Source organism: Macaca nemestrina, chromosome 14 (genome assembly GCF_043159975.1).
Source record: "Macaca nemestrina isolate mMacNem1 chromosome 14, mMacNem.hap1, whole genome shotgun sequence".
Classification (NCBI taxonomy): domain Eukaryota; kingdom Metazoa; phylum Chordata; class Mammalia; order Primates; family Cercopithecidae; genus Macaca; species Macaca nemestrina.
In genome coordinates this window covers 79779363-79988698 of record NC_092138.1, presented here as the reverse complement: position 1 = coordinate 79988698, position 209336 = coordinate 79779363, and the positions used below count along the sequence as shown (strand labels likewise).

The 209336-nt window shown below is 45.2% G+C and overlaps 1 protein-coding gene and 1 non-coding gene across 4 annotated transcripts; both read left to right on the top strand.

Moving 5' to 3' along the window:
* The first annotated feature begins 58079 nt into the window (after positions 1–58079).
* On the top strand, positions 58080–208900 carry LOC105481108 (erythrocyte membrane protein band 4.1 like 4B). 3 transcript variants are annotated; one of them, XM_011740401.2, is made up of 26 exons: positions 58080–58513; positions 99442–99546; positions 110544–110586; positions 111439–111517; positions 113979–114023; positions 115871–115923; positions 120622–120742; positions 122440–122527; positions 122696–122784; positions 123081–123150; positions 123244–123413; positions 125349–125458; positions 127702–127732; positions 131086–131119; positions 135185–135249; positions 161984–162207; positions 165414–165532; positions 171194–171319; positions 176024–176091; positions 179431–179529; positions 185687–185864; positions 187742–187819; positions 194505–194621; positions 197299–197367; positions 203412–203557; positions 205486–208900. In XM_011740401.2, exons 1-26 carry the CDS (start codon positions 58211–58213, stop codon positions 205553–205555), a joined length of 2700 nt encoding a protein of 899 aa, XP_011738703.2. In that variant the 5' UTR covers positions 58080–58210; the 3' UTR covers positions 205556–208900. The 3 variants fall into 3 exon arrangements, with proteins under 3 accessions (XP_011738703.2, XP_070934226.1, XP_070934227.1); XM_071078125.1 differs by lacking the exon at positions 194505–194621 and having other exon boundaries at positions 185678–185864; XM_071078126.1 differs by lacking the exons at positions 161984–162207; positions 165414–165532; positions 171194–171319; ... (6 more) ...; positions 203412–203557; positions 205486–208900 and adding an exon at positions 137019–138678.
* LOC112426533 (U6 spliceosomal RNA) lies at positions 183457–183562 on the top strand. Its single transcript, XR_003017901.2, has one exon. It is a non-coding gene; the product is annotated as a U6 spliceosomal RNA (small nuclear RNA).
* Positions 208901–209336: the final 436 nt, after the last annotated feature.

The window sequence follows — 209336 nt, the reverse complement described above, 5'->3', positions numbered from 1 at the left end:
TTAGTAGAGATGGGATTTCACCATGTTAGCCAGGATGGTCTCAATCTCCTGACCTCGTGATCCGCCTGCCTCGGCCTCCCAAAGTGCCGGGATTACAGGCGTGAGCCACCGCGCCCGGCCCACCCAGCTAATTTTTTAAAATTTTTGTGGAGACAGGATCTTGCTGTGTTGACCAGGTTGGTCCCAAACTCCTGAGCTCAAGTGATCCTCCCATGTTGGCATTCCCAAAGGGAGGGATTACAGGCGTAAGGCACCGCACCTGACCCACCACAGCTTCTATAGCCTGCTTACTCCTTGGGCAGTTTGTGGGGAGTCCCCAAGGTTACTTTCATGGTTCAGGAAGACCAGGCATGCAGTTTCTTAGATAATAGAATCCATCAGCTGCTCATAGCGGAAGATCTGCTCTGCTTCTGCCTCTTCGACTTAAACGTGGTTGCCTTGAGGCTGCCTGGAAGAGAAGCATTGGTGGGAGCAACACCCTTAGTCTGGTCTTTGAAGCAACCTAGTTTGCATTTTCTGGCAGAGAAGCCTTATCTGCACTAAGGCTGCAACTTCAAGGCCACTGCGCTTAATAGCTGCAGTTCGAAGGACAAAAGCAGTTTTCATTGTCAGCGCTTCAAGACTTTAATCAACTTTGAAGCTATTGACAGCACCTCTCTGAGCAAAGCAAGATTCCCTCCTGTCTTAGCCTACTTACTGTTGCTATACAGGAATACCTGAGGCTGGGCAATTTATAAAGCAAAAGAGGTTTATTTGCCTCACGGTTCTGCAGACTCTACAAAAAGCAATGCACCCACATCTGCATCTGGTGAGGGCCTCAGGCCTCATCCACTCATGGCAAAAGGTGAAGGGGAGTGAGTGTGTGCCGATCACATGATGAGAGAGGAAGCAAGAGAGAGCGGGCAGATGGGCCAGGCTTTTTTTAACAACCTGCTCTTACCGAAATGAAGAGTGAGAACTCACTTCATCCCCAGGAAGGACATTATTCACGAGGGATTTACCCCTGTGACCCAAACACCTCCCATTAGGCCCCACCTCCAACTTTGGGGAATGCATTTCAGCATGAGATTTGGAGAAGACAAACATCAACTATAACACCTCCCATCTCTGCTTGCAAGCTGGCTGGCTGTAGCCCCAGTTCATCTCACGTATACAGGACTGAGAAAAGCAATAAGGAGCAACATTCACACTTCTTGCATCCTCCCACCATTTTCTCTTGCTGTATGTGGCCTCAGTCCGAATGTAGTCCATCTTCCACATACCCAGTAGTAGATAACAATTTCATCAATGGTTAGCCATTACACAAAAGGCAATATGTGTACCTTTGCCATCTGCTGGCCCACCAATTCCACTAAGCCACTGCCACATTTTAGATGCTATTTGCAGCATTTTGTCTTCAGGTATCAAATTCTGACTCTGAAAGTCAAAGTAAAGGTGGTTCAAGCAAAACGGTTTATTTCTCTCTCACATAAACACCAGCAGCCCAGAGCTAGTACCACTCACTGGGGACCCAGGTTCCTCCAATCTGGTCACTCCACTGTCCTCAACACACAGTTTCCACATCATAGTTCAAAATGGCTGCTCCAGCTCCAACCATCACATCAACATTCCAGCAAGAAAAACAAAAGAATATCCTTTCCCTTTAAGTATACCTCCTCAAAATTGCATACACTACTCTGACTTACAAACAGTTGGCCAGAACTGAATCATATGGATACACTGTGCTGTGAGACAGGCTAGGAAAGGTAGTCTTTATCCTAGATGGCAGTACACAGCCAAAATTCAACAGGCTGAATTCAAGAGACTTTTATTGAAAAAGGAGAAATTATTATTAGGGCACAATTAGCAGCTTCCCCTGCATATTATTTGACTTCAGATCTACTAAAGGGCTGATTCATGAGGAGTTAACCTTACTCAAGACCCAGCACACAGGAACAAATGCAATTCTGTCATTTAAGCAAGACTGACCCACTTTTTTTTTTTTTTTTTTTTTTTTTTTTAAGACAGAATCTCTGTCGCCCAGGCTGGTTGCAGTGGTGCAATCTTGGCTCACTGCAACCTCTGCTTCCCAGTTTCAAGTGATTCTCGTGCCTCAGCCTCCCAGGTAGCTGGGATTACAGGCATGCACCACCACACCCAGCTAATTTTTGTATTTTTAGTAGAGACAGGGTTTCACCATGTTGGCCAGGCTGGTCTTGAATTCCCTCCCTCAGGTGATCTGCCCACCTCGGCCTCCCAAAGTGCTGGGACTGCAGGTGTGAGCCACCGCACCTGGCTGTGACCCACCATCTTGAAGTAAAGCACTGATAGCTTTTGACAGGATCAGCACCCATCCATTATGTACATGAACCATTTGAATAAGAATGGACAGATAACAAACTTCTAGAAACCCCAGAGCCCCAACCTTAATTATACAGGTCAATCCTCATCTGTGACTGCCCTTGTAAACTTTGGTGGTTAGTCTCTAAGCCTCTGGATTCCTTTTAGGGTCCGGGAAGTCTCCGGAATTTTCCTTGAGGCTGCACTGGGACTTTCAACATGATTATCCAAACCAGAGGAAGACCCAGATAAGACTTGTTGGGATGAAGCAGCAGAGGTCTCAGGAGAGATGGTGGCAGTGAGGATGGAGGTGAAGTGGTCACAACCCAGACATGATTAAAAAGAAAAGCAATGAGTTGAGACCTGACAGGTGTGCAGGGGCAGAAACAGGGGATGAGGCCATTTCATAAGTTGGGCAACTGTGTGGATGTTGGTGCTACAAACTAGAACTAGAAATGGGGACAATGGTGAGATTGTTCTTTGGGCCTCTAACACTGGGGACATGTGTAACCAGTCTGAAGAGTCTCAGGCAGCTATGTCTGAACACAAACCTTCATTCTCAAAACGATGCAGACATTTCTGAGTCCTGAGCACTTCAATCAGCCACGGTAGATGCTTTTTCTTTTGTGCCATTCCTATTTACATTTTAATCCATTCAAATGATTTCTTTTTTTAATTAAAAAAAACAAGAGAGATGGAATTGTGCTTTGTTGTCCAGGCTGGTCTCCAACTCCTGGCTTCAAGCAATCCTCCTGTCTCAGCCTCCCAAAGTGCTGGAATTACAGGCGTGAGTCATTGCACTTGGCCTTATTCAAATGATTCTGTAATCAAATCCAGTTATTAAAATTGCCTCTCTGGGGATAAGCATGCAGTTGTCTTAATATGCTCAGGCTTCTATAACACCATAAACTAGGTGGCTTAAGAAATAGATATTAATTTCCCACAGTTCTGGAGGGAGGGAGTCCAAAGTCAATGTGCCAGTAAATTTGTTTCCTGGCCAGTACTCTCTTCCTAGATGGCAAATGGCCACGTTCCTGCTGTGTCCTCAAATGGTGACAAGAGGGACCCTGCATCTCTTCCTCTCTTTATAAGGACGCTAATTCCATCATGAGAGCCCCACCCTCCTGGCCTCATCTAACCTACCTCCAAAGGCTTCTCCAAATACCGCCCCACTGGGCGTCAGGGCTTCAGCATATGAATTTGGGAGGGGACATAATTCAGTCCATAGTGCAGTCGACGTCGTATTTTATCATAATTGTAAACAGAAGTCCAAGTCCTCTCTCTCGGAGGCCTTGTTGTCCCCCAGAGCCCCACAACAAGACAGGTGAGGAGGGGAGGACTGCTCATGTGGGGTCCCCAGTCTCGGTCTTGTGTGGTCCTCTGCTGGCTGGTGGTCTTGGCACAGGCATTGTGTGCTTTTCTTCAGTAGTGTTCAGCTTTACCCTGGCCCTCTCCAACATGGATAAACAACCCTCTTCCTTCCTCTCAGGGGTGTGGGGAATCACGCCATCTTCCAGCCCCCACCCCAACCAGTTTCAGAGTCACGCAGCCCATCACTCAGCCAGGTGGTTCTGTGGACAACCTTATGTTCTTACCATCTCTGTTCCTCCATAGACGGCAATGTAAAGGAAGCCCCCAGAGCTATGCAAGGTAGCAGTATTGACCCTGCTTCCTCACATAGACCACAAGAACCCCTGTGCCAAATTCTACACTGCCCTGGAGCCACGCAGATATCACATCGCAGCCGATGGCTTTCTAGCCTAACCTGAAACCGGCTCCAGCTGGAACTCCATCCCCTTCCCATCTGTGCTTTCGGAAGTGGGTCCACACTTCCTGTTGTCCTTCATACTGCCCCTTTTACCACCCAACAGTCAGCCCAAGATTCTGATGGAACACTTGTTGCAAATAAGCCTCATGCCTTGGAGGCTTTAACTTGCATCTTTTCATTTAATGCCAAGTAGACAATTGTGAGTAAAGGAGGAATTCTCTCTCCCCTCCCCTCTCCCAGCTTCATACCCCAGGCAGAAATGGTGGTGCTTCGAAAGTGGTGTGGCAAAAGAACAAAAATAAAAATGAAAAATAAAGCGGTGTGGCCAGTAGCAATGTCAAAATCCCATCTCAGACCTGGTCCCTGAGAACCCCACTACCACAGCCCCTAAGCACAGAGCATGGCATGAACTGTTGACACCACTGAGGCCCACCCTGCCCTGGACCCTGACCAGATGGGGCCCTGCAACTACCACCCTCGCTATAATTAATCTACATCGTTCCTGTTTGACTTCTCTGAATTGTGATTATGAGTTAGGGGCAGGCCGGATGCCGTGGCTCATACCCTGTAATCCCTTTGGGTGGGAGGTGGAAGACTGAGGCAGGAGGATCACTTAAGGCCAGGAATTCAAGACCAGTCTGGGTAACATAGCAAGTCCTCATCTCTGTTTAATAATAAAAAAAAAAAAATAGAGATGATCTCTGGCAAAGCCGAGCCCGTGTGCACATGCTTAGCTGCAAGGGAGGCTGAAAGTACAAGAATTTGGCATTTTCAGCCTCTGTAATTTGAGATGTGGGAATTGATCTCTGCCTTACATGGTGGACATGTCTCCAACTGAGAAGCTGGATGATCAAAACAAATGTCTGCTATAGTCCACCCCTTTCAATCTCAATATTTTCCTCATACTTGTAAAATATAACAGCACCTGGCAAAGAATGACCATCCCTTATGTAAGTGAAAATGCTCACCCTTCCCCAAAAGCGGCCAAACAGAGCTCTCCGCAACTTCAGCTAGGGGCAAATCCCAGATCTCAATTTTTGTTCTATTTGGTCATGAGCCTATCTCATTTTCCCATACTCTATGGGCTAAATTGTGTATGATTTAACTATCAGCATTCCCTATAAAACAATAAAAGAAAAAGGAGGAGAGAAGTAAAATTAGATATTTTAAATTATACATAACACAGCAAAAGAAAAAATACAATAGAACTCCCTGGTGTGAGGGGGCATTGCCCATCAGGCAGGTGCTGTCTGGACTCCATCCAGAGTGTGAGTCATTCTGCCTTAGGCCTCTGGGGCTCCATCAAGAAACTGAGATTTCACTGAAGCCAGGGGTAGGGTTTTGGTTGCAGTAAGAGACCTACCCAGAAAACAAGGAAGGCGTGTGAGGGAGAACGTGCTTGATTGTGATCAAGGCCAGTAAGTCCAGTTTCTAAACAAAAGAGATGCTATTTATAAACCTCCATCAAAACTCAGTCACTTGAAACCAACAACTGAGAAAAGCCTAGAAATATACTTTCTAAAATAATGATTAAAGTTATAGTCCCTATCGTGGTCCATTTCTTGCACCAACTCCAGATTGTCCTCAATTACAGAGAGTTTGTAGGAATTCTATTTTTGCCTTGTATAGAATTGTCTGAAAGTGCAGGAGCCCAAGGGCCCAAAGAGCTGATATTTTCCTTCTAGACACCTCCCTGCAAACCTCTTTTACTTTTCTGTTTTCCTACTTTAGTAAATTGGCCTCAGGCAAATCCTCTCTGACAATTTTTTTTCAATCTTCATCTTTTCAAATCTACCTCATTCATTTCAGGAAAGCTCTCCTCTCCTTTTTCTTCATACCATCAAAAAGTGAAAAAGAAGTTCATAGCAGGATTCTTCATAATGGCCAAAAAATAGATAAAACTACAATGTCCATCAGCTAATGAATCAATAAACAAAACATGGCTGGCCAGGTGCAGTGGCTCACACCTGTCATCACAGCACTTTGGGAGGCTGAGGCAGATAGATCATTTTAGCCTAGGAGTTCAAGATCAGCCGGGGCAACATGGCCAAACCCCATCTCTACAAAAAAATACAAAAATAACCCAAAAAAATTTATCCAGGTATGGTGCTGTGCTCCTGTGGTCCCAGCTACTCTGGAGGCTGAGGTGGGAGGATCACTTGAGCCCAGAGGTCGAGACTGCAGTGAGCCATGATTGTGCCAGTGCACACCAGCCTAGGCACAAGAGTGAGACCCTGTCTCAAAAAAAACAAAGAAACACAAAGTGGTATATGTGCACAGTGGAATAATATTTGGCCGTAAAAAGGAGTGAAGTGCTGACACGTGGTAGAGCATAGATGACTTTGAAAACATTATGCTGAGCAAAGAAACCAGACACAAAAGGCCCCATATTATATAATTCCATTTGTAAGAAATGCCCAGAATAGGCAATTCCATAGAGACAGAAAGTGGATCAGTGGTTGCCAGGGGCTGGGAGGAAGAGGAATGGGAAGTGACTGCTGATGGGTTTCTTTTTGGAGTGATGAAAATATTCTGGAATTAGAGGGTGCTGATGGTGGTACAATGTTGTGAATATACTAAAAACCACTGAATTTTACACTGTGAATAGTGACTTTTATGTTATGTAAATTAAATCTCAACTTTAACAATAGAAGGAAAAAAAATTAAAAAGAGCCTTATCAGCCCCAGGAGAAAGAGCTTAAGTTGTTCTGAGTGGCAGTTTGTTTGCAGACATCAAAGCCCCATAACATATAGGAAACTGCCAACCCAGTAATTTCACCTCTGGGAATCTGACCTAAGAGAATAGCTTAAGGGCTTTGTTTTATGATATTAAGACAGTTTTTAATACGATTTTTACAGCAAGGTATCTTTATAATAGTGAAAATTTTGAAACCATCTCAATGCTCATTAGTCTGAATGTGGTTCAATAAACGTTGAGGTATCTTTATTATGAGATACCGTGCAACTCTGAAAGTGGATGTGGGAGCTGTAGGTGTCTATACACAGAAAATAACCATGATGGCCGAATGCAGTGACTCACACCTGTAATCCCAGCACTTTGGGAGGCCGAGGCAGCGGATCACGAAGTCAAGAAATTGAGACCATCCTGGTCAACATGGTGAAACCCTGTCTCTACTAAAAATACAAAAATTAGCTGGATGTGGTGGCGGGTGCCTGTAGTCTCAGCTACTCAGGAGGCTAAGGCAAGAGAATCGCTTGAACCTGGGAGGCAGAGGTTGCAGTAAGCCAAGATCGCACCACTGTACTCCAGCCTGGTGACAGAGTGAGACTGCATCTCAAAAAAGAAAGAAAGAAAGAAAGAAAGAAAGAAAGAAAGAAAGAAAGAAAGAAAGAAAGAAAGAAAGAAAGAAAGAAAGAAAGAAAGAAAGAAAGAAAGAAAGAAAGAAAGAAAGAAAGAAAGAAAGAAAGAAAGAGAGAGAGAGAGAGAGAGAGAGAGAAGCCACTATATTTTGATAAGTAAGAAATATAAGTTACAGAAAGGTATCACTATGTAATTCAAACTTTTTTTTGAAATAGAATCTCACTCTGTCATGCAGGTTGGAATGCAGTGGTGCTTAATCATGGCTCACTGCAACCTCGAATTCCTGGGCTCAAATGATCCTCCCACCTCAACCTCCCGAGTAGCTGGGACTACAGGTGTGAGTCACCATGTCCAGATAATTTTTAAATGTTGTGTAAAGATGGAGTCTTGCTATGTTGCCCAGGCCAGTCTCAAACTCCTGGGCTCAAGTGATCCTCCCTTGGCCTCCCTGGGATTAAAGGTCCGAGCCACCACACTTGGCTTGGATTCGAACTTTAGCTAAAGTCAGTATAGTGTGGGGGATAAGAATAGATATTATGGAGCCAAACAATCTAGATTCACATTCCAGCTTCTCACCATTTACCAGTTGTATGTCCTGGTAAGTTACCTAAAGTCTCTGGCCTGTTTTCTTTAACCCTTCGGAGCTTCAATTTTGTCATCTATAGACTGAGGATAATAATATCACCTATCTCATAGGGTTGTCATGAAAATTGAGTTGTTATGTGGCAAATTAGACCATTCGTGGTGCATAAGTGTTCTGTTGTCCATTACTGTTTTAGATAAATAGATGATAGCTCAGTGATAGATAAATCAAAGATAGCTCATAGATTGACATGATAGATAGATCTAGATAGATAGATAGATAGATAGATAGATAGATAGATAGATAATAGCAAAAGTGGAGAAATGCCAATGTGTTAAGAATGGTGCTTGCACACCTGTAATCCCAGAACTCTGGGAGGCCGAGGCAGGTGGATAGCTTGAGGCCAGGAGTTCGAGACCAGCCTGGGCAACATGGCAAAACCTCATCTCTACCAAAAACACAAAAGTTAGCCAGGCATGGTGGTGCATGCCTGTATTCACAGCTATTCGGGAGGCCGAGGTGGAGGATGGTTTAAGCCCGGGAGGCAGAGGTTGCAGTGAGCCGAGATCGTGCCGCTACACTCCAGCCTGGGCAACAGAGCCAGACTCTGTCTGGAAGAAAAATAATGGTTGTCTAGTCTGGGCACAGTGGTTTACACCTGTGATCCCAGCACTTTGGGAAGCTGAGGCCAGAGGACTGCTTGAGCTCAGGAGTTCAAGAACAGCCTGGGCAACGTAGTAAGACCCTGTCTCTAAAAAAACCAAACTTGGCTGGGCGCAGTGGCTCATGGCTGTAATCCCAGCATTTTGGGGGGCCAAGGTGGATGGATCACCTGAGGTCAGGAGTTTGAGACCAGCTGGCCAACATGGTGAAACCTTGTCTCTACTAAAAATACAAAAATTAGTCGAGTGTGGTGGCGTGCACCTATAATCCCAGCTACTTGGGAGACTGAGGCAGGAGAAACACTTGAACCCGGGAGACAGAGGTTGCAGTGAGCCAAGATTGCAGCACCGCACTCCAGCCTGGGCCACAGAGTGAGACTCCATCTCACAAAAAAAAAAAAAAAAAAAAAAAAAAAAAAAAAACTTGGGAGGCCGGGTGGATCGCCTGAGGTCAGGAGTTCAAGACCAGCCTGACCAACATGGTGAAACCCCGTCTCCACTAAAAATATAAAAACTAGCCAAGCATGGTGGTGTGTGCCTGTAATCCCAGCTACTCAGGAGGCTAAGGCAGGAGAATCACTTGAACCCGGGAGGCAGAGCAGTGAGCCAAGATTGTGCTACTGCACTCCAGTGTGGGTGACAGAGCAAAACTCCTTCTCAAAAAATAAATAAATACAAACAAATAAAGAATGGTTCTCTCTACAGATAGGGTTATAGATGAATTTCTTTTCCTTCTTTTTGCTAACTGGTATAGTCTGTTTCTGTAATGAACATGTGTCACTTGTATAATTTTTTAAAGGCTAAAATATGGCTACAGATACATATACATGGAAGAAGTGAAAAACATTAACCTTGGCAGTGAAATTAGATGTAAGAGTCAGAGCCTCTCACTCCTTGTGATTGCAAATGACAATAACCCAACTCAGACTAGCTTAAGCCAAAAAGGGTGACTCCTGGGCAATACACGAGGGAGGTGCCAGGATGGAGGGAAGGTTTCAGGAAGTAGGGCGGCTCGATGGAAGAGTTGGATTCTTGGCTCCTTTTAATTCTGTTTCTCTCAGACTTCATTATCTTGGATGTCTTCAAATAGCCTAGTAGGTGGCTCTTCCTCACAGCTCCAAAGTCAAAAAGGAAAGAGAACATTATCTCCATTCCAATTCAGCCCTGCTTAGCAGAGCTCTCTGATTGGCCCAGCTCAGGGTATTTGCTCACCCTGAAGGCCAATTAGTGTTGACCACCCCAACAGAACTCAAGAGCAGCAGAAAGAAACATCTCCCCAGAGAGAGGAGGGGTCCATCGGGGTAGGCTAAGCTCTAAAAGGCCCCAATATTTTGGCTGGCCCCAAAATCAGCCCATCACTGACCCAAACACTTGACAAACTGGCTTCCTTCACAAGCCCCCGAAGAGAGTCCAGAGGCCACCTTCAAAGTTGCAAGGGTTACCTAGTCCCTGCCTCATGTTATTTGAATTAAAACTGTATTACTCCATAGAAATTGCGGATACGAAAGAAGAAAAGACAAAACAAAAATCAAACTGTATTACTTCAAGGACCAGCCTTTAAGAAGGAGAGGAAACCCATCATTCTGTTTCCACTTTGATTTACAACGGCACCATCCCCAAGGTATTCTAGTTAATATTGCACATATGGTATGAACGAAGTCAATTTGGAATTCCAAACCTTCATATGAAGATGACTTGTTCTAACACAGCTCTCTTTCCACAAGCCAATCACTTTAAGGATAAGGTTTTTTTTTGCCCAGTGCACACACAGTGCCTTCTTGCTCCCTCTGACAGGAATGTGACGATAACTGTTGTGTTTTTTAAAAATAGAGATGGGGGTCTCACTGCATTGCCCAGGCTGGTCTTGAACTCCTGGACTCAAGTGATCCTCCTGCCTTGGCCTCCCAAATTGCTGGGATTACAGGCACTGAGCCACTGTGTCCGGCCAGGAATATGACAATTTCTGTCCTCAGCAATTCCCTCAGCTCTGTCTTCTCCTTTCCTCATATCCACATGCCCCAGGCCTTCCCAGTTGCCCAGGTCCAGCTCAAATGCCCTCTCCTCCAGGAAGCCTTCCTTGTCTGCTCCTTTCTCAACTGGAGAGAATCATACATTGTCCATCTCTGTGTCTCTACACAGACGCACACACAGTGTTAAGTAGACATTAATAAATGCTTTTTGAATGAATATAGGCTAGTACTCTTTCTCTTACACTACCAATCTTCTTTTTTTACATGATTTAATGCCCCATCCTCATGGCAAGAAGTATTTAAGAGCCATGGGGGAGACAAAATAAAAAGATTTCTTGATCTGACCACACAAAAATTCAGAACACCAGAAACATAATAAAAAAGCAGTCAAGAAACTGAGAAAAATATTTGGAACAAATATGACAAAATAAAAAATGTGGTTTTTTTTTTTGTTTAAACTTGGCAAAAACTAAAAATCATGTTTTTGAAGCATATGTAGTGATCATTTTGTGAAAAATATTTAAATATAGAAAATCCTGGAAACTCAACAACATTTTAATAGTAATTAGATCAAGATCATGAGCTTATGGGTGAGATTTATTTTTTTTTAAATTTTGCTTTATTCAAATTTTTAAATAATAAACAAGCATTACATACATAATCAGAAGAAGACAGCAATAGATGGCACCTTTTCCTGAATTTCCTACAAGACTCAATGTTGGTAAGGAAGTGGTGAGATGAAAGACTGGAGCAACTTTCTAGGGGGGCAGTTTAAGAACTTCTGGCTGGGCACGGTTGCTTACACCTGTAATCCCAGCACTTTGGGAGGCCGAGGCGAGCAGATCACAAGGCAGAAGATCAAGAATATCTTGGCCAATATGGTGAAATCCCATCTCTTCTAAAAATACAAAAATTAGCTGGGCATGGTGGCGCGTGCCTGTAATCCCTGCTACTCAGGAGGTTGAGGCAGGAGAATCACTTGAACCCGGGAGGCTAAGGTTGCAATGAGCCAAGATCATGCCATTGTACTCCAGCCTGGGTGACGAGAGTGAAACTCTGTCTCAAAAAAAAAAAAAAAGAACTTCGAAAATATTTATGTTCTGTAACACAACTTCTGGTCATTGTTTCTAATGACTGGAATAAAAGGACTATAGAAAACTTCCAGTCATTGATTCCAATGACTAGAATACAAAATGACTAGGAAATAAAACAGAAATTGGAATGATAATTTCTGTACAGCAATATTCATTGCTGAGATGTCTAACATACAGCAATATTAGAAACTTAAGTATCTAATATTTAAGATGTGGGTTAAAATTATGGTATGGTCATATGGAATACTATGCAATCACAAAAATGCCACTTGTAAAGAATATTTAAATAACATGAAAAGGGCTATGACATATTATTCAGGGTGAAAGTCTGGATTTTTAAAAACTAGGTAAGAGCATGATGTCCAAGATGTGTATGTGTACGTGTATACAAAAAAAAAAAAAAGGCTCAGATTACACCAATATATTCACAATTAATATCTCTAGGTTTATGAATTATGGGGGATCTTAGGGTTTTTCCACTGTCACCATGTGTTTTTTAATAATAAGAAAAAACTATTTTAAACATCACAAATGCACATTACTTTGACCCAGCAATTCAACCGTCAGGAACGCATAGCCCTCACCCGTGTGAAGCAGACCACGTATCCAGTTATTCACTGTTACTCACTGCAGCACTATAATGGCAGAAGATTGAAAACGGCACGAATGCCCCTCTGAGAGATCTATCAATAACATGATTTACACATACACTGGAATATTCTGCAGTCATAGACAAGAATGAAGACACTTTTTATTACTTTATTATCATTCTATATTAATTTTTTTTTTTTGAGACAGAGTCTCGCTCTGTTGCCCAGGCTGGAGTGCAGTGGCACAATCTCGGCTCACTGCAACCTCCACCTCCCGGATTCAAGCCATTCTCCTGCCTCAGCCTCCCGAGTAGCTGGGACTACAGGTATGTGCCATCCACACCTGCCTAATTTTTGCATTTTTAGTAGAGACGGAGTTTCACCATGTTGGCCAGGCTGGTCACAAACTCCTGACCTCAGGTGATCCACTCGCCTCGGCTTCCCAAAGTGCTGGGATTACAGGCATGAGCCACCATGCCCAGCCAATTGTTTATTAGTAACAGTAATAGTAAATGTTCTTTTTTAAAAAATAAGTTTGGAGTGTAGTGGCACAATCATGGCTCATTGCAGCTTCAGCAAAAGCAATCCTTTTGCCCTCCTGGGCAAAAGCAATCCTCCTTGAGGTAGCTGGGACTACAGGAACATGCTACCATGATAGGGTAATTCTCCTTTTTTTTTTTTTTTTTTTTTTTCTGAGACGGAGTCTCGCTCCTCTGTCGCCCAGGCTGGAGTGCAGTGGCGCGATCTCGGCTCACTGCAGCCTCTGCCTCCTGGGTTCAAGCCATTCTCCTGCCTCAGCCTCCTGAGTACCTGGGATTACAGATGCCCGCTACCACACCAGGCTAACTTTTGTATTTTTAGTAGAGATGGGGTTTCACCATGTTGGCCAGGCTGGTCTCCAACTCCTAACTTTGTGATCCGCCCACCTTGACCTCCCAAAGTGCTGGGATTACAAGCATGAGCCACTGCGCCCAGCCGATAGGTTAACTCTTAAAAATTTTTTTTTTGTAGAGATGGGGTGCGGGGACGTGGAGGGGGATCTTGCATTGTTACCTAGGCTGGTCTCGAACTCTTGGCTTCAAGCAATCCTCCCACCTCAGCCTCTCAAAGTGCTAGGATTATAAATGTGAGCCACTATGCCCCACCAGTAATAGTAAATATTTCACATGATTTTTATCATGATTTACTAACATACAATGCTCTCCATACTAACATACAGTGCTCTCCAAGCTAGAGTGCTAAATAAAAACAGCAAAATAGGCTGGGTGCCGTGGCTGGCGGCTGTAGTCTCAGCACTTTGGGAGGCCAAGGCGGGTGGATCACTTGAGGTCAGGAGTTTGAGCTCAGCCCGGCTAACATGTTGAAACCCCATCTCTACTAAAAATACAAAAATTAGCCGGGCATGGCAGTGGGCATCTGTAATCCCAGCTACTCGGGAGGCTGAGGCAGGAGAATGGCTCAAACCCAGGAGGCAGAGGTTGCAGTGAGCTGAGATCATGCCACTGCACTCCAGCCTGGGCAACAGAATGACACTCCATCTCAAAAAAAAAAAAAAAAAAAAAAAAAAAAAGACCCAGCAAGACACAGAACAAGTTATGTGGAAGCTTTCAATTATGTAAGAAGGGAGAAAAGAATATCCATCTATGTAGACAGATGTATATAGATACTTGCATCTGTAGGCATAACAAACCTGGAAGGTTACACAAGAAACTGGGAACACAGGTTGCCTCTAGAGGCAAAGACAGTGGCAGAAGTGAGATGTCTTACTATATGCCGTTTGGAACCTCTTGAATCAGTGAATGTATTACCTATTCGGTAATATGCAATGCATGAAATTCAAATCAAAATGAATAATCACTGGTTCCTTAACATCATCGTTAAGGTGAATTCAACTTGCCCTTATTTAAATCCCAACTAAACTGCTTGGTGTTTGTGTAAACATTAAGGAACTGTCCTCATCTGCAAAGTGGAGGAGTTAATGACACCTCCCTTGAGGGTTTGTTATAAGGATTAATGAGATTATTAAACACAGATTAAATGAGATAATCCATGTTCAGTGTTTTATTTTATACGTAATAATGTATACATTTTATTATTATTCCTTGACTGTCCTGGGGATGGCCACTCCACAGGTCCATTAGAATGTCCCCTGCCTCCCCAGTAAGGAGCAATGTCACCCACTTCATTAGCTCGTGAAGACGAAACAAGTTAATACATGTTTGAAATGCCTGAAACAGTGCCTGGTTCACAGGAAAGTTACCATTCACAGAAATATCCCCTAAAAAGCCATGCCCATTTTTTTCTCACTTCTCTGAATCCACAAGTTCCCTTTATTTTAATCACTGTATTATATCATCCCTAACATTTCTGTGTAGATGTTATTCAAACCTGCCTATTCTTTTCTCATACTGCTCTGCTCTTGCCTTAAGGCCTAAAGCATCTGTTCCTTTATCTCTTAAAATTTTTTTGTTTGTTTGTGTTTGACAGTTGAGTCTCGCTCTGTTGCCCAGGCTGGAGTGCAGTAGTGTCATCTCAGCTCACTACAATCTCCACCACCAAGGTTCAAGCAGTTCTCCTGTCTCAGCCTCCCAGGTAGCTGGGATTACACGTGTATGTCACCACGATCAGCTAATTTTTTTTGTATTTTTAGTAGAGACAGGGTTTCACCATGTTGGCCAGGATGGTCTTGAACTCCTGGCCTCAAGTGACCCTCCCGCCTCAGCCTCCCAAAGTGCTGGGATGACAGGCATGAGTCACTGTGCCCAGCCAAGAAAAAAATAATTTTTAAGACAGCATCTCACTGCTGTCACCCATGCTGGAGTAACCCAATCACAGTTCGCTGCAGCCTCAACTACCTGTGCTCAAGCAATCCTCCCACCTCAGCCTCCGAGTAGCTGGGACTACAAGTGTGTGCCACCATGCCTGGAAAATCTTCAAAAATATTAACTCTGGCTGGGCATGGTGGCTCACACCTGTAATCCCAGCACTTTACGAGGCCGAGGCAGGGGGATCATTTGAGGTCAGGAGTTTGAGACCAGCCTGGCCAACATGGCAAAACCCTGTCTCTGCTGAAAATACGAAAAAACTAGCCTGGCATGGTGGCATGTGCCTGTAGTCCCAGCTACTCGGGAGGCTGAGGCAGGAGAATCACTTGAACCCGGGAGGTAGAGGTTGCAGTGAGCTGAGATCTCATCACTGCATTCCAGCCAGGGCAACAGAGTGAGAACGTCTCAAAAAAAAAAAAAAAAAAAAAAAAAAAAAAAAAAAAAATTAACCCTGCTTGTTTCAAAGTTTTAGTCTGTTGTATTATCTTTGGTTTGTAGGGTGCAAAGTCTCCTGTTTGTTGCAGCTGCTGACTATGTGTGGCTTATTTCCTTGTGGGTTTGTAAGCATATTTTAAGCTCATCTTCATCAGATTTCTGAGAGTCCATGATTTCAAAGACTCTCAAGTCCCCCAGTTTTACTAGTTCTGGACAAGTCTTTCTATGATTTTCTCCACTTGGAGTTCTCATACCACACAGATATGAACTCAGACCCCAAATCTGCACATGGCCTAGAGCAAAGAGGTGGAGTTTTTCTGGTCCTGCTTCCACGGGGAAGCAGCCCTTTGTGACTCTTAGCTTTTTTTTTTTTTTTTTTTTTTTAGACAGAGTTTCGCTCTTATCTCCCAGGCTGGAGTGCAATGGTGCAATCCCAGCTCACTGCAGCCACCACCTCCTGGGTTCAAGCAATTCTCATGCCTCAGCCTGCGAGTAGCTGAGATTACAGGCACCTGCCACCATGCCTGGCTAATTTTTATATTTTTAGTAGAGAAGGGGTTTCACCGTGTTGGTCAGGCTAGTCTCGAACTCCTGACCTCACGTGATCCACCTGCCTTGGCCTCCCAAAGTGCTGGGATTACAGGCGTGAGCCACCGTGCCTGGCTGACTCCTAGCTTTTTTAGGCAGGCAACTCACTTTCATCTCTGTAAGCACAGAGCCTGTGGCTGGCCTCCCTTCACAGGCAGGTATGAAATATTCCACCCTAATCACCTAGTTATAATACCCTATCAGTCCCTGCCTGTCTTAGTCCATTTGGACTCCTATAACAAAATAGCATAAACTGGGTGGCTTATAAACAACAGAAATGTATGCTTCACAGTTCTGGAGGCTGGGAAGTCCAAGATCAAGGCACTGGCAGATTCAGTGTCTGGTGAGGCCCCCATAGTTGGCCACCATTTCACTGTGTCCTCATATGGTGGAAGGGAATAATTCTGGTCTCTAGCCCCTTAAATGGGCACTAATCCTATTAATGAGGACTCCAACCCCATTATTTAATCATCCCCAAAGGCCCCCACCTTCCATTGCCATCACATTGGGGGGTAGGTTTCAACATATGAATTTTGGAAGGACACAAACATTCAGACCATAGCATGGCCTTTACTTCTTCAATATTATGTGTAGTACATGATATGGAAAAAATATCCATGAATTCTGGACTATGCTGATATCTAAAGACAGAAATGGCCAGTGCAGTGGCTCACAGGTATAAACCCAGGAATTTGGGAGGCCAAGACAGGCAGGTTGCTTGAGCCCAGGAGGTCGAGACCAACCTGGCCAACATGGTGAAACCCCATCTCTATACAAAATACAAAAATTAGCTGGGCATGGTGGTATGCACCTGTAGTCCCACCTACTCAGGAGGCTGAGGCAGGAGGATCACTGGAGCCCGGGAGGTCAAGGCTACAATGAGCTGTGTTCATGCCACTGCACTTAAACCTGGGCAACAAAACAAGACCTTGTTTCAAAAAAAAAAAAAAAAAGATACAGAAATGGGCCCAGAAGCATCAAGACGAGACTGGGAGAAGAAAGCCGAAAGTATCTGTCCTAAGTAACCTACTAGAAAATCAATTTCTCTTTTTTTTTTTTTTTTTTTTTTGACAGAGTCTTGTTCTGTCACCCAGGCTGGAGTGCAGTGGTGCGATCTCAGCTCACTGTAACCTGTGCCTCCCGGGTTCAAGTGATTCTTGTACCTCAGCCTCCCAAGCAACTGGTACTACAGATATGCACCACCACACCCAGCTCATTTTTGCGTTTTTAATAGAGACAGGGTTTCACCATGTTGGGCAGGCTGGTCTCAAACTCCACATCAGGTGATCCATCCGCCTCGGCCTCCAAAGTGCTGAGATTACGGGCATGAGCCACCATGCCTGACTCTAGAAAATCAATTTTTCAAAAGCCTCTGTATTGCAAAGAGATTGTGAAGAAACATACCAAAATGTTAACTGAGCTGATTTGAGTGTTGGAGGAAAGAATGACTTTTCCTTTTCTAATTTTCTGCATTTTACACATTTTCTATCCCTTTTACCTTGGGGGACAGCGGAAATTATAAGTCATTTTGTAAAGTAGTTTTCCAATCAGCCAGCAGGAGGTTGCTGTGGTGACAGGTGAGAACCATTTCCTCCTGTCAGAGGTTGGTGGCAAATCAAGGCAGCTGCAGAGAGGGGCTAAAACAAGGCCTGGCTGTGGAGGTGGAGGCTTGAGTTGGAGTCCTAGTTCTGCCAACATATTTGTTGGCACACCCACGGAATTAACTGAACCTCTCCTAACCACCTTTTCCTCCTCTGTAAATGGAGATCCAGTCATCGGTTCATTCCTTCCACAGCTGTTTATTCAACACATGCGATGTGCTCGGCAAGGTGGCAGGGGTTGGGGCCACCAGAAAGAACAAGACAGACCCACACTCGAAGTTCGAGTTCTGAGGCAGCACTGTCTGACAGAACTTTCTAGATGACAAAAATGTACTGTATCTGTGATATCCAATACAGTAGCCACCAGCCACACATGGCCACTGAACATTTAAAATGCGGCTCATGTGACTGAGGAACAGAAATTTTAATTTTCAGTGTAATTTAATTAATTAATTTATTTATTTATTTGAGACAGAGTCTCGCTCTGTTGCCCAGGCTGGAGTGCAGTGGGACAATCTTGGCTCACTGCAACCTCCGCCTGCCGGGTTCAAGCGACTTTCCTGCCTCAGCCTCACGAGTCTCTTGAATAGCTGGGACTACAGGTGCGGGCCACCACACCTGGCTAATTTTTGTATTTTTAGTAGAGACAGGGTTTCTCCATGTTGGCCAGGCTGGTCTCAAACTCCTGACCTCAAGTGATCCGCTCACCTCGGCCTCCCAAAGTGCTGAGATTACAGGCATGAGCCACCGCTCCTGGCCAGTGTCATTAAATTTAAATTACCACATGAGGTTGGTGGTTACTGTGTTGGACAGTATCCTAAATAGCAGACAACGCCTCTGGGCCCACCTCAGACAGGGTGTGGGAAGATCCAAGCCATGCAAAAACAGAACTGTGAGGGGGTATGAGGATGTATCATGCCTCCCTCAGACAGAACAAGCTGTGGGAGGAAACAAGGCTGTGGGGACGTTTAAGACCCGGTGACTGTTGTAAGTGGGCACGGGGAGATGGAAGAAAACACTTGAAGTGGCGGAGCACAAAAGCTGCGGTGACTAATTCCTGGCACATGGTCTGGGAGCACCCGCCCCTCGGGCAAGCAGGGGACTCCCTGCGGAGCCCACCATGTGCAGTAGAGAACAATATCTAACTAAAGCAGGTCCAGTGACACCTGGCTGTGGACTGGCTCTCTCCTCTCCACTGTGGTCGGCTCTGATCCTTCTGCTGCTTCCTTCCCATGATCCTTCTTCTGTGATACCTGGAGTTCAAGTTCTTTTGAAACTGGGCAGGGCCGCCCCACGTGGTTTCATTCCGCACATACCCACTCCTCCCTCTGCCTCCTTGAATCCTTCATTCCAAATCAAGCCAGCTTTCTCCTTAATTAAGAACATAGGGGCCAGGTGTGGTGGCTCACACCTGTAATCCCAACACCTAGGAAGGACAAGGCAGGTGGATCACTTGAGACTAGGAGTTCAAGACCAGCCTGGCCAACATGGTGAAACCCTGTCTCTACTAAAAATAAAAATAAAAATTAGCTAGGCATGGTGGTGCATGCCTGTAGTCCCAGCTACTGGGGAGACTGAGGCAGGAGGATCAGTTGAACACAGGAGGCAGAAGTTGCAGTGAGCCAAGATCGCACCACTAAACTCCAGCCTGGGGGACAGAGCAAAATTCTGTCTTAAATAAATAAAAAACAAAACAAAACAAAAAACACAGGGCAGCAGCCCTGCCTCCTGCTGTGCCTGACATGGTGTTCTCATTACTTCCTTTCCTTTTACCTGCGTACTCTGAAAGCACCTATAATATATGCTAGAGTCCTTGCAACAACTCCCCCACCCTGCTGAAGGTGAAACCCTAGAGCCATGAACCTCTTCCCCACTCCTTATACCCCACAGCTACTGCTGATTGGCCCAGAGGTAAACTTCTGACCCAAAGTCACCCAATCTGTAGGATCACTGGCAACCTACAAGGTGGCTTGACTTGAAAAGATGAGCTAAGCCCCTGAGATACTCTCTTACAGAAACCAGTTCAGAAATCCCCAGAGAAGGAGGGAATTAGCAACGGTAGACAACATTGAAAAGCCTTGGCTGGGCGCGGTGGCTCACTCCTGTAATCCCAGCACTTTGGGAAGTCGAGGCGGGTGGATCACTTGAGGTCAGGAGTTCAAGACCAGCCTGACCAACATGGTGAAACGCCCTCTCTATTAAAAATACAAAAATTAGCCAGGTGTGGTGGCAGGCGCCTGTAGTCCCAGCTACTTGGGAGGCCAAGGCAGAATTGCTCGAACCCAGGAGGGTGAGGTTGTAGTGAGCCAAGATCATGCCAAAGCACTCCAGCCTGGGCAACAGAGCAAAACTCCATCTCAAAAAAAAAAAAAAAAAAAAAAGGAAAAGAAGTCTTAAGATGGCATCAGGGTTGCCAGAGGCCACGAAAGCTGGACTTGTCAGGAAGCACTCATGCAGAGAGGCAGAGGAGTAATGAGGGATGGAGAACAGCTGGTCTTGTTGCTCTAGTTCTGCTTCCCAGCCCCGGTGGCTGAAGACACCTGAGAATCACTTGTGAATTAATTTAGCTTGGGCTTCCTGGAAATGGCCTCTGAGATGGAGGGTTGCATGCAGAAGGTTTATTGGGAAGTGCTTTGGGGAGATACACCCTTAAGAAGGTGAGAAAGGAAGGGGTGATTTGGGGAAGAAAAATGAAATGTAGGTGCAACTGCGCCTCAGTTGATCGTTCAGGGCTCTCCGGAGCCATGGTGGGCTCTCAGAGTTGTCCTAAAATTAGGGCAGGGGAGCTGGGCTTTTTTCCCACTCATTAACCAATCCCTGGCCATGGGTCACCCTGGGAGGGGGCATAACCTTGGGGTAGGCAGTTCCCTGTTGCTGAAGGCAGTTCCTATTGAGGTGCATGGCTAGGGCTAGCAGCAGCCACACTCCCCGACATCTGGGTGTGGGTGCGGGGGCACTGAAGGGGGCCTGGGTGGAGCACCACACTACCCATGTGACACATCTCAACACACACTGAGCTCCTTGAGGGCAGACATTATGCCCTTGCCTGGGCAATATGAGGAAGCCCCATCTCAACAACAAAAAAACCACAAAAATTGGGCAAGCATGGTGGCATATGCCTGTAGTCCCAGCTACTCGGAAGACCGAGGTGAGAGGATTGCCTAAGCCCAGGAGGTTGAGGCTGCAGTGAGCCAAAATTATACCACTGCACTCCAGCCTGGGCAACAGAGCAAGACCCTGTCTCAAAAAAAAAAAAAAACAAACAACAACAACAACAACAAAAAGATATTATGTCCTGTGGTGTTGGAGGCCTGAGTTGGAGTCCTAGTTCTGCCAACATATGTGTTGGAACACCCACGGGATTAACCTACCTCTCCTAATCACTTTTTCATCCTCTGTAAATGGAGATTCATTCATCAGTTCATTCCTTCCACAGCTGTTTATTCAACACATGCTATGTGCTCAGCAAGGTAGCAGGGGCTGGGGCCACCAGAAAGAACAAGACAGACCCACACTCGAAGTTCAAGTTCTGAGGCAGCCTAGCATCTGGCATAGAATTCTGTTAGATTTAAATTCCACAGATTGAGAATCTATGTTGTGCCAGGCATGCTGCTAGGCACATCATATAGATTATCTCACAGAATCCTCAAAATGGTTCTGTAAAGGGCAAACTTTGTAAAGTACAAATTTTTAGCACCATTTTACAGGTGCAGAAATTGAATCTCAGAAAGTGACTTGCCCAATGAGCAAGAAGGGCTAAAGTAGAATTTACATCCCAATTTCATCCAGGGCTCTTTCCATGACACTATTTATGGCCAAGACAGTTCATTGTCTACCAGATACCTATTTTCTTCTTTCTCACTAAGGGAGCCCTGATTTCATTGGAGGATGACTTGTGCCCAACTAAAAGACTATATTTCTGAGCTCTTTGTGCTTAAAATGTGGCCAGTAGAAATCATTTGACGAGAATTCCAGAAAGTTCTATGGGAGGGGGGATATTGACTCAACTTGAAGATTCACCCTCTTCCTTTCCCACTTTCTTCCTCCTACTACTTTGAAGTTGACATGATGTCTGAAGGTGCCATTTGGGGGACTTTGAAGATGGAAGACACAGTCTCAGATTGGCAGAGCAGAAAGAAGCCTAAGACACACAGAGTTTCCATACCAATCTTAGAAGGCCCACTTGTATCATTTAAGCCCCTTGTTAGTTTAGAATCTTCAATGCCTTACATATAGAGTTTGTTTATTATTATCTTATAGATTCCGCTGAATATTGCACTTGGATTCCTTGGTCCATGAAATTGTATGCTGACAATGTATTTTTGCCACAACTGGAAATTCTAGTAGGGAAATATGATATTTTTTCTTAGGTATTATAATGCTTAGTTCCCACACTAACATATAATGTACTAAAGATTAAAGTAATGGGGCCGGGCGCGGTGGCTCAAGCCTGTAATCCCAGCACTTTGGGAGGCCGAGACGGGTGGATCACGAGGTCAGGAGATCGAGACCATCCTGGCTAACACGGTGAAACCCCGTCTCCACTAAAAAATACAAAAAAAAACTAGCCGGGCGAAGTGGCGGGCGCCTGTAGTCCCAGCTACTCGGGAGGCTGAGGCGGGAGAATGGCGTGAACCTGGGAGGCGGAGCTTGCAGTGAGCTGAGATTCGGCCACGGCACTCCAGCCTGGGCGACAGAGCGAGACTCCGTCTCAAAAAAAAAAATAATAATAAAAATAAAGTAATGGTAGTAGCACCCTACATTTATTTAGCTCTTTGTGGAATGTGCATGATCTAATTTCGTCTTTACAAGTGTGTGAAGTAGAAAGGGAAGCGCTACTATTTCCAATTTATTAATGACAGAAACCAAAATTCGAGGAAGTCAATAGAATCATAGCATCCTCAAATCTTGGGACAATAAAGACCTTAAAGAGTTTGATCATGTTAATCTCATACTCATCAGTCTCATGTTCTCATACTCTGTAGGGAAGTTCTTCTTCCCTATAGAATAGAATCCAAACTTCCTAGATGGCATTTAAGGCTTTTAAAAATGGGATCCTAGGCTGAGCATGGTGGCTCACGCCTGTAATCCCAGCGCTTTGGGAAGCCGAGGAGGGTGGATCATCTGAGGTCAGGAGTTTGAGACCAGCCTGACCAACATGGAGAAATCCCATCTCTACTAAAAATACAAAATTAGCGAGGCATGGTGGCGCATGCCTGTAATCCCAACTACTTGGGAGGCTGAAGCAGGAGAATTGCTTGAATCCAGGAGACGGAGGTTGCGGTGAGCCAAGATAGCGCCATTGCATTCCAGCCTGGGCAACAAGAGCAAAACTCCATCTCAAAAAAAAAAAAAAAAAAAAAAAAAAAAAAAAAACAAAGGATCCTAACCTAGCTCTTCTACTTTATCCTCTCCCAACAAGGACCTTAATCAGATAGTATTACTCCCAGGTCCCAGAAAGAGAAAATATGACTGACAGTTGAGTCTTAGCCTGGGTTTCCTCCAAAAATGGAGACTGAGACAAGAACTTGAGTGCAGACGCCAGGTTCAGTGGCTTATGCCTGTAATCCCAGCACTTTGGAAGGTCTAGGAGGGTGATCTCTTGGCCCCAGGAGTTCAAGACCAGCCTGAGCAACATGGTGAAACCCCCAACTGTATGGAAAAAAAATACAAAAACTAGCTGGGGATGGTGGCACATACCTGCAGTCCCAGCTACTTGGCAGGCGGGAGGTGGGAGAATTGCTTGAACCCAGGAGTCCGAGGCTGGAGTGAGCTCTGACCATGCCTGTGAATAGCCACTGCACTCCGGCCTGGGCAACAGAGCAAAACTCCGACTCTATAATATGTATATGTATAAAGGAGTGAGATACAAAAGCAAGTAAAACAAGGAAAGAGGAAAGGCTGGTTAAAGAGTATGTTATTATGTTAGTCATCATTGGGATAATTGGGGCTTAAGCCTACGATTCTGAGAACCCCTCTCAGAATTGTTAGTCAGGTGTGGTGGTGTGTGCCTGCAGTCCTAGCTACTTGAAAGGATTGCTTGAGTTCAGGTGCTTGAGACTAGACTGGGCAACATACCAAGACATTGTCTCTTAAAAACAAAACAAAACAACAACAACAACAACAACAAAAACTTGTCTACACTAAAAGCAATCAGAGATATTTATCCGTTGACTCCCCTTGACTCCCATTGACTCCCAGTATTTCATCGTTGCTCCCAGAAGGCTGTAACTCCCCTGGCTCTTCTGGGGGGCACCTGTGCAAACGCCTAGCATCCCACATGGCAGCATTGGAGACGTCTTGGCGCATAAAATGAAAGGTGTGTGGCTTGTCCTTGAGGTGAGATGCTGTAAGGCCAAAGCAAATTAAAAGCCCACACAGAGTTCTGTTTCCAATTCTGACTAATCTACGATCCTACTAGATGGATTATCTGACAGACAACAGCTATAACATCCTGACTTGCTATGAATAGTAAGGAGTTCCCTGAAGGCACTAGAAGGGGAACAGAAGCAGGCCAATTAAAGGAGGGAAGCTGCACAGAGTGACCTCCCGTGTTCCTGTCCAGCTGGCAGTGTAAAATGGTCCCATGTGTGATGAACCAGGAAAATAAAACATGGACTTAAGAGAAAAGAAAATCGCTGGGCACAATGGTTCACGCCTGTAATCCCAACTCTTTGGGAGGCTAAGGCAGGAGGATCACTTGAGTCCAGGATTTCAAGACCTGCCTGGGCAACACAGCAAGACCCCAACTCTACACTTTTTTTTTTTTTAATTAGCCAGGTGTGATGGTGCATGCCTGTAGTCCCAGCTACTCAGCGGGCTGAGGTGGGAGAATCGTTTGAACCTGGGACGTTGAGGCTGCAGTAAGCTGAGATCACGCCACTGCACTTTAGTCTGAGTGACAGAGTGAGGCCCGGCCTCAACAACAACAACAAAAAACAAAACAAAACAGAAAAAAGAGAGAGAGAGAAAAGAAAATCAACTGAAAACAACTCCAAGGTAATCCAGATATTGAAACCAGAAGACAAGGGTTTTAAAATGGCTATTCTCAACATACTTTCAATACATTTTTTAAAATAGAAAATATCAACAGAGAAAGAAAAATCAAATGATTTAAAAATGAACTTGAAATTCTAGAAATGAAAGACACAATATCCAAAAAATTGTTAAATGTAGCAGATGGACTTAGGAGCCAAATGAAAGTAACCAAGGAAAGAGTAAGTAAACTTGAAGATAGTGCTATAGAAATTATATAACATGAAGAAAAAGATAAATGTTTTTTAAAAAAGGAACACAGAGTGTAACAATCTGACTCTACCAGACTATTAGATAATATCATCATGATATGTCTATCATATATGTAATTATAATATCAACATATATGTCTTACACATTTGTAATTGGAATCCCAAAAAGAAAATAAAGATAATTGAGCAGAAAAATAATTGAATAAATAATGACTGAAATATTCCTAAATTTGATTTAAAACATGAATTTACAAAGTTGGGCATGGTGGCCCATGCCTACAGTCCCAACTACTCGGGAGGCTGAAGTGGGAGGATCTCTTGAGGCCAGGAATTCAAGGCTGCAGTGAGCTATGATCACGCCTGTGAGTATCCACTGCACTCCAGCTGGGACAACATAGTAAGATTCTGTCCCAAAAAAATAAATAAATGAAAACAGGCATTTACAGAGTCATAATTAATACACTACCCTTGCTCACTCTTACCACAGCTTTACCCATGGGGCAGAGATAGGATAGTTAGTGCTCACCAGGTACCTATGAGCTTCCCTGGATTTCCCAGCTTCTGCTGAAGTTAGCTTTGGCTGACTGTGTGGTCAGTTCTACTCAATGGACTATGAGCAGGAGTGATGGGTGCTACTTCTGGGTCAAGGCAGTTAATAGCCAATGTACTTCCTCCATCTCTCCTTACCCCACTGTGACTGCACTGTGTTCCGTATGGCGTGGTTATAAGAAGGAAGAAATCCTCCTAACCTATACTGGAGTTTGCACTAGCAAAGAAACAAAATAAAACAAAAATATCTTTTTTTGTGAAAAGCCACTGAGACTTAGAGATGGGGGTTTTCTGTTGCAGCACCTGCCGTTAATTACACTACTATGCCCATTCAATTGTAGGTCTATGTTGCTAATCTCTTTCATTAGAATATGATCTATTTGAGGTCACTGGCAGGTGTTCATCTAATAACTCCAGCACCGGTCCCTGTAGAGCCTGGAATATGAAGTGTGCTTATTAAATGTGTGTTGAGTGAATTACAAGTGAATGAATCATTCCGCCTAATGTTTCAAGACCTCAAGTAAACACTTACTAGAAACCCAAAGAGTTCAAAAATTTCTAGAGCTGGAATTTGAACCCAGAATCTTCCAACTCCAAGCCAAGGGCTTTTTGCACATTATCATTGTGGATAAATGATGGGAACTGTGAATCACCTCCAATGTGTGGCAATTCAGCAGACAGGCAGCCTGTGTGTAGCTTTCTAGGACAATTATTCTGGAAAGTCATTTCTGGGAAAGGGCCCAAGAATCTACACACAGCAGAGGAGAAAGACTTCTTTAAACATTGACTGCTGCTGTTGATCTGGTCTTGAAACTCTGAAAGCAACGCAAGTCAGAATCCTCCTTGGGGACAGAAGAGCATCTGTCTCTTCAAAAATTTAGACATTCCTGTTAAACAATTTCTTGGGAATTAACAAAGAGGAAATTGAGCAGGGAAATTCTTAAAATCCCACAATTGGACTTGAAAAGTCAATGCGAGTTCAGAGCGGGGAAACATTTTGTGAGAGCTTATGCGAATGTCTGAATTGATGGAAAACTCAGGAATAATACAGATAAATTGCTCTGCTATCATCAGTGAGAGGAGTCTACTGCATGCCAGGCACAGAACTATATATATATTATCCTTTCCTGCTCCTTGTAATAAAGTGGTAAAGTATGTAATTCTGTTCCCACTTGGCAGGTAAAGAAAATGGGTTCAGGTGAGGCCAGGTGGCTTACACCTGTAATCCCAGAGCTTTGGCAGGTGGAGGCAGGAGGATTGCTCGAGGCCAGGAGTTTAAGACCAGCCTGGGCAACATAGAAAGACCCCATCTCTATGAAATATTTTTTTCTAATTAGGGAAAAAAAGAAAATGGATTCAGAGTAGTTGTGAAACATGCTAAAGGTCATTCAACGAGAAAATGGTTGCTAGAGGATTCAAACTCAGGCGTCTTGGACTCCAGAGCCCACACTCTAGGCTTTTAAATGTGGTCAATACTGTGGCCAATGCAATTCTTTTATTTGAAAGTCTCAGAAACCCATGAACTGGTTTAGACAATGGGACTTTATTGGTTCGCAGAATCCAAGAAGGACTGAATGACAATCCACTGGAAAGGCCGTACTATCCTGAGCTTTTGGAAGAACTGCCACCACATGACTGAACGCTGCAGCAGTCCCTCATCCCCCATCTCTCTGCTCCTCTCATCTGCACATTGCTCACCTCCTACCAGGAAAGAGTGTTTGATTTGCTTCCTTCCAGTTTCAGAACTCTCCAGGCAGACATTTAATTGGCCAGCTTTGGTCAGGTGCCTCCTCTATAGAAATCCAACTGGCTGGGGTGATGGGTCATCTAAGGACAAGTCCTCTCCCTGTTTTGTTTTGTTATTTTGTTTTTGAGACAGGGTGTCGTTCTGTCACCCAGGCTGGAGTGCAGTAGCACCAACACAGCTCTCAGCAGCCTCGACCTACTGGGCTCAAGCAATCCTCCTGCCTCAGCCTCCTAAGTAGCTGGGACCATAGGCACATGCCAACATTCCCAGCTAAATAAAAAAAAAAAATTGTACAGACAGGGTCTCACCGTGTTGCCCAGGCTGGCCTCCAACTCCTGGGCTCAAGCAACTCTCCCACCTTAGCCTCCCAAAGTGCTGGGATTTCCGGCATGAACCACCTTATACAGCCTGGAACAGGATAAGTGTTTAAAAAACCAAAATGATCAAAGGAACTAGAAACACTTAGCTTGAAGGAGAGGATACTCAGGGGGACATTCCTGTTATCTTCAAACATTTGAAGGACCAGCGTGAGGAAGACAGAGAATGTGCTCTGGGGTCACTATGGGACCAATAGCAAGAAGTTTCCAAGAGACAGATTTCAGGTCCACATCCAACATCCACTGAGTGCTTCCCATGTGTGGCATATTATACTGAGTTCCTTCACAGATAATCTCCCTTCATCCTCACAACAAATCTGTCATAAATGTCTTTTCTTTTTTTTTATTTTTTTTTTTGAGACGGAGTCTCACTCTGTCACCCAGGCTGGAGTGCAGTGGCGCGATCTCTGCTCACTGCAAGCTCCGCCTCCCAGGTTCACGCCATTCTCCTGCCTCAGCCTCCCGAGTAGCTGGGACTACAGGTGCCCGCCACCACGCCTGGCTAATTTTTTTTGTATTTTTAGTAGAGACAGGGTTTCACCGTGTTAACCAGAATGGTCTCGATCTCCTGACCTCATGATCCTCCCATCTTGGCCTCCCAAAGTGCTGGGATTACAGGTGTGAGCCACCGCGCCCAGCCATCTGTCATAAATTTCATTACGCCTATTTCACATGTGAGAAAAGAGACCAAGACAAATAAATTGCCCAAGTGGCAGGGATCTGATTCAGGTGTTCTGTCACTTTTCCCATTACATCATTCTGCTTCTTCACATACAACTCTCTAACAATCATTTCGGTTCAAAGAGAGTTGGTATTTTTCAGGAGCAAAGGGCTGCCCATGCCTAAAGGTGCCCCTGCAAAAGTCCAGTGGCATCTTCCCAGGACTTGATCAAGGTGTGTTGCAAAATGAGAGCAACGGTTGGTCTAGAAAACCCCTAAAATCCATTCCGACTTTCATTTAATAAATTCTTTAAGCTTTTACAAACTCTTTTTAAAACTCTGTTGGGTTGGGCACAGTGGCATACACCTATGATCCCAGCTACTTGGAAGGCTGGGGCAAGAGGATCGCTTGAGCCCAAGAATTCAAGTCCAGCCTGGGCAACATAGTGAGACCCTGTTTCTAAAGACAAAACAAAACAACATCAAAAATATCTCTGCTGGATATCTTTCATATGAACACCTCCTGCCCCTAAATCACTCTCTACCCTTTTGTATTCTGCTCTGAGCCTCATAATGTGGGTCTGTATGGTTTGCATCATGATCTTCCTGCCTGCTGGCTTCAGCTGATTCTGTCTAGCGGGGATCTCCAGCAGATCAGAGAAGGGAGGCAAGTGACTCTATGAGGTAATCTTTGGTTGAGTCTTCCCCCAACCGAAGGTCATTGCTCCTCTCACTGTGGCCAGCTGTGTATCTCTTGCTCCTTCTAGGTTCTGTTAACTCCTTCCTTGTCTCTTCTCTTTAGCCTAGCAATGGTAACAGCTCTGTAGCTCCATACGAAAGACCCTGCAGCATCCCTTGTGATTTCCCCACACTCCCACACCTTTGTAATTAATCCCCTTATCAACAAACCATCCTCAAACCGTTCTGATTTTAGTGTACCATCTGTTTCCTATTGAGGCCCCGACTGATAGAATAACTTTTTCCAGATTATAAATTCCTGTATCCTAATTACACTTTCCTACAAACTCAGTGTGGGACTTGCAGATAGAGACTCAAGAAGAAAATTTAAATAACCTATAATCCCACCCCTAGAAATAGCTAACAATTGGGGACATTTCTTTCCAACATTTTTCTATGCACATATTACATACTTGTTTACATTGTGTCTATCTCAACGTACCTACAATTTCCTTAACACGATAATGTCACAAGCATTTTCCCATGTCATTAAAAAGTCTTCACAAACATCGGTGTTTCAAAGTTGCATGCCATACTGTGCCATGATTATTTTTCCACTTCCCTATTTGCGTTACTTATATTTTTTACTATAAATATCACTGGGCCGGGCACAGTGGCTCACGCCTGTAATCCCAACACTTTGGGAGGCCTAGGCGGGAGGATCACAAGGTCAGGAGCTCGAGACCAGCCTGACCAACGTGGTGAAACCCTGTCTCTACAAAAAATACAAAAATTAGCAGGGCGTGGTGGTGCGTGCCTGTAATCCCAGCTACTCAGGAGGCTGAGGCAGGAGAATGGCTTGAACCCAGGAGGCGGAGGTTGCAGTGAGCCGAGATCGTGCCACTGCACTCCAGTCTGTGTGACAGAGCGATACTCCATCTCAATAAATAAATAAACAAACAAACATCACTGATATGATGATCTCCATTCATTCATAAGTCTTAGTCCAAACATCTGGTTATTTCCTTAGGTCCCTCAAAATGTTGATGCTCAAGTCATGCCCAATATATTGAATACACTAGAGGGAGCTTGAGAGTTCCCTGAAACAATCGTTTTCTGTGCCCTGGTGAAGAATGAAAATAACCTGCCAGGACTGGCAGAGTATTAAAGGCATCTGAGGGTTTCCCTTTACCACTGGGAAAGCTATGCCTGATCTCACAGTAAAACAATGTGGGCATTCTCTTCCCAGGCCGGGTTCCCTCGTGAGTCGGGAGAGAGCTTGGTTTGTCATTTCGCTGACAACAAGTGTGGTCAGGAATCTTTAGATCTGTGGATGACCAAGAGGGTGACTGCAAAGGCCACATTCAGCTTATAAAGTCAATCTGAGAGGGTTCTGAAAAAAGGCTCCACCCCAGCCTCAGGGAGCCGCAGTCCTGGGGTGAGTTCAGCAGGCCAGACCTTGCTGTAGAACTCGCTGGGCAAGTTCTAAGCAGCTACTTGAGAGACTGTGGTGGTTAATTGTCCCTAACCAAGGCTCAGGGTCACCAACAAATGAGTGGGTGGCAACCCATGTGATCTGGGCTGTGCTGAGGAGGAGGAGGTGGGGCAGGGACCTGAGCTCCTGAGTCTTTAGCTCCTCTTCTGTTTCCCCTTCCACCCCTTTTGAGAGGGTTCTCACTGTGGAAGACTCTGACATGGGAACGCCTGCCAGAGCCCTAGCAGCCCATGGTAGTTGGATAAGTGCAGCTGAAAAGAGATGGAAAAACCCCTCAGCAGGTGACCCGAGAGCCCTCAAGGATGAAGATGGCACCAGCTGTTCCCCTTGGGATAAGCATTCTGCCTCTTCCCCCTGGATCTATCTTCCCAGGTATTGGCCCCTCCTGGCCCACCATACTTGACTTGCTCATTTATGCAGGAGACAAATTAAGACCCTCTTTCCTCAAAGCCATAATTACAGGAATAACTTAGACTATATGCAGAGCACTCTCATGACCTCGGAAGTCAATGAGGTTTCACAGTTAACAAAGTTGGTAAGCTTTGGAAATACCGGGTCTCAGCAGGCTCAAGGTCCATACTTTCAAATACTAAAAGCAACTCAGATAGAGTTACTGTAAGACCTGTAAGAGTTGCCCTTCAAACCCATGCACAATCTTAGTTGTGCAAAAAAAATTACTTGGGGAATTTTTTAGAGTCCTCATGCCTGGGGCAATCACAACAAAATCTCTGAGGATGGGACCCAGACTTTAGTGTCTCTTAAAACTCTACAGGTGATTTCACCGTGAGTCAAGATTGAGAACCACTGGTCTTAAAAGGATAATGAAAGAAGGCCAAGACTTTTAATACCTCAACAGGCATATACATTTTTTTTATTTATTTATTTATTTTTATTTTATTTTATTTATTATTTATTATTTATTTACTGATTTATTTTGACATGGAGTCTCGCTCTTTTGCAGGATGGAGTGCAGTGGCAAGATCTCACCTCACTGCAACCTCCGCCTCCCGGGTTCAAGTGATTCTCCTGCCTCAGCCTCCCAAGTAGCTGGGACTACAGGTGCCCGCCACCACGCCCGGCTAATTTTTTGTATTTTTAGTAGAGACGGGGTTTCACCGTGTTAGCCAGGATGGTCTCGATCACCTGACCTCATGATCCACTCGCTTCAGCCTCCCAAAGTGCTGGGATTACAGGCATGAGCCACCATGCCTGGCCTAATTTATTTTTGAGACAGATTCCTGCTCTGTCACCCAGGGTGGAGTGCAGTGGCACAATCTTGGCTCACTGCAGCCTATGCCTCCCAAGTTCAAGTGATTTCTTGTGTCTCGGCCTGCCCCCTAGCTGGGATCACAGGCGTGCACCACCACAGCTGGCTAATTTTTGTATTTTTAATAAAGATTAATTTTCGCCATGTTGGCCAGGCTGGTTTCAAACTGCTGACCTCAAGTGATCCACCCACCTCAGCCTTCCAAAGTGTTGGGATTACAGGCATGAGCCACCGCATCCAGCCTCAATAGGCATATAAATGTAATGGCCATATTTCCAGTCTGTACTCAGATGTTCTCTTTCTTTGATTCTTGCTTTACGATGCATTCTGGCCTTCATTTACAAAGCCAATTAGAGATCTATAAATAAGTTACAATTTTAGTAGTTAAATTTAAGAAGAAAAAAATCTTGTGTCACTTGTACTCTGTGAGTTACCCTTGCCTGAGGAAAATGTCATTGGTTGGCAAACCCAAGGCCACCTTTTTTCACTGAGCAGGCAGAATGACTTGGCAGAATGAGAGGAAAAGTCAGAGTTCATCAAAGCGAAATCTTAAAGTGAGCAGGTGGAGAAGTTTGGGACAATGAGATATGCATCTAAGGGGCTGGGCGCAGTGGCTCACACCTGTAATCCCAGCACTTTAGGAGGGCGAGGCAGGCTGATCACTTAAGGTCAGAAGTTCGAGATCAGCCTGGCCAACATGGCAAAACCCCATCTCTACTAAAAATACAAAAATTAGCCGGGTGTAGTGGTGGGCACCTGTAATCTCAGCTACTTGGGTGGCTGAGGCAGAAGAATCCCTTGAACCTGAGAGGCAGAGGCTGCCGTGAGCCAAGACCAGGCCACTGCACTCCAACCTAGGAAATAGAGTGAGACTTGAGGGGAGAATCTTGGAAGTTTTTTTTTCTTTTTTTTTTTTTAAGAGACTGTCTCACTAGGTTGCCTAGGCTGGTTCTGAAACTCTTAGGCTCAAGCTATCCTCCCATGTCAGCCTCCCAAAGTGCTGGGATTACAGACAAGAATCTTGCATTTTAAGTGCAGGAGTATGGCCTGCTGGGGCTAGAGGGTGGCAATCAGTCAGGAGCTTACCTGGGTATCCAACTGACATTCAGAAGCCGCTTGGACTGGACTTTGGTTTGTGTTGTAGTCAGGAAAGATAAGATTCGTCAAATCCTAAAGACTCAGCCCTCTAATTTCTGCATCCTCTTTTCTTTTCAGCCTCAGCCACCCTCCTCTATGGTTTTTCATGGAGTAATAAGGAATATAGAAAGAGCAGGGATCTTGGAATCAGACAGGTGTGAGTTCACAGCATAGCTCTGTCACTGCCTGGCTATGTGATGGTCATGAGACGTTTAGCATCTGAGCATTCTGTTTCACATCCATGAACTCAGCAAGTGACCTGAGAATGTGTAGTACTGGTGTTTCAGCCCTCCATCACCCATGGATTAACATGGCACCAGCTGTTCTCTTTGGATTAAGGACATTGCCTCTTCTCCCTGGGTTCATTGTCCTAAGCATTGGCCTCTCCTGGCAACACTGTTTGATTAGCTCATTTGTGCAGGAAATGAAGTCAGTAAAACCTTTAGGCTCAGGCAAGAGGGGGCCCTGCTACCATCAACCCTTATCAACCCATCAACTATAAAGCCCTATTCTGGTGTTCTTTTGCCTATACTCACCCTGCTGGGCAGGCGTTTCATGGGGCCAAAGGGACCTGCCTCTTAGAACAATTGCTTCCCTTTCTTCATTTTTTTTTTGATAGAGTTTTGCTCTAGGCTGGAGTGCAGTAGCGCTATCTTGGCTCACTGCAACCTCCACCTCCCAGGTTCAAGCAATTCTTCTGCCTCAGCCTCCTGAGTAGCTGGGATTACAGGTGCCCGCCACCATGTTTAGCTGATTTTTTGTATTTTTAGTAGAGATGGGGTTTCACCATGTTAGCCAGGCTGGTCTTGAATTCCTGACCTCACGTGATCCACCCACTTTGGCCTCCCAAAGTGCTGGGATTACAGTCGTGAGCCACTGCACCTCGCCCAATTGCTCCCCTTTCTAGACCACATTACAAGAGCCAGGACCCTGAAATTTCCTGTCCAAATGAGGCTGAGCCCACTTCTGGGTTCTCTGAAGGTTACTCCCCAGATCTTTCCCCTTGAGGTTGGACTATACAGCCCCTCCTAGGCCCCAAAGGAGATCAAGGGCAGTTGATGTGAAGGGGGTGATCAGAATGGAGGTGGACAGAGCTGGGGCATCCTACTTCTATATGGATGTGTCCTCATTGTGGTTCAAGACAGAGTCAGGGTTGAGAAAAGAAGTAGGCAGCTCTCCCTGCCCAGCTACAGTTCAGCACAGAACACTGATGAGCCTAAGAATTCTAAATGTGAACTTGGCCTTCCAGGTCATTAAGAAGATATGTGTTAAGTTAGGAGGTCAGCGCATATTTTAGTTAATAGCTTATTAGCATAATTTTTAACTTTGAAAAATTGAGGCATATGGTATGTGGACCTCACCCTGGCCCCACAGATGTTACAGGCAGGCCTGGGGAAAATAATACAAGCATTTAGGTTGTTGTGAGAATTAAAAAAAAAAAAAAAGTATGAATGCAGAGTATGCAGAGAAGGTGCTCAGTAAGGATTATTCTCCTTTCTTTCTGGCTTGCCAATGTCTCTCTTTAAAAATGCAGTTGCAAAAGAGAATTCTTCTCTAGGTAGGGCCATCACCTTCCTCCCTTTTTTCTAGGGTACAGTTTCATGCTATGTTAACACTGGGGCTGGCTAACATGCCTTCAGGCCTTCCCACTAAGAGGCTGATTCAAGTTTGACAGCTAAGTCAGGAACATTTAGTTAACTGTGGCCAAAATTTTAAAAATGGCTCTTATGCCAACCAGGAAGGCCTCTGCTCCGTGTGAAGTACCTCTCCAGTGAGGCAGCCTTAGGATAGACAGGGCTTCAGGAACCCCAGACCTTCTGGCAAGACCCATGAAAAGAGATTTCTGGGTGTGGGAAGCAGGGAGACTTAGCAGCTACTTTGGGGGCTCTGAGAGCTGTCTGCAGAAGCACACTGTCCTGAACTCAGGAACTGCACCTAGAAAACTAGCCATGCTTCTTCAAGGGCCAAGGAAAGGGTTGTTGGGGTGGGACTGATCATGGGATCAAAAACGCAACAGTTAGGAGAAGCCAGACTTCTCTGATAAGTTGAAACTAGCAGCTGGGCACAGTGGCTCACACCTGTAATCCAAGCACTTTGGGAGGCAGAGGTGGGCGGATCACTTGAGATCAGGAATTTGAAAACAGCCTGACCAACATGGTGAAACCCCATCTCCAGTAAAAATACAAAATTAGCCAGGTATGGCGGCACATGCCTGTAATCCCAGCTACTTGGGAGACTGAGGCAGGAGAATCACTTGAACCCGGGAGGTGGAGTTTGCAGTGAGCCAAGATCACGCCACCACGCTCCAGCCCAGGCAACGGAGTCGACTCCATCTCAAAACAAAACAAACAAACAAAAACCTAGCAGAACTGGTTCACTGTGCTAAGTATCTCAAATTTGGTCTTCTGTATCTACTTTTTACTTTGAAAATATCGATTTATTTATTTATTATTTTTTTTATTTATTTATTTTTTGAGATGGAGTCTCGCTTTATCACCCGGGCTGGAGTGCAGTGGCGCCATCTCGGCTCACCGCAAACTCCGCCCCCTGGGTTCAAGCGATTCTCCTTCCTCAGCCTTCCGAGTAGCTGGAATTACAGGTGTGTGCCACCACACCCAGCTAATTTTTGTATTTTCAGTAGAGATAGGGTTTCACCATATCGGCCAGGGTGGTCTCGAACTCCTGACCTCAGGTGATCCACCCACCTCTGCTTCCCAAAGTGCTGGGATTGCAGGCATGAGCCACCGCACCTGGTCGAAAATATCCATTTAATTTCTGCATTCTAAACAGCAAGTAGGAGTATGCTAAGCCGTTAGATATTGGGGCCCAGGGAAAGGAAGACACGGCAGTTTAGGTGGAGGAAACAGTATATGTAAACAGCTATAGGCGGAAGAGGTAGGATATCAAAAGACACTGAAGCATGGTCAGGCGCAGTGGCTCACACCTGTAATCCCAACTCCTCGGGAGGCTGAGACAGGAGAATTGCTTGAACCCAGGAGGCGGAGGTTCCAGTGAGCTGAGATGGTGCCACGGCACTCCAACCTGGGTGACAGAGCAAGACTCCGTCTCAAAAAAAAAAAAAAAAAGAAAAGACAGTAAAGCATGGACCACAAAGTGTGTGGAGGGGGATGGAAGGAGAGGAGGATGGAAAGGTGATCCAGCCTTATTGAAATGACCTTGAAGCATTCTGATGTTGCTCTTGGATCATAGAGAAATATGTGCTCAAGACTCTATAAAATGATTTCCTCCTCATTAGAAAAAGGCTTCTATAAATTTTGAGAAATTAAAAAATTTTGGTTACTAAGTGTCAAGGAACGTTTAACCCATATAAACATTGGACCTCTTGTGGCTAAATTTCAAATTAATCTATTTATCTCTCATCTATCTATGTTTTTAAATCACCAGAAATAGAAACGTATTTCATATATTTAAATCAAAGACAAATTTGTTTGATAATTTAGGTATCCCACTTAGCCCTAAAAAACAGATCCCCTGAAAAAAATCACTACGAAAAATACGTTCTGGCCAAGAGGGGTGGCTCACTAGCTGTAATCTCAAGACTTTAGGAGGTCTAGGTAGGAGGATCACTTGAGCCCAGGAGTTTAACACTGGGCTGGACAACACAGACAGACCCTGTCTCTACAAAAAAATTTTTAAAATTAGCCAAGCATGATGGCATATGCCTATAATCCCAGCTACTTGGGAGGCTGAAGTGGAAGGATCAGAAGAGCCCGGGAGGTTGAGGCTGCAGTGAGCTCAGATCACATTATTGCACTTCAGCCTGGGCGACAAAGCAAGACCCTGTCAAAAACAAACAAACAAAATTCCTGAAGCCCTCCCTCAAGACCTGAAAAACAAATGTTACAAATATTTTCAACTTATTCAAATGCTAAAGAAGGCTGTCACTCTCAGAAACAAGATCTATTCAGTTATGCATCTAGGGTAGCATTGGCCCTAAAGATCAATAAATGTATACTCACATTGAGTATACATTTGTACTCTTTTGTTTCAATTTGTACTCTTTACCAGATTTTGTCTGAAGGGCCTAGTGGTTAGGGATGCAGTAAATTCACCTCCACACCGGTAGTCCCCTCCCCACAACATACATACTTTATATTAACTCCTTCTTGCCTCTCACTTTAAACCCAGGTTGGCTAACTTTGATGATGGAACAGTAGTCCTTTATACTTAAGGTTGGTATAAATGCAACATTGTTTATTTGCCAAATCCCAGAGAGGCAAGACCTAATTAATCTATTAAGGCTTCTCTTGGAAAAAAGTCAAACCTTTCAGATGGGAAACCTAGGTGACTATCATCAGGATGTTTTGCAACAGGGCTGGCTGGATTGCTCCAGACAATTCAGATGGCCTCTGCTCATGGAAGCTGTGGGTAGCTGGCAGGGAATGCAAATGAGGGGGCAACTCTGTTTGGGGATGTTCAGCTGTAAGGAGGTCCACAGCATCTGCCAGGCCAATGGCCATTGCCCTCTGCAGTGAAACAACTGTCCTGTTCCTGTGCCTCCAGAACTGGGATCAGAATAAGGGAAGGTGCAGATCCAATGGGGCCTCAGGAACCCCTAGGGCATGTCCTTGGAATCTTCCAAACAGTAAACTTGAGAGTGGGGGCTCAGCTCTACTGAGTGAAGCCCTCCTCTGAGGCTTTTGTTGATGGGCATGGCCACTCTTGGTACAGAGTGAATGTGATTTCCTCAGAAAAGCTCCCAGGGAAGCCACTGTATTGCATGGTACTACTAGTTGGCCTAATGAGAGTAAGCAGAGGGAGGGAAGGTTGGTTGGTTTGTTTATGTTTAAGCTGCCCCCTTTTATATTTTCCCCAAACCTAATGACATTGAAATCCTGGAATGATTTCCCATTTCAAGACTTCTCTCCAGCCAGGTGTGGTGGCTTATGCCTGTAATCCCAGTAATTTGGGAGGCTGAGGCAGGAAGATTGCTTGAAGCCAGGAGTCTGAGACCAACTTGGGCAACAAATTAAGACCACATCTCTACAAAATATTTTAAAAATTAGCCAGGTGTTGTGGTGTGCACTTGTGGTCCCCACTGCTTGGGAGGCTGAGGCAGGAGGATCATTGGAGCCCAGGAGTTCGAGGCTTCAGCGAGCTATGATCGTGCCACTGCACTCCAGTCTGGGCAACAGAGTGAGCGCTTCATCTCTAAAAAAGGAAAACAAAGACAGAAAAGGCTTCTCTCCCTTTAGGAGCATAGAAGCAGATAGCCAGCTCATTGAAATGAAGACTATGGCTGCATTGATAGAAAGGACCAAAAAGGGGGACCAATGAACCCTCCTCCCCCGCACAGGGAGAGAAAACCGTGAGAGTTCTCCATTGAAAAGACTAGAGCCATGCAACCCTCCTCAGAGGATTTTTATTACATGGTTTTTGTGTCAGTAGATATCCAAACTGCCTGGGTGTCATTGCTCATGCCTGTAATTCCAGCACTTTGGGAGGCCAAGGTGGGAGAATTGCTTGAGACCAGGAGTTCAAGACCAGCCTGGGCAACAAGGCAAGATCCCAACTCTATTAAAAAACAAAAAATCTCCAAGCACAAATACTAAACTCTCAAGAGATTTCCACACTGGCTTTGTGACATCTGTACCCACAGGGTGGGCACAGCATGACCGACATTTAGCAGATGGGGAGCAGGGAGGGAACACAGGGACAGAGCTCTGTCCGACAGAACTCTCTGCACTGATGGAAATGGTTTTCCTCTGCACTGTCTAAAACGGTAGCGGCTAGACACATGTGGCTCTGAAACACTTGAACGTTGCTAGGGCAACTGAGGAACAGAATTTTCAAATTTTGTTTCATTAAATTTAAATAGCCACAGGTGGCTAGTGGCTGTCATATTAGATAGCACAGCAAGACGTTCGCTGGCCTTGAGATGCTGAGGGAAAGAGGGCATCTTTACCTCTGCCTGGGTTCTTCTTTTATCTTGCATCCCTGGACATTCAGGCTTCTTGTTCATCAGTCTGGCAGCTCCAATACTGAGGTCTCTCCTTAGTTAACCCTACTGCACTGGCCAAACTTCAGCAAGAGGAAACATTACACGATCCGCTTTGAAAAGACTGTGCCTGGCCCAGTGCGGTGGCTCACACCTGTAATCCCAGCACTTTGGGAGGCCGAGGTGGGCAGATCACCTGAGGTCAGGAGTTCGAGTCCAGCCTGGCCAACATAATGAAACCCCATCTCTACTAAAAATACAAAAAATTAGCTGGGCATGGTGGTGGGTGCCTGTAATCCCAGCTACTCAGGAGGCTGAGGCAGGAGAATTGCTTGAATCTGGGAGGCAAAGGTTGCAGTGAACCAAAATCGTGCCATTGCACTCCAGCCTGGGCAAAACTCTGTCTCGAGGAAAAAAATAATAATAAGAAAAGACTGTGCATGGCTGAGGATGAGGTTGGCAAGGATCTCTGAAGCTGAGCATGATATTCCAAAGTGCTAATTTGCTGACATAATTTGGGAAAGTGCTACTTAAAACCCTGACCTGAGTGAAGGCAACATTTCTGAAATTTGTGGGAGGCCAAAGCCCGTGCTACTGGCGGTTATATTTGCTAATTGTCTCAGTGGCTGTTTATTACATGGCTATGCAGTATTTATTTCTATTAGAATACTTGGTCCAGTAAGGCAGGCTGGTTCACCTAGATTTTCTACTGTGACCTAAGTTAATGAGTCAGTTGGATTTCTCATCAACTGGAAATGTGGGATGATATAATCTGCTTTTCCCCCCCAAAAGAGCTACACGATGATTTTCTGATTGCCTTTGCAACCAGAGCAAATTGTCTCTTCCATTGACCCTGCTGAGAAGACAGAGGCAGAGAGGTATAGGGGACTGTTTTGTACGAGCCTGCTCAACCATCTACAGTGGGTGGGATCAGGGCTGGGCACTGACCACAAGGCAAGCTGATTTCATAGGCTGGCCGGTGACCTGTCACTTGGCACGTAAGAATATCTTCCAATCAGATTCTCCCTTTCTGGACTCTAAACTGGGAGCAGAGAGAATCTGACACTGGAAATGGCAGGTAGGGAATGGGAAGAGAGAAGCCAAATGTAGCCATTTAGGTAGAGAGCCAAAGCCTGATTTTGCACAAATGGGATACCAGCCTTGGACTCTGTGTTTTTAAAATTCCTCAGGGAATTCAAACGCACGAATACCCGCTTATTAATATTTCCCAGTGTACTTAGTCACCTCCAACAGGACCTTTCTACCTCATCTCATGCCTCTTATGTGAAACTTTAGCAAAAGAGACAGCCAGTATTTTACTATTGTCAGTGGTACTTCAGTGTAAGCTTTCTGTTCAATATTTTCTTAGGATAGACTGCTAGCAGTGGGATTACTATGTCAAAGAGATAATTATCTTTGTGATTCTTGCTACATACTCCCTTCCGATAGCTTGCGTAAATTTACACTGTCATTGTAACCACTGAAACAGACTATGTCAGTTTTACCACAACCTTTCCAGCACTAGGAATACCATTTTGCATTTCCCTCCCAACTCCCCATGTTTTTTTTTTTTTAGTAAATGTCAGAAAGTGCCCCAAATGTGTTTTAATTTTCATTAACTTTGATTATTAGTGAAGAAGAACTATTTCCCATTGGCGTTTACTATCTATGTCTTTTCCCTGAGTTTCCTGAAAATAATATCTTTTAGACAGCCCCTTTTTCTGCTATTAAGTCTTTTATTCCCAATATTTTCAGAAATACAACAGAGGTTTCAACATCTCTAGTGACAGCATCCTAAAACCCCACCGGTCAGAAACGCAGCCCTTTTCCATTTTAGTAAATGCCTGACTGTGGTGTTTCCCATGGGTGTTTTATATACAATGACTGACACACGTGCTTATCAAATATCCACGTCACTCTGGTTACGTGGCCACAGTGTTCAGTGTTCATATAAAGAAGAGACAACTGGATGAAACAAAATTAAACCGATTTCTTTACTGCAAGACTGATGAGAGGCTTCAATGTTCCTTTAACAAATTCTCAGTGAAGCCTTAAGAGGAGAATGTTTGAGGCATCTTTCTGGAATCTATTCTGCTTGCCAAAGGAGTCTCATAGGCTGAAGCATGCTGAAGAAATGGTGTCGTGAAGAAGGTACTTTGAGAATTCCTGCTGTGGCATTACGGTCACCAGCACACTAAATTCAGTGTGTGGCCTACAGCAAGAAAAAACAGAGCATCCAGTTACTCCACTGCAGAAACCCACACACTGTCAAAATGCAAACGCGTCTTAAGAAGTACTTTAAATAATACATTTGAAAAGTCAATAAGGATGTTGGAATGGTATTTTTTATGGACTGAAAGGGAAAGCTACAACATAGCATGTGGAAAGCATCTCGTTTTTTGTTTTGAAAAAAATGTATCTGCTGTGTTCCCCAACTCCCCCATACTACTAGAATGTAAATTTCCAAGATCAGGAATGTGAAATCATACAGACTACTCTAAATTTTCTTAAAATGTTAGGATGTGTTTATATTGGTAGACTATTGCATTTGTTTATTGCACTGTCATGTTCTGTTTTATATTTTATTTAAAAATATTACACTTTTTTTCTTTACCTAAAGAATGCTGTTTACCTAATATAAAGTTATGTCTGTGTGTATGCACGTGTATGGAAATAGAAAAAAATGTCTGAAAAGGTGTATATCAAAATGATATCTGGTTTTCTTTAAACAATGGGATAGTGTTATTGCTTGTTTTTTGTTTGTTAATTTTTTAATTTTTATATTTTAGAGACATGGCTGGGCACGGTGGCTCACGCCTGTAATCCCAGCACTTTGGGAGGCTGAGGTGGGCAGATCACCTGAGGTCAGGAGTTCGAGACCAGCCTGGCCAACATGATGAAACCCCATTTCTACTAAAAATACAAAAATTCGCTGTGTGTGGTGGCAGGTGCCTGTAGTCCCAGCTACTCGAGAGGCTGAGGTAGGAAAATTGCTTGAACCCAGGAGGCAGAGGTTGCAGTGAACTGAGATCACACCACTGTACTCCAGCCTGCGTGACAGAGCAAGACTCCATCTCCAAAAAATAATAATAATAACAAATAAATAAATAAATAAAACTGTTTTAGAGACAGGGTCTCACTCTGTCACCCAGGCTGAAGTGCAATGGCACTATCATGGCTCACTGCAGCCTCCAACTCCTGGGCTCAAGCCATCCTCCCACCTCAGCCTCTCAAGTACAGGCAGCTGAGACTACAGGCCCATGCCACCTTGCCTGGCCAATGTTATGTTTTTTAAAACTTGTTTCTCTATATTAGATATTGCCTGAGAAGAATGTTTTCACAAGGAGTATGTTCATTTTACAATCGAGGAGAGAAATAAAGCTATTTCTGTTTTGGGGAAAAAAAGGCAATAAGGGAAAAAATACTTGAGCAACTATTGTGGCCCAGGCATTTCAACTATGGGGTATCTTTAATCCTCTCAATTGTTATTCCCCTTTTAAAGTTAAGGAAACTGAGGCATAGATCACTTAATTGACTTGCTCAAGATCACACTGTAAATGGTAGAGTAGATTTTCTTTTAACTGTGAATACAAAATTAGGCATGGTGGGGTGCACCTGTAGTCCCAGCTACTTTGGAGGCTGAGCTAGGAGGATTGATTGAGCCCAGGAAGTCAAGGTTAGTGGGCCATGATTGAGCCACTGCACTCCAGCGTGGGTGACAAAGTGAGACTCTGTCCCCCCACAAAAAAAAATTGTGGTAAAATATACATAACGTAAAAACATTACCATTTTAACCAGCTTAAGTCTAGTATTATTGGCATTAAATACATTCACAATGTTATACAACCATCATTACTATCTATGTCCAGCAAGTTTTCATCCTCTCAAGCTGAAACTCTGTACCCACTAAACATTAACTTCCCATTCAGTCTTTCCCTATCCTCTGATAACCTTTATTCTGCTTTCTGTGCCTATGAATTTGCCTATCTAGATACCTCACATAACTGGAATCATATAATATTTGTCCCGTTGTGTCTGATTTCATTTAGCATAATGTTTCCAAGTTTCATCCATAACACAACATGGATCAGTACTTCATTCCTTTTTATAGCCAAATAATATTCCATTATGTTAACATACCACGTTTTGTTTATCCATTATCTGTTGGTGGACATTTGAATATTTATTTCTACCTTTTAGTTATTGTGGATAATGTTGCTATGAACATTGGTATACACATCTGTTTGAGTCTCTCCTTCATTTGTGGGTATATAAACATAGGAGTGGAATTGTTGAATCACAAGATAATTCTATTACAACTTTTGGAGAAACTGCCAGACTGTTTTCCACAGTAGCTGCGCCACTTTCTATTCCCACCAGGAATGCCTGAGGGTTCCAGCTTCTCTGCATCCTGGTCAACACTGGGTCTTTTCTGTTTGTTTGTTTGTTTGTTTTGTTTTGTTTTTTTGTTTGTTTTAATAATAGTTATCCTAATTGATGTGAAGTGGTAGAAATCACGGTTTTGATTTGCATTTTCCTAATGCCTTGTGGTGTTGAGCAACATTTCATATGTTTGTTGACCATTTGTATATTCTCTGGAGAAATGGTTACTCAAATCTGCCCATTTTTGAATTGAGTTGCTTTTTGTTGTTTAATTTTAAATTTTCTTTCTCTGTGTGTGTGTGAAAGAGAGAGAGAGAGAGAGACAGAGTCTCGCATTGTTGCTGGGGCTGGAGTGCAGTGGCTCAATCTCGGCTCACTGTAACCTCCGCCTCCTGGGTTCAAGCAATTCTCCTGCCTCAGCGTCCCGAGTAGCTGGGATTACAGGTGCCTGCCACCATGCCCAGTCAATTTTTTGTATTTTTAGTAAAGATGGGGTTTCACTATATTGGCCAGGCTGGTCTCGAACTCCTGACCTCGTGATCCACCCGCCTTGGCCTCCCAAAGTGCTTGGAATACAGGCGTGAGCCACCATGCTGTAAATGTTCTTTATATAGTCTGGATATTAATCCTTTATCATATATATATGATTTGCAAATACTTTATCTCATTCTGTAGGTTGTCTTCACTTTGTTGATAGTGTCTTTTGATGCACAAAAGTTTCTCATTTAGTTGAAGTCCAATTTATCTATGTTTTCTTTTTTTTGCCTGTGCCTTTGGCATTATATGCAATAAATTACTGTCAAATTAAATGTCATGAAGATTTTCCAGATTTTCCCCTATATTTTCTTCTAAGAGTTTTATAGCATTAGTTCTTAGGTTTATGTCTTTGATCTATTTTGAGTTAATTTTTTATATGATAGAAGGTAAGGGTCCAACTTCACTCTTTTGTATGTGGATATCCAGTTTTTCCCAGCACCACTTATTGAAAAGACTATGGCCATTGAATGATGTTGTTACACTTGTAGGAGTGGGGTTTGAAATTCAGCTCTGTTGGACTTTAAGTGGTGTGGTATGGCTTTTAGTAGTAGAGTGTATGCCCCAGATTTCCCTAAAGCAGCCTTTCTCTCTCAGACCCGGAAGGGCTGTCATAGGCCAGGCCTGGAGAGTCTCTGACAGTGCTTCCTAGGCAGGAGAGGAGGTCTCGGGCAGTGCCCAAGGGCAGTTGTACTATGGGCAGCCTTCTCCCTGCCAGATGCCAGCCTGTACCAGCTAACCCAGCCTGGCTCTGGGACTGCCCAGACCGGTTTGCAGACTTTCTGTTCCCTGGGAGCTTGTTCCCTGGCCACAGCCAAAGCTTGCTTTCTCTCTCTCCCCACCCACCACCACCCCCACCGACCCACAGCTCTTCTGCACGGTCCTTGCCAACTCCCAGACCAAAGGCTCTGGGTTGCTGACCTTACTGCTACCCTCCTGCCCGAGGTTTGGGGCCCCTTTCCTCCCTGGGCCCCCTGCCAGGCTAGCCAGGCTCTGACCCAGAAAGTTTCTGTTTTTTTAGTGGAAGTAAAATTATCGATAATAACATGACCACTAATGTGAACAATAACAATTCACGCTTATTGGGTACTTACCCGTCAGAGTTGACGTACTTTACATGGTTCACTCCCTACAACAGACCTAGGAGGTCACTACTATTATTATGGCCTTGTAACAGATGAGAAACTAAGGTGTGAGGACTCAAATTCTGTGCCCAAGGTCACACAGCCAAGAAGTGACACAGCCAGGATTCAAATGCCACCTCCGGACAATGCTTCTGGACTAGATTGTCTGATGTCCACTCTCTCGTGGTGACCATGGCTATGTAATGAACAGCTAGCTATATGTGCCATCCACTCTGTGTGTGTATGTGTGTGTGTGTGCGCGCGCACGCGTGTGTGAAGGGTTGCAGGGTGCAGGGTTGGGGGGTAGAGCTCTACCAGGGCATGAAGGCCCACAGAGAAGTGACTTAACTAAGGTCAAGGGTGGTGGGCATGGGTAGAATTAGATCTCAAAGATAGTTTTTCAAACCTCAGACTTTTTTGGGGGGGCTGGGAACAGAGTCTCTCTCTGTTGCCCAGGCTGGAGTGCAGTGGCGTAATCTCCACTCACTGCAACCTCCACCCTCTGGGTTCAAGTGATTCTCCTGCCTCAGCCTCCCGAGTAGTTGGGATTATGGGCGCCAGCCACCATGCCTGGCTAATTTTTGTATTTTTAGTAGAGACAGGATTTCACCATGTTGGCCAGGCTGGTCTTGAATTCTTGACCTCAGGTGATCCACCTGCCTTGGCCTCCCAAAGTGCTGGGATTACAGGGGTCAGCCACTGCGCCTGACCACTTTTTTGTTTGTTTGTTTGAGACAGAGTCTCACTCTGTCACCTGGGCTAGTATGGGTGTGATCATACCTCACTGCAGACTCGAAATCCTGGGCTCAAGCAATCCTCCCTCATCAACCTCCTGAGTATCTGGGACTATAGTCATGTGCCACCGTATCCCGCTAATTAAAAAAAAATTTTTTGTAGAGATGGGGTCTCACTTTGAACTCCTAGCTTCAAAGGGCCCGCCTACCTGGGCCTCCCAAAGCACTAGGATTAGAGACGTGAGACAGTGCTTGGTCAAACCTCAGACTTTCTGGTGTCCACTGGGCATTGGCTCACCTATAGAAAGAGGGTGGTGGGAGGTGGGGGAGCAGGTTAGAAGCTGACAGCCAACAACAGGAGGCAACTTGTAATGAAAGTTCTAGAACACAGCATTCACTACCCCTTGCCAGGCCTGGCTTAATTGTCTGCCTGTATTCCCCAAACCCTCCTGGCTGGACTCACTGATACTACTTTCTAGCAGGTTCAGGCCTGCCCCAGTGTTGAAGGAATTCCCTCACCCAGGTCTGCAGGGGATGAAGAAGTAAACAGACATGCTTCCACCTTCCAGGAGCTCTCAGTTTGGGAGGGAGGGAGACTCAACAGCCAGAAACCCAGGAGTCACCTGACACTAGCCTCCCACACCACCCACAGTCCCATCACCGCATCCTGTGGAGTTCCCTCCTCATTTCCTGTCAGTCCTGTCCACTGTCCTCCACTCTAGTCCACGCTGCCATTGTCTGTCAGCAGGAAGCTCTGCCACCCTTTAGCACCGAGGGGCTGCCATCTGTGAAGCAGAGGAGATGAGTGTGCATATGGCGCTGTGAGAGGACAGAGAATGGAAATGACCACGTCTGTCCAGACAGTCCGAAAGGGCTTCACAAAGGAGGCTGACCTGGGTTCTGAAGGGTAAATAAGAGTTTGCAGGTGGGAAGATGGAAAAATATTTTTGAAGGGGATGGATTTTGCATATCAAGACCGGAAGGGCATCTCAGGGTGTCCAAAGAATGGCAATAACTTAGAATTTAGGATGGGAGTGAAATGACAAAACCAAGGACTTTCCCTATAGTTAATGAGTAACCCCTGAAAGATGTGCCCTCCAAGAGTGAGGGGGAGTTCTGTTTTAAAATTTGTTCAGTGGCCAGCCGTGCTGGCTCACATCTGTAATCCTAATAGTTTGTGGGGCTGAGGAGGTAGATCGCTTGAACCTAGGAGTTCAAGACCAGTACGTAGGGAAACCCTGTCTCCACCAAAAAAGACACAAAAGTTAACTGGGCATGATGGTGTGCGCCTGTAGTCCCAGCTACTCAGGAGGATTGCTTGAGCCGGGAAGTGGAGGTTGCAGTGAGCCATGATCATGCCACTGCACTCCGGCTGGGCAACAGAGCAAGACCCTATCTCAAAAAAAAAAAAAAAAAAAAAAAGAAAAGGGAAAAAAAAAAAAGTTCAGTCTCCCCAGCCTACAAATCCTTTTTTGAGATGGAATCTCACTCTGTCGCCTAGGCTGGAGTGCAGTGGTGCAATCTCGGCTCACTGTGACCTCCTCCTCCTGGGTTCAAGCGATTCTTCTGCCTCAGCCTCCTGAGTAGCTGGAATTACAGGCACAAACCACCATGCTGGCTAATTTTTGTATTTTTAGTAGAGACAGGGTTTCACCATGTTGGTAAAGCTGGTCTCGAACTCCTGACCTCGTGATCCACCCACCTCGGCCTCCCAAAGTGCTGGGATTACAGGTGTGGGCCACCACGCCCGGCCTGATCTATAAATCTTTTAAGTGAAATTTGTCCATTTAGGCAACAAAGACCACCCAGGGCCCCTTTCAGACTCCTAGAACTCTGTGTCATTTTTGCTGGCGTCCCTTGTCATCAGTCATGCTGCAAGATTGTCACTAGGGGAACTACAGGGTACATCTCCCTTTCAGGAAGGTTGTCCTGGGTGCTTCAGAGAGGCTGCAGGAGGAGGCCGGTGCAGTGGTCCAGGGGCCCGAGGGATGGCTGCGGACAAGTTTGGGGATTGGGGGTGTAGATGTTGGGTGGTGAAGGAGAGGAAGAGATGGATGTTTCTAGCTTCAACTGCTATAATGGGCAGAGAGGTCCTGCCCAACTCCCCACACTGAGCAAGTCTCCTTCCTCAGCTCTTCAGAGCAGGGAAAGCTAATCTGATTGGTCAGGTTCCAGGACAACGGTTAGGCCAAGTTTACTTGCAAGTAGGGTCACTGAGTGTAAAAAAAAAACCTGACACACAAGAATGTGGCCTTCTCCTCCTTCCACCCACACCTAAACACACTCGCCTTTGCTTCTCCATCGAGTCTGCTACTGAACAGAAGGAGGAAACACCTCTCACAAGAGGGATCGGGCAGAAGCAGAAACCCTGTTAGGCCTGCAGATGGCCTCAGGCTCCATTCCAGTCTTAGTGGAGAGCCCTGAGCCCTGGGCAGGCCCCGCAGATAACAAAGTGCGGCCTGTATCCTGTTGCTATGGTCGGTGGCATCTGGTCCCTTGAGAATCCCACGGGCGGAATGGGGAGTGGCAGAGCAGGATGGTCCTGTCGTGGACCCCATCTTACTATCATCAAAATGCCTGCCTTCATTTCTAACAGCTTAATCAAAAGAGAAAAAAGGCCTGGGGGAGGGCAAGATGAAGGGAGTGAGGGTATCTCAGAGCAGGAATTGAAGAGAGGGTGGAGACATCAAGGTCAGAAACTGGCTCTGAGGAGTTCAGAACAGGGGCCCCCTCCCAGTGAGTCAGTCAGGGCGGGAGCCCATGTGGCCGCCGGGCAGGGCCAGGTTTCAGTTTGAAGAGGACTTCAGTGAGGGAAGGAGGCCCAGCCAAACAGCTGTGGGATCCAGGGGTTCCGATCCATCGCAGCCCGCACTGCTGCTTCCCAGCTGTGTCACCTGGGGCATGTCCCAGGACTTCTCTGAGCCCTAGTTTCCTCGGTATAAACCGGGGATAAAACACCTCCCTGCCAGGGTTGTCATAAAGAGTAATTAAATGTGGTAATGTGTGTGACAGCACTTAATAAACCATAAATCTCTGCACAGCATAAAGAGGTGCTATCCTTTTTATTATTCCCTTGGGAATGAAAAGCAGAGCGCCTTTGATAAGCATTTGTCAATTCTCAGCTCCTCCCAGCTTCCCGGCCTCATCTTCCCTCCAGCTTCAGAAAATGCCATCTATCTAAAGCAGAAATCACCAGTTAAAAGAAAAGAAAGAAAATGCCATGTATTCCTTCTCCGTAAACCTCCTCTTTGTTCTCTGCTGCTCCTCATCCCTTTGGTCTCTCCCTCTCCACAGGCTTCTTCCTTTTTTTTTTTCTTTTCTTTTTTTTTTGCTCCTTATGTACATCAGCCTCCTCCATATTAAAATAAGAACCATGCCCCAGCCAGGTGCGGCGGTTCACATCTGGAACACCAGCATTTTGGGAGGTTGAGGTGGTTGGATCACTTGAGGTCAGGAGTTCAAGACCAACCTGGCCAGCTTAGTGAAACCCTGTCTCTACTAAAAATACAAAAAAATTAGCCAGGCATGGTGGTGCATGCCTGTAGTCCCAGCTACTCAGGAGGCTGAGGCAGGAGAGTCGTTTGAGCCTGGGAGGTGGAGGTTGCAGTGAGTCAAGATTGAGCCACTGCACTCCAGCCTGGGCAACAGAGTGAGACTCTGTCTCAAAAAAGAAAAAAAAGAAAATAAAAAGAACCATGCCCCTAAAACCTTTATCTAATCCCCTTACCCCTTTTAGCTACTCCATGTTTCCTTCTTCCATTCTTATATTGTTATATGATTTTACAGTTTGTAAAGTTTTTTATGCATCAGTTATGTTTTGTCATATAGTGAATGTCATACAGTAATGAAATTTTGAGGTGAGTAGTATTTGCCCATTTTACAGATGAGAAAAGTGAATGTCAGATTAGAATTCAGTCCCATGTCTTTTTTTTTTTTAAGTTATTTTTATTTTTATTTGAGACCTATGCTAAGGGTCTCACTGTGTTGCCTAGACAGGTCTTGCCCCAGTGTTGAAGGAATTCCCTCACCCAGGTCTGCAGGGGATGAAGAAGTAAACAAGACATGCTTCCACCTTCCAGGAGCTCTCAGTTTGGGAGGGAGGGAGACTTAACAGCCAGAAACCCAGGAGTCACCTGACACTAGCCTCCCACACCACCCACAGTCCCATCACCGCATCCTGTGGAGTTCCCTCCTCATTTCCTGTCAGTCCTGTCCACTGTCCTCCACTCTAGTCCACGCTGCCATTGTCTGTCAGCAGGAAGCTCTGCCACCCTTTAGCACCGAGGGGCTGCCATCTGTGAAGCAGAGGAGATGAGTGTGCATATGGCGCTGTGAGAGGACAGAGAATAGAAATGACCACGTCTGTCCAGACAGTCCGAAAGGGCTTCACAAAGGAGGCTGACCTGGGTTCTGAAGGGTAAATAAGAGTTTGCAGGTGGGAAGATGGAAAAATATTTTTGAGGGGGATGGATTTTGCATATCAAGACCGGAAGGGCATCTCAGGGTGTCCAAAGAATGGCAATAACTTAGAATTTAGGATGAGAGTGAAATGACAAAACTAAGGACTTTCCTTGTAGTTAATGAGTAACCCCTGAAAGATGTGCCCTCCAAGAGTGATCCTCCTGCCTTGGCCTCCCAAGTAGCTGGGATTACAGGCATGAACGACTGTGCCTCCCCATGTTCTTTCTTTCAGAGACACCTTGCTGCCTCCCTTTGATGCTAAACTTTCTTTTCTTAAAGACAAAATCTTGCTCTGTTGCCCAGGCTGGAGTATAGTGGTATAATTATAGCTCACTGCAGCCTCAACTTCCTGCGGTCAAGCAGTCCTCCCACCTCAGCCTCCTGAGTAGCTGGGACTACAGGCACATGCCACCATGCCACATTAATTAAAAAAATTTTTTGTAGTGACAGGATCTTGCTATGTTGCCCAGGCTGGTCTTGAACTCCTTGACTCAAGCAACCCTCCTGCCATAGCCTCCGAAAGCAGTGGGATTATGGGCATGAATGACTATACCTGGTCTGATGCTAAATTTCTAAAATGATGGTCAGGATCTACCATCTGTATTGCCCTGCGTCTATTTTCTGTTAAGCCCATATAAGTCCATTCCTTCCTTGCACCACTGTACCTTCCTCAAGACCACCAGGATCACTAGCTTCAGGCCAGCTGGCTCACTTCAGAGGCCCCTCGTGGCTCTCACTCCTATCAACACTTCACTGGCAAGGCTCTGATTCTACTCATGACATTCTTCTCCAGATTTTCTTTCCTTGGCTTGAACCAGGACTTGAAGTCTCCCAAAAGAGAAGGAGGATATGGGGAGGGTTCCTTTTGTGTCTGTGGTTCCTGTATCTTGGTTGTGTAATGTTAACACAGGTGAGTCACAGGACCCCTACTTTGGAATGCTGCTTCCATGGTGAGCTCTGAGTGGCAGCAGGATTTCAACAGCACATTCCACCACCAGCAGCAGCCCAGCTGCCAAGGGCTTTCCCTGAAAGAACAATTTACCTTGGTTTTGACCAGCTTGGCAGGAGCTGGGTTTTTGATTTGATGGCAAAAAGGATTGGAGGTGTCATAGCTTGTGATTTGGCCAGGCATGGGAAAGTTAGTGTCAGCAGTCTACGACAGGGCAAAAGTTGGAACTAGACCTTCCCAAGGGGATTGGACAGGGGCAAGGGAGAGGAACCCAATTATATGTGAGGGGGTGGGAGTGATGTGTAGTCCTGCATTGTACAGTATGGTAGTCACTAGTTACATGAGATTCTTTAAATTTAAATTTTGTGAATTTAAATTTAAGTGAAATAAAATTAAATATTTAGTTCTTCAGTCTCACTAGCCATCTTTCAAGTGTGCAATGGTCCCATGTGGCTAGTGGCTGCCATATTGGGTAGAACAGATGTAAAGTGTTTCTATCATTGCAGGAAGTTCTATAGGACAGGACTGATTTTCGTCCATCAAACAGAGAAGAACAAAGGTAAAGCCGTTGGCTAAAAGAGAGTAAGGGACAGGCAAGCACATCAGGGATGTCCAGGAAGAAGGCTCATGGCATGGGCAATCCAAAGGTAAGTAATAATGGGGATCGAAGCGGCAGGGTGGGCAAGTGCTATAATAAGTACCCCCCTTCCACTCTCTGTATGCATCTTCCATATGGAAATTAGGATTATTTTATCAGAGCCACATGTGTTTCCCAAACCAGGATGCACATCCTCTGGGGAAGAAATGGGTCCTCAGATAGGAACCCATGCTAAGGCTGCCATCAGGTAAGGAGTAGACACTCCTGTTTCTCTCCAGATACTGATCTCCTGGGGTCTCAATGGAAGACCAGATAGTGGATGTTTGGAATGGAGAACTAGGGATTAGATGTTGAGGAGGAAGTCAGAAATTCCATCTGGAGCAGAGAGAAAGGATTAGCTAAGAATGTAAATTTGGGACTCAGTTGTAGTCACCAAAGAGTCCTTCCATGATTGCCACTTCTGGATCTAAAAGCTTAGATGACTCATTAATTGTCCATTTATTTCTGTACAATTCAGTGATAAGCATTGCATTCTAATTATTTGCCTGGAGATGAGTCCTTTAAATAATAAATAAAGTGAGCACCTATTCAAAATAATGTTTATGTCCTGTACTCAAGAAAGAGAACAAGAGAACAAAGAGAAGATCTGGGACCTGAACAACCATTCTAATTCTCTTGAAGTTGTAAATTCCAGGAGGTAGGTCTGGCTTTAGGAATGGCTGAATCCAGGTAGTCAAAATCAACTTGTCCTCTATGTCTCTCCATGTCTTAACTCTGCTTCTGTTTGTGTTGGTGTCTTCCTCAGGCTTTCTCCAAATTATGTCAAAGTCGGTCTTCGGCAGGCAGTTCCAGGCTTACACACTTTTCATTCTCCAATTCCAATGGAAAGAAATGGCCTAGTCCCAAGAATTTCAGCCAGAGTTAAAGGGCTGACCTTCATTGGCCTGGCATGGGTTATTGTCCATTCTTGAGCCAGTAGCAGGTCTTTGGGAAATGCAATTTTCTGATTGGCCAGGCCTGATCATGTGTCCACACCTGTGGCACAGTGCGGGGTCAGCTTCACCTAGACTGTTAGGCCTAGGTGAAATGGCTACACAAAGTAGCCCATGCTCTGTAACCAAAAGAAAGAAAATGGATGCCAGCCTGGCAGAAACCACAGCTGCCTATTATATGGTCTTTAATTAACGATAGCTATTATCTTTGTGAAATGATAGAGGAAGGTTAAGCTGACATTAAACACCTATGGCAGTAGGGATGGCTTTGTGGCACATAGTAAGTTCTCAATAAATGTTTATTAAAAGAATACATTTATAAGGGAATAAATAGGAACATACATTAAAGTGTAATCCTGCTCTATGGGGAAAAAAAAATGGAGCCCAACAAAATGAGGGCACGATTTTGTTGAGTCTAGGAAATGAGCCAGGAAACAAGGGATAGAGACAAATGGCACATTTCTGAAAAGGAGTTCCTTAGAGACAGGGCTGAGGGCTGTTTAATTAACATGTAAAGTTACTGTGGAGGAAGGGAGTGCATAAGGAACTCTCCAAGGTTTGTTGATGACAAAAAACTGAGTAGTGATGAGAAGGATAATGGAAAGTTCTCCTGGAGGAAGTGGGCGAAGAGGTGGCAATTGAGCTCTAACAAGAAGGCAAGAAGGTGATTCTAGCAATCAAATTCCAATAGATGCCTATCAGACTACCGAAGTCAAGCTACAGCTTATGACCAAGAAAAGGATCTAGAAGTTAATGTAGACTGTTTGCTGAGAACTTTGCCCCAAGATAGTTCCAGACAGAAAGGCAGGAGAAATTCTGGGTGTCTTATTCCTTCAAGCTATTCTAACAGAATACCATGAACTTGTATTATAAACAACAGAAATTATTTCTTATCGTTCTGGAGGCTGGGAAATCCAACACCAAGTTGCTGACAGATTCAGAGCTTGGTGAGGGCCTGTTTCCTGGTTCATAGAGGGTACCTTCTCACTGTGCCCTCACATGGTGGAAGTGGCAAGGAGTTTCTGGGGTCTCTCTCTCTCTCTCTCTTTTCTTTTTAAAGATTAGTCAAGTGCAGCAGTGAGAAGGGGAGAAAGAGTGGAACAGGAGTTTGATCTGTAACTGACTATGAACACTCAACTGAGATAACTCTCTACCTTTGGACTAGCCTCTGCAGTCTCTTATTTTTTAAAAATTTTTTAGAGATGGGGTCTCACTATGTCATCCAGGTTAGGCCCCAACTCCTGAGCTCAAGCTATCCTCCCCACCAGCCTCCTGAAGTGCTGGGATTACAGGCATCAGTCACTACGCTCTTTCATAAGGGCACAAATTCCATTCCTAAGGGCTCTGTCTTCATGACCTAATAAACCCCCACCTTCTACTCCCTGGGGGTTGGGATTTCAGCATATGCATTTTTGGGGGATACAGACATTCAGGCCATAGCACTGGGGGTTCTGAATAACCATTTGAAGTCAAAAAGCCCATAAAAGAGCAATGCATTGATAAACAGAAGATACGTGCAGCTCTGGCCCATTCACACTGGGCATAAAAGAAGTCCAAGAAGGAGCAATTAAAATCTTTGAAGGGCTGGTTATAGAGTTCAGATAATAAGAATAGGGAACTTTAGGTTCGAAAGACAAAGATTAAGAAAGAGCAAGAATTATATCTACACTATTCATTTTCGGGGCCTCAGATCTACTCTGCTTCTCAGTAATTTTCAGCTTCACTAGCCTTCTCTGTTATTTATGCAGCCTTTATCTCAATACTGGACCTGAGATCTTGAGGAAAGGTTTTTTCCTGCGTAGCATATTGGAAAAATACTTCCTCTCCTCGCCGGGCCTCAACTTCCTTATGTGGAATGAGTCCACTGGACTGGAATGACAAAGAGTCCTTCCAGCTCTGAGATTTTAAATTGACAGAACTTAAGTAGCAATTCACAAAGTTCATAATACTGTGAACAGACAAAATGCAAACTTACTCATCAAATATTGAAATTCTAAGGTTGAAACTTGACATAAAATGTAGTCAAAGGAATGCCTGAGCCTTGGTTTTTCCTGTGTGGTGGAGAGAGTAGTGCTTAAATCACTATTGTGATGAGGATGGAATGAGACCATGAGGTGACAGTGCCTGACACAGGAGGTAGAGGTAAAACTAAAGCAATCTGGAGTTCCAGTGTGATTCACGATGACACAGTATTGCCAGTAGCACATGGCATCTTGAGTTAGGAGACATGAATGTGAGAGGCTCCATTCCAATCTTCATTTTCCCCATCTCTAAAAGGCAATAACAGTATCTACCCCATAGGGCTGTTATGAAGATGAAATGAGATCTTGCTACAAACATTTATTGACTGCCTACTACTTATCAGGCAGCAGGCTAGGTGCTGGGCGGGGATATAATGATGAATAAGAAAAAGTCCTCCAGTATGGGCAATGTGGTGAAACCCCATCTCTACAAAAAATTAGCTGAGTGTGATGGCAAGAACCTGTGGTCCCATTTACTCAGGAGGCTGAGGTGGAGGATTGCCTGAGCCTGGAAGATTGAGGTTGCAGTGAGCCATGATTGCAGTACTGCACTCCAGCCTGGGGGACAGAGCAAGACCCTGTCTCAAAAGGAAGGAAGGAAGGAAGGAAGGAAGGAAGGAAGGAAGGAAGGAAGGAAGGAAGGAAGGAAGGAAGGAAGGAAGGAAGGAAGGAAGGAAGGAAGCAAGCGAGGGAGGGAGCGAGGGAGGGAGCGAGCAAGGGAGGGAGATGAAAAACCCTTGTCCTCATGTAGCTTAGAGTCTAGTGGGAGAGAATGATCATGGATAAATCACAAACCTGAATGATACCTACTAGGAGAGGGATGGCACTATGAGACTTACAAAGGAGATTATGGGAGTAGAGGAGTTTGAAATCCATAATGTACCAAACTAGTATTATTCATCTTTTTTGAAACAGAGTCTCATTCTGTCGCCCTAGCTGGAGTGCAGTAGCATGACTTTGGTGCAATGCAGTGCACTGCAACTTCAAACTTCTGGGCTCAAGCAATCCTCCTGCCTCAGCCTTCCAAGCAGCAGCTGGAAACACAGGATTGTGCCACCATGTGTGGCTAATGTTTTTTTTTTTTTTTTTTTTTTTTTTTAGAGACAGGGTTGCATTCCTTCTGGAATCTCTAAGGGTCAATTTGTTCCTTATCTTTTCTAGCTTCTTTCAGCTACCCAAATTCCTTGTCTCCTGGTACCGTTATGCTGACTTCTGCTGCCATTGTTGTGACACCTTCTCTGACTCTGACCCTCCTGCTTCCCTCTTATAAGGACCCTCATGATTACATTAATACAAGATAATCTCCCTACTTCAAACTTCTTAACTTAATCACAAAGTCTTTTTGGCCACATAAAGGGACATATTCACAGATTCTAGCAATTGGTCTGTGGACATCTTTGGGTGGCTATTAGTCAGTGTGCCACAGCACTCCTGGGCTATATAGTAGGAAATGGGCTATCCTTAGAAACCAGTAAGCAGAATTGGGCTACCTGTGAACATCAGCTTGCGGCTGTATTCTATTAGATACAGTCTGGGGTGGAGTGGAGGGAGAGGAGCAGATTGGGTATCTGAAGGCCGATTGTAGATGCCCTCTCAGAGAACACTGTCACATGGGAGACCTCCGTAGTATTATAAAAGGAACATCAGACAATGAGTGAGGATACTGGCTGCTGCCACTCAAGAGCTCTGAGACCTCGGACAAGGATATTACTTAGGACCCGAACTCCACCTATGTGACTGGGGGTACATAGAATACCTGGAAAGATTGGAGTGTGGACTAATGAAAATTCCATCCATTAAATCACCTAAGACAGCGCCCGATCCTTAATAAATGTCTGTTTTAGAGTGCCTGCTAAATGCACTCCTTCATGTTCGTCTGTCCTTTTTGCTGTGGTCACTGCCTTTTCCAGGCATCTCAGACATCTTCACTTGCCTGCCTGGCAGCAGAGGTAGTGGTTAGCAGCAACAGCTTTGGAGCTGGGTAAAAGAGCTGGTCTTAACCATGGAATCTGGAGTCTGTCTCTTAAGCTCTCTAAGCTTCAGTTTCCTCCTCTGTACAATGGGGATAAGAACGTCTATCTAACCAGGCTGTTGTGGGGATTAAGTGAGACAATGAATGGAAAGGGCTTAGCACGGTGTTTGGCACAAGATTAAGGGAACGATAAATAGTAGTGTTATTCTTCCCAAGAGGCCTGACCTCCTTTCAGCTTCATCCTCTTCCACATTCCTCATTTAGCAGCACTAGTCAACCCTCTTCACTCGAAGCGGACCTTGAACTTGTATACTGGAGGGGCACTGCTTAGAAACAATTCCTTCCCTCTCCGATATTCTCAGTGTGTCCTACACTATTCATTCTCGGGGCCTCAGATCTACTCTGCTTCTCAGTAATTTTCAACTTCACTAGCCTTCTCTCTTATTTATGCAGCCTTTATCTCAATACTGGATCTGAGATCTTGAGGAAAGATGTTTTCCTGCGTAGCATATTGGAAAAATACTTCCTCTCCTCGCCGGGCCTCAACTTCCTTATGTGGAATGAGTCCACTGGACTGGAATGACTAAAAGAGTCCTTCCAGCTCTGAGATCTTAAATTGACAGAACTTAAGTAGCAAGGACCTTGTAGATTACCTTGTTGATTACCTAGTCCACCCCTCTGCTATTCCAGAAGAGGAAACAGTGCTATTTTTCCAAGGGGGAAAACTTAGTGCTATTCTGTCTGGTCTCCGGGGCAAGTCTTCCCAGAGGGCACGCAGCCTTGTTTTCCTATCGGTGCAAGGGGGTACTCGGGGCCTCCAGGGCTCTGGGAGCCGGAAACACGTGTGTGCTCACCTACGTGTACACACGTGAGCACACCTACAGCAGCAGGGGGCGCTCGGGCCGGCAGGGGGCAGCACAGACCCAGCTTGCAATTACCCGGCGCAGCCCCGAGGGAGGAGGGCGTGCTGCAGTCCCGGCGGCGGCGGCGGCGGCGGCGGCGGCTGGAGGTGCAGCCTCCCAGGTGGGAGGCGGGGGCTGCGGGCGCAGGAAAAGGCGCCTTGGGAGCGGGCGCTCGGCGGGGCCTCCTCGGGCCCCGGGCGCGGCGCGGCGAGTGGGAGCGAGCGCGCCAGGACCACGCAGGCGCCCTGCTCCGGCTGGCCCTCGGCCGGCGCGCGGCGCGGGAGCAGCCCGCAGCCCGCCCCCTGCGCCCCCCGCAGCCCCTGGGCCGCCCGCAGCCGCCCGTCGGGAGCAGCCCATCGGCAGCCTGCGCAGGCCGCCGGCCCGGGAGAGCGCGCGGCGGCGGCGGCGGCGGCGGCGGCGGGACGGCCCCGAGCGCGCCCTCCCGCCTGCGGCCACTCTCAGCCGGAGCTGGCCCGGCCGGCGCGCCCCGCAGGCGGCCGGAGCGCGGCCTTGGCCTCGGCCCCGGCCCGAGCTAGCCCCGGGCCGTAGCCCGCGAGAGGCGGCGCGGGCGGCCGAGGGCACTGACGGCGTCGCGGGGCGCTCCCGGGCGGCGGCGCAGCGGCAGCGGCGGCGCAGGGGGCGGAGGCAGGGGGCGCCCCCAGCCAGGATGCTGCGGTTCCTGCGCCGGACCTTTGGCCGCCGCTCCATGCAACGCTACGCGCGGGGCGCGGCGGGGCGCGGGGCCGCCGGGCTGGGGGACGAGCGCGACGGGGGGCTGCGGGGGGGCCCGGCCGCCGCCTCCTCCTCTGCGCTGCCCGCCGCGCCCGGGGGCAGCGTGTTCCCGGCGGGCGGCGGGCCCCTGCTTACTGGCGGCGCGGCCGTGCACATCTCCGCCGCCGGCGCCGCCAAGGCCACCCTCTACTGCCGCGTCTTCCTGCTCGACGGGACCGAAGTGAGCGTGGACCTGCCGGTGAGTGACGGGGCCGGTCTGGGGCACTGGCACCTCGCGCCCCTGGGAGCAGCTCCCCCTCCCCCAGTGCTGGCCTCGGGGGCTCTTCCCTTGCACCTCCCTGGGGATCCCCTCCCCCATCCCCTTCTCCGAGCACTCCTCAACTCTGTTTCTTCTTGGGCCACCCAGTCCCGGTCTCTTCTGGGGCCCCACCTTTGGCCCGCGCCCCCTCCTTGGCACATTGTGCCGCGGCGTTCCGATTTCTCTGGCGCCCACCTAGTCCTTGGGGCCTCGCCCCCTCCCCAGTACACACGGTCCCCAAGTCCCGAGACCCCGCCCCCCTGACGCGGGTGGTCGGCGCGCCCCTTTCGTCCCTAGCTTCCAGCAGGGGTCTTCCTGATACTGGGTTGTTGGGTGGAAGATGTCCAATCAATGTGAGGCCGTCCGTGGGTGTCCAGCTTGTCCCCCTTAATCTCGCCATCAGGCCTTGATGAGACAGCAGAGAGGAGATCCCCTCGCCTGCTGCTCGGCAGGCGCCCCAAGTTTGGGAGGGGGGGTTTAGAAGACCATTTCTGCTCTCTGCTGATCCCCTCTGGGTACACCCTACTCCCATTCCGTGAGCCCCATCTGCCCCGCAGCCTCGCAGCGGGTAGGGTGACTTGGGAGCTAACTCTACAGGCGGCTCTCTCGGACCTGTCCGCCTTGCACCGACAGAGCCCTTGCTGGGGCGCTGGGAGTCGACCCCGGGGTGCCCACGGGGCCAGGCGCGCCTGACTTTCTCCCTCGGGTACCGTGCGTGGGGTCGGCGGGGCACCCCAGGACGGCGGCACCTGGGCCTGCGTCCCGGGCACCCGCCCACAGGTGGTTGCACCCCCGCCCCGCGCCAGCTGAGAGCTAGGCCGGCGCTGTCGTCCCCTGCAGGGCGTCCAGTTACCAGTGAGTCTTCCTGGCTGAAGGGGCCAGATCAGATCAAATCAAACCACACATTAACTGGGCGCCCACTGTGCACCCGGCGCTGCGGCAGACGGTGCCTTCGGGAATTTCTGGGTGTGACTGAGGACATAGCAGTAATTGAGCTTTAGATGAATGTTAGATCATCTCGAGGATGTCAAGGGAAGAAATAACATACCCGTACTTCCAAGGAAGCATATAGGCCTTCCTGGGTGCGAGAAATGTTTGGACTTCATGAGAGAACTAGGAACATGTGAAAAGGGTCTCAGATGGGAAAATCAGAGCCTGCCTGGCTTGGAGTTTAACGCTTCCCGGTGTAGGTTGAATTTCGAGACAGTTTCAATTTATGGCAATTTTATTTTTGTGGTTCTTTGTGCTCTCCATAAGGTATCATTTTGCTACGAAAATACCCTTTTGGGGCCTTTTTATTGATGGAAAGGGAGCCAACATTCGGGTGCTTAGAGCTGTTGCCTTTAAAATAGCATTAAAATGTTACTGCTCCCCAAGAATGAGGCTCTCCAGCCTTTATTCAGCTGAGAGAGGAGGCCTGAAGAGCCGGGGAGGAGGAGAGGGGAGCAGGCTGCCTCTGGAGTGGGCAGCTTGTGTTAGGAGAGGATGTGGCGTAGTTTGCATCTCGGATCTGGGAAAGGAATGCTATCCTTGGGAAGTTTGACAGTGCTCCTTGCCTGTGGTTTTCTCATCTGTTCCCTGGGGATGATTCGTTTATAAAATGTATTGCTTGTCAGCTCCGTGAGACAGGCTTCAGTGGTGTGCATGGTGAATAGACCCAAACAGGTACACAAATGAACAGGTTGGGACAGGAAGGCTGACTGATTCTAGCCAGTGTAGCCCTCACTGGAGCCTGGTGGGGGAAGGGGATATTTGCATCCTAAAAGGTTTCTTCACTTTATAAAAGGCTGCTTGACAAAAGAATTCCCCCGTCCCAGGTATTCCTAGGATGGCAAATTTCTTGATTCCTTTATGATGTGACTTAGTGAAGCCCACATTTTATGTATGCACACGCACACACATGTATATGCCCCCTGTCCACAGGCAGATAAAAAGCAAATGCTGGCTTGTGTCACGTGAGCTCTCAGGTAGGAAAGATGAAGAAAAATTGCCAGTGGGCACAGCTCATCGATTTAAAGATTTATTAGATATTAGGACTGCATCACAGTCTCCTACATTCATCTTCCCAGATCTGAGTGTGTGTTCCTGTAATTAATTCTGAGTTACGAGGTTAATGCCAGGCAGCCAGCTCCCCAATGCGTTTGTAGCATTTGCTGCTCCTCAGACCCACTTCACTGGGCTCACTCTTTATACTGTCCTTTTTGGCATTTGGCCCCACTTGTCATTATTCTCTTTTGTGTTCCTGGATTTTTACCGCTTCCTGGGCCCTGGTGTTGCCTTTCTGCTTGTCGCAAGATAGGATTTACCTTTGACCGCGATACCCCAAGCTGGCTTCTCAGGCACCCACAGACGTTGCCAGGCTAACTGTGTCTCCTTTGTAATTAAAACCCTGAGGCAGCGTTAGCCTTGAGAATTCCTTTGCTTAACCTCCTAAAAGTTGGCTATGTGCTGTCATAAACCTTTTTATTAGCCCTAGTTAGGACGCTTGTGTTCTGAAATTGTCCAGAACACAATAACACCCTCAGTGTGACTGTGCTGTGGCACCTCAGTCCAGTCCAGACCGCATTTATTGGGCGTCTCCCATGTGCCGAGCTCTGTGCTGCAGACACAAAGGTGAATGAGATGTGGCCTGGAGGCTCTTGGGAAACTCAGGTGAAAACAGGTTTCTTTTATTCTGGGTGATGCTAAGTGATATGACAGGCACACCCAGACAGGGTGCTGTGGCCGGATGGGATGGGGGAATTGGAAGGACTTCCAGGAGACTTTGACACTTGAGATTATAGGGTCTCAGATCCAGTGTCCCTTGGCAAAGCCATGGGCCAATTGTTATATATAATAAAGGGAAAAGCAGCTGCAATTGTTTCTTCTGATAGGACTTGGAGCCCCCTTCTCTAGTGGTAGGTTGAGTCACCTAGCATCCCTGAGTGTTCTGTTTTTGTTTTTGTTTTTTGGATATGGGGTCTCATCCAGGCTGGAGTGCAGTGGTGTGACCACAGCTCACTACAGTCTTGATCTCCTAGCCTCAATCGATCCTCCCACCTCAGCCTCTCTAGTAGCTGGGACTATGGGTGTGCACCACTACACTAGGCTAATTAAAGAATTATTTTTATAGACATGGGGTCTCACTATATTGCCCAGGCTGGTCTCAAACGTGTAGGCTCAAGCGATCCTCCTGCCTCAGCCCCTAACAGTGTTGGGATTACAGGCATGAGCCACTGTGCGTGGCCCCTGGGTGTTCTTAATCTTTGCTATAGATAGTCAGCAGCTTTTCAATCTTTGATAAAATAAAATGTGAATAAAAGGATCTTTTAAAAAAAACTGTAACATGCAGTCTAAAGTGGACTTGCTGTACAAACCCAGCTTCCAGATGAGCCCTTGCTCTCCCTACCAACCAGAGTGCCAGCCTGAGCCAGTCCCCTTCAGAAACCCTGGCCGTGCCTTGGACAGCACCTCCCTCTCCTTAGCCCAGCCCAGCCCTGCCCAACCCTCAGGTGTGGTCTGGTCAGAGCAGGGCAGGGCTCCCTCCCTCAGTCTGCCCTAGACGCTTTCCTTCTATTAATGCAGCTGAAGATCCCATTAGTGTGCTTGGCAGCGGCACCCACTGTTGACTCATATTAGCTCTCTGTTGACTAAATCCCTGGCATCGCTTTTGCTCGTGTGGCTGTTGCTCAGCCCTGCCTCCCGTTGCCCTGTGTGCTCAGTGTGGAAAACTGTTAGGACGTGTGGCCGGCCAGTTAGTACTCCCGCCATGCTTTGGAAGGAATGGCCCATTGTTGCATTTGGTGGTGCAGTTGCCTTCCCTGCATCTGGAACTCAACATCGACTCATTGTGGTCCAGTGCAAACATGGGGGATTTCAGAATTCGAAGATCTACCTTTGCATATTACACCCTGGCTCTGCAGCTTTGGACAATTTCAGCTCTCTGAGCCATTGACTTCCTGATCTTTCAAATGGGGATGTTGGGAGGATTCAGTGACGGGAAGGCCTCAAGGTGCAACAGAGTGCTGAAAGGTTGCTAGTAGGTTGTAATCTTAGAAACCTCTCCTTCCTCTACTTTGGACTCTGGAAAGATTTGAAGAAGTTTCCAGTAATAGACATTAAAAAAAAAAAAAAAAAATGCTTGCCAGGCAGGCTAACCATTGCTTGGCTCTTCTTTAGTGGAAATTGGAAGTTGGATGTAGTATGAGAAATGCTTTTTAAAAGTTTCACTTTGGATGTGAGAAGTGATGTTTTTTCAGCAAAAACAGGATAATGCAGGTTTTTATAATTTTAGGACTGAAACCTCTGATCTGACATAACATATGTGATACAACATAAAGGTTATATGGCTTGTTTTGGAGTTGAAAGGGACCCTGGACAGCACCTCCCCGGCCCATTGGAGAAACTGGAAAACTGTGGTCTGTGGCTATAAAGTGACTTCCCTTCAGTCAGTTAGTGAAAGAGTTGGAACGGGCTGCTTTGAGAACCCTGATTGTCAGCGTCTGAAGGTGTCAAGCGTAGGGTCAGCAGTGGGAGGGAAGACTAACCCCACATCCTAACACAGGATCATGGAAGGGGGTTGGGGTACATTCCTGGCAGTTGGAAATAGAACCGATTTTCCCAAACAGTGGAAAAACTGGATCCCTGTGGGAAATGATCCCAACTTCAGTGTTCACAAAGTTCATCTGGGACTTTTTTTCTTCCAATTAAAATTCCCAGAGCACACCCTCACAATTTCTTGGTTAAGTATATCAGGAAGCTCAACTTTTAACAAGTTACTCCAGGTAATTCTGATGCAGGTGGTCTCTTCACAGCCAATGAAAACCCCTGGCTCTAAAACTGTGAGAACAGAGGCAGCTACACCATGCATTATAAACTGCTGTAGCAATGGGGCGAGGGGTGGTAGGGGGATTGGCAGTCTTTGAGCTGGGGTTTGACCTGTACTTTAGGGAGCCCATTTTTGTCACAGTGGAGTGGAGGGCTAGAGGAGGGACTGGAGACCAGTCATGCCATTGCAATTGTCAGGTAAGGGGTGGTGATGGCCTGGCTAGGAGAAGGGGGTGATGGTAGAGCAGCTCACAGGTGGAGTCAGGTGGGTGTGTCAGGGAGGGTGAAGGTTTGAGATAGGGCTGTCTTCACTCTTCACTGGTTGGGAAGAATTAAGAGATCCGCAGGAGGTCGGAGACCACAGCTTCCCATATCTACCCTTTCCCAAGGCTCTGGCTGCCATGGGCACCCTGGCTTATCCAAGGCCTCTGGGTGGCTTGCTTTTTCTGCCCCTGTAGGGTAGGTATTGGCTAAAGATGGCCTTCCAGTGCTTACCCCACTCACACCCCCTCAGACCTGGAATGAAGCCTTGGATATCTAGTGGGTCATGAGTTTGTGTTATTTTTGGAAACGCCTCCTTTGTTTTAAAAGGAAGACTGAGGTGGGGGGTGAGAGAGGGGTAATGAACACCCTTCCCAAAGAGGGTGTCACAATACAAGCAAGAGCACTAACTGCCCTTCTACACTTGCCGGATTTGTCAGTGTTAATAAGGGGCGGGGGTTGGCCTGCAGGGGGAAGGGGCCGCAGCCCAGCCTCTCCAGTGCCAGTAACATGACCCTACACTGGTACAGGGCTCTGAACAAATATTAACTTGCTAAGCACTTTCACGTGCATAATCTCATTGAATTCTGTTCCTAGTACACTGCAGTGGATGAAGGCACAGGTCTGTTTCATTTTGAAATAGCAGAAGGTCGATGGGGGTGGGGCCTTCCCTTAAATTCTTGCGTGGGGACTTATAAAAAATCCAGCCTGGCAACCACAGAAATCCTCCGCCTACCATTTGTCCTCAAAACACGTGTTCCATCCTTGCCCACTGCTTGACTCCCTTTGGCCAGCTGGGGGTGGGCTCCTCCCCGGGCCTCTCTGCCCTGCCTGGAGCCTTCTCCTCCAGTGGGAACTGCACTCCAGTTTCCACCTGTAGCCCGTGACTGCTGCCTGTGGGCAGGGTCAGCTGCTGATTCATCTGGGTGTGTTTCCCAGGTTTGTGTGTGTGCTCTCCTTTCATTTCTCATTTACAATGCGTTCATCAAAGACCCATTTGAAAATACAGAAAGGTTGGAACAACATCTACAGTTTCGTTAGATAAGCACTGTTAAAATTGGGGTGCCCTTTCATCTGTGCTTTTTTTATGTTTAGATGTAAACATGTTTTTAAAATGATGAACTTATATGGGTTGATGGAAGTGTGTCTCCTCCTGACCTCACACAGTTGAATAAGGATGTTCGACCTGGAGCTCGTGTCTCTTCAGGGTGAGGCCCTTGGCCCTCCTCTCTACATTTCCTGGGACTCTTAGCTGGGGTGGGGAGCCCCCCAGTGCTGGTTAGCCATCTGCGCTGTGTGCTGCCTGTTGCCCCTGCCTTGGTAGGAAGCAAGCTGCCTGGCACTCTGACCTTCCTCACCACAATTACCTTCTCTTGCTGGCAGGTTAAAAGGTCTTGTTGATGTGACCTCAGAATCCCCTTGCATCTGAGAGTGCCTGCTATGAGGCGGTCTCAACTCCTGCCAGCCCAGGATGCCTATGACTCTGCTGCCAGCCAGAGCTGATCTGGCAGAGTGGGGCTGGAGCCTGGCAGCATCCCTGGTGTGTCCCCCACCAACCCTAATCCCTCTAATCTCACTCCTTCTGCAGCCTCCGTGGCCTCTCTCTAGAGCTGGATTAATTTTACTAGTCCCACTTGATTTTAATTTCTGGTTTATTTTAAATTGTTTTCCAAAATGTTTTTGTTTGCTCACAGTGTGTTTTCTTCAGTTAGCAAAGGCTTACTGAGTACTTACACTGCAATAAGCATGAGGGAGGGTATTGGAGAGAGAATAGTGTTTCTTCAGCTCCCAGTCTTGAGGGGCAGAGTAAACAGATGCCCATAAACCAACATGGGGTGGTGCCAGGGGTGAGCAACTGAACTGTGGGCTGGAGTTAGAGAAGGTTCTTTTTTTCTTTTTTTGGTAACACTGGGGGTCTCACTATATTGCCCAGGCTGGCCTGGAACTCCTGGCCTCAGGAGATCCTCCCACCACGGCCTCTCAAAGCTCTGGGATTACAGGTGTGAGCCACCACACCCAGGCAGTTGGAGAAGGTTTGATCCCCAGAGTGACAATGGACTTGTCCCAAAGGATGTGTAGGAGTTCAGCTATATCTGGGTGGAGGGAACAGAAGGTGCAAACGCATGGAAGATGGAGGTCAGAAAAGCCCCCATCCCTGGACTCCAGGTTACTTGGGGTAGGGGAGCCAGATGAGCTCTGGCTGTGTCCCTGGATCTGAAAGGAGTGAGTGAGTGGGTACCCTTTGAAATGAAGATGATGTCGGGAGCCCACCTAGGTGATTATCTTGTTGAATCCTCACAAAAACTGTGGTGATGGTTACTGTTATTATTCCTGATTTGTAGAGGAAAGAATCAGGGTTTAGCAGACAGGTTAAGAAACTTGCCCAAGGTCATGTAGCTAGTAAAGGCAGACTCTAGCTTGATTTGTGGTCTGGGAACGTCTCTGACAGCACAGCTAGGTGAGGGGGGTGGGAAGGCTCTGAGCTTGCCCCAGAGGTTCTGAGCTGGATGGAGACCCCTGAGCCCCCCAAAGGGTTTCCACCTTTGTAGGCCACTTGGGATCACATTTTCTTCTTTAGTTAGACTCAATTGAATGTCATTTCACTCGAGTGCATAATGGTTTGATGGCCATAATTCAACACTCAGATCAGAAGTAGGTGATGTTTTTAAAAAGTGCTTAATAGAACTACATTAAAATTATCTCAAAGAAAAACATTTTCCTATTCCTATCCTGCTGCATAGCAACTGGTCGGTTTCACTTTGTTCCTTTCCATCTTGGTGCTTTTGTATACATGTTTATAAGCGTGGTGTATATCCTTTAAAACATTTTTTTCTTTTCTCCTCCCCATCCACATTTCTTGACAGGCTTCTCACCAGTTTGGTGCGTATTCTAGAATACTTAAATTCAACCCTTATTCTGTGCTGTGTGTGATGTGGTTTGAGTGAGTAATACCTGTCTCTGGGGGCTTGGAGGTTGATATGCAAAGCACCTGATCACTTACGCGTCAGGCAGCCCCGTCTCCAAGGCGTGCAGAATCGGTGTTGCTTCCCTTCATCGCTGCCGCCTGGGAAGGTGCACGTTATCATCCCCTTTGCAGATGGTCTTGGAGAGCAGATGGCCTCGGGCCACTCTGCTAGTAAGTACAGGAGAGCCAGATTGAATTTAGGTTTCCTGACTCATTTTCCAGTGCTCTTCCCCTCAACCTATGCTGTGCACACCCAGCCTTCCTGTGTTGAGTATGTGTTCTCTTAGAACTCCCTGGGAAGGTCAGAATTTCATGCAGTAAAATCCCGTGTCTTTTCTGAACCACTTTGCCTTTCAGCATCTCTGGCATTTGGATTCTGTCTACCATTTCTCAGCATTTTTTGCAGGTTCTTTTCCCCAAAGTCATAGCTGGCTGAGTGCCCAGCATTTTCTTCCTGAAGCTAAGAACCGGAAGATGATATCCCAAGGGTCCTGTCCCGCCCGTGGGATCTTCCGGTGCTGCCTTGTTACCCAGCTCAGCTCCCCCCGGGTGGAATGGTCTGCCCTGCAGCTGTGAGGATGCCAACTGCCTGGTTCAGCGGGTGCCTGCAGAGCTGGCATCCCTCCGCTCTGTGGTTTCTTTTCCATGCCTGTCTCATGAGCTGAGTGTTGTCTGCAGCCTAGCATTCGCTCAGGTGGGTTGAAGTCGGCCTGATCGTGCATCTCCTTTGCTCTACCTGCTCACGTGCTCAGCTGCACCTACCCTGAATTATGAATTTTTTGAAAATCGTGGTATTAATATAAATAACATAAAATTTACTATTTTAACCGTGTTTAAGTGTATGCAGTTAAGTGGCATGATGTACATTCACACTGTTTTGCAACCTTCACCACCACCGGTCTCCAGACGTTTTTCTTCTTCCCAAACTGAAACTCGGTCCCCATTAAACCCTAACTCCTTATTTTCACTTCCCCCAACTCCTGGCAACCACCATTCTACTTTTTTGTCTATGAATTTAGCTACTCTAGGTACCCCATAGAAGTGGAATCCTACAGTATTTGTTAATGTTCTCTCGTAAGAGTATACCACATACAGTTTATCCATTCATGGACTGTGGATGTTTATGCAGGTCTGGACTGTCTTAACTCGGTCCTACCCATTCACTTGTGACACTGCCACCGGAGACTTGGATGTCCCCAGCCCTCACCTCGTGGTTTTATTCTTGGATTCTGACACCTCTTCCCCGGGACTCTTCTGCTTCGTGCTGATCATCTTCCAAGGCTGTCTGGGCTTCGTTTGGGGGTGTGTGGCAGACAAGTTTTCTCCCCCTTACATTTTTGTCTGAGTTGCTCAGTGTTGGCAAGCCCTCTGTCCAGCACATTCTTTAGATTTTTAAATGATGAAATATAAATACAAAAGACTCTCTATAACATGAATAGTTTTAGCAAAATAACACAATGAACATCCTTGTGCCCACCACCCAGCTTAGGAACAAAGACCATCACCAATGCTGTGAAAGTCCCCAGATGCTCCGCCTCAGCCACATTCCCCTCCCTCCCTCCTGAAGTTTGTCTTTCGTCCCTTTCTTTTCTTTATAGGTTTTCTGCATATATACCTTTTCCTAAACAATATCATGTTGGTTTTGCAGATTTGTAAACTGTATACACATGAGTTTTTCCTTTAATATTGTGTCTGTGAGAATTCGTGTCAATAAGATGACTAGAGTTCTTACTGTTCTGTAGTTATTCCATTGCATGCATATGCCGGAATTTATGCTATGTGGACATTTGGGATGTTTTCGCTTTGGAACTATTAGGGAAAAAAAATACCGCTTGAACTTTCTGAAATTGGTCTCTGGTGTACATGTGCCAGGAAGCATCTCTCCTGGATGTGTACCTGGGAGGAAGAGTGGGCGGGGCCCTTTATAATCATACAGAATTGTTTTCCAGAGTCCCCACAGCATGTAAAAACTTTCCTAATCCATTCTTCTCCAACACTTGGCATTGTCAACTTCTTTGTTTGATTTTACCAGGATAGTGGGAGTTAGTGGGATCTTTGTGGTCTTTACTTTCCCCCAGTTGTTGATGGGGTTGAGTGTCTTTCACTTATCCATCCATCTCTCTCTCTCTCTCTCTCTCTGTGTGTGTGTGTGTGTGTGTGTGTGTGTGTGTGTCTTTTAATAATAGAGATGGGATCTGGCTGTGTTGCCTAGGCCATTCTCAAACTCCTAGCCTCAAGCAATTCTCCCATCTCAGCCTCCCAAAGTGCTGGCATTACAGGCATGAGCCACTGCACCTGGCCAGGGTTGAGTGTCTGTCACATGTTGTTAGCAATGTGTAGTTCCTCCTGGAATGCTTTGTTTCATGATTTTCACCTGTGTTTTTAGGTGGAGTTGTATTTTTCTCATTGGCCCCTGGACCCCAAGAGATTGTCTCCCGTATCCCCTTCTTCTTCTGAGGTCTTCTCGGTGGAATAAGGGAGAGAACACTGTAAGCCCCCAAATTGACAAGCTTCCCTGGCAGGTCTTTCCTCACTAAGTAGGAATTAATGTTTTGACTTCACTTTCACTGTGAATGAGCTGAAGTTGGTTGCTGCTGGTGGCTTTTTGTGACAGCAACTACGGGATCTATAGTATTCACATCAGCTCTGCCCACTCTTTTTGAAGTTTTTATTATGGAAATTTCTAAGCATATTCCAAAGTAGCGAGAACTATATATGGACCCTAAGTACTCATCTTCATTTCTGTACTTACCAGTTTATGACCACTCTCCTTTTATACCCCTCCCTATTGCCCTTTCCTGATTATTTTAGACAAATTCTAAACATGTAATTTTTCTTTCTTTCTTTCTCTCTTTCTCTCTCTCTCTTTCTTTCTTTCAAGATGGAGTCTCACTTTGTCACCTAGGCTGGGGTGCAGTGCGTGATCTTGGTTCCCTGCAACCTCTCTGGCTCCAGGATTCAAGCGATTCTCCTGCCTCAGCTTCCTGAATAGCTGGGATTACAGGCATGCGCCACCACGCATGGCTAATTTTTTGTATTTTTAGTAGAGACTGGGTTTCACCATGTTGGACAGGCTGGTCTTGAAATCCTGACCTCAAGCGATCTGCCTGCCTCAGCCTCCCAAAGTGCTGAGATTACAGGCATGAGCCACCGTACCTGGCCTAAACATGTAATTTCAAACATGTATTTCAGTATGTATCTCTGTAAGATAAGGACCACTTTTAGAAAAATAGAGTTGGTTGTGATAGCACACACTTGTAGTCCCAGCTACTTGGGAGGCTGAGATGGGAGGATCACTTGAGTCCAGGAATTGGAGGCCAGCCTGGACAACATAACAAGACCTCATCATATATATATATGATATGTGTATATATGAGATATATCATATATATGTGTGTGTATATATATAACTATAATACATAGTTCCCTAATACTATTAAAGCTTCTTAAAATAATGAACAATTATTTTTTAGTGTCAGATATTCAGCCAGTGTTCAAATTTTCTTCTGTGGTTTTCAGCAAGGTTCTGTCATTGCGTTTGATAAATATTCTATCTAAGGCTCATAACCTAAATACCTCCCTCCTCCCCTTTTTGAGCCATTTATCTGTTGGAGAAGTGAGGCCACTTGTCCTATTTCAGTTTGTTACCTTCTGGGTTTTGTTGATTGCATCCTCAACATTGGTCACCGCTGAGGTACAGTTAGTACAGGGAATGGCCTTATTTCAAGCGTCTGATTAGCATACACAGAGACCAGTAAGATCCTCATCCTCAAGAAGGCTGAGTGGAGATCAGCTGTTGAATGTCTTCCTCGAGCGTGGGTTCTTCCTCCCTCTAGCTCACTCCTGTTTGGGTCCCCTTCAGATACTCGGGAGGCCCTCCATGAACCCTTTCTGTCTCTCCTGGCTGGAGATGCCAGCAGACATTTTAGGGAATGCAGAATCAATGAGAAGGGAATTGGACCGAGTGTAGGGCAGCTTGAACCAGTGGGGTTCGCCGCTAAGGGAACCCTTGGAGAACACCTGGTCCAAAATCTCATTCTGGAGGCGGGGAAAGGCCTTTCCCATCTGCCTTGGAAGGCCTATGGCTGCTCACTCCAGCCTGCTGCTGCTCACCTGTGGCAAGTGAGCAGTAATGAGGGTGTAACAAGTGCAGCTTCCTGCACGTCGCCCCCCAGCTCTTACGAGTGACATCCAGTGAGCCTCTTTGCCTCTCTGAGACTCTGCCATCCCTTCTGAAAGCGACCAGAGTTCTCAACCCCGGCACATGGGGGCTGGAGCTTTCTCTAGCTCTCCTGCCCACACGATGGACGTGGGCATCATCCAGGGAAGGCCGGTAGACTGTAAAAGCCTACCGGGGTTAGTTATTAACCTGCAGCGTACTCTTGACAGCCCATTCCGTGGCATTTCACCGACTGACCGGAGTCCTTTTATTGCTCTTGCCTGCAGGGGCCTGAGACCCAAGGCCCATGTCACCTTCTGCTCAGTCTGTTGCAATCTGTATTGGGTGGCATCAGCGCTGCTTTGATGGTAGCAAGAATGGCTGGTCAAAGTCCAGGGAGGGACCTAAGCTGCCTTGGAACTGGCCCAGGTCATGCACACAGCCAGCAGTGACACATCCAATGGGATACTCCAGGGTGGAACCTGAGAAGGGAGGTCTGGGATATGAGATATTGTAATGGGAGAGCAGGAAATTTAAGATCGGAGGTATTTGTTTAGGATACCTCAGTATTCTAGAGCTGTGGGATTTATTTTGCTTTGAAGTCCAGAGGTATTTAGCTTTATTCTGAAAGCGAGAAGTTCCTCTTAATTAAAGACGTTCCTGGAAAAAAAAAAAAAGGAAAAATTACATGCTGTCTTTTAAAAGGAAAAGGATTGTATGTACTGTAATAGAGTTACTGTAACATGTCATTTATTAACTCACTTCAGGGAATGAGTTCTTGCACATAGGTAAGTTTTCCAGATAGTTACAGTTGCTTCCATTTACTGACAAGAACTGTTTAATTTCAGCTATTGCATTTATTTCTTGAAGAAGAAAAAAAACAACTGCAGAGCATCTAGTGTCTGTAAGGCCCTGTGCGAGGAATACAAAATGGTCAAATGTATGGGCATTGCTCTAAAGGAGCCCATTTAGGGTGGAGTGTGGATGTTAATTGCATTACCTTGACTTTGCCTTGGTGGCCCCCAGTCAGCGTGCTAAGTGCTCCAGCAGCCCCAGGCTTCTGCATCACCCGGATTCTTGGGTCAGCTCTGTATAGTGTTCCAGCCTTCAAAGCATTGCTTTATTCTGCCTTTTCAAGGGCTGGCTGATTAATAAGTTAATACAACAGTGGTTTCCGATGTTTACTGCAGGCTTAGAATCTTATGGGGAGTTTTTCAAAGTCCAGCTTCTAAGGCATACTCCAGACTACTACTACCAAGATTGCTGGGCTTGGGAGGTGGGACCTCTTCACCAGAATGTTTGTTGTTGTTGTTGTTGTTGTTGCTGTTGTTTTGAGATAGAGTCTCGTTCTGTTGCCCGGGCTGGAGTGCAGTGGCATGATCTCGGCTCACTGTAGCCTCCACCTCCCAGGTTCAAGCTCTCCTCCTGCCTCAGTCCCCCAGTAGCTGGGATTACAGGCACCCACCACCATGCCTGGCTAATTTTTGTATTTTTAGTAGAGATGGGGTTTTGCCATATTGGGCAGGCTGGTCTCGAACTCCTGACCTCAGGTGATCCACCCCCACCTCGACCTCCCAAAGTGCTGGGATTACAGATGTGAACCACTACGCCCGGCCCAGAATGTTTTAAAACTCTCCCAGTGATTCTGAGATACAGTCAGGTTTGAGAAACAATGTTTTACAGGGCTCCTTCCCTTCCTTTTGTGTAGCGTTGTAGGTTTAGATCAGGCTTTCACCTTTGATTGTTTCATTTAATCCTTGTAGCACTTCCTTGAGAGAATTTTGAGTGTTCTAATTTTACGGATAGTTCACCATTAAGATTTTGGCCCCATATCCCACAACTAGTAAATATAGAACTAGACTTGGCCGGGCGCGGTGGTTTATGCCTGTAATCCCAGCACTTTGGGAGGCTGAGGCGGGCGGATCACGAGGTCAGGAGATCGAGTGCCCGCTTCACTTCTCACCTGTATATCTGTACCCGTGCTGCCTTATTTTTTATTTTTATTTTATTTTTTCAAGACAGAGTCTCGCTCTGCCACCCAGGCTATACTGCAGTGGCATGATCTTGACTCACTGCAACCTCCACCTCCCACATTCAAGCGATTCTCCTGCCTCAGCCTCCCAAGTAGCTGGAATTACAGGCATCGGGCCACCATGCCCAGCTAATTTTTGTATTTTTAGTAAAGATGGGGTGTCACCATGTTGACCAGGCTGGTCTTGAACTCCTGACCTCAGGTGATCTGCCTACCTTAGCCTCCCAAAGTGCTAGGATTACAGGTGTGAACCACCGTGCCCGGCTTTTGATTTTGATTTTGATTTTGATTTTTTGAGACAAAGTCTTGCTCTGTCACCCAGGCTGTAGTGCAGTGGCTCAATCTCGACTCACTGCAATCTTCTCCTGCTGGGTTCAAGTGATTCTTCTGCCTCAGCCTCCCGAGTAGCTGGGATTACGGGCACCCGCCACCACACCCAGCTGATTTTGTATTTTTAGTAGAGACGGGTTTTCACCATGTGAGCCAGACTGGTCTTGAACTCCTGACCACAAGTGATCCACCCACCTTGGCCTCCCGAAGTTCTGGGATTACAGGCCTGGGCCACCGCACCCAGCCTGTGCTGCCTTCTTATTGGCTGATTCTCATCCCTTAAGGGCCTAGCCATCTTTCAGGGCCTGTCTCAGATGATGCTGCATTTATGAAGCTTATCCTATCATTCCCCCAATCCTCTCCCCCAACCCCACCTTCCCCCGCTTCTCCCACGTCTCCCATATAGCATTCCCTCTCCTCCTAGGAGCTTGCAGGGCACTTCTTTGCCTTAGATGGAACCTAGCACATTTCATGTTATAGTAATTATGTAGTAATTCAAGCAATATATAACATTATTGACCTTTTTAGTTTTTGCAAGTGATTTTTAAAATTGTGGTAAAATATACATGACACAAAATCGACCATTAGTGACATTTAGTACATTGACATTGTTGAGAAACCATCATTACTTTCTGGCTCCAGAATATTGTCATCACCCCAAAAGGAAACCCTCTACCTGTTGAGCTGTCATTCCTCCCCTATTCCTAACCCCTGACAGCCACTAATCTGTCTTCTGTCTTTCTGGATTTGCTGTCTGGATTTTCTGGATTTTGTATTTCATATAAATAGAATCATGCGATATGTGGCATTTTATGTCTGGCTTCTTTTACTCAGCGTTATGTTTTCAAAGTGGATTGACCATTTACATTGTTCCAAGCCCTTTCCATGGCTTCAGTCTGACCCCTCATCCCCCCATGGAGTAGGCAGTTCCTATTTGCATCCTCATTATATAGGAGATTGAGGCACACAGAGGTCAGGCAACTATGAGAGAACACACAGTGCCTAAGTACTCTTGGCCCCGGCACTGTCCTGCTGGTGTCTGCTGTTGACTTTGACCTTTAGAAGGGCAAAGATGAAACACCAAGGAAGAATTCCTCTATGGTATAAGAACAACATATGATACAGCTCCAGGAACAGAAACCATTAGAGGTGCGCCTCGGGACTGCAGAACAGAATTCCTGGGGTAGATTGTGCGCTTAAAGCTCTTCGCTTAATTGGAGTGAGTCAGTATTGCTGTGAATTTCCCACAAATGTTAGGGGTCAAGTATAGGATTGTATATCTAGTATTGGAAGCCAGCTGGCGTTCTAAGACCACTGAAATGTTGAGGAATGAGTCTTAAGGACTCAGAAAGGCAGAGGTACTCCAAGTAAAGGTTTCTTTTCAAAGTAGTGCTTACTATGTGCCAGACACAGTTCTGAGCACTTTATGTATCTTTACTTGGTTAATTCTCCCAAAACCTTTACAAGGTAGCTACTGGCCTGTTTTATGGATAAGGAAGCAGAAGTGCAAAACAGCTAAATTACCTCATCAAGGTCTTGCCACTAGAATGTGGTGGACCCAGGGAGTCTGGTTCCGGCATCCATCTGCTTCATTCTTTTCCCTTTAAAAATTTTTAATTTTCTTTTTTTGGTTATCACATACCTTTCCCAAGGCAGTGAGAACAGAACAGCCTAGTTGCTTAAATAGGAAGAGAAAACAGGAAAAGACATAATGGGAAAAGCACTGATTTTATTTTATTTTTTATAACAGTTATCCGGTCGTATCAGTTCTGTGCCTTTAAAAAAAATAAAAGTCTGGGTGTGGTGGCTCACAGCCATAATCCTAGCATTTAGGGAGACCGAGGCGGGAGGAGTGCTTGAGCTCAGGAGTTCGAGACCAGCCTGGACAACATTGCAAGACACCCCTTCTCCACAAAAAGAAAAGAAAAAAAAAAAAAAAAAACCCAGCCGGGCGTGGTGGCTCACACCTGTGATCCCAGTACTTTGGAAGGCTGAGTTAGGTAGATTGCTTAAGCCCGGGAGTTTGGGAAACTTGGTGAAACCCTATCTCTTTCTCTCTCTCTCTCTCTCTCTCTCTCTCTCTCTCTCTCTATATATATATATATATATATATATATATATATACACACACACACACATATACACAGTAGCCAGGTGTGATGGTGTGCACCTGTAATCCCAGCTACTTAGGAGGCTGAGGTGGGAGGATTGCTTGAGTCTGGGAGGTGGAGGTTGCAGTGAGTCGAGATCGTGCCACTGCACCCCAGCCTGGGAGACAGAGCAAGACCCTGTCTCAAAACCCACCCCCCAAAAGAAACCCACAACTTAAACAATAAAAATAAAAGTAGTACATGTTTATTTTATAATGTTTAGGAATTATTGATTGAAGAAAGTTTAAAATAAAAATTGTCTATACAACTTTCACCAAGTGATCACTACTTCATTAACATTTTGGTGTATGTTCTTGCCTCTTTTTTTTAAGTATGGAGAAAAAGGTTTTTTTCAGTAAAAATGGGATCATACTATGTATACCATTTTTTTCTCCTTTTTTTCCTTTTCTCTTAGAGATGGAGTCTCAGTCTGTCACCCAGGCTAGAGTACACTGGCATGGTTGTGGCTCGCTGCAGCCCAGAACTCCTGGGCTTGAGTGATCCTCCTGTCTTAGCCTCCTGAGTAGCTGGGACTGCAGGTGCATGTTACTGTGCCCAGCTTCTTTTTTTTTTAATTGTGATAAAATGTAAACTTAATCTTTATACTAAATAAAATGTAAACTTAATCTTTAGACTATACTGTCTCTTATGTTTGAAGAAAAGCTTAGGGACATCTGGTTCTCATCATGGGAAGGAGAAATCTTATCTTTGCAACCAGGGCGGCAGCTGCACCCTGGTACAGAAGGATCCAGAATGGCCATGTTGCGAGAGGGCACATTACTGGGCCTTTATGAGTCATCATAGGCCCGAGGTTGGCCAGCAAGCTCTAAGGGCCTGTGGAGAACATTGAATCTTCGGGTGTGTTCCTAGTCTTCATGATAATCCCGTGAAGTCAGGATACCTCAGTATCCTGACAGGGATGATATCCCTGTCAGTCATGGCAGAGCAGGTTCTGCTGTTCCCACTTGGCTAAGGAGGTAGCTGCTTGGGGCTGAATCGTGGCCCCCTCCATTTTCCCCGAATTCATCTGTTGAAGTCCTAACCCCCAGTACCTCAGAATGTGACTGTATTTGGGGATAAGGTCTTCAAAGAGGTATTTAAGTTAAAAGGCCCTAATCCAATATGACTGGTGTCATCTAAGAAGAAGAAATATGGACACAGATCTGTACAGAGGGAGGACTGTGTGAAGACAGAGGAGAAGACGACCATCTACCAGCCAAGGAGAGGCTGAGAGCAACGAAGAGACAGGCATTTATTGAGGACCTGCTGTGTACACAGAACCAAGCCAGGCTCCAGGTAGATAAAGACTAAGTCAGAGATGCTACTCTTTCCCCAAGTAACTGCCACTTGAGTGAGAATATGTGTCTTTTGCATCTACAGAGAACTCTATGGTTTTTACATGCTTTTACCTAGTTTTGGTCGGCCTTGCTTCTCTGGGGATATTGAAAGTTGACTCTTGGTGGCCAGAGCTCTGGCATCATTGTTTGCTGCACTTTAGGTGCAGGAACTGGCATCTGTAACATGGGACCAAGGGAAGAAGCAGGACTTGAATAGTTTATCCACAAAAATGGTTCCGAATCCAGTTGGAGTTGTTTGTTTATTTATTTTTGAGACAGGGTCTTGCTCAGTCTCCCATGCTGGAGTACAATGGCGTGATCATGGCTCACTGTAGCCTGGAATTCCAGGGCTCAAGAGATCCTCCTGCGTCAGCCACCTGAGTATCAGTTGGGGTTATTTTTATCAGAAATATTTATCTCAACGCATTGTAGCTTACCCACATAAGATGGCACGGGAAGTATGTAGATGTGTCTACACGAGATTAGCCAAAACTGCATATTGAAATGGCTTTTTAAAAATTCATACGCATTATACTGAGTGAAATTCACCTTAAAAGAGGAGCCTCTGTATGATTCCATGTGCACACAGCTCTAGAACTGGCAGAACTAATCTGTGAAGAAAACAAATGAGAATAACTGTTGCCTTGGGGGTAGGGAAGCTCAGGGATTGACGAGGAAGGGGCCTCCCAGGAACTTTCTGGGGAGATGAGAAGGGGCTGAGTGGTAGAGGAGTGTGGGGTACGCCAGTCCATTTATCAAAGTAGAATAGCTTAGATTTGTATATTTCAATGCAAATGCAATTTACTACCATCCCCAAAAAAGAAGTATAAAAAAATTAATGGTGGGCCGGGGAGGAATGAATAGAGGAAAAGATGATACACAGTGTTGATCATTGTCAAACCTGAGTGACAGGCGTTTACTGTACTCTTCTGTTGACTTTGTGTTTATTTGAAATTGCAATCTTTGTTGATTCCTCCTTCCGAGAAGTCAGCCTGTTGTCTCCTGGGGCAAATGCAGGATCTCAGGGCAGTAGGGCTGATGAGTGACGGTAAGAAGAGGGTTTGTTTTGTGTTTTCAGATTGCCATTTTATTTTTATGTTGTTGTTGGAAATATTGTTAGTGATATGGAATAAATTAGGCATATATAACATTACAGGTTGAGCAGGGCAATGGTGGCCATGAGTGTAGGTATAATGAGGCTATTTTTTTTTTGTTAGTTCTGGAGTCATGGCTCAGCTGGGTAGAAATCCTGTTAGTGGGGGCCAGTCTTCCTAGGGATAGTAGAGTAACAAGCACTATGGATGTTAGTAGTGGTAACTTAGTCCACCTATAGGATAGTGATAATGTTGTAGCACTTATATTTGTATTGATTTTGTTATTGTTGTTTATTTCTTTGTTTTTGAGACAAAGTCTTGCTCTGTCACCCAGGTTGGAGTGCAGTGGCACAATCCTGGCTCACAGCAACGTCCACATCCCGAGTTCAAACGATTCTCCTACCTCAGCCTCCGGAGTAGCTGGGATTAAAGGTGCCCACCACCATCCCTGGCTAATTTTTATATTTTTAATAGGGACAGGGTTTCCCCATGTTGGCCAGGCTGTTCTCAAACTCCTGACCTCAAGTGATCTGCCTACCTCGGCCTCCCAAAGTGCTGGGAATACAGGCATGAGCCACCACCCCTGGCCTGTGTTTGTATTGAATGATATAAATATGATTACTGTTAATGTTAGGTAAAGTAATGGATTTAAGATTGTGATGGTGGGGTCGTAGGTTAAAATTGTGGCTGTTCAACCTATATGAGTAATTGATGAATACGCTAAAATTTTTCAGAGCTGCGTTTGATTGAATCTCCCTCAACCTCCCACTGAGATGGATAGTGCTGCAGTTGTTAATAGTATATTTAGGTCCATTGAGGGAAGGATTTGGAACATGATAGAAATTTGGGCTAGTTTTTGTCATGGCCCCAGCCACCCTGGCTGTAATCTCTGGACTTGCGTATTCTCTGCCCTGTCAGTGACCGTGAACTTTTAGCTTCTTCTCTCTGGCACTTGCCACCGCCCTGTTCCTTTGCTCTCCCTTTGATCTGGGAACAGACCCTCCTCTTCGGTTGACTTTGTCCCCTGCCCCACCTAGTCTCTTCTTATCTCTGCCTCCTCCCTCCTTCTGTGACTCGGAAGCCTTTCTTCACTGTGGTGAATCCACTTGGGTCTCATTTCTGTTCCTTGTAGGGTTGTGGTATGGCACTGGTGTGTCTTTGTTCATAGCTGCAAGCTCTGCTGTGAATGCGGGGATGGGGATGAGTGGACCATCCCCACACGGCTGTAAAAGAGGCATGCTGTATGATTCCATGTGTATGAACTTCAGCACAGGCAGGAGGAATCTGTGGTACCCGTGGGAGGAAAGAAAGAGGTGGAAATTGGAAAGAGGCACACGAGGAACTTTGCGAGGGGTCAGGAGTGTTGCTGGAAATGTTCTGTATTTTCACCTTCATGGTGGTTGTGGTAATTGCTTGAGTTGTGGTAATTCTTTGAGTTGTACATGTGGTAAATCTTTGAGTTGTACATGTGCGATCTGTGCACTTTTTCTAGGTACGTGATGCTTCAATTAAAAAAAACAAAACTTGCTGCACACTGTGGCTCATGCCTATAATCCAAGCACTTTGGGAGGCCCAGGCAAGAAAGAGAATCTCTTGGGGCCAGGAGTTCGAGACCAGCCTAGGCAACATAGCAAGACCCACCACCCCCACAATCTCAACAAAAAAGAAAAAAAAATTAGCTAGGCATGGTGGTGCATGCCTGTAGTCTCAGCTGCTTAGGAGGCTGAGGTGGGAGGATTCCTTGATTCCAGAAAGTCGAGGCTGCAGTGAGCCATGATGGCACCACTGCATTCCAGCCTGGGCAACAGAGTGAGACCTTGTCTTAAATAAAAACAAAAAATCTAGAGAGCCGTACAAGGTTCTTAAAAATCTTCCCATTCTACCTAAATAAATAAATAAGTAATCAAATTTGTATATTTTCTTGAAAGATTAGAAGATCCAATAGCATGGTCTGATTTCCCATGGAGTGGAAGTTGGCTAGATCTGTGTAGTGACTGCCCACCCCCCACCTCCATTCCTCATGACCCTCTTCGCTCATTAGAATGTCCCATGTCTTTACACCATCCAGCAGGAATTCCTCAGAGTGCCTGGTATGTGGGTGGCAAATGTGTAACCCCATTGCAGAATTCCCTCCTACTTTTGCTTCTCTAGGTATCTTAGAAGGAATAGGGACGATGCGGGCGTTCAGTGTCTGGTGTGGTGGTAGTCTTGGAGAACACCTTTGGACGTGGTGTACTTTTTTTGTAAGAATACTTTTGGACAATACCTGGGACATTGGAGCCCTGTGTGCTCAATTGTTCCAGATAAATTTGTTCTGCTTGAACTGGAGAAGATAGGGGTTAGCAAAAAATTGGTCATCTCATAGCAGTTAAAAGATGATGAAACGTTACCAGGTGTTTGATTCTGTAAATCATTTCCTATGTATGCTAAAGTAACATTTCATCATAGTACTAGTTAATGCTTGTTCCTTGCTTGGCATTCAGTTGTTGCTTTTCAAAATGCATATATGGGCCAGGCGCAGTGGCTCACACCTGTAATCCCAGCACTTTGGGAGGCTGAGGTGGTTGGATCACAAGGTCAGGAGTTTGAGACCAGCCTGAACAACATGGTAGAACCCCATCTCTACTAAAAATACGAAAATTAGCTGGGTGTGGTGGCGGTTGCCTGTAATCCCAGCTACTCAGGAGGCTGAGTCAGGAGAATTGCTTGAACCTGGGAGGCGGAGGTTGCAGTGAGCCGAGATCGCACCACTGCACTCCAGCCTGGTTGACAGAGCAAGACCCTGTCTTGGGGAAAAAAAAAACCGCATATATGATTGGGAAATTTTCTTAGTTAATAGGTAAGGAAAGGCTAGCTTTTTGTGTGGTGAACTTATAGTTGAGATTCTTTTCACAGTAGCTCACCCTAACCACAAACCACAGACCTCAGGGAAATAATCTTGGTAATCTGTACAAATTCAAGCCTAAGGAGAGACTGTCAGCATCACACCTTTCTTTCCTCCAGTTGAACGTGTCATTCTCTGCCTTCTTCCTGCAAGTGGCAGTGACTTTTTTTTCTTAAGACTACTGACTCACCCAGAAGAAAAAGGCTATCTATAAAAAGACAACTTTATTTGTATACTCCTCCATCAGATGAATGGATAGTGATGCCTCGGTTATAGTTTTATGGCCCTAATAGCCAAGCTCACCGTAGAGAGGGTTAAAGGAAAAAAGTTCATGTGCTTTTCCACTCGTTGACCTTTTTGAAAATCTTACACGCAGAGCCAAGTACATAGCTCTAAAGTTCTGTTCCTTATGTACAGAATACCAGGCACGAGTGGGAACCAAGGAGCTTGGGGTCTAAGACCGTGCCTTGGCCCAAGAAGCATCCAGGCTGTTAGGAATAGCTCTCACCGTCAGTTTCAGTCCAGGGGAGTACCATGCAAAGCATCCAAGGGCTGCCATGCAGTGAGGCCCCTGATCGCCGCAGGGATGCTGTGGGAAGTCCTGGGAGGGACTGTGCCACATGGCGCGTCTGCACTAGTTCTCGTTTCATCCTCATGTCACTCGGCGGCAAATGCATGCTATCACCTCCATTCACAGACAGAAAACAAGCTCAGAAAGGTGAAGGGGCTTTGTTGGGGTCATGCTGGTTGTAGGCAGTGGAGCCCAGATTCAAACCTGCTCTCTAACTTGAAGCCTGTGTTCTTGTCTCTTGCTAGTTTGCTAGGAGTGCCGTAACGAAGTACCCCAGACGGTAGCTTAAACAACAGCAATTTATTTTCTCACCATTCTGGAGGCTGGAATCCAAGATCATGGCACGGCAGGGTTGGTTTCCTCTGAAGCCTCTCTCCTTGGCTGGCAGATTCCCCCGCCCCCCGGCTGCCTCTTCTCCCTGTGCCTTCACGTGGTCTTTCCCCTGCGTGTGTGTCCCTGGTGTCTCTGTGTTCCGATCTCCTCTTTTTATAATGACACCAGTCAGATTGGATTAGGGTCATTCTAACAACTTCATTTCAGCTTAGTTACCTCTTTAAAAGCCCTGTCTCCAAATACAATCACATTCCGAGGAACCAGGGGTTAGGACTTTAACATATTAATTTGGGGTTGGGGGGTGACACAGTTCAACCCATAACACTCCCCTGTCTCTTAGCCACCATGAGCTCACCTCCCCCTTCCTTACTTTTTTTTTTTTTTTTTTTGAGATAGGGCCTCGTTCTGTCATCCAGGCTGGGGTGCAGTGGTGTGATCATAGCTTACTGCAGCCTCAAACTCCTGGGCTCAAGCAATCTTCCCACCTCAGGCTCCCCATTGACTGGGGCTACAGATATGTGCCACCATGCCCAGATAATTTTTAAAATTTTGTGTAGAGATGGAGGTCTGGCTGCGTTGCCCGTGCCAGTCTCGAACTCCTAGGCTCAAGTGATCCTCCCGCCTCCACTTCCCAAAGTACTGGGATTACAGGTGTGAGTCACTGCACCTGGCCTCACCTTGCTCTTCTGTAAACAGGCGTGCTACCTAAAATGAGGCTACCTTCATCCCCAGGCCCGTCCCATGGGTGAACCCAGGCCAAGCCCTGTTAAATTCATTATCATTTCATGTAATCCTTATAACATCCTTGCTAGGTAAGAAATTTACCAGACATCAAACTCAACCTGAGCTGAGTAATAGAGTTAGGACTCGAACTCTCACCTGCTGACCCCCGAGCCAGTGTCTTCAGTGCACTGCATCATAAGGTGTATTATGAGATTCCAGAACTATGATTTCAGGGCTGTGGAAGCTCCATGGCTTACAGGGGAACAGTCACTACAGGACTTGGGAGTTTCAGGAAGCGTCGTGTGCGAGGTAGCATTGACATGCCTTACTTTTCAAATGTTCTCACATTCCTAAGTTGCAAGGATAGGTGGGGGCAGTCATCCACCCAAAGTTAGTCCTTTCTGTTCACGTTTCTTGGCTAGATTTCCTGGGATTTGTTGCATATTTATTTATGTGGAGTTATTTGCTTTCAGAATTGCACAGAGCGGGAATCTGCAATCTGGCTGCAAAAAGTAATTTGGCAATTTATTTTCAGGGCTGCCCTTCTTCCAGCAGCTTGTTTCAGATTCAACCTCTGGCACAGAGACATCCATCATTTTAATTGCATGTTACTGTTTAGTCAGGCGCAAATTTGTTTCATTTTCTTTTTCCTTTCTCGTGTGGTAGTAGGTGGTTGTGGGTTTTTTTCCTGATTTACCATAAAAAAGAAAAAAAAAGAAAAAAATATTTACCTAAACCACTTTTTTTATGGCCAAGGAGTTTATAACACTGAGCTTTCTGGGGGTTTCTTTGGTGTTGCATATTTGGTTCTTAACCTTTCAGTAGCAGAAATGCAAGCCTTGCCTTTTCTTTTCCTGTTCAGATAGTGTCAATAATACAGTTGCCTGAACATAGTCCTAAGAAGGAAAACTGAATTGGTCTCAGGGTCAGAAGGTTTGCTTTTAATTCCTGGTTTTGCAGTGACTACCTGGCTGTGTGACCTGCCTCTTAACCTCTCTTTTTCCATCCATAAAACGAAGGACTTGAGTGTGCAGATTTCTAGAACTTTCCTACGTTCTAGTGCCTGTAATACTGAGCCCTGGCCAGGGTGGCCATCCAAGGATGTCCACTGAGGAGCTTGTCCTGTTCCATATAATGATGTTCTTATTTCTGGGTCATGGATTATGGTGCTTTAGTTCAAAGTCAAAAATCAATCCTGTATCCCTCAGCAATCTTCTAAGGGATAAAAATATTGTTTGCATAAAATTAGCTTGGGGTAGAAAGTTAGCTTTGGTGTTCAAAGCTAAAAGCTTAACTTTCATTGCTGCATATACTTTGTTTCTTGCTGTAAAAGTATGTGGTGTCTGTGAAGTTAGGCACAAAGTCCAGGAGTGCACACCCTTTATAAGGTGCACCAAGCACTGGGGCGCAGGGACAAAATGTGACTCAACGTCCGTAGGTGGGTACTGAGTTGGGTCCCAGGAGTCCTCTGTGTTGTGTTTTGTTTTCACAGTGTGGAAGGGATTAATTGTTAATAGCTTGGAGTAATTTTTTCCGTCTGCATCCTGCAACACTTTCCTCGTCACTGTGGATGTCGCACTGTTCACCCAGTGACCTGGAGTCTCCAAGTCAGGGCTCAGCCCAAACTGTGCTGACACCCTCCAATCGCCAACTCCTTTGCACGTTACAATATTTTGTTTTAAGTGTCTATTATGGAGATTTAAAAATATACAAAATATCGAGAAAGTGTGGTGAAACTCTCATGTACACAACACCCGCTTATTACTCTGAAATATTTTAAAGCAAGTCCCTGGCAACTTATTGTTTAACCTGTTAATACTTAAATATTCATTAATAAATACTTATACACACACACACACACAGCCACAATATCATTATTCTCCACAAAATGAACAATGATTTTTTTTTGAGGGGGTGAGGACAGGGTCTCTGTTGCCCAGGTTGGAATGCAGTGATGTGATCATGGCTCACTGCACCTTCAAGCTCCTGGTCTCAAGCAATCCTCAGTCTTCCTCCTACCTCAGCTTCCTGAGTAGCTGAGACTACTGGCATGTGGAACTGCACTTGGCTAAATTCTTATTTTTAGTAGAGATCAGATCTCACTGCGTTTCCCGGCTGGTCTCAAACTCCTGGGCTCAAGCATTCCACCTACCTCCGCCTCCCAAAGTGCTGGGATTATAGGCATGAGCCATCACACCTGGCCTAACAATGATTTCTTTTTTTTTCTTTTTTGAGACAGACTCTTACTCTGTCGCCCAGGCCGGAGCGCAGTGGCTCAATCTCGGCTCACTGCAAGCTCCACCTCCCGGATTCACACCATTCTCCTGCCTCAGCCTCCCGAGTAATTTTTTGTATTTTTAGTAGAGATGGGGTTTCATCATGTTGGCCAGGCTGGTCTCCAACTCCCGACCTCAGGTGATCCACCTGCCTCAGCCTCCCAAAGTGCTGGGATTACAGGTGTGAGCCACCGCGCCTGGCCAACAATGATTTCTTAATGTCATCTGATACAAAGTCCTTCATGGATTTAGTGCAGTTGTCTTAAAAACCTTTTTATAGTTGGTTTGTTTAAACCAGAAGCTACTACAGACCACACATTGCATCTAGTAGATATGTCTCTTAAATTCTTTTTATCTGTACATCCCCTTCTCAACTCTTTTCAATGCTGTTTATTGAGTTCTAATATGGAGTTGGTGATGTAGTGCAAGGCAGCCTCAGACAGTCCAATATCGTTAACATCTTTCTCCTAAATAGAGTTAGTGCCCTTCAAAAAACAGTTTTTAGTTTATCTTTTTTTTTTTTTTTTTTTTTTTTTTTTTTTTTTTTTTTTTTTTGAGACGGAGTCTTACTCTGTCACCCAGGCTGGAGTGCAGTGGCCGGATCTCAGCTCACTGCAAGCTCCACCTCCCGGGTTCACGCCATTCTCCTGCCTCAGCCTCCGGAGTAGCTGGGACTACAGGCGCCCGCCATCTCGCCCGGCTAGTTTTTTGTATTTTTTTAGTAGAGACGGGGTTTCACCGTGTTCGCCAGGATGGTCTCGATCTCCTGACCTCGTGATCCGCCCGTCTCAGCCTCCCAAAGTGCTGGGATTACAGGCTTGAGCCACCACGCCCGGCCTTTTTTTTTTTTTTTTTTTTTTTTTTTAAAGAATGTGTATGTTTTCCAGCCACGGTGGCTCACACCTGTAATCTCAGCACTTTAGGAGGCTGAGGCAGGTGGATCACCTGAGGTCAGGAGTTGGAGACCAGCCTGGCCAACATGATGAAACCCCATCTCTACTAAAAATACAAAAAATTGGCCGGGCGCGGTGGCTCAAGCCTGTAATCCCAGCACTTTGGGAGGCCGAGACGGGCGGATCACAAGGTCAGGAGATCGAGACCATCCTGGCTAACACCGTGAAACCCCGTCTCTACTAAAAATACAAAAAACTAGCTGGGCGAGGTGGCGGGCGCCTGTAGTCCCAGCTACTCGGGAGGCTGAGGCAGGAGAATGGCGTAAACCCGGGAGGCAGAGCTTGCAGTGAGCTGAGATCCGGCCACTGCACTCCAGCCTGGGCTACAGAGCAAGACTCCATCTCAAAAAAAAAAAAAAAAAATTAGCCGGGCATGGCGGCAGGTGCCTGTAATCCCAGCTACTCAGGAGGCTGAGGCAGGAGAATCGCTTGAACCCAAGAGGCAGAGGTTGCAGTGACCTGAGATCGCACCATTGCACTCCAGCCCTGGCAACCAGAATGAAACTCCATCTCAAGGAAAAAAAAAAAGAATGCATATGCTTATTCTGCTTCCTTGTCTTCAAGCAAATGAAACCTAAGTTAACGTCATGGTGTGGGGATGTCCTAAGAAGAAACATTTTTTAAATTATGAAAAACATCGTAAATACAAAATCTTTTATGTACACATACAATACCATGCACACACACTGCATCTGTGTATATATGTGGTTTTCATTCTGGTAATCTTTTGTTGCATAACAAACTCCCCCAATGCTTAGTGCTGTGAAACAACCACATTTATCATGATAGGTTCTGTTGGTCAAGAATTTGAGCAGGGCTCATAGCTGGGAGATTCTTCTGTTCCTCCTTGTGTTGACCAAGGGGTACTCATTTGGAAGGTGGGCTCATGTGGAGTGTCCAAAATGGCTGCACTCACATGTCTGGTGTCTTAGAAGGGATTGCTGGAAGGCTGAGCTCACCTGGGATGGTTGACTGGCACACCTGCTTGTGGCCTCTTAAACATGGCAGTCTCAGGGTAGTTAGACATTTCACATGGTAGCTGACTCTTCTAGAGCAAGCTTCCCAGGAGAACTGTCACCTAGCCTTGGAAATCACAGAACATCATTAACACCATATTTGATTTGGTTGATGCAGTGCCAGCCTTTTCCAGATTCAGGGGAAAAGGGCAGAGACCCCCTCTCTTGGTGAGAGTGTCAGAGAATTTGCAGCCATGTTTGTAAGCTCCACAGTTTAAAAGAGTAACACTGAAACTGCCACCTTAGGTGTTTGGCCACCTGGTACTTTTAAGTCCCCATGTATTTGCTTGTCTTTTGGTGTAAGACGGAAGACACTGGGATGGGAGGCACCTGCCTTAGAGGTCATTCAGGGTATCTTCTGCCTCCCCATTCCCATTCATGAGGGATTTGAGCAGACTCTACAGGGAAAGAGCACTGTGACAGTTTACATGACTTGCCTTGCCCGATGATAATGGCAACAGTGGGAGACTCCCAGTACAAACTCTAAAAGAAGTTTGTCCAGTGGACCTTTATGTTAGGGAGGCAGCCTGATATTTTGTTAATGTCCCTGTCAGTAGGGATAGTATAGTAGCCAATGTATCTGCTAGTATTGTGACCAGAAAAAGTGATGGGTGAAACCAAGTCTCAGGGCAGCCAGAATCAAGTAACTTCAGGTATCCTTGGTTTTAGTGAGCGTCTTGAGGAATAAATGGGAAACCCATTCGTAAACTATTGAATCACTAGTGTTAGACATGTTTGGACAGTGCTATAGGTAGACAGGAATTGAGGTCCCTAGCAGATGTTAGGTATTCTATGTTGATTGAAAGAGGGTTCATAGGAACGTGACCAGTGGGGTCACACAGTCCTCATAGCAGCCCTGTGAAGGAGGTGCTGTTAAAGGGAAAAAATGAGCGCTTTGAATCTGCAGAGATCTAAATACAGCATGGCCTAAGGACAGTTTATCGGCTTGGAACAGAGGCTGATCAATAGTTGATCAATAACCCTACACAAAGTCTCGGTGTTTTAAATTGATCTCTCCATGAGTCGAAGCCAGTGCAGCTGTGGTTCTGTGGTGGAACAGTTAAGCCTAGAATCTGCCTTTCTGGCCCTCCTACAGCACATTGGAAGCTCCTTGCCCATGGAGTGAGTGAGGAGGACCCTGGTCGTCCGTGGAACCGATCATCAATGCCTCCTTTCACCGACTCGCACACCAAGATGACAGGCAGTCGCTTTCTTCTAAGATTGTTCTTACTTCCTTGTTGATCAAAATTAAGGACTGTTGTTTTGTTGCTTCCTCTGATTTCTAAGAGATTGTTAGCCAGGCAAGTCAGGAAATTAATAACATGTGCTCTGTTTTACCAGAATTGAGTTTCCAGGAGCCGCCTAGACTGTTGACGTCCCTCCTTACTAGAGTGTCTTGGCTTGTGTGTTAGTTTGTGAGCAAATAATCTGCTTTTCACTGTGCTGCAGCTTTCCTGCCCTTCAGACTAAGTGGGAATTGGGAATTGCCTCCCCACCGTGAGATCTGTTTGTTGGACTGTATGTGGCCTTGTATCCCAACCCTAGCCAAGACCACACGTGGAGTAGGCTTTCAGTATTTAAGTGTTAAATTGGGCTTAAGAAATATTTCTTGTTTGCGACGCATATTGTATGTGCTTGGAGCTAAAGAGGTGAATGAGATGGCTAGAGAGGTAGTGGGATGAGATAGAAAGGACTCTGTCCTAAAAATCAGGAAGGCCGGGCCCCTATTATAGTTCTGCCACTTACAAGTGGTATGAATTGATGACGTAACTTCCGTGAGGCTCAGTCTCCTCTGCAAAATGGAGTCATGGAACCTTTGTAACATGGAGGCACTCTTCAACTGGGAGGTGAAATTTATAAGCTGGACAGCCTGGCCGTGAGTCCAGTAGACCAGGGACACTTCTGCATGATCTTTGCATCATCACTTTCTAGTTTTAAGTCACCAAATCTTGCTGATGGCTGAGATGGTATTTCTTACTCATGATGAAATATAAAGATAACCTGTTTGGTAATTTCAGAGATTTGTATTTATGATGTCCAAGAGTAAACAGTTTATATTTGTTTATGACGACGTAGCAGTGTTGGCAATGGGAACTCCTGGGTCACTTAGTGGGGGGTGTGTGTGTGAGATATATATATATATATGGCTAGTTTCCTGCCAAGGCTTATAGAAAATGGCGGATTATTGGGGGGAGGGCAGAGCTGGTAACTAATCATGAAATCAACACTTCCTAGAAATAGCTAAAAAGGCCTTGAGGTTGGTGCCTTCTGGGAACTGCTGGCTGGGAAGCCAACTGCTGATCGCAGGTGGACCTCTGGAACAGCGATTTAAACTAGGGGTGCTTAAGGACTTGGAAAAGAAGGAATTGATCTCTAGAGATGAACATGGGTTTACAAAAGTCCTCAAACTGGACTAACCTCGATTTTTCTTTCAGCGAAATTACTAAACTTCACATAGCTCTATTTTTATTAAGCATCTGACAAAAAGCACACCATGTTATTCCTGTGGACAAGTGGGAGAAATAGGTTTCGATGAAAGTCATAATAATTCCTTTGTATGGAACACCACAGTGCACAGTGTATGCTCATTTGCTATCTTGCGTTTTCATTATTAGCATGATTTAGCAAGGGTGACAGGGCAGATGAGAGTACTCCAAGACCTGGAGGTGCCTAAGGCCATGGTCATATTGCTAGAGAAGTGGTAGAACTAGTTTCCAACCCACCATTTCTGCCTCACAGAGTCCCAGGGCACAGCCCCATGTGGTACAACTGTGTGCAGTCATGCCCGCGGTTGAAGTTACCATCGGACAGGTGTCATTGGGTACTGTAGAAGAAAAGAAAGATACCCCAGCACCACCAGTCCCCACGTCAGGCCTGCTTAGCAGATTTCCCACGTGTTGTAAAACAGGGATCAATCACTGATAAGTGGAATGACAAACTGAGACTTGTAATGTTTTTAATAGGATAGATCATAGGCCAATTTAAATAGGATGCAATTTAGTTGGAACAAATGCAAAGCCTGCACTTGGGGTTAGAAACCATCATTACAATTATTTTGGTTGTTTTTTTAACCCAGGACTTGTTAGCATTTTGTACATAAAAGGCATAGCATTTTGTTAGCCACAAGGATAGACCACAGTGGGATATGGCTTCCAAAACATCAATGTCTTAGTGTGCATTAGGAGAGACGAGGGGTCTGGAAGGGATGACAGGAATAACAGGGTTCTGCATCCAGGTCCTGGCCAGCTACAGAGAATTCCGACGGATTTGGACCAGGCAGATCAGGCTTCTGAAAAGTGAATTGTTTGAAGACTGTTGTAGGAACTGAGGATTCTCCTTAATCAACATTAGTGTTTATGTTTATTGAGCCTCAGAATGTCAGCTGGCAGAGAAGCAAATCTGAATAGGGCAGGGTGCTGCCAACAAGGAAGCTGAATAATGAAGAATGTTACTTGAAATTGGCCCTGGAGACTGGCTTGCTGCAGGTGGAGAAAGGAATGGGGGTGCGGGAGAAGGGCATCCTAGGCAAAGGAAGGACACAAGCCAAGCCTGAGAGGTGGGGCCTGCGGTGCATGGGGGCGTGGGCCTTGTATTTGGAGAACAACACGCTTCGTAGTTTGACCAGAGCCCAGGGAACATGTAGGGTCCTCTGAGGGATAAAACTTGAATTAGGTTGGGCAGGGTTGGTGGGTGCAGAGTCCCTGACACCAGGCTGAGGAACCTGCACTTCATTCCCTGGTGGATGTTTTTTGAGCAGAGAAGTGACTGAGACAAGGGCTGTGTTTACGGAAAGAGCATTCTGGCAAACACAGGGAAGATGGGCGTCAGGAGGGGCCCACTGCGGGGTGGGTGTCTTAGTCCTTCTGGGCCACTGTGACCAAATACCTTAGATTGGGTTAATTATAAACAACAGAAACTTTCTTTCCTTTCTTTTCTTTCGTTCCTTTCTTTTTCCTTCTTTTCCTTGTTTTTCTTTTTCTGTTTTCTTTTTTTTTTTGACAAGGTCTTGCTCTGTTACCCAGGCTAGAGTGCAGTGGCATGAACAGCTCACTGCAGCCTCAACCTCCTGGGCTCCAGTGATTCTCCCACCTCAGCCTCTTGAGTAGTTGGGATTACAGGCACATACCACCACACCCGCTAATTTTTTTTATTGTCTGTAGAGATGGGGTTTCCCTGTCTTGCCCAGGTTGGTCAGGAACTCCTGGACTCGAGCAATCCTCTTGCCGTGGCCTCCCAAAGTGTTGGCATTATAGACGTGAGCCACCATGCCTGGCCCAGAAACTTTTTCTTACAGTTCTGGGGCCTGGATATCCGAGATCAAGGAGCCGGCAGATTCAGTGGCTGGTGAGGTACTCGTGGCTAGCACCCTGTTGCTGCATCCTCACGCAGCAGCAGGGGCAAGGCTGCTGGCTTCAATGTCTTTTATAAAGGTGCTAGTCCCATTCCTGAGGGCAGACCCCTAGTGATGGGGCATGAAGGCCCCACTTCTTCATACCATCACACTGGATATTAGTTTTCAACGTTTGAATGTGGAGGGACGCCATTATTCAAACTGTAGCATGGGACCACTTGGGGGTCCTGTTGCTGTAGTCCAGGTACAAAGTCACATGACTTGAGCTGTGATGGAGATGGAAGGGAAGAGGCCTTCCCAAAGCTGGCCACAGAAAGACTTACCAGCCAGGATTGGTGGCTCACACCTGTAATCCCAGCACTTTGGGAGGCCGAGGTAGAAGGATCACTTAAGCCCAGGAGTTTAAGATCAGCCTAGGCAACATAGTGGGACCCCATAGTGGAGTGCACCTGTGGTCTCAGCTACTTGGGAGGCTGAGGTGGGAGGACTGCTCAAGCCCAGGAGGTCAAGGCTGCTGTTAGCCGTGATGGCACCACTGTACTCCACCCTGGGTAACAGAACAAGACCCTGTCTCAAAAAAGAAAGACACGCCCATCTGATGGATGTGGGGCAGGTAGATAGAGGAGAGCCACGTTTACCCTCAAGGAGATGGTCCCTGAGATCACTTTGCCTGCATAGGCACCGTGCTTTTGCAATTCAGTTCACAAGTAGGATGTATACATCCGACTGGCATGCTCACGTACAGCTTCTTTCCTCCTTTCAAACTTGCCTGGGATGCCTGGCATCTTACGCTATTGAGACTGATGAGATTTGGGTGAGTTGGCGTCTATCTTCTTTGTTCTTCCAGGACCAGATCTGACCTGTTAATGTTGCAGTTGGGTCAGGTTGCAGTCAGACCATTGTCAGCAGCATCTTATCTAAGAAGGTCAGGATAGTTCATTTATTCTGGGGGGCGGTTAAGACATCAACTGTCCAGCAGTCTCCCTTATCAGGAGCACAGCTAGGAACCAGTGAATAAGCAAAATAAGAATCTCAGGCTGGCCAGCAAAGATATCCCAATGTCCATCCCTTCTCCTGCTGGCTGCCTGCCCACCCCAGTCTTACACTGGCAACTGTGTACTCTTATTTTACACATGATTTTAATGAGCTGGGTTATTTTTAGCTCATGTCATCAGAAGGAGCTGCTGCATAGACTGACTCAAAACCACCAGTTGCTGGTCTTTGTGAAAAGTTAATGTGTTGGCAGAAAAACTAGAAAACATCGATGCAAGAACTCAAAGGTAGGAGCTCTCTGGAGGCTGCTGTGTTTGGGAACAGCTCACCATACAAGTCTGGAAGGAGCATTATTGCATTTCAGAATGGGGATCCCAACTTAGCTGTTACATTCAGTACATTCTGCTTAAGAAGGCAGGGAGGGAAGTGGCGTTGCTATCTCTGGGTTTGAGTCTCAACCCTGTTTTGGATGAGTTGGCCCCTCGAGAAGTACTTGTTCAGAGAGAACTTCCTTTAGTTCCTATAGGGCTTCCCATAGTGAACGTGAGCTTCCCATTGTGAACGTGAGCTCACGTTCCCATAGTAATGTGAGTTGCGTCCGCAACACCCAGAGTGGTGGTTGGGACTTGATGAGCAGTTAGCAAATATTTGTTAAATAAGTGGATGAATTCATCACAGAGAGGGAGACCTGGGTAACGATAAGGCAACAAGAAGTGGCTTTCCAGGCTTGTCACAGTAACCCACCTTCTGTTATAACCACTAGACAGTGCGTTGCATAATGGCAACAAAATTATGCTTAGGTAAACAGCCTTGGCAGTGCACACGGTTCCCTCAGTGCTTGTTCATGGAATACTTAATTTGAAAAGATTTTAATGAGTGTATCCTCTTTTTTAGGCCTGCTGCTGGTAGAGCATCACCAGTCTGTTGTCAGTGTTGTAGCATGGCTCATCCAAAACATCTCTTTCTTGGCCCCAGACCTTACCCCGCTCCCGCTGCTATCCATCCTTCCATTCACATCCATCCATCCATCCATCCACCCACCCACCCACCCCTGCATAAAATAGTCATTTATGGAGCTCCTGCTGTGTGCCAGCCATGCACTGTGCTTTGGGGATAGAGGGACTAGAGATGTGGGTACTCAGATGAACACAGCTGGTCCCTGTCCTCAGGGAGTGAGCGCTCTCAGTCAGAAGTAGGATTCTGACACAGGAGCACAGGCAGCTGCAGTACAGTGTGATGAGTGTGTATATACTTAAGGCACACACCTGCTTACAGGAATGCCGAGGAGGGAGCATTTACTTCTCCGGGGGCGGGAGTAGAGTTGAGGAGGCTCCTGAAAGACGGAATGTTTGGGCTAAGCCTGAGATGGCAGTTTGTGGAATTGTAGGAGTTGCCCCAGGTGAGGTGTCCAGGCTGGCAGTGCAGGCAAAGTAAGTTACCTGGAGCTTTCTTAGTTTTGAGAGGGCACACTGCAGGCTGGGAGGAGTGAGAGATGGTGGTTTCAAGGGCAGTGACCTCAATCACCTTGTCTTCATTCTACCTGGTAACCCACTGGGATCCCCTGTTTGGAGGACCCCTCCATTCCAGCCCTCATAATTCAACCAGATTATTCTTGAAGCTGGAAAGGGCTGTTAGGAATTATCTCTTCCAGCAGAAGGTAGCAAACAAAGAACATACTTAGGGGACATATGGGGGGGGCAATTACAGATATATAAAAAAGGCATCAGAGTTGTTAAGATGGTACCTATCCCCCAGCCCCTGCTATCTTCCACCCTGGAGGCAGCTCAGTGAGCGTCTGGCATGGCAGGAGGGACCTGCCACCCCTCGAAAGATCCCTTCCCCAACCTCCACCTCGAGCCCCTTCTGCACTAAGAGCCATTTTAGAAACATCAGAAAAGTGAGATTTGGAATGACCTAGACAGAAACTTAGGCTAACCCTCTTCATTTTGCATAAGTAGAACTGTGATGGTCAGTTAATACTCTGTGAGTGATGGGATGGTCAGCCCGGAACCAAAACAGAGAGACCCAGGTGGGGAACAGGTTGGATTTGGGGCCATTTGAGTTTTGGTGGCCCTGTGTATTCAGGGCACCATGGCAGATTTGCTGCTGCAGGGTAAGTCTGGGTTGGCAATATGGATTTGGGGAAATTGTGAATTGCTTAAGGGTTGCAGTTGGTGGTGCATCTGGGACTAGAGCACAGGTTTCTTACTTCCTCCTGGCCCAATTTTTCTGCCACATCCTGCTTCTAAAAGTGTTTCTTAACTAGTTCTGTCCCACTAGCAGATTCTCTAATGAAGCACTGGAGCCATGATAATAGGTATTGTGTAGAGCCAGTAGCGATGGATAGTAATAGGGAAAAAAATACCCAAAGGATAGGTTGTTAAGGTCAAGAAGGAAAAGTACCAGAATGGTGATTTTTAAGAAATTGTATTTGGTCTCTGACAACTGCCAGAAGATCACTGTTCAGACCTGGGGAGAAGCCAGGCGCGGGGGCTCACGCCTCCAATCCCAGTGCTTTGGGAGGCCGAGGTGGATCACTTTTAAGACCAGCGTGGGCAACATAGCAAGACCCCGCCTCTACAAAATATTTTAAAATTAGCCCATGTGCTGGGGTATGCCCATAATCCAAGCTACTGGGGAGGCTGAGGCAAGGGGATCCTTTGAGCCCAGGAGTTCAAGGCTACAGTGAACTATGATCCTGCCACTGCACTCCAGCCTGGGCAACAGAGCAAGACCCTATCTAAAACAAAAAAAAAAAACTTGGGAACAGAGCCACCCGCGGTTTCTCTGTGCTCCGTCCTAATGTAGATGGTTTCCAATTTACAGTGGTTCAACTAAGGATTCTGTGGCTTTATGATGGTGTGAAAGTAATAATGCACTCAGTGAAACCATACTTTGGGTACCTATGCGACCATTCTGTTTTTCACTTTCAGTACGTTATTCAATAAATTATGTGAGATATTCAATACTTTATTACACAATAGGCTTTTCATTCAATGATTTTTGCTGAGCACATTTAAGGTAGGCTGGGTTAAGCTGTGATGTTCAATAGGTTAGATGTATTAAGTGCATTTTTTCTTTTCTTTCTTTCTTTTTTTTTTTTTTTGAGTCAAGGTCGCTGTGTCACCCAAGCTGGAGTACAGTGGTATAATGCAGCTTATTGCAACCTCAAACTTCAAGTTGAAGACCCTTCTGCCTCAGCCTCCTGAGTAGCTAGGACTACAGATACATGCCACCATGCCCAACTAATTTTGTTGTTGTTGTTTTTACTTTTTTGTAGAGATGGAGTCTTGCTTTGTTGCCCAGGCTGATCTCGAACTCCTGGCCTCAAGCAATCCTCCAGCCTCAGCCTCCCGAAGTACTGAAATTACAGGCATGCGCCACCGTGCCTGGCCTTAAGTGCATTTACAACTTATAATAGGTTTATTGAGATGTAATCCCATCATAAGGAGCATCTGTACAACTATTTTCATTTTAGCAAGTTTCCTGTTTTTATCAAGCAGTCTATGTACATAACACATATGTATTTTTATTTAGTTGTAATCACAGCTTGCTTATTCCTTTAAAGTCTGTTTACCTAACATTGTCGTTAACATTTTCCTTGTTTTTTATCTCATATTCATAATTGTCTTTTATAATGGCTGAGCAGTATTCTGGAGTGTTGATGTGTCATAGTTCTGCGTCCCTGTGGTGGAGAGATGAGGCCGTCTCATCCCCCCAGCCTCCTTTCTCCAGTTGCACATCCTGCCTTCTGCTTCTGTTGACCTGTTGCCTTTGGCGGAGTATATCGAGGAAGGAAAGAGCCTGAAGGCTGTAATCCCATGGTGCAGTTTTCATTTTTTGTTTTTACTTTGTGTTATTGCTGTTGTGTGTGTCACACAAATACAGCTGCACAACGAAAACAAAGGTACCCAGTTTACTGGGTTACGAGAAGGCAGACATCCTGGTACCACTACACAGTCAGGGGAGAACCCTGCCCAACACCCAGAAACCCTTAGTGTAACCTTGCCACAAGATCAACAATTACCTGACTTTATTGTGGCCACTTCCTTGTTCTCCTCTAGTTTTATCACCCAAGTGTGCATCCTTATACATCGCAGTTTCATTTAGCCTTTAAGAAAAACATGTCTTAGCTGGGCGTGGTGGCTCACGCCTGTAATCCCAGCACTTTGGGAGGCCGAGGCGGGCCGATCACGAGGTCAGGAGTTCGAGATCATCCTGGCTAACACGGTGAAACCCCGTCTCTATTAAAAATACAAAAAATTAGCCAGGTGTGGTGGGCGCCTGTAGTCCCAGCTACTCCAGAGGCTGAGGCAGGAGAATGGCGTGAACGTGGGAGGCGGAGTTTGCAGTGAGCCTAGATCGCGCCACTGCACTCCAGCCCCTCCAGCCTGGGCGACAGAGCGAGACTCCATCTCAAAAAAAAATAAAAAGAAAAACATGTCTTTTACATCTCTTTAAATCTGTAGATATCCCCTCTATCTCTTCTCTTTCCTAAAGAAATGGGATCATTTGGCTGGGTGCAGTGGCTCACGCCTCTAATCCCAGCACTTCGGGAAGCCAAGGTGGGCAGATCACTTGAGGTCAGGAGTTTGAGACCAGCCTGGCCAACATGGTGAAACCCCACCTCTACTAAAAATACAAAAATTAGCTGGGCTTGGTGGCGCATGCCTGTAATCCCAGCCACTCGGGAGGCTGAGGCTGGAGAATCGCTTGAATCCAGGAGGCAGAAGTTGCAATGAGTCAAGATTGCACCACTGCACTCCAGCCTGGGCGACAAGAGCGAAACTCCATTTCAAAAAAAAAGAAAAAGAAATGAGATCATTTGTCCTGAGTGGTTCTCACAGGCCAAATCTTGCAGAGAGAGAGGTTGGGGAGCAAGGTTACATCTTAGGTGATGGGGTGTTCTTATCAGGAGGTACGTAATGTCTGGTTGTCTCCTGTCGTGATGTTAGTAGCCACTGATGTTCAGTGCTTAGAGCCTACCACCCATTAGGGGTTGCAAAGTAATGATATTGCAGTTCTGTTATTTCTTCTTCATTTATTTGTTGAAATACTTCAATAAAGAAAAACTCCACCGACCTACTGTTTTTAAAAGCTTTATTTAGATTCACATGTCATACAGTTTGCCTATCTAAAGTGTACAATCCAGCAGCTCTTAGTATATTCACAGAGTTGTGCAGCTGTCACCACAACCAATTTTAGAACATTTCATTTAAATCTCCCTTCCCCCTCACAAATAACCGTACTCTCCTTAGCTCTCATCCCCCAAACCCCTCTGCCCGAAGCACCCACTTATCTAATTTCTGGCTCTATAGATTTCCCTACTTTGGAGGTTTCTTATAAACAGATCATCCGATGTGTGGTGGCTCTTGGTATCTGGCTTCTTTCACTCAGCATAATGTTTTCTAGGCCCGTCCATGTGGAAGCGCGTATCAGCACTGCATTCTTTTTTACGGCCAAGTGATATTCCATTGTACAGTTATACTGCGTTTTGTTGAGCCATTCATCAATTGATAGATATTTGGGTTGTTTCTACTTTTGAATATGATAAATAATACTGCTGTGAGCATTTGTTACAAGTTTTTACATGAACATATGTTTTCATTTCTCTTACCTAGAAGTAGAATTGCTAGGTCATGTGGTAATGAACTCTATGTTTAGCCATTTGTGGAACTGCCAGGCTGTTTTCCAAAGCGGCTGCACAGTTTTACATTCCCGTCAGCAGTATATGAGGGTTTCTACTTCTCCAGCATTTGTTATGATCTGTCTTTTTATTTATTTATTTATGAGACAGAGTCTCGCTCTGTCGCGCAGGCTGAGTGCAGTGGCACAATCTCGGCTCACTGCAACCTTCACCTCCCCAGTTCAAGTGATTCTCCCACCTCAGCCTCCTGAATAGCTGGGATTACAGGTGCCCATCACCACACCCTGGTAATTTTTGTATTTTTAGTAGAGATGGGGTTTCACCATGTTGGCCAGGCTGGTCTCTAACTGATGATCTCAAGTGATGCGCCTGCCTCAGACTCCCAAATTGTTGGGATTACAGGCATGAGCCACTGTGCCCGGCCTTTTTAGTTATAGCCATCCTAGTGAGTGTGACGTAGTATTTGATTGTAATTTTGATGTGCATTTACCTAATGACTAGTGATACTGAGCATCTTTTCATGTGTTTATTGACCATTTGTATGTTTGGGGGGAACTAGCTATATATAACCTCTGCCCATTTTTAAATTGGATATTTGTGTTTTTATTATTGAGTTGTAATAGTTATTTATATATTCTAGATCAAAAGTCTAGATTTGCAAACGTGTTCTCCCATCTGGGTTGTCTGCGCTTTCTTCACATCTCGATGTCCTTTGAAGCAAAAAAAAAAAAAAAAAAAAAGTCTCACATTTTGATGACGTCCAGTTTATTTTTTCTTTTGTTGCTTGTGCTTTTAGTGTCATAGCTAAGAAATCATTGTCTAATTCAAAGTCATGAGGCTTTATGCCTATGTTTTATTCTGAGGGTTTTATAGTTTTAGCTCTTACATTTAGGTCTTTGATGCACTTTGAATTAATTTTTGCATATGGTGCCGTCTACTCTTAGGTTACCCAGTGCTGCAGTTAAAGGAAGAGTCAGTGCTGGATTCTTTCCCTTTCTTTACCAGTTTCCATAATAAGGAGTTCCACAATAAGGAGTTGTCATCGTATGGAGCTGGGTTTATTATTTTTCTTTGTGATTATGGCACTTAGATTTAAACATGTTTGTGTTCGGATTCATTGACAATGATGTCGTTTTATCTGAGAAGCATGTCTGCTCTGCTTGGGTGACTTTTAGGAAGCCTTTTCATTTGTCAAAGACTTTAGTACTCTTGCAATGGTTTCTCATTCGAACTCTCTCTCAGTTTTCCCAAGGGGAGGTGGGGAGAGCAGGTATCCTGAGGCCCATTTTACAGGGTCAGGAATAGAAGCGTTAGGAGGAGTGACTTGTACGAAGTCAAGTGGCAGATGCAGGACTTGACCCCTTGTGTCTCTGACTGCTTTCTTGTGCTCATGCCCCGTGTGTATACCACATAGTCAAAACCTTGGCATGAACCTGGAATTTGAGTTTGAGTCCTGGTTCATGACCTGTGGCCTCCAGCAGGTCTTTGGGTGTCCCTGAGAATTGGTTACCTACTTTGTGAAATCGGAAGGCTGGAAGAGCCGATTTCAGAGGATGAGCTTTCTTTCCTAAGTAAGGTTGCCTGCATTGAGAAACAGCCCAGCTTTCACTATGCTAGAGTAAGGCCCTGTTATACCCTTCTTCAAGCATGTCTGATTTTGGCAAAGCTTATCTTCCCATGTAGGTATTCATCCAAAAAGTATTCTTTTTGTAAAAAGAGACTAGCAGGGTTTTTTGTAAAAATTCTTTTTGTAAAAAGAGATTAACAGGGTTATCTAGATTCTTAACTTTATGCTATTATGTGGCATTTGAGTTTCTTTAATCATGAGTTTGTATTACACTTATAATCAAACTAATTACTAATTTAAAAATTTGTGTGTGCTGACATGTATGCAGTTTACAAAGAGAAGTGGAGTTTTTTTTAACCTTTTTTTTTCTTATCTAGCTGTCTCACCCTAAGTTTTTTCATCTTCCCAATTGTCTTTCAGAAACATGCCAAAGGCCAGGATTTGTTTGATCAGATTGTGTATCACTTGGACCTTGTGGAAACAGATTACTTTGGCCTCCAGTTCCTCGATTCTGCCCAGGTTGCGGTAAGTTATTGCTTTGATTCATTTCAGAACAGATTGGCTTTTCATTGCTAATTGCACATCCACAGTTGCTAGAAATGGGTAGAGAAAAACAGGAGTAAAACTGTGATACTGTGCCAGTAACAGGCATTGGGATGGTGGTTGTGGTGCCCAAGTGCCATGCGTCACAATGCCTGTAGGATGCCTCACCCTTGAGGTGGCCAATAACCAGGAGAGGATGTGAATGGGATGAATTAGGGATGCATTGTAAGCACATTTCTAGAAAAGGTAGAAAGAAGAAACATCATTATAGAAGTTCTTTTAGGCTGGGGGCAGTGTCTCATGCCTGTAATCCCAGCACTTTGGGAGACTGAGGCAGGTGGATTGCTTGAGTCCAGGAGTTCAAAACCAGCCTGGGCAACATGGCGAAACCTCATCTCAACAAAGAGTACAAAAATTAGCCAGGCATGGTGGTGTGTGCCTGTAGTCCCAGCTACTAGGGAGGCTGAGGTAGGAGGATCGATTGAACCTGGATGATCAAGGCTGCAGTGAGCTCAATCAATCCTGCCACCTCAGCCTCCCTAGTGGCTGTATTCCAGCCTGGGTGACAGAGTAAGACCCTGTCTCCAAAAAAAGAAAAGGAAAAAGAGAAGAAAGAAACTCTTTTAATGGTGCTGCTTTTGTTTTTAACCAGCAGAAGAAGCTGCGCCACCATCTTCTTGCAGAGTCTGCCTAGGTGGAGAGCAGGTGCTGTGAATGGAGCTGAATGCCAGCCAGGCTTGGTGGGGTTGGGGGTGGATGGGGTCGGAGCAGGTCTTGGTGTTGCCGGGAACCATCTTGCAGGTTCCAGGAGGCTGTGTTAGGTCAGCTCTTCACTTGCTTTGCCTGAGACAGAACTGTTCACAGTGGAGATGTTAGAATGAGTGAACTCCACACAGCTCAGACCCACTCTTTTTAAAAGCAGGAATGACTTCATAGTTCCCCTTCCCAGCAAAATCTAGCTTGGGGTTTCAAAGATAATTTATTCGACAATCTAAATCTATTTATGGAGTGCCCATTATGCACTGGGCCCTGTGCTGAGCGTTGCGGATAAAGCAGTGCACATAGATATGTCATATGCCAGATGGTAATAGGAGTCAAGAAAAATAAAGGCGAGGAAGGGGTAGCCGGGGGGAAGGGGAAGCACTATTTTAGACAGTGTATTGAAGGCTGGGTTCCCTGGTCAGGATGTTTGAGCTGGAGACCTGGAGCTCCTCATAATGGTTAAGGCTGTCTACTGGAAGATACTTACCAGATACTTCCTGATTGTATCTGGAAGTTGTCAGGTGAGATGTGACATTTGTAAGGTGAAGATGTACAAAATTGGTGCCTGGGAATTAGGTCTACTGGAGAATGTTTGTGAGATGCTGAGTCCTTAGGTGACAGATTGGAATCTGGATGGGAATGCATCCTGGCTACAGTGCCTCTGGAGTGGACACTCCCACTGGGTGTCCCTGTGCAGACGTGTCCCTCAACCTCAGCCACTTCTTCTGCATCTTCAGGACTTCCTGTTATGCCACCCCACCCCACCCCCAAACTGTGTCCTCCTCAAACTGTGTCCTTCTCGAACCCTCCTGGTTCCTTCTCACTTCTCAGCCAGAGACTCTCACTCCGCCCACCCAGCCCGGGAGAAGAGCAGAACAGCTTTTCCCTTTCCACCTCTCAGTCCAGTTCTGCTTCCTATGAAGTTGGGCCGACCAGTGTCCTACCCTCTGACCTCATGACTGTCCTTCGCATCCCTCGAGGACTTTGGTGTCTCAGATTTTCTCTTCCTCTGGGTAGCCTTAGGAATGAAGTTACTGGCCCTCCTATATATTCTGGGCACTGTTTCCTGTCATTTAGGCTTCATTCGAGCAGATTGACAAGACCCTCATAGATTCCCATGGGTCCTGTCACCACCCACACTCCAGGATCTAGAATTCTGCCAGTCCCCATTCCAGGACAACTTCCCTTGATTCCTTCCATTTTCCCAGTTCCTCTCCCTCTGGGCTTGGCCCACAGTGGTCTCCTTCTGCCCTTTCTTCCCTCCCAGCCTCCTCCTGCGCTGGCCTTCCTCCCAGCCCGAGCCAGGCCTAGGGCACCTCACCTGTGTCCTCACTTGGCCTTTGATTCTCCTGCCCCTGTGACTGTCCCCTGGCCTCCCCTTGACACGCAGGCCCATCTGTTTCCTCTGCGGCTTGTCCCAGCCTGCCAGGCGTTGCTGGAGAGAGCTACAGTCTGTGCCTTCTGGCATCAGCACCGATCACAGGTTCAGCAGAGTCCAAGCCCCCGAGCTGCTCCCTGAGCCTCAGTAGCCCCAGATTGACTCTTGGCCACCCGACAGGTCCATGTCTGGATCTAAGCACCGACCTTTAGTCCAGTCCCCACGGAGACTTTGTTCCAGCAGTTGCCTCACCTGCTGAGAAGACTGCGGTTGTTCAGCTAAAACTCCTTGAATTTTCTTCCCCTACACCTCCAATTCTGTCCATCTTTTTTTTTTTTTTTTTTTTTTTTGGCCTTACGTGAAGAGAGCATGCCTACTTCTCCATCAACTCTCTACACCTGCAGCGGCAGTCCTATTTCCACTTGCTTCCTGAATGCCACATTTAGAGTTCTCTCTGTCCCCAGCATCCTCCACCTGTTTCCAGCATCTGCCACTCTCCAGCCCTCTTCTTCCCTGGAACTCTTCTTGATTCTGCCTTCTCCTGTGTGTCTTAAAGCATATGGTATTTTTGGCTTCAGAATATCTATGGCCCTGGACTAGAAGTCAGACTGGACCTCGTTCCTGGCTCTGCCTCTGACTCATTTGGTAGGCTTTAGATAGGCTGCCTTGCTCCTCTGGCCTCTGTTTCCTCATCTGTAAAATGGGGTACTTGGACCTGTTCTCCAAGAAAAGTTACAATTCTGATGTTCAGTCATTCTGAGTCTAAAGGGGAGGTTGGCATGTCTGCTCCAAATGCCTTCTCTAGTTAGAAAGGAGAAGGTATCTTTCATTTCTGCCATTAGAACCTATGCCTGTTGCCTTGGCAGCATGTCCTCATCCCCAGTGACCCCTCATTAGCCACTCAGATTCCCAGAAAGCCAAGTCTGTGACTCCATTATGAAGGCCTTTGCCATGAGCCTCTGCTGACTTGGCTGGCAGGCTTTCCTGCCTGCCAGTGCCCTGTCACGGTGCAGCAGGAGGGGTGTTCACAGCGGGATACAGGCGGCTTTCCCAGGCCAGACACCTGCAGATGCTCAGGCTCTCAGGCCTTTCCAGCATCCAACTCTACGAACGTGAGGCAAAAGCAGGTCGGAGGGCAGGGGTCCTCATCTGCCTCCAGCTCTGAGAATGCAAGAGCTGTGTGGCAGCAGCAGCTCCCAGGACCCTGTAGTCATTCCCGTCGTTGCTTTCTGAGCTGGACTCCTTACAGGCTGGGTCTGATGATGCCTGCCCTTACCTCTGTGCCTTTGCCTGTGCTGTTCTCCTTCTGCTGTTTCTCACCTGTTTAAACTAAAGCCATCCTTCAAGACCATCTCAGATGACCCCCCCTCACCCTTCAGGAATCGTGTCCTGAACTCCCAAAGTGTTTTTTCTTCTATGCGAATCTTATTTTGCCTTCTGTGGCCATTTGACTGTTTGGCCTTGGGTTTGTTAAGTGAGTGTGTGTGTGTGTGTATATATATATATATGTGTGTGTGTGTGTATATACATACATATACACACACACATATTATGTGTGTATATATATATAGATTATATATATATAAAACTTTAAAATTAGATCCTAAGACTTAGGACCTCCTCCTCTTAACTTGGTGATTCTTGGGGACAAGGCACATAATCTAGAACCTTTTTTAGCCCCAGAAAGAACCTGAGGAGAGGCATTTGTCAAATCTTTCTAGATCTTTCTTTTACCATCTTCTAGATGGTGAAACCAAAGCCCTTAGACCTTGGCAAGTCACTTAGTGAATAGCACAGCTTGGACTCAAATTCAAGTTTTGCCATTTCAAGTCTATGTGCTCTTTCTAGTACACCGTACTCTTGAGCCTCAGTTTCCTAGCTGTAAAGTGGCGTAATAACATCTATTTCATGGGGAATTTGAGGAGCTCAGAGAATTAATGGAGGAGAAAAATTTTTGTAACCGGGACATGGGTATGGGTCTCCTCTTTGTAGCTGGGCAGTGTGAGGGGGACCAGAAGTCGTCACTCCCCCCGGGGTGAGCCTGCTAAAAAGGTACCGTTAGTTGATCGGAACCCGTAAGGCCCGCATTGCCTGTGGGAGAAGCCGTAGCCAATTTAAACAAGAGGCTTTGGGGAGAGCCTGCTGAGATGGCTTTTGGGGTCATTGATTTTCACAGGACCTGGGAGGTGATTGGATGTCATAGGAGGTGTTTCTGCGGACAGTAGGGTAATAGATGGACCTGGAAGGGAATGGTTCACTTGGCTATTGGCTTATTGCCCCATAATTGAGCCTCCTTCAAGCACTGGTGTTCCCACCCAGCCCCTGACATGCAGATCAGAGGGTTGGCAGCTGCAGGGCTCTTGGCATGGCGCTCTGCATACCCAGCTTATATCCCCAGCTCCCTGAAAAGAGCCAGGCCTGGTTTCCATAGTGCCCTGCCCAGCCCTGAAGCAACTGTCAAAGCCTATTGATATCACCTATTTTTAGCAGTTGGGACTAGGACCTCCTGTTTCCCTTTTCCATGTCAAAACAGGAGGCCATCCAGGAACCCACTCTGCAGATTTCACTTTGGTACAGCTCAAAGCAGGGGCTGGGAGTCTGTGTTTACGTATCAAAGCTTGCTTCTGAGAGCCAAGGGCCCAGGCCTGCACAGTCTCACTTTCCCACTGCCCGATCACGATAAGGGCTGTTTACCCAGTTCTCGCCCTGAGCCCGGCACTGAACTGCAGTCTTTGTGTAACTCTTGTTTAACATTCATCCACTGGTCTATAAAGTAGGCCATAAAACAGAACCATTTTACCGATGATGAAGCTGAGGCTCAGAGACACTAGTGTTCCTAAGAATGTTGTAAAGGTTAAAGCCAGGATTCAGAACTTGGTCTCATTCCAAAGTCCAGTACTTTCCACTTGGCTATATGACTCTGATATGCACTTGCTTCATGCGTACATATGTATATAGAAGCAAGAAAGGGAAGGTTCAGTCAGTACCATTCAGCCAACTTTGACTTGGAGCTCACTCAATGCTGAGCTCTATGGTTGCACAAATGAGCTGGATGTTGTCCCTGCCTGCCACATTCTGTTGGGAGACACAGACAAGTGATCCCCTGAACTACAGTGTATTCAGTCCTCTAAAGGACCAGTGTAAAGGTTCCTCTGTGTCTAGAGGAGGGATTGTCTACATATTATTGATAAAATGAACAAGATATCCAAGAGGAAGGGTGAACAGATGTGGGCCACAGAGAATGAGAGGACTTTGCCAGGCAGAGGAGGGGCAGGGATTTTGGGCAGTGGTAATAACAGCCCCACCAAACAGGAGCCTCCCTTCTTCTCTTGGGAGTGGGTGTCCTGGAGGGTAGATGTGGCCACCATTAAGTCCTTCCTTAAGCCGCTTTTCAACATGAAAAGGGAGCTTTTTCTGATGGTACATTTTGCAGTAAGGAATCCAAAAGAGATGATTTTGACCTTTGTCTCAAGTCTTGTCAGATGTGTGTCCTCTGGCCTTTTTAGCATAGAATCTGGCAATGAGAGGTGCAGGGCTGCATAGTGAGGCTGGAACATAGATATGGCGCCTGCTGGGAGGGTTCAGTGGCCGCTAAAGGGACTCGTGCGGCTCCTTTGGCTTTGCTTTAATGGTTGTTCTGAATGTCGTCACATTTGCCACTTGTGTGGACACTATTGGGTGCTCTTGCCATCTCAGATGTAATTATAAGAAGAAAAGAGTGACTACTAGGTATACCTGGAGGGGACATAGGAGAGTCCTAAATGCTAAGAGTAGAATCTGTGTTACAACTGCAGGAAATCAGACAAAACCCCTTCCTTCCACCCATTTGGTTCAGTGCGGTTTCCATAGACAGTGCTTAGGGGATAGTTCTGTTCACAGGGGCTGAAGCTGAGGCTCTGTGAGGTGGGCTGGCTGGGGGCTGGTGGGCTTGCTTGTGGCCACACATCAGGTGAGTGGCAGAGCTGCGACTTGAACCCTGATCTTCTGCCTCCTTGCATGGTGGTCCAAAGAAATGTAAACCGGGCTCAAGAAATGCCAGAGGGCCTGGTGTGGTGGCTCATATCTGTAATCCCAGCATTTTGGGAGGCCGAGGCAGGTGGATCACCTGAGGTCAGGAGTTCAAGACCAGACTGGCCAACATGGCAAAATCCTGTCTCTATTAAAAATATAAAAATTAGCCAGGCGTGGTGGCACATGCCTATAACCCCAGCTACATGGGAGGCTGAGGCAGGAGAATCACTTGAACCCAGGAGGCAGAGGTTGCAGTGAGCTGAGATCATGCCACTGCACTCCAGCCTGGGTGACAGAGCGAGACTCTGTCTCGAAAAGAAAAAAAAAAAAAGAAAATGCCACAGGCCTCTCTGCAGCCTGTGTCTGAATGCTAGGAGGCAGGCCGAGTGTTTTCCTGCCCATGTGCAAATACTGGTACTGAATGGCAAGCTGCTAAAGGGGTCTCCACCACTGATTTAGATGATTCCAAGGAAATCATCTCACACCAGCAGGTAGCTGGTGTTAAGTGAGTTTGTAGGGCTTTGTCATCATGGGGAGCAGGAAAGATCCCCCCATAGGCAGAGAAGGCACTTTAAGCTAGTCTGTGGTGTGGAAACCTGGAGTACTGGATGCTGACACTGACAGGGCTGTGAGTTTGAATTCCAGCTCTGCTTCTTTTCAGGGCTGCACCTCCCACACCCCAGCCTTAGTCAGAGGATGGATGTGATACAGTAAACTCCAAAGGCATTCATCCCCTTGTTCCTCTTTTCATCCTTTGGGTACAATTTGATTATCTCTTCAGATTCCTTTCAGCTCTAGTTTAAACACAAACTATATATATATATAAATTTATATATTTATTTATTTATTTGAGACAGGGTCTTACTCTATCACTCAGGCTGGAGTGCAGCTCGGCTCACTGCAACCTCTGCCTCCCTGGTTCAAGGGACTCTCCTATGGGTATGCGCCACCATGCCCAGCTAATTTTTGTATTTTTAACAGAGATGGGATTTTACCATGTTGTCCAGGCTGGCCTTGAACTCTTGACTTCAGGTGATCCACCTGCCTTGGCCTCCCAAAGTACTGGGATTACAGACGTGCACCATCACGCCTGGCCTATTTTTAAAATACATAGGGTCTTGTCGTCACCCAGGCTGGAGTGCAGTAGTGTGATCATAGCTTATTGCGGCTTTGATCTCCTGGGCTCAAGCGATTCTCCCACCTCAGCCTCCTCAGTAGCTGGGACTACAGACGTATGCCACCATGCCTGGCTATTTTAAAAAGAAAGAAAAATTTGTAGAGATGAGGTCTTGCTATGTTGCCCAGGCTGATCTTGAACTCCTGGGCTCAAATGATCCTTCTGCCTCAACCTCTCAAATTGTTGAGATTACAGGTGTGAGCCACCGTGCCTGACTTAGGTGCTCTTTATAAGCCAAGAAAATTTGCAGGTACTAGAAATCCTATTATGAGTTTCATCACTCAGACTCAATGGTGAAGGCTCAGGAGATGTTCCGGCAGAGAGTTGTTAGATGCTGTTCAACTCCTGAGCTGCTCTGAGGCCTTGTAGTTCCACTGCTCCCATGTAGATTTGAGATGATTACATTCTACAACCAGCCTTATGGGTGTCATATTTCCAGAATTGAGGTACTATTAGAACAGATGGGCCTTGCCAAGATCATCTCGCACATCTTGATTTTTGGAAAGGATTTTGCCAGATGGACTTGGATAAGAAATTCAGATTAGAAACCACCTTTCTAGCACCCGTTAGAGTATTTGAGTAAAATGTCCTGCTATTTGAACTCAGAAATGCACCTGTCTGTTTCCAGTGACTGGTTTAATGGTCTGCTAAGAGGGCCGGAGCCATTTGCCTTGGCGTTTACCCACAGGCAGCATGGCTATATTTAGCCAGGCCACAGGTGAACATCTGAGACAGGTCCCGCTGCTGCTGAATACTGTCCTCAAAGCCGAGCATAGGATACAGTTTACTAAATGCCACGTTGGGCTTTCATTGCCCCAGTGTTCAAGTCACAAGGCGGTCTTGTGGGATAAAATACGAGTGATCAGAGTCTCAAAGGCCCCTGCAGCTAAGAAGAAAGTCAGATCATTTTGAACTGGTTGGATACAAGATAGGTTTTGTCATCTTTCATTTTAGGATTGTGACTGGGTTTCTTATTGCCTCTGATGCAGGCAAGCAAAACCTGATCCCATCATCAAGGGGTCAAGGAGCTTTTAAAATGAGGAAGCCGTTTCTGATTCCATTCTCAGCTTCACTAGCCCCAGACTTTTCACAGGTGTCTATCCTGGCAGGTCCTGCTTTGGGCAGGACTCTGTGGCTGAGCAGAAAGGATGGAGCCCAGCCTACAATGGCTGAGGGGGTGCCTTTTGCAGTGTGGCCAGAGGGCAAAGCAGTCAGCCGCCCCGTACCAGCATCTGGCTGTGGTCTACCCGTGAATGCACACCAGCCACAGATGTTTGGCCGTTTCACCTCTTGGACTAGCCTGTAAAACCTGAAATTGCTTGAGATTTTGCTCAGCCCAAACAGCAGTTTCAAGAAGGGGCTGTGGATGTTTCAAGATCTCCAAGATCATCAGAGCCTCTTCCTGGGTAGGAGAGGATGTGGAAAATGTCAGTACTAAATATTTAACGGGCACACTGGAAGCATTTATGAAAACTGATGCTCTGAGATTCTGTTTAATGAGTCTTGGGTAGGACCTGAGTTTTGACTTTTTCAAAGTTCCTCAAGTGATGGTAATACTAATACACAGCCAGGATGGAAAAGCACAGCTGGGGAGACTGCACAAGTTGGACTTGGCTGAAGATGAGACTTTGACAGTAGAGGAAGAGGAAAGGGAGGCCTCAGCTTGTTCTACTCAAAATAGTGGTGAGGAGACTTAAGAAAGGAAAGAAATGGAACAAGCTTCTTTAAGCGATAAGCCTCATATGGGCTAATTAGACTAGGGGATGAGTGGTGAATTCTTTTGAAAGTGAGAAGAACAGGTTTAGTCATAGCCATTAGCATGTTACTTGGTAGGAAAGTAAATATTAGGCTTAAATCAAGTCTGTATCAGCCCCCTCCAGGGGCCAAAGTTGAGGGTTTTCAGCTTGTTGGAGGGCACTAGCAGCATCTAATTCTAATGAGGTGAACTCATAAAACAACAAATGAATATGGACGTGACAACGCAGCCCAACCCCTAAAAATAATATTCTCATTAAAATAAACAATTATGCAGCAAGGTAAAAAGAAAGTAAATGGCATTCATAGCCCCACCGTCCAAAAATAACCTCTACAATTCCTTCTGGACATATCTAGATAGAAAATAATAATTTTATACAAATGAGATTCCACCGGATTTTTTTTTTCTCATGTAACATTGTGCTGTGGATCTCTTGCCACATCAATAAATACAGGCCTACATCAGTTTTAAATAGTATTTCATTATATGGATGAGCCATTTTCTAATCCATCTCTGTTGATGGACATTTAGGTCCTTTCCAATTCAAAGCTATTAACAATGAGATAAAGCATCCTGCACATGTGCGTCTGAGATACGCATCCTGCTGTGGTGACATTACATGGCTACCTAGCCAGGAGTGGAGATGACAAAAGCCCCACAACCCACGTTCTCCCATTGCACTGCCCCCAGTTTATTGTGTTATAAATCATCTGTTATTCGCTTTTGTGTTTCCTTATCCCCCTCCTCCCACACAGTCATAATGGCCTCTTTGGTTAGGTGTGGAGTACACTGTCTAGGTGGAGTCCTGCCCCTCCTCATTATTATACTGTGCAGGGCGCAAGTGTGTCTGAAAGCCCATTGGCAGTCAGCAGAATGGCCTCTGACTCTGAGTAACTCGTGAGAAGCCCACTCTGCTTGTATCACCCCAGCTGTCTTGCTAGCAGGGAAGTTTCAGCATGCATTAGGTCCACATAAAGTGATGGGAACTGTCCCTACTTGCCTCACTTTAAAAAATAATTTATATTTAATATTTATTTCTCAAGAATCTAATAGGGGCCTTCTGGGTGCCATACCTTGTACTTGGCACAGGAAACAGTCACATTTAAGTGCCCGGTCCCTGGCCTCCAGGAGCTGACGTCTGCACAGAGGTGCTCAGTAGAATACTCCTAAATGCAGTTCTCCGTGGAAGTTAAGTGGCTGAGCCTCCTCAAGACAGCAGTATCCATGACTTTGACTTCATAGGGAAACTTTTATATGAGGCAGATGGTTTTGTAATCTCCTTAGATAAGACTGAAGCAGTTCTTTTGGTCAAAGCTAGAGGAACTTAAAATGCGCTCATTGACCAGAGCAAAATGATCTTAGGCAAATCCCTGCCTGCCTTTGCATTTGCAGTGTGGCTCATTTTCCTGGTGAAAGAAGAAAGGGGTTGTGAATTTTAGTTCTGTACTTCAAAGAGTTTAGGATGACAACCTCAAGACCAGTGCACGATGAGAGATTATTGGTATCCTAGATTGTGCTTTTTGCTAGATTGATGGAGACCTGGAATGCTTGGAGAAGATTGGCTGTACCTTGAGAAACTCAGAAGGAAAAGGCAGTTGGTGGCTCTGCTGATCAATTAGTTAAGGGATTTTATATTCTTTCAGGCACCACTTTGTAAAACTTCCAGAAACTAGGGAGTCCCCTCTGCAGAAAAATGCACATATATGCGTAAACATTGAATTTTTTTATACCATCCCAAGCAGTTTGCAGATTTGCAGCCTAAAAGCCCATGGTGTGATCCAAACCCTGGTTTTTATGGGTAGAATTACTAAGGTTTTTAGAGGAGGGTAACTGTGAGGGCTGAATAACCTTGCTGATGAACTCTTCCTGAAGAGACTGTTTTTTCTTTCTTTCAGCACTGGCTGGATCATGCCAAACCCATAAAAAAGCAGATGAAAAGTAAGTAAGCAAAATGTAGCCCGCTCATTTAATTTCTTTTTTTCTGAGAGTAAACTCCTTTGCCAGTGTTTTGAGGTGTTATGTTTTCATTAGAACTTGGAAGCATATTAAAAATCAATTCAGTATTAAGTGGACGATTTTTAATTTCTTAAGGCTAGCCAAAGATGAGAGTTTAAAATTTGAATAAAAGTGTTCAGTGGATATTGAAAAAACTGAATGTGCTCTCATTTGAAATCAGACGCCTCTGCCAGTGAGCACCGATTACTCTGCTATTCAGAAACTCAGCTTTATACCTATTATATCTACTTTCTAATGAAGTACAACATAGTCTCAGAGGATGAGAGAGTAGGAGGGCTCTTTGATAGTCTGCTGCAGCTTTCTCAATGTACAGGTGTGGTAACCACATTTTTTAATGTTGTTTATGCTTGGGTAATTTTTAAAAATTCATATTCTCTTAAAAGTACTTTAAAGTGTTTTTACATAACAGAACACTTTGCATCACTTTCCTTTAGCCTTTGTACTTTGTACTTTATAAAAACTAGCTGTCAGTTTGGAGTATTGTGGCATCGGGGTGAAAAGTAAAATGTCAGCTTTTAGGTAATCCATCTAGATCACTAGGGTTTTCTCCTGGAATGAGGTTACTAGCTAAACTATCTTAGTCAACACAAAAGTCCATCTGTCTCAGTTTCCCTGACGAGGATTGGAAAGAATTGACCAGGGTTGCGTGCCCAGTTATGCTGTCCTGATGTCGTGCTAAATGTTATAGATTTAACGTGCTTTTCCTTTTGTCCATCCTGTGATCTTCAAAACTGGGGGAAAAACATCTTCAACCTTCCATCTCCAAATGTTTAGTTGGACCTGCTTATGCTTTGCACTTTCGAGTTAAATACTATTCTTCAGAACCAAACAACCTTCGTGAGGAGTTTACAAGGTAGGCCACGATGCAGAACAATCTCCCGCCCAGCAGTGCTTGCCTTACGTGTCATTTATGACTCTTCTCAATTGTGGGTTTGCCTCTCCTTCTGTCTGCCATCTTTCTGTTTCTCAGCAAGAGTTATTAGTATTTTTCCGGTGCTTCTGTATTCCGTTAAAAATCCACAACTTGGCTTAATTTGACATTTTTCTGAGTGAACAGAAATTAGAAGATACATTTTCTTGTCACACTTCTATTTTCTTGGACCCTGGATAAATTGATTAGTTGCTCTGTGGCGTTTTATTTTTATCTCAACTACAAAAAGGGAAGGCAGATACTGGAAAAGCATTTCTCAGTCCTAAATCGCCATCTTATGTTTTAAGGGATTGCAAAATATTCTCTTGATTGTTATAATACAAAGAACCCTCTTTAAAAAAAAAACATAGTAATTGCAGCAAAGTTGTTAAAGTCCCTTCATGTTATCTTTTAGCTCCCCTGAATTTCTTTATCTTTTCTTTTTTTTTTTTTTTTTTTGAGACAAAATCTTGCTGTGTTGCGTAGGTTGAAGTGCAGTGGCATGATCTTGGCTCACTGTGGCCTCTATGTACCTCCTGGGTTCAAGCCATCCTCCTGCTTCAGCCACCCGAGTAGCTGGGATTACAGGCGCAAACCATCACGCTCTGCTAATTGTTGTATATTTGATTAGAGACAGGGTTTCGCCATGTTAGCCAGGCTGGTCTCAGACTCCTGACTTCAACTGATCTGCCCGCCTTGGCCTCCAAAGTGCTGGGATTACAGGTGTGAGCCACCGTGCCCGGCCTGAATTTCTTTCATGTTTTGTTTGCCCATGTCTATGTCTTAGACTTCAGAAACAGGGAAGAAGAAAAAAAAATTTGAGTAACATTTTAAATGTGGAGTTTCCCTCTAGCCTCTCTTCCATCAGTGAAATTCTCTACAAAGTCTTTTCCTGCTTTTGATATCCCCAGAGCCTCCTTGTCATTGTTTGTGTGATGGAGTATAGTGGTGACATGTAGGCTGCTGAGTGGTTCTTAGGGAGATGACCCCTGAGTAATGCCTTAAAGACTGACTGGTTATCACCATTTCCCCTGGGCCTTTTTTTTTTTTTTTTTTTTTTTTTTTTTTTTTTTTTTGAGACAAGGTCTTGCTCTGTCACCCAGGCTGGATCACAGCTCACTGCAGCCTCAACCTCCCAGGTTCAAGTGATCCTCCCACCTCAGCCTCCCTAGTAGCTGGGACCACAGGTGTGTGCCACCACGCCTGGCTAATTTTTTGTATTTTTAAAATAGAGACAGGGTTTTGCCCTGTTACCCAGGCTTCTGCTGGGCTGCTATGGTTAGGTTTTCCTATAGGAATCAAGAGTTCTGGCCATGTTAATACTGTGTCTCTTGTGAGATGGCTATGCAAGATGGTATCCTGACGTTCAGAAGTGAAGTTCAGTGGTGGCCAAGCACCTGTCAGGAAGCAGGAACATTCTGGAATGTACTAGAACTTTCACCATGCCTGATCTTGATTTCTGGCAAACAGTCCTTTTAGTGTTGCTCCTCAGAGTCCTCTATGAATGCTGTTTCTAGCTGTCATCAAAGCTGTTGGTTTGTAACCCGGGTTGTGTGAATCAGAAACACCCGGGAAGCTTTTGAACAACTCAGATTCCTGGAGGCCACTCTTGTGTGTAGGATTCTGTTTCCATAGGTAGGGAGCAGAGCACAGGCAGGTTTGGTATTTACAAAGCATTGTCAGTAGTTCTGATGCCTACATCCTCCTGGTAAAAAAACAAACAAACAAAAGATACCCCTCTTATTTAAGCCAAGACATTTATTTTTTACCTGAGTAAACCCCATGCGTGTTATTTACTGGCTTCTTTCTCATTTTTTGTTACCCCTCTAACCATTTGCAGTCCAGTGCCGGGATTTTTCTTGTTTCGTGCGTGTGTGTGCGCACGCGCGCCTGTTTTGTGTTTTAAAAGAGTCTGCAGTTACACTGCATCAGGGGGAAAGAATCCCCAAGCAGTTTCTGACTAGAATCAGCTGCAAACTTTTTGTTACAATCCATGGCAGCAGATCTGGAATGGGCTGGTGGAACTGGCTGAGAGCCAGACCCCGCGCCCCCACCCTGCCTGGGTTATTGGACATGTTGCATGTCCATGTGCCGTGTTCGGCTCTCTTCTCCAGCACTGAGGGGGTTGTGGAGGCTGTCATTGGACCGTGCCGTGTATCATGTTCCATCCTACAAGTATCTTGCGAGTTCCCCACGTGCACTCACCTTCCTAGCTAGGTTCTGGGATGCCTTCCTGGAGACCCAAGAGGAGATGCTTCCACCAAAGTTCTCATTTGATTTGGACTCCTGTTTTACAATACAAAACTCCATGCCGTGTGTGGGGTGGGGTTTGCAGTAGGAAGCTGGGGATTGGGAGCGGCTGGGAAAGGGTTACCCTCTATTGACTTTTGTATATGTTTGTCAGGTACCTGTTTGTTTTACAACTCAGGCATGACATTCTTTCTGGAAAGTAAGTATGTTTTTGTTCTGACTCTTAACCCAGGATAGATCATAGTGTATTTCAAAATAATTCACTGTTTTAACTCTTTTACCCTTGTTCCCTTTTCAAAATTCAAAAAAAGTGCACCAGGCATTGTAAAGTGAGTCTAATACTTGTATCACTGTCATTATCATCCTATTTTAAATGATTACTATATGGCTTGAAGCATTTCCAAGACCATTTAATATCTTAAGTGATGTGTATTTGGGAATAACTCTCTCCCTGATCACATCACTGTCCCATTCATAATGGCTTTTGTCGTATTTGCAAGCAAGATACGTTATTAGTATGTATACACTTACAAGTATTTGGACAGTCAAAAAGTGTCATTCATCACCATCTACATATAAGAAATGGAAAGAGGTTATGTTCTGATTCCAGTAGAAAGTTTTAGACATCTCATCTCACTTCCTTTTCTCCTCTTAAAAATGGCTTTGAAATACTAGGCCTCTGGCAACACACAGTGATCACTGAGCACGAGAAGCATTGGCACTGAAGTGGTTGATTTCGCATGCAGTATTAATTTACCATAAAGATGGGAGGTTTCAACAGGCATAGCTTTTATAACTGTGTCATTTTTCAGCATCTGTATTGAATATTTTCTATTACATGAAAAACTAAGGCTATATTGAGTCTAAAAAGTAACCCCTGCTATTGACGAGAATACGTTCTGATTTTTAATATAATCTGAAGGAAATTTAAAATGTAATTTCCGAATTTGCAAACTCTCTATAGAATATGTGCTATAAAAACCTCAGTGAAATGTACTCCATAGACCAATAGAACAAGTAGATTGTACAGTGTATACATTTGCCTTATTCAGCCATGCAATACAGACCTTTGGTTGGTGTGTGTATTATGAGTGTGTGTACTTTTTTTTAAATCCTCTCTCTCTCCATACTGTGCTCCTCATACTAAAGGCTGTGTAACTCTAGAAATTGTCCTCGGTTTGGAAAAATATTAATGGCAACACCTTGCATTTGTATAGTACTTTGTAGTTTACATGCAGTTTAGCCTGCTTTGTACTTCAAAGCAGAATGGTGTTCGAGTCCCAATATTGCTCCCTTCCAGCTGGATGACCTGGGGCAAGAGCCCTTAACACTGAGTTCCTCATCTATAAAATGGGAGATGGTTCGGGGGAGCTCACTGGCAACACCCATCCTAAAGGTTTACAAACTTGATGCATTGACCAAATTGGATAATATAAATGAAAAGGCTTTGAAAACTATGAAGTGCTATACCAATGTATGTCATTATTATTTTTCTAACCAAATTTGAAATATTACGTATGAATGAGATCACTGAATCTGCAGTAGTACTCCTCTATGGCTATGCCTTAGATAGACTTAGAATGCTGAGTGTATCCAGCCATCCTGGCAGTATTCGATATAGTGTCTCTGTGTTTATTTTTAACGCTATGACCTTGTTTCAAGAAAGATTTGAAGGCAGCTTTAAAAGATGCAGATACTATATCAAGATAAAATAAATTTAAAATATGTTTAAATATAATAAGGCAAAGGGAACACTTTTCATTCTGTTTTCCAAACTTTTCCATTCTTGCCAAATTCAGTAAAATTGTACATGATTGATAGAAGCTATATCTATGTTGGGTTATTTTGCCCTATGATAAGAATCGACTTTGGGAAATTTGTAGTGCAAATCAGCTTGTTGCATTCTTTAGTGTAGACAGCAAAAATATAAACTAAGAATACAAATCTAAATATCGCTACCTCTTGAAAAATGATTTTAATGACATTTTATATGGTTGTGAGTACTTAAGTTCCTATTTCGAATTAATTCCTTTTTTTTTTTTCAAGATTGAAATGCCCTTATGAAACAGCTGTGGAGTTAGCTGCTCTCTGTCTACAAGGTACGTTAATCTTTAGTAGTAATTAGCATTTTAATGTTATGCTTTTTATTTCAACAAATGAGTGTCTACAGTATACCAGGCCCAGAGCTTAGCTTTGGGGATATAAATGAATATGACATGGTCTCTGTCCCCAAGTGCAGGAGGTTTGGACAAGGAAGGCCCATTGTGGGGATGAGAAGACCATGAATCAAGGAACCAAGGGACAAAAGTGCAGAGAGGTTAGCAGCAGTTGAATGGTGCTGCAGAGTGAAGTTCAAGAATTTGGACAGGTGGATGACCTTCGGCCCCATTTAAAGAGAAAGAATTTCATGCAGTCAGTAGTGACACCTTTGAAAGCTCTTAAGAGGCAGCAGGCCTGGCCGGATATGCACTTTAGAAAGGCCACGTTGGCTGTATGGGGAGAAGGGATTGGAGCAGGACCGAGACTGGGGCTGGGAGCCCAGTGAGGAGGTGCTGCTGTAACAGAAGGGAAAGGAAACTGACTAGGGCAGGGGCTTGCACGCACATACACACACACACACACACACACACACACACCAAGAAATAGCATTATAGCATTGGCAGTACAAGGAGAAGTAATTGGTGATTAGACTTAGGTGTTGAGGGAGGAGTTTGAGATGATTCTCAGGCCGTTTCCGGGGATGGATAGAGGTTAGAAGAAGTGAGCTCCGATGGAGGAAATGGTCTGCATTGGGCCTCTTGGCTAAGAGATTCTAGAAGCTCCAGCAGGTTCTTGAGTACCTGAATCTGGCTCGCTCAGAGAGGTCAGGCTGGAAGCATTAATGTCAGGGCTGGCGGGGTGCAAAGGGTATTTTTGCATGTGAGTGGGAACTGGATGGTAAGAGGTCTGCCTGCATGATTGTCAGTGTTGGCTGTTTATCTGTGTGATGCCCTGGCGGTTTGTAGTTTCGGATGCAGAAGAAACACTTGCTAAAGTCTCTAGCACTAATTAAGAGAATACTAATGTGTAACTGCACATCGGGATTTCATTAGTACATCAGATAGACATATGTTGTGCACTCGTTTGCCAGCGTGTTCATCAGCTTCTACTGGATTATGGATTATGATATATTCATTCAACATTAGTAATTATTTATGAACACCATAATGAGAATTGACTTCTCACTTTTGTGTTTGACCGGTTTTTAAAAGTGGAACTGAGAGGTTTTTTCAAACTATAAAATTAGTACATACTTATTACAGAATATCAGGACAGCAACCCACCAATCAGACAAGTAGAAGGAAGGAAAGAACCCACTGTCCTACCAGCCACAGGCAACCAGAATTTCTGTCTGTGAGTTTTGAGTGGACTTTTGAAAATGTGATTTTGATCAGTCATCTGCAAACTTTTGTATGTTTTTTTACTTGATATTTTTAGTATGTGTATTTTGTCATGTTTACACTCATAAAGATGGTTTTTAATGACCGTAGGATGCTCCCATGACCTGAAACTTCTATTCCTCAGTCACCTTTTAATTCCTGTTGTCTTGAACTCCTGGCTTCAAGTGATCCTCCCACCTCAGCCTCCCAAAGCACCTAGAATTACAGGCATGAGCCACTGCACCCAGACTCTTAATTCTTATTATCTAATGGGGACTTGGCATATAGTAGATGCTTGGTAAGTGCAGAGTGAGTTGAATGAATGAGATTGGAGAGATCTCCTCACCCCACCCCCGCCAAGAACTTTAAAGGCAGAGCCTTTAAACTGGTGGTAGAGTTGATGGTAATGTCATCTATAGCCATCTGTGCCAAATACAGTGCTTCCTATGTATTTTTCTGATATGACAGTCTTTATGGCAAGTGCTGTAATGGCAGGCATGGCTTGAAGAACATGGCAGTGGCCTCTGCACTCCGGCCACTCACTCACTTAGCAAGCGGCTTTCCTCTACCCTAGAGTTCCTGAGCTGCCAGAGGTCATACCATCAGGCTTGACAGCCCAGCAGTAGATGTCAGAGTGTCGTTAGTGAGACAGAAGCATCTATGTCAGACGCAAGGCCATTAATCCACTGGAAAGGGTTCCTCTTAAAGCCATTGGCACAATATTGCAAGCTTGTACGTTGTCGTGAAAGATCAGAGGATGAGGTGCATATATTACCATCCCACCCCATTGTAATGAAGCCCTCACCATACTTAACAGAGTAGTGTAGAACCAAAACCTTGCCCCAGAGCTGAGACAGACACAAATAAGGTCAGTTCTCTGTGACCTTTCTTGGAGAAATTATCCATTTGAGCTGAAATCAAAATGTCAGTGTGATTTTAAGATACAATTGTTGGCTGGGCACGGTGGCTCACACCTGTAATCCCAGCACTTTGGGAAGCCGAGGCGGGTGGATTACCTGAGGTCCAGAGTTCAAGACCAGCCTGGCCACCATGGCAAAACTCCATCTCTACCAAAAATACAAAAATTAGCCATGCATGGTGGTGGACACCTGTAATCCCAACTACTTGGGAGACGGAAGCAGGAGAATTGCTTGAACCCAGGAGGTGGAGGTTGCAGTGAGCCAAGATCGCACCACTGCACTCCAGCCTGGGTGACAGAGCGAGACTCCATCTCAAAAAAAAAAAGATACAACTGTTATGTCAGATAGAAATAAAAAGACTTGGCTGGGCATGGTGGCTCATGCCTGTAATCTCAGCACTTTGGGAGGCTGAGGTGGGTGGATCGCTTGGGCCCTGGAGTTTGAGACCAGCTTGGGCAACATGGCAAAACCCCGTCTCTACAAAAAATAAAAAAATCAGCCAGGTATAGTGGTGTGCACCTATAATGCCAGCTACAGACTGAGCTGGGAGGATCACCTGAGCCAGGGGAGGTTGAGGTTCAAGGTTGCAGAGAGCTGTGATCACGCCACTGCACTCCAGCCTGGGCAACTAAGAGCCTTTCTCAAAAAGAAAAGGAAAGGAAAGGAAAAAGGGAAAGGGAAAGGACTGAAGACTAAGACACAAGGGGAGGCTCTTGTTACATTGTCCCTCCGTGTCCCCTCTTCCCAACCCCGTTCTGTGAGTAAATGCTACAGCCTGCTTTCCACTTCAACTACAGCTGAGCTAGCTCGTCTGGGACTCCAAGGATCACTAGAGCATCTCTGCAGGTTTGAATAAAAGGAAGGGTTGTGTTTCCTCCTGTGCTTGAGCCTTGAAGACATGTCTTGCTGTGGTTGTCCTCGGTGCCTCCTGAGTTGTGATACAGTGGCCCTGCAGGGAGGCTGTGCTCTTTTGGGAACTAAATTTGTAGTAGATTTAAAAATTAAACCCGGTAAAAGGAAAAGAAGGGAGAACTAATAGGCTACTCGTCTGTTGCATGCCTGTGCTCTTGTTTCATTCTTGTAACAATTCCCATTTTACAAATCAGGCACCGGAGACCCAGAGATGTTAAGTGACTTGCCTGCAGTCACACAGATAGATTATGTTAGAGGTGGGATCCAAGCCCTCTTGTGTCTGAGCTGTTTCCACCACCCTCCACGGCCTCCTAGAGCTGAGGCCTGGCTGCAGAGGTTGCAAACTGAGTAAAGTGTTAGTTGATGGGATCTGATGTGTGCAGCACAGGTTCTTAAAGTGTTTTCCAGGGTAGCCACATTAGCATTACATGGGGACTTGTTAGAAAAGCCAGTTCTCAGGCCTGGTTCCAGACCTAGGGATTCAAAAACTCTGGGGGCGGGGCCCAGTGATGTGCGTTTTAACCAGCTCGCTAGGTGATTCTGTTGCGTACCCGAGTTCAAAAGCCACTATTATAGATCAGTGATTTTTCCAACAAATGTGCAGAGCCTTTAAACTGGCAGCCTGTGACCTGGGCATCTTGTTAAAAGGCAGGTTTTGCTTGCATAGGTCTGGGGTGGGGCCTCAGGGTCTGCGTTTTGGGCAAGCTCCCAGCGGATGGCAGTACTGTTGGTGTGTGGTCCACACTCAGTGTAGCTTTGTGTTAGAGGGAACGCGAGAGGATTCCTTTTCATTCTGGGATCTGCTTTCTGAGCTGCAGGGGGTCGAGGAGAGTGGGTTTTGTCATCATGCCCTGGATCAGGGGGCCACCTGTATCCTCAGGCCCTCCGTCCTGTGGGGGACTTGGCAAGGGCAGCACAAATTGGGCTTCTTGCTCGGATCCCTTGTGTGTCTGCTCCTCCCTCCTTTCTGCACAGCTGTCTCCCTCCCAGGTTCTGCCTGACTTTCCGCAGTTGCTCCTGCAGCCCTCGCACCCCTCCTCCCTGCCTCCCTCCCTCTCTCCCTCTCCCTCCCTTCCTACTTTTCCTCTGGATGCTGCATGTGCTGAATTCTTGATCCATCCTCTCCAGCACTGCAGACCCTGAGGTGCTGCTCTGACCTACCCTTAACAAGAGCCTTGTTAAATGGATGTTTCTGGGCAGATCCTCATTCCCTGCGATTGCCTTTTATTGCAAATTCAGGGTTCTGCCACTTCATGGGGAAAATGTAACTGGGGCCTCCCTGGGTGGGAACAGCAGTGGAGAGAAAGGCAGTAATAACTACGATGATGCTGTATCACCCAATAGGGAGGACATTAGAATGCTTCTAGGATTTTGAGTGTACATACGACTACCCAAGTGAGAGTTAAGTCTTCCCGAAAGGAGAGAGTTATACATTAGCGGGGGGACCTGTGCTTTAAAATCGTGCAAAATGCCTTTGGACCTGGTTGCAGCAATAACTGAAAGCATTCAATGTCTCCTGTTTTCCTCCCTTTTATGAAACGTACAGCGGAGCTTGGGGAGTGCGAGCTTCCAGAACACACACCAGAGCTTGTGTCTGAGTTTCGGTTCATTCCCAATCAGACAGAAGCGATGGAATTTGATATCTTCCAGAGATGGAAAGAGTGCAGGTACCTTGATGCGACCATCTAGCATTTTGATATATCTATTTTGTCATAAATAAGTGTTGGTTATACTCCTTTATCTACCAGTAGAATTGCTCTATTGATGGCCATAAAACTGCAGCTCCAAGTCTTCTCTCCTTGTGTCAGTCCTGTTTTTCCAAAGGCCCACATCTTGTCCTTTTTATTGTTGAGAGAGCCTCGCTCTGTTGCCGAGGCCAGAGTGCAGTGGCACTATCTTGGCTCACTGAATCCTTGACCTCCTGCCTCAGCCTCCCAAGCAGCGGGGATTATAGGCATACGCCACCATGCCTGGCTCGTTTTTCTATTTTTTGTAGAGATGGAGTTTCACCATGTTGCCCAGGCTGGTCTCAAACTCCTGAGCTCAAGTGATCCTCCACCTCAGCCTCCCAAAGTGTTAGGATTACAGGCAGGAGCCACTGCACCTGGCTGGCTGTCTCTCAAGAGATGTGCAGCAAGAACCAAACCACACTCCTTTTCTCTCTCTGCAAACAGAGCCTGGTTCTGATTTGTTTATTGCAGCCAGAGGAGCCACCGCTGTCTTAGTGACACCCCAGGGCATCCCAGACACTCTCACATACTTGCATCTCTGGGACCTCAGGGCCTGAACCTTCTGAAACAAGCACTTTAGAAATACACCCTGTTGTATAGGAACATACACATTAGAGACCATGTGTTGTACATTTCAGGAAATGTGATCATCATACCTAAATCCAGCAGTGTCATTTATCCCTTTTGTTTTTTCCCTCCATTCCCCCTGCAGGCACCACTTTCATGCCTGCACTACCAACTCCACCCCTCACTCACGGGTTTCCTAGATGTTAACCGTTCCTCCCTCCCATCCCATCTTCCCCAAACACTGCCTCTTCCAGGTCACCCTTGGACTCGAGCTTAGCGTGACTTTCTCTTATCCCTCAGTCATTCTGAAAAGCTCGTGTGACTATTTTAGTGGAAGGTGGCATTAGTCCATTCTCATTGTGTAACACTGAAGCAATGTAAATGTCTGTGGCTATGGCACACCCCACCCACACACTTACACATCCACTGTCCTCCCTGCAGGAGGCCATCATTGGCAGTCTGTAGTCTTTTCCTTTTGTATTTACATATACAACATTGTTTCATTGTTTCCTTAAGTGATCATGTTGTAAGCACTGTTCTGTGCTCCCTTTCTTTCTTTCTTTCTTTCTTCCTTTCTTTTTTTTTTTTTTTTTTTTTTTGAGATGAAGTTTCATTCTTTTTGCCCAGGCTGGAGTGCAATGACACGATCTTGGATCTCGGCTCACTGCAACCTCCGCCTCCCAGGTTTAAGTGATTCTCCTGCCTCAGCCTCCAAGTAGCTGGGATTACAGGCATGCACCACCACGCCCGGCTAATTCTGTATTTTTAGCAGAGATGGAGTTTCACCATGTTGGTCAGGCTGGTCTGGAACTCCTGACCTCAAGTGATCCACCCACCTTGACCTCCCCAAGTGCTGGGATTACAGGCGTGAGCCACTGTGCCTGGCCTGTTCTGTGGTCTTTCTAGTCAATTAACAGTAAGTTCTTGGGAATCTTTTTGTATTACTATAATTTGGTGTCCCTCATTGCTTTAACTGCTGCATAACGTTCCATAGTAAGGCCGTGCCCTTCAGAATCCTGTGGGCTTACAAGTCGCAGTTTACATGTATTTCCATTGATTTTTCTAAGGGGAAAGAGCCCTGCCCAGGCGGAACTCTCCTATCTGAATAAAGCGAAGTGGCTGGAAATGTATGGGGTAGACATGCACGTTGTCAGGGTAAGAACTGTGTGCATTTAAGTACTTTGGTTTTGCTGTTACTGAAAAATGTATGAACATTATGCAAACAAAATAACTTGTGGTGAGGAAACTGTTTTTGCATTTTGCATTCTGCTGTGTGACGACCTGTTAGAACCCTCTACCGATTGTCACTTCGTTTGTTTGTAGGGAAGAGATGGCTGTGAATATTCTCTTGGACTGACCCCGACAGGCATATTAATCTTTGAAGGAGCTAACAAAATAGGCTTATTCTTTTGGTAATTTAGTTTTGTCTAATATTAAAAATGTCTTTTCCTATTTTGTGGTGGAATTCTATGTGATGGATGATTATTGAGGGGTATCTGCAACACCCAGACTCATCCTCAGAGCACGTGGTGCTGCTGTTGTGGGTCTGTGGCAGTTGCACTGAAACTTCTGGATAATCACACTTGAATGAATGTTGTTTTTTTTATTTTTTTCAGTCTAAGCTTTAAAAGTAGAAAGGAAACTGCTATTTGATGTGTAGATGGTTTTACTGCAGATTGTGCTTTTAAAATACTTTCTCTCTGACTAGGCCTAAAATTACCAAAATGGATTTTAAAAAGAGCAAATTGACACTCGTGGTGGTCGAGGATGATGATCAGGTAGGCCTTGCTCCCATTTCTTCCCCTTTGCTGGGAAAATCCTGTGTCAGTGTTGCAAACGCCCACTCAAGGCCCTTGTGCTTCCTCTTTAAGGGACGTGAGCAAGAGCACACATTTGTGTTCCGGTTAGACAGTGCCAGGACCTGCAAACACCTTTGGAAATGTGCAGTTGAGCACCACGCATTTTTCCGACTGCGGACGCCAGGAAACAGCAAATCCAATAGATCCGACTTTATCAGGCTGGGCTCTCGCTTCAGATTCAGGTAGGGAGCCATTTCTGCAACACGCATCGCGTCTTCTGAAGGAGGACAACTGTGATTTCTTTCTTGTGTGCGAGTAGAGTGATGAATTTGTGTCCAGAAGCTTAGGTTGCATGTCCCGTCCCCACTTTTCTTAAGGTGAGTCACTGAAGCTCTTTTGATCCTCGTTGATAAAATGGAACTAATAACAAAATTGTTAATAACTGACATTTAGCCAGAGCTGTGCTATTCAGTACAGTAGCCACTAGCCACATGTGGCAATTTAAGTTAATGAATATGAAATAAATTTTACAATGTAATTCTTCAATATCGCTAGTCATATTTCAAGTGGCCAAGAAGCCACATGTGGCTAGTGGCTGCCATATTAGACAGTATTGACACAGGACACAGGATCATTGTGGAAAGTTCTGTTGGCCAGCACTGTGCCAGAACTGTTCATATACCCTTAATAAGGTAGGTTGATTATCCCCATTTTACAGGTAAGGAAACCAGGGCCAGAGCTATTACGCTTAAAGTCACACATAGCCAGGAAGTGGTAGAGCCGAGATTCAACACCGTGAACTCTGGCTGCTAAATTTCTAACTGCTACTGTATTGCCTTTTGCATGCCAGTGTCCAGAAATTTGGGATGGTTAAGAATGAGAGGAGATATCAATGTGTGTGCACGTAACCCAGGGTAGGATGAGTAGATACTTGAATCTGAAAAGAGCTTGCAAACATCGAGAGCTTATTCTGATACATTTTTGCTTATCATCCTAAGACCATTTTTCTCAGAGTGTTTGAAAACTTTCTTGGTGTTAAAAATGAGAACAGCAACCTCACCTGAGAACTTTGCAGTCAGAATCTATGGGTATGCATGTGTGTGTATGTGTAAGGCCTGGCAGTATGCATTTAAAATGTGCTCCCAGGGTTTTTGAGGCCCATTTACATTTGAGAATCACAGTTACGATATCTAAAACTTCACATGGTTTCATAACCTCTACCCACACATGGCACATCCCTGAACTCTATTTAAATGTCAAAAGATTTGCTCATTTCAAATATTTCTACTGTGCAAGGAAATGGCTATGAACTTCTGTTTAAAGAATTATTTTGTTTTAAATGCTCCAAGGGGTTGGGGGTGGGAAAACCAAGCTCTTTTTGAGAAAAAGTCAAATCCCAGGGTCCTGTGGAGGATGCAGAGGTAACCGGAGACCCTCTGCAGGATGCTGGTGTCTACTCAGGGTGAAGTGAGGCGGGAAGACCAAGTCAGGGCAGTTGCCAAGGCAGGCTTTTCTCTCCTGGGAGGAAGCTGCCCCAGGCTTAGTCCCAGACCATGTTCCTTTCTGCTCGTCTAGAAGTGTAAGAAGGAAGGGAGTTTGGAGAAGAAGAGGTTGCCCCTTAGAGGCACGCAGAGCAGGTGACAAATGATGACTAAGAGCAACTGGAATGAAGCAGTTGAGGGGTAGATCAGACGAAACCAGCAACCTCCTGGAATCTGCAGCTGGGCATCACATTGGTTGAAACCCAAAAAGCCTTAGTGAAATCAGTAATGTTTGCCTTGGCAAAGCCTAGTTAAGTGGGTATTGATAACAGTCTTTTAAAACATGGGTTAAATGTCTATGCAGTGTGTTCCGTGAAAGGTTGTTTTATGTGAAAATCAATGTTCTCTTAATGAGATGTTTCAAACCTGCTTGGTTTGTGCAGCCAAGTGACTGGTACCTAAATTGCAGGTTTTGTCCTTTGGTGGAAATATCTGGCTCTGGACTGTAGCCTGGACTTGGCAAAGGAGATTTTATTTCCAAATGGAAGGCTAAACTTTGTGTTTCTTTACCCAAGTGAGTTCAGGCGAAGTTGAAACGTACATTGGAGCTCTTGGAAATAAAAGTGCACTTTCAAAAACATGTAATGTACTGAGATTCTGATATTGATAACACACAAGAAAATATTTACTTCCCAGTGGGCGGACAGAATATCAAGCTACACATGGCTCCAGGTTACGAAGAACCAGCACCTTTGAGAGGAAGCCTAGTAAACGTTATCCATCCCGGAGACATTCAACGTTCAAAGGTTGTGTGTTTTTCATTCTGCCTTGGAATTTTACATTATGCTTGAGTCATTTAAGCCCTCAAGGAGCTTGGTCAAGCAGCTTATGAAGAAAGTTCCCGCAGTTCTCTAGCCTGGAGCTTTTGGAAAAGTAATCTCAGTAGTGTTCTTTTAATGGGACCTGGCCACTTCTGCCATCCCTCTTTCATTAGTGTTTCCCTTGGATGTGTTCATTAATTTTTCCCTTTCTCCATATTTCTTCCCATGTGCCTCTTAGCTTCTTTTAGACCTGGGCTCAAGCCCCGGGACCTCAGGAATATCATAGAGAAACACCTTTCTTGCCTATAGAAGATACTGTATCTCCACCATCTTGCAATTTTAAGTGCGGACATCAGGCCCATGCTAACTGGAATTCTGACCACGTACAAGTAGATGAAGAACTTTTAGATACTTGACTCAAGTCCCACAGTCAGTCCAAACTTTCCTCACATTTAAATGTAGCCAGCCCCTAGAATGCCCACCCTCTTCCCCTTTCCAAGCCCTCTGAACCTTGTCTATCAGTTACTGCTGAGGCCTCATACCTCTATGAGACCTGGAGCACAGGACAACTCAGTCAGTGAATGAGCAAGCCAGGCTCATTTCGTTGGATCCCAGCCTCCAGATCCCATCTCATAGCTCTTCTTTTTCTACACTAGATAGCTTCCCCACTTAGGATGCCCAGTTAGCACTCAGTGTTTGCTCTTTTATGGCAGACCCTCTGTACTCCCAGCCTCCTGGCCCCTCCTGTATATGATTTCCTTGTGGCCACTCCATGCATTTTTCTTGGCTCAGGACTTAGTGGGCCTCCATGGGACCTGGTACCTCTACTTGTTCCCTTCTAGAATCTGTAACTTTGTGTTCCCCACCATTCTTTCCTTTATGAACCACCAGCGCAATAGAATGACTACCTGAAATTCTTCATCACTCCCAGCTGCTTTAGTGGAGGAAAAATGCCCACAGCACAGGAAATAGTCCTGCCATTCGAGAGAGGCCAGGGGATGGGAGCGTGTCCAGAGAAGGGCGATGGGTTGATGAAGGGTGGCCACAGTGCCCAGGAGGAAGGGGCCAGAACACTCTCTATTCTGTTCCGTGGGGAGGATTATGCTTGTGTGTGTAGTCCACTAGGTCAGAGTTGTCCAGAAATAGCCCAGTGTAAGGAACAATTTTCCAAAGATCAAAAGAGCTGTCTCAAGATAGCAGTGTGCTCCCAGCCCCTACAGGTGTATCCAGCACAAAGGGAGGGACCCCCTGGTGTGGCTGTCACAGAGGGGAGTGGACATCCTGTGGCTTGACCCCACCAGATGGCTTTAGAGATCTTCTGGGTCCCAGGGTCTGTGATTCTCTTCCCGGTCCCTCTTTTCTGTCCCTTATTTCACTGACTTTTTTCCAGCCAGAGTTCTAGCATCTTCTTTGTGAAGCTTTTAATGATTTTCCCTGCCACATATATCCTTTTAAAAACAAAATGGAGGGCCGGGCGCGGTGGTTCAAGCCTGTAATCCCAGCACTTTGGGAGGCCGAGACGGGCGGATCACGAGGTCGGGAGATCGAGACCATCCTGGCTAACACGGTGAAACCCCGTCTCTACTAAAAAAATACAAAAAACTAGCCGGGCGAGGTGGCAGGCGCCTGTAGTCCCAGCTACTCGGGAGGCTGAGGCAGGAGAATGGCGTGAACCCGGGAGGCGGAGCTTGCAGTGAGCTGAGATCCGGCCACTGCACTCCAGCCTGGGCGACAGAGCGAGACTCTGTCTCAAAAAAAAAAAAAAAAAAAAAAAAAAATGGAGTGTAATAGGCTAAGCTGTACCTCATCCCCCAGGCTCTGTCCATGCAGACCCTCACGGCCGCCCCGAGGCCCCTCAATCCAGACCCACGCTTGTATTTCATCCCTGATCACCGTGTGCTGTTTTCCTTTTACCCTCTTCTCTGCATCTGCCTTTCTCTGTCTCTAGACTGGGAACTTCTTAAGAGCAAAGATGTGTCTCTTTGTCCCTGCCTCCCAGAGCACCCAGCCCTGGGAACCTGCTGAGTGGATGGTTGCTGAGTGAATCAGAGGGAGTCATAGTTTACTCTCCCTGAGGAAAGGAGAAGTAGCCACTGCGCAGTTCTGCCTGGGTTGGGGTTGGAACGGCTCTGTGATGGTAGAAGTCTCACATGGCCATTATCTGCCATTGCATGGTGAAAGTGATAAAGTTCTCTAAGATGTCATAACTTTCTGTTTTTCTTTTACAGCAAGCAACCCAGTGATAGCAGCCCAGCTCTGGTGAGTGTCCCTGAGCTCTAGAGCACAGCTCTCCTCTCAAAGGATCGTATTTATTTGCAATGTTGACTTTTTCCTTACTACAATGAAATCAGAAAGTACGTCATCTGGTAATTTTTTTTTCCCCTTTTTCTGCTGCCTGGCTATTCCATGCTTGTGGCTTTCAATAAGTACACAATATAATGTTCCAAGACAGTTTGGTTTTTTTGGGAAAACACAGCCGTTTTGTTTGAGTAGCTGCGTGCTTTATGATCACAGTGGGTGGGAAAGGTAGAGGCCTGTGCACAGCACCCTGTGCTCCTGGCGTGGCAGGCATTGCTGGGAGAGGAGGGCCGTACTCCCGAGCTAAAGCTGGACGAGAGCAGATGCTAGATTTGCTCAGTGACGTGCAGGTTTTACATCATAGAAGACATTAAACACCTTTACTGAAATTCCTGCAGGAAAAGGAACTTATCACAAGAGTGAAAATTGCCAGCACAGGATTCAGCAAACATTTTCTGTAAAGGGCCAGATAGTCCATATTTGAGACTTCGCAGGCTCTGCTGTCTCTTTCACAGCTGCTCAGCTCTGCTGTTGTAGCTAGAGAGCCACCGTGGAAATACGTAAATGAGCGAACGGGACTGCATTCTAATAAAACTTATAAATATCAGTAGGCCAGATTTAGCCCAAGGGGTGTAGTTTTTGCAGGCCTCTTCCCTGGCACAGGTGTCCAGGGTCTTGCCTGTATAGTAGAATGATCTGGTGAGCTATAATTATCTGAAACATCCTCCCCAGCCACACCTCGGGCTCACTGAATCAGTCTCTCAGGGTGGGACTCATATAGCTTGTTTTTAAAGCTGCCCAGGTGAGTCTGCCTGGCATATACCTCTCTTGCTCTCTCTGAAATAACTGCCTCTCTTATATGAGTTTTGGCTTGTTAAATAGACAAGCTGTCACGTGAGAGGACCACAGACTTGCGTTGTTTGGACCTTTGGTCTGAACTTCAGCCACTGGTAGGTAGCCCAGGTTCGTTAGCCTCTCAGTCATCCCAGGCACAGGTCTCAAGGCAGCTGAGAGGGTGGTCTTTGAGATGGACGCAGCTTGACTGTGCCATACACTGTCAGGACAGTTGGCAGAACGTGGCACGGGGTGGAGCGGGTTGCAGATACCCCTGTTAGCGAGGAGAGCCCTGGCTGGGGCATCAGGAGCCCTCCCTCTAGGTACCAGCTGTGTTCTAACCCAGCTCTGGAGACAGGCCTTCCTACTTCTGGGCCTCTGTCTTCTTTTTTGCAAATGAGGAGGCTGGGCTAGATCAGTGTTTTTCCAAACTGTTTTACCCTCTGATTTTCACCCTTTAGAAGAAACCTGATGTCAAAGCCCAACATACAGAACAGACAGATGTGGAGGTCCTCTGGATGAGCTCAGTGGGGAGGGAGAGACCAGTTTCTGCCTGCTCTTCTGCCATTCCTCCCACCCCATAGCTCCAGGGCACCTTCGAGGAACCCAGGGTTCTAGAGAACACAGCTGGTCCCTTGTATGACACAGCCGGAAACTCAACCTCACATCTCTGATTCCAAATCCTACTTTCAGTGTCCTTCTGCCTTTTGTCTCTGGGTTTTGTTCTCAGCATCTGATGAAGGGGCTCTGGGTCCTGTTGAACTGCTCTTCGTCGCCCCCTGCCCCGGAGGGTGGGAGGAGGTTGCAGTATTCTGGATGGGTTACGTTGTAGGTCACTAGATTCACCCCTTTTCTGGGATCCTTCTGGCAGATAGTATGCCAAATGGTATCTGTACCTTTCTTAGCCTATCGGGGTGTCTTCCTTTTAATTCTCTGGGGCTTGTAAGTTACAGCCCCAATTTCTTTCCTTTGCTGTCTAAGGTGGTGATTGTTTTTGCTTGTGTCTCCCTAATAAAATTACATTTTCCTCCTAGCATCTAGTGGAGATTATATATTGGGAACCAAAACAAACTTAAAAAAAAAAAAAATTCTGCCAAAAAAAAAAAAAGCCCTGGTAAATATACCCTTTAGGAACAAATGAGCTAATAACTGCTGTTCGCAGCTGTTCAATTGCTCTTCACAGCCTGTGGGATCCCGGGGTGAGTAGGATTGCTATGGGAGCCGTGGATGAAATTGTGCTCTGGGCTCCAGAGGTACTACTAGAAAAATAGCACCTTGCAGAACGCTTAACTTACCTGATGAAGTCCAGCCGGAGGTGATCTGGCCCAGAGCCTAGATCTGTGTACTGGTCCTCCTCGAAAACTGGAACACAGAACCATTTAGACCCCAAGCAAGACTTATAACAATGATCTGTTTGCCTCTCAGTGTTGGAGAAGCCAGCAATAACACTTGATTTCAAGCATACCTCCTGGCAATAATGACTGCCTCCTCTGTCCATATGTATATATATACACACATTTAAGATCATATCAGCCTTTCACTGTGGCTCATGCCTGTAATGCCAGCACTTTGGGAGGCTGAGGCTGGAGGACTGCTTGAGCCCAGGAGTTCAGGACCAGCCTGGGCAACATGTGAGATCCCGTCTCTTAAAACAAACAAACAAAAAGATTCCATCGAAATAGGATCATGCATGAGGAGCCCTGAGCCTTTTCTCAGTCCCTCTAAGAGCCAAGTTGGTTTAGCAGAAAGAAGACAGGCTTTAGGATTCTGCAGATGTTGATTCTAGCCCTGGCTCCCACTGACCAGCCAGGCGACCCTGAGCAGGTTTCCCAACTCTCTATTAGGCAACCGTTCCTTTATCTGTAAAATGAGGTGGTCACATTTGTTGACCTCATAGCCTAGTTGTGTGAATTAAATAATAACAGATGTGAAGTTCCCAGTACAGAGCCTTGTTTGGAGAGAACATTCCAAAGTGGTGGCCAGATTGTTGGCAGTGTTTTAATAGCAAGGGGACCCACTTGTGGCTCCCACCACAGTACCCAGTGAGAGATGCTCAGGAGAGACTTGTGCCTCCCCCTGCAGTAGGAAGAAGCTCTGCACATCACTGGAGCTTCTGATGCCAGTGTTGTGGGTATCCCAGCAATGCCAGGGCAGGCCTGAAATGGAAGTGAAATTACTTGGTTTGCCCCAATGAAACAGGACCTCTTTTTTGCCACCAAAATAGGACATCGAGGCTGCATTCTGGAATATTTCCTACTGTTTCTGTTTGTGAGCTCTAAAGGGATGAGTGAAAGCGGCTGTCTGTGGTTTTCCTTGTTATATGTTCTTTTAAACAGCCAATATAAAGAAAAAAAGTCATTATGTGGATGCTTCTATTAGAGTATATAGCACATAGCAATAGTTCATGATTGTTGACTAAATCAGTAATAATGCCACTTTACAACCTAAGATATTTTTCTCTTTTTTTTCTGTTTTTTTAGCTCTAAAACAAATCCAGAAGTCCATAATTACCAGGTAAGAAACTGCTTTTAAATGTTGTCTTTAAATAAGGAAAATTTTAAAAATAAAATAAAACAAAAAAAAAGATTTTCATAAAGTTTCTACATTTTCTATAATGAACAGTCATCATCTTTATAATCAGATTTTGAGGAAATAATAACAGTATTTGTTTTTTTGAGAAAATGGTAAGAAGAGAGCCCTTTCCTTCTGGCCCCTGCCGCTTCTTGGTCATCTGAACTGCCTGTTTTTCTTAACCTTGTCAACTGGCAAGCATCAGGGACGTATGTTTAAGTTTCTGGGTGGCCAGACACAGCCCCTTAGTGGCGTTCCAGTGAAGCAGCTTTTCGTCAAAACGTGTTTTAGGCCTAGGGAACGTGAGTCCCTTGAGATGCGCGTTCAGGAAAGGATGTTTTGGTCAAGTGTTTGGGAAATGTCGCATCGTTCATTCCCCTTCTTGGATTTTACAGTGTCTATTGAGGTGTGAAAGTACTGAGAAATCCTGCAAGAAAGACATGTTTTATTTTTTAAAAATTTATTGTTTCCCCAAATTATTTGCGAATTGCTCCCCTCTCACACCCCAATAATTAAAAAAAAAAAAAACAAAAACAAAAAAACTAGTCTTGAGCTGGCACAGTGGTGGACATCTGTATTTGGGGAGCTATTTGGGGAGGCTAAGGCGAGAAGATCACTTGAGCCTGGGAATTCGAGGCTGCAGTGAGCTATTATCATATACCACTGTACTTCAGCCCAGATGACACAGTGAGAACTCATCTATTAAAAAAGACAAACACTAGTCTCAGCCCCTTCATATCTTTTTTAAAAAACACTGGCCTCAGCCTCTCCCATTTTTTGGTGGTGGTGAACTCATTAACACAAATAGTCCGTGGTTTCTAGAACCTTCTTTGTAAAGCACTGTGCTAGGCCCGTCGCCTGCAAGAAGGAGCACAGGTATGTTTCCATGGCTGGCATCTTGCTCTTTCTCAGGGCGGCCAACCAGGGCCTGTGCCGCCTGCCAGCTCACCCATGCCTGCTAGCATGTAAGGTGTGGTTTACAGCTCAGCCTGGATCAAGCACATTCTTCCTAAGCCACCGTGGGTGGCTCTCTCTGGCCATTCACAGCCTTGTACCACCTGGTTCCAACTTCTCTATTTATTTCTCACCACTCCCATCACGCTCCATATGTTCAGCTCACAGGGAATTGCATAATTGTTGTCCCATAATTTCTTCCCACCATTCTTTGCCCATGTTCGTCTGCCTGGAATTCCTTTGCTTCCTATCAGTATATTAAAGTGTCTGTCAAAGAGTCGGCCACGGTGGCTCATGCATGTAATCCCAGCACTTTGGGAAGCCAAGGCAAGAGGATCACTTGAGCCCAAGAATTCAAGACCAGCCTGGCCAACATAGTGAGACCCCATCTCTATTTTTAAATAATCCCAGGTTCAAGTGATTCTCTTGCCTCAGCCTCCCAAGTAGCTGGGGTTATAGGTGCATGCCACCATGCCCGGCTAATTTTTACATTTTTAGTAGAGACACAGTTTTACCATGTTGGCCAGGCTGGTCTCGAACTCCTGACCTCAAGTGATCCACTCACCTCAGCCTCCCAAAGTGCTGGGTTTCCGGTAGGAGCCACCGTGCCCAGCCCAGGGTTCTTGAATCTTCTTATTCACTGGTTGTTTTTTGTTAAGGGGTTTTCAGGTGTGAGTAACTGAAAAGTTGTAGGGGACAGGTAATTGATAGGTAATCAGTGCTTGAAGGAGAGAAAAAAAATTTAGAAAAGCAAAGCGGCTCAGCCCTGCCTGTGCCCTCTCCCCATAGCCCTGGGGTGTGTTCTCACTGTGCGTTTTCTGCTTAGAGTGAACATCAAGGCAATTGTTGAAATCAGATCTACTGAAACTCATCTAGGCATTGTTATCGCAACCTCATTGGCAACCACGGGTCCTTTGGACCTTGCCAGTCTTAGAGGTCTTGTGTTGTTCTATCAAGGGTTGGGAGTAAATTGACCGGGAAGAGAATGTCCTGAGAAGTGGCCTGATCAGCATGTGAATACCGTGAAGGTTATTCAAGAGGATGGTGTTGCAGCATTTATCTTATTTCAAGCACTGCAAGGTCAGCCAGCTGCAAAGGATGGATCTCTGCGTTCTCAATGAGGACACTGTTGGCATTTGGGGAGGGAGAGTTCTTCATTGTTTGGGACTGTCCCTGGAATTGCAGGATGATTAGCTTCCCTTTTCTCTGTTACTGTGACAAGCAAACATGCACACGTTCATTTCCCGTTGTCCTCTGAGGGATATGAGCGTACTAGTTGAGAACCAGCTGAGTTAACACTAAAATACTCCTTGACAGTTGAGAATGTGATTAAATTGCCAGAGGAGACCAAGGAAGTTTCCAAAATCTTTTTCCAGGTCTATGGCTAAGGTTCCCACATCTCTCTGATGAATCTGATTTGGCTGTGTTTAAAGCCAGAGAAAAACATGAGGGTCCAGTTCTAGGTCAGCCTTTCTCTATTGTTGAACAGCCAATGAATGGAACCTCATTCTGGGCCTGTCTATGTGATCAAAACACCTGGAACAGTTAGACTCTGGGCAGATCATCTAAACTCTGTGGGTTTCTGTACCCCCTAAAGGAGAAATATGCAGAGATTGCACCAGGGAGATGCTAAAGCCCTGGTCAGCTCCCAGATCCTGCTACTGAGGTATTTTCTCCAGATTCCTTTTCCTGCAGCATGTCCTTCCGGGGGCTGCAGAGTCTGCTTGCTGACAGGCGTCTTTGAAGGAGAAAGGAAAGGCTGCTGGAATACAGAACAGGCAGGGAGGGCATCTCAGGTCCATGCAAATGGAACGAACAGAACTGCTGAGAATTCTCTGTGCCAGAGAGCAGGCCACTGCGTATTAACCAAAGCAGCCCGAGAAGGAGGGGAAGAAATAATTAAAAGAGTAACGGTGGCAAGACTGTAGTGACTTAAATGTCAGGAAGGCCTAATTTGCCCCTTGGGAGGTTGAGCCTTGAGAAGCCCCTGACTTCTGCTGATGTCTAGGACCACTGCCCTCTGCAGGCCAGAAGTGGAATGGCAGGCTGCTACCTAGCTGGCTAGGGCTGCACCTCTGTCCATTGGTGAGTCATTGGTCAGGGTCTGTGTTCTCTTTATAAAATGGACAACTTCCTTCAAAATTAGCGGGGTGTGGTGGCAAGCGCCTGTAATCCCAGCTACCCAGGAGACTGAGGCAGGAGAATTGCTTGAACCCAGGAGGTAGAGGTTGCCAAGATCCTGCCATTGCACTCCAGCCTGGGCGACAGAGCGAGACTCTGTCAAAAATAAAAAAAATTTAAAAAAAGACAACCTTCAGCCTCCTTCCTTCTCTTCTTTCTCTTTCTTCCTTCCCTTCTTTTTCTTTCTTCTCTCCCTCCCTACTTTCCTTCCCTCCCTCCCCTCATCCCTTCTTCTCAAACTGTCTCCCTCTCTCCCTCCCGTTTTATCAGGATGATAAGCGCTCTGGATGGTTTTGTTTGTTTTGGTATTTTGTTTTGGATTGCATTTTAGAAGATTATTTTTATTGCATAAACCAGGGAGAAAGAAAAAAACCTTCACCCACGGCCCTGCTGCTTCACTTAGCATCCCTGTCCAGTCCTTGCCTGTGTGCAGATGTAACTGCTCCACATGGTCATTGTCATTTTCAGCAATGACAAAAATTGTTTCTGAAGAGAGAAATTGCCTCCCACTCTCCCCATCTCTCTGACACCTTCCGCCTCTTCCCTTGGGGAGATGAATACAGCCTGTCCCTGGTACTCCGGACGACCCCCTTCAAGGCAGGTGCTGTCACCTTCTAAGAGCAGCTTCCCAGCCCCTTCACAGGGAGCCGCCTCTGGAGAGGGCAAGAACCGGTGTTGGGTTCCAGCCCCCAGCCTTTGTCAGAGGGGGAAACATGATCATCCTGGGAAACATCCATCCCCTAGCCAGGGTCTATAGCCTTTCCGTTCATAGTCCCCCAGCCCCTCGGGTGGATGCCAGTAACAGAGAAAGCAAATGAGGACCATTGAAATTAAAAGGTCATCAAATAATCAAGTTCGGTGTTTTATTTCTAGCCTCAGTATCATCCTAATATCCACCCCAGCCAGCCCCGGTGGCATCCTCACTCTCCAAATGTCAGGTAAGTGCTGGTGCTTCCAGAGCTGCACCTTCGAAAGCTCTCCTTTCTCTAGAAAAGTTCAGATTCTGCCTAGTTTAGGAGTAGAAAGTCTGCATCAGAAACAACCCTTCAGGGGTGCATTGTCATGGCCGAGATGAATAAATTTTCAAAGCAGAGGAGCCAGTGATGCGTGTGGATGTATCAAAGGTGTGCTTTGTGAAATAAAAAATGAATTGATTTTTAAAAATCATTCTGATCTCATATATTTTTGGTTTAGTTTTATGTTCAAGATGTTACTGAAAATTTCTAAGTAACATTTTTCTGTCCTGAGAATTTGTTTACTTCAAATGTGATGAAAGCTTGGGGATTTTTGTTGTGGTGGTTTTTTTTTTTTTTTAAGGAGTTTTTTTTGGGGGGTGGGGAATGGGTTTGCTTTTTGTGGCAATCAATATTTTTTCCCTAGACTGAGGGGTCAGTTTTTCTGTAAAGGATCAGACAGTCAATATCTTCGGCTTTGTGGTCGCTGTCACAACTCCTTAACTCTGCCATTGTACTTTGAAAACAGCCCGAGACAATCCATAAATGAGAGACTATGGCTGTGCTTCAATGAAACTGATTTAGAAAAACAGTAGGATTGGGCCGAGGGCTGTCATTTGCCAACCTTGGCCCCAACCTACCATAATCCTTTCTAAGCCAACTGACATCTGCTGGACTGTGTTTATAGTGAGGCTTGAGAGGTTTTTTTTTTTTTTTTTTAAGGCTGGCTTTGTGAAAGCAAATGTTCCTTTTAAAATTTGAATTTTAGATCAGTCTTAATTGGTGTTTATGTGTGAAGCTATTTCAGAAACATAGTTGGCAAGTTCAGTTTGCATAAAGGTGAGGTTGCTAGCCTTTCTCTGAGAAATGGAGAATAAAATGATGGAAATAAACCCACTTAGAGCAAGGCCAAAATAAAGTTTGCTGGGGAATTTTGTAACCCAACAGTGTGGTTGTTTATAAACACTTGGTAGTCACTTAACTTTTTAAAGCAAATTAGGTGAGTGGAGTAATAATTCTAAATCTTGCTGTGTTTCAAAGGTACTTTATTCTTCAGACATAAGAAGCAGAAGAGATTTATAGAAATGCTATTTTAATTAACATTGTTTTTACAAAAGTTTGTGCTTATCACTGTCTGTTTTATCATGTTAGTTTCCTTCTGAGGCACGGCCTAGCAGCAGGCGTTCTGAGGAAAGCCGGAAACAGTGCCTCTCTGGGGTGGGCCTGCTACTGGCAGCTTTAGTGTCATCTGGAAGCTTGTTAATGCAGATTCTCAGTCCAGACCTACTGGATCAGAATCTATGGGGTGGGGCCCAACATTTTGTGTATTTTCAATCTCTGCAAAGATACCCCCTGACAACAGAGTTTGTTAGTCCAACACTTTTGGCAAATGCTGCCTGAGGCATTCATGGCACACACTGGCATGATAAAACCTCCAGGCAGCCCTGTAGTAAAGGAACATTTTCCACCTTCACTTAGCTTTCTCCGGACGGACTTGACCATGAGACACCCTTTGAGAAATGATGACTTGACCATAGACAGATGCTTGCTCTGCTTGGAAGTTCATAGGTGATCTGCATCTGAACTTCTACAATTCTCACGTAGGAAATCCATTCATTTCCACTCATAGCCATCCCCATTCACATGGCTCATGGTTCCCCCTGCCCCATTTCCTTTGTGCTTGTGTTGTTTCACTTACATTTCTGCATTTTCTTCCATTCTCCCACTAACCATTCGCTCTGCAAACAAAACAGGCCATCCTTTCAGGATGACAGGTCGCATTGGAAAGCATCGGCCAGTGGAGATGACAGCCATTTTGATTATGTCCACGACCAGAACCAGAAGAACTTAGGAGGGATGCAAAGTATGATGTATCGAGATAAACTCATGACTGCACTTTGAGAGACTGAAGCATCTCTCTTCCATTCACCTTCATAGTTCCATTGCATTCCATGAAAAGTGTCTTGGCCTCACATGGATGGATGTGTTTGGACGAGTGTCTTTGAGGAGTAGTCCTGAAGGGTGTTTTCAGTGTCCATGTAAATATTTGAAGATAAAACCACTATAGCTTGTTATAATTTACTGTTGACTGCATTCTCATTAAAATGAAGGTAGTTAAAGGCTCAGGAATCATTTTGATGTTCTGATTTTAAAATTGGAGTCAAAGTCTATGTTTATCATATTACTATGTACCTGATGTTCTTTGTTATTTAATTAATGGGAGCAAATAAAACCAGAAGAGCTTGGGAAGATTGCTCAGCATATATTCCTGACGTAGAAGTTGAGGTTGCTAGGGTCCAGTTTCCCTAGTGTGGCCTGGATAAGTCATTTCCTCTTCATTGACCTCATTTTCCCCATCTGAAAAGAGAGGGTTGGACTAAGTGATCTCCAAGGTCCTTTCCAACTCTAACATTCTGCAATTTGTTAACATTTCATTTTGTTTAGGTTGAGGATATACATTCAAACTAATTTTATCACAAGGAAAACTGCAATACCCACTTCCCTGACAGAGTTACTCCTTTCAGAAGCTAAATAAAGTATATAACTTATTAGATGTTATATAAATACAGGGGGACTTTGAGTTTCACATCTTAAAGCAGTTGAGCTACTTCGAATTTAAGCAGTTGTACTAATCTTAAATTGCATAGCATTTGTTTTGATAGAACTTGCTGCTCAAGTATGAGAATAATTTTTAATGTCTTAATGATTGGTGCTGCTAACTTGCATGATTTCAGAAGACATAATTGTGAATACACACTGTCAGAATTAGGGGATTGGTTTTTACCCTAGACTTCACTCTTAAAAAGCAACGTGCAGTCAGGATCATTTATGGCTCAAATGAAAGCATATAAGGTTTTCTTGAAGTTGTGCCAAAGCATTCTGTAGAGTAGGATGAGATGGGTGTTGCCCTAGTCTGTTGGTAGACCCAGAAATCAGTATGTTGTCTTAGGTTAAAGCTTGTACCAAAATATTTATTTCCCCCATTTCAAGCCCTGAGTCAAACATTTTTTTCTCTTAATAATAGACCTGAAATGTTTTATTAGTATTTCTGTGAAATCAGTTGATTCTTGTGCCATTTTTATATATGTAATTGTAATTTTGCCCATGTTAGGCCCTCTAAAGAATGTTTGACATCCTTTGAGATATTTTGTTACTAAAATCTGATCTTTTTTGGCTACCGCAAAAATCTATTCAGCAAGAAGGTATCAGCTGCGTACCTTGCACAGTGGAGCTGACCGCCTATAAACTCTCCCTAAGGTATTTGTTTACAGGTGTATTCCGTTTTAGCAGACGTTCTGATCCTCAGTGTATGTGCTGCAAACAAATAAATGCGTTCTGAATCTTTTCATCTTATTGATAGCATTTTACAAATGTGTTTCCAAAGAATAAAGATTATTCTTGCTTTTTTTTTGACTCCATCTTCATTTTTTTTTATTGATTCTTATTGCTATGCAGAAGTCTCATTTGTGAATGACCTTGGTAACAGAACAGGTGGCTTTTGGAAGTCTGAAGGTGAGCATTCAGTTAGGTGGGTGGAGTAAGATCATCTTAGAATGAGGCTGCTCTTGGCAAGAGTGGCTCTTATAGGCACAGCAGCTGATGCCTTTCTTCATCTGGGGCAACTCTGGCGAAGGTTGCCCTGCCTGTCACAGGTGCAGAATAGAGAGAAGTGGTGGCAGTGGGATTTCCCCAGTAATAGTCCTGTAAAGGTGGATGTTTGTCCTGGCTACTTGTGCTCTTCCTGGCAGGAAGGCATCCAAACCCTTATCTGTGGGCTCCTGGAAATTGTGTATGCCATCTGATACCCTCTATTAAATACCTCTCTGCTTAAAGTCACTTGAGTGGTTTCAGTTGTCTGCAACCAAGAAGCCTCACCAGTATGCATACTTACGACATCCTGATTGTTAAATGAAGTATACACTTTTCATTCCTTAACTTAGTGGACCTTTCTCTACTGCAGTTGACCAGTTCAGTCTTAACAGCCTCCTTTTCTGTCATTACATTGTGATGTTGTCTAAAGGTCTTTCTTCTGCTCACTGCTCTTTTCACCACAGTCTACCCAGGCCTTCTCATTCTGTCCTGATTTTATAATGCTGTAGACTCTGAAACCATCCTCTGTAACCCAGACTGTCCTGTGAACTTTTGGACTGACGTTTCAACTTGGATATCCTGTGTACACCTCAAACTCCACCTATCAAAAATCAAATTGGTCATCTTTTACCCTCCTCCCACAAAACTTTTCTTCTGCCTGAATTCACTTTTTTACCCACTACTAGAATGTATACATCATCTACAGCTGTTCTGCCTGTTGCCACCCGTGTCCAAACAGTGCCTAGGTCTGTTCACCTCTGCCTTGGTATTCATACTTAGGCTGTCCTCTCTCTTCTTACTGACATGGATCCCACAGGAGCATCTTTTCTCTGGCTCAGAGGTGCCCTTCCTGATCTCCCTGACTCCAGTTGCTCCTGACAAGCTCATGCTCCTCCCAGTCACTAGAACAGTCTTTCTAAAACACGGTTGGCCTGTGCCATTGCAGTGCTTGCCATTACCCTGAGGATGAAGTCCAGTGACCTCTCTGTGGAATTCCCCACTCTGGGTCTCCATCCTCTTGCTCTAGCATATATCCCCCATTTCTCACCCTACTGTTGAAAATCCTTCAGTGCCAAATTGCTTGTGGTTCCTGGCATGCACCACACCCTGTTCTTACTCACATCTATGCCTTTGCAAATACTGTTCTTTCTGCCTAGAATTTGGTCACTCCCATCCCTTCCCCTAACTCCTCAACGTCTGCCTCTGCCCAGACATCTTCTCCTAGGGACTGTCTGATGGCCCCACCTCTGCAAACTGGGTTAATTTCTGTGTTCCAGTAATAACCCCCTCCCTTTCTACCCCCATCTATAGCAACGTCGCACTTACAGCTTTGTATTAAAATAGGCTCTTTTGTTTATCTCATCCTGGAACCTGTACACTGCATCAGCCTGAGCTTTGTGTCGTACTTGCCTTTGTTCCCTGGCCCCTGACAGAGAGCAGGTGCTCCATGAATGTCTGCTCAGCAAATGGATTATTCCACATTCATTTGAAAGGTGATGTCTAACCAGATAACAGGCAATAACACATCATCTCTGGGCTGGTCTGAAGATATCTGAACAACCTTATCCAGTATGGGGGCATCGTACTGTGCGTAGGACATTGACCACCATGCGACTTCTAGATTCAGTTTCACCATCTGAATATTACTCAGTGTGTCAACTGTGTTCTTATTTGAGGCATTGGTATCATGCTGTACAGGGCAGAAGAAAGTCCAGCCACGTGACGTTGGAAACCCCCGGTAGGTAGACATTGATCTGCACTAATATATAGGGGCTGGTCATCTAATGCTAGGCCTTGCATTCTGCATGTGTCACTTACACCTCCTGACCATTCTGTGAGATGGGTAATATCCTCTTTTTCATACATAGGAAGCTCAGGCTTAGAGTTTAACCAAGCAGCCTGTATTTCAGAGCCTGTGGTCTCAACTGCTGTGCTCTCTTGTCTCTCACCTTTCATCCCACCATTTGCAACCCTGGGGATCCACATCTCCATGAGACTGCTAGATAATGTTGAACAGTTCACTCCACTGAAATCGAATTGCTCACCCAGAAACCCATCCACTCCCTCTAGCCATCGAGTAACCCCTGTCCATCTGCATTACCACCACACCGGTAGGTAGCTCACTGTCCATACACCCCCACCAGTGTGGCCTGGTAACCATGTTCCCTCCACCATCACCACCACCAGTCGTAACTGTCCATACCTCCCACACACACACCAGGGCTGGTAACCTTGTTCATCTCCATCACCTGTGATCTACGCTGTTTACTGCCTTCTGCTCACACACACCCCTCCAGTGGTCTAGTAACCCTCTCCCACACCTTACCACCCCTCCCCAAGTCTAAAAATCCTGTCCACACAGGCATCATTCAGCAGTGGTCCCATTTTCAGAGAAGCAGAGATTGGACATTATTCTTTTTTTTTTTTTTTTTTTTTTTTTTTGAGATGGAGTCTCGTTCTGTCACCCAGGCTGGAGTGCAGTGGGGCGATCTCGGCTCACTGCAACCTCTGCCTCCCGGGTTCACGCCATTCTCCTGCCTCAGCCTCCCGAGTAGCCGGGACTACGGGCGCCCACCGCCACGCCCGGCTAATTTTTTGCATTTTTTTAGTAGAGACGGGGTTTCACCGTGTTAACCAGGATGGTCTCTATCTCCTGACCTCGTGATCCGCCCGCCTCGGCCTCCCAAAGTGCTGGGATTACAGGCGTGAACCACCACGCCCGGCCTGGACATTATTCTTAATGAACCACTGCGTATTTGAGACGATCCACTCTATGGACTTCCTTCCAAAGAGCTCACAAGTGAACAGTGTTTTCTGGAATATTACTTGACAGCAAAACCATACTCACTATTCCATAATTAATGGAATTAACTTTTACATTGTGAAGCTCAGGTATGTACTGGTTTATCATCTATTCATGTTTCTGTGGTCCCTCAAAACATCCAACAGTGTACTGACAGTTGTCATTTGATTGATGTAATTCATGCCAGAAATCTCTAAATCCTGCCAGGTAATTAATTACCTTGGTCTTCAAAACCCTTTTGCCTATTTATTGGCCTACCATTTCTGTTGAAGGTGGTTCTCTTTAACCACAAAGACGGAGGAATAAGGACAGTGTGGGAATTCCCCTTAGTCCTCCTTGCCTGTTAATGTTGCACCATCCTTCCAGGTCAGTGACTGCAGCCTCCTGTGTCCCGCTCTGAACACAAGTAATGACAGAGCCTTTTTGTTGCCCTTGACTTTACAGCTTTTAACTAGTCCTTTAAAATCTTAGCTCATCAAAGAACTCCCTGAACAGCCATATTGATCCCTTTGGATCAATATTTCTCAAACTTAGAGTTCTAAATCAATTCCCTGGCTGACCAAGTCTTCCAAACGTACCAGGAAAATACCCTACTTTGGTCCGGGGTGATTTGCTTCCACTGTCTTGCTACAGGAGGCAGTGGACAGATGCAGAGGCAAAGCGTAAGGGGGCAGAGAGAAAAAGCAAGTCACTGTTAAAGGTCCCTTGCACGTGAGAAATGGCACATTTTAAGAAACTCTGGGGGTATCAAAAGACAAACATGTAAAATAGACAATCAGCTCAGCCTTAGCAAAAGAAATCCTCAATAGTTCTGCAAATAGGCCCACTTCTCCCAAAATTAGGGAGCCAAAGAATGGCTTGGACAACTTACTAAAAATATGGATTGCTGCATTCTAAATGGTCAGTGGTAAGACCCCAGACCCTGCATTTTAACAGCCCAGGACAGTCTGAAGTGGGCAGTCCAGGTTTGCTTTTCTCTTTGGGAAAGCAAAGCTACTTCTCTGCTTGTATGTTCATCCTTATTATTATAATGCCTCAATTTTAACTCTCAGTAGAGGTCAACTGGTTTTTTATTTTTATTTTTTTTAATAGTCATGATGTTAAGTCAATGGATGGAGGCATCATAATAAGTAACTAGATCTGTCTGCTCAGCAAAGCTTTGCATTTCCTTAGGCCCAAGGTGAAGCAGAAGAATGTGAGCATTCTACTGGTTCTTTATATGGCTTTAATTTCATCATTAACCTGTCCCCTACAATCTATCAAACCAAGTCTGTGTTCTTGCCCTCCCTCCCCACTTCAGAAGCAAGAGACTGGTGAATTCCAGCCGTTGGAGGACAGGGCGTGTGTATACACCAGTCTAAGCACCTGGGCTAAGACTGGAGCCCATGATTGGGAAACAGGTGGAAGTTTGCAGAAGTAAAATGGCAAGACATTGCCAGCCAGATGAGAGAAGGATTAAAGGGTCCACAGTGTGGTGGTCTGGTTTTATCAAGGGAGAAGAGCCCCATAGTTGCCTGATTAGGTGAAGTGTGGAAGCTTTGGAATCTCACACAGTTTGAATCCCAGCTTTGCCACTTACTAGCCATGGGACCTTTGACCAGTTTCTTCTGGACACCTCATTTTCCTCATCCCCAGATGGAATTTACCAACATCTCACTGATAAGAGAATTATCAATAAATGACATGATATAGAAAAGACGTTTTGTGCAGCACAGTGTTTGACGCTAGCTGGTAAAAATTTTTAGTGGGTTTTGAGATGTAAGGTCGTAGCTGTGCATGTGGATGGAAACAGGCCAAAGAGATTCAAAATAGCTCAAGGCCGGGCGTGGTGAATCACACCTGTAATCCCACACTTTGGGAGGCTGAGGCGGGTGGATCATTCAAGGTCAGGAGTTCGTGACCAGCCTGGCCAACGTGGTAAAACCCCATCTCCACTAAAAATGCAAAAACCGGCCGGGCGTGGTGGCATGTGTATGTAGTCCCAGCTACTTGGGAGACTGAGGCAGGAGAATGGCTTGAACCAGGGAGGCGGAGGTTACAGTGAGCTAAGATCATGCCATTGTACTCCAGCCTGGGTGACAATGTGAGACTCCATCTAAAAAAACAATAATAATAAAGTCTAGTTCAAGAAATGGTATATCTAATAGATTGATGGCTTGAGATGCATATTCTAAGTTTAGCAAGGGAAAGGGGTGTTTGGTGCCAAAGGAAAGATCAGATGGAAGAGCATTAACACATATATAAAGACGTGTCTCTTTGAAACTAACAAACTCAGAGCAGAAACACCATGGGGATCTTTTGAGGAAAGAAAAAAGAAATAGAAATGTATTTCTGTCCAAGAATACTAGGAAATAACTGTCCAGGCAGAATGTGGACAATGCTTTCCCATCTGCACATGGCAGAATTGGCATAGAGTAAAGAATTGGTGAGATGGCTGAGAGTCCATTCTGTTGGTACGATTGGGACTCAGAGGCTTGGAGAATTGAAACAGAGCGTCTGCTCCGTTCCCTCCTTGTCTAATTTGGGATTTCATTTTAGATGAATTGGAGGAAGATTTTAACTATTAGGAGACTGAGTGGAAAGTTAGTAATAAAAGGGAACCACTGTGCTTTGTTGCCATTTTGTCTTTCTTTCTTTCTTTTTTTTCTTTTTTTTTGAGACACGGTCTCTCTCTGTCACCCAGGCTGGAGTGCAGTGGTGCGATCATGGCCCACTGCAGCCTCGGCCTCCAGGGCTCAAGTGATCCCCCCACTTCAGCCTCCTGAGTAGCTGGCATGCACCACCATGCTTGGGTACATTTTTTAAAAATTTTGTAGAGATGGGGTCTTGCCATGTTGCACAGGCTGGTCTCAATTCCTGGCTCAAACGATCCTCTTGCCTTGGCCTCCCCAAATACTGGGATTATAGGGGAGAGCCACTGCACCTGGCATGTTGCCTTTTTTAAGATAGGTAATACAAACAGTAGTAAAAATCAAACACAAATAACTGGAAGTTACTTTTCCTTTCCATCTTCTTATTCCCCAGTTTTCCTTGGAAGCAAACATTGTTAGCATTTCTCTTTGTCAATCTAGAGCTACTCCATGTATAAAGAGCATATATTTATTTTACCAATCAATATTGATGGACGTTTAAGCTGCATCAACTCCCTCAAGTTTCAGTGCTGCTGCCATTCTTGTACCTTGTGTTTGTGCACTTGAACAAATCTACCTGTAGAATAAATTCCCTTGAAGTAGCATCCTGGTCAAAAGGTATGTGCATATTTAAGTTGGATATTGTCTAATGAAATTTCTCTCCAAATATATTCCACCTGTTTATACTCCCCGCAGCCCACAGGCACCCCCAGCAATTATGACAGTGTCTCTGTGACCTCATAGGAAGCAAATCATAGCCTTTGCTAGCTTTTTTTTTTTTTTAACTTAGTCTGATAGGTAAAATCCAGAATTTCTGTTTTAATTACATTTCTCTATGAACAAGGCTATGCACATTTTTGTCTTTCTAAACACCGTTTATTATATGTTTTCTGTGAACCATCTGAAACCCCTATTCTTGAGTCATGCTCGTTAATAAAGATCAGGCTGATGAAGTACAATTAACCATGTCATCTTAGTATTTATAATAGTGAAGAAAGGAAAGGCTTGGATGAGTTGATATTTACCAGACATTTTTTTGAAAGTAGGTTTCCAGGCCAAGTGTGGTGGCTCATGCCTGTAATCCTAGCACTTTGGGAAGCCGAGGTGGGTGGATCACCTGAGGTCAGGAGTTCAAGATCAGCCTGGCCAACATGGTAAAACCCCATCTCTACTAAAAATGCTAACAATTAGCTGGACCTGATGGCGCATGCCTATAACCCCAGCTACTCAGGAGTCTGAGACAGGAGAATCGCTTGAACCTGGGAGGTGGAGGCGGCAGTGAGCCGAAATCACACCACTGCACTCCAGCCTGGGTGACAGAGCAACACTCCGTCTCAAAAAAAAAAAGTAGGTTTCCAGAAATTCAGGTAACAATCAGCATGGTACTGCCCTGCAGAGCTGAAAAAGGGAATGTGGGCAACATAAAGATAGCAAAGGTAAAGGAATTGATTTCTAATATCTGTGTTTCCTTTCCTGTTTGGGAGAGTATTGAGAACTTTCCACTCAGGCTTCTTAGATACCCACCCAGACATCATGAATTTCCCTGGTGCATTGACCAAGGAAGGATGGATGTACTTCTAGTTACAATTAAAATTCCAATGTATTGGATCTAAAATTACAGCCACATCCCAAGAGTCACCTGTGGTTTTATTGGATGAAAGGCTGCAGAATTTAAAATATTAAAACTGCTGTAGTCTAGGCCATCCACTAAAAAAGGATTAGAATAATTAGAGGAACATCCCTGTAGGCTCATGTTATAAGAAACCCACAGAAACCTAGCTAATCGTCCCCTACTGAATGGTGAATGGTTTAAACATCCACGTTCTGCACTGAGACCTCAAAAGCAAGAGGTGTTGCTATGCTAATGCTCAACCAGCTTCATTCCCTGGCTGAATAATGGACACTGTATTAAAGGCAATTAAACCATCAAGCCCTTAAAATTCATATCAGTGTTACGGCTTCGGAGGCTTATTATGAACTAAGAATGTTCATAATAGAAACTTCTGAAAAACCTGCAAGAATTGGGGAACAGAGAGAGGATCATTTGATGAGATTTTTAAGCACTAACGAATACCAAAATAAATTAATCCTCATCTGTATTACCCTAGAAACACGTACCCAGTGTTCAGCTCCAACTCTGGCTCACACTGGTGTCTTGTGCAATTAGAATGTCTAAAACCTACTCTTAACAGATTATGCATCTTATTCATCTAACCCGAACTACATTCCGGGATGAATAATGTTTTAATTTCATTCATTCAGTGAGCCGGATGGCGTCTGGGGAGTGGAAAAGTAACACTTCCCAGCTTATTCCTGAGTCTGCCGTAGCTCTGTCAGAGTGCATAGGATGACAAAGAATCTGCTATGTGGACAGTATTTTACACTCACAGCTGAGCTTTCGTGACAATGATTATTTTGTCTTACTATCCCTTTGGGGGCTCTCATATAATACCATTTGAGGATGTATTTAAAGAAGTAGTGAGGGGCAAGTCTGTTAATGCTTTTGCCGCCTGAAAAAACAAAGAATAAAGGCAGAGGAACACAGAAATGAGAGGCAAAAAAAAACAACAAAAAAAAAAATCTGTGAGAAACCCAGAAGTGACCGGGCACAGTGGCTCATGCCTGTAGTCCCAGCACTTTGGGAGGCCGAGGTGGGGCAGATCATTTGAGGCCAAGAGTTTGAGACCAGCCTGGCCAGCATAGTGAAACTCCGTCTCTACTAAAAATACAAAAATTAGCCAGGCATGGTGACACACACCTGTAATCCCAGCTACTCGGGGGTCTGAGGCAGGAGAATCACTTGAACCTGGGAGGCAGAGGTTGCAGTGAGCCGAGATCGCACCACTGCACTCCAGCCTGGGCAACAGAGCGATCCTCCGTCAAAAAGAAAGAAAGAAACCCAGAAGGGAAAGTTCGGCTTATTAGAAGTGACTGTTGTAAGGGAAAATGACTATATTTGTATTGTTTTGTTTTGTTTTTACTTTAGACGAGAAAAATATTGAATAAACTTGGTCATGAGCCTCTGAGCAAAAACCAACTCATGAAATAGTAATTCTCTGGAATGCACACACATGACACCTATGAAGGCACACACACACAATGAGGAAGCCATTGCAAAACCTAGCAAGAATAGCATCACAACAAAACAGCCTTTCTGGAAGAAAAATGTCAGGACCTGCTTACACCTATTTATTGAAATCATTTGACAGGTGTTTGGCGAAAGAAAATTTGAGACTCAAAGATGGAAGCACATATCCTGTCCTACCTCACACAGGACTCAGACCCGGGAACTACTGAACCCCACAGGCTCTTGTCACTCCTTAGGATGTGGGATGTTACTCTGCAGTTTTGCAGAGACTACATAATGTAGTTAGGAACAAGTAGGGAATTCATGACCAAAGTGAAACTTTTATGAATGGGTATTTGATAAATTACCTAAGGAGAATTAAAATGTAATGCACTAAAACTAAGTGAATAAACATCTGCTGTGCTTCTCTGCAGTGCTGGTATGTCACAGAAGATGCCGTCTTTGGCTCCAGGTAGCTAATCATCATCAGATCAAGAGCTCCCCATCTAGCATGGGTTCATACATCAACCGTGCTAACACCAGAATTGCTTGCAAAGTTGATTGTTTGGAACATTTCTTGAACGAAATACAAATTGGAAAAGTTTTGTGCCAATTAGTCTCTATAAAGGAATCTAAACTACACCCCCCAAAAAATGCAATTTTGACCATTTCTTTTTCTTTTTTTTTTTTTGAGACGGAGTTTCATTCATCACCCAGGCTGGAGGGCAGTGGTGCAATCTCGGCCCACTGCAACCTCCACCTCCCAGATTCAAGCAATTCTCCCACGTCATTCTCCTGGGTAGCTGGGACTACAGGCGTGCACCACTATACCTGGCTAATTTTGTATTTTTAGTAGAGATGGGGTTTCACCCTGATTGTTGGCCAGGCTGGTCTTGAACTCCTGACCTCAGGTGATCCACCTGTATTGGCCTCCCAAAGTGTTGGGATTATAGGCATGAGCCACCACGTGTGGCCAATTTTGACCTTTTCTGAAGAGAAAGATGAAGTAGAGTCAACCTTCTCACTAGACTTTTTTTTTTTTTTAGAAATAAAACCACTAAGTTGCTGTAAGAAATCATCCCTAATAGATGCAACATTCATAATGTATCACACTTCTAAGATGTCGATACAATTTTCTTTGAAAATCCATTATGAAAAAAGTACAGTGTTTCAAATACGTATTGTACTTGCTGCCAAATAGTATGCTTTCCCTGAATTCAATAAGAACATGTAACAATGTATCAGTCTGTTTAGTCTCTACCAAATTAAAATTGAAATAAGCGACAGCTATTTGGGAAACCAGAATGAGTAAATTGTACTTTCTCTCATCTCTCAGTCGGACATGGCACAGATCAAATTATATCATTGAGCTGTAGTTCCTGGCATACGAATGCTTAATGTCCAAAAATGCAGTGTCTGCCACCCAGATAAGTAAAGTGAGTTACCTAAGGTCACATAGGCAAACAGCAGCAAAGCCAAAGCTAAGTGCCAATGCGTGTTCCTTTTTTGTCATTAGATTGCTCCTTTCAAACACATGGCGAAGCAATATTGTCTAGCAATTCAGAGAGCCCAGGTTACCTGGGTTCAAATCCCAGCTCTGCCATTTACTAGCTGTGTGACTTGAGGAAAGCTCCTTGGTCTTTCTGCTCCTCTTGTCCTTTCTTCAAATGGTTGTTGGAAGATTAACTAAGTTAACTGGGTACTCAAAAATGTTAGCTTTTGGGCTTTTTTCCTCTGTGAATATTTAAAGAGCATGATTAATGCACTGGTGTTCAGTCAGGAGGTATGATTCTGGCTGACACCATCTGCTATAAAAACACACTACTTGAGTGAATTCTGCTAAGAGAGTCCCAGTTGGAGAGCCACAGTTCCAGGCGAATGGACTGGGTATGGACTAGTGGCAGGGCTTCCTGACTTTTTCTTGTCCTTGGCACACACAGAAAGTGATATGTAGCACGCTGAGACAGGCAGACAAGACTGCTTGAAGCTCTAGGCTCCCCATGTCCTGTCCACTTACTCCAAGGACTGGGAGAATAAATGGTTCAGCCCACTTGCAACCCTTCTGAGGCTTACCAGTTGGAAAGCTCTACTGAGGTCCTTGTCAGCTTATCCCTGATGTGTTAGTTCTGATTAGGCATATGGAGTTGTCCCCATTGAGGCTAAAAGTAAAATAGGAACTAGTTTGTCCCAACCAGCTCCTCCAGAAGGTGTGTGGAGAACTTGTGTGCTACCTGTAAGTCTGCTGTGTGGGCTGCATAGACACCGATCCCGCCGCCAGAAACCCCAACTTGGAGTTAAGACACGTGACATAAACAGCTCATGAGTAAGTCCGAGTTCAGGCAGCACTTGATATGTGTGCACTGAGCAATCCAGATGAGATGCAGGGGACTTTGGATAGGGGATGTTTATTGCATTTCCTACTGCATCAGCTGGCACCATACCTATGGAGGACTTCTTGACCATCCAGACATGGGCATTCTGTTAAAGGCGTGGAATCTGTTGATTTCTTGGCCTGACTGGCTGATGATTTGGTTGCTTAGGAGGTGGAAGAAACACTGCAGATATTACTGTTGTAAATTCTGGTCAGCAAGGAGGAGTGCATTGGAAATGTGTAAGTAACAAGATCCATGGAAGAAAAAAACCCTGACATCTCAGAATCATTAACACGAAATGAGTGAAATCCAGGGCTCACATATTCTTTCTCTTGTTGTTGATACTCTTTTTTAAAATTATTTTTTGTGGGTACATATTAGGTGTATATATTTATGGGGTATATGAGATGTTTTGAAACAGGTATGCAATGTGAAATAATCACAACATATATATATTTTACTGTTTAGAAAATCCAATTTCAAAATGTCAAAGAAAATAGGAATATTAAAAGGGAATATTTTTTACATGGGCTGTGAATTTAGAAAGCAAAAATAATCCGAAAGAGAAAGGCTTTACAGGCCTCTCAGATGAACCCACAATTTGTAATAGTATTTTAAAGAGTAGGAAGGTGGAACATATGATCAAAAACAAAGGGGCACAGAACTTGTTTTAAGGACTCCAAAGTTTTGTAGATGCTCACTTCGGTTGGAACAAAAAGATGAGCAATTTAATGACACCCAGTTTTGAGGATGGTACGTGAGACTAACTGGCTGAAGCAGAGCTACTCAATTTTTTTCTTTTTCAACAAGGAAGCTAGTCACTGTGCTAACTGCAGAGAGTGAAGAGAACAAACAGAAGAAATTGAAGTCCAAGATAAGAGAAAGCATAGTCAGGAAATATTTTACTGCTTTTTGATTAGCTCAAGTCTTTAGGCTCAGAAAAATGGTCTCCCAAAACACTGAGAAAATTTCCACGTGTCATTGCTGAGGCAGCATCAATACCTCTGAAAAAGTCTTGGGAAAATGCTAGATGAGTAGATGGACAATTTTTTTGGAAAATGAATTCCAGAAACCAGACTGATAAGCTGGATTGCAATACCGAGGATGGTTTGAGAACAGAGTCTTTTATAAGCACTTAGTAAAGGAAGCAGTGTTCACTTAGGAACAACACAGATTTGCTGAGAATAAGTCGTGCTAATCTTTCAAGACTTGCGGTAAGCTAAGAGTAGAAGGACTGTCTAACCTGATAAGTAGAATTTGTCAGAAACTGACATTTACTGGTGAAACACTAGATAATATATAAACTTCAGAAATAAGACAAGGATAACTGCTGATATTCAGTATTATTCTGGAGACCTTAACAATGGAATAAGCCAAGGAAACAAAATTAGGAATAACTACTGGAGAGGAAGAAACAAAATTCATGTGATTCTCTTCTTCAAATCCAAGTGAATTCCAACCAATAAGAGTTGTGCAAAGTGGTCAGAGGCAGAAATATCCTAAAGTCAGCAGCTTTGTATATCTATCTAGTCATTTAAAATTTAGGGGATACGGGCCAGGCGTGGTGGCTCACACCTGTAATCCCAGCACTTTGGGAGGCGAGGCAGCCAGATCACAAGGTCAAGAGATCGAGACCATCCTGGCCAACATGGTGAAACCCCGTCTCTACCAAAAATACAAAAATTAGCTGGGCATGGTAGTGCACGCTTGTAGTCCAAGCTACTCAGGAGGCTGAGGCAGGAGAATTGCTTGAATCCAGGAGTTGGAGGTTGCAGTGAGCCGAGATCATACCACTGCACCCCAGCCTGATGACAGAGCAAGACTCCGTCTAAAAAAAAAAAAAAAAAAATTAGGGGATATGTAATAATAAGATCTCATTTTCAATTGTGACAAAACTGAAAAATACCTAGGAATAAAGTTATGCTCTATACCTTAATGAAAAAGTTTAAAAATTCTAACTGAAGGACATTTTAAAAGATCTGAGTAAATGGAAAGAAATATGTTCCTTATGAATATATTCTTTCAAATTAATCCATAATATGTAATGCTTTGAATCAGAATTCCAGTGGGATTTTCTGGAAGTAACTTGAATTCTGGAATTCAAGAATTGAAGAATTCAAGTTACTATCACAAAAGGAATCTGGAAGACTAGACATGTGATAACAGCTAAGAAAAAAAAGAAAAATGATGTGAGAAAGGGAATAAGATTTATAATGTCACATATACATGTATATATTAAAACAAAAGTAATTAAGACAATCTGATACAGGGTTAGATAAGTAGAACAATAAAAGTATGAAGAGGCCGGGCACAGAGGCTCATGCCTGTAATACCAGTACTTTAGGATGAGAAGTGGGAGGATTGCTTAAGGCCGGGAGCTGAGACCAGCCTGGGCAACATGATGAGACCCTGTCTCTACAAAAGAAATGAAAAATTAGCCAGGTGTGGTAGTGCACATCTGTAGTTGTAGGCACTCGGGAGGCTGAGATAAGAGGATTGCTTAAGCCCAGGAATTCAAGGCTGCAGTGAGCTGTCATTGTGCCACTGCACTCTTACCCGGGCAACAGAGGGAAACCGTGTCTGTCACAAAACAAAAAAATATGAAGAATCCAAAAACAGGTTTATATTGTCTACAAGTAATGGGCAATCCAGATAACTGAAACTACTCTAGGCATTTCTTACAGAGGGAATTTAATTCAGGGAATTGGTTATACAAAGGCTGCAAAAACTAAGAAACTTAATTGGACAGCGAGGCAACCTAGAAATTAGTAACAACCAGAACCTGCTTATCACTCCTAGAGCTGGAGGGACAAAGGCAGTGTTCTAGCACCCAGGAGCTAAGGCAGCAGGAAGCCAGTCTAGTGGGAGCTGGAGCCGCAGAGAACTCATGGCTGCTTTCAGAAACATCACCAGAGGCATGAAGAAATGAGGGAGAAACACCCTGACTTGTCTCCTGTGTTCACCCTCCAGTCCATGTCAGTGCCTCCCATTGGCCAAACCTATGTAAAAGCCAGAGGACAGGGAGCCTGAGAAGTAAAGGTTCCTGTAAACAGAGTAAGTCACAGGGGAGCAAAGAAAGGATCTGAGAGCACTCAGGAAAGTGGCGGACACATATGAAGATGGCATTGCAACTTCATGGAGCAAGGGTGAATGATTCTTTGGGTGATCTTGGAACAATTGACTCTCCATTTCAGAAAAAGTTAGGACTTTACTTCACAATATATACATAAACTCCTGATGAGTTCATAATCCAAAAGTGAAAAATAAAAGCTGAAAGTTCACTCTTATGCCAACGTGGAGCTCAGGCAAGTCCCCTCACCAGTTAGCATGCATTGACAACTCCAGGCCTTAGCACATGCGGTGCCTTCTGCCCAGACCACCCTGTGCAGTCCCTCCCCCAGCCACTGCCATCATCCTTCAGGAGCCAGGACCTGCTTCAAGCATCACTACTGCAGGAAGTCTTCCTTGTTGGTTCCAGTTGGGTTGGGCACCCCTATCCCATGTATCAAGGCAGCAGTGAGCCCTTTGAAGGCTGATATGGTTTGGCTGTGTCCTCACCCAAATCTCTTCTCAAATTGTAGCTCCCACAATTCCCAAGAGTTGTGGAAGGGACCTGGTGAGAGATAATTGAATCAGGGGGCAGCTTCCCCCATACTGTTCTTGTGGTAGTGAATAAGTCTCACGAGATCTGATGGTTTTTTAAGGGTTTCCCCTTTCACTGGGCTCTCGTTCTCTCTTGTCCACCACCATGTGAGACGTACCTTTCACCTTCCGCCATGATTGTGAGGCCTCTCCAGCCACGTAGAACTGTGAATGTATCAAACCTCTTTCTTTTGTAAATTGCCCAGTCTCGGATATGTCTTTATCAGCAGCGTGAAAACGGACTAATACAGGGCAAAGATAACATCTCATTTGTCTTTACCCTTGTGCATGGCACAGTACCAGGCACAAGAGTTGGCCCTCAAATGCATACCAAATGCACTGATATTTCATTTTGTTCTCTGTCTAACCAGTGTTAGTTGAGCAACTGCTATGTGCTTAGTGCTTTTCTTAACACAGTGGAGGACACAAAAACATGTGATGTGACAGTCTCTGTTTCTACAGAGTTAACTATATGGCTGGGAAGACAAGATACATACACAAGGATGTCTTAGCTGGGGGGTTCTGAGGAGGACTTGGATTTTCCTGATGAGTGCACTTGCTGCCTTAAATAGAAGCCAAGACAGATGGGAAGAGGCAGCAGATGGGCAGCACTTGAGGCAGCCAGCAGAGAGGCAGGAGTCCTGGACTGTGTCCCAGGATCAGGCAGGTACCTGCTGTGTGACCTGGTCACCTCCCTCCCGATAGCAAGCCCCCATCCCCCCATATGCAAAATGAGGTTGGATTACTATAGCAATGGTTCTCAGCCCTGGCCACACATTGGATTTAGAGATAGATTATGGTGTAATTAGTCTGGGGAAGGGCCTGGGCATTGATACTTTTCAAAACCTCTCCTTGTGATATTTTTATCAGCTTTATTAAGATACACATCAATTGTACAAATTCATGTTTTTTAGTATTTTCACCAAGTTGTGCAACCATCACTGCAATATAATTTTAGAACATTTTCATCACCCCTAGAAGAAACTTCACACCCATTAGCAGTCACTCCCCCTTCCCTCTGCCCGCCATCCTCCCTATTCCAAGGTAGCCGATAATCCACTTTCTATCTCTATGTATTTGTCTATTCTAGATGTTTTATATAAATGGAATCCTATAATACTTGGCCTTTTTGTGTCTGACTTCTTTCATGTAGCATATCGTGTTTTCAAAGTTTATCCATGTCATAGCCTGCTCAATGTTTCATTTGCTTTTGTGGCTGAATAATATTCTTTTGTATGGATAGACCATGTTCTGTCTATCCATTCATCAGTTGATGGATATTTGGGGTGTTTCTACCTGTTGGCTCTTATGAATAATGCTGCTATGAACATTCACATGTCAGTTTTTGCACGGACCTGTTTTCATTTCTCTTGGGCATATACTACAAGTAGGCTCACTCAGTCATATGGTAACTAATGTTCAACTTTTTGAGGAACTGCCAAGCTGTTTTTCAAACTGGCTGCACTATTTTGCATTCTCGCCAGCAGTGTATAGTTTTCCCCTGGTTATTTTATTTTATTTTATTTTTGAGACAGAGGCTCCTTCTGTCACCAAGGCTAGAGTGCAGTGGCACAATCTCGGCTCACTGCAACCTCTACCTCCTGGGTTCAAGTGATATTCATGCTTCAGCCTCCAGAATAGCTGGGATTACAGGTGCCCACCACCACGCCTGGCTAATTTTTGTGTTTTTAGTAGAGACGGGGCTTCGCCATGTTGGCCAAGCTGGTCTCAAACTCCTGACCTCAAGTGATCTACCCGCCTCGGCCTCCTAAAGTGCTGGGATTACAGGTGTGACCCATCGTGCCTAGCCTCCCCCTAGTGACTTTAATATTTATCCAGGGTTTAAAACCACAGAACTGGATGATATCCGAGGGGCCCCATTTCTAAAATTCTGTGATTTCTTATCCAGGATTAGATCCCCAGGGCTCCCCCGGAAAGCCTATGTTGCTCAGAGCGGGGCAGAGCTGTAGAGTCTGTGATTGGCTTGTTGGAGCACTTGACCACTCAGCCTTGTTTCTGAGAGAAAGCCATGCCCAGCATTGGTCACAATTCTGACGGTGGATTCCAGGGGATACCATTATGCCATATGCAACAATTTTTTCTTTTTGAGACAGGGTCTCACTCTGTTGCCTAAGCTGGAGTACAGTGGCTCAATCTTGGATCGCACTGCAGCCTGGACCTCCCAGGCTCAAGCAGTTCTCCACCTCAGCCTCCTGCGTAGGTAGGACCACAGGTGTGTGCCACCATGCTGGGTTTTTTGTTGTTGTAGAAATGGGATCACCCCATGTTGCCCAGTCTCGAACTCCTGGGCCCAAGCAATCCTCCTGCCTTGGCTTCCCAAAGTGCTAGAAGTACAGGTGTGAGCCATCAAGCCCGGCCCAGCATGCACCAATATTGACTGAACACCACATGTTTGGTAGTCCGGCAGTCCAGGATCAGGGAGAGGAGAGGCTCTGCTTGGGGGTACATATGGGATTAGGCAGGGCTGGAAGAGCCCCTGTGACCTCACTTGTTCTGCAAGCAATAAAGTCTCTTATGACTAGGCCGCAGTAGGAACACTAGCTTTTCTGGAGTTGGAGGCCAAATGGGAAGTGGGTCTTCCCCTGAGAAAAAGGAAGAGAAGGGGGCACCAGCAGCTTCCTTGCAGGAAAACTGAAAATTAACCGTTAAAGCGCCTAGCACAGTGCTAGGCACATAGCAGCCCCTTCTTCCACACTAGATTTCTTTTCAACTGCCAGCTCATGAAAGCAGAGACTGAAGCCTACATCTGTCCTCTGTCACCCACCCTGAAAACCAGGATGTGGGACCTCCTTTCCAGAATGCCAGGAGTCTCATGAACCTCAGTCTCTGGGGATGGTGAGTGTGCAGCTGGCCTCAACTCCTGGGCCTTAGACAAGGTCCCTGAGTACTGCTGGACCTTCTAGGGTAGGCTTGACCTCTGAGGTCCCTATGAAGAAGGAAGATGCACAACCTAGTGAATGTCATTTACATTGTAGTCTGTGAGTGGCATCTCCAGGAGTTCCGCAGGGCACAATCCATGAAGCCATGAGCAACCCCACAAAACTTCTCCATGTTAAAATCTTCAGGATGATTCCCCAGGCGTGTGAGCTGAGAAAGCACCCAGGTCATTCTACTGCTTGCTTGGGAACTTTTGCTCTTCGAAAGACCTTTGACCTGAGCAGATTCAGGCAGCTTCAGGCAGCTTCTCTGACCCTCATCTATTTCTCTTTTCGTTTGTTTCTTTCTCTGCCTCTCTCCAAAGTAGCTATAAGATGAAGGTCACACATGCATATTTTATTTGACATATTATGAAATGCACTTTCTCACTCCCTGTATATATATCTTTTTACTGTTTTAACTCTTCACTCTGGGTTTCCTTGAAATAAAAAAGTTTTAAATACCACTCACTTTTAACTTGGAAAGACAAATGCATGATACCACTGTGCTCCTCCAAGTCCATGGCAGACATCAGTAATCAATCACAGCACTCTTTCCCCCTGAGCTGGGCACAACCTCAGACTCCTTCTGAATCTTGCACTCCAAGCAGAGAGTGCGAATCAATTGGAGCTGGCATGACAGATGATATCTATTTGCCATCCCTCAGGAACTCTTACTCAAAGCTTTCCAACTCCACCTCCAGCCCTGAATGTACGCCAGATCTCTGCTACAAGACATCTTTCCCTTTGGGTGTTCATTCTCACACTCTTTGTTACCCATGTGATGCTCGATCATAATTTTCTCTGCTCAAAGCAGCTCTCATTCTCCACCTCATTTTTTTCTATTAATGACATGCCATTTGCCTGGTCCTCTAAGCTAAAAAAATTTGGAGTTTTCTGACCCTTCCATGTCTCCATGTTCTCCCTTTCTCAAATCCAGCTAGTATGCCTATCTTTTCCTTTTGATGTTTCTCTGATTTGTTCCTCCCATCTAGACAATGATGGTGTCAGACCTTTAATAGGCTGGTGGCAGCAAGGAAGAAGGGCAGGGTGGAAGATGAGCCCCTCAGTTGGGAAGCCCTCTCCAGTCCTTCCAAGCAAAGGGGAATTTTCTCTGCTCTGAGCTCCCAGTCTCTGCAGCTCCTTAGGACAGATATTATTTTCAACATATTTGCAAGACAGGAAAAATAATATTAACAGACTTTGGGGTCCACAGACCTGTTGTCAAATCGCAGCTGCACAACTTCATTAATCCATCCTTTCTTTCATTCTTCCTTCCTCCCCCTCCCTCCCCTCCCTTCTCCCTTCCACCAAATATTTATGGAACACCTACTATGTAACAGGTAAAGGTCTCCATGTTTTAAAAAGGGAATCTTTTCTGTAAAATAGCTAGCACAGTACCTGAGACATACAGCAAGTACTGGATAAACAGTTGGGGGAAAGGATGATTCTCAGATCCAGAAATGTGCCCAGAAATCACTTAACCCAACTCACGTTACAGTTGAGGGACTGGAGGCTCAGAGTGACTGCCCAAGCTTCTCTTGCAAAATAGGGGCATAACTAAGACTTGAGCCCAAGTTTTTCCGCTCCAACTCAGGGCACTTTTTGCTGTCTCCATGGGGCATGAAGAGGGTGGATACTCTGATTGTGTTTCAGGCTGGAGAGGCGAGGAGGGATCGTGATTCCCAGAAGCCAAAATCGTGCCTTCTTCCACATTCTTACACACACATAACGCGCGTACACACACACGTGCACACACACATGCACACACATGCATGCGTGTGCTCACAGAACCGTCCTTGAGCAAAGTCTCCAGGAGGCAGCCAAGATGGGTCAGAGATGCAGCTCATGGGACAATGTAGGGGACAAATAGTGCCATTTCTTCTGGACTATCTTATGCATCTGCAACAGAGTCCTCAATGACACCTCCTCCCAATGTCCCCAAGTGACAGGTCTGCAAACCCTGCTCACAGCTTCAAAATATCCCAGAAGTCAGTTCACCTCACTCCATCCACCAGGTTAGTCTAGATCCCGCCCTGCGGCAGTCTCCTAACTGAGAGATACTGGAGTCTCTCCCCCACCAGCCTCTTCCACACAGTGCTCAAAACAAACTCTCCGAAATGTAACTCCCTTGCTTAAGCCCTTTCCTTGATAACCAGGCACTCTAAGCCCTTCATAACTAGCCCCAGCCTGTCTTAGTCTCCCCTCCTGTTACTTCCCTCGTCACTTCTCTTATCCAGACATCCTGCTCTTTCAACCACCCTTCCTTTGCTCCTACTATTCCTTAGGCCTGGAACAGCTGTTTCTACCTTTTCCACCTAAAAGAAATTCTACACACACAAAAACAATGACAAAATAACACACCACCTCTGATTTTGAGCATGTGGGTTATTAATTGGAAAAATCTAACTACTTCAAGCAATAAATAAATAAAGGCATTTACTAGACCTTATAATTGAAAAGTTCAGTGGTCATGCCAGCTTCAGGTGTGGCTGGAACCAGGAACCAAAATTATATACCATTAAGTTTCTTCTCTCTCTGACTATCTCTAACCTCTGCTCATCTTGTCTTTCTTTGTGCATCGGCCTCAGTCTTACTAGGCCTATTACTCTGTGTCCAAAAAAGACACTCAAGAAGAGCCCCAGCTTACATCATCCTTACAGCCAGAGCCAGCTTACCCATTACACGCAGTAGGCACACAATACTTAGGCTCACAATGCTTTCAGGGACTCACAAAAAGGTTTTAAATATTTTTTAAAATAAGAAAAAAATGGATTTTCAGTTAAGGAAAATGTTTTAATATATGTTATTAACATATTTACTTTTATACAATTGTGAAATTTAATTTTTAGTTAATTTTTATAGAAAACGGACAAAGGGGCCGGGAGCGGTGGCTCACGTCTGTAATCCCAGCACTTTGGGAGGCTGAGGTGAGCGGATCACGAGGTCAGGAGATCGAGACCATTCTGGCCAACATGGTGAAACCTCGTCTCTACTAAAAATACAAAAATCAGCTGGGTGTGGTGGTGCACGCCTCTAGTCCCAGCTACTCGGGAGGCTGAGGCAGGAGAATCACTTGAACCCAGTAGGCTGAGATTGTAATAAGCCGAGATCTTGCCACTGAACTCCAGCCTGGTGACAGAGCGAGACTCCATCTCAAAAAAGAAAAAAAAAAGAAAACGGACAAAGGCGGCTGGGCACGGTGCCTCACGCCTGTAATCCCAGCACTTTGGGAAGCCTAAGCGGGTGGATCATGAGGTCAGGAGATCAAGACCATCCTGGCTAACACGGTGAAACCCCATCTCTACTAAAAATACAAAAAATTAGCCAAGCATGGCCTGTAATCCCAGCTACTTGGGAGGCTGAGGCAGGAGAATGGCGTGAATCCAGGAGGCGGAGTTTGCAGCGAGCTGAGATCGCACCACCGCACTCCAGCCTGGGCGACAGAGTGAGACTCCATCTCAAAAAAAATAAATAAGAAAGAAAATGGACAAAGGCAAAAGGGCTTGTGGCACACAAAAGTCACAATAAGGCCCTGCTTGCCTGTCACAAAGAAAGAGAGACCCTTTCTTTCAGTTTTCGTGTGTTAAATCTTAGGGAAAACTCTGATTGTCCCTAATTGGATCACATTCCAGAACACACGCCTGAGAAGGATGCAGGACTCTGATTGGCCAGGCTCAAGTCTCAGGCCCGCCCCTGAGGAGGAAATGTCAATCGCATACAAACACAAGGAATGGGGCTTCCTATAAGAAAGAAGATTCTGTGTCAAGAATTGTCCAGCAAAACTGAACTGTCTTCCTCCGAATGCTCTTTCCCTTACAAACACCTTCCCCCAGGAGAACTGATTGCTTCCACTTCTGCATTTTCTTAGCAGTTTGTTCTAGTATGATTGTAAGTGACTGAATCACAGAGCTTCCTACTCTGGTGTGTGAGTTCCTTGAAGGCAGAGTGAAAGAGTGGGCAGTAGAGATCTGAACCACGGAAATGATGCAGAAAAAGGGATTTGCCCTGCGGGGGAGTAGGAGGAAGGGATCTTTATCTGGGTCTTGAAGGCTGGAAGTCTTCCTGGAAGAAGGGGCATTTTCACTGGGTTGACAGATGAGGAAGGACTCCAGGAGGCACCAAGAAGTGAGAGGCATCAGGATGGGAAGGAGTTAGGGTGTGAAGTAGAAGGATGTAGCAGGAGATGAGGCTGAAAAGAGAATGGGACAAGATTGTGGGGAGGTGGGGGCTGTCAGCGCCACATAAAGGATTGTGGCTTTTATCCTTCAAGCCAGGGCTCTTCACCTGGGTCCATGGAGAGGCTCTAGAGGACCTGATATTGGATGTAGAATGTTGCTTGTTGGTGTAGGGAAGGTTCATGGTATTCACCAGATTTCCAAAGGGGTTTCTGTCTTAAAGTGGTTAAGAATTATTAGTATTAGGCTGGGTGCAGTGACTCACGCCTGTAATCCCAGCACTTTGGGAGGCTGAGGCGGGCAGATCACTTGAAGTCAGGAGTTCGAAACCAACCTGACCGACATGCTGAAACCCTGTCTCTACTAAAAATACAAAAATTAGCCAGGTGTGGTGGTGTACACCTGTAATCCCAGCTACTCAGGAGGCTGAGGCATGAGAATTGCTTGAACCCAGGAGGTGGAGGTTGCAGTGAGCTGAGATGGCACCACTATTCCAGCCTGGGCAACAGACTGAGACACTGCCTTAAAAAAAAAAAGAATTATTATTATTAGAGATATATTCAAGCTCCTTGAGGAAGGAGACCATGGTCTGGAATGTAATTAGAATAGCACTCTGGCAATTACTCTGGGAAGGATGGACTAAAGGAACAAGCAGAGACGGGGAAAGCCAGCAGGAATGTTACAGGAGTCTGGGTGGAAGATGACATGGCCTTCAAATGGGGCAATCTTAGTTTAAAAAAAAAAAGGAGGTGATCCATTGGAATTAAAAGATGTTGTAAGCTGGGCACAGTGGCTCACACCTGTAATCCCAGCAGTTTGGGAAGCCCAGGAGGGTGGACCACTTGAGCCTAGGAGTTTGAGGCCAGCCTGGGCAACATAGAGAGATCCTGTCTCTACAAAAAATTTTAAAAATTAGCCAGGCATGGTGTCGTATCCCTGTGGTCCCAGCTGCCTGGGAGGCTGAGGTGGAAGAATCACTTGAGCCTGGGAGCTTGAGGCCACAGTGAGCTGTGTTTGCACCATTGCACTCCAGCTGGGCAACACAGCAAGACCCTGTCTCAAGAAAAAGATGTAGCAGTGATGTTAACTGGAGCTTTCTGCATGTTGTGGGTGACAGAGAGGAAGGGAAAGTGACCCCAAGACTTCTACTTTACATTATGATCTTGTCATAGGATTATTTACTAATGATTTTTATTATTGTTTTTACCTCTTCCACTCATTTAGAGAATGCCTTTAAAAAAAGAAATAAATATTATTTCATTTAATTTCAAATACTTCTTTAAGGTACAAGATTTAAAGTCTCTGATATATACAAACTTCTACTTTGTTCTTTTTCTTTAAGTATAATATTACCATTGTATATACTTCATAATAACTATGGATCTATTTATTGAATTTATTTCTTTAAGTGTTTAATGCCTAGAAAACATATTTGAAAGTACACAGAGGACTTGCAAGGCATTTTGCTTTTCTAAATCCTGACTGTGTCACCCTCCACAGCTACCCGCTCCCTTCCCCAGTGCTCAGCAGCTCAGACCGGTTACCTTTTGGCATTGAGGAGAATGGGGGCACACCGTTCCTCACCGCAGCTTCAGGAAGGCATCACCACCAGCACCAGCACCAGCATCAGCACCAGCACCACTCAAACTACAGCCTCTCACTGACCCTGGAGAACAAAGAGGGGCCTCTGAGGTCCCCAAACTCCAGCAGCAAGTCCCTTACAAGTGAGTAGGCATGGAGGGGGCAAGGCAGGAGAAGGGGGAGCAATGCTGCCGGGCATGAGACTTCCCTAGGTTCTTAAGACAGACCCTTGTGGTGCAGCACACAATGGTGGTCGTGTTATGCTGGGCTACCAGGTTTGGGCCAGAGTAGACAAGAGCCTTATGCATTTGAGTAGAAGCACTTTAGGGATTGTGGCTTACCAGTCAACTCCAATTTCATCACAGGGTCACAGTTCTCCACATCCTTTCTTTTTCTTTTCTTTTCTTTTCTTTTCTTTTCTTCTTTTTTTTTTTTTTTTTTTTTTTTGAGATGGAGTCTGGCTCTGTCACCCAGGCTGGAGTGCAATAGCACGATCTCAGCTCACTGCAACCTCCCCTTCCCAGGTTCAAGCAATTCTCCTGCCTCAGCCTCCTAAGTAGCTGAGATTATAGGCATGTGCCACCACACCCAGCTAATTTTTGTACACTTAGTAGAGACGGGTTTCACTATGTTGGCCAGGCTGGTCTCAAACTCCTGACCTTAGGTGATCCACCCGCCTCGGCCTCCCAAAGTACTAGGATTACAAGTGTGAGCCACCACACCTGGTCAAGAAGTGAAGGCTTTTGAAAAGTGATTAAGTCATGAGAGTTCCACTCTTATGAATACATTAGTGCCTTACAAAAGAGCTGGAGGAAAAAAATCCCAAAGTGCTGGGATTACAGGTGTGAGCCACGGCACCCGGCCTCCACCTCCTTTCTTAGCAGTTGTCTGCCTCTGCAGTACCCAGCACTGGCTTGAGCAATGGAAAAGAGAAAGAGGGGAGGGAAGTGATGACTGGACTTTCTACTTTCTTCATTATAGAAAAACTCATTCTATCCCATTTTTGACATTTCAATTTGGACAGCAAAGTGGTATCAGATAGATCCAATCTGTCCACTGTTATGGGTCTCAGAAAGAGAAGTCACAAAAATAGAGAGTGAGCAATCAGAAATTTTATTATTTTATTTTATGGCAGGGTCTTGCCATGTTGCCCAGGATGGTCTTGAGCTCTCGGGCTTAAGCAACACTCCTGCTTCAGTCTCTGAAAGTTCTGGGATTATAGGCATGAGCCACTATACCCAGCCCAGAAATACTGTTAGCAATATGATAGAATGAGTTTATATCTTTTAAATCTAATAAAAATATGGGCTTTGATTCTGCATGTCAGTTATTTTATTTTTCTAGAAACTCACTTTTAATATATGTTACCGAATAATTCATCTTTGGTAAACTGAGGGAAAGAACCTGTTGTTTATCAAATGTGGTTTGAAAAGTACTGAAGGCTGGATGCAGTGGCATGTGCCTATAATCTCAGCTATTTCGGAGGCTGAGGCAGGAGAATCGCTTGAAACTGGGAGGTGGAGGGTGTAATTACGCCTGTAATCCCAGCACTTTGGGAGGCCGAGACGGGCAGATCACCTGAGGTGAGGAGTTCTAGACTAACCTGGCCAACATGGTGAAACCCCGTCTCTACTGAAAATATGAAAATTGGCTGGGCATGGTGGTGCACACCTGTAATCCCGTCTACTTGGGAGGCTGAGGAACGAGAATCACTTGAACCCGGGAGGTGGAGCTTGCAGTGAACCGAGATGGTGCCACTGCACTCCAGCCTGGGTGACAGAGCCAGACTCCAAAAAAAAAAAAAAAGGAAGGAAGGAAGGAAGGAGGGAGGGAGGGAGGGAGGGAGGGAGGGAGGGAGGCAGGGAGGGAGGGAGGAAGGAAGGAAGGAACTGAAGTGGAGGCTTTGATTTTATCTCTCACCCTTGAACTGAGTCCCCTCTTTGATCTTCAATTTTCTCATCCATAAAATGGGGTAGAGGGTATTGAGATGATGACCAAGGAATCTTCCAGCTCTGATTTTGCGTGAGTCTGTGAGCTGGTGAGACAGGATGAGCCATCCAACCTTCACCTTGGGGCCACAGGGAACAACTCTGTGTCAGCTGAGCTGGTAATGGAAACTCGACACCCACTTGGTATTGAAGAATCAGAACTCTGTCCCTCATCACTATCCACACTGCCCATGCCCTAGTCCCTGCTTCATCTTTGTCTATCTAGATAACCATAACAGCCTCCTAACGGGCACCTGCTCCACGACAATCTCCAAATAGTAGCTGCCAAAGTCATAGTTCTCACCCCATAACTCTGACCACGTGCCATAAGACTTTTCATTAGCTCTTTACTGTCTGGGGTAAAGTCCTTGCTTCTGAGCAGGGCCGTACACAGACCTGCATATCCTGACCCCTGCCAAGGTCTTCATTCTTCCCTCCACTCCTCACCATACTTTAGCTACATGGAACTACTCTCTTCTCACAAAATACTCTGCTGGGTCTCACCTCTGTCCTTTGCACCTGCTGTTCCCTTTGCCTGGAATACTTTTCCCCACCTTGGTGAACTCCTACACATCCCTTAGCATGTTTGCTTGTCAGTGAAATGTTCTTTAACACCCGTCCTCAATTCTTGGCTTTGGAGTACCTTCCATCTTGCTCTTATAGCAATTAAATAAACCTTGTCTCGGTCTTCTTCGGAATATCTCCACATGTGTCTGTCATCCCCATTAGATTAGAATTGTGTCTCGTTCACCTCTTTCTTTCAGCTCCCAGATCCCAGTTGCTAATGATACTTGGCACAAGTTTTAATATGTAATGAATATTTAATATTTAATGAATATTTAATGTATTAATGAGTAAATTCAAGCTAGAAGGAGAAGTAGTGGCAAATAAATCCAAAGTAGCACAAAAATAAAAGTCATTGGATTTGATTTTAGGAACATAACATGGCTTCTAAGGGCACATTATATGCCCGTTAGCCTGAACACCAATCTTTCCAGTTTGCATGGTGCTTTCCCATTTTTAAAGCATTTATACATAAATGACTTCATTTGATATTCACAGCAACCCTGCAAGGTAAGTAATTTTATTTTCATTTTTAAATGGCTCAGAGGGTCAGAGAGGCAAAACAACTTACCCAGGGGCATCCAGCTCATGTGTGGGGCAGTTAGACCTTGAAACCTTGACCTCAGATATTCTCATACCCTGTCAGCTGATGAGTACTCCAGGCTTGAGAGCTGCTGGAGGAGGAGGAGGCCAGCAGAAAGGGTGCTGGGAATCGGGCGCTGGCAAGTGTCCCTTTTCCCCTATATCTATCCATCCTTTCAACCTTTCCTTCTTTATTTCTCCTGGCTGCTTTGTAGAACTGAGTCCAGGAACACCTGCCTTGTTCAGTGAAGCCGCTGCCCATCTAAAGAAGCTGGAACTGGAAACTGTGAAGGCTGCTGGACCCTGGCCTCCTCTGCACATCAACATAAACAAGGTGCCAAGGGCAGGGGCTCGGCACTGACCATGGACTTGGTGCTAACATCAAACCTCTGATTACTACCCTAGCCTGCCTGCTAAACCAAGTGCCTTTGCCTTGGAGGGATCTCTATTCCATCTTTCCTGACATTTCTGTTCAGTCTGTCCTTTAGGAGCAAATATTTACTTACCTTCCTTTTGGGTGAATTATAGCATTAGACGTCGTTCCCAGTGTTTCGCCCAACGGGCTAGATCTGTTTGTTAGTTGTCTCTCCCTCCTACTAGACCGAAAGCTCCAGAGGGAGCATCCACACTTACCGCTTTCCATTTCTAGCCCTCTGTCTCCTTCTGACAATGCCTGGCACATTGTAGATGTTCAGTAACTGTTTGCAGGAGGAAGGAAGGGAGGGATTAAGATAGGGAGGGAGAAGGAGACAGGGCAGAAGCCAGGCCCCCTTTTGGCTAGACCTATTCTTACATCCAAATGGGCAGCCTTATAAAAGCCAAATTTTATCTTAGAATGATACATACCACTGCTGGATTCAGTCGGTCATCTAGTTCAACCTTCTCAATGTCTCAGACCAGAGGAAGGGAAATGACTTTCTCAGGATTACACAGCCCTTGACAACCTTCTCAATGTCTCAGACCAGAAGAAGAGAAATGACTTTCTCAAGGTCACATGGCCCTTCACAAGGTTGCAAGGCCTTTGAATCTCCATCCAGTGTCCTTTGCACTCCAACATGCTTCCTCGTTTTCTTTGCCAGCGTTTCTCAACTTTGGCACTAGCAACATTTTGACCTGATGACTCTTTTTTGCAGTGGCAGTCCTATGCATTGTAAAGTGTTTTGCAGCCACCACACACTAAATGGCACTAGGGACCCCCATCCAGTTGTGACAACCGAAAATGTCTCCAGACATTGCCAAATGTTCTCAGAAGGGCAAAATCTCCCCAGTTGAGAACCACTGTTGTACATACATTTTAATTTTTTAAATCCCCAAAGGAAGAATCTTTTTCATTCATGGTTCCTTTCTTCCACTTTAACGCTTAGCTTTGTCCCTTTATGAGAGGGAATAGGAAGAATTTGGAAGAACTGCCCTGTGCAGCATGGGAAGGTTATACCTCCTGCCCTTCCCGTCCCTGACCTTTCCCATAATCCCTCAGCAGGGCGGCCTGTGGTTCCTTTGATTACTAATGGACCCCAACTTCAGGTTTAACCTTCAAAGCCCTGCTTATTCACTTTTTTTCTATACCACCCTCCGTGATGGCCAGCTAGAGAGAATTCCTCCTGCAGGATGGCTCTGATAGCTGTTCAGTCAACAAATCTTTATTAAGCAGGCTTACCCTAGCTGCTAGGGATTCAACCCAATGCACTGTGTGGCCCCGATTGGTCTTTTTTCTCTTAGTTGCCTGGTTTTCAACTTTTCTTCTGCAGTATACACAATAAATGGTTTTAATGGGGGCTTATCCAGAGTTTGGCAAAATCCAAAAATATTTTGCAAGGAAATACAGCATATAGTGTAGCACAGAACCCACAAGCTCTATAATGATTTGCAGTTGCCATGACTACTGGTGCGGCATTGACAATAGTGGTTTGCTCTGGGTGAAGGCCTAGCTGAGACACCTGTGGGTTATTCCTAGAGGTCAAGTTACAACTCCCTTCCTATCTCCTCCACTCAAAGAAATTGGCGTGCATGGTGGCTCATGCCTGTAATCCCAGCACTTTGAGAGGCTAAGGCAGGTGGATCTCTTGAGGTCACAAATTCAAGACCAGCCTGGGCAACATGGCAAGACCCCATCTCTACTATAAGTATAAAAATTGCAAGATGTGGTGGCAGGCACCTGTAATCCCAGCTACTAGGGAGGCTGAGGCAGAAGAATCGCTTGAACCCACGAGGCAGAGATTGCAATGAGCTGAGATCCTGCCACTACACTGCAGCCTGGGTGACAGAGCGAGACTCCCTCTCCAAAAAAAAAAAAAAAGAAAAGAAAAAAGAAAGAAAGAAAAAGGAAATGCATTAGTAATCAAGTAAGCTAGAGTGACGTAATTGTACAGATAATTTTGGCTTTGTCCTGACACACACACACACACAAAATATATTACTTCACACTTTGAGGTTTTTTTTTTTTTTTGAGATGGAGTCTCACTCTGTCTCCCAGGCTGGAGTGTAGTGGCATGATCTCGGCTCACTGCAACCTCCGCCTCCCAGGTTCAAGCAATTCTCCTGCCTCATCCTCCCAAGTAGCTGGGATTACAGGCACACGCCACCACACCTGGCTAATTTTTATATTTTTAGTGGAGACAGGATTTCACCATGTTGGCCAGGCTAGTCTTGAACTCCTGGCCTCAAGTGATCCACCCGCCTCGGCCTCCCAAGGTGCTGGGATTACAGGTGTGAGCCACCGTGCCTGGCCACACTTTTTTGTTGTTGTTATTGTTATCATTCATGAAACATTCCTTGCAACGGACCTCACTTCTCACTTCCGATCATGGCACCAAAATTGGGAGCCATTGGCTTGGATGACTTTTAAGGTTTTTTTCCAGCCTCAAGGATCAAGAATCCTCTGATTCTTCTAAGGTTTGGATAACTTCCTGTTCTTGATTGAATGGTGAGATGTCATTTTCACTGTCCAATTCCAAAGTTTGTGCCCAAAATTAACACAAGAATTTAATTATCAGATTTTAGATGTGTAAACAATTTGTATAAACAATTTAAATATACATCTGGTCATTTCTTTATCCCCAAACAGTATCCCCAAACAAATGGACTATTTCCAACTATAATAATATCAAAGCCTAATTGTCATTCATGTCTATGTTTTGAAATCTGTAATCCCATATTGAACAATTCAAATTGACTGAACATAAAATACAAATTACAGTCACAGGAAAAGAGAAAGCACAATGTTCTTGAAGCCATCCTCTAGGCAGGAATGATTCGGTCTTGGAACCCAGATGCTTGTCTCCCACAGAGATATATTTTATACAAATTCATGTAACAACGCACACATTTCCCAAAATGTATATTGACCTTCACCTGCGTCAGTTCATATAGCAGAATATTACAGGTCTTGCTTTGTCCAGCATGAACACTAATGAGCCAGGTTGAATTTTATGTCCCAAAAAGCAGTTTAGAATGAGTAAATTCAAGGGGAATATCGACGCTAATTTTTCGTTCTTATTTTAGCAGCATTCTATTTTTTGAAGTGGGTCTTCGGTCATTACTGCCAGTATAACTACTTCCCCTTAAGCAATTGTCAAAAGCCTCAAATGGGCTTTATAACCAATTTGACTCCTGTATGCCAGCATACCATTCCGAAAAATTAAATCTAATTTTAAAATTATCTCTTCATGCACCAGTGAAATATCCATTCAATTATCTTGATGTAACAGGATTTACAAACACAAGATAAATTATCTTAAGGGTATACTGTAAACCTCACCTTTCAAAATAAATGTTACTTATTTGCCTGAAGGAGAAAGTGGAGGCCCTCAGGATAATGAATCCAGTCAAATGAGCCAGATTTCTTCAAATTCAACTTGGCGGTTCAGGAACAATTGATAGCTCAGGGTCGATCATTAGTGTTCTCACATCCAATGCTCTTTTTTTTTTTTTTTTTGGTTATATATGTTTGGTAACTAAAGAATCTAACCTGAAAATACCATTTATATCTGTTTTTCTCCCTTGAGCACCATAACAATCTTATGAAGAAAGAAACAGATTCAGAGAATTTAAGGGGAAGCAGTATGATTGACTAGTCAGGAGCTCTGGCTTTGGAGTAACCAACGTCACCATTTCTAGCTGTCAGTCTTGGCTCCTCTGCTTACTTCCTGTGTGACTATGGGCAAGTGACTTACCATCTCTCTGCTTTGTTTTTTGTATCTATAAAATGGGGATAGTGATAGTAGCTACCTTGAAATGAGATGATTACATGAGGGGACTCGGTGAGACATGCATATGAAATGCATAGTCAGTGGCTAACCCATAGTAAGCTCTCAGTATATGTTGGCCACTGGCATTGTTTTTCTTTTTATAATCAGCATCTTTTTTTTTTTTTTTTTTTTTTTTTTTTTTTTTTTTTGATACAGGGTTTTGCTCTGTTGCCCATGCTGGAGTGCAGTGGCACAATCTTGGCTCACTGCAACCTCTGCCCCTCAGCTCAGGTGATTCTCCCGAGTAGCTGGAATTGTAGGTTCTGGCCACCACGCCCTCCTAATTTTTCTGTTTTTAGTAGAGATGGGGTTTCGCTGTGTTTCCCAGGCTGGTTTCCAACTCCTGGGCTCAAGTGATCCACCCACCCTGGCCTCCCAAAGCACTGGGATTACAAGTGTGAGCCACCGTGCCCAGCCCATGATCTTTTTCTTTTTTTTTTTTTTAAATGGTCCAGGTAAGTGACAAAGCTGAGATTCAAATCTGTCTCTGCCTGTCTTGCTATTACATAAAATCGGAGAGTTCTGCTTGGTCTACCAAATGCTTCTCCATATGTTCAGAGGTGCCCCTGGGAAACTCTACCTCATTTCTTTATTAAACAATGTTAGCTGGCCAGTTGCTCTATACTTCCTCTAGCTTTCATAGCACTTGGTGCGTACCAACGTGCTCACTAGGACTTCTTAATTAGTGAATAAGATTAATGTTGGAACTTGTAGAACTTGAGAGGTTTAGGGCATTTGATTCTTGCTCTGGTACATGGTGGCTGATATGTCACATTTAGTCCTAATATTACTGAACTGACCTCTAGCAATCACACAGTCCTATGCCTTTCTTATTAAACACGTCTCTTCTAATAATGACTGTATATTATCAGAATCTTCTTTAGTACGTATTTATTGGACATCTACTATGTGCTGGGTACCATATTAGCACTGGGATAAGAAATGACCACAATAGGCATGGTTAACAATAAGACCTTATTTCCCAAAATGTGGTGTGTATACCATCAAAGATGATTTCAGGTTGTACACATGGATGAGTACTTTTTATTTTAATAGTGATATAAATATCATGTTTCTTATAATAAATATAATAGTCATAAAACCTATAATTTCAAAGATGTTATTGCTTTGAACACAGTTCAAATAGATGTTCCCAGGGTAATTCACCTTAACTGGATCACATGAATTATAGATATGTGTTCTGTGAATACATGAGATATGGCAAAAATTATAAAGGTTGTACAAATTACTGAAGTGCAAGACACTCTACAATAAGGTAACAGATATAAATTTCTTGTTGAAAATCACAATTTTCTGCCAGATTTGTTGTCAAACTGCCAATGAATATTTTGTACCCTTCCCCTGGACCCAACAAGTCACAGAATTGAATCTTTCTATGTAAGAGATGGCAGTTATGGGGAAAATAGCACTGGACTGAGGTTAGGAGACTTGAACCAGGAGATGTCCAGTTCTGCCACTGGCTCTTGCCCCATGATGCTGGAAGAGCCTATTCCTTTCTTTGAATTTTTACCCTGGCTTCTGGTAGGTCCTCACCCTATTTCACAAGGGAATGAGATGCTGTGCCTGGGAATCCTTTGCAAATAGTAAAGCACTGATAAAAATATAAGGAGTTGGTGTCTATGTATGTAGGTCTATGTGTTATATGAGGTTATGATTATTGGGAAAAGTTAATGCACATGTTTCTGTCTTTGTTTACAATCTGCTGTTTGTATTTTGGTTTGTCTCAGGCTGAAGAAAAGAAAGTCTCGGAGAAAACTCTTCAGACTCCACTTTTGCCTTCCCCTGTGGCGGATCATGTGAAGTGTAACATTCTGAAAGCCCAGTTGGAAAATGCTTCCCGAGTGAACATCCAGGTGTGCCGAATGCATACATTCCTTTGATTTCATGTTATAGGATTTCCTCGATGCCGCAGAGAAGAAAGAGGCACCGTAGGACTGAGATGCTGTGTCAGTCAGGGTCCAGTCAGGAGATGGGAACCGGGTATGTGAACCATACCTGATATGTGAACCAAGATCTTCATATAAAAGAATTAGGTACATAAAAGGGTAAAAAGAGAACTTGAAGGCAGCAGTTCTCAAATGTTATTGTGCATAGGTCACCTGGAAAACTGGGCCCTGTGCCTGGAGATTTGGTAAATTGGGGTGGGGGCTCATGAATATTCCTCTTCTCTCCTCTCCCCTCCTCTCCTCTCCTCTTCTCTCCCCTCCCTTACCCTCCCCTCCCCTCTCCTTCCTTTATTCCTTCTTTCCTTCTTTCTTTCTTTCTTTCTCTCTCTCTCTCTTTCTTTCTCTTTCTTTCTTTCTTTCTTTCTTTCTTTCTTTGTTTCTTTCTTTCTTTTTTCTTTCTTTCTTTCTTTTTTCCTTTTTTTTTTTTTCCTGTCTCACTCTGTTGTGAAGGCTGGGCTGCAGTGGTGGGATCATGGCTCACTGCAGCCTCAACTTCACAGGCTCAATCAATCCTCCTGCTTCAGCCTCCCGAGTAGCTGGGACTACAGGCATGCACCACCACACCTAGCTAATTTTTGTACTGTTTGTAGAGACAGGGTTTTACCATGTTGGCCAGCCTGGTCTCGAACTCCTGGACTTAAGCAATCCTCCCACCTCAGCCTCCTAAAGTGCTGGGATTACAGGCGTGAGCCGCTGTGCCAGCCTGAATATGCATTTCTAACAAGCCCACAGGACCACATTTTGGGTCACACTACTCTAAGTTGCCAGAGATAGTAACTGCAGGCAGCACTTTCCATCCCTACAGCTGAGGGAACAGAGATGCTGTCAACACTAAAATTTAGATATTTGAAGGAGAAACCCTGTGGAGACTAAACTCAGACTTCTAAGCAAGGGTCACTGTGCCTGGCGCTGGCATTTCTGAGCTCTTAAGACATGATCTGTGGGGCCTGGACTCAGACTGAGGAGGGGACATCAGCTGGCTGGTGCTGATATGTCTGAGGTGGACACCATGCAGCTGGATCTGCCGGTGTTGGAAAACTGCAAATTGTATTCAGCTGTGACTGCAGGAGGAACTGCTGCTGCCCACATGAAGCAGCAAGGCTGGGGTGACTCGCAGCAGCAGGAAGCAGACAGCAGACAGGAAGGAGCACGTTCCTTCCACGAGCACCCCATGTGGACAGAACCTATCATGGAGTCAACTGGCAAAGCAGACCTGAGGTTTGCAGGCCCTTGGGCCAGCTCCATAAAATAGATGTTTGGCAGGTGGACTTGGAGTTAAAAGTTGCTAGTTTAACAGCTGCCATAAATTCTCCCATCTGAACTCATAACAGGTGTCCCGGGTGGACCTTGACTCTTTCCCTGTGACCCTAAATGCAGCCTCGGAATCATTTTCTGCATGGTGGGTATTCCAAGGAGGTACCACCCTGTTGATCAGATTTGGCACTCAGGCAGAAGCCCACTTGCCATCCTTGTCCTGGAAATATTATTAAAAAACTACAGTCCATGATTTCATTAGAAAAATATATAACTGTCTTCTTCAGCCTGGGCACAGTGGCTCATGCCTGTGGTCCCAGCACATTGGAAGGCCAAGGCAGGTGGATCACTTGAGGCCAGGAGTTTGAGAGTAGTCTGGCCAACATGGCAAAGCCCTGTCTTTACTAAAAATACAAAACTTAAGGTGTGGTGATGCGTGCCTATAATCCCACCACTCGGGAGGCTGAGGCAGGAGAATTGCTTGAACTCAGGAGATGGAGGCCACAGTGAGCAGAGACTGCTTCACTGCACTCTAGCCCGGGTAACACAGCAAGACTCCATCTCACAAAAAAATAAACAAATACATAAATTAATTAAATAAAAAATAAGAAATAAATGTTAAAAGTTATCTTCTTCATTCCTTATAAACCTAATGTATATGCTTATATTGCCAAGGATAAAGTAAATACTTAGTAATCTCTTCTATCATTATTTCCATTGATATATGTAGCAATCTGAATAATTTAGGTCCTTCCAGAACATACCATGAAAGTCAAGAAAAAGCTTACAAAATGCCTTTTATTTGGGGGTTGTGATATAAACAGGAGGCAGTAAGATGTAGAACACAAGTTTCAAAGTCAGATGGTCTGACTTTGAACCTTGATCTATGATTGATCAGGAATGTCACCTTAAGCTTGTTTGTCAACCTCTCTGGGCCTTAATTCTCTCATGTGAAAATGGAGATAATAACATCTATCAGGTTATTGGGACGATTACATGAGATGATCTGTGCCGAGTACCTGGTGCGACGCCTTGCTCTCCCACTGCTGAGATATTGACAGCAATGGTCACAGTTGTGGAGTGATGAAATTGCTGGGGGCACTGATTGCTTACAGATAACAGTGGTTGCCCTTTTTAGAGGATGGTGGGGTTTATTTCCCATCACAAACTCAGGAATATCAAGGTTATAGTCACAAATTCTTTATTTTCAGTCTACCTTCATTGATTTCGGGTATGCCATTTTTATACTATCACAGAACAAACAAAACTGACACGTATTTTGCAATTTACAAAGCTGTAATTATCTACATTAGAAAGTTGTAACGTATTCCCAATAACCCCATGCTGCAGGTATTATCTGCGGAGGACCCATATTTCTGCTCCATTGGAGAAGTGCAGTATATCGAAAATATTCCATTTTGTAAAGTATAGGGAAGAGATGAGAAATAGGTAAGAACACATTTCCTAGCCAAAAAGACATAGTGGAAGGGCATGAAAACAGGAAAAAAGCGGAGGAGTGTGAAGTCAGTAATTTGACAGCAGTGTTTCCCAAGATGTTGTAAGGAACACAAGCCCCACGGGATGCTCCCTGATAATTCTGGAAATGCTGCACATGAAATCCCATGGGACAGTCCCAGCGCACATCAGCTTCTTATAGGCTCTGAGAAGTCCTGCAGGAAAGAAGCGTGTTTTACTTTCTTTCACACCTAACTGGCCATAGGACACTTTGTAAAGTAGCTCCTACTGTTATCTGTAGAACTGAAATTCACAGGAACACAGAAGAGTGCTTTGGGAATTCATGGTTTAGAGGGTTTTGAGGGGTTGTGATGGAGGGAGAGGAGGTTGATGCACAGCCAAGTATACTGCTAGGGGTTTAAGTGTTAATCCCCTGTTGGCATCAGTGCACAGTGAGAGTATAAGGAAAGGAAGCAGAAGTCAAACAGACCAATGGTACTATCTGTTGCTAACTCTTAAAAAAGGCTTTGGGGCCAGGTGCAGTGGCTCACTCCTGTAATCCCAGCACTTTGGGAGGCTGAGGCAGGTAGATCACGAGGTCAGGAGATCGAGACCATCCTGGCTAAAACAGTGAAACCCTGTCTCTACTAAAAATACAAAAAATTAGCTGGGCATGGTGGCGGGCACCTGTAGTCCTAGCTACTCAGGAGGCTGAGGCAGGAGAATGGTGTGAACCCAGGAGGCCGTGCTTGCAGTGAATGGAGATCTCGCCACTGCACTCCAGCCTGGGTGACAGAGTGAGACTCCGTCTAAAAAAAAAAAAAAAAAAAAAGGCTTTGGCTGGGTATGGTGGCTCATGCCTGTAATTCCAGCATTTTGGGAGGCCAAGGTGGGCAGATTGCTTGAGCCCAGAAGTTCAAGACCAGCCTAGGCAACATGGCGAAACCTTGTCTCTGCAAAAAAATATGAAAAAAATTAGCTGTGCATTGTGGTGTGAGCCCATAGTCACAGCTACTCTGGAGGTTGAGGCAGGAGGATTGACTGAGCCCAGGAGGTCAAGGCTGCAGTGAGCTGTGATCGTGCTGCTGCACTCTAGCCTGGGCAAGAGAACACACCCTGTCCCAAGAAATAAAAAATCAAAAACAAAAATTAAAAAGGCTGTGATTAGGATGTAAGACTGGATCTATATGTGAGCAATCTTGACAGGATAATAATGCCATGTCCTCCAAGCCAATAGGCTTGAAATCTTTACTCAACATGTATTTAGAACAGAGGCCAAACTCTGTATGTTGTGATGGGTGTGAGGGCTGCAGGCCTCTGCATGTTCCATTGACCACTCGCGTGTGGTCAGCTGGCCTGGCTGGCTGAGTGGGTGTCTCTTCTTCCCCCACCATTCTTTGTGGGACTCATCAGAGGGAGGAGGACAAGGTTTCTCTCAAAATCATATGACGTGATTCCTGCCAAGCTGTTATGGTTGTTATGCTGATGTGAAAGGACAGATTCCAAATTCCTTTGTAAACTGTAAGTGCTATGTGAACATAGAGCTGATTATTATTCCTGACCTAAACTGTGAGGTGAGGGATTAAACTGCGGGTTTGGCTTTTCCCACACTATCCCTTTCTAATTCAAGCATGAGTTGGCACGTAGCAGGTGTTCAATAAAAGCATGAATGCAAGAATTGATTGCATCTGAATGATTGTCTTAATCCCATTACTCAAGAAAACATTTTTTGTTAACATATATAAACACCAGAGCAAGATTCTCTATTGATTGAATACTTGGTGAACTACCTCTTTGGTCCACTTGCCAATTTCTGTAATCTTTTGAATGTAAGAGACTTGAAAACATTTTTTGCATGCCAACATATTCAGTTTTGACTAACCTGAATACTTTCTTTAACAGGGTGGAAAAGAGGAATCAATGTTTGTAAATATCAATAAGAAATCCAGTCTTCAGGACGCTAATGTAAGGTCTGTTGCTCCTTGTCTGAATGGGGAAATGATATTCTCTATATCATCAACATTATCCTTGAAACATTGCTCATGAGGGCATTAGCTGATAAAATCAGAGGACAAATAAAACAGAGAATACGAGCCCAAAGAGATGGAAAAAAGACTGGCTTAACCAACTTTCTGCAAGCCTCAAAAATGCTGCTTATTCTCAGTTTTAATATCTCTGCCTGCTGCGTTAACAAAGAAATCAATCACTTGAGGTTGTCACTCAAGCATGTGAACTTCACCTTGCCATCCCCTCGCTTAAAGTCCTTTAAAGGCTCCGTTTATGCTCAGAATGGAATCCCAACTCTTTAACAGAGTGCAGGAGGCCCTTCACGACCTGGCTTCTGCTCGCAACTCCAGGTTGGCCTTGGCCCAGCTTCCCTTAGCCCATTGATGTGCCCTGCCTGCTGAGCTTCTTGCCAGTGCTGGGGCCACATATGTTCCTTTAAAATATTTATTTATTTATTTATTTATTTTTAAGATAGAGTCTCCCTCTGTTGCCCAGGCTGGAGTGCAGTGGTGCGATCTCGGCTCACTGCAACCTCTGCCTCCCAGGTTCAAGCGATTCTTGTGCCTCAGCCTCCTAAGTAACTGGGATTACAAGTACGCACCACTGTTCCCAGCGAATTTTTGTAATTGTAGTAGAGACAGGGCTTCACTCTGTTGGCCAGGCTGGTCTTGAACTCCGGACTTAAGTGATCCACCCACCTCGGCCTCCCAAAGTGCTGAGATTACAGGTGTGAGCCACCGCACCTAGCCTATTTTTTATTTGTATAAATGTATGGGGCACAAGTGTAACTTAGATCTGTGCATAGATTGCACAGTAGTGAAGTCTGAGCTTTTAGAATATCCATCACTCAAATAATGTACATTGTACCCATTAAGTAATTTCTCATCATCCACCCTCCTCCCATCCCCTACACATGTTCTTTAAAGCTTCCAGGCCACCACCACCACCCCAAACCCAGAGGAAGCCCGTCCTCCCCTGATCTCACAGAGAACAGGAGCTCTTTCCTTCTTGGCATGCTGGCAGTGGCCTCATTGCCACCCGGTGGTTTACTAACACCAGCAGGGTCTCCTTAGGGTAGTTTCCCAAAGTGGGTCCAAGGACCACTGCATCAGAGTCTCTTCTTAAAAACACAGACTCCTGGGTCCTACTCCAGACCTTTTGGATCCTTTGTGTGAATGTGTATGGTGGGGGTTTGGTGGGTGCCAGTAGAGACAAGAATCATCATGTTAACAGGCACCTAGGTGATCTAGAACCACTGCACTGGGGAATTATTATACTTGATGCCAAAAATAAAAGCTAACATTTCTCTGTATCACCTTATGATTCCCAATCTGTGTTCTTGGTATAAATTTGTCTTACTCCTGAGATACATACCCAGCTGCCTCCAGAGCTTTTCAAAAACTTAATTCATCTCTTCCTACCCCACCCCACTAATCTTCACCTGGTTTCCATTGTTAGTCAATGGTATTATTACCTACCCCTCACCCAGGCCTGCAAACTGGGAGTCCTTGCTTTTCTCCTACCTTATTCCCTCATCTAATTGGTCACCAAGTCCTGGCAATTTGACTTTCATTTTACCTTCCACATCCATCCTCTTCTCTTGACTATACCTTGAGCCCTCATTGTCTTCCGGGCTTACTGCTGCCAACAATCCTCTAAGATGCTTCTGTCCTCCCTTTCACCAGGGTCCTCTTCATTGTTCTAAGGACCTTTCTAAAATGCAAATCTGACTATGCCACTCCTTTGCTTAACACCTTTAGAGAGTTGAGGTCCATTGCCTTCAGTGTAGACTCCTCAGCCTGAGGCCCCGTATGACCTGGCCTCGACTTTCCCTCCAGTCAAAACCCTCTGCTCTTCCACTGAGACCTCACCGGACAGTAGTTCTAGTGCCCTGCGTTCAGCCAGGTCTCCACTCTGCCTCTCATCTTTGTGGTCTTCGCTCCATCTGGAAAGAGGAAATTCCTCCGCATAGCTTTCCCTGATGCTGACTGTTCCACCCAAGCAAATTCATGTGTTCCCCCAATAGACTACATTCTTCCAGGGACCATGTTCCCTTTACTCTGGAGTTGCAGCTTGAGGAAACCATGAGTGTAGGATGAATTGACTCAAATCCTCTATTTTCTCCTTCATGTGTTTATTCAACATACTTTTTTTTTTTTTTTTTTTTTTTGAGACAGGGTCTCACTCTGTCACCCAGGCTGCAGTGGAGTAGCATAATCATGGCTCATTGCAGCCTCGACCTCCTGGGCTCCGGTGATCCTCCCACCTCAGCCTCCTGAGTAGCTGGGACTACAGGCACGCTTCACCATACCTGGCTAATTTTGTACTTTTTGTAGAAATGGGTATTATCATGTTGCCCAGGCTGGTCTCAAACTCCTGACCACAAGTGATCTGCCTGCCTCAGCCTCCTAAAGTGCTGGGATTACAGGTGTGAGCCACTGCGCCCAGCCTCAACATGCATTTATTAGGCCCTGGCCACGTACTTATCACCATAGTGAGCACTGACCCAGAAGTGTCAGCTGACTTGCCAGAGGCCCCTTTCAAGGACCTCAACTTGTTTTGATGCCTTGTTGGTCCTAGGAGGTAATGAACTGATTTTTTAAAAGATGAAATTAGTCATGACCACTACAAAAATGCATTAAACATTTTCCTTAAAATTACTATTTTGAGTAGGGTCCATTGGTTACCTGAAATAAATTCTTGAATAAAGATAAAAGTGAAACTTAATTTTTAGCATTTTCACACATACGCGGAATTAAAATGTGTTACAGCAAGTCCTAAAGGTCTTCTGATTATGCATTTTTCACATAAAGTATAGTATGGTTCTTTATCTTTTTTTTTTTTTAAAAAAAGCAAATAGTCTGTGCTATGTTTAAAATAGAATAGCTACCAGATTACTTGGAATTAAAAACAGGTTATCCATAGTTTTCTCTTCATTTTACTGGCAAAACCTGGTTATGAGCCAAACCCTCAATCTGGTTCACCCCTCATATTGGGGGGCAGGGATGACTATTTTGGGGCAGAGAAATTTTATTTGGTACCTCAATTATGTTTAGTTCCCCCACTTGCTATATTTTCCCTATGATTTTTTTCTTACTGTTTGGATTTTCTATGGTTTTAGAAAATAATTATAATTATTAACTAAGTAGAGTAGAATTCAAGAAGGCAAAAAAAAAAAATGGATTTCTTGATTATCAATGTTATTAAGGTGTACATTAACTGAGAAAGCAGTCCCTATGGCTAAAACAAGACCATAAACCGTTTTTTGATGGTATTGTTCTGTTTTTTCGGTGTGTCTCTAGAAGTCCTATTCCTATTCGTGTGGAAACTGCCCAGCCAGCTGCGGAAAAGCCGGAAATCAAGCCTCCCCGAGTGAGGAAGTTAACAAGACAGTATAGTTTGTGAGTTCTGTACTGCAACTTTTTCAATTAAAACAACTACGATGACTAAATGTTTAGGTACAAATGCTTCTTAGCCCCTCTGACTAGCCCCAGGGAGCAGCCCCCAAATTCCATTTATTTCCAATTTAGGTAATAATGAGACTAGCCCTTTCTCCCTGAAAACCTTACATAGTTGGCATAAGGATTCATTGTTGACTACTGTGTAATAAATTACTCCCAAACTTAGTGTCTTAAAACAATCCACCTTTATCATCTCACAGTTCCTGTGGAGAGGGGGTCGGGGCATGGCTTAGCTGGGTCTTCTGTATCAGGGGCTCTTACAAGGCTGCATTCAAGGTGTCAGGGCTGCGATCTTATCTGCAGGCTCATTCTTACGGTTGCTGACAGGGATCAGGTCCTCAAGGATTGTTGGACAGAGGTTGCCCTCAGCCTGTAGTCACATAGGTCTCTCCAGCTTTCTCCATTAGAGAAAGCACACAAGAAGAGCCAGAGAGAGTGCCAGCAAGGCAAAGGCACAGTCTTTTGTAACCTATGCACAGAACTGACATCCCATCACTTTTTTCTTTTTTTTTTTTGAGACAGAGTCTTGCTCTGTCACCCAGGCTGGAGTGCAGTGGTGTGATGCTGGCTCACTACAATCCGCCTCCCAGGTTCAAGCAATTCTCCTGCCTCCGCCTCCCAAGTAGTTGGGATTACAGGTGTGAGCCACCATGCCTGGCTGATTTTTGTATTTTTAGTAGAGACGGGGTTTCACCATGTTGGCCAGGCTGGTCTAGAACTCCTGACTTCAAGTAATCTGCCTGCCTCAACCTCCCGAAGTGCAGGTGTGAGCCACTGTGCTCAGCCCCCATCACTTTTGCCATATTCTGTTCATTAGAAGCAAATCCCTGTGTCTAGCCCACACTCAAGGGGAGGGATTACACAGGGGCATGAATAGTAGGTTGGGGATCATTGCAAGCTACTTAGTAGCTGCTTTCCGCAGCATATCCATGAAAAGGCAGCCCCGTCTGTCAACAGAGCCAAAGCTGATCACTGAGCTTTGACACCTGTAGGAGGCGCCATTTCCCAAAGTGTCCCAGAATCACCAGAGTCCATGTGCACCTGACTGTTCTAGGCATCGTTGGGGAATAGTAAAGTGACTTTGACAATTCCCATCCAAAGAGTCACAATTTACTGGAGGGAAAGACAAGAGTCACAAATAATTATAATCCAAAGCAGAAAGATAACTTCTGTAGTCAGGGTGGTGAGTACTAGTAATAATTGTAGTAATTATCACAATGGTAGTTCACATTTCTTTTCCCTTTTTTCTTTTCTTTCTTTTTTATTTTTTATTTTTTGAGACAGAGTCTTGCTCTGTCACTCTGTCACCCAGGCTGGAGTGCAGCCGCACAATCTTGGCTCACTGCAACCTCCACCTCCAGAGCTCAAGCAATTCTCCTGCCTCAGCCTCCCAAGTATCTGTGATTACAGGCACCTGCCACCACGCCCAGCTAATTTTTTTGTATTTTTAGTAGAGACGGGGGTTTCACCCTATTGGCCAGGCTGGTTTCGAACTCCTGACCTCAAGTGATCCACCCGCCTCGGCCTCCCAAAGTGCTAGGATTACAGGCGTGAGCCACCGCGCCCAGCTTGTAGTTCCCATTTCTTGACCTTAGCTATGGCGTGGGTACTGTGCCTAGATGTGTCATTGGTCAGAGAGTAACTGCAGGGGGATCTGTGGACAAATGGAAAGCATGGGGACTTTGGAGTTGGAAAGGCTTCTGTCAGGCCCCTGGCTAGTTTACAGCTGTAAGCTCTTGGAAAAATGACTCTGTGATCCTCTCTTCCTTCCTCTGTAAAATGGGTGAGATAATACCTGCCTCTGAGGAGTTTTGTGGGGTTTAACATGAGACAATGTGGGTAAAGCCCCAATGCCCTGGCCATAGGATGAGGTCCCCTTTCTTTCTTCTCTGGGACCTGGAAGCTTCTGAGGAAAGATGGAGTTTAGGGGGTACCCAGAGTGCAAAATGTAGGACAGAAAACGGGATTCTGGATGCAATTCTCTAACAGCTGTCTCAGGTCTGCCATTCGTACATGGGAAAAGGAAAAGACACATGTATGGGAGATATGAAGGGAGACATATCCTACCTCATTATCCTTCATAGAAACTTCTGGTCAGCTGCATTTCCCAGGAAAGCCAAAATGAGTAAAGTTCAAATAATTAACAGTCCTAATGATCCCTGGCGGACAATTAAGCCATGACAATTTGCTTCCCTCGAGGATAAAGCTGGCAGAACTTGCCATGCCTTTTACATTTTGAAACTCAAAATGTTATTATCACTCATTTGAGAGATATAATCACGTTTGAAACAATGACTGTCTGATACATAACCTGGAAGGAAAGAAAATTCACTAAGTCACCAAACTCATTCTTTTGTTTTTTTTTTTCTTTTTTTTTTTGATACAGAGTCTCACTCTGTTGCCCAGGCTGGAGTGCAGTGGCACAATCTCAGCTCACTGCAACCTCCGCCTCTTGGGTTCAAGAGATTCTCCGGCCTCAGCCTCCCAAGTAGCTGGGACTACAAGCGCATGCCACCGTGCCCAGCTAATCAAACTGGCTCTTTTAAGGACACTCTTTTTCAAACCTTGAACTTTACATGTGTATTTCTTAAGCTGTCCCAAAGTATTCTGCTTGGAAAATCAAAGAATGGCAGCATTTCCCTCATTGGTAGAAAATAGCAACATGCGTGGATGAAATTTTCCCCGTGTTATTGTCCCATAAAGAGTTATCGAATCCTTGACACTGGTTACCACTCATTTACCCATCTTTATTTAACATATTTTTTAAATTTTTTTGAGGTGGAGTCTTAATTCCGTCACCCAGGCTGGAGTGCAATGGCGCAGTCTCAACTCACTGCAAACTCTGCCCCCTAGGTTCACGTGATTCTCCTGCCTCAGCCTCCCGAGTAGCTGGGATTACAGGTGTCCACCACCACGCCCGGCTAATTTTTGTATTTTTAGTAGAGACAGGGTTTCACCACGTTGGCCAGGTTGGTCTCGAACTCCTGACCTCAGGTGATCCGCCCGCTTCAGCCTCCCAAAGTGCTGAGATTACAGGTGTGAGCCACCATGTCCAGCCTTTGCCCATCTCTTTAACTCTTTGATATGGATAAAGTTGGCACATGATCAAGGAATATAAATGGGAAAACTCAGATTTCTGATTTTCTGGAAAACATTTTTTGCATCATCATTTTTGAGATACAGATTAGTGTGCGCACATCGCCCTTTTGGCTGTTGTAATAATTCCAGTTCCTAGGCTAGAATAAGGTGTAGTCGGATTGTAGGTGGCTCCATCAAAAGCATTGTAACATTCAGGTGCTGTGAACAAGTCTTTGAACCACTGCTTTTAAAGGTACAAACAAAAATCTCAGCCACATTGTTTCCTGGAAATATGACAAGGAGGGAAAATGTGGCCACTGCATGCAGTGAGAAGGGAGAAGTAGAGGGCCTCTACAGCGAGTTTGAGTTTGAGGCAGGCGAAAAGATCTTTTTTTTTTTGGAGACAAGGCCTCACTCTGTTGCCCAAGCTGGAGTGCAGTGGTTGATCACAGCCCACTGCAGCCTCAGGTGATTCAGCTCAGGTGATCCTCCCACCTCAGCCCAACTGGTGGGTGCCACCACGTCTGGCTAATTTTTGTATTTTTTGTAGAGACAAGACCAGACCATGTTTCCCAGGCTGGTCTCAGACTCCTGTGCTCAAGCAATTGGCCGCCTTGACCCCCAGAGTGCTGGGATTACAGACACGAGCCACTGTGCCCAGCCAAAAGTGTCATTTTTATACATACCAGCTAGTATGTTTACAAAATGATGAGCTATTTTATTTTTTTCCAGAAATATAACTTCACTGTTTATTTAAACATAGCGTAAAAGTCTAAAAAAAATTCAATAGTGCTCACTTTGGCAGCACATATACTAAAATTGGACCCATACAGAGATTAGCATAGCCCCGCTGCGCAAGGTGGACGTGCAAATTTGTGAAGCATTTCATATTTTAAATTTTTCAATTAAATAATAAAGTATAAGTTAATTAAAAAAATTAAAGAAAGGGAAAAAAAGTAAATAGGCAAGATAGAAGAGAAAAGTAGCCAGTTTCCCAGAATCCAAAATAACCAGGGTTCATAGTTGATGACTGTTACATTAGACGAGTTTCTATGCTTATATATTGTTAAATTAGAAAGAAACAACTTCAAAGCAAAAACTCATTCTGTATGTAAAATTTTACTTATTAAAGTGTTGTTTTGTGACTTTATCATGAGTTTACCTTAGAAACAGGTAAAACTGAAGACTTGCTGAATTTTAGATATGCTTCTTGGCCATAAGCTCTGAACTAAGACAAAAGATAAAAACCATTACGAATTTGGAGTCTTTTTCAATTTTAGACAGTATCAGTTGACTCTCTTCTGTGAAAAATGAGCTGTTGTTTTTATTTTAAATGATTTTTTTTTTTTTTTTTTGAGATGGAGTCTTGCTCTGCCACCCAGGCTGGAGTGCAGTGGTGCGATCTCAGCTCACTGCAAGTCCGCCTCCCGGGTTCACGCCATTCTCCTGCCTCAGCCTCCCGAGTAGCTGGGACTACAGGTGCCCGCCACCTCGCCCGGCTAATTTTTTGTATTTTTAGTAGAGATGGAGTTTCATCATGTTAGCCAGGATGGTCTCGATCTCCTGACCTCATGATCCACCCGCCTTGGCCTCCCAAAGTGCTGGGATTACAGGCGTGAGTCACTGCGCCCAGCCTTAAATGACCTTTTATATAAAACTAAATAATAATAACTATGCTCTTGAGGTGATAATTTTTTAAATGAGGTAAAAAGAAATTTTAACCCTGCTCCTCCACTTAACTAGCTATGCGACCTTGAACAAATAATTTCACTATCAGCTGCTAAATATCATCTGATTCTCTGAAAAATGGAGATGGTAATAGACAGGGTCAGCATGAAAATTAAGTGGGTGAATGAACGCATAACCCATCTGACCTATGTCATCTATGTGGATCCAAATACTTGGTGTATTATTAATTTTTCCACATACTTATTCAATTTTCACCGTTTCCCCTTTTTAGTAATGAATCCTAAGTCCTTCCCTTGAGGCTTCTCCATACACAGAATAATCTAAAACCTCTCAGGAACCCCTCAGTCAACCCCATCTGCACTGCAGCTGTGTCCCCTGGCCTCGTGTTCCCACATGGCTCCGTGCTGGGCTGAGGCCTTACCAGTGACTCTGCACAGGCTGCATTGGTGCCTGTCTGTCATGGGTCTTGTATCTATATTCTTGAGCTCAGCCATCATTCTAAATTACAACCCCTATGCAAGGGTGGCTCCAGAAGCTGTACACAGCAGATCCTTAGGGACAGTGGCCTGGAGCCCCCTTCACCACCCTTAAAGCAGAGAGTGAAACAGATGTTTGTACACCCATGTTCATGGCAGCATTATTTATAATAGCCAAAAGAGTGGAAACAAGCCAAGTGTCCGTCAACAGATGAATGGATAAACAGAATGTGGTATATCCATATAATGGAATTTTTGTATCATAAAAAGAAATGAAATTTTGATATATGCTACAATGTGGATGAACCTTAAAAATATTATGGTGACTGAAATAAGCCAGACATAGAGGAACACAGAGTGTATGATTCCACTTATGTATGTGAGGTTCCTAGAATAGACAAATTCATTGGGACAGAAAGTGGAATTGATGTTACCAGAGGCTGCAGGGAGGGGCTTGGGGAGTTCTCATTCAATATCAATACAGAGTTTCTGTTGTCACTGATGAAAAAGTTTTGGGGACAGATAGTGGTGATGGTTGCACAATATTTTGAATGCATTTAGTGCCACTGAATTTTATATTTATAAGCAGTTAAAATGATAAATATCATATTGTGTATATTTTACCACCAAAACAAAACAAAACAACACCCTGGCAAATGACAGAAAATTCAGCCCAAATTTGTTTTGGCAAAAAAGAGTATTGGATCCTGCAAGCTGGACATCTGGTGGACATCTGTTTGGGAACCCCCAATCCCTATCCCTGGTCTTCCCACCCCTGCCCATCCTCCGTCCACTCCTCACAGCCTGTTTATTATTGTAATGAGCAGAGCTTCATGTGCTTTTAGTAACCGCAGTGATGAAGACGACCTCCCTCCAGACCTGGCCGAGGCAGTGGGAGTGACCACAGCTACAACCACAAACACCACAACTGCCGCCACACAAGTCTCCGTGCCGCTGCCGTCTCCCAAGGTCCAGAATGTCAGCTCGCCTCACAAGTCAGAAGGCAAAGGCCAGCTGTCCCCCGGGGCCAAGGTAGTGTGGGGTGGAAAGCCCTGGCAAGCAGCCACACTTGCTGGGAGTTCAGTATCAATTTACTGAGTAGCATCTGGTGCATGTATTTCATTTTTGCATAATCAAATTTAAATTTTGCATAATCAGTTGTGTGTACTCATAAAACAACAGCAACAACCAGAACATGTTTTTATATAACTTGACCCCAAAATACAAACCAACCGTTTGCGAGAGAATAAGTGAAATATAAAATCAGGTTCATTGTACTTTAATTGCAATGTAAGAGATTTTTGAGGGCAATTTTCATTTAGAATCTCATCTCTATAATAAGCTATTAGTCCACTGTGAAGATAGAGAGAAATGATTCCCCCCAACCATAGTGAACAGTTTGGAGGAGCAAAAACAGAAGTGTCCCCATCCCTTTCCTTATGTCATATAGCTGGTATTTGTAGTTTGAAGATAGGAAATAGTATTCCATTTGCTGGTTTGAAATTTCAGGAAATTGCCTGAGATGTGAACGGGCTATGACAAAGGCTTTACACAAGATATTTTTCTTGGTTTTCTTTGAGAGACCTCTAGCTACAATCACTCTTTGGCAATTAGTCCAAATACAGTTGAACCTATTGCTATCCAAGTGGATACAAGTCAGAGGTTGCAGTGGTCTATGCAACTACATGGAGAAAAGGTGTGTGCATGAGGCAGGTACCCTGAAGGCAAGACCGGAGCTTCAGAGGCTGTTCTCAGCTCTTCCATTCATAAGCCACAGCACTCACTTCCAAAACTTTTATTTCTTCAGGCCTCAGTTTCTTCCTCTTAAAAATGGGAATAAGATCTGCTATCTTGCCCTGGCTGGCATCAGGTCCGGTGGAGGTTAAAGTGCTCATGCAAACTGGATGCCTGAGGCTTTTGCAGCTTCAGGTATCACAATTCCTGGTGACAGCTAAAGAATAAGGGTCCAGGGCCACCTCCTGCATTACCAAGGCCAGTCTTTCACCTGGTCCCTTCCCTAGGTGTCTCTGGAAATATCTCTGCTTAGGTGTTCTGCAACAGAAACCTGGCTGGAGCGCTCAGCAAGCGACTGGCCAAGACCGAGGTTCTCTGCTTCTCTATAGATCACCTCTTGGCATCTTAGCCTGGATTATCCTCCACTGTGTGGAGCCCCCTATACAACTTTGTCTCAGGTGTGGACACAGGCTCCTGTCACATATCCCACACTGTGGTTAAAACCAGGCTGAAAGAAACATTTACAAAACAGAAGGGAGTCGGGGTGGTGTGAAGGGGACGCAAGTGGCATCCTACCAAAGGCCACAGGGCTCCCTCTCCTGGCCATCTCTCTCTTTGGGGCCTTGCTTGCACCACGTTGATGGGACTTATTTTTTCTGCCTTAAAAGACCTCGAGGCCATCCATGCAGCTAAGACCCCAGAGCAGGAGAACAAAATGTTTTCCAAAAGCAAGCAACATAATACTCCACATGCCATCACCTGCCATGAAGACCATTGCTCTTAATGTGCAGATCAGTTTCGCTCCTGGAGGACCCTGGATTTGATCCTCTTAATCTAAGACAAAGTCTTTGCTCTCTCTTTGTATATTCAGAGGACTCTTTCAAGTGTTTTTCCTCCAAAAGACCAGTCAAACAGCACTAAGAGCACTTAAGAAAAGCTGCCTGCAGCTCCGAAAGGGACAGCTCCCCACATCATGTCTACTTCTACCAATGAAAAAATTGGGGTGCAGTCTCAACATTTGGTATACTACTTGGCTAGGGAAATACAAGGGGATTGTCACGCTAATGAGATCAGCATAGAGGAGAGACTGGGAACCTCTGTCTCTCTTTTCTGGTGAACTTCATGATTGACGCAGTGCTGTCTCTAACTGGGGGTGTTTTTGTCTGTCTCCCTAGAGCCCCTCTGACCGAGGAGGTGCCTTTACCCTGGAGCCAGGTGATCTTCTGATGGATTTCACAGAAGCCACTCCTCTGGTAAACTTCCTATTTTGCTAAAACCAGAAAAGCCACAGACCATAGAAACATCTTGGCAGTGGGACGGATGGACAGAGGTGGGCATTGCTGTTGAGGAGCCTCTTCCTCTTGTCCTGGAGGCTCAGGGATCAGCTTTCATTCAGGGGTCAGGCACTGTGGGTCCCTCCACCTCTAGAGCCCTTGAGGGAGGAAGGGGTGCTCCCTTTGCTCCGAAGGTAGTTGTGGGGGTCCTGCCCGTGCCTGTCTACTGCACTTCGAGAGTTATAGGGCTCTTCGGTGTTTTGGTCTCGGCTTCTTGGCTTCCTGGACTGCGCCCTGCATGCCCACCCGTGGGGAATCTCTTGCTGTTGCTTCTGACGATCCATCTGGTTTGAAGCACTGGCTCAAGGCCACACCCCAGCTTTCCAGGCCCCTCGCACCTCCTGCCATCTTCCATCCTCTGCATACAGGTCTCCCCTTAGGGATGGCAGCCCTTATGGGACTCCTGCAGGTGAGAAACCCTTTTCAGGGGACAAGTAAAGGGCCTGGTGGGTCTGAGAATCAGGGTCAGTTTCCAAAAAGAATACATGGTGGCTTTGACAAGAGTGATGGGATTCCTTAGGGATCATTGTGTTGCAGGTCCAGCTTGTAGATTTAATTACTTATACATTTAAATGGTCTTTTCTTTGTTTGAACCAAATAAGCTGAGATTAGAAAGGAAGCAGCATCTGGCAGAGAATCGGAGATGCCGTGATCTGAGGGGTGATGCCTGCCAAATGACTGTCCAGCCTCTGCTTGCACCCCTTCAGGAACAGGAAGCTCATTCTCTCTCCCCAAGACATGCTGCTCACATCTCAGGGTACCTCCAACTTAGCTATGAAATGGGTATAGGCCTGTTTCACTGCCCAGGCATGGGACAGCTGAGGTCCTTGTACTGCACTGAGACACAGCCAACATTTCACAGCTGAAGTTTGCAGTGAATGTGTGTCCTCAGGACAAAGCATCCTTTGAGGTGTGAGTGCATGTACTCAGGCCTTCTCTGGCTTTTTGGCAAGAGCTTCCTCCATTTTGGGCTTTCCTTGGTACCATGGGCCTTGACCTTCCTTTGTTTCAGAATCCTGTTTCCATGAGTGCCAAAGGGTCCTAGAGGGGAAGAGGGGACTCCTGCTTCTCCCTTTGGTCCTCTTCCCTCCATCTCCTTCCCCCAGCATCAGAAATGCAAGCAGCAGCTCTCCCACCTGTTGGTAGGGTGATGGAGAGATCTCTATCTCAGGGGACCGGGCCCACCTCCACAAGTCAGTGTCTTGGATGCTGTGGATGAGGGCTACAGAGGGGCTTCCTTATCCATGGGAGGAAGGAGCCAGAAGTAGAGGGAGGCAAGGGTAACCCCCATGCCTGACTTGTGACCAGGGTTTCCTCAACTAAATGGCCCCAGCCTATCAGCTGGAACAATGCGTTGGGACCATCTCATCCAGTCCTTCACATATAGATGGGAAAACCAAGGCCCAGACAGGGGCAGACACTTGTCCCAAGTCACATAGCAAATGTGTATCAAAGCCAGTTCAGAACCTAGACCCTGGGCTGCTATTCCAGTGGCAGATGGCCCAATCCAGGATGTGTCTCTCTCTTTCCCTGTTAGCCAGTCCCCACCCTCAAAGCAGGTCAGATGCCCTGGTCTCAGCCTGAACTGTGGTGCAGCCCTGGGACAGTCTCCCAGCTGTCAGCCCAGGTTTGGTCCTCCGAGTTGCTGAGTGGAGCATGAGGAGGGGAAGTGCTCGGGTACCTTGGTCTGAGAGACTCAGCCTGGATGAACTATGGTTATTTTGCCACCAGCCCTGTGCCTTTGCCTCTGGCTGCTCTCCCTGGGCCTTCCCGTCAGCATTTCCCACCGAAGAGAAAGCAGCCCTTTACAGGCATGAATGTAAGAACTTCCCGGGTGCTACTCGTCACACAGGCAGTGAATTACCCCTCCTTGGTGAATACTTTTTCCATGCAGTCATTTGCCAAGCTTACAGCCTATCTCTAGCCCCCTGTCTCCTACTGGCTGAGACTCCTGAGGCCCCATCACTATCCTGGTCCCTAGCCCCAGTGCTGGACTGACAGGGAACTGGAGATCTTGCCTTCATTCAGCAATGTTCCACCAGGACACTATCAGAACTAACATAACCCTAGCTGGGCATGGTAGTATGTGCCTGTAATCCCAGCTACACAGGAGGCTGAGGCAGGAGAATTGCTTGAATGTGGGAGGCAGAGGTTGCAGTGAGCCAAGGTCGCACCACTGCACTCCAGCCTGGACAACAAAGCAGGAGTCCATCTAAAAAAAAAAAGCCAGGCATGGTGGTATTATTCCTGTAACTTCAGCACTTCAAGATGCCAAGGCGTGTGGATCACCTGAGGTCAGGAATTCAAGACCAGCCTGGCCAACATGGTGAAACCCCATCTCTACTAATAATATGAAAACTAGCCAGGCGTGGTGGCACACATCTGTAATCCCAGCTACTTGGGAGGCTGAGGCAGGAGAATCACTTGACCCCAGGAGGCAGAGGTTGCAGTGAGCCGAGATCACGCCATTGCACTCCAGCCTGGGAGACAAGAGCGAAACTCCATCTCCAAAAACAAATTAAAAAAAAAAAAAAAGAACTAGCATAAGCCTTATCGCTTTTATCACTCTTGATACTTGTGGCTGGTCTCTGTGTAGAGTGGTTTTCAAAGAAGCACAGTCCAAAGGGCCCAGAGTAATAAAAAGGTTCAATCTGGAACAGGCATCTTTCAAAAAGTCATTAAAGAATATTAAATTAACACCTCCTATAACACATCTTGATTTCTTTCTGCCTTTTCTTCTATTCTCTTACATTCCTGCTTGACTCCAGGGACTTTCATTCTCAAACTCTCCGCAAAGAAACACTCTTTCCAACTTCATTTTTGTAGCTTTTCCTCCCTCCTTTTCCCAAACCTTTTCTGCTGTAATCCCCAGCTCTTTTATTAGGTAGCTCAATTTAGCAATCTTAAGCCTTAGAACCTTTGCAGCTTCACGTCTTTCCATTTCCGATTCTGCATCAGAGTTCATAATCAGATCTGAGTTTCTGCCTGGGTTGTAAGAGGTAGAGTACGTGGGTGAGAAGGGAAGGAGGCAAGTGAGTCAAGACAGCACCTGCTCTCCAGTTGGTATTTTCTTTAGGGTGTGAATGTGAGCAGGTGCTTGGGGGCATTGGCGTTGATGGAGCGAGGGGAGTTGGGGGAGGGTACATTGATGCATTAGTGATGTTGACCCTAGAATGCAGAGTCCCTACTCCAAGTCTGCCATGCTAGCTTCCCTCCCCAGGTAACACAGACCATCAACACCTATGCTTTCTGTGTTCTTGACTCTTTCTTTCTGGGGCTCGTCCCTCTCTGATCCCCATGCTCCATGAACCACTCACCCAACTGCAAAGCAGAACCAATTAGCACCCAGATCCCTTTTGGGCCATGACATGTTAGTCAAAAGTTCATGTGTCAGGGAGTACAGGGCCCTGGCCAGAGGAAGGCTGTGTAGGGCATAGAAACAGGCCCCGGGTTGGGTGTTAGAAGGGAGTTTCCATCTGCTGCAATAACTTACTTTTATTTTGAACTTAATTTTACCAGCAGCGCTAAAGCTGAATCTCAAATCAAATTAGGGTGCCTCTTCTGTGATTTTAGCTGTGTTCCCTAGGGCACAGGGAGGTGGAGAGAAATCTACTTGGTCTATGATGTCATCTGTTCACTAATACATCTAGGCCTCTGGTTCTTTCGTGGCTGTTTTGGGTGGGTGGAGATCACTGTCCTGCCAGGACGTGTGACTCTGTACCTGCTGGACAACATTCTGTTCTGGGGCCATCCTGTCCTGGGGCTTACCATCTCCTCAGCTCTACCTGAGGGGGTTGGTGGGACTGGTTCTTGCTGCTCTTCAATCCCTGCTTCCTGGCCTCAGTGTAAGGAGAAAGTTGCACAGGGCCCCTTTGCTCAGTACTCACTAATGTCTATTCCTTCTCCCTTTCCCTCTGACTTTTCTCTCCAGCGGTCAAACTAGCCATCTCTTCTCCTATCTGGATGATGAAGAAGCCTTACACATTTTCATCATCATTTATCAATGCCGAGAATCTTTCTGTTTCCCCAAGAGTCAGATTTTGAACTCAAAAGCCAAGCATGTACAAAAGAATGTAGCTGCTTGCCTGCAGAAAAGACCCAAGGAAGAAAGGAAATACCAGGAGAAAAAAATTAAGTGGTATTTCAAAATAGCATTCAATTCCATGTGTTATCTTATTTCCTTCTCACTTACCAACAGTCCAGAGTGTGGGAGCCCCAGGATGTTCTTTTGTTTCAATCCAATCAGATGCATATTTAGAAAGGTCAGAAAGGCTTGTGCAATGGATCAACACTTCTTTACCATGAAAGTCAAATGCTGGGCAAAGCCTTAAGGCGCTCATTATGTTCTTCAGTTGGGACCTTGGTGGCCAGGACACATTTTAACTTCTAGGCAGTGTGGCCATGTTTCTCGGTCATTTGTGCCAGCTTTTATTTTCTTCAAAAAATACCTATTGCATGCCTGCTGTCATCAGAGGAGAAAAGACCCAGTGGCCTGGGGCCCCTGACGTAGCTGGTTCTGGTTGGAGTGTGGATGCCCTGGGCAGTGGTGGGAACTGTTCCTGAGGGCAGCGGGGAGAAGCGTGGATGCCCTGCGCAGTGGTGGGAACTGTTCCTGAGGGCAGCGGGGAGACCGCTTCCTGCAGGATATATCCTGAGGTCCACAGAGAACAGCAGGAGGGTTTTAAGTAGTCTGGTAAAAGTTAACTGCAGGTGATTCAGATGGATTCACTTGACTAAAAACTAGATTTAGAAACAGTCAACAAAAGGAACCACGGACCTAGACTTTGCAAACGCAATTTCTACATCTCCCAGATTTGAATAGTAAAATAGGCCATCATGAAGACCATTGTGCGATAATAGTTGTAAAAAGCCCTTTGGAAATTGTCCAAGACTGCACAATTGTAAAGAGGACAGAGTTAGATCACTTTGGAGATGGAAAAGAGGCTGGCAATTTTCTTGATCATTTTTCCATGAAACTTACCCAGGGGCTGTATTTTATTCTTCACAGCAGGATGATATCAACTATTTAAGGAAACTCTCTTGAGCTAAAAGATGTGTATATTTGTTCTCTGGAGCAAATGGTCCCTCCCTGAAACCCAAAATAACCCTGTCCGTGGTTCCCTCTCCTAACCTCAAGCATCCTCTGTCCGCCAACCTCATCCTCACCAGTACAAGCTGTTTGACCTCTGCTGGGCGCATGGTGCTATTCAAGGATAAGGTGGAGAACCCTGCATATCCCAAAGGATGTGGCACTTTTTTCACAATGTTTGGTATTTTCCAGCTAAGTAGCAGGGCGTCCCAGTAATTAACGAGATGCCACGACTGGGCCCATGCATCTTGTTATGGGTCAGACAGAGTCAGTTTGTTTTCTGAACACAGATAACAAAGAGCCAAGACATATGAAATCCTAAACTATATGTTACAGCTGGGCACAATGGATCATGCCTGTAATCCCAGTACTGTGGGAGACCGAGGAGGTGGGGGTTCTCTGGAGGCCAGGAGTTTAAGACCAGCCTGGGCAACATAGTGAGACGTTGCCTCTATAAAAAAGAAAAATTAAAATATTAGCCAGGCATGGTGGCACATGTCTGTAGTCCCAGCTACTCAGGAGGCTGAGGCAGGAGGATCGCTTGAGCCCAGGATTTTAAGGCTGCCATGAGCTATGATCACACGACTGCACTCCAGCCTGGGTGACAGAGCAAGACCCTGTCTCTTAAAAAAATATGACATGGTGGCTCACACCTGTAATCCCAACACTTTGGGAGGCCGAGGCGGGTGGATCACTTGAGGTCAGGAGTTTGAGACCAGCCTGGCCAACATGGGGAAACCCCATCTCCATTAAAAACACAAAATTAGCTGGGCATGGTGGCGCATGCCTGTAGTCCCAGCTACTTGGGGGGCTGAGGCGGGAGAATTGCTTGAACCCAAGAGGCAAAGGTTGCAGTGAGCTGAGATCATGACACTGCACTCCAACCTGAGTGACAGAGAGAGTCTCAAAAAAAAAAAAAAAAGAAAGAAAAAGAAATTAAACTATATATTTTTCCCCATGATATATTTCTTTCCTGGTGCCCTCTGTTGATATCCACTCACACAGTGTATGCCCTTGTTCAGCAGAGTGCAGGGGGGCACTGAGCATGGAAGGCAAATGCTTCAAGTGTGTGGCCACTCCTCATTTCCTCCATGGCTCACATCCCTAATTCATCCTGGCTGTCTTTCTGGCTTGGCCTGGACAATGCTTCAGAACCCTCAACCGCATGCCGAGAAACCACTACCTGTCCTATGCAGTTGGCACAGGAGACAGTCTCTACCTACCAGGCCTGGGAATGGGGTCTTGGTGTGTCATCTGCTCAGATGATGGAGAAAACTGATGAAAGACAGAAAGGAGAAAAGAAGGCTGAGAGAGAGGGTGGAGGGTGGGACCAGAAGCCAGTTGGCCAGAGGCTGGAAGTAGGCTGTGGGTGAGGCTGGCTTGAGAACAGTCTGGAGTCGCCAGATCTGTCTTGCACTGTGCTGTCTTTCTCTCCTTTCCCTTCCCCTATCTCCTCTTCCTCCTCCCCCTCTCTTGCCACCTCCTCCTCCCCTTCTCTCCTCTCCTCGTGAGCAGGCAGAGCCCGCCAGCAACCCCCACTGTGCCCACTCTCGCTGTTCTCCTCCACTCTCTCTCCCCATGAAGGAAGAGACCACTGGAGTTTGCATGTACCCTCCAATCAAAACGAGGCTGGTAGGTACCCTGGCAGGGAGAGGGGCCTGGCCAGGAGAGGTGAGGTGGGCAGGAGCCACCAGGCGAGGTGGATGCCTGGGTGGGCGTGCAGAAGCCCCAGATCTCGGGAAGAGCCCGTCGACAGGTGCCCTCACTCCAGATGGATGGAGGATTTGCAGTCCAGCTGGCCCTGGTCAGATTGGAACATGAAGCTGTGGAGCCCCCTTCGCCTCTAGGTCTCAAGAATCAAGAAAAGTTTGTTTTCCTAGAATTTTGATCAGCATAGATGCTTTCCCCAGAGAGAAATATATGCTTTGATACTCACCAGATGGACCCTTAAGTTGCATTTCTATTGAAAATAAAACTTCATTAAACTTGTCGTCTTCTGCTATTTATCAAGCTAATGATATAATGGGAGTGCTACCTAGCAATGTGAACGAAATTACCTGTCATCCCAATTTAGCATGATTTTTTGTCATTTTTATATATTTCCTTCTGTTCATAGCATTCATAATTTTACATAGTTAAATCATAGTAACCATATTCTCTCCTGTTTTTCTCTTTTCACTTAACACTGCTATGTTGTTTCTATCTTGTTCTTGTTGCCACATTATATGACTGTTTGTGTTTCATCAAGTGAATGGTCTACCATTTACCTAACACATTCTTTACTGCAGGACGTGTGCTTTGTTCCCAGTTTGTCACTCTTCAGGAGAACACATATAGCTTTTTGCATCAGGAATTTTATTTTCTTAGGCTAGACCCTGCTGGATTAAATATTGTGATTTTGGCTTTTGCCACCTTTCTAAAGTGGTTGTGCTAACGGATAGTGCCATCAGAAGAGGGTGACTCTGCTTTTTGCAGCCTTAGCAACACAGGGTGTAATTGTTGAAATATATTTTTCTTATTTACAGCAGGTATAAAATAATTCTTTGAGGTTGTTAACTTTCACCTTTCTTTAATAGCAATAATACCACTTTCTGGCAGGGCACAATGGCTCACACCTGTAGTCCCAGCACTTTGGGAGGCTGAGGCAGGCAGATCACCTGAGGTTAGGAGTTCGAGTCCAGCCTGGCCAACATGTGAAACCCCAACTCTACTAAAAATACGAAAGTTAGCTGGGCATTGTGGCACATGCCTGCAATCCCAGCTACTCAGAAGGCTGAGGCAAGAGAATCACTTGAACCTGGGAGGTGGAGGTTGCGGTAAGCTGAGATCACACCACTGCACTCCAGCCTGGGCAACAGAGTAAGACTCTGTCTCAAAAAATAAATAAATAAACCACTTTCCCTCTCTGCCTCATGATGGTCTGAGAATTTATCTATTACTTTCCACTAGGACATTGGTCTCAGAGCATCATGCTGACCCAATAGGCAACAAGAGGAGAATGTACCCCAAGACTTCGCCCCAAGAGTCCTTCTCACACCTGAGTCAAAAGGCAATTTCAGGCCTATTCTGGCAATTTTGAGATGTGTAAAGAGACCAAAGAAATTTGGGGGAAGGGGAGCAGGCTTGGGCTGGATGTCTCAGTACACATGGCAAGGATATTGTCATGCCCACATGGGGGAGACCTGCTTTACCCATTCAGAAAAGCTTGGCTGATTAGGGTCTGAGCTAATGTGTTCTTCCTCATCCCTGCCTCACCCTCCCATTGGAGCCACTCAAGAGCATCGAGAAGCTATCCCAGTGTCCACAGGCAAGACCTCGAGACACACAAAGCTGGCTGCCCCCTGGGCAGTGGTGGCCTCAGTGTCTTGCCTGCAGCCTTCTGCTGGCGGGTGGTATGGTATGCATTCTTCAGCAGGTGTGCAGACAGTTTCTGTGCCCCAGGAATTGGACACAAAGCTAATGCCAGAGTCATCAGGCCCCTGGGCCTGATGGCATACCCTAGGCTGGTTTGAAAAAATAAGCCCTCCAATTTCCCAAGGCCTCTAGGAGGCCAAAGACAAAATGACCAAAGAGAAAGACATGGAAGTCAAGAGTCTTTTTTGCCACCACTGCCCCATCAGCTGTTCATCTGGCCTCTTTCAGACTAGCTCAGTACCACAGGTACTCCTGGCACTGGGCATCTTTGTGCACCAAGCCTTCCGTTCCCAAAGGCTGTGGGGGCAGGATTCTCCCATGCTTCCATGGGTTTCCCTGAGGTCTCCCTCTATTGGCCAAAGCGTACAGGGGGTCCAGTAACTGAAGTGATTAGACAGGGAATATTTTCTGGCTTAATTAGCCGAGCCTTCTTGTACCCGGCTGCTGTGAGAGACTGTGTCCCAGGATGTGACCTCTCAGCAGCCTCTAGGCCATTCCCACAGCTATGGAGAAGTCATCAGAAGCCACCCCAGGCAGCTCTGACTCCCTCATTATCCACATTGATTGTGGCTTTTTATGAGTCAGGCCTGGAAGGCCAAGCAGATACCGCTGAAGGCAGCTCCAGGGCGAGGCAAGTGTGGGGGCGCGCTAGGAACACGAGACTCCAGGCTGCCATCCCTGCTAAGCCCCACCCTTGCAGTCCAACGCCAGGCACAGATACAACCACCAGCCCACACTCCTGAGGAACCCTTTGTGTGTGCCCTTATGCGAGTGATGAAGGCTCCGCGGGGCACCCCTGAATCCTTCAGTTCCATTTTAAAGGTGCTCTGCCAAAGATTGCAAAACTTTGTTTTCTCATCTGAAGGTAACCCCCTTGTCTTTCTCTCTTTTGAAGATAAAAACATTCCCGGCTGATACAATGAACCCGTTTCCTGATACTTTCACCACAGGGCCACAGTTTACTGTAAGTAGATCCAGAAAACAGATGTGCATTTTAAACCCTTGTTCCCATGTGATGTGCTTTTCTGTGGGATACCAGACAGCAAGGTCAACTGCTGCTTTTGATCACCGTTGAACTCTGTGAGGTTGGGAAGAAACTTGAATTTGCAGTCGGCCTCTATTTTATTGATGTGACATTGACATAAAATTAACCATTTTAAAGTGACAATTCAGTGATGGTACATTCATAGTGTTGTGCAATGACCACTTCTGTCAGTTCCAGGACATTTTTATTGCATCCTCCAAAAACCTCACACCCATTAAATAGTTCCTCCTCATTTTCCCCTTGTTCCTACCGGCTAGCAACCTCCAGTCTGCATTCTGTGTCTATGGATTTACCTAGTCTGGATGTTTCGTATAAATGGAATTGTATCATATGTGACCTTTTGTGACTGGCCTCTTTCACTTAGCATAATATATGTGAGGTTCATCCACACATGTGTCAATACTTCATTTCTTTTTTTGTTTGTTTGTTTGTTTTTGAGATGGATTGAGATCCATTCTGTTGCCCAGGCTAGAGTGTGGTGGCATGATCTTGGCTCACTGCAACCTCCGCCTCCTGGGTTCAGGCGTTTCTCCTGCCTCGGCCTCCTGAGTAGCTGGGATTACAGGTGCCTGCCACCACGCCTGGCTAATTTTTGTATTTTTAGTAGAGATGGGGTTTCATCATGTTGGCCAGGCTGGTCTCAAACTCCTGACCTCAGGTGATCCACCCGCCTCAGCCTCCCAAGTGTTGGAATTATAGGCATGAGTCACCGTGCCCAGCCTCATTTCTTTTTATGATGGAATATTATTCCATTGTATCTATATACTACATTTTGTTTATCCACTCATTTTTGGGGGGTTTTGGGGTTGTTTTCACCTTTTGGCTATTGTGAATAGTGCTGTTATGCATATATGTGTACATGTATCTGTCTGAACACCTGTTTTCAATTCTTTTGGGTTGGATCTTGATACTGGTGTGGTCTTAGGTAGGTCACTTTACCACCCTGACCACCAGCAGCTTTTTCTTTTTTGCTTTTAGAGATGAGGTCTCACTGTGTTGCCTAGGCTCGTCTTGAATTCCTGGGCTCAAGTGATCCTCCTACCTTGGCCTCCCAACGTGCTGGGAGTAGAGGCATGAGCCACCGTGCCTTTCCCTTCTTCTTACTTAAGGTGAAAGTAGTAATAAGAATATCCTCCTCATATCCTGTTGGGGCAAGGATCAAAAGGGACCAAGAATCTGAAAGTGTTTTACTAACCATAAAACATCCCACACCTGTCAGGCATGATTGTTATTTCTCAAGGCTGGAGAGGCAGGGTGGTGTGACAAACAAGAACAAGTCGTCCTGACAACAGACTTCTTGTCACCACCTCTCTGGATGTCACTGGGCAGCTTATTTATTCTGCCAAGGCTAGGCACAGTGGCTCATGCCCGTAATCCCAGCACTTTAGGAGGCTGAAGTGGGAGGACTGCTTGAGACCAGGAGTTCGAGATCAGCCTGGGCAACATAGCAAGACCCTGTCTCTACAAAATAATAATAATAATAATAAATTAGCCACCTGTAGTCTCAGCTACGCAGGAGGCTGAGGCGGGAGGATCTCTGGAGCCCAGGAGGCTGAGGCTGCAGTGATCTATGACTGCACCACTGGACTCCAGCCTGGGCAACAGAGGGAGACCCTGTCTTGATTTTTTTTTTTTAATTCTGCCAAATGTTTAAATGCTGTAGTTTCCTCATCTGCAAAATGAGAGAGTTTGATAATGTTCATGCTTCTTTTCAGGGCTCAACTCATTCTTTAAATGAAAGCTTCTGCAGAAACTCACTGTATATTGAGTAATTAGATGGAGCAGAAGTGAGGAGTCTGGGGTCCACTCCTCCTTCCTCTCACTCTGTCCTCCTCCCAGGAACCAGAGCTTCCAATTTCCATGATCCCTGAAGCTCCTTCCAAAGGGTTTCTGTGCCATCTGGAGGATCTGTGAAGTGGGCTGTGGGTGGCTAAGGGTAGCTCTAAGTGCAGCCTTATGAGATGGATGATGGCCACTACCCCACATGGCTTCAACCACATAGGGAGGGAGAGAGCAGTGACTGATTCAAGTTTCAGAGGATGAGCAGAGGTGGGAAGGTGTCCAGCAGGGCAGGCAGAGGGAAAAACAGGTTCCTAGAACAGTCCATTTCTAGGGTCATGAGCTGCTTCCAGCATCTGCCTTTTAAGAATGAGAGCGCAGAGACACGGGGCTCTGCCAGGATGTTAGATGCTATTTCCCTGACACTCATCCTGGCTCCCTGCAGTCTTGCTGGACACAGCTCCCCAGCTGGAAGCTCCGGCTCCATCTCCCTCGGTTGGCCATAGTGGGGCACTCTGGCCTTCTGCCCAGCCTTGGCAGTGCTGTGAGACACTCAGGGAAGCCCTTCCTGAAAGCTGGGGGCCAAAATGGAGCAGGAAGCCAATGACAGAAACCACGCTGGAACTTTGAAGAACTGAGAAAGAGTGGCTCGAAGACAGCTGGAGCAGGCAGAGGGAACAGCATGAGCCAGACCCCCAGGGTGGGCGGGATCATCACACATTCAAGGGACTGAAAAGCAGGCCAGTGGGACTGGGATGCGGAAAGCAAGTGGAGCTGGGTGAGAGAGGAGGAAGGAGATGTAGGTGGTGACAAAACTGGAGGGGCACAACTATGTTGGCCTTGTAGGCCACAGTAGGGATTCTGATCTCCATCCTAGGAGCAACGGGAAATCTTTGAGGGACTTTGAGCAGGGCAGTGACAGGGCAGATGCACTTGGAAGGGATCCCTGTGATCACAGTGGGAGGACAGTGGCATCCAGGCAGAGTGGATTCAGGACAGTAGCCTGGAAACGCAGGACAGTGGCTTAAGGGAGAGAGAGCTGAGAGCTTGACCCAGAGTGGTTTTGTTGGTGGAGGTGGAGAGAAGTGCACAGATAGGGAAGATATTTAGGAAGCTGGTAAGATACAGGATTAGATGAGGCAGAGAGAGGGTCAGAAATGGTTCCCAGATTTCTGATTTGCAGAATGTGGATGGACAGTGGGTCCATTCACTGAGATAAGGAAACTTGGAAAAAGACTTGGTTGGGAGAGATGAGTTTGCCTTTGGCCAAGATGGATTAGAAATGCCTTTGAAACATCCGAGTGGACACAATGAATGGGCAGTTGGAAATCTAAGTCTGTAACTCAAGAGAGTGGACTAGACTGGAAACAATGACTAGGGAGGCAGTGACAGCTGGGTGGTAACAGAAGCCAGGCTCATGGGCTTCGGCTTCTCAATTTTCTCACCCCTGTGTGTAGTGTTCTCATCTCCTTCCTGCCACGATCATGACACTTGAACTTGCTGCAGGTTTGGCCTCTCCACAGGCCTCCAGACCTATCACAGTGACAGGGGTTGTTTAGCAGCGCTGGGAAGCTCTGCGCAAAGTTGGTCTGGCCGTTGATCTAGCATTGATGGAGCTGGGTTTCAACAGCTGGGCTCTTGCTTGATCCTGAAACCAGTTTCTACTTTGTATTCAGGCCTATTAACTGGGTCTCTGCTGATACTCAGCCGAGTACATTGGTCCATCTAGGGTGGGGACCCCTGCCTGACTCTGGCCAGATTTCTGCTCCACATGCTTCTTTCTAAACTGGCTCTGTCCTTCTGTTACCTGCTTTGTTCCAGTGAAAGCTTGTTCATTCATTCACTCATTCATTTCCTTATTCAACAAATATAAAAAAGACAAGATACTTAGGGTTGAGATTTAATAATATAAGTAATTTTTACTGCTTCTTCAAGGTCATTCTTTAGTGAAGCTGGCTTTTTTTTTTTTTTCCTTGAAGTATATGGAAATGAAGAACACAATGACTACTAGTACAGTTTGGTGCCACTACCTCAATTCGTGCCAAGGCCCTGCCCCATTTACTCACTATTGCCTTTGCACCATCAGTGCAAACGTGCGTCTTTTTTCAGAAAGATTCACATCAAAGGCCAGGTGCAGTGGCTCACGCCTGTAATCCCAGCACTTTGGAAAGCCAAGGCAGGTGCATTACTTGAGATCAGGAGTTCGAGACCAGCCTGGCCAACATGGTGAAGCCCCGTCTCTACTAAAAAAAATACAAAAATCAGCTGGGTGCGGTGGCGGGCACCTGTAACCAACCCCATCTACTCAAGAGGCTGAGCCAGGAGAATTGCTTGAACGTGGGAGGCAGAGGCTGCAGTGAGCCGAGATTGCGGCCTCCAGCCTGGGCAACAGAGCAAAACTCCAACTCAAAAAAAAAAAAAAAAAAAGATACTGCTCATTTGATGATCAGAGTGTCTTCTTTAGAAAGTCATATAATAAATTTCTCCAAGTTCAGGGCCAAGAACTAGCATGAGAAATCTAGTTATAAAATATATAGTTGGTATTATCAAAAATATAAAACAAACAAAAACTATGCATTGAAAAAATACTATGATGGCCAAACATGGTGGCTCACACCTATAATCCCAGCACTTTGGAAGGCCAGAGTGGGAGGATCACTTGAGACCAGGAGTTTGAGACCAGCCTGGGCAACATAGTGAGACTCTGTTTCCACAAAAGATTAAAAAATTATCCAGGCATGGCACGCACCTGTAGTGAAACCTACTTGAAAGCTTAGGCAGAAGGATCACCCGAGCCCAGGAGGTTCAGGGTGAGGTGAGCTCTCATTGTGCCACTGCACTCCAGCCTGGGCAACAGAATGAGATTCTGTTGAAAGAAAGAAAGAGAGAGATAAAGAGAGAAAGATAGAAAGAGAGAGATAACCTATGAGGAAATATACTGATGACAACAGTAAAGAATTACGAAATTTCTTCATTGATCTACCTTTTTTTTTTTTTTTTTGAGACAGAGTCTTGATCTGTTGCCCAGGCTGGAGTGTAGTGGCACAACCTCGGCTCACTGCAACCTCCGCCCGCAGGTTCAAGTGATTCTCCTGCCTCAGCCTCCTGTGTAGCTGGGATTACAGGCACGTGCCACCACACCTGGCTGATTTTTTTGTATTTGTAGTAGAGACGGGGTTTTGCCATGTTGGCCAGGGTGGTTTTGAACTCCTGACGTCAGGTGATCCACCCACCTCAGCCTCCCAAAGTATTGGGATTACAGGTGTGAGCCACCGCGCCCAGCCTGATCTACTTTTATATATCTTCTAAGCTTTCTATATAAAAGTAATGAGCATAGTTTGCTATATAATGAAAATGACAAGAATATATTATCCTCTCCAAATGAGACAGTATACTCTACACCAGTAGTTCTGAAACTTTATTGTAATTCCTCCAAAAGAATCATCTGGAGGTCTTGTTGAAACACGTATTGTTGGACTTCATCCCCAGGCATTCTTCGGTCCCAGTGGTCTTGGATGAGGCCTGAGAATTTGCATTTTTACAAAGTTTTAAGATAATGCTGATGCTGCTAGTCTGGGGCCCATACTTTGGGAACCATTGCTACAGTAATGAAAAACACCAGTTATCGTGTCAGCTAGCCCTTGTTCTGAATACTGTTCTTAACACTTACTAACTGTGTGACCTTGGGCTGTGTGACCCTTGTTCTGAATACTGTTCTTAACACTTACTAACTGTGTGACCTTGGGCAGATTACTTAACCTCTCTGAGCCTCGCTTTTCCCCATAAAATCAGTTTTCAAATACACATTTTTTTCACCTTTTAACATTTCCTGATATCAGAATGTTTACTACTGGGCATGACAAAGTTTGATAGTGGGCATGACAAAATTTAAATGGCAACATGTTTCCTTCTGTGTGGCAAATGCAAAAATGGTGCATCTTACAACTGATGGTGCCTAAGATGTGAGGAAATATGATCGCTACCTTAAAGGGTTGTCAAGAGTTAATATGTGTCAAGTACTTAGCATGGTGTCTGGCACAAAGTAAAATCACTTAAAATGACAATCGATTATAGCTGGTAGTGAAAAAGAACAGGAACCGTAGAGTAAGGCTTAGGGAGCAACTGACAGTGTGAAAATGGAACCCAAATTGAGATTGATCTCCTCTTCCCTGTTTCTTCTCCAGGCAGACTTCAGAGACAGTAAATTACAGTGCTGTCCTGGTCCGTCTTCCCCGCTGATCCCAGCAGCGACCCTGAGGCCTTTGACAGAGACCGTCTCCACAGTGCAGACCATTTACACCACCCGGAAACCTGTTTCTCTGGCAGCCAGGTAGGTCAGGTCAGCAGGTACCGACAGGTAATTCTGGTGATAGGGAAACCAGGGAGATTCTAGGTTCATTGTGTTTGTGACACCTACAGACTTTTCCTACATTCTTTCATTTATTCTGTAAGTATTCATTGAAATGTCTATAAAGGGGCCAGGCATGGTGGTTCACACCTGTAATCCCAGCATAAGGGAGGATCTCTTGAGGCCAGGAGTTCAAGACCAGCCTGGCCAACATGGTGAAACCCCATCTCTACTAAAATTAGCCAGGTGTGGTGGCGCACACCTGCAATTCCAGCTACTTGGGAGGCTGAGGCAGGAGAAGCGCTTGAACCCAGGAGGTGGAGGTTGCAGTGAGCCGAGATTGCACCGCTGTACTCCAGCCTGGGCAACAGAGTGAGATTTGGCTAAAAAAAAAAAAAAAAAAAAAGAAAGAAAGAAAAGAAAAAGAAAGAAATGTTTACAAAGCGTAGGCTGTTAGAGGAGATAGACAACAAATGAGTGTGTGTGTGTGTGATATTGACAAGGGATAGGGAAGAACATGAAACTGTGAAAGGTGATAAGGTATTGTGGGATGGCCTCAGTGAGGTGGCATTTAAGCAGAGTCCTGAAAGGGGTTGCAGAGAAAGCTACAGATACCCGGGAGGAGTACTGCGCAGAGAGGAACCAGCCAGTGCTAAGGCTCCTGCGGAAGCATGTGCCTGACATGGTTAAGGAAGTTTAAGGGGCCAGCGTGGCCAGAGCAGAGTGAATGACAATAGAGGAGGCCTATGAAGTTGTGGGTTAAGGCCAGACTGCGTAGGGCCTTGTTGGCTACAGTAGAAACTTTGTTTTCTACCCTAAATGAAATTATTAAACTTGGTTAGTGCCTTTAAAGATGTGTATTTTGCCAGGCATTGTGGCTTATGCCTGTCATCCCAGCTACTCAGGAGGCAGAGGTGGGAGGATCAGTTGAGGCCAGGAGTTCAGGAGTTCAAGTCCAGCCTGGGCAACATAGCAAGGCCCCATCTGTAACTAAAAACAATGAAAAGATGTATATTTACTCTGTGTGTGTGTGTGTGTGTGTGTGTGTGTGTGTGTGTGTGTGTGTTTAAACAGTGGAGGCAGGTTACATAGATACGCAACTGGATCTGAGGTCCAAAAAGTCAGAGGCAGCTTCTTAAAACAGCCAATTTTAGTTCATTCAATTTTACTCATTAAAATATAATTAATTATTTGTTACAACATTCCCTCAGATATTCATCAAATGAAAGCCTGTGAGAAAATGCATATGAAACCAATTTAAAGCATGATTTAAATAAATCTAACCCCTGGACATCTTCATTTGAAAGACTTTACCGAGGGCCAGGTGCGGTGGCTCATGCCTATAATCCTAGCACTTTGGGAGGCTGAGGCAGGTGGATTGCCTGAGCTCAGGAGTTCGAGACCAGCCTGGGCAATACGGTGAAACTCTGTCTCTACTAAAATACAAAAAATTAGTTTGGCATGGTGGCATGTGCCTGTAATCCCAGCTATGCTGGAGGCTGAGACAGAAGAATCACTTGAACCTGGGAGGTGGAGGTTGTGGTGAGCCAAGATTGCGCCACTGCACTCCAGCCTGGGCGATAGAGTGAGACTCCATCTCAAAAAAAAAAAAAAAAAAAAAAGACTACTGAGTGGCTGCCATGCACCAGATACTGTGCAAGGCTCTGGAGGTTTAGAGATGAATGACATATAGTCAGTCAGGAACTCTCAGCCTGGTGGGACTGAGAAACGAATACGTAGCCAATTTCAGATCACTGTAATGCTAGCAAATTTAGGGAGTCCTCAAGGAGCCTAAAAAAGAAAGTCCAACACTGAGATCAGGAAAGAACCTGGGAGATGATACTTAAGCTGTCTGCTTCTGCAGTTTTTGAGGGATTGTCTCACTATTTTGTTATATATATTTTTTTTAGTGCGGAGACACTCCGGCAGGAACTGGAGAGAGAGAAAATGATGAAAAGACTATTGATGACCGAACTGTGAAATTCTCCCCTTGTCACCTGGAAGATGGCATGGTGCCTTCTGTCCGTCTTCTTTCTTCGGGCTTTGTGTGCTCACTCTAGCACAACATACAAATGTGTGCTCTGTTCGCCCAGGTCTCCATGGTTAGTTGAAGCCAATTTCTGGCTTGACTTTTAAGGGAAAAGTTATTTTATGTCTCCTAAGCATTAGAGTTTTTCTATTACTCTATGTAGTTGAGACAGGATTTGATAAGTCTAGGAAAAGAAAAATAGGAAAACGGGATTCCTTTTCAGAAGTACCTGTGTGTATCTGTTAATAACCACAGGGGTTAATACGATGTGGGATTCTTTACTATCAATTTCAACCATTTGATTTTGTATGATTGAAACTTGCACCGAGCTTTGACTGTTTGTTAAAGAGTCATTTTTAATGAAAGAATAATTCTTTATTGCTGGTTTTTCATTTACACTGATAAATACACAGATCTTATAAAGTCTTTAACATTCATTTGTATTCAGATGTGAGTAGATGAACTAAAAAAAGAAAGTTACATATCACTATGACTGAAGGTACTTCAGATTAATCTGAAATATAATTTAACTTGTGAACTCTTTGGATATGATATTATTTGGAATAAATAGAATTTATCATTGAACCCAAAGTAGGAAATAGTAGCTTACGTTGTCTAAAAATCCTTACAAGGTTAAGATGATTCAATATCAGGAAGATTTATTTGGGAGTTCTATCAAGGAAAATTATTTCTAAAGTTGATCAATTCATGTCCTATTGATAGAATCTTGATCAGAAGAAATTTTGCTCTTTTTATATAGTTTCAAGAAATGTGTTTTTAAATTTTTATTAATGCACTTGAACAACTTTGCAAGAATAAAGGAACCCCCTAACCACAAAATATCCCTCTAAATTAGTTCTCTAGCTTTCTCAATGAATACACACATATTTTTACATAGCTATGATCATTGTGTACATTATCTTTTGTTTTACTTCTCCGCCTAACACTTGTCTCCTTTTATCAACACAGATTCTACTCTCACCAATTTAAATGTCTTTATATCCATGTAACATGGTTAACCTCACTTCACCCCATTATTAGATATTTGAGTTATATCTAATTTTTCACTCTTATAAATAGTGCTGCTATGAATGTCTGTAAAAAAACAAAACAAAACAAACAAAAAAAAACTGCTCCTTCTTTTGGATTATTCCCTTAGGAATATCTCCAAAGAGGGATTACAAGGTCAAAGAGCATGAAGTATTTTATAGCTCTTGTTTTATATTGCCAGATTGCTTTCTAGAAAGATCCAATCTTTGGGTTGGAAGGACCTTAAAGGTCATCTAGTTTAGCCTCCCCACCCCCTCTGAATGCTTGAATCCCCTTGACAATTTATGATGCCACCAGCAATGTATAAGCATTTCTATTTACCAATAGCTCTGCCAGTATTGGGTTTTGCCATTTTTATTTATTTTCGCTAGTTTAATAGGTATGTATAGTTGTTCTTGAAGAGTTGTTTTATTTCATTAATTGCTAGCAAGGCTGAGCACTTTTCCATGTGATGATTTACTAGTTGTATTTCCTTGTGTGTAAAATGTTCATTCATTTCTTCTGACCACTTGTTAAGAGGAACTGATCTCATATATTTGTATCAGAACTGTATTTTTATGTTGTATAGTTTGCTCTCCTGTCCCTCTCCTTAAAACTGAATGGTGCCAATAATTTGATACTAATGACTATAAAAAAGGTAATGCCTCATTTACTAGTATTGTTGTAAAATGAGGAATGTACGCGAATATTCAGATAACCGAGGATTAACCCTTTAAGTGCTGAATCTTTAAAATTTTAATATTTTTTTTTGTTTTGAGGGAAATCTTTCTAAAATGTATTACACACTTCCCTGCCTTAGTAAACAGAGTATACTGGAGAGTATTTAACCTTTTCTTGATGAGTCATGGTCACAATTATAAACATCAGCCCCTTTTGTACCTTGGTATGGTGCAGTGGTATCATTAAGAGCTATCAATATGTGTAGGGCTTGGCTTGGCCTTTTATAGGATATTATGCTCTTCTGACTGATGGTTTTTTTACTGCTCTCTGCTCTATCAGTGGAGCTATCCGGGGCAATTGTAGCGTTTGGGGCCTTTTACCCCCATGTCCCCGGCTATACTTTTAAAACAGCTTTAGCTGTTCTTTATCTTGTGCACATGATACAAAATATGTTCCCGTACAATATGGGGCTGTCACTTCTTGCCAACCCAGCACCCTCTTCCTCTTCTAACCTGCTTTCTGAGGCTTCTGCTCTTCACCTCCTGCTCGCTGATGGAAACCTCCAGGGCAAAGCTGAAGGTTTCTTGGGGAAGCCAGGAAAGCCAGTATTTCGTATGTGTCAGATTTGCTTGGTTTCCAAGGAGGCATGCATGGGCTTTTTGGCCAGTGTTTCCAGGAGGCTCCGGGCTTCCTGCTTCTTCCCCACTTCCCCCTGAGTTCACAGACATTGAAGTTTCTGCAGGTTGGCGTCACTGGAAGTCTGACCACAAACGAGTTGGCTGTTACTGTATTTGAAAACCCAGTACCTTTGGCAGCTCACCTCTAACCAGTAAAATAAGAGGATTCCACGGTTTCAGCAGTTGTCCTGGTTATTTGCCTATTTAAGTGAATGATGGGTGCTTGGCATTGTGACTGAGAAGATGAAATTGTACTGGATGGATTCATAGGGATGAAAATGAATTGGCACAATTGTTTCACATTTTTTATATATTTTAAACCCAAACAACAGCACCATATGGGCACACAACACACACCTTATGTCCAGGGGGAAACAATCAGCTTACTGACATAGTTATTCCAGAGCTAGGGCTCCAAACTGTAGGCTGCAGATTCCCAGTGGGCGTGGAACGTTACTGCAAGGGGTCTGGGAAACCTGCAACCCACAGCTTTATGGGTTGTAGACTGCATAGGAAATTCTATGTTTGAAGAGTTTGAGATCCTAGGGCATTCAGAAGATCCCACTTGCATGTACCCAGAATTTTATATTCCCCAGGAATATAGCAGACGAATATTCTGATATCATATTTACCTTTCACCATCTCAGAAATTACAGTTTTAAAAACTCAAAATTCATCACTATAACCATGTTAAAGCATACAATTCAGTAGTTTCTAATGCATTCACAATGTGTGCAGACCATACCACTATCTCACTCCAGAACATTTCCATCATGCCAAAAGGAATCCCGTATCTGTTAGCAGTCACTACTGATTCTGACCCCCAGCATCACCTGGCAACCACTAATCTACTTTCTGTCTATGAATTTGCTTCTTCTGGAAATTTCATATAAACAAAATCAAACAATGTATAGTCTTGTGATTGGCTTCTTTCACTAACATAGTGTCTTCAAGATTCATCCATGTTGTAGCATGTATCAGAACTGCACTCCTTTTTATGGCTGAATAATGTGTTATTATATGGATATACCATATTTGGCTTATCCAGTCATCAGTTGCATCAGTTGATAGATATTTGGGTTGCTTCTGCTTTTTGGCTATTATGAATAATATTGTTAGGCTGGGCGCGGTGGTTCGCACCTGTAATCCCAGCACTTCGGGAGGCCGAGGCGGGCAGATTACCTGAGGTCAGGAGTTCGAGGCCAGCCTGACCAACATGGAAAAAGCCCATCTCTACTAAAAATACAAAATTACCCAGGCGTGGTGGCACATGCTTGTAATGCCAGCCACTAGGGAGGCTGAGGCAGGAGAAACGCTTGAGCCCAGGAGGCAGAGGTTGTGGTGA

What these genes read in the sequence shown, in the direction of transcription:
- LOC105481108 (XM_011740401.2), top strand. Translation starts at nt 58,211, where the DNA reads ATGCTGCGGTTCCTGCGCCGGACCTTTGGCCGCCGCTCCATGCAACGC. An exon ending in AAGTGAGCGTGGACCTGCCG is followed by an intron (nt 58,514 to 99,441) that starts GTGAGTGACGGG and finishes ATTGTCTTTCAG; the next exon opens with AAACATGCCAAAGGCCAGGA. An exon ending in CAGAGATGGAAAGAGTGCAG is followed by an intron (nt 120,743 to 122,439) that starts GTACCTTGATGC and finishes GATTTTTCTAAG; the next exon opens with GGGAAAGAGCCCTGCCCAGG.